Source organism: Aptenodytes patagonicus, chromosome 3 (assembly GCF_965638725.1).
Source record: "Aptenodytes patagonicus chromosome 3, bAptPat1.pri.cur, whole genome shotgun sequence".
NCBI lineage: Eukaryota > Metazoa > Chordata > Aves > Sphenisciformes > Spheniscidae > Aptenodytes > Aptenodytes patagonicus.
Window position 1 is genome coordinate 120,936,476 of NC_134951.1, and position 288,358 is coordinate 121,224,833.

A 288,358-nucleotide genomic window follows, 5' to 3' on the forward strand; every position below is an offset into this window, starting at 1 on the left:
GAAGAACAGCGTATTTACCATTCAGTGACAGAGAGATAAATACACACCACACAGAACTGAAAGGGGTGGGAACTTCAGGGTAGATTGTCTTTTTGTGGTTGTACCTTCTTTAACAGCAATATCCTAACGGAACTGAGACAGAAATTGAGCTCATGAATTTGGGCACGATTGCTTCTGGAGGGTGAAAGTCTATAAGCAATCATCCCGCTCTGCTGCTACAACCTACTGCGGGGGCTTCGCACACGCGCTCCCAGAGACAGCAACCGAGGTAATATTTCATCATCGCGATGCTGCAGCTTTCCCAATATGCAGCAGTTTTTCTTCAGGGCCAGGGCTGGCGAGGAAGCAATTATATGAAGGTCTCGGCTTTTACTTTTAAAATCTCAATTTCACAGTTACAGAGAAAAGTTTGAAAACACAGCCCGCTGCCAAAGGTGATTTCTGTTTGAGGTGGTTTATTTTGGTTTTTGTAAGTTTGGTTGTTCAGGGTCAGTTGTTTAGGAGTGTGTTTGCTTCAGCTGAACTGAGCCAAGCTACTCCTGAGTTAGACTGGGTTTAGAAATTACAGCGTTTCTACCAAACCGCTTCAAAACTGCTTAGTGCCGCTTAGACAAGGATCAGCTCAGCAGGGATAGTTGTTGTCCCTGGCTTGGAAATTCAGTAGCTCGCCCTCTGTAATTTGTGTGTGGTGCAGAACTCTGGAGGAAGGTCGCGCGTCTTGGGTTTGGCTCTGGCTTTACCTGAAGGTTTCCACAGCTGCTGCTACAGAAGTCATTAGAGAGAAAGAAACAAACCACAAAACCCGAAGTAAAAGGAGCTCAGGCAACTGGGTCTGCTCGAGATGCGTAGTGTGCCTGTAGCTGGGGTAGGTCCCAGGAGCTTGATGCAGCTCTCCCACCCTTGTAAGTGGGGAGTAATTCCCCTGAAGCCCGTGAATTTGAGCTTTCGAAGCCCATCAAATCAGGGTCCGGCAAGAGGGGCCTGATCCTTCCCCGCTTGCATCCATGCACTTCTCAAGCAGTCAGAAATCTTTGATCCCCATGCAGGTGTCCTGGTGACATAAACTTCACTTTCAGCTACGTCTTCCAAGGAGCGTCAGAAGGTGTCTATGGTGTTCAAGGGAACGCTTACTAAAAATATTTGTTCTTTTGAGCGTAATTGAGATGATTTGGTAGACAGTTTCACAGAAAGACCTCAGAGCCTGGCTTTTTTACTGCACGATAGCTGTTTACAAAATAAGGTTGTTTAGTTAGTTATTGACCTCAGGGAATACCCTTAAAAACCTGCAAATATTCACTTATATGTGAACAAAAGGAGTGAATTTCCTTCAGCTGTGTTTGCTTTTTGAAAACATTCCAGTCAATTAGATTAGTGGCTAGAAATATTTATGGAAAGAATTTTAAGCCCATTTTAGAGGGTATTCATGGAAAACAAAATTTTATCTCAAATACAGAGTCATCTTACCGGGTGTTAATTTATGTTTGTCAACTCAGGGAACGCAAACCAGTATTGTACATCTGATTTGTTCAGGTCATGTCTCTCTCCTGTTGATCCAGTCTCGTCTCTTTTTCTGCCGTGCTGCTTCCTATTCCTCTGCTGTGCCAGGGATGGAAAATGTAACATTTTATTTGTTCGCTTCACACCTTCTGCGTTTCCCTCTGAACAGAGGGCTCCTTTCTTGAGCAACAGAGAAAGTAAACCGCTATCACAAAGCAAACTTGGGGCCCTGGAATATAAAACCGCTCCTTGCAATATTTAAATTCCTTTGAAAACCATCCTCTGCCATATGTCTATAAACACTGTCCAGCTGCAACGAGCTTATAGATTCTTGGAGACCATCTGAATTTAGCAAAGAAATAACAATACTGTGTGCTGAGATAGAGTCAATTGCCATTTTAAAACTTTCACATAGATCTTCAGATACTTTTTATTCTTTCTCTGTTGGTGATTGTTAGGAATAACTGGGAACAAAGGTATACCAGTGTAATACAGTTACTTTACTTAAATGAGGTTCATCTTTCTAAATAGTTATATGAAAATTATCGGGTTTATTACAGGACATACAGTATAATTGTGCAGTTTAGAAGACTGAGATTTAAGTTTAATGTTATTACTACCATCACATAAGCAGGCTAATGTGCGTGCTCCAGCAGTTTAGCATCATGTTCCCGACCCCGTCGCTTTGCAAATGACCAAGAGAGGAGATCCAGAGCTCTTGTTGCAAGAAAACAGACCCTCCTTTACCTAAAGGGAAAAAAAATCTGCAATGTTTTTTATCCCTAAGGCATGCTGTTTACACGCGTGTTTGTAAGCTGCTCCTACACCTCACACCGTGCTGCTTCTTTTGGTTAATGCTTTCGGCTGTCCGGTGTCACTGTGTCCCCACACAGCACTGTCAAACACCAACTTTTCACGTAATTTTAAAACTCAGACTACTTCACTAATATCTTGTAAGTACTTCTGCTCAAACAAACGGCTTTATTGCCTGGTTTACAAACATTTCTGATCTAATACATGAATGTATAATGCGCCGAGTTGCTTGTATTATTCCATTACCAGAAACCACGTGACATTTATTATATTAAAATACAATACTGAACACTTCACTCTTAAGTCCAAAGTCCGAACCACAGTTTAAACATGTTCTTTTATTTTTTTTTCCCCTACATTTATCATAGAAACTAGCAGAACTTTTACATGGGCCTTTTAAAGGCCTAACGGGTATTTGTTTGCAAACTTCCCCAGCCAAGCGTGCTAGAAGCATTAAGATTACCTGCAGCACCTCAGTATCGCCAGTTGCCATCTGACTGCAGCCCGTTCAGGGCAGAGGCCATAGGGTTTTTCCTGCTTAGGAGTGGAGTGGCAGAACTGGGACCCCGACAAAAATGCAATAAATAGTAGCAATGAACCAAGCACACTTCCTCTGTCAAACGCCAAGTGTCAAGTACTCGTAGCAGGGATGCTTTCGTGTGGTCCACGAGAACAAGATTTAGCTGTAGGAAATACCTGGTGAGAAAATTTCAAACACAAAAGTTCGAGAGAACTAAGCTGCATGTGGACAAGCACGCTGAATTCAAGAGTAAATTATACCTTATGAGGTATTTGTCCAGCTCGAGTTGCAAGTTCCTCAAAATCAGGATTTTATCATAAGAGAACCACCAGACATTTATTGTGAGCCATGACCACCAATTCCTTACACATTGGTGCTGGCGGAAAGTGGGTTATAAATGAAAGGAACAATTTTAGTCATACGGCAATCTGGCAAAGCGCTTTTACATTTTAATTATGCTGCAGAAAGGTCAAGGCTGGATCCGTGTCAGTGGAGGGATAATTTGCTTTTATGGTTTATGAATGTGTCTATCCAAAACTGAAGAACCAAGAACTGGAGAATAAAACAAAATTTTGCTGTGTAGGCTGTCGGTTCCGATCCATTTTTAAAACAGCCCTGCAGAGGCATCCTGAAATTTTACTGGCTTATCCCACATTTCCAGGGTGACCATGCAGGTCTCAAGGCAGGGCTGAGGCATCTCTAGGTTGAGAAGGACGCAAAAACCAAGTGTCCTGGCTGTCAGTTGCGGCACAGCGTTCGGCATGCCGAGGGGAATCCGTACATGCTGATCCACCTCTGAAAAAAGGTCTGTAGGCTTTCAGCTCTGCAGAGGAGTGGTATGAGGAGGGAGGACGATGGGTTACATGGCTTTTCAGTATCACACTGTGCACCCTCCAGCATGGTCAGATGAGAAGGAGTGCTTTCCCTGTGCCAGGACACTTCCCATCCCCTTTCCATCAACTTGTTTTTAACCAGTGGCAGCCTGCTCACCTTAGCAGGGACAGCAAACGCAATTTTGTGAGACCTCTAAAGGAGCTGCATAGTGGTAATAAGAATTTTCTTTCTCTTACCCAATTTTCAGACCCAGTCCCGCATAGCCCATATGTCCAGGTCATGACACAGCTCCCAGAAAAACGTCTTTAGCAAGAGCCTCGTGCACACTAAGGTTTAAAAACATGATCAGAAAGTTGTAAAGGGATGAGCCTGTGAAGAGAAGGTGACATGCTCTTGTTTTGAGGCCAAGTGTTAGGCACCATCCCCAAGTTCAAATATAGCTCTTGAATTATCTGCATCTTTTTCAATAAGCTATTTTCTAAAAATAAAACTAATAATAAAAAAACCCATAATACATTAGCTTTGGGACTAGATGTTTGCAGTTGGGTATGCGGTTCCTCTCCAAGCAGAAAGACCCAGGCCCCGTTACATGTTTGCCGCATCGGTGCAAGCCTCAACCCCCTCGGGGGATGTGGCTGGGCTTGGTGCCGTACATCCCTCCCCAGCAGCGGGAGACAGCCCTGGAGTCTGCAAGTCCGAATAGATAAGCATGGAGCAGGGTGCCATAAAAAAGCAGAGAGGTAAAGTGATTTACTTAAGGATAAGACTCATCTCTCCTGAGAAGGCACCCCCACCCCTTGATTGCTTTATCTCTGCTGTGCTGATGGAGCTGCAAGGAACGGAGTCTCTCAGGTAGGGAAATGGTTAATTCAACGAGAAAGCAGAAGGAAAATGTCTTGCTACAGATTTAATTCCCACAGTTGTCCTCTCTTACCTCTGTTGTAAACCTGAGGGCTTGCATGCAGGCAGGAGTGTTTCTGTTAGAAATGCTTCTGACAATAAATATTGTGAAAATCAGCATTGTTTTGTTAAAAAAAGAATGGATGTGCACCTCCAGTGACCTCTATTTTTCACTTCACTGAAGTGATTATAAATGGCTTTACTTCTCCATCAACGCCTTTGCTGTGGACACTATTCATTGTTTTTACCTCGCTGCCCACATCCAGGTGTACTGAATTTTTTACTCACATTTCCAAATGCCACCTTTGCCCCAAGCTGGGGCAGACTGTGCTCCTGCAACAGCGATTCAAAACTTATTGCTGTGGTTATCCACACTGAAGGAACGCCCAGGATCGATGCGAGGGTACCATTTCCATTTGTGGCTCAGCTTGGTCCTCATCGACTCACCCACCGGCACGGGAACAGGGCAGGGGCTGGAGAGACACGTGGGTGACAAGGGTGCTGGACTGGTGGGTCTGTCCTTCAGAGGGTGAGCGTGGGAGCTGTAGCCTGCCCCTGCGGTCAGGAGAGCATCAGAAGATGTCGTGGGCCAAAATAAAGGTCTGGGCTCAGCCTGGGTATTGGGGAGAGACACATGGGGAAGCACTTGGCAGGAACTGGGGAAATTTGCCAAGCTCAATAGAGAGATCTCCCCCTCTCTGGGCTGTATCCAGCCCTGCTGAGGAATAGCCAAGCCAATGCCAGGAACTGGAAAGTGAAACTGCACAAAGACAGAGAGGGAAAAGGAAAAAAAAAAGCAAAAAGAGAGAGAAATCCAAGCTGAAAAGCTGGGAGGAAAGAACACCAGAGCGAAAAGCTGGTGTGCTGGAAATAATTTGTTCAGAGTGAATCTGCTGGGTGATTTCGATAGCAGAGGGGCAGAAACCTTGCCATGCTTGGGAATGTCACGCTTGGACCCACCAGTTTATTTACAGCATTTCTTTTGCTCCCCCTCCTGCGCTGAGCTAAAGCCAGTGAGTGCGACGGAGGGAGGGGGGGAGAAAAAGAGAGGCCGAGAGCTTTCTGCGGTCGGTGGGGGCCTATAAATAGCCAGTGAAGTCTTCTAATACCAATAGGGTGCGTCATTATGGCCCTCCCCGGCTCTGTTCAGCAGCAGCCGTGCCAGCGGGAGCGGGAGCTGCAGCAGCACCCAGAGCTGAGCAGCTGGGCTTGGCACGGACGGAGCTGGGAGAGGGAGGCCGGGGAGGTGCAAGGGGGGTTACACGCTGTCTGCCGCAGTCTGTCTCGGGGAGAAAGAGGGGGGAAATGAGCCACACATCCTTACAAGCCGCCTCGCCTGGGCGTTGCAAAGCATATTCCAATTCTCACTCTCTTGGCTGCCCAGTCGGCACCGGCGAAATGCCTCTTCCCGGAATAAATGGGCGTCCGAGGTCTGTGTCTCTGCCTGACTTGGATGTTGGGGGGATTTCTGAAGTCCTGCCGTGCCATTCGCTCCCCCACCTCGCTTCTCCTCACCCCATAGTAAGGGTCAGAGGAGGAAGAAGAGGTGATGGAGTAAGTTCGGCAAGATGGGCAGGCTGGTTCAGTGCCACCAGCCGGTGACCCCTTCTCCGCAGTTTTAAATGTTGCTCTCAAAGGTGACTAAAGGCAAAAGTCTGAGGGATGCTAGAGGGGATTTCTAGCCCAAATTTCCCACCCCTGTCACCACTACCCCACACCACTGGAGATAACCCTGCTGTAAATAAGGCTGCTGCTCCTGCCTGGTCTTTTTAAACCACTGCTGTCTAATTTCAGGGCTGGGGCATTAGAGGAGCTGGTGCCTTCATTTGCTGAGCTCCTGCTATCAGCCCGCTATCAGCAAGCTATGGTAAAGCACTTCTTGCAAAGAACCCCTATCTAAGACAGTATAAAATGCTTGCATAAATATGGGGAGGACTTTTTATACTAATTAAAATGAGACTCCAGTCATTTTTCCTTTTTTTTTGCAACACTGCTATATTTTTTGAGCATCCTGACCTGCTTTATTTCAGTCACTTCTCTTCTCCATCTGCTTTGTATTCCTTCATTGCTCCTTGGAAGGTTTTGCAAACTCAGATACAATTTGATGTATATTTCCAGGAGCGCAGTTAATGGAGATCTCCTTATCAGACACCAATTTCAGTGACTTACAATGCCACTGATAAAAGGGTGAGGGTGGTCTGGCCAAATCTTACCGGTTTCAACCACCATCCAAAAGAAATTTTTCATTATGGAGCGTTGTGGAAATTGCTCATGTCAATCCGACAGAAAGAAGTGGAGTAACCCACTGGTGAATTCTTTCTATCTGGGTCTATTTGCTCAATGTTAAAGAAGAAGATGCCAGGCTGACACAGGCAGGTCTCTCTGCCGAGCCAATGCCATGAGATAGGCTCCTTTTCAAGGAAGATGATAAATTCTCATGGATTCGGGGCTCTCCGTGGGGTCCACCGGCGCCACATCAATGTCGGGCGGAGGAACCATCTCTCCGTGAAATCGCACTGCATCCAGCAACTGGAGACCCCTCTAGGCATCCTAATTTCCAAAATTTCCTGCAAGCGTTGAAGCTCTGGAACAGCGTGGCGTTGGCTAAGAGCAGCCTCTGCAAGAGGAGGCGCAGCTCTCCGTGGATGTTTGAACATCTGGCGGGTTTATCAGTACGAAACTCAGCACACAGAGAGGGGGATGAGGACGATGGTTAATCTGTTTGGGTATCGATGGAGGTCAAAGGCACTTAAGGATCAGCACGTGGTGGGCTCTGCTGCGTCAGGGGAGACTGGAGTGCTTGCAGCAAGTGATAAAATGCCCCTGAGAGAGAGTGGGACCATCCCCATGTAGGAACAACTTGTTCCCAAGCTGAGTGTTTGACTCCAAGTATCACTGTCCTCTCAGTGTCCAAAAAGTTTAAGCTTCAAAACACTTGGTTTTGTGAGCATTTTGAAAGGATGGGTGCAGAAAGAACTAGCGATCCCACCTCCCCCTCCAAAAAACCCACCCTAAAATCCAGTGAATAAAATTCCTGACGTGAAACTTCTGCCTAGGCTGACTTTTAAGAGGAGAGAATGAATTTGGGAGTAAAGTGTGTGCCTCCAGGCACAGCTTGAGCTCCAAATGCGGGAGCCGGGCTCACCCTCGGATGTGCTCTTCTGCATCCCTTTGCACCCAAGTCAAGCTCCGTACAGGTTGCAAGAGCCTGGGACGGAGACGGTTGTATCCTGCCCTGTATTCTCTCCACCAGGCAAACCCCATTCCCGAGGATGTGATGTCGTGGGTGCCCATCTCCCGCTGGCTGCTTGCGTTTTTCCATCGTGCTGGAAATGTCTCCATCACGCTGATTTGGTGCCCAGTTCTGCTCTCAGCAAAAGGCAACCGGAGCAGGCAGACCTGTCTCAGACTTGGGGAAACCTCAAACCCTGTTTCCCCATCTCACAGCAGCCTCCTCCACGTCCTTGTTAATCCAAAGAAATTTGGGTATGTACATCTTTTCATGGGGAAAAATAAAAAGTGATTTAAAAGAGGTTCGAAACATCTTTTTTCCTAACAGTGAGGTCCATGCTGGCAACAGGCTTGATACGAGCTGGGATCTACCTTTCTGAACTGAAATCATGAGGATTACTCACATGTTTAAAAATAAGCCCATGCTGAAATTCCCTTGTCGGATTAAGACCTAAGACCTGCAATTGTCACTTTTCCCACCAGAGGAAAGTGCCAGTGGCTTAACTCAATATACCGTCCGCATTGTGGCCTGCCATTTCCAGATTGTTTCTCTTTCCCCTTTTACTGGAACCCCTCCATGTTTCTGTAAGCTTATTTTACTTTTTGGTTGGTTTGCTTTTTTTTTTCCACCAATTCATCACCTTCCCTGCTGCGTCCCTTTCCCTGAGCCATATGTGATCTCTCATCCTGTCCTTTCCATTTCTTCCCCGTCTTTCTCTGCCTGTTTGCCACCCATGGCTTCAAACTTGGAAGAAACTACCCAAACTAAAAATGGTGGACAAAATAAAGCCAAATTCACCCTGGATTTGTGTCTTTTCCATGTCTAACGATATGCAAGTGCTGATGATAGAAGTTTTTTCCAGGGATGGGGCAATTTGCTGTTAGGGATCCTCTGACGTCTAATAGGAGTTGTGCTGACATGCAGCCATTTCCAGGTGGTATGCCCAGTCTTTGGGATGAGTCTGATGAAAAAAGTGCAGTCATGGTTTTGTCACCTGTAAAGAAAAAATTAAGAGCAAGAACCAGGAAAAGGCAAGGAGTTCATGCGAGTCCAGTGTTTTACTCTGTGCTTATTTTGCTTTGAAACGAAAAATGTTCATGAACAGCTTTTTAAGCATTTCAGTTTCTGTTTGTTCACCTGGTCTGGCCTCTCTCTCCTTCTGCAGTTTTCCTTGCTGGAAAAGAAAGGAAGATGCTAAATAAATAAATAAAAAATAATTTAAAAAAAAGGAAGGAAAACTGATTACTTTTGAGAAAAGCTTCACAGATAACCAGACTACTTCCATTAAATCAGAAGTGTAGCATGGACCAGCACCCCTGCTTCCAGTATAGTGCTGAGAGTCCTTTTAGATGTTGTGTCCAGGCAGGAGCTGAATACCCGCATGGTGTGCTCTGCCCGTGGGCTTGCTCAGGGACTTTGCTGGACCCAGCTACTTAGCTCTGGCCCTCGCCATCCATGGGAAGTGCTCAGTCAGGAGCAGCACTGAAGGCAGCTTTCGCCCCAGTTGCTGGCCAGTCCTCGGCTTGCCAGCCCGATTGCACGGAGCTTGGGGAGCTCACAGGCTCCCTGGATCCCAGGGAGCTCCCTCGAATGCTGCTCCACTGGTTGAGCTGAGGCTGCCCATGCAACCTGCAGCTGCAGCTCGGCTATTGCTTGGGTAGCGTCATGCTAAAAATTCAGCAATAGAAGCGTGATGCTCTTCTACCCAAAACCTTGGGGAAAAGCCTTTTCTGTGCATTCATCCTACGTATTGCTAAAGAAGAGAGCCTGAGAGCAGCCTCCAGCCCCAAAGCCAAACACCAGGCTGGCCGCATGCTCCCTGTGCAGCACCCCATGTAGTGCAAAGCCATTCTATTTTTCATGTGTTTTTCTCAGTATTTAAAATAGTGTGAGCTCTCTGTTGCAGCCTGCCAACAAGAGGTTTTCATGGCATGACCGGGAAGGGGGTTTTATATGCCCCTGGGGGTGGCATGAGGGTGTTCAGGGTGCAAAACCTCACTGGGATAATGTGGGAGGATGGGGTGCTGGAGATGAGCTTGTCTCTGTTCCAGGAGAGCATCCACAGCATCTGAGCCAGGGAGGCAGCTAACAGCCAGGCAGTGCCGCCGGGCGGGCGTCCCACCGCTGGTCCTCTTTCATTTCGTGGCATAGACACAGCCTTTGGGTCCCTTCTGCATCTGCTGAATTTGGTTTCTGCTGGGGGGATGGGACTGAAGGGAGAGAAGGGGATGTCAGGAAAGAGACATACAGTCGAGGACCTTTGCCTTTCTGTAGGAAAACTTCCTGAGAAGCTCAAATGGCCAAAAAATCCCAAGAAAATACCTTTATGTTTGACCCCAAAGGTGGCTCAGTGTTTCAGCTGAATTTGCCAGCTTATTTTACAAGGCATGTCCTTTCCTTGTTCACTCACCCACCCCACATCTCTAAAGTAACCCCATAGTGTTACTAAAAATAACCTCTGTTTACTTACCAATACCGGCTCGCTCATCACTAGTAATGTTATGCTTCTTCTCAACTCCCATTAATTGCCAGCAGCAGCTCTCCCAGCCCGTCCCGCTCCGCTGGCAGTATTTCAGCCCAGGATAGAGCAGGGTGCAGCCCAGGGCTCGCACACCACTCAGACATGCCGACTATACAGGAACCAGATCCGATCCGTCCTGTACCCTGAAGGGTTGATTTTACCTGTGTCAGGTCATGATGTTAATTCCAAGACATCTCCCCTCCACTGCTATTTATTTTTGTCAAAACCAAGAGGTCACGGCTGTGCCTGGCAATTCCCCGAGAACCTGCACTCTCAGCCTCCCAAAATTAGCTTTCTACAAAGTGAGGAGGTCTTTGTGTTAATAACCCTCGTGTTTTGATAGCTCAGTCAATATTTTGGTAGCTTTAGGCAGCACCTATAATTTTGACGCGTGTGCCGATGCGATAGACCCCTCTCGTTAGCTGCCGAGAGCCAGCTAATGAAACGAGGTGAGGTTTTGTTCTTCTTTTCTGACCATCTCTTTCCGCAGCCTGCTTGCAAGGGCTTCATTTTTCCATCATCACAGCCCAATCAGCCACTGAGACACCATAGCGATGACCGTGATTTAATCGCTTCTCCAGGTCTGTGATATCAGCTCCATTAGACGCCCGGAGTTTCACGGCACATGGGGTAATTCAGCCATGTGCAAGGAGGATGTTAAATGCTCTTGAAGCGCGATTACCTCTGTGGGCACCTTGCCTGGGTGCAAGTCCACCGGCTATGGTCTTGGATAGGAAAAGTTAAGACACAAACATGATTTCTCATAATGCAGTGTAAGCTACCCCCACCTGTGTTTACAATAAATAGCCCTCTCTTGCTGGGAAGAAATAATTTTCTCTCTCTGAGCTGCTTTTATTTTCTCCTGGCCTTCCTAGCCACTGCATTGATCAGCGTCTCAAAGAGGTCTTAATTTGAGTAGTTTCCTAATGCACAATGTGTGCAAGATCAAGCTTTTTTCAAGAATTTGCTGGTACAAAAGAAATGTATTTCACAATGAGGAGAACAATTGCCATTATAAATATCAAAGCATGATGATACCCACTTTGTAGTTACATTCCAAAGGACACTTTTTATTCAAATTCCCTCTTTTCAGGAGCTTCCCCTTCTGAAATTTCTCGCTGCTGTTAAGTAGCCCAAAGGGGGATTTTTTTTTGTGTTTGTGTGCATGGGAAGTTTGGCATAATTCATTCAGGATATTGTGGTAATGGGGTTATTCTAAGCATGAAAAAAGATAATTTTCATGCCTTTTGGAAGCCATTCTCCTGTTTGCCTAATTTCAAATCATTTCCCTTTTGATGTGTTACTCCTGTACGTTGTGGCTGATGCAATGCCGTGTGTCCCAGACACCAGGGCAGCGCATCTGACCCGCCAGGACTGATCCTGACATGGGCACCAGTCTCTTCTGGGATAAGTCCCATCAGTGTGAGCAGGAGCTGTGGATAGGGCCAAGGGGAAACTGCGGCCTCCAGTCTCCTCGCTCGCTCCTCCCAGCAAGCCCACTCCATCACCTGGCGGTCTGACGGTACCCCCCAAAATAGGTAGGGATATCCTGCAAATTTGGGAGGTGCTGGAAGTAATCCTTCCGGGCTTGCTCCCTCACTGGGCTGGGTGAGCTGTGATTTTAGGGAGCGCACTCAGATCCGCGTCTCCTCGCCAAAAAGAGGAGGTAAGCAGCCAGTGCCTGCTACTACAAGGGACGCATCCTCCACTCCATCCCACCCCCCTCACATTAGCCCCCATTATCCATGGGTTAGATGCTTTGAGTGTATTTAGGGGCCTGGAAGTGCAAATAGATGCCTAAAATCCCACTGGCAGCACAGGGAGTTAGGCGCTGAACTGGCTTAGATGCTTTTGGACCTTCCCATCCCATAGCAAACTTCTGCCAAGCTCCTTGCTGTATCTTTAGGAATGAAATAGCTTTGGGGGTTTGACCTGTGAGCATGCACACCATGCATACGTGCTTTTGCCTGGGGGTGTAAGCCTTTGAAATGCTTTCCCTCAATTTGAGAAGGCAATGATTAATGACCGATTTTTGCCATGTCGCAGTCCTTCTCACTATTATCCTGCTCACTATTATCCTGGAAGTATAATAGCAGTATGCATGATTCTGATGATGATGATGATGATTTATAATACCTATAAACACTGCTACTATTGCAGCTAAACCCTGCATCCCCCCCCAAACATATGACACTGTTATTATGGATATATAAAAGGCATGTGGCAAGTGCGACTCAGTGATTTCGGGAGTCCAGACCCCCCACGCTCCAGCGTGACAGTGCTGCCTGTTGTGCCAGGCGGAGGAGGGACGAAGGCTTGCCAATGGAGGCTTTATATCATCTCGGGGCTGCCCCCGTGCTGCAGCTGGCAGGGGACCAGCGCAGATCCTGGCATCCTTTCTCGCCATCTCAGGGCAGCTCTGATTTATGCCTGGCTCTGGTGGCCCTCCAAGGGCTGTCCCAGCCAGGGTACCGGGTGCTTCCCTTATCTCCTGGCCATCTCCCATGATTTCCACCCCAAGCCTGGTTTTGGGCAGAGAAGCAAGGATTGCTACGCTTATGCTTGGTGTATCTTGAGATCCCAGCTATACAGGAGGCTATAATCTTTACGGCAGACAAAATATTTGTTTGAAACAAGAATTAATCAATAAAACTTCTTTTTGGTGGTAGAACTGAGCATGTGTTTCCCTGGCACATGAGAAGGAGGCATTCCCAGCCCCTGAAGCTTACAAAATAAAATAACGTAAAATACTACTGAAAATTTAACGTTGAACTGTGAAATGACAGCCAGAAGAAAGGCTTTTGTTTTCCCTCTCCTTTTTTCTTGAACTGAACAGTACCTAACTGTTTAACTTGCGGCTAAGGATTATTTATGTAGGGCTCTTGTGTAGGTAAAGCGCCACGTCCTTGGCCCTCTGCCCACGTAGCACAGCGCGGGATCTCTCATTACAAATTGCAGCTGCATAACATAACAGGAAACGTGGGGCTTTAAGTTATTCCACTGGAAAGATTAATTATTTGGAAAATAGTTATGCAGCAGCTTTGTGTATTTTTGGAGCAAAGGTGACCAGCACCATCTCAAATTTAAAGAAAGTAAGTCACTGGGAAGGAAGAAAAAGAGGCACTTTAGAGAGTGGAAGTGTTGTGGGACAATTTTTTTTTTTTTTCTTTCAAATAATGTTTGAATCATCTGCTGTTGTGGAAGGAGCAAAGCTGAGCTCCACAAAGGGCAGCCCTGGCAGGGTAAGGGTGGTGGAGGAACAGGAGCTGCCAGATTCAACTGGACCTTGACCCTTCCCATCCAAACTCCCATCCACCTGCTTGAGGGGAAGATGCAGGAGTCCTGCTGATGGGGGAGGCAGATGAGAAGCGAGCTTGGAGGCACAGGCTTAGCACGATGGGTCGTGGTCTCCTCAAAGTATGCTGCGGAGAGCCCGTGGGAAGACACCAGATCTTGGGGATCCTCTTCCCTCCAGGTGAACATTCTTGAAAAGGCAAACATGGTGTCTGGAGGGGATCTTTTCCCATGGGGCAGAGGATGGGGTGACAAGTGATACCTCCCACTCATGTCAGTCCATCCAGCCTTGTCCGCCTAGCCGTGAGCTTCTTTATACAGCCTAGTTCACAGGATTTTCATTTGCTCCTCTGCATGCAAGCAATCACCCCAATTAAAGGAAACCACTAAAACAGCAAACTTGCTGCTGCAGTACGTAGGCATGGGTGACAGCCAGGTTCTCCCATCGCCTCTGTGGATGCTTCCCAGTGACTTCAGAGACGTCTGCAGCCAAAGCGAAATGTCTCACTGATTAGGATTCCTCTTAGCATCCAAATGTGCTTAAATACTGGAGCTCTCCGGAGGGATGTGGTTTGGATAAAGAAGTGGTAGTTATTTTTAGGCAGCACAATGCACCTCTTAGTAAAGTTTTTCCACTCAGACACTTAACCCGCAGCCATTTCGCGAGAGCAGCTATCCCACACCTAGCTTTGCGCTAACCTGGTCTGCTGGGGCTTTTGCCCATGGCTGTGATAGGGGCCTGGTGGTCCCTCTCTGCTCAGCTAGAGCTGCTGAAATGAAAGCCCCGAGGGACAAACCCTCCTGCAAGAGCATCTCGGTGGGTTTTGGGAGGAACCTGGTGAAGACCGTGACTTCTGGCCTGGCAGTCGTGCTCCTGGACTCCCCTTCTCCCCTGCAGGCAGGAGGAACAGGCAGGAGGTGCCCCAGGAGCAACAAGATGTGGATCCCAAACCATGTCCAGCATCCCTCTTTCTGTCAACATGCAGGTGAAGCCTGTTTTCAAAGCAGCCCAGTTTTCCCAATCCATACTGGGAAAAGGACAATTAATAATAGTTTAATAATAGCAATAGGCTGCATTCAAGGTGTAAATGTCTCATAATTGATGCAAGATGGTCCATTATTTTTAATTTTTACGTTCCAGGTCCTGGCAAAGAACAACATCAGATTAAGGAGGGACGTAAAAAAAGTTTCTTATAACATCAAGAATGCTTCCTACGTAAGTAGCAAACCGAACAGAGAGAGCAGTCTCTTAACTTTCCAAGTTTTTTATTTCTGCCTCATTTGCTGCTACCTCAGACTAACCAAAACTCCATGTTTGTCTAATATAAAAAAACTATTTTTGCAAAACTCTTCAAGCCGCAGTAGTTTAGCTCCACCACAATAATTCACCACTCTACTGTAGCAAATGTTAATATATGAAAAAACCTGCTGGGTATAAAAAAAAAAAGAGGAGGAAATTATTTAATTTAATGCCTCTACATTTCAATGCATTTGATAGAAGACAGAAGGCATATTTTTCATCAGCCAAGAAATAACGTTAGTGGAAGGCTACTTTCTTCACTGCGTTGCACCTCATGTGGCTGTTGGCTCTTTTATACCCATAATGCATCCCCAAAGCAGATATCCACAAAGTCTTTCTGGTCTGGGACCTGGAGAATCCCACCCTGCCCCATAGCCCAGATCTTAGCCCAGATACCTGTGTGATGCCTAGCCGAGGTCTGGACAAAGCATCTCTGGTTTCATCATAGCACAAGTGAATTACAAGTTAGTTAATGGCATATGACTAAGCTGTCCAAGATAGGACCATGGTCATTCAAGACCTCACCTAGACTCAGTGGAAAGAGAGACCCTATAGAAGACAATCCTGCCTAGCTATAACTCCTGCTGGGAGAAATCTCTCTTGCGTCTTCTGGGCCATTGACTACAGGGGCAACCCAGGATGACAAAACTCCTTATTTAGGTTTTTCAGAGAACTGCTTGAAGTTGGGTGAGACAAACAGAAGGCAAAAGTGAGGTGTGTGGGGAAAAGGTCAGCAAATCTTGGTGTAGTACTGTCGTAGTTTAACCTCAGTCGGCAACTGAGCACCACACAGCCACTCGCTCACTCCCCCCCGGCCCCGGTGGGATGGGGGAGAGAATTGGAAGAGTAAAAGTGAGAAAACTCATGGGTTGAGATAAGAACAGTTTAATAATTGAAATAAAATAAAATAGTAATAATAAAAGAATAGACAGAGCAAGTGATGCACAATGCAATTGCTCACCACCCGCCGACTGATGCCCAGCCAGTCCCTGAGCAGCAGCCCCCCCGGCCAGCTTTCCCCAGTTTATGTACTGAGCATGACGTCACATGGTATGGAATGTCCCTTTGGCCAGTTTGGCTGTGCCCCCTCCCAGCTTCTTGTGCACCTGCAGCCTTCCCAGTGGGCAGAGCATGGGAAGCTGAAAAGTCCTTGACTAGTGTAAGCATTACCTAGCAACAACTAAAACACCGGTGTGTTATCAACATTATTCTCATACTAAATTCAAAACACAGCACTGTACCAGCTATTAGGAAGAAAATTAACTCTATCCCAGTCGAAACCAGGACAAGTACATAACATAAACCTTTTACAAGTAAAGAAGAGGCCACTATAAATAGCAGAAGGGTGGTTAGGTCTAAAGCCAACAAAAAAGTTCGGCTGAGAAACAAGGATGGCATAGATAAGCTGAGAAGCTTTCAAGAAACCAGGTCTTTTGGGCAAAGCAACAAAACTTCTGCATTCAAAAGTCACCTGAGGACAGAAGGTGCCTGGAAGAGCAAGATTTTACTGTCAGCTCACGTACAACTTCATTGTACAACCAAAAGCAACACTGGAGAGGTTGGTCGGCACGGTGGTCTTTTGAGTTTGCCAAAGAGCCAGATGTTCCTTGCCATGGGGAAATTATCTTCTGCACCTTGGCATCTGGTTCCTGTAGCTGCCAGTAAAAGAACGGGACAGGCACATTGTGCAGAGGGGCAGGTGGCACATTGCAACGGCTTTTTCAAATAATTACCAAGAAGAAGTATTACGACAATTTTTGGCTGAAGTGATACAGATAAATGCTGCGAACAAGCTCTGTGAATGTGGCTTGGGGAATCGCTGAAATTAGCATTTATCTCTTGATATTTCAGAGTGCTGGGGTAGAGGATTTCAAGAATGAAGGATTATTTGACAATAAAACCCTATTCCTGGTGCTATGTGCATCAATGAGCAGATCCTTAAGTGAGCAGCCAGGCAGGCAGGTTATGAATTATAGCCCACGCGCACTGACTTCTACTCCAAGGGGTGAACACCAAGCCCTTGCTAACCTTCCTGCAGGGTTGGGTATTTCAGAAACTAATCTAAGAGCAAGCAAAGGTCTTGAAAAATAAGACAGAAAAATAGCAATTCTCTTTATACTCCATTTGAGGAATGAACAAAATGCTTTAGAAGCTTTTGCAAATCTGGCATCTCGATTATCTGCTGGGGCCAGACTATTGCCTTCGTAAAGCTCTGTGCGGTCATTCCCACAAAGAGGGCATTTTCCGGGTGAGGAAAGCAGTATGAGCACAGGAACAACGGCTCCAGGAGCAAGTCCCCTGCTCACGGGAGAGGGTTATCCATTGCAGATCCCCATGGGGCAGAAGTTACACCAGCCTCAGTGCTCCCCATCCTGGGTCGGAGGGACTCCAGCCAGTTGCTCCTACCTTTCCCTGGCCGCTGCTCCACCACCATCCCACTTTGGCCCTTGCTGATCTCCATGAGGCTAAAAAAAGGTAATGGGAAGGTCTTAAGAAGAGAAGTCTGGAAAAATCGGGAATGCTTCCTAAAACCCTGGCTTGTATGACATCCATCTGCTCAGAGCACACATTAGCGGGTTGTTTCTTCTAAATTAAAAGCTGTGATAAACTCAGCTGCTCTCCGCTCCGTCACCATCTTTATTCTTTGGAGTTAATTTGCTGAGATGAAAGGGACTATTTCCACCTCCTAGACGGGAGGTGCAACTCTGCTGGAGCAGACCTCTGCATCCCACCGTAACAGATTGTGGGTCTTTTTGATTTTCCTAGAGCTGTCAATGGAGCAGGGCAGGGGCGCGAACGGCAGCGGGCATCCTCAGGATGCAGCTTGGACCGCGCATGGTCGACTTGCTCGGCTCCCGAGTGCTGTCGCTGTAATCACGGTGGAGCCTGGCAGACATCTGAGCCACCAATACCAGCAATTAAGTGTAATTATCTAAGGGGTGTGTGTGTGTGTGTTATATGGAAACACAGCCCTGCCGTGAGTGCTGATGTTCAGAGGTAAACACGGAGCTGAGTGGAGGAATAAAAGTCAACTCTCTCTGAATTTTTTTTTTTTTTACAGACCTGCTCACTGTTACAGAGTTGAGCCTTAGGGTTTTTTTTTACAGAGGCCCTGTCCAGGTGGATGAGGGACACCCCACTCCCCACCAAATGCCCTAGAGGGATGAGGATCTGGCCATGTCCTCCATGCAGAATTACCCCAGCAAATCCTACCCACGGGGGGATCAGTGAGACATTGCCACAAGGGAGCGAGTAATCTCGCGAGCTCTGGACTTGGTGGGAAATAGGATGAAGAAGGCAAGGCAGGCATCCAAAGGATGGGTGAAGGCGGACCCCGCAAACTGGGAGTTCCGGTGTTATGGTTTATATGTGGTTTTGGGTTACCTTGAGCGGGGCTGAGCAAGAAAGGTAAAACAATGACCCAGATAACATTCCTGGGCAGAACAAAGGAGAAGATGTTTATTGGGGAGTAGCTCCTGGCCGGCTCCAGCCGGGCTGCAAAGAGTTTACTCTTCTCAAGGCTAAATCTGAGATCAAAAGGAAGATCTCAAACATTAGAGAACCCCAGGGCCCAGACAAGGCTTGGGGAGGAGGGGGATGGAGAGGCTATGGAGCCGTGCCTGCTGCTGGCAGCCGAAGAGAGCAGCCATGTCTTTGAAATAAATAAAAATGGCTTTACTTGGACGGGGCTGGTTTGTTGTTGATCAACCAGCTGGCTGAGTTCACGTGCCTCCAGACTGAAGGTGCCACCAGACACGAAATCTCGGACAGATGTGCCGTAGCCACCCAAGAGGGCTGTCTCTCTACCTTGGGGGACTACTGGACCACCTCACTTTGGCTTTCATGTGTTTGACAACATGCAACATCTCAAAAAGATGATAACACCTCCCCGCCCTAAAAAAGGAGCTCCTGGAAAAAAAAAAAGAAAAAGTATTGCAAGGAAAAAACAACTTTGCAAAACATCTTTCTTTGGGCTAAGGAGCTTTGGGTGGTATCAGGCAAGATTTTCAAAAGTGGCTTATAATTATAAAACTAGAAGGCATGGGTTTGTGCCAAAGTCTCCTGACGCTACCGGGGGGATGACCTTGAATCTGGCCCAATGGGCATTGAAGGGGATACTACATTATATCCCCTCAACTTTAAATGCCTCAGGACAGCAGGGTTTTTACATATCAAGCAGAGTACTTGGTAAGAGGCTTTAAGGTGGGAATCACAGCCCTTTATTTTTTTGAGCATCCCAGAAATGTATCAAGGCCGTAGGGAATGTTAGTATATTTTATTGGACAAGCCACTAGAGCTGGAAACAGCTTGTCAGCTGTTGGGCACGCGAACGCTTCCAGAATAAAAGCAAAAAACCCTTAAAAGCTTTAAAAAAGTGCCCGGAAATACTTCACTCATGCCAACAACACCTTAAATAAACCATAAAAAGTCACCAGACAAAAACTAGAAATATCCCCAGAAACCAAAGAAGTTCTGAGTGTGGATCAGCTTTGGGCAAATTATAGCTAGTTTGCTTGAAAGGCAAAATTTTTCCCTACAAAATTTTCCTAGAGAGTGTACTCAATCCTCCTTTCTTTTCTATCAAAACTTGAAAATTTAATAAAAAGCTTGATTGAAAACTAGCCAGGCTTGACACGGATGGAATGCTGGCCTAAGCAGTTTTTCTTTGATTCAAAATTCTCAATTTTTTCTAAAAATAGCACTATAGGAAATCCCTGTGGATTGGCAGGGTATTCTTGTGGTTGCTGGGAGAGCCTGAGCAACCCAGGCATCTTGAATGAACAAAACCTGATGGCAGGAGAAATATTAACATTATGAATGAACCCAGACTGAAGAATTCCAGCTCTGGAGCCTTGTCCCATTTTGTGTTTGATCCTATTCAGTGTCCAGGACCAGACAGCTTGTGAGTCTGAAGCTCTCCCAGTCACTGGGGTAGTTCAAGATTTGGATTTCTAAGAAATACAATTTAAAAGACAAGACAAAAGTCAAGGCAAAATAGAGTATTTCCCATTCTCTGTATTCTTTCGTGCTTCTTGCTTTCCTACTTCCCTTGTTTTATGGTATGAGTTGTAAGGAAGGTTAGACGATCTGCAGTGAACCTGTACAGCCAAAGAGTTATTTAATCACTTATTACCCAGGCACTTGCTACCTGCTTTGCCTATCTAGAAGGCATTTAATAAATAAATTAAAAAAACCAAATAAATAAATAAAAGGTTTTGCTCAACTGAGAGCCTGGATATTGCTCTGACATTACTTTTTCATATTCAGAATTTGCCTAAAGTCACGTTGAGTCAAGCTGTGGAGTTTATCCCTGCATCCCCTCTCACTCCAAGCACTTCTCCATCCGAAGAAAGGGAGAATGTTACAAGCAAAGTCCACAGGGTGTGTTTCTTCTATTGCTCTGTAAAAGGTACTTCAAGTGAGGTTGACATCAAAGCGCTACCATAAACACCAAGCATAATAAGCGCCAAGGAAGGACTGCCACATCAGGAGAGAAACAGAGACTACAGAACAGCATTTCCCTTTCTTTGGGCTCCTTATTGTGGTGGGGTTCTTGTCAAAGGCACAAAAAAACAGCCCCTTGCAATATCAGACATTTGTTTAAGTCATGGTGGCTGCCAGAAGATAATAGCCGTCAGTGTAAAATTACAAATCATTCTGCATAATGCTGTGCTGATTACCATGAAAGCAATGGCAGTATTTGAATTTTAGTCCTTCTTTTTTTGCCTGTCTTTGTTGCCATGCTTAGCTGAAGAGCTCGATGTGGCAGCCTCGCTAAGGCAGCGTTTTGTACTCGGATCTGCACGGCTGGCCCGACATCGCTTGTGCATCGCTCTTTTGCCGCTCAACAAAAAGGTACCTTAGGGCAAGTGGACGATCCTACCACACAGCATCCTCGCGGAAAGCCTTTGTGGGCTCCTCCTTGGGTCCCCTTCAGCAGCATCATCGTATGGCTCTCCTGTGATGGCGGAAGCGATTTTCACCTTCCTTTCAAGTCTGAAGAAGGGAAGCACAAAAGCCTGAAGTTGCTTGCCTGCGTTCACAAGGCAAGTGGCAAAAATGGGTTTTGCACCTGGATATCTGGAGTTGCAAGGAATGACATACCCAGCCGCTCGCCCAGGCATCTTTCAAGTGCCTCTGGCAGCACTGATACCATAATGCTGCCACAAAACAGTGCTCAGCTAAGATTTTCCCCACCACCACCTTGAGTATTTACCCTGAGTATTTCTCTGTAGTCGTGGCTACGCTTCCTACAAAACCTGAGCTAGATTGTTTAAGATGAGCTCAGGTTAAACCGTGACATCAGTGTCACGGTGTTTTTGCAGTAGGGTCCTGGAAATCTTGACCAGGGGTATAATTAATGAGGGATGCTTGGAAAGGTACTATTTTGCAACGAGCAATTATCCAAAGGGAATCCTCTGCTGAGAGAGGAGAATGTTTTGTAGCCATGACAAAAGCTGGCACTTAATTCTACTTGATGTGAAGAAAAAAAAGATCATCATCAACATTTCTCTGTGCTACAGGATGAGAGACTGCTTGAGTTAGGGTCATTGCTGTGGGGAGTCAACTGGATTAAAAACATAATTAAAGGAGATGTAGGAACAAAGTATGACAAGGGGGATAACTATGAAACAAGGAGCAGAAGAAGAGCTCATGTTTTCACCTTAGCAATCAGGAAACCCAGTCAGGATAGCTATTTGATCACAAACGAAATGTATTTCAATACCTCTCCTTGCCTGGACAGCCGGGGCTCCTGCGATGATTCCCCCTGCAAAGCACATCCATGGGGGCAAAAAGCAGGAGAGCAGCACATCTGGGGCATCGGGGTAATGTTTGGACAGCCAGATGTGTCTGTAGGCTTCACGGTGTGCCCTGCCTTGGTCAGAAAGTGTTTGCCAAAACACTGCTGAGCTGGAGGTGCTGTGCTGGCCCAATTTCATGCAGCCGGACTCTAACCCAAATTAATTATATATGTCCTCTGCTTAATAAACATATAGGTGTCTCCTCTCTTCTGTCCTGTAGCAATTTAGCTGGTAAAACTGCAATTCATGTGGCCTGTCCTTGAGTATCTGGCTCTGCTGCACCCAGTGCTGCTCATGCGGGGCTGTGTCTGAAAGGGGAGTGTATAGATGGGGTTTAGGGTGATGCTCGGGTGCTTTCCTGATCCCCACTCCCACCGCTTCTTCTCAAAGGAGTCTGAAGGGTTTTTTTGAAGAGCCTGAAATGGGATTTTTGGACTGTGGGAGTGGTTATGGGTCACAAAAGCATCTGGAAAACATGCCAGGCCCTCTAAAGCAGGGGTCCTGCAAAAAAAAGAAGGCATAATGCCCTCAAAGGAGCTGAGATGTCCCCTTCCCATGCAGAAGCCTGCTCCACGTACAGCTGAATCCACCTTTAGTTCAGTCAGGCTTTCCAAAGCACGAGAATTCACTGTAAACAAGGCTTTCTGCCTTTTAACCCTTCCCTGGAAATGCTGTTTCCCCTCTTCCTGGCATCACAAAGTTGCCAGCAGTGCTATTTCAGAGAGCAGGGAAGAGCCATTCTTCTTCTTCTTTAATACCCTCAGTTTTTGCTTAGGTCAAGATGTACTCATCTACAATTTTCTGGTGATTCACAAGCCAGAAAAAGATCCTGGCTGCTTCAGAGGAGGGATGCACGAAGCCCTCAGTCACCGTGAGTCACTTCTCTGCCAAATACTAATTTTGCATCAGAAGCATGTTTTACTTGTATTTTGAGAGGACTTTTTTTTCTTTTTTTTTTTTTCTTCTTAGTTCTGCCATTTGAGGACGCACCCTGCCTGGGAGGTGGTGAGCACCCAAAAATCCTGTGAAACTTGTGGGTGCCAGAGCCTCTTATGTGGGATTTGGGACTAGAGCTTCCTGGGGTATTAATTAGTGTAGACCTCCTGATTTTGGAGGAGAAACTTAATCAAGTTCGTAATCAGTATGGTGGTCTAAGCAGGATGTTAAGAAATAATCAGAAAGGTAAAGCTTCACATAGGCTCCTGCAAGAAGGAGGATTTCTTAGGGGGTCATTGAAAGCACATCTTTTTTTTCCTTCTTTGGTCTATTTGCTGCCATTGTACTTAAAAAACCTTCTTCCCCAGTGGCAGCAATAAGGAAATCTGGTAGGTTTTATGCCATTTTCAGGACTTTTCCTCTCTGGCAATCTGTATACTTGATTTTGATCTTTAGTTATGTCCTTCTCCCTTTCTCTTCCTTGATTTTATCAAGCTAAACCGTGTGATTATTAGCTGCCATAGTAAATACATGTCGATGATCCTGAGTTAGGAGGAAACAGAGCAGTTGGTACCATTGCAAGCTTCCCTTCTCCTTATAGATAAAACTTGGTAGGTCTTGTTGGATCCACACATGCTGTCATGATTAAATGATTAAATATTGGCCCTCGGTGGCCAAAGCCTCAGTATTATACAGCAAAGATGAAGCTTGCAGAGGACATCCCTCCTCAGTAATGAAGTCAGTGAGGATGCCAGAGATTTAAGTCCCTGTTCCCCAGCAAACATGGTACAGACTGCGCCACAAGCAACCACATGGAAGTTTCTCTTCTTTCTTCCTTTTCCATCTAATTGAAGGTTAGAGGTTTCCACCTAATCGAATGTTAGAGTGGAGGCTACAGATGGATGACAACCCACAGAGCCGTACTGTGAGATGTTCTTGCTTGGCAGGGTAATGTAGAGTAGCTCCGCTGGGAAACAGAAACTGGGGCTGAGGTGGGAAGGGAGGCAGACAAGAGAAAGAAGAAAGAGAGGAAGCAGAAGCCGGAAAATTCCTCTTTGAACCCCCTCCCACCACGTGCATGATCATTGTGCACTCACATGAACACTAAGTGCCGGTGAAACAGCCTGAAACACCAAAAAAAACACAGGCTGTAGCCCCAGGGGCAGTAGAAGGAATGAAGAGAGCCAAAATTTATCCCTTCTCCAGGAGGTGTGGGACATAACCTGGCACAGGGAAACCTGCTTTGCTTCTTGCGTGAAATATGCCCAAGCAACATTTTCAGTGCTTGGTCCCTGAATGAGGGCTTCTAATTATTTATTTACATCTGCAATTGTCTCCGCTTGATGCTCACATATCTGTGTGTACTGTTGAAGCTCGCTAGCAAGGGATGGGAAAGCCCTATTAAATCATTAAGCCTCTCCCCTGAAGTGCGGGCCGCGTGCTCTCAATCTGATAGAAACCGATACTGCAATTTATCTCTGTCAGAAGCGCTGTGAACACTTAGTGTCTGCCTCTTAATCTCATTGTTTTCTTAAAATATCACGTCCTTGGGCTCTGTTGTTATTTCAGCAGAAAAAGGGAAATATGAAGGGGAGATCGTGCTTAACCAACCTGATCACCTTCTGCAATGAGGTGACTGGGTGGATGCAGGGGGAGCGGTGGATGTTGTTTACCTTGACTTTAGTAAGGCTTTTGATAGTGTCTTCCATAACATCCTCATAGGCAAGCTGACAAAGTATGGGTTAGATGAGTGGATGGTGAGGTGGATTGAAAACCAGCTGAACGGCTGGGTCCCGAGGGTTGCAGTCAGTGGCGGAGGCAAGTGCTGCACCCCAGGGGTTGATACTGGGGCCAATGCTATTCAACATCTTCATTAATGACCTCAACGATGGGACAGGGTGCATTCACAGTGAATTCGCAGACAATACAAAACCGGGAGGAATGGCTGATGCACCAGATGGTTGTGCTGCCATCCAGAGGGACCTCAACAGGCTGGAGAACTGAGCTGTCATGAAGTTCAACAAGGGGAAATGGAAATTGCTGCCCCTGGGGAGGAATAGTGCCCCCAGGCAGCAGTACACACTGGGGGCTCACTGGCTGGAAGGCACCTCTGCAGAGAAGAACCTGGGGGTCCTGGTGGGCATCAAGTTGCACATGAGCCAGCAATGCATCTTTGTGCCGAAGAAGGCCAACAGATTGGGCTGGAGGAGGTGATCCTGCATCAGGAGGGTTGTTGCCAGCAGGTGGAGGGAGGTGATCCTTCCCCTCTGCTCAGCGCTGGTGAGGCCACACTTGGAGTGCTGGGTCCAGTTCTGGGCTTCTTAGCAAGAGAGAGCCATGGACATACTGGAGAGAGTCCAGCAAAGGGCCAATAAGATGATGAAGGGACTGGAGCATCTTTCACATGAGGAAGGGCTGAGAGAGCTGGGACTGTGCAGCCTGGAGAAGAAAATGCTCAGGGGGGATCTCATCAGTGTGTATAAATACCTGAAGGGAGGGTGTAAAGAAGACAGAGCCAGGCTCTTCTCAGTGGTGCCCTGTGACAGGACCAGAGGCAATGAGCGTAAACTGAAACATAGGAGGTTCCTCCTGAGCATCAGGAAACACTTTTTCACTGTGAGGGTGACCAAGCACCAGCACAGGTTGCCCAGGGAGGTTATGGAGTGTCCATCCTTGGGGATATTCAAAAGCTGTCTGGACATGGTCCTGGGCAACTGGATCTGGGTGGCCCTGCTTGAGCAGGGGGGCTGGACCAGATGACCTCCAGAGGTCCCTTCCCACCTCAACCATTCTGTGACTCTCCGATTCCCTTTCTGATGTTTTTTTTTCCAACCGAGGAAGCCTTCTCTGCCTCACATTGCCTATATTTTTCTAGGCATCATCAGCCAAGATATTTGGCATCATCAGTCAAGATTTCCAGTATGGGAAAACTGAATCCTATTCCCGGAGGTTCAAAGACAGATATTCAGCAACAAGCACTACCTTTCATCAGGTATTTCACCACTTTTCTCCAAAGGGATGGTATCATAATCGTAATCTTCAGCGGGTATCAGCAACTATGGGATTTTTTAATCCAGTAAACCAGGGCTGTGTTATAGCACTGTGATGTTAGCAGAGTCTTCCTCCGTTACACCTTGCCTGTAAGTTATATTTCAATAGGGGAAACCATTTGTACCCTGCCATCTCCTGAGTTGGCCAAACATCCACAAGCCTATTGCTAATCTGCTTTCTCTAACGAAAGCATCAATTCCTAGCAGTGATAGTTGTCATTAAATCAATAAGACACGTAACCCATTCTTCTGGTGCCTCACATGAACGCTTTAGCAGCTTGTTAACAAGATTTGCTAACGCTGAGGTCCCACAGTCCAGAAGTTTCCCACCGATGATGCAAAACATAACGGTATTTGTCTTACAGAAGAACTTTCCCAGTTTGCTTTGTTCTCCTAAATATTTTAACCCTGTTTTCTCTCTGATTTTTCAGTGTTTGAAACCTGTGGAGCAACTTTGCTGGAGTGGAGACAGTTCAGGCTTGAACGAAGCACTGACAGCAAATGTCAGGCATTGTTTTGTGCCGGTAGTCAAACACTGCCACAGAAAAAGTCAGTTCTTGGTTTGCCCAGCAATTTATTTTTCCGCCAGGGAAGCACTAAACTAACTCCTAGTCATCCCTAAGGGGTTTCCTTCTTTCCCTGGGACCTATTCCTGATATTTTTTTTAATGACCTGAAAGTAAAACTGTGGCCTCTTATAGTCTCCCAACTCTTCTGGCTGGTAAAAACCCCATTCCTGGAAATCTGGAGGCTGGCTAATGTTTTAAGGATGAGGAGATGACTCCAAGGTTGGCAGCTTTACCTCCAGAATATTTCCTGACATTAAAGTGCAGCTGATGTGGCTTTTCTGTCGAGCACCAAGAGCAGCCTGTGCTGACAAGGTAGTGCTTGTTGTGTGAGCCAGCCTTTTTTACTGGTTTTACAGGTTTTTGGTAGCTGGGTCTGACCATCTCCCCAAAAGACCTTCATCCTCCATGCACATTTGTGTGTGCATTGACATAGTGGGATTGAGGGCTGCAAAAATAAAGATCATACTGCTGACCTGCTGGCTTGTAGACTGTAATTGGTTTATGTCTGAAAAGCACAGCAACAGCGAAATGTTTCACGTGTGTCTGTTCAGAGAGACAAGCAGGGAGGTAAGGAGGGTGATGATGCTAGAGGAAGAAGAAAAGAAATATAAAAGGAGCAAACAAGCTGGCAAAGAGAAGGCAGACAGAGGTGCTCAAGGACAGAGACACAAGAAGTCAAGCTGATTATGGAGAAGAAGAGGCTGTGCTTCAAAACATAAAGGGGAGCAGCATAGAGAGATGCGAAAGAGCAGTAATGACAGGGAGATGGATTGGATGGGCAAGCTGTGGATTGAAGGCAAAGGCACAAAAGGGCAAGGACAGACACATACGGCTTTGCAATTAGTGGCTGTGATTTATGTTTGCTTCTTTGTCTTATCATCCTTCCCTGGCAGATGTCCTGCAAGCAGCGGCAGTCAGGGGGGTATTTGGGGAGGGGAGAAAGGGGATTTTAAATAGACTAACCGTGAGGTATGGAAGGGACTTTCTAGTAGTCTGTGCAACCTACCCAGGCAATTCTCATTAGAAATATATTCTAAATTAAGTAGTAGTTGACCTTTTCTTAATAATTTTAAGAGATCCCTTCTCTCTTTACCCCAACATTTGTGCTCCTTACAGCAGGCTTCGGTTCCCTCGGACAGAGCCTGAACACTCAAAGCTGGTTTGGGTTTCAGCTGGTGGCTTAGCAAGGGGCTGGGAAGAGGGAAGCAGGAACAAAGGTGGCACAGAGGAAAAACTTTCTTTGTTGGGACAAATCTGCTGCATTGCTCCCTGATCCTTTCTCCTCATCCTGACCATCTCTTTTCCTCTGTACACACACGCAAAAAAGTTTCTATCCCATCCATTGTGCCAAAGCTTGAAGCAACGTGGTTATGTGGCCATCACTTAATTAGCTGGCGAGGCTGTGAGGCTAACAGAGAAGCTTGAAACCGGAGAGGGGGCTTAGATATTTAACTTTGATTTATTTTCAATGAGTTTTTTCCACCTCTGCCCACGCGGCAAGATTAACACCTTAAGTAGGGAGCAATGGGCTAATCTTAACCCAGGGCTGGCCCGGAGGGAGCTCCATCACCTCTGGTCCCTGCCATGGAGGAGGGGGCACCCGAAGGAGGAACGAGGGCTGCGTGGGAGGAGAAGCAGGAGGCAAATGGGGTGAATTTGGGAAAGGAGGGGTGCACTCCCTTGGGAGCAGAGGTCGGAGAGGCTTGGCTCTTCGGAGGGGGCCAGCTGCAGCCACAGCAAAGGCGAGTGGTGGTGCAGGAGGGAGGTGCGGGTGACCACAAGCTCCTCTGCCGGGTGTCCCTCGGGGAGTGAGTCAGGACTTGTGGGCTCACCCTTTCCTATAATAGTTGGGGCCGAGGGTGTTTACCCTGTCTGCTCGGGCAGCCTGCGCACAGGCACCCTTTGTAGTCCTCCCGCCCCTGCAGGAACCCACCCGCAGCTCCAGCCTGACGAGCTTCGTGCCCAGGGTACCTCGGGACTCACGTCCCTCTAAGGGGAATCAAGAAATAAAGCTCCTGGGATTGACTGTGTTCATAATGACACAATAGACCCATATATAAATGCAACTACATGAATATATTAACTTTGCTTCACTGTTCAATAGCTCCAGGAAAGCTTATGCTTGGAGTGAGCACACCTCGGTAAATCACTCCCAAACACCTAATTTGTTGGCCCGGCAGGGCTCACATCATGACAGCCTGGAAATGAGACTGTAAGTGCATTTTTTTTCTCCCTTATTCTTCTTTTGGAATTTCTTTTGCCATTTTTCTCTTATCCACAGGTCCTTAGGGTGAGTGTCCGGTACCTGCTTGCCCAGCTTGGCTGCTTTTTCCTGATATCCCAGCCTCTTCCCGGTCTTCCTTGGAAACTGTAGCAGCTCCCCTGCCCTTAGAGGACCTCAGGAGGAGCCATGCCCGGGAAATGGGGATTTGCTGCCTCTTAGGCCAAACAAGAGCACACACTCGTGGCAGTAAAGCATTAAATCTCCTCTGGCGTTATGTGTAAGAGATGCAAACCCCTGGTTTTCTATCTGGTCTGAGGAATGGTTTTCCTCTAAGGGAATCCGTGAACAGCGATTGAGAAACACAAGTCAGGTAAAATACAGGGATGCCCATTTCCACTGGCAGCTTTTAAGGGAGTCTGTATACCCTAAAAAGGCTGGAAACAGCTGCAGGGAACAGTGTCCCCAGCTTGCTCCTGGCCAGAGCTCGTCCCTGTGCTTGGAGGTGACTTCTCCTCCCAGCTGTCTCCTGTTTCCCCCTGGAGCCAAGAGCCTGCAGCAGGCTCTTGTGAAAGATGCCTTGTTAAAGGTGGCTCAGTCGAGCATCTGTGGATCCCAAATTAAGAAATAAAAGGAAAAAGTGGAATTCTTTAAGAAGTGAATACATTTTTATCCTGGAAAGCAAAGGTTACTGGCCCAGCCTGGCTTGATGGGGTGCTTCTCCCCGGAGGAGAACTGGGGGTTGCCCCTTCCTTGGTTGGAGCAGCTTTGACAAGTTCGGGAGGGAGGGAAGCAGTGGGAAAGGATGGGAATGAATAAAATAAAGCCAGGGGAGAGAGAACTTCCTTATATCAACATTCACTGCCCAATTGCAGAAAGGGAAAAAAAATGCTTGAACGTTTGTTGCACTTCCAAAAACACATAGAAGTGAAAGTGCATAAATTGTTTAAAAAAACAACATGCGTTAAATAGTATTTACCTGCCAAAACTGAAGGGGGGGAAGGAAGAAGAAGACATCAATCGGAGGGGGAGTGGAAAGTATTTTGATTGAAAAATGTCAACAAGCTCTCCCAGAAGCAACAACAAGCAGCAGTGATTGCGTTTGTACAAAACAAGCCCTTCTTCCCTACGTAGAAGATTGGTTTTATTTTTCCAGTTTCAGATCACCTACCTTTCCCACAAGAAAGCCAAATAAAACCCCCCAGACATCCCGACTCCCCCCGTTGAACTCTCCAGAAAACTTTGGGTAACAGAGAGGAGAAAAGAAGAAAAAAACCTCAGAAACAAAATAGGACAGCAAGGTCCAGATCCTCAAAGACCTAAAAATAGATCTGAGGACCAGGCTCTGCGTTGGCGATAACATTTCGGTGGAGAAGCTCTTCCTGCACATCCTGGCTCGTAGCTCAAATCTGGGCACAGAAAGGGATTTTCTAGGTGTTTGGGTTGTTGCAGGTTTAGAGGCTCGCTGATGACTTCTAGGTTTTTTCATTCCCTAACCCTACATGACCGTTGTAGGCTGAGAGAGACATAATCCCGGCTCCTTGAATGAATCTCGCAGAGTTTTGTTCTTAGACAAAAAATGAATTAGGTTAAGCAGGGATTAGAGGAGACACACCACATGCCCGTTTGGCCCCGTGCAATCACAATTGTTTATGTGTGAGCTGGAAAAAAAATGGTTTGGGAAAAAATAGTTGTAAAAATTAATGGATTTTCCAAAGTAGGAAAAAAAAAAAAATAAAAAGGAACCTTGGAGGGTTGGGGAGACTTTCTCAAAATGGCAGTCCCATGGCACTGAAGAGCCCTGGAAGACCGGGGGGAAATACATCTAGGATGGAGCCACCATCCATGGAAAGAGGGAGGTTCAATGGCTGTGGATGGGTCTGAGAATATCAAGACAAAGCTTTGCTGAGCAAAGAAGGGCTGATAGGGAGAGGATACCTTTAGACCACAATGATCATGAAGATTTGGGTGGTGTTCTAAAAACTGCAGTTGCAGCCTGTGGGTGGTGATGGCCCACAGGTCATCCTCCTTAGCATCCTCCCGGCATTTCTCCGGCCCCAAGAGGCCAGGTCCAGCCCTGCCTGCCGTGCTGGAGCTGGGCTTGCCGAGCATGCAGCGCGATGCCCGCTTTCTGGATTTTCTATTTTAAGCAGCTTCCGTCAGAGGTGAGGAGTTGAAAGTTGCCATGCCGACAGGGAAATTTCAGACCCTAAAATAGTCAAAACTTGCTCCTGCATCATGTGAGCGTGCGTATGCTTCCTGTGAGGGAGGCGAGGACCAAGCTAGGAGGGTGCAGGGAGGCTGTAAGTATCCCTCCTATGCAGGGCGGAAACGACCCCCTTGAGAAAACATCTATAGGATGCTTTCAGAGTCCTTCCCTATAGGTATCTGGGTAAATTAAGCAGCAGCAGGCAACAGATGACAGCAGCAATGAGGGGACCCTAATGATCACAGCATTAAAAAAACCTGATTATTCCTGGTTTTACTATATTTCACTCCTAGAGATCTTAGCCCCCGGACCCTGGTAAGGAATCCAGTCCTCAGTGTGAGACATGGAAAGCAGAGGAAAAGAAACTGGGTGGTTTACAAGGAAATATGCATTTCTCAAGGAGGTCTTGCACTATGCTCGGGGGGAAATAGTGGTCCATCACGATGTAAAAGATTTGCAGCTATGTGCTGCAGATACCCGAGGGCTGCACCAAGCAGCCAGCTGTGTGCTGCCGATCATGGACCTGAAGTCTCCTGTCGTGCAAGACTAAATGGGCTTGATTTTGCTTTTTCCTCTGCTGTTCCATCCAATTTGACCAAAGATCCCAAAATGTGGATTTGTTTTTTTTTAAAGTTCTTTAAAACTGGGGTAGCCCCCGCAGAGATGCCCAAACCACTCAAGCCAGTGACACAGATTTGCCGGTGGTTAGGGGATGGTTGTGCCTCTTGCGCATGCTCAGGTGAGGTTATCCTCCAGCCTCACAGAAGCATGAATGCAAACACTGTTTAGCCACCCCTGAGCAAGGAGAAAATCACCTCACTTCACATGCTCAGTCAGCCACGCTCCCAACCCTAATGGGTGCTGGAGCATCTCTGCAGCCACCAGAAACGAACCCTGGCAGAGCCCGGAAGGCTCCTCGCCATGGTGAGACTGCATGCGCATTTCGGCAGGGGAAAATCGCAGCTCACCTTTCATTTCAAGCGCTCTGCCTTTTTTTTCTCTCTCCCTCGCTCCTATTGTTTTTCCCTGCTCGCACCTCCAGCCAGTTGTCGCTCCGCAGTCCACACTTACAAATGTAATTTCTTCTGATGCATGAATATTTCACAAGCACTCCCTCCCCAGGGACAGTGCCTGCCGAGGAGGAGGCAGCCTCTGCGGGGATGGAAATGGTAGCAAATGACAATCTTAATGAAAGATCTCTTCTCCAAGGGCATCTCTGCAGAAGAGTACACCATCCTGCAAGAACTCCCAGCTCATCAGAGTATGCCCTGCTCTCCGGCTGCTTGAGTTGCCTTTGGTCATGGGTGGTGGATGTACAGAGAAATACAACTTGGTCTTTTCCCAGGATACACCATTTCATAGGTTTGGAGATGTGTTGGGATGCTCTGGTCTGAGCCTCTCGTAAGACTGATGGAAATATCTTCCCTTCTGTAGACATACAGTGGCATAACCCAGAGAGTGTCATGATGCTTCGGGTGAATTTTTTTCTGCCTAACGTCTGGACAGAGGAAATTCATCACATAATTCCCTCCATCCTGATACACGTAAGTAGCTGACAATCAAAGCACATATCAAATCCAAACAACAAACTAAGCTTCTTCACCAAAGAAATGTGCACATGGGCTCATGTTTCCCTGTACCGCCATATCTCCATCCCCTCCCAATCTCCTTGCCCATCTCCTCCACATCTGCAGTCCACCAAGAGGGGCTGGCACCCAACTGACACGTTTTCCTGGGTGCTTGTGACCCCCAGACCCACCCAAAGTTTTTCCAGCGAGGCCTCGTCCCCACTGGATCTCCCTCGCTGTGCAGGACCTCTCGCTTCACTCCGGCTTTCTCTGCCCCATCCCGACTCAGGATGATTGTGTGCATAAATATTTCCATCTACCTGACCCCAGCAGTATGTATATAGCTGTGTGTATATATCCCACTGTATGTATAGAGCTGCCTTGTAGATACCCTAGCTGTCTTAGACGTCTGAACGATATGTCTTAGATACATCTTAGTTATTTATCTGAGTAGCAAGCGTAGCCCATGCCTGAGCAGCAGCCACGGTGCTGTCTGTCTCTCCGACGGTGGGTGGCACTATGCAATCAAAATAGCTTTGCTTCCCCTTTATTCCACTGTCTTCATTTTTCAGCCCGGTGGGGTTTGAGCCATGCGGTTTCGGAGGGGCAGGGAGCACGGGTTTCACACCGACAGCATCTCAAAGCCGAGGTTCATCAGAGGGGAACTCGTACAGCAAACTGGAGGATGTTTCCCTAGGAAAATCAGAAATGGCAAAGTTACTCTGAAGGCTGAGCCTGGTTTGAGTTGTGCTCTTCATCACTTTTTTTAATCTATTTGAGGAGCAAGAAATGTCTATTAGGAAAAATCGAGTATGGTTGCTACTTTGTTGCCCTTTTTTCTTGTAAAACACAGAGAGTAATTTCTGGTCCACTTTTTCAGGATGGTGTTAATTTGTGACACTCTCTCTCCTACAAATAACTTTAAAATATTGGGACTCGGTGTTGTGTCTCGCTCTTGATAACAAGAGATGTGGAACTTGGTTTGCATCTGTTGCAATAATTTTTCTTTGCATTTCTCTTCTGTTAGAGATGCAAGGGAGAGGCTCGGGTCTGGCTTGCATCTGCCCTAGGACTTTGACATCAGCAGGCTCTCCCTAATTAGCTCCCATTGCAAAACTTCTGCCAAATTGAACTGATCACAAGCAAACAACAGAGAGATGGTGCGGTCCATGAGCAATGGGTACAGTCAGGTTCATCACTAGGGGAAAGGGCACAGAAATGTTTGCCCAGATCACCAGGCTTGGCAGGAGTGCAGAGCACTCGAGCCTGTATGAAAGTGATGTTCTCAAAGAAATTAATAAAGTTTCTGTGATATTAGCAAACACTGAGCTGTATGGCAAACTGTATTTAAAAGCCGAATGGTATTTTTTACCTAAACCACACCCTTGACAGGGAAACAGTGGAATGCTAAGGAAATAAGAGAAAACAACCACATGTTCATGATAAAAATGCAGAATCTCCTGACATCTCAAAGGAAGACCCAGTTTCAAGGTGGCCCATGCACCAGAGCAAAATCCAGTGTGTTGTGTCGGGTATATCCTAAACCAGAGTTTCTCAGGTGAAGGCTGGTGAATCATTTCCAAGTGATACATTATACCAGGAGGTGTCAGTGTCTGCTGCCTCTGCTCTGTGTGCTTGTGAGGGTTTTAAGGTAGGAGCTGCTCAGACTTTGCGCCTGGGACTCATGCTGGTGCTAGGATCTATTTGGTGGAAAGTTGCCCCTGCTTTAAGCAGAGGAATGGGACCAGCTTTCGACAGCAGCATGGTCCATGGAGCAAAGCAGCAGTGTTTCAAGAGGTCAGTAGGGGAGTTATGACTTCTGTTTGGCTCTTCAAATAGGACAGGGGTATATCCACATTCATACAAGTCCTGGTTTCACCCTAAATGAAAATGACCCCTAAATAGGATGCTAGGAGCAAAACACTGTGCTCACACTTTACTCGGGCAGCCCAAGTAATGTGGTACCCTGCTGAAGTCAGGGTGATGGAGGGTCTGTAAAAGAACAATACATTGTCTCCCTGGAGGGTATTTTATCCGAGGGTCCTCCACTCTCTGTCACATCTTGGCCAGTTCAACTTCCCTGAGGCGGATGAAGACCCAAGTGAGGAAGCTGGAACACAAACATCTTCAGAGCCAAAAATGTTGTGTGACCCTGGGAGCCACTGGTTGTGCCTGCAGCACTTCAGGCTCAGTTTAGAGGACAGGCTGTGCCCAGCCTGGCGTGCTGACTGTGTGGACATATCCATCAGCAAGGATGTAAGTCATGCCAGGGAAACAAAATACAAACAAAGCGAGTCTGCAAACTTGAAATGCTCAATGTGACACAATGGGGTCTGCACTGGCGCTGGCAACCAGGAGGGCTTGGGGTGGCCCTGCCTATGGTGGTGGCACAGGACCAAGCTTCCCTCCACAGAGACGGCATCCCCAGGACCTCAGAAAGCTACAGTTTACCTTGGAGTTATGCAGAAGCTAATTCGTCATTCTCCTAGAAGATGTTTGGAGGAAGTTTCTGGGAGAATAACCGTGCTTGCAAATGACTCCGTGGACTTAATGCCAGCGCTTTAGATTCTCTAGTGTCTATACATCAGCCTAGCTTCAGCCACCAGTGGGTTTACGTTAGCTCACACTAGCTAGGGGCTGGCTCAGCCTGTTTGCTGACGGCCATGCCATATGTTTTAATGTAGCTCCAGCAAGGTTAGTCTTACTGGGACCAGATGGGACAACAAGGGGCTCTTGTCCCAGGGGAGATGTCTGGGTGTGAGAAAACACCAGTTTCCCCGAGGCACGCTGCCTTTGTGCACCTCGGCATCCGAACCGGCAAAGACCTCAACACAACGTCAGCCTCCCTGCTCCCTTTTGCAGAGGCCCTGGGGTTCAGGGGTATGAAAAACATGGGCCGGACCTTCACCCTCTCCTTCACAGCATCTGCTCTGCTCAGAGGGACAGTGCTTAATAGCAGGGGAGCACCAAGTGACAACATCTGCCGCTGTGAGAGTTGCTGTCGGTGTGGTGTGGTTTTTCTATTTGTTAGTAGAAAAGCCAGACCCTGCCCTCATAGTGAAATCTGTGTGGTTTTATGGAAAATCAGGCAAGGCAACCATGGTTCTGTCACCTATGCCAGAGCCTGGGGGGCCAGTTTCTCCTAAGATCAGCCCCACTAGTCCTCCATCTTTCTTCCTCCAACATGAGCAGAAGCTCATCGCCCAAGGGCTGTCCCTGCCATTCCCTTCCCACACAGCGTATGCCCCAGTTCCTCGTCCTTTTGGTGGCAAAATTAAATTCTGCCTACACAGCTGGGAAATGTCAAGCTTTGCCCAGACTTGTGCCTGTCCAGTGCCCATGCAGGCTGCAACGCCCAGAAAGCCCCAAGGCTGAAGCCCTTGGCTCAGACCTGTCCACCCAGCTTTGCTCTCCATCACTCCTCTTCGTGCCGAGTGTGGACATTATGGTTAATGTGGAGGATTCACAGCCCTGGCCTGAAGGACTTACCGTCAACAAGATGCCCTTTATGAAACAATTTCTGCCAGGGTTGTTTAATGAGAAGCATTTTGCCATGTTTTATCTCAGTTGGATGCCTCGGTGGGACTGGCAGGAGGTTTGCTCCAGCGGGGCCAGAGTCTCGCCCATGAGCCAGAGGATCTCAGAAGTGGCTTTGGCTTTTCTCAAATTAGGCTGCTTGTGACTCACAAACTTGTGTCTTGCTTTCAGATGAGAGAGAAAGATAGAGGAAAGATGGGTAAACAGGCAGACTGGTGCAGGTTTCATCCCTGCAAATTGCTTTAGCTAAATTAGAGATGTTGCTAGTGGGCATTTGACAGGCAATTCCTGCCTTCTCCTCAGTTAACCCTTCCCTGGGAGCAGAAAATGAGGTGATTTAATTTCCTTGCCAGGACTAAAGCACAGTGTTAGGAAGGTGAAACAACCCCTCCTGCTTTTGTGCCATGGGGGTCTGACAAGTAGCACAACCATGTGCGACGTGTACGGGGCTCCATCACAGCTCTCCATGTGGCTGGTGGACCTCTGGCTTTGTCCAGAAACCCTTCACCAAAATCTGTAGCGTTTCCCACCAACCTTCCCGTCTGTTTGAGATCTGGAGGAGGAAACTCTACATGCGGTAACCAGCCGCAGGGAGGGCTAAGGAAGGAGCCAGCAACAAGAAGTTGGATAAAACTGTCCCATGTCCCCTTCATGCTGGATACCTGCTTCACAAATGGTGGGCTTTAAGCTCCCAGGAAATTATTTTTGAATATGCACAAGGCTAAAGGGGAATTGGTGCATTCCTGTTGGCTAAAAGAGAGCCAAGAGTACAGTTACACACCTGGGTGCAACAGTTTAATTATTAGAAACTTGAATTTCACCAAATGTATTTATAAATAAAAGCTGTATTTGCAAGTGAGGCTTCTGATATGATGACAAGAGAAGCTCCTAAGATATTTCTGTGTTTTTCACTTTTGGAATTGGTTTATCTGGTGTTAATGAAAATCTGGTCATATATTTAGGAATTCTCCCACTGCCAGTCAGAATTGTTTTCCATAGAGTCCAGGTCCTGGGAAAGGGCTTGGGGTCCTGTATACAGTATTTCCCTGTTTCAGAGTCAGAGCTGTGTACCCTAAGTGTGTGCATGTAGCCTCATACAAACTGACACATCCCTTCTTATTTATTCGGTTCAGCCTCTTGTGAAATACTTCTACCAGATTCCGTGCATTTTCAGCCCAATTGCTCTGAATGTAATTACCCAATCTTGCTAAAACTGTTTAAATGCGATTCGCCAATGCAATTATCCAATAATAGAGCTGGTCCGAAAATTAAAAGTAGCAGAAGGAAAAAGAGGGGAGGGAAAAAAGAAAATTGAGGCATTTGCAACAGATTTTTTTGGATTATTTCTCCTATTTGACAGTATGGAGGGAACAACCCTCTGAAGCTAGAAAAAGATTGGTTTCAAAGTGGAAAAAACCAACCCTGCCTTATCATCAGAATTCATTCCTTGAAAACAGTTTTCTATCTGAAAATGCTGACCCAGGGAAGATTTTTAGCTGTCTTCCCTGCGGTCCTCTTTAGTTGCCTGGAGGCACATGAGACATGGTGTCACCTTGTTCCACATGAGCAGGATCAACAGTGGTCAATGTCCCGCAAAGAAAAATTGCATCCGGAACCTGCTGGAGCTGGCTGGTCATGTTCTCATGTGAAAGACGCTAAGCCTGGTGATCTCCCTGTGTTCCTGGGGGAATCATTTGGGAATGAAGTGGGAACCTTGCTCCAGGTCTGCAGGCAAATGCTGTGCCATGCACAGCAGCATCTCAAAGGCTTGCACAATTCTTTGCCCAAAGTAGTCCTTCCAAGAACATCCAGTGGTCACTGCCTCGATCTTCACTGACGGGCCCTGAGGTCGAGGGCTATTGAAAAACTCAGTCCCTTCCTTTGCATTTGGTTCTTCACCATTTTCTGCACCGTGTGAGCAGGCACATTAAACCTTCAGACACCAAATCAACACAACTCTCCCAGCTCAGTAATGGAGGTTATAAGCCAGCTGAACAAGTTGAGGCTTACTTCTATGCATTCACTTTTCATTCTTCATTTGACTAATTAAGCAAGAAACCTGGGTCGTAAATTAATATGATTAAAACCAATGAAGCAGTGTAGAGTACACCCTTAACTGTGCAGATCATAGGTCACTCCATCTGTACTTGTTTGCTTAGCCCACTCCGGACAAAGTCCTAGCAGATTTCGAGCACTTAATTGTCAACTCTTCATTTTTTACAGTTCACTGCTTGCAAGCCCACAGATTATGTGGACATTGAGAGACAAAGGGCCAAATCCTGCCCCATCCTGCCCCACTGGGAATGAACTGAATCAACAAGATGGGTGAGCGTGCCACCAAGGGTGAGACATGGCTGTGCCCGGCCACTCACACTGCACTTTGGATTGAGCAGAAGTAAGAGGCAGCGGTGTTTTATCGCAGAGGAATTTCCTACCTTGCAAGACCCACGGTACTGACCTCCTGTTCCCATCAGCTTCATGTTTTCAGCTCAGACTGGATCTCGCAATTTGCCCTGAACCCTTTCTCTGGCTCTTTCCAGCTGGGGGCAAGGGGCGACCAGTCTCCAGTCACGGGGCTTGTGGCCGTAGCTCATCCTTGTGCAGGTCCTGGGGTACCCTGGCTGCTTCCCTTTCTTTCTGCTCAGCACCAGATCATTAGGGGACTGAGTACCACCCAGCCACCACTTGCATAATTGTGCTGCAGCACTGGAGGTATCTGCGCTCTCGCTGGCAGCACACATGGTCCCCTGGAGGAGAATTGATAAGCACCCAGTCATTTAATTTTGGGGAGGGAAACCAGGGAGATCAAAGTGACCTGTACTCCTGTCTCAGCTGCATGTCTTCTGGCCATGCTGGCGTGAAAATGCCACGAGGTTTTGCAGGCAGATCTCCAACCCCTTTGTTAGCCGGGCCCAGCTGAACATCTCCTTTCCTGCCTCGTTAGGAGCTGTGGCCCCTGCACAGGTAAGTCAGGATTCGGGATGGATGCAGGGAAGGGCAAATTCCAAACACCAGTATTTTTCTGTGCCCCAAGGGCATGGGTGAGACAGTGCATCTTCTGGCTTGAAGTGGATATTGTTACAGGAATTTGGGATTCCTTTCGGATTAAGCATCATGCAGCGCTCACAAGGCTCCACTTAGCCGACATGTCTGAGCTCTGCCTGAAAATCTAATTTCCCTGTCATTACTTCTAAAACTGTGTTTGCCTCTCCTTTCTTTTTTGATTCTTTTCATCCTGCCCAGTTGTAACATGCATCTCCCTGTTATGTTCTTCAGATGTACTGCTCTGTTTTCACTTGAACTAAATAATTGTCTGTGCTCTTTTCTCCCCCTTTCCCAGTATTGGCCCTTTCCCCAAATTCCTGGTGCAGGCAGTTTGTTTTCTATGGTTTTGCTTCAGCTGAGCTTGGTTATTGAATGTGCTTTCTTCCTTCCAGAGAGACTCCTGGTCCAGCCCCTGGGCTGCTTTTCCAACACATTAAGTGTTTCCATGTCTTTCCTCTCCTCCACTTCGAGAAGATTTAGTTTTATCCTTTAAAAAAGTAGCAGTAACCTTTTACATCTCTACTTCTGGCCTGTCTTCTAAGGACACAAGGTGTATTTAATGGCGCTATTTGTGGGTATGTATATGTCTACCTGTTGATTCCCTTATAACTTGAACCTGTTGGCCAAATTTAATGAAGGTGGACAGAGTGTTAGGGGGCTCAAAGACTTTGGGTTCTGAAAAGTCTCGTGAATATCTGCGAGTGAGCAGACAAGGAAGATGCTCTGTGTTCCCTGACCAAAGGACAGAATAGGTACTGTGGCTTTGGGGGGAAAAGCTCAAAAATATGACCCAAGGGCTACAGATCCAAAGACAAATGAAGAACATGCACTTATTTTTCTTTTTAAACCCCACGCTTTTTAAACCATAAAGGTCTTGTGATTTTGGAGGGACCAGACTCATGACTTTTAAACCCTTTGGTATGAAGGCAGTGATGCTGGCGTCTCCTTGCAGCCAAGAGTAGTCAATAGACCATCGCAACCCCACAAGGGTGCTGCCTCACCTCCTCCTTTGTGCTAGTTCCCTGTCAAGCCGTTCCTAGAGGCAGGAAAGCAACGCTCCCAGCCTGGAGCTACGCTATTGCCTCCGAATATGTGGTACAGGTCCAGGGAGGGGACAGCATGGGACAAAGCGGATCAAAGAGCTGAACGTACTGGGTAACCTTGGGCTTTACCACGCTGTGCCTCCGCTTCTCCTCTCACCCTGCAGAAACCCTTGATGGTAGGACTTTTTCCTGCCATGTCTGTACAGCACCTACCACTACAGGGCTCCCACCAGGTTATGCCCTGCAGGGAGGAACTGCATCGGGTCCTAAAAAGCAATAGTTATGGGCAGACCAATCTCATTCAAGAGCCACGGGATCAGCATCGCTGTAGAGAGCAAAGCGGATAGCCTGGCTTGTAGGAGGCATTTCTCAGGGGCTTTGTTCTTTGGATGGGTGTCCCTTGGCTAGGGTTTGTCTCACAGGCACTCTTCCCAAACAGCTCCAAGGAGATAAAAAGCTGAGGTGGGGAAAAGGAAAGAAATGGAAGAGCAGGCGGGAAAGGAAGACAGAAATTGGGAGACAGAAAGCAGGAGGCAGGTCTCTTGTCTGTCAGAACAGGTAGCTGCTGACTCAGGGCAAAATATTCCCATTTGAAGACCGAAAAGCTTCCCTAGCCCCAGCCTCCTGCATGCACAGACCCCACACAAGCAGACGGTGCAGTGTAGGTCGGCATTGCTCCCCGCTGAGGAGCATAGCTGAAAACAGCCACATTTGCTTCTTTTAGGAGTTCACGTCACTCCACGTAAGGTCTGATAATTCAAGCAAAGCTTCTCCAGGGTATGCATTTGCTTTCCTTCCTAACTGTATTTGGCTGTGATATGGGTGTTTTACCTACAGTTCCCACACGAAGAAACCCCCTTAGCTGTAACCCAGCTTCTTCCTCCCTGCAGACAGCTATTTACAGGATTTCAATGGGTAGGTCTGAAATGACTCCATGTCCAGAATCGCCACTGCCAAAGGAAGGAGACGGGGGTCTTTGCAAAGGGCTTTAATAATCTCCCTATTCCTCTGGCTGGCAGCTTTCGGCATGCGTCCCACATTCTTCAGTAGCCCTTTCCTTAGCAATGAATAGGCTTTTAGCGCACTCGCATAATGGTTTCTTTTCCTGTGGCACTCAGAAAAAGCTTTCAGCCTGCTCCAGCTGCCGCCTCTGCTGCCTCTCCTTGTCCACCAGAAAGATGCAGTGGCTCTGCTCAGCATATCCTCTGCCACTAATGGAGCCACTCTTTCACCTCTGAAAAGAGGTGGCATGTGAGCAAGGGGTGGAGGATGGCTTTGCCTCTGTTTATTTTTCTTAAAGCTCCTTTGCAAGCTGGGGGTTACAAGGCTGAGTTAGGACCTCTTCACCCCCCCCAAGAAGCACACGTGCCCTGCAGGTCAGCAGCCCCGATGCAGGATCAGGGGGCTGAAGCCTGGGGCTGCCGCCCTGCTCTTTGGCTGCACCATGCCAGAGACTGAACTTGCACTCCCCAATGCAGGAGGTCTTGGCTCTGATTTAAGGCAGGTGGAAAGTGCATGCTCCTCCCGCCTTGTTTTCCTCATCTTAATTCCCAGCAGGGCTGTTACTCCAAAACCTGCAGTGACAGGACTCTTACAGAGCCACAGTAGTGTGTAATCTACTCTGCACGGGTATGTTGTTATTTAGTTTTTTTCTCCTGGGTTTGATAATGATACTAAATTAGGGAGCCAAAATTGCTTTAGTTCATGCTAATAAGAGGGCCTTTGGAGCTCCCAGCAGTTATCTCAGACACCTACATTAGCAGGTACCCTAGACAGCTTTGAAAATTGTACAATAGATGATAATGTAAACTCAGATTCTCAAAGGCTTTGAGATCAATGAGAATTACAACCCCCAGAAAAACATTAGGTACCGATGTACTTTTCTAGGTCTGGCTAAGAAACGCACCTGAAACTGTGGACTTCACCAGCAAAAATCTCATTTTCTGACATGCAAACACGATGGGAGGAAAGGGAGAGAGTGGCAATGCAACACGCTGCTGTGACTTCTCAAAAATTTGAGGTTATTTTCATACTAACCTGCAGTTTCATTACACGAGTTTCTGTGTTTCCCCTTTCTCTTAAACTTGTTTTCTTATTTCATTGCCCAGGAAAGCACTGAGTATGTGTTTACCATTTTCCTTATGTATATGTAACTCGCCCATATTTCCACATATTTCTATGTATCTTTTCAGGATTAAAGAGAAAATCTACATCCCCCCTTTCTCCGATATTAGAACAACTACTTTGTGATTCACACGGAGAGGCGGGACAACAGTAGACACAAGGTAAGTTTTAGCTTGGTTCCTAAAAAATTATACATTGGCCCATGCACTGGGAGATGTGTTTCTATGTGGCTCTATCCTTCCATCCCTCATTAATAGCTCTCGATTCCAGCATGCAATTTCACCAAAATTTCACTGAAGGGTGAAGATCTCACAGGAAGCATATTTCTGTGAGTTTCATAAAAATAGGCAGGTTGGCTGAAGAGAAACCTCCACTGAGGAGCTGTCTGAGATTACCTCTGAGCAGAAATCCCAGGATTCACAGCCTCGGAAACCTACAGCCTCGGAAACCTACAGCCTCATTAGACGGGTTGGTCTTAGACATCTCCTAGGCCTGAATGCCAAATTCCCTTTGTCACAAAGGAGGGAATTGCTCTCGGTGGCTGAACGGCAGCCTCGGAGGACAGAGGCAAAGAAGCTGTAACACTTTCCTAAATCTGTATTTCACAGATATAGCGAACACGAGTAGTAGCAAGTTTTTAGTGGTTTGATACTTTACACAGGTGGTTAATACACCCACTTGGTGAATCAACCAAGTCAGAACACATCGCTGGCTGGATGCCATCTTCTGCAGTAGGTCAGATGCAGTCCTGGTAGCTACCTGCCTCTCACTGCCCTGAAAGGGATTTAGATGGTCCTGGGGTCTTGGCATAAATGTCCAAGTACTTCTTTTCTTCAACAGTCTCCAATTCTTATACCAATCAGGTATAAACTTAATTTTTCAGGGAGGAGGGAGGGCTCTATGCTGACCACTGACATAAACATTATTTTGGATACCCCCGATGATTAAGTATAGCTGTTATAGTAACACTGCGTCTGACAATCTCAGGCAAAGTGGTGTGGTGCTAAAATAGCAGTCTGAAAAATGGAAGAACCTGCTTTCTCCTCGGCACTTTTACCCTTGTTACAGCATTACACCAACACGCACACACACATGGAGCAATTGTTCTTTGCTCCGGGCTGGTTACTTTTCTGGCTAATCCATGCACAGCCATCAGGGGCCTTGTAACTACTGGCTGTGCTTGAATCTGTGGCCACGGACCTTGGCAGCAGTGCACGTAGCAGTGTTACTGCTGAAGCACAGCACTGAGTAGGGAAACAATTTCTCTCGTTGTAACGGGCTGCCTTCGTTAGCTCCTGCCTGCTGACTCTGCTGCCTTGGCTGTAGCTGGCAGAGGAGAGAGGAGTTTCCACCTATCATCAATCCGTGCCACGCTCTTGTGCTCTGGTCTCAAGGGGTACAGAAGAACCAGGAAAGGCGCAGAGGGTGACAAAAGTGTGCAGTGAGCTCTGTATGGGACTAACAACATCTCTGGAAAAGAGATGACAGGGTTCAAAAAAACAGCAGACAAATTTGCTGGAGGAAAATGCATGGAAGGCTTTTAAATCCACAGGGCTGCGCCTGGAAGCATCTGAGCTGCAGATTGTTGGATACTTGGAAAGTATTCTCAGAAAATATCACGTTCTCGCTTTGCTTATTCTTATGTTCTTCCTTTCCAGTATGACTGTTCTTACAGTATTTTGCTGCTCTTTTTGCATGGCCCTGAGGATCTCTAAAGCTGCAGTTACTTTTCAAAGACCTGTTTGGTCCACATGTTTGCTCCCACAGCCCCTTGGTGTGGCCACTGCCACACTCCTGCAGCAAGCTGGGGGCATGGGAAGACATCCTCAGGCCAGTGGGCAAAGGGCAGCTGCACGGTCCCCTACATTCCCTGGCAGAAGCTTTACCACTCCTGTTTGCTGTCATCCCAGTTTACTGTCACCCATAATCAGGGATACAGTATTCACTGACATACTGTAATCAGGGATAAAACATGTAAGGATAGAGATTCCCCTTGCTGCTTCTAGCCACTGAATCACAACCAACGTTCAGAAATTGCTCATGCCTTTTTCTCTCCCTAACATAGCTTTTTATAGCATGTTCCATACAGCTGATGTAAATCAAGGTGTGCTCTGCTTGTGTGTTAATCCTTGAATGCCAGGCAAATCCTCAGCTGTCTAACCTACCCACCTCCTGCCACCACCGAGGAGCTTTATCAACCCACAACCATGGGAGAAGTCAGCAGGCACTTCTACTTGGAGCACTCGCAAGTTCTTCATTGAAGCATGTTTCCCACAGTTGAAACCCTCTGATTGTTTCCCTTGCTTCTTCGGTAGCAAAGCTTCACCGTGAGAGGAGATCACACAGCTTGTTTTCAGATCAGCCCAGCTTGTTTTGAAAAGCCTGACCCTGCATTTCCCCCACCAGCTAGAGGCAATGTCCCCTGCTAGGACAGGATGTCACACGTCCAAGATCTTGAACGTCTGTGCTCATTCTTGCCCTTTTTTCCTGCTTTTCCCCGCTTTACCCTCAAAGAAAAATCTCAGGGAGACCCTATGAAGGAGAAAATGCCATTATTCTTGGGAGGCGAGTCAGGGCCCTTCTTTTCCAGCATATATTGATTTGTTTTTCTTCATGTTTGTACATTATTATGGTTTTGAAAAAGGGGACAAGACACCCAGTTTTAAATTTACTCCTGTCTCAATTCAACTTTGTTTCCAGAGCCATTCAAAGGAGCCTTAGAGTAAACAAGGTGTGTGTGTGGGTATTATTCTATATTTTTCATCTTCTTGCTCGTAAAACTGCATGTGCCTTTGGAGGATAAAGTTAAATATTTACCCTAGGTTAACCATCCCTGTCTGCAGAGTTTATATTTTATTGGAGTTTGGGCAAGCAAGTGGTATTTGCAAAATTCCTTGCCTGCCTCTGCTATTAGAAAATGCACTCACAAAGGCCTTTCTTTTTTTCAATCCTCAGAATATTTTCACTCAGGCATGAGAACTTACCTAGCCTGGAGAGGCAGTGAATCCACGTGTCACACTGTGGTAGGATTGTGTTTGGGACTGGGTTATTTCTGTTGCTAGCCAGGAACCTACATGCAGCAGGACCTGAGGAATATTCTTGGGATCAGGCATCACTGAGGGCTGGGGGATTTTCGTTCCGTGGTTTCAGATGTCTTGAAATCAGGCTCATTCCGACAAGTCCAGGTGGCTGTGTGTGGGTGGCTGGTCCTGCATCCAGCTTGCAGTGGGGTGAGCAAGTCAGTGGCACTGGGAAGAGCCGAGGAGCACACTTCATGTTCCTCCCAGAGGCAGGCGGAGAGCATTTCTGTGATGGGGCTGGAGTTCCTCCAAATTGCTTTGCATCCCAGACCCAACAAAGTCTTCTTGTCAAGCTAAAGTCTGCATACCAAGGAAGTGCTCTAGGCCTTCCTGCCTCAGCCAGTGTGCTGTGGCTCTTCTGAGGACTTAATTTTGCCTGGTGGAAAACAAGCTCTCTCCCACAAGCTTTTCATGTATTCTCCTCAGAAAAAGGCCACTCTGTAATACAGCCCCTTGGGGCATTGCAGGCTGTCCAGAACATCTCTGTTGGGATCTTTGGGAGCACCTTTATTTAAGCTTCTCTTGAAAAACACAAATATAAAACCCAACCCCTTCCTGTCCTCTTCCCTTTCATCATGCTCCATCCTCCCCCCACCATGACTTTTAGGCATCACTCTTCAAACTACTTCAAATCAAAGCAGTCACGGGAGACAGGATGATTGATGATATCTTTCTAAACCTACAGAGGTTTCTGTTAGGTCTCACAAGAACAGACGGTAAACAGCAGCCAGACCCAAGGAAGCTCCTGAAAGCCGCAGACAACCTTGCTGGTCTTATGAAGAGGGAGATAGCTGCAGGAAGACAGAGGGAAGCAGAGGTGGCACAATGAGTGTTCACTGCACACCTGCTGCACAGGGCTGGTATGTGGTTCTGTAGGAAACGTGGCCTGAGGGCTACTCTAACCTGTGCCAAGAGCACATGTATCAGGTGTGAGACTGAAGGAGCTGCAAACAGCTCTTTGAAAGCCTTCCTCTCCTCCCCTAGCAAAGAAACTCAAGTCTGATTTCTTTCAGACTTTGTGTTGACCTTCCTCAGGTGTGGAAAACCTTCTCCTGTGTTTCTTATGGCCTTTTCCACCCTCTGAAACCAATGTCATTGGAGCACTTTTCTGCCAGCAACTTAATATGTGTTGATGTGGCTCTATGAGTGATGGAGAAAACACCCACCAGATGGGTTTATTATCATCATAGATTTTCAAAAGCTAAGGGTGTAGCAACTGCTACTTTATTTCATGGGCTTTGCTCTTTCAGAAGTATTTGTTATGTATAGTCTATTAAGCTTGTGCTTTGTGGTAGTACATAATAATACCTAACATATGCAGTAGGACAGATAGACACTAGGTAGTAATGCAGAGTGGATTCCACTTTTTTCCTTCCCCAAAAACAATAATCACAAGGCAGGAGCTGGCTTTAATACCCTCATTTCTGGCTGAGATGAGCAGCACTGTGCAGTTAACGGTCAAATCTGGTTTTCTCCAGAGATCACAGCTGTTGCTATCCAGAGGTTTGATTTTATTACAGAGGCCACCATGAAGTTCAGAGCTAGCTCCAGATGTAGATGTCCTCAGGGCCGGGGTACATTTATATTTTGGAGGTCAGGGCAGAAAAAAAGTAGGACGCAGTTCAGATGCCAGGTTAAATCTCCTCTGAGGAACAAAAAATCATCTTGAGTTTGTAATGTTGGGTGAGTATAATATATACAGAAGTCACAGAGGGAGGAAAATAACGATTTTCTATGATATTGTTGTATATGTATATGGTTTTGGTGAGACCTGCTTTGTAAGTCAGGGGTGGGGGGATCACACAACAGAAATTACCTGAAACCTGGGTATCCTAAACCAATTGTCTAGGTCATCTCCATACTCAGTGGAGCATGGTAGATACCCCCATGGGAATTTAATCTCATCTGCCTCAGACACATCTTTTAAAAGGGGGTGACCTTCCCTATATCTCTATTGACTATGGAAAAAGCAAGAATTAGACATTAAATTTCTAGGTGGCAACAGCTAGGTTACATAGATCCCATCCTAAGTGTCCATCCCACTGATTTGCAGCAAGACTGTGGTAAAGGTTAACAGTGGGAAGGGATGAGCAGTAGGAAAAAGGAATTGTAAGCCTTTCCTCAGAGAGGTCTCGATATCAGCTTCCCTCAACCTTTTCTGAGGGAAACAGCTCGAAATAAGTCCTGTATTCTGCTTGCTTGGTGCTGAAACATAGATGGGAAGGACCTGATTCCCTTACAGCCATCGAGACTTTTTCATTCCCTTCACTGAGGCTGGAATTTCAAATACCCACCATCAAAAAATTATATCAAGCAGAATTTGACTGGAAATCAGCAGGACCTCTTCCTTCCCGGGACAGTGGTGAAAACTATGTTGTCTATCTCCTCACTGAAAACAAAAGGACTCTTTTTATTTTATTTAAAAGGAACTGGATTTTTTTCTCCTTTTTTTTTTTATATATTTGTTGTTGCCTGTTTATGATCCCTCTGCTGATTTCTGGAGGAAAGGACTCTAGCCCTGTGCAGGTGAAAGCCATCTAGGACAAAAAAAATTCCTCAAGTTGCAATAGGGAAAGTCAAAAACCCTAATTTAGAAGCACCAGCAGAGTGGACATTGCAAACATGCAGACTCACTCACTGGAAAGCTCCCAAGATCTACAAGCGCTGAAATGAAAACATGACACAATGGATCAGTCAACGGTTACAACTGAATAAGTCATCGAGCTTCAGAGTTAATCACTGCAGCCATCCATGAACTCACAGGGTGCGGAAAAACAGTTAGCTTTGCCTAGAATGTCTTTGGGATGATATCCATTCATATGGTGGGAGGTTCACATGCTCTATTGTCTTCTTCTTGGCAAAAGCCTTGTCATCTGAAGATATGTTAAGAGGAGAAGGATAACTGTTTGGATCAATGTTTAAATCAGAAAATCAAGAGGGAAAAAAAGGGAGGGGAAACTGGGAATCCGAATCCTCATGGTGTCATTAACCAGGAAGCTTGACGCAAGCATCCCTGCGTCAAGGTGTTCTTCACAAAGGGTTGGCTATCACGAACCAGCCTTAGCACGTGTTAAAAAACATGCTGTGGGATCTACAATTTTGGAGGTGTGTGTTCCTGCAGGTCACCTGGCTGTTCTCGTGGCACTGCTCTGAGCAAAGTCAAGCCCACAAGGACATGGCGACATCCTCCAGGAGAGAAGGAGCCTACTATTGATTCTTGTGGTGGAAAAGGCTCCATTTTAAACTCTTGCGCTGGTCTCATACATGTGCTGCTGCAGATGAGTTTTCCAATTTAATACGTTCTTGAGCTGGTTTTGGCTGGGACAGAGGTAATTTTTTTTATAGTAGCTAGTATGGGGCTATGTTTTGGATTGGTGCTGAAAACAGGGTTGATAATACAGGGGTGTTTTCGTTATTGCTGAGCAGTGCTTACACAGAGTCGAGGCCTTTTCTGCTTCTCACCCCACCCCACCAGCGCGTGGGCTGGGGTGCACAAGAAGCTGGGAGGGGACACAGCCAGGACAGCTGACCCCAACTGACCAAAGGGATATTCCACACCATATGACGTCATGCTCAGCATATAAAGCTGGGGGAAGAAGAAGAAGGAAGGGGGGACATTCAGAGTGATGGCGTTTGTCTTCCCAAGTAACCATTACGCGTGATGGAGCCCTGCTTTCCTGGAGATGGCTGAACACCTGCCTGCCGATGGGAAGCAGTGAATGAATTCCTTGCTTTGCTTTGCTTGCGTGCGCGGCTTTTGCTTTACCTGTTAAACTGTCTTTATCTCAACCCACGAGTTTTCTCACTTTTACTCTTCCGATTCTCTCCCCCATCCCACCAGGGGGGAGTGAGTGAGCGGCTGTGTGGGGCTTAGTTGCTAGCTGGGGTTAAACCACACAGTCCTTTTTGGTGCCCAACGTGGGACTCGAAGGGTTTGAGATAATGACAGATTTGATTGGAATGTGCCAGATTGAATTTATAGCTGTTATTGCTGTTTTGCTATTAATCGACAGGCTCCTTGCTTGCCATGGGGCTTGCTTGCCTTGCTGTATATTAGAGTCTAGCGCTCATTAGTGGCTGGTTTTTGCTTTCGCTGCTTGCTGTAGTGCTGGACTGCTGATCATCTTACTCTGCTGTGCCTGGGAACATTCTGATAACAGCAATGCTGATGCGCCTGGGCTGGCAGATGGCCAGGGCATCGCTGCTGTTTCTGTGCTGCTGTACTGCACAGGCTGGAACTCCAGGGAGAACTCGAGTCGAAGGGACTGTGACCTGTGGATGTGTCCACATGGGAGCAGGACACCCCCAAGAGTCTGTGGCCATGCATAAGTCCACACCAGAGCAGGTACATCTCTCAGCATCTGTGGCCGTGGTTATGTCTGTGCCGCAGCAGGTATACCTCTGGAGAAATTGTGGCACAAGGATAAGTCCATGCTGCAGCAGGTACACCTTGAAACATCAGTGGCTGTGCATGAGGTCATGTTGGAGCACCTCAAAGCGTGTGGCCATGGATAAGCCCATGACAGACGAGGTACACCACTGGAGGGACTGCAGCCATGGGTAGGGCCATGTTGGAACAGATTTACTTCTGAAGGGACTGTGGCTGTGGGTAGGTCCACGCTGGAGCAGGTATATCTCTGAAGGCATTGTGGCCCATGGAGAAGGCCACGCTGGAACAGGTGCACCTCAAAGCGACTGTGGCTGTGGATAAGCCTATGCCGCAGCAGGTGTACCCCTGGAGAGACTGTGGCTCATGGATAAGGCTCCACTTGGAGCAGGTACATCTCTAAGGGACTGCAGTCTGTGGATTAAGTCCAAGCCGGACTTGGACTTGCCGGAGCAGGGGCAAGGGGAGGAGTTCATTGCAACGTTAAACCCTATAACCTGGCCCAAAGGGACCAGGGGTGGAGACTGTAATGGAAATACCTTTAAATTGTTGTAACCCATGATTTGAGTTGCATGTTACAGGAATTACTATAGCAGGAACCACCTGAACCAATGGAGGACAAGCCTTAGAAGAAGCAGTGCAAGTGCAGCAGTGACCCGACCTGAGCTGGCTTTGGTGCCCAGTAACTCCTCACAACACACCACCTCGCCTGTCCTGAGTGACCACCATAACAGATGGAGCCCAAAGTCATGGACTGAATGAACTCAATGGACATTTTGTGGACATTTATGGACATTTTACAGGGGTGGTCCTAGACTAAGGACCTAAGATCTGTGTATTATATCAAAGGATGGGAAGGGTAGTGGTGGGTAATGAGAATGTATTGGATAGTGTGAGACCTGAGCATAACGCAAATGGTATGAAATAAGGGGTAGAGAATGTGCTGGTTTTGGCTGGGACAGAGTTGATTTTTTTTGTAGTAGCTAGTATGGGGCTATGTTTTGGATTGGTGCTGGAAACAGTGTTGATAATACAGGGATGTTTTCGTTATTGCTGAGCAGTGCTGACACAGAGTCAAGGCCTTTTCTGCTTCTCACACCACCCCACCAGCGCGTGGGCTGGGGGTGCACAAGAAGCTGGGAGGAGGCACAGCCGGGACAGCTGACCCCAACTGACCAAAGGGATATTCCACACCATATGACATCATGCTCAGCATATAAAGCTGGGGGAAGAAGGAGGAAGGGGGGGACGTTCGGAGTGATGGCATTTGTCTTCCCAAGTAACCGTTACGCGTGATGGAGCCCTGCTTTCCTGGAGATGGCTGAACACCTGCCTGCCGATGGGAAGCAGTGAATGAATTCCTTGTTTTGCTTTGCTTGCGTGTGCGGCTTTTGCTTTACCTATTAAACTGTCTTTATCTCAACCCAGGAGTTTTCTCACTTTTACTCTTCCGATTCTCTCCCCCATTCCGCTGTGGGGGAATGAGCGGGTGGCTGGGTGGGGCTTAGTTGCGGGCTGGGGTTAAAACACCACAGTTGTTCTTGTTCACACATCCCTGAATTTCTCCCCTTGCTTTTCAGTTTGCATATGGGAACAGTATTTCTGCTCATTGTTTTGTTTTAGAATCTTTTCTCAACTGAAACAGAGAATAAAGACTTCTATATTTTTGTATTTATTTTATAATTTTCTGTTGTCCTTTCTTTTCCCCTTTTGTCTTCCCCTTTTCACGGGTAAATGGAAAGAAAAAACGGTGAGACCAGGAGAGAACAGCAGGGAAAAATGCAAGGGAAAAATGAAGCATGACATTTTCATGAGGAATACTCTCAAAATATTAATTAAAAATCCATTTTAGAAGTGCTTCTGATGGGGAAAGAAACAATTATTTTGGAGGGTTAATTGTTTATTATTCACAAACCTATTCACAAACAAAATTCAAAATGGGTTTTAAAAGACCGATGTACCTTTTTGTTCCTTTTGAGGTTGGTGGAATTGAATGTCTTTCTTTGAAAGTGTTTGCAGATACTTTCTTTCCAGTTTATTTAGTCTCTGTTTCCTCTTTCTGCTTATCCTAATTTGGTGGAACACTCATTCCCAGACTTCCACAAACCAAGTGTTCCTCAAAGGGAAAGTTATCAGGAAAAAAAAATATAAAATCAGTAAGAATATGCCTGGTATCTTGAGTCAAACTTTGGTGGAAGAGCAAGCTGTAAGTCAAGACTGCATCGAGCTCTGAGGTGGGTGGTAGCAGACGCAGTTGCTCGTTGGTGGTATCGTTACCTATTTAGACGGAGACAATTCCCAGGAGCTCCAGCCATGGTGTAGGGATCTTTGGGTCACGAGGCTGGAAAGCAGAAAAGATTCTTATTAAGTTGGGATTATTGCCCCATCACGCCCTGTCAGTCTCTTTAATTAGTCTGGTCTACTCGAAAAGCAAATGTGTGGCTGGTTGTTTTCACAGTGTGTTTTCTGCTACGCTGTGCTTTGCTGATGTCAAGGAAATGAACTGAAATGAAGCCCCTTCTAAAATCCAAACATCGGCTGAAGCTTGTGCAACTGGGTCCGTGAGCAAACACAACAGTACTGTACCTCTGAGGACCTTGTGGATTTGAAAGCCCCAGTTGTCCTTTATCAGCCCCTTGTACCATCAGAGACATCGTCTGCTCCTCAGACAACCTGCTCGTGTGATCAGACGTGGGTTTCAGCCCGGTTCCTCAAGGAAGCATGCTTGGAGCTCGCATGTCCCTGCTACCCTGCCACCGACGAGTGCACGGACCCGCTGGATGGCTTTGACCGTGGGGATGGGGGGCACAGCCACAACCTGTCCTGGTGCAGAGGACGGCTCCTGCCTCTCCGAGAGGTTCCTGGAGAGAGGAGGGGGACACTGAGGAGGCGTGTGTGAACCATGGGACACTGAGGGGACATGTGTGAGCTGTGGGGACACTGAGGGGGACACAGAGGAGACATATGTGAGTTGTGGGGACACTGATGGGGATGCGTGTAAACCATGGGGACACTGAGGGGACAGTGTGAGCCACGGGGACACTGAGGAGACCACCGAGGGAATGTGTGAGCTCTGGGACACTGATGGGACATATGTGAGCTGTGGGGACACTGAGGAGACATATGTGAGCTGTGGGGACATTGATGGTGATGCGTGTAAACCATGGGGACACTGAGGGGACAGTGTGAGCCACAGGACACTGAGGGGACGTGTGTGAACCATGTGGACACTGAGGCGGACACTGAGGGGATGTGCATGAGCCATGTGGACACTGAGGCGGACACTGAGGGGATGTGTGTGAGCCGTGTGGACACTGAGGCGGGCACTGAGGGGATGTGTGTGAGCCATAAGGACACGGAGGGCCCGTGGGTAGGGCGCGGGCGGCTCCGTGGGGGCGCAGATGGGACGTGCGGGACCCGCGGCCGGCGATGGCGCTGAGGAGACCCGCGCCGGCGGGCGGGCGGCACGGCCGGCGCGCGCGGCGGCGGGCGGGGCGGAGCGGCGGGCCGGGGTCACCTCCCCGCGGGCGGGGCCGGGCCGGGCCGGTGCCGCCCCCCGGGCGCGCGGCGGGCGCGGGGCCTGTCGGCGGGGCCGGGCAGTCAGTCGCGCGGCGGGCGGTAGCGGGACACGAGGTGCCGCGCGGGCAGCCGGCGAACGGGGAGGGCGCCGCCGCCTGCCGCGCCGGGCAGCATGGAGGCGGCGGATGAGGAGAAGGCGGGCAACGGCCGCAACGGCCACGCGGAGGGCCCGGCGGCGGCGGAGCGGGGCGGCGGGGGTCGGCTGCGGGGCTGCCGGGGCTTCCTGCGGCGCAACGCGCTGGTGGTGCTGACGGTGTCGGGGGTGGTGGCCGGCGTGGCGCTGGGCGCCGCCGTGCGCGGTGCGGCGCTGGGCCCGGCGCAGGTGGCCTACCTGGCCTTCCCGGGGGAGCTGCTGCTGCGGATGCTGCGGATGGTGATCCTGCCGCTGGTGGTCTGCAGCCTGGTGTCGGGAGCCGCCAGTCTGGACACCCGCTCGCTCGGCCGCCTGGGAGGCATCGCCCTCGCCTATTTCCTAGGCACCACGCTGCTCGCCTCCGGCCTCGCCGTCGCCCTCGGCTTCATTGTCCGCCCCGGCGCCGGCGCCTCCGCCCTCAACGCCCCCGGGCTGGGGCTGCCGGGCGCCGTGCCCACCGGCAAGGAGACGGTGGACTCCTTCCTCGACCTCGTCAGGTGAGGCCGCCCCGCTCCCCCCGCCTCCTCCCTCCTTCCCGCCCTCCCCGCCGCCGCCGGAGGATGATGACAGACCCGGCGGTGTTGCACGCTGCAGCCGGCGGCGGGGGAACCCCCCCCTTCCCCTTTCTTCTCGTCCTCCTCCTTCTTCTTCTCGTCCTCCTCCTTCTTCTTCTCGTCCTCCTCCTTCTTAGAATCATAGAATCATAGAATCATTAAGGTTGGAAAAGACCTCTAAGATCATCAAGTCCTAACCGTCAACCCAACACCACCATGCCCTCTAAACCATGTCCCTAAGCGCCTCATCTACACGTCTTTTAAATACTTTCAAATACTTCTTCTTCTCGTCCTCCTCATCCTCCTCCTCCTCCTCCTCCTGGCTTCTCCAGAGGCACTGCTTTCTGCCCAGGTACCCGCAGCCCGGTCAGGTGTAGGGCTGCGTGGTGCTCTACCTCTCCCCCCTTTATTTTTCATTTTGGCTGGGTGGCTGCAAGGATGAGTGCAGGCTTGCCCGGAGCTCTGGGTGCCTGTGCCCGTTTTTGGTCCTGTCTGGAGGGAGAGCGGCTCCTGGGTGCTTGCTGCAGGGCAGGCATGGCCTTGCCTGGTGCCTTCCCCTGCCCCACTGCCTGTCATTGCCCGTCTCCTGCAGGCAGGGCAGGGCAGGGCAGGGCAGCTCTCCCCATCCTTTGCACGCACCTTTTTCTTTTATTCCCCCACCCTTTACTCGGTCTCCTCACACAAATGCCAACGTGCCTCTTATAGTACCCTCCCGTAGGTGCAGGCATGGAAGTGCAACCCCGTATTTCCATCGAGGAGATACCTTAAACATAGTACGGCATGAGGACAGCCTGTATGTGAGCTTCCCGTCCCACCTCTGCACCTTGCAAAGACAAGACTCACATTCCCTAAAACTACCTGGAAGCAAGGCTTCCACTTCTAACCAGATCATAGTCTTTTTGTTTTATCCTTATTCCTCCTTGCAAAGTTGCAGACTTCACCTTTTTTTTTTCTCAGAGCCCGTGTCTTGTTGAGATCTGTCCAGCTCTTTAAATAAGAGAGGAGCACTTACACAAATGAGGCAAACATCCAGCCAGCTTTTTGAGCACTGGACTTCCAACTGCAGCCTCTTGTGCTTTGACAAATCTTGGTGCAGAACCCCAGATGTGAACAGTTGATGTGTTTTGTTATCCTGGGTCTGGCTCTGCCTTTTTTTCACACCTGAGTAGTGTTGGGCAGCCATGGAAAAGTGTATTACAGGCACCTGGGAGAAGCGGTGGAATAAAGGAAAACTGGGGAGCGGCAGCTGGGTCTCTGCCGGCGAGCGTAGCTGAGGGAATGATGGTTTAGTGGGCATGGTGGTGTTGGGTTGATGGTTGGACTCGATGATCTTAGAGGTCTTTTCCAACCTTAATGATTCTATGATTCTAAGTGATAGCGCATCAATAGGGAGCGTGGAGGTTTGCTGAAACATTGGAAGACAAACGTCTTTGGAGGTGGTAGATTTAGCTACCAAGATGCAAACAGAAGAGTAAGGGAGGTGACCTGCATACCAGCAAAGTGGCTGGAGAGTTGTGCTTAGCAGATATCTTGGTAATTACAAAGCTGAGTGGGGGATTTTTATTTAGATCATTTGCTTTGCTTTTATGAGTTCAGTTTTTCAACTGAGATACTTTTTTGCTGTGTCTGGGTAAATGGATGTGGCAACCAAGATAGAGTTTCTAAAAAAAAAAAAGACCAAACAAAAAACCAAAACTGTATTTACAAATCCATGTTAATGTCCTTTTCTCCCCCAGAGAGAACTATGTTCCCTTTGGACAGAAAGTAAGTCTGGTTTGTCCCATTGGCAACCACATACTTCATGTCCTCAGCCCACCTCTCTTAAGGACCAAGCAATTCCTGACGGAGCGTGTTAAAAAGTAATAACAGGACAGTGGGGGGAGGTGGGCTGGCTGTGAAGGTGACATGGAGTTGAATGGAAGTGTAGGCAGGGGAAGGAAAATTACAAAAAAGGGAGTCAGCACATCTTGGGAGAGTTGGAAAGACGACTGTAGCGGTGGCTGCCCCAGGTGCATCCTGGCATGGCTGCTGTAGCTGGTGTTTCATTCCTGTGTCGCCACGCATCACGGAGTAGGATGTAGCTGAGAAACAGGGCAGGGATGCTCCAGTGAGCTTCAGGCTGTGGGTAGCATCTGTGAAGTTTGGAGCAGAAAGCTGCTTCTTGCTCTGGTCTGTAAATGCAGGTGGAGAGTTCATCTTCCAAGGGGTTATGGTTGTGGGATTGAGTCCCTAACTCCAAAGTAACGCTCATAACGATGAGACTTGGGTACAGCATGTGGGTTGCAGAGGGGTTTCCTTCTGGGAAATGAGGGGCCAGGGGCTTTCTCCCGGTGCATGTACAGTGGGCTGTGAATTCAGCTTTTTCTTGGAGCCCCAGGGAAGGGCTGTTGTAGCCACATTGTTGGGCAGTCTGTTACCATAAGTCGGCAGATTAAAAACTCTCTAAGACTCAATTTTGGAGTTTTAGAAAGCAGGCATTCTTTATTGCAGCGCCGGGCACACAGGGGATCACTCCTCCTAATGTGCACGCCGAGTTGTTCAACTTCAGAAGTTATATACAATTAGAATATACATATTCATTAGATTTCCTAATAATGATTAACATATTCATGTTACTTCCTGGAACTCATCAACATACGTAAAAGTCTTTAACGCATGCACTCTTATGTTCATTGGCGGTCTCTCAGGGTCCTCTGGTGGTTGTCAGTAGTCTTCCTCACTGTATCCTTTTGCTCACCTCTTCAATTTGGCGTCCTTCGGTCTGAGTCATTCTTGTCATTCTTAAAGGTTAACTTTAAAGGATAACTATTGATGTATGGTTTGCCCTTTTTCTCTCCTATTACTGTTACAGGGTGTTACATATACTTCTGAACACTGATGTTACCATTCTCTCCTATTCTGTGAGGATCTGGAGCTATACTTCTAAGCACTGATGTTATCATTCCCTCCTATTCTTTTGAGAACCTGGAACTATACTTCTGAGTGCTGACGTTATCAGTCCAGTTGTCACAGCAGCGACAGCGAAATCCAGTCCAGAAAAGATGTGTTTGGACACAGCCATCACTAAAACTCCCAGTCTTAGCACAAATCCCTGACAGACCCAGGGATGGAGTGAGTTATGTGATTTTCTGGAAATAGTATCTCTCTTCCTCTGCCTTTTAATTTTTTTATTTTTTTTTAACTGTTCTTGAAAATGTGGGTGTTCTGGTTTGAGCATCGATCTTGGTCCCTGCTGTGGTGGAAGGTACCAGAGTAACCTCATCTTCAGTTAACAAGGCCTTGAGTCTATAGGGCCTGGAGGGTTGAAACCGTTGCCTTCAGTGTGGGTGGGTCTTGCAGCATCCTGTTCTTTGCTTTTCCTTTTCTCTTTTTTTGTCATAAAACTTTCTATTAGATGCAAGAAAACTTTGTTTTCAATTGTGTCACAAGACTGGCTGTGTCCTTCAAGGCTTCACGGCTCAGTTTCAGATAAAAGGTAAAAATGAGGCGCAAATGGGTAAACCGAGTCCCCCTACAGCACTGAAAGCAGATGTGAAACGTGGCCCAAAGAAGAAACAGTGAAGAGGAAATCACAGCTGTGAGTCAGTCAGTATTTGCCACGGCTTCTGCAGGGATGACACAGGGTGTCCTTTCCCAGGATGCAGATCCCTTCTGCTTTTGGGAAGTGTATTAGTTAATGACCAAAGATGTTGCTTTCCATTGTCGCAGTGATGTCTGGAGGCCAGCTTAATTCTTGGTTGTGGTTTTCTGTTTCCAAGTCTAAAGCTTCCACACAAACATGCACCTATGCATGCAGACACGACCTCTGGAAAAAAAAAAATTACCTTGGGCTTTGGTAGCAAATGAATGATGACTCACTGGTGAACCAAAAGGCTGTCTCTGTTTTGTTTTGTCCATTGACCATAACCTCCAGGTCTAATTTGTCTGCCTTCCTCTGGCTGGAGGTGGCAATGCACCCTCCTGGTTTCCCTCCTGGCAAGCGCAGGAGGCAAGCCTTGAGCGTGCCTGGCCAGGGCTTAGGCATGCTGTTCTCTGCCCCAGGATGCGGGGTGGGGACAGCAGAGCTGTCCTGAAGGTGCCTTTGTGCCCCACAGCAGGGAGGCTGATGGCTCGGCTCATCTCATCTCAGATCTGTCATGCGGGTAGCTCTTTGGAGCTCCCTAGAAGATGAGCATGGCCAAAGGCAGGGAGAGGCTGCAGCTCCGTGATCATGGGAGGGATCCAGCAAGAGTTCAGAGGTGCTTCCACAAGGCCAATGGCTTAAAAAAAAAACCAAAAAGTGGGGTGTGCTCTGAACCCAAGGGGGGACCTTGGATTTCCTTAACTCTGTCCCATGTCAGTGAAGAAAGACAGGCTTCTCCAGAGCACCCAGTTCAGGCTCTTGCATTAAGCCAGGCTCAGGAGCACTCTTACTCCACGCGGTCTTAGCTGAAGGTGGACCTTGTGAACATCTCCAGAGCATCTGGCATGGAGAGCAGCTCGATTGTACTAAATAGGTGAGCGCTGAGTGCCAGCAGAAGATGAGGAGAGTGAAGGGAAATTTTAGAATTTCTGGTTTCATCCCTTACTCGTTTGTTTGGTGGAGAAGGCAAAGCAATGGAGGATAAAGAGCGCTTGTCAGCTTGACTGTGAAGTGGGTAGCAGGTGGAGGAAGAGGCTAGCTGTGATATGGTGCGCTCTGGGGCTCAGCACCCACCTGGGCAGGTGACACTGCAGAGAGCCAGCTTGGCTCTGATTGCGCCGGGTGTCTAACCAGGGAGAAATAGGTGAGTAGGAGACATGTGGTGACAAGGAGGTGACTCCTGCCACCAGCTAACACAGCCCACCTATAGCTTCTTGGAAAGTGGTTGAAACAGCAGGATCAAGTGTTTTGCAAGAATCTATTGATTTGTTAACACTTTTGACGGGCAGTTGTCAAGACTGCATGTTTCAATAAGGTCAGAGGTTTGTTTTAGCTCTGATTTATATTTGCTGATTCAACAAAATTAAACAGTTTCACAGGAACCTATTGATCCTGTCAAAATTTCCAACAGCGGGTGATCCTGGCATTTCATTTCAGTGAAGTCAATGTTTTGCTGTAATTCTATACAAAAGACTTAAGTAGAAGATCTCACTCATCAAAAAGGAACATTTCAACAAAATATTTTACAATATTTTTTTAGTGGGAAAAAAGGTCTGGAACAGGCTTTCTTTGCCCAATTTTGGGATGAAAACATGTTTTGAAACTGTGGAATTGGCTTTGAGAAGGGAGTTCTGGTTTTAATCCAGCTCTAGCTGTAACAGTCTGGGGAGGGAAGGAGGTAGCAGCATCATCCGCTTTTTATAGGAAAGGTATGCAGAGGTCCGGGTGTCTGCCCCAAGCAATAAGGTCAGGGTTTCTCAGACTGCCAGGCAAGTCTGCAAAAGCAGTTTAAATTTTATTGCTCCTCACTGCCCTTTCTGTCTCTCTGCCAGAGGTTACCAGCTGTGCTGCCAAAGGGAGTACCCACGGCACCGTCAGCAAGCCCGTGTGTTGGCTCCGAGTGCCTTCGGAGCTGGAGGGAAGGCAGGCATGAGCTTGAGCACAGGGAGAAGCATCGGTCGCGTTTTGCTGGCTGGGCTGCAGAGCAGATGGCCAGGGTGGATCCAGAGCACTCATGCAGTGACCCTCACTCGGGCACCAGTCGCTCCCGTAGCACTTGTTTCTTGTAGCCTTGGTCTTCCCAGTGAGTCACCCAAAAGCAGCAACCATGAAGGCTGTCTCTGAAATCCCAGTGTGGAAAGAGGGCAAAACTTGACTGTTAGGAGAGGAGGGGGAGATGCCACCATTGTAGTTATAAATAGAATAAGAAGTGGCCAGGGAACAGTTGCAGTTACACCAACGGCGGGTCCCCGAGATAGGCTAACCACCGGGTTTCGTAGCTGGATGGTTAGCTCTTAACTCTGGTGTACCCTCAGAAAAACGGGAAGTAGTAAATGTTACTGTCCACCTTTGCTTGTGACATTTTCTGAGCCTGGATCCTCTCTTGAAGTATAGGGATTGCTGACTGATTTTTCTAGGAAGAACTCAATGTTTTCATTCATGTGCCTGCACTGTCTGGTGGGGTTTTTTTAGGAAGCCTCTGAACATTTCTGCTCCTTTCTTTTGTTCTTTATATTCATTGCCTTTTACTACTGACTCCCCCCCAGTTATATTTTATTGTCCAAGCAGATGCAAACTGGGCCATTAAGGCAAAAAAGTATCAAATATCTGCTATAAGTAAATGCATTTTCAAGTTTCTCTGTGTTAAAGCAAATGCACACGCTCATAAATATGTATATGTCCAGGGCATGCATTGTGCATCCACATACATATCAAAACGCAGATGAGAAAAATTGTTGTGTGATACTGAATGAAAATCTTGGGACAGAAGGAAAAGTAAAGGTACTGGAGCAATCCAAACTAGGCTCTGGCAGGTTGCCACAGATGGCAATAAAGTTGTTGTCAGTGAACTCCTACCATTGAAAACATGTCACTGAAAAAAAAAAAAAAAACAACCAGGAGATAACGCAACACGAATATTTTTTCTAGGCTTCCTCACAAAAATACGTTTTCCAACAGCAAGGTTTTTGGCCTCAGGAGTGGAACCTTTTTGAAAGAAGCAATGCAAGAGGAATGCGTAGTATTTTAGGGTTTTGTTCTGCTTGCCTGGATTTCCCTTCATGCTTTTGCTGCCAGAGCAAAGTTGTTTGCAGAGCTCTAGCAAAAGAATAATTTAGAAACAGTTATTAATAATAATCCCTTACAAATGCCATGAAGTTCCTGTGCCATCCTTATCCCGCTGGTGGAAAGATACAGGGTAAGGAAGAGAGGAATTTGCCCGTAATATCAAAATTGAGAAGGATGGGAGCTACAGCCCCTTTTTGCTCCCTTTGCAGCTCCAGGTTTCTTTAGTCACCTGGGATTCCCAGCAGCAGATGCTGCAGCTAAACTAAGATTTCTATTACAGCAAAAATACAGTGAGACCTTCCTGCTGAATTTAGTTAGAGGAGTAATGGTCCCTTTCTGCCTGGTGGGAGCAGCTCTTTCCTGGGAAAAAGGAAAAAGCTGCATTTATCTGGCTGTGCATGGGGAGATGGTGTGATGAGTACAGTATTCAAACAGAAAGTACTCAGACCCTGAAACTCCCTCCCTTGGTGCTGCTGCTTTCTGGCTCCTATTTTAAGAGGATCCGGGACGGGTGCTTTCTCACATTGTGTGTTGCGCAGGTACGTGGAAGTTTCCTGGCTCAGCCCAGCTGCCGCTCCAGCCCCAGGACACAGCTGTCACTCTTGACAGCTGTCCGACGGATTTCTGATAATTTTTTGTGGGGGTTGTCTGCACGACTTGTAACAGGCAGAGAGGGACTTTCCTGCCTGGCACTTGGCGAGGGGAGTAAAGTCTTTCTGTACCGCCTACTTCACCTTTATGCCACAAAGGCAGTTGGGTCCGTGCATGGGTAATCCACCCCTCTCCGTGGAGCGAAGTCCCAGCAGCAGTGGAGCACCTGGGGTGCATGCAGCATGTCTGTCCCCCTGCCGTAATGTCATGCATCGCTGGTTCGTCTCATTCTTGCCACATACAGCAAGTTTTGTCTTTCTGCATCACGGGGCCAAGGCTGCCTGATCCCAGACCCCTGTGCTGGGCTCCTTATCGCCCAGACTCAGGGTTTCCTCAGCGGTGTGCTCTTGCAATAGCCCACATCTGCTTCGAAAAGGCAACCATGTTCTCTAGCATGGGGCATAGCAGTGGCAGGGATGGGGCCATTAGAAACAGCAGCAATAGTCAGCAATCCGGTGATATAACTGTGGTGATTTCTTTAAACTCCACGATCATATCTGGTACGGGCTTTCAAAGCAAAAAAACCTTCTCAAGATTTGGTCTGTGTGGACAAACCAACTGGCAGACACCCACATTTAATTTGCATGCCCAATTACCCAGCTCATCAGCTTTTCTGTTCACTGATGATCCCCATCCCCAGACAGGAGGGATGTTTGCGCTTCCCTGTGTGACTCCTCCGCTTGGGCTTGGGGACACAGCAAATGCTGGCTCGCAGGGAGAGAGCTGGGTTTGGATTTCTGTGGTGGGTGAACCTTGCCTCGCCACGCATGATGAGCAAAGCCTGCAGGCACAAGCACATGATGAGCCCAGGCAGGTCACCAGCCAGCTTTTGGCTCTCCCTGGAGCACATGGCTTTAGGCACTGGTGTGGTGTTCTTGCACAAATCCACCTGTAATTAAAGCTTAATTTAATTTGCATGCTGACTGATCTTATGTGAGCGATGAGTGTAGTCTGTGCAGAACTCATGCCTCTAAGATAAGCCTTTTATTTCTTGATTGCTTTTTATGACCCAACATGTTTTGTTCTTAAACTTCAGGATTTGAAACAAAGAGGGGCAAAACACTTTTTTACATGTTGTTGTGACTTTGCAGCCAGGTGTACTTCAAAGTTGGATTGAACAAAACACACAGCTCCTTCTGAGCTGCTGAACTGAGATCCAAATTTTGTACTTGGTAGATTGTCAAAAATGCTCTTTGCTGTCCTCAGAGTCAAGTCCTGCGACCGGTGCTCCAGGGATAAAGAAGAATGACTGCTATATGCTTGTATTTGAATAGCTTTAGTGCTATTCATACTTGAAGCAAGAACTTGCCCCTTGCCTTGCTGTAGCAAGGCTGCTGGCATCACTGAAGTATGTGCTTTAAGTATATGCTTGGAGTTAAGTTAGTGTTTAATTACTGAGGCCCGTGCCTGACATACTGTGTAAATTATGGAGGGTTTGGTTTCTCGGCCACATTTAAACATTGGAGAACCATATTGTTTAGGCTTTAGAATTGCTTCCTTTGGTTTTGTTTCGTCAGGATGGAAAAGCTGATTTAAAAAAAAAAAAAGTAATTTGATTTCTGGTTGGTTTTCAGTCTTTTTTCATCTCTTTGCTTCTTCAAAATCCAGTCAATTCTTTTTTTAAAAAAGTAATCATCCTGCTATGAAAAGTTGAAATGAAATATCCTTATTTTCCCAACAGCATATTTTCTTCTTTTAGTTAAAACTGTGCACTGAGCTGGGCCCATTTGTATATGTGATGTTTTACTCCTGATAAAAGTAAGTTTGCTTTTACTTTACATGAGGTTTTTATCCGCCAGAGAGTTCCAGCTGTGCAAGAATTGAGGCATGTTAGCTGTCCCATTGATCTTATTCGACTAATTCTTAAGCATCTTTGCATAGTTAGAGCTCTCTCTCCTACTTTCAGACAGGCAGCTGTATTGTCAAATTTTAAGGAGAAAAAGTTGCTGTTTCTTTCATGCTCAGTGGAACGTAGACTCCAGAAGCCAAATTATTCTTACAGCAATTTGGCTTTTGCGGCTGCCTCCTAATACACTTGTAGTGCAACAGAGAGAGAGGCTGAGGTAGTTCACAGCAGCCACTTGTTTGATGAAGGTCCATATACTTTACATTGCTGTCAAGGCTGTGGGAAAACCCTCACTGTGTGGCAGGATAATGGAGCTACACGATGGAAAAGACCAAAGTCCTTATCTGTGCCATATCTTAATCTCCCTCTTGCTTTCAAAGATTTGACTCTGCTGCTCCATTTCTTGCTGTGGTTTGAATTTGCACTTTCCATGTCATTCATGGAATGATCACAACTGAAAGCCTGGTTTAAAATCGTGTTTGCCAGGGTAACTACGGCAAAAACTGGGGGGAGGTTAGCAGGGCACAGCCTGGAGGTAGCTGCAGCTTCCTCGGAGCAGCGCAAGGAGCAGAGGATGGGGAGCAGCTACCCAAATGTTTTTTGCCACAGTTAACTGGCTCTGGGTAAGGTCTTTTGTTTCCTTACAGTAAGAGTTGCCATGCCTCCTTGATGCATTCAGCTGGCAGTGTTTTCAGCTCATACCCCTAGCCTTCCTGCCCTCGCCAGCTAGGGTCCTGTCGTGACCCCAGAGATCAGCTTTTATTCCTATTTTGCTTTCTGACACAGCAAAAAAAGCTGCCATTTGGCTAGGGGAACACATGCTCTTTGCCCACCATAAGGGGAGAAAGGAAGTGTAGCACTAAAAACAACTATAAAATACAACAAGAAGCAACTTTTTCCTTACATGGTCCAGTTAACCATTTTTGCTGTCCTTGTTGCTTCATAGATTCACATATACACTGGATGCCCAGTAGAAGTGTACGTCACCTTGCATGCTGTCCTCTCTGCACAAACCTGATGCTCGATTTGCATTTCTGTATGAAGGCACTACCGAATTCAGATGTTGCAACTTTCCATATGAGTTGCCCCTACTTTCATCTGTGCTGTTTAACCATTTAAGCCCTTGCAGACAACTCTGGCTCGTGACATTGTTCTGCTTTACCTCGGTGTTCAGGGAAGCTGACCTTGTTGTGTTGAAGGGCTAAGCCGTTCTCTTAAGTGGATTTTGCTGATTGGATTGTCCTTCATGTTGATGCTGTGAGCAAAATGTAATCACATGAGTCCTGTTAAAAACTCCTGCCTGACCCTGGAGGCCATAAGCTGTTGCTGCAGCTGGTGTGGCTAAGCCAGTTTCTGTAGCCACTGGCTGACGGGTGTGTGTAACTAGCATCGTGTCTGACTGCCTTTGGTGTCCCTACCCAAATGGTTAGGTGTGGCAGACAAGCAGGGACCTTTTTATGTGAGCAAAAGAAGACGGCATTCACACCTCTGGAGACGTAGCAAGACATCTGCTCTGTGCTGCCAGAGTATCTTCTGTAGTACGCACCTCACTAATGCCAATGTGCTTGCCTTTGCGGAAGGAATTCAGTTTCTGAGAGTAAAATACCTTGGTGCGTTCATTTTAGAAGTTCTACAAGTAATATTTAATTTTCTTGTTTGTATTTTACAGAAACCTGTTTCCTGCAAATCTTGTTGCTGCAGCTTTCCGAACGGTAAGATATGTGTGGACTTTGGACATGAGCTACAGTACACAGACAGACAAAGCAACTGCTCTTTTTTGAAAAAGGACTGGAAAGATGGTGTAGAAAATACCAAAAGTTGATTTACTTATAGTAGGTGGGATTTTTAGAAGCACCTGATGTAATCAGACATACAACTTCCATGGCAAACGGTTTGATATTGAAAAATACTCCTCAGACAAAAGCATATTCATAGCCCATGTTTTGTACCTCCACCAAAAATGTTTTTTAAACTTTTATACTTTGGGTGCTGTGTTGGGCAGCAATGGCAACTCTGCTTTGTGCCAGGCTGCTTATCACTTTGCAGGAGCTAACTGGGAAACCCTTGGGTATGTAGTTTGGAGCTGGGCTCAGAACAGACAAGGCTAAAGACTTTTAGGCTCCCATGTGTGTAAGCATTACGTGTTGCCTGATGCTTTTATTCAGTATTTTTCCATTGTATCCCTTGCTGGATTAGTTGCTCAGCCTGGCTTCTCTTCCGACAGAGGACTAAGTGTGGTAGGATGATGACTGGCACCAGAACATAGTGTGGTTTAAACTGATGGACAGGAGCTCTAGGGCTCCAAGAAGACTTTGATTTGGTTCTTGTTGCTAATTTTAGATGTCAGGATAGACACCGTTGAGAATATTGCTATGGGGCAGAGTGATTCTTTATGATACAGGAGCAGAATAATAGTTTTTGCCTTCATGGTGTTCTGTGGGTTTGCTTTTGTATCAAAACCAAGGTGAAACTCTTAAAATGAAGTTCCATTTTGAGTGTATATATAATACAGTACAAGTCAATATGCCATAAATAAGAACAGGAGCAGTACAAAAATATCATTAAGAAAAGGATATTCTGTGATACCTCGAGTGTCAGGGTTCTGTATGTTCAGGGATGAAATAAAGAAGTCCTCCTGTCCTCTCTGCTGCTGTTGTCACAGGTAATTGGCAAGTACATAAGCTTTTCTTTCCCCTATTTTATATCTAAAGAAAACAAGCCCAAAGAAGTGCCCTGCTTTTGCGAGGTGTCTAGCTTATTTATCAAAGTAAACTGTTGCCCTAGATTTTGGGTATTTTACTGACAATTTTAGTGCCTGCCTCACCGTTTCTAACAGTGAAACAGTGCAAGCGCCACTTGCCTTCTGCAGGAGCCAGTGCAACAGCGTTGTGTGTGAGCAATAGCAGGGTGGAGGAAAGGGGAATTCCTTGGCTGCTGCCCAAACTTGGGAGCTTGGGGGGTCACAGAGCACTTCTCTGTTGCCACATGGGGAAGGAGCTGCATATGCTGTCGCTCCCTTTTCTTGCATAGGACAGGCTCGTTAGCCTCCACAGTATGGTCTCCAGAAAAAGTCTTCCTAACAGTAATCTCCTTGTGAAACGCTAGATGATATGGTCATATTGATGATCTGATCAGCAAACATTGTGGTTTTGTTTGCGTTTTTTCTTACCTGCAGTATGCGACAGAATATAAGATGCTGCTCAGAAACACTACCTCTGGAAATGTCACGTGGGAAAAGGTAAGGTCACTTCTTAGGTTTTTATACAAACCCTTGTCAACTGTAATATTTGACTACTCTGCAGTCTTTAATCCTTTCCAGCAGTCATTGGAAAGAAACAAGTACTTTTCTTTGCCTGGAACTGAGACACACACAAGCCAGATGAGTTACCCACAGCCACACAAGAAAGCTATGATGGATAGGAGAGTTGGGCTCAACTGATCTGACTCTTGAGACCTCATTTTTAGGCCATGCTTTCTTAGACCTAGTCTCACTTGATCTAAATTTTGATTAGTCACTCTGCCTAATGTTTCCAAATAACTTTCTGTAGACTTGGAATTAAATAGCAATCAGGCTGGCTGAATATGTCCCTTAAATCTTACTCTTCATTAACAGTTTGGAGAGAATGAGCTTTTTTCCACTACCCAAGGCTCTTGGGGGAAAAAAAAAAAAAAAAAAGAGGTTAGTTGAGAATTTTTTCTTGTTGCCATGCTGCTGAAATTTTGTTTGAAGCAGTAACAAGTGGTCTGAAGGAGTAAAAATTATAGACAGAACATTACAAATAGGCTGCTATTGCAGTGGTGTCAAAAAGGAAACTAATTTGCAGGTGTAGCTAAGGTAGAGAGTGTTATCTTCCATATGTAGCTCATAGGACTTCCAGAGATGCTCTATATCCCGTTGAGTGGCATCTCTCATGCAGCACAGGACTATCAAACATCTTTATTATTGGCCAGAGCCAACATATTGCAGGTCCAGCAATAATTACCGTTGTCTTACAGGCAGCATGCTATGAAACAGACCCAGCATCCCAGCCTGCAACGTGTCACCTCACTCTAAATGAAGTATCTCATGTGCTTTCATGGGATTTTGGGGAGACAGGTCTGAGACTGGAAATTACTTGCAGGGTTATTTTCTATTTCTCAGGCTCATTCTGACTATCTGAGATCAGTATCGGATGTTGGGTTACTATATTTTTAATATGATTTGAATGCCCCTAGGGCAAGAGACTTGTAATGTTTGTATTTGTCATGGAAGGGCTTACCTGGGTCTTGCCCACCAGTTTGTAAAACCATCGAGGAAAAAGCAGTTTATGCTCATCCAGAGGGACTCTGAAGCGTGTCCCTGAGCGCAGGAGGTACTGGCCTCATTACCTTCTCCTCGCCATGCATGGTGCGTGAGCAGGTGATGCAGAACAGTGTGTTTCTGAACTCTGCTTTCGGCTGACGGGCTGAACTTTCACCAGCCCTGGAGGTAGGGTGACAGGTGACTTGGATGGAACAAGAACTGAGCAGGGGAAAAGTCAGCCCTTGCCTAGAAGCCTGCTATCACACGGTGAGCAGTTTCACTGGGGAAGAAGGCAGCCCCATCTGCCCTGGCTCTGCCCGGGCCTGTAAGATTGCATTAGCCCGGATCTGCACTCATCCCATCTGGCATAGATGTGTGGCAATGACTGCAGAAGAGCCATGTGATCCCAAAAGAGCACTTTCTCTTCTCATGCCATTATATCCTCGGGCAGTACATGTCCATGCAGCCTCGTGCTGCTAAAAACCAAGTTCAATATGAAAGGCTGTAACAATGTGCACTTAGACATGTGTGTTTGCTCACAGAGTGTAGAGTTATTCTTCATTTAAGCAGGGGTAAATGAAGGGTGAATGAGACTCTTCTTATTCATCCTCAGTGTCAAGTTTGATAGGGGCTCCTTGGCAACAAAGCACAGATCAGGGCCAGCCATATCCATTGGACATAGGCTTGGCTGTCAAGTACTTTTTTAATGCTTGTTCAAAGCCATCACTCTTCCTCAAGAGATAAGAATGCATCTTTCGGCAATTTAAAGTGTGAGATTCTTTTTCAGTTTTCTTCTTTCCTTTATCAGACTTATCAGACTCCTGTCTGATGCAATATCAGAAAAAATATTCTGAATTTGTCACCAGTGCCTGTTTTTGCCAGCGGTTATGATGCAAAGGTTATTTCTGCTATTACTTTTCCAAAACTTTTCTTCAGTTGTTGGAGCGAAACCAGAGCTGAGATTCTTTAATTCCAGAAGATGTCTCTAGGGAAGAGCAGACCAAATAAAAAGAAAGCATCGTCTCAGTTTTGTTAGCTCAGTTTCAGTACTGGTCTGACCATGTTATTTATGGATAGATGAGGGTTAAGTCTGGAAAGGAAGAGTATGATTTTTTGGATAATACATAGTATAAATATCATAGCGATAGAAGTTGGGTTCCAGGGAAACACGGTGATATTCCTATCTAATATTTTCTTTCATCAGCAGAATATTTGATTGAAGAGGAGAAATGTTTTCCTTCTACTTTCCACATTAATAGTGTAGAGCAAAATTTTCCATTGATTATATTTTTACCCCCCACTGGTTAATAGGCCTTGTTTTCTCTCGCTGGTGATATGAATAGTGGGGCACGTAGAAGTCTGCTCAGCCTCGTCCTTTTTGTTGTTTCACATGCTCCCCTTGTGTTTACCTAGCTTTTATGGCTACATCCTCTCTGTCTCTTCGGCAGCAAGGCTTCCTGGGGCACGGACTATCTCAGTTCCCCATCTGCAGCACAGGGAGGCTGTGGGGGACTCCGAGTTCCTCTTGTGGCAGCAGTAAAAATACACAAACCGGTGACTGCTCTTCTTCCTCACATCACATGGCTGCATTTTCTTCTCAGCCACCTACTACTGGGACAGCTCAATGTCAGCAGTTGTTTCCTTGATAAGCATTTTGTTTCAAGAGCTAAAAAACAATAGGATCTTCAGAGAGATTCAAGGACCAGAAGAGCTCCATGAATCTTCCTACCAGAACACATAATTTCAAGCAAACAATAACGCGTCCCGTAGTTTATCCAGGAACAAAGCTCTCATTAAAGCTGTTTTTGTTTGGTGTCCACAATGCTGCTTGGTTTGGCAGCTCCTTTGGGGTGATGCACTCTTCTGTTAGAGTACAAAAAGGCCGTTCAGCATCTGCCAGTTTTAGAGCCTGGGACTGAGAGGATCTTCCGCTGAGGATTTACTGCTGGACTCTTTCCATATTGTGCTGCAAGGAGTTGAAATTCCCTGAACACTGCAGATTGTCCCCTTGATTTGCAGGGAGCAATTTCCTGCAGTAAGTTACTACTTCGTGCAAATGATGCACCTTCTGCCTACATCTGCAGTGATGGTGAATGTTGTGTGTTGTAAAGAAATTGGCTCAAGAGGGAGAAAGAGAAAGACCTGAAAGGGGTGGCAGGATGACAGTGAATAGAGAGAAACAGCTAAAAAGTTTTTGGTGGCTGTGCACAGAGTCCTCCTTCTGGTCACCAATAATTCACAGGTCCCCAGATCACAAGAGCTAGGCTTGAAGGACTAGTAATTGTAAGCACTTGGAGAACAGCAGCAGCAGTGATCGCAAGGCCAGGAGCAAGGTGAAGAGAGACATCTCCAAGGGTGGAAGAAGACTAAACTCCATGTATTGTCATTCTGGAGAGGTATAGGGGAGTTTGAGGAGAATTGGCCAATTTGTGCACAGTAGGCCACCATGAAGGTTAAGATGAAAGGTGAGAAGCCACCTGTGCCCTGGCTGTAGCTAACTGGAGATGCTACTATCTCTTGCCCTCCCCTAGCTTGCCAAGAACAGCTTTGGCACCCATGGCTCTGAAGAAGGTGGAGCAATGGATGCTTGTGGGGATTGAATGGCCTAGAAGAACCCTGGACTTCTCTAGTCAGGGAAGTGACCTTCCAAATTAAGCACTAGGAGCTCTGGCTCTGGTTCTCCTGTGTGCCTCCCAAGCTCCGTCCTGCTCTGTGACCCTGTGTGCCCTACATAGCTGCTGGGAAGCTGAGCAGTCTTCTTGCAGATTCAGTACACTTCTGCCTCATTCCTGAGACTAGATCTTTGAGAAGCCTGAATGGTGGTGGGTTGCTGGGCTTCAGGCTCACACTACTGCATTTAATGAGTTGAGAAGCAAATCTCCAGTAGAAGGAGTTTAAAGGGCAGAGATGCTTTGCAAAACATCAGTATAAAGTAGTATAATGAAATTCCCTCCCAATAGTATCCAGGTCAGGATGCTGGGCACTTTCAGCAGCTTGAAACACTCAATTTCTGTTCCATAGCGAAGTTTGATACCTATTTTTTTCTGAATGAGAACCAAAACGAAAGAGCATTCAGTGGTTTTAGGATTTCTTTTTTGTGGAAAAAGCTTGGGCCCGTTATGGTAAAATTCTGTTCCAAGCTGAACTTTTCGTATTAGCCTTGTATCAAATGAACTCGATATAAGATGCTATATTATAAAATAATGAGTTGAAAAAAAACCCAACCCAACAAGGTGAAAAGTTGTGTCAAAATGAAAAAGTGTTGCATTCACTCCACGTGAATGAAGTAAGTGGTTTTTTTCTGGTGTAAAAATGTTCACATTTTTCCCAAGTTGACATTTCCCAGAGAAAGCTTTGGGTTTGATGAAATGACATGGCAGCATTATTTTACTACTCATTTACTTTCTTCCTGCTAATAAAATTTGAGACTTGTACATCGATTTGTATGTTGTTACTGATAAATTGTCACTGAAACTTTGTTAGATTCTCTTCACCCTTATGGTATACCTTATCTCCTACCCTAGAGTCATGTTTTACCAACAGAAGTGAAAAATAGAAGAACGTGTGCATGCCATGTACACGGACAGTTTATTCAATAATAGGAGGGTGTCATTTTTTTTGTCTAACTTTTCTAACCACAGAAGAGTTCAGGGCTTTCAGGCACACAAACGGAATATAGACAAAACTATCCAGACAGAAAAGTGTTACTGTGTGTGGACAAAATGGCACATTTCTTCAGACATCTCTGGAGATACTGTGCCCCATTCTTAATATCCTGTCCATGTTTTCAGTTCTTTCAATTGGAAATCAAATAAATACTGACAACTTAGCCCTGAACAAGCAACTACCATAAAAAATTGGAGATCCTATATCTAACTATTTTGTAGCTAGCAAATAAAAAAAGCCAGAACCTTCATTGTTTGTAAACACTTCTGTAAACAGCAGTTTAGCTTTCATGCTTTTGTGTATAATTTATGTTTTATCCCCTTCCCTGCAGTACTTTTTTTCCACCTGCCACTAAGAGACAGTCCAGTTCAGCAGTATACTTCCAGCAAAAATATCATCTCAAGCAGGCTGGTTTTATCCGATTTAGCAGATCAGTATCCCGAGTTCTTTAGTCAATATTCATTTCAAGCTTGTAGCTCAGAATATATTTTTCTTTCCTAGTGTTGAGCTAGTGTCTACTTAAACTAGCCAGAGGCCAAAACTTGTACACAAACCTAAGCTGTTTTAGAAGCCCTTCCAAATAAAACAACAATTTGACATGTTGAGCTTGTACTGCCAAGTTGGGGGGAAAAAAAAACCAGTTTGTCAAAACAATTATATTTTTACATAGCCACAAGAACACTCATTCAGTTCGTATGATACTACATTGCCAAACAAGCTCCAGTTGTCTTTGAGAAACAAACAGTGAAGGACCAGCAGAGCAGACTTGTGAGTAGACTAGTTTTTGTCAATAGGTGGATCCTGTTTTTATCCTCTTACTTTTACCATGCAGCCACATAATTTCTGAGACAGGGAACAGGTATTCCTTCTGTTCTCTCTGTATCTCCCACGGCTGACGTGGACAGATGAATGAGTAGGTTTCCAAGATTTGCTACCTTTCTCTGCCCCTCTCCCCCCTTTCTGCTTCATAACATTGGTTGTTTTCTCGTGGTTTTCACCTTGGTATAAATATTGCATTAAAGTGATGGAGCTGGCAGTTTCTGAGAGCAGATTCCCATCAGAGGTGTCAGGAAATAAGAGCATGTTTGGGGCCAGACTGCTGCAAGCCTCTTGCAGGTATGATTTGTTTAGGCGGTAGAATATCGTAGTGCCGACAGTGAATGATGCTTGGTGGAAATAAGCAGAGCTAGGAAGGCAGTATCACCAGTATCTGCCATTTATACCTGTGGTCTCTCCCACACCCATCTCCCCTCATGGGGAAACAGGGAGGAACATTTCAGTCTGTTAACCACATGTGTCATCGGTGCCCGTGCTGTTTTGCATCTGCAGTGAAGCTTGTCCTGAGTAAACTGGGGAGGTTTCCTGTTCAGGTCAGTCAGAGCACACGTATCATATTGAAGGGCGTGAGGGGAGGTAGTGGCAGGCCCTTTCCTTCTCCAGTGAATCCATGCCAGCTCATAACTAGGGAGGTTTGTATCTGGACTCCATACAGATCTTGTTTGGTTTCCTTCAACAAAATAGGTTCTTCCTTCCCAAAAAAAGTTCTGCTTGTTGATTTCAGATCGATGGGGCAGCAACAAAATGAGGTTACCCCTTTGTTGGGTTTTGTGCCGGTCTCGCATCTAACAAGCCGCCTTTTTTTGCCTCTACAGATCCCTGTCGGTACTGAGATTGAAGGGATGAATATCCTGGGACTGGTGCTGTTCGCTCTGATTTTAGGAGTGGCGCTGAAAAAGCTTGGCCAGGAAGGGGAAGATCTGATTCGCTTCTTTAATTCATTCAATGAGGCAACTATGGTCTTGGTTTCCTGGATTATGTGGTAAGTGTGTGACTGCAGATGCATCTGCACTACAATACTATGCTCAGTTCAGGAGTCTCACCATTTATCCATCTCTCCAGCTTTTTCCTACCAGATTCCTCATCACAGCAAAAGTGAATGTCATGGTGTCACACGTTGGGGTCTTTTTTTCTTGCTTGTGCCCTGTAGTTAGACAGTCACGCATAGCTTAAGGTATCAGTCTGGAACACTTCAGAGGGTTGCTTAAAAATCATCTCCAGGACTCCTTTTTGATTAATTAGCGGAAAGGCGGCTTTCTATTTCAAAGCAGCATAAGCTCATGGCTAGCTGCCATCATGTGCCTAAAGGCACTGGCTTTGAATGAATAAAGGAGATGTGAGCAAGTGAGGAATATGGTCATGTGAAGGCCAGGGATGTTTGTGCTTGGAGTGCACTTGCAAATGCAGTGCGTAACTAAAATCATACTTGTAGTCTTGTAGTTTCATGCCTTGATTTTTCTGTTGGTCAAAAGGTTACTTGTACTCACCTGAAAGATATCCGAGGAGATCAGAAGATAGCCCATTCACTGGCATTGGTTTGAGAGAAACCCTGTTGAGTGCATGAATACAGAACCCCACCTGTCCACTTGCATCAAAGGGTGATGGAGAACCTACGTCCCTTTGTATAGAAGGGAGGAACAGTCTCCAGGGCAATGCTCTGCATCCTACTGAAACAGTAGTGCTGGCTATTGAGTGTTTTGTCATTGTTATCAGCAGAGCCTGAGTTACACATTGGATCTTTAAATCTCTGTTCCTCTTCTACAATCTCTTTCATTTTCTTGGGTGAAGCAGGAACTAATGTTACTAGCAGAGCGATCAGCTGTTTCTTGTTTGTGCTTGCTTTTCCAGAGATGCTTCTTTTTTCCATTTCACATCCCTGAGAATAGGTATTTCCTAAAGTTGATTGTTTATTTGGTCTCCTGCCTATTAATGAACAAATCCATTATTTCACTTACTTCCCTGGAGTCCAGACATGTTTATGGGGTGAATGTTGCTCTGACCAATCTCACAAAGCTTTTGGCACCAAAAAAAGTCTGTATGTTAGGAACTGGAGCGCACTGAACTTTTTCACTAGGCAAGAAACCAGCATTGGAGGAGGCAGGCACCTCTAGAGAGCGGTTCAGGCCACCTAAGCTGGGGTAGGACCAGCCTCCCGACAGGATTTTCTGTCAGGTGGGATGAATCTGGGCCTCAGAGCAGTATCATGCTGTTCTTGTGCAGCTGGATGGGTCTAGGCTGCTCCTGTGAAACCAACAGTATTAATACCTCACATGCAAAAATAAAAATATTCATAAGGACAGCTAGCTAACAAATTATCAGTGGGACATTTCTCACTCCCTTTCCAAAGCTGTTGGAAAAGCTATAAGCTTACCTTAGCAGAGGTATTTTTCCTCCCTTCATTCTGCATTTTTCATTCCTACTATTTTCCTCCCTCTAAGAAGTAGAAAGGTTTTAACAAAACACCTGGTTTTACACAGGCAGATCTCTGTCTTATTTGCTGTCATAAGGGATTGAAAAATTCAAAGTCTCAAAGCAGCTTAAGTTTTCCACTCTTGAGTGTAATTCCTTGGACACTGAATACTGATAAGAGGCAGTTCTTGTATTCAGCTGATTACAGTGCTAACACTTCAAGCCAATCGGTACATAATCCTTTACTTTGTGGATTATCGGGACTACAGCTGACTCTTAACACTGTAGTGCACCGTAGCCCTTACTTGTTCTCTTTCCTTCCTTAAGGCTCTTGTGTCATCCTGGTATTTACTCAAAATCTGTCAAGCTGTATGTACTTCCCAAAGGATACTTCGGAATGGGTGAAATCGTACTACCGAGAGACAAGGCAGCTTGAGCTCGTGTCTAGTCCCATTCAACAGCCGCTCTCGTGTTTAGCAGCACTTTGGTCTCAACTTTCAGTTCCTTCCTCTCCGGCCTCCCTCTTCAAGGGGAGGGATCCAGTCTCAGCTCTGAATCCAGTGTTCATGTTTGCAGAGCTTATGCAGGACCGGGGCTCAGCTAGACCTGGCTAATCGGGGTGCTCAGAAACATAGTTCAAAGGCAGTATGTCACAGAATTGGCAGAGGCTAAGTGGGGAAGGTTCAGCAGGCCTGCCTAGAGATTTGGCCAAGGGACGACAGAGAGAGGATGCTCACATTGATCTGGGACATAAGGAGGTGCTCTCTGCACAGAACAGAGCTGCAGAACCAGAGGGAGAGGCAGGCTAGGAAGAAGTGAGTGATCTGGGCAACCTTAAGGCTTGCCCACCTTTCCAAACCTTTGCATGCTTAACCAAACCTTCTGAAGTTTGTCCTGACTCCACAGATCAGCTTCTTTGAACAGGGACATTGGATTGGAGGGGAGAGTGGGAGAAAAAACATTCTTTATTCCTGAGATGTACAGGCAGATCTTTTGTAGTCACATGTGTGCCTGGGGCAGAGTTTTGGAGAGCTGGGTGATCTTTTAGTATTTCTTAATCTTAGAAGCAGAAATGGATGGAGCACGGACAGCGTCAGCAGAGGTACTCGGACACAGACATCCCAAGTAGAGCTTTGGAAGAACTGACCCTGGGCCTGAAGTGATTCCTGCAGTTCATTTAGTAGCTGTTGTGCTGTAGGTGCAAGGGCAATTCTGTCTTTTTAGGGCTGTTCCCAGCTGCACTACTGGAACCAGAGGTGTGGCTGTGGCCCGCAGGTGGCCTTTCCTCTGGAGCAGCTCCAAGTGTTCTGACAAAGGAAACCTCAAACAAATGCTGACGTCCTAAGACGTGGCACGTTTCTAGATCGGAGGCATGGGAATGTACGTGTACGTGGCTGTTGGCTTGAGGGAAACTCTGGAAGCCTGATCATTTAACTTAGTCTTTTGTAGGCAAATAGCAGAGATAACTGCTATCTTTGGCACATGCATCAGCAGCTGTTAGCTGAGCTCTCTGGTATGGGCATAGCTTTTACTTTCCTACACTGAATATGTTGGCACCCAGTATGTCTACCATTTTAATGACCTAACTTCATACTTCTGGTAGTCACCACGTGTGTAAGATCCTACTCTTCCACCCCTTTCTCTGCTCCAGTGACATGATACTGCTCCTTTTTCTTTCTTACCGTCTGCCGTCCCTTCAACAGTGACTTTAGCTTTAGGTCTTTGCCTGCCTTCCTCCCTGATGGACTAAAACTCCACACCGGTGTCTTGTCCTGATAGCTTCTGCCAGCATTTCTGCTTCCCACTTGGCTTCCCTTCGGCACTCTCTCCTACCTGTGTCTTTGAGGGCCTAGGCAGAGATTTTTTCAGTTTGACTGCATGCCTTCCAACAAGCAAGAGTGTTAGAGAGGCCTTCCAAATTTGCTTAACCTGAGTGTGTTGTGAATAAGGCGCTACCCTTCAGTAGGAGCAGCGTATCCTTTAGAAGGATATTATTATGTCCAGGATGGAAGATGTCGTATTTTTCAAGGCTTTTTATTTGTACTTAATGACAGGCAGTATTTTTTACACAGGTATGTACCTATTGGCATTATGTTCCTTGTTGGGAGCAAGATTGTGGAAATGGAAGATATTGTGCTTCTGGTGACCAGTCTGGGAAAATACATCTTCGCCTCTATTCTGGGCCACTTCATCCATGGAGGAATCATTCTGCCGCTTATTTATTTTGCATCCACACGTCAAAATCCGTATCGTTTTCTCTTAGGACTTATTACACCACTTGCCACTGCTTTTGCCACTTGCTCCAGGTGGGTTTCTGTGCTTCTTTTGGGATTATAGCCTGGTTATATTTGTCACTGTAAACTGGTTATATCCCAACACCAAACTGTGTTGAGGTTTAGGTGTGAATATTGTTCCTGAGATTGCAAAAAGAGACTTCTGAGCGTAGAGAGTCTCACTGCTGTCAGCAGCCTGCCGCACAGCACATACTGATAATTAGCTGTTGAAAACAATTCCTCGAAATATGGGGTCTATAGCATGATGCTGAGTTGGAAATTTTTTTGGGGAAAGGTGAAAGTAGTTGCCTTAAAAAGATCCTGCCAGCTGTCCTTTCAATTTTAAGTAAAGTGAGGGTCAGTAGTGAGGGGCTTTGTCCTGAGAAGTTTAGTTCTCCAAGTTCAGAAGGATCTGGAACAAGTTTAGACTAATTTTGCAGGAGAAAAGCAGACTTATTAGCTAGTTTAAAGGGACTTAACATTAATGAATTCAAAGATCTGGCCTGATCAGCTTTTATTTGTCATAACCAAACTATCAAGCATGTCATTTACACTTTTCTCAAGGGGCAAAAACCTGATCAGATATCATAACTACATAAAATCATTTCAGGTCATCTGCAAAAGTAGATGCATGTCTGTCACAGGAGCTGAAGTACATGAAGTAGGAGAGGGTTTATGAGTAAAACCATGTAATTTATAATGCAAGAAATAAATCCAACAGTGGGGGTTTTTTTTATTATTATTTGTCTGTTCATTTGAGAAGGTACTAGTACAACATTAACAGAGATTGCTGTTGCATCTGTGTGTTTATGTAGGCATCTGTTGGTGTATTTTTGTGGTTTGAGACTTGATCATTCCACAGCCCTGTTAGGCTGCATACTGTGTTAAGTCATGAGTTCCTGCTTCTGGGAGATTAGAGTCCTTATCAGCTATTTCTGGATGGAAGCAGATCATTAAATACTGCTGCTCAAGACCAACAAGGAGGGTCCCTCATTGCTATCATGGCAGAGAGGGACTATAAGATGGCATCATTGTCTTGACAGTCCTGTCTGCAGCATGTTAGAAACATGAAAGCCATGAGACAGTGACTTTCCATTCAGTGCACCCTGATGCTTTGGGTTTGATTTTTTCCCTATTCTCTGTTTCCAGCTCAGCCACTCTCCCATCGATGATCAAGTGTATTGAGGAGAACAATGGAGTCGACAAGAGGATCAGCAGGTTTATCCTTCCTATCGGAGCGACTGTAAACATGGATGGAGCTGCTATTTTTCAGTGCATGGCAGCTGTGTTTATTGCTCAGCTGAACAATGTCGACCTCAACCCTGGGCAAATCTTCACAATTCTGTAAGTTGCTTGCTATTGCAACCACATCCTTATGGCCCCCAGACACATTCAAGCCTGTGGTCTCTCTGTTAATAGCTAGCAGTTTGCATTCCACATCTCTGACCTAAAGCTTGCAAACTGCTATGAAACATAATTATAGGGTGATTAAAGGATGGAGTCTTTCAAGCTTTATAAGATTTGCCAGAATCTCGATTTAATAAAAGGTGGAACCTGGGAGGAGTAATTGAATTCTGAAACAGACTTTGAGCTGTTTAAAGCTGTTTCTCACACAAAATTCCTTTCCTTCCTTAAGCATCATCTCACTCCCCCACCCTCCACTCACCATTAAGCTGGGTAATTGAGGCATGCTGCTCTACCCGGAAAGCCACCCCTGATTTTCCCCCTCTGGATGTCTTAGAAAATCCTCCTGCCAGCTCCTCAGTTCCTTATGTATCAATTTCATACTGAAGACACTGCTCCTGCTTACCTCTGCCCTTCCTACCATCGCATCGCTGGCTTCCCAGGTCAGACCCATTATCATTCCCCTCCTGACTGCTTTGCTCCATTACCTCCTCCACCACCTCAGTCCTGCCTCCTTCTCTAGGACTCTCTCCCCTCTATGCCTGGAATATCCTCCCATGTCCCATATCCCATGAAGTGTCATTCTCTTCATTTCCCTCCTCAAAATCCCTTAAGTGAGGATCCTACAAGGAGTTGTAGCCCCTCACTGTGCCAAGAAGCCATAGCTGTATCCACCAGATGCCTCCTAGGGCTGGTTCCTGGCATTTTTTCACCCTCCCTGGCCAGGTTTTATTTCCTTCCTTATTGCATTTCACAGTATATTGTTTGTCTATTTAAGGCAGGGCTGGGGCATTATTTTCTTGGCAGATTGCCAAATTAGCCTTTTGGGTGCTCTTAGTGAATCAGATGTTAACACAGGCCAGAGGATTATGCAGTGATAGTCCAAGGAAAACTCAGTTGTAGACATCTGCACACGAAAAGGTGTGGGGTCCATGTCTGTAGCACATGCACCGCAGGTTTCCAGCTCCTGATTTAGGGTCTGTGTTTGAATGCAAGCGATACACAGAGAAGGGACAGAACCCTGCATGGCAGGGTTTACCTTTATACATTTGGGGCCAGGAGATGTAAGGTACTCAGCATACGTGAACTGATACGTGACTTGGAAATGGATATATTAGTAAGGCAGCAGGATATAGTTGTGTTGGTTGGGGTTTTTTTTTTCTGAAAAGGCGATAGTGGTATTAAACACAGAGCCATTGCCTTGGTAGCTGCTGTGGATGCCTGCTGAGCAGCTGTGCTCTGTACCCATTACTTTGCATCAGCAGGCAGGAAGGGGTTTGCCTGGGAAGCAAATGATCTGTGTCCCATGCTGTAGAGTTTGTTTACAATTCCCATAGCAGGGAAATGTGTGATGTAACTGTAGAAGAGGAGTGCTGCGGAGCTCCTGCTAACCGTGTACGCAAATTGATTTGCAGTGTGACAGCTACCGCATCCAGTGTGGGTGCAGCCGGGGTCCCAGCCGGAGGAGTCCTCACCATCGCTATCATCTTGGAGGCCATTGGACTTCCGACCAACGATCTCTCCTTGATATTAGCGGTGGACTGGATTGTGTAAGTACTTTAGGCCACACGTGTCTGCTGTTGCATGACATGCAGCATGTTCAGCTGGAAGCATGGGGCAGGGTAGTCAGAGTAGCGCAGTATAAAATAAAACCCTACAAGATATGGCTGCTTACAGGACAGGTAACTCTTGACAGATAATGGAAAAGGTGGTCCCTTCTCAATTAAAGCAGTTAATATGCTAAAATCCCTCTTCAGCTTTTTTACTCAGCCTTTACTGAAACGTATTTCTTCCTGGTTTCAATTCCCTTTAGAAGGATTGATAAAAGTTTGTTCAGAAGGTGTTGATATTGCTGGAAATTAGTTGGACACTAGGAGGGAAGGGGGAAAAAGGAAATTGAGTCTGAATAGTGGTGCAAAGCTTTCTTGGTCACATGTGGGAAGCAGTCTCCATCAGAAGCTGTTGTCAGCTGTTGTTTGAACTATTTTTATAGTTCAAGACTGGTCAAAGCACCAACACAAGCGTCACAGAGAAGTGCCATCCATTGGCAGGGCAGGGACACAGAGGGTTTGTGGCACTCATCACAGCTGTGCGCAGTGTCACAGCTGGAACACGCTGCTGGGAGTCACAAGTTTAGTATACAGTATTACCACCTTTCCTTTCCGTCTTCTGGGAAAGAGATAAGAGGTCAGACCTTTGCTCAACTCCTTCTCTTCTTTCCAAGAGCCATTCCCCTCCTTGAAACATGAGAGATTATCTCCTTGCCTAGCTCTGTTTGGAAGAGCTTATCTCACCACTTAACATAGTTATGTCCTTGTTAAGGCCTAAATTCACCCTCTGTACCACCTAAATTAGATTAAGGAAAGCCTAGAAAGTTTGTTTTGCTTTAAGTATTGGGGACCCAGCCACAAGTGCATAAGTGTGAATGCCACATGCAGGTGACTTCTTATAGCTTAGATGAGCCCCGTGGAAAAGGGTGTCTCCGCTTTTCCTCGAACAAGCCTGGCTGGCTGCTGTTCTTCCAATAGTAGAAAATCAAACTGGAAGGACTTCTCTGAGCACTCATGAATTACAGCATGCTTAGAGTTTAAATGCTAGTGAAGTAAGCGTGATCTGATAATTTAAAAGCATAATCTGCTTTCAAGCCATCTGGTTGAAGTTGGGTAGTGGGCTGAAATGACTGGTCAGTATGGGTCAAGCGAACTGAATCCCATTGGGGTTTTTTTTCCAGTTGGTGGGTTTCTGGGCAGTTCCTGGTTTAAACTGTACATAATCCCTCTTCATTGCTTTTTGGGAACACCAGCCTCTCTGTATAGATGGTGTACTTCCACAGCAGATGTGGAAATTAGGATGCCTGAGAACACTGTTGAATTCCAGAGGCTGGGGAACACGGCAGCAGTATTACCTCCTCCTCTTCCCACATCACACGTGTCTGTGGAGCACAATCATATCCCTACAGCTTCAGCTTCATTAGGGCCATCAAACTCTTTCTTGCTGTCACCTCTTGGGGATCAGCCACCTCCAAAGGACAGGAGAGACAGGCAAAGCAGTGGCTAGCTCTTTGTATCCCATCTTCCTCAAGGATTAAAGCAGTAGCTGTGCTTTCCACAAGCTGTACTCAACAAGTGCCTGGAGGCAAGAGTGAAAAGCTTGCCCTTCCTTTCACTCTGGGCTGCCCTCAGCCTGTGTTGTGCTGGCTGCCTTCATTTCAAAATATGTAGCACCCCTCTGTGGTCAACACTGTTGTTCTAGTCAAGGAACTCAGCCTCGTGGTAACAAAAGGGGGAAGGAGGGAGTCCCATGTCTTGTTTTAATGCCAGCCGTTTAATTACCAGAGGACCACAGTTACAAGTTGAGCACATGTTGAAGTTAGGCTGCAGAATGACTTAACAGAAGTCTCAGACGGCACATGAAGAAATTGTTCTTTATGGCCCATAAACCTCCTCTGTTAGACCCTGGGACACAGTAGTTTTGTGTTGTGGGACCAAAGATTAGGACAGGTGCTACTAGCAAGAAATCCAGAGAACACAGTCATTCTGCCTGCTTTTGGAAGGACCCCCTAAGTAGGTGTTTGGGTTAAGGTACGAGTCTCTATAGTTAAAAAAGAGAGCTGGGTGCTCTGATTCACCTTCTGGATAAGCCCAAATTAAGTTTCTGCTCTGAACTCGCATTTGAAAAATGCTGGCCTGGGGAAGAGAAGGAGGAAGGAGGTGGGCTGGGAAAAGAGAGATGCCTGAGAAAGAGTAGTACCATTGCTGCAACCCACCGAGAGACTGGAACCAGTTGATAGTAACGGTTGGGCCAACCTTAAACCAGCTCCAGTGCACATTTTTAGTTCTGAAATGGTGATGATACTTCTGTGGAAAATACCTGTGGTAACAACATCTCCCTTGTCTAGCTCCACTGATGTTAGTGGATCAGCAGGGGTGAATCAGCTCCCCTTATTGTGTTGTAACTCTCCTAAGCTAAAAGCATGCTGCTTTGTTTTTTGTTTCTGATCTTAACCAGGGACCGAACCACCACAGTTGTGAATGTGGAAGGGGATGCCCTAGGAGCGGGCATCCTTAATTACCTGAATGAGAAAGAAAAGAAAGACAAAGAGCAGGAGCTAAAGGAAGTCAACGTAGAAGCAGTTGCTAACAGCAAGTCTGAAGGGGAAACATCGCCTTTGGTAACCCACAAAAACCAAGTCTCCAACGCAACCAGTACAGCAGACCCTGAATCCAAGGAATCAGTATTGTGAACTAGAGGCCGTTCGTCAACATGCATCCTAGAGGTGGACCGGGGACTTGTTAACGCACCTAGACATTTGCAGTGCTAACAAGGGCTGGATGGCTCTTGAAAGTTTTCAGTTCCAGTCTGTTTTGAAATATGCTGGCCTGGGGAAGGGGAGGGAGGTGGGGTGGGCAGAGAAGGGGTGTTGAGAAAGAACACTAGCTTTATGATAGTATTTTGATAATTCATCTGTATACATGTATATGTGTTCCATGTGCACACACATATACATGAAAACTGCCATTGAGACTTTTGGTTTAACAAGACTTCTGTTAGTAAATGCTCATATGGTTTGGAGATGGGGAAGTAGACAAACCCAGTATGTGCTTATGGTGGGGAAAAATTAGTAAGCTTATTGTGCTGCTGTTTGAATGGAGATGCAGTCTAGAAACTCCAGAGTGGGTGAAAATGTTGCTTAAATTTAGTTTCTGGCCTGGAAACACTTACCGACCATTACAGACATGATATGAAGCAACATTTTTCTCCCACTCTCCTTCCCCTCCTGTTCTCCGATCCCTTAAAAATGTCAAATATATCCTGAAGACTAGCCTTTTCTTTTCTTTTTTTAATTTTTTGTTTCATATCTGTATTAATAGCTTATAGGGGTCCGACCCTTGTTCCATTCCCCTACTTCATTGCAGCTCATAGCAGCTTTCCTGCCTTTTGGTGAGTAACTCCCAAACTTTGGGACCAAACATAGGAGATCTTGCAGATCAAGGACTGGTTTTCTCTTTTCCTCTAACCAAGCTGTTAAGGAAAAAATCCAGAGGAAACACAAATTTTGTTAAAGTAATCCCTCTGGGGCTGAAAAAAATGTAGTCTGTTCCAGCATAAATATGTCTGAAGAGGCTTGCCTGTGACAACATCAAGAAATCAAGAAGTCAGTTCCCTTCATGAAAACACGCATGCTCCTTTCCTAGCACACCATGTCCTGCTTATGTTTGTTTAATGGGTCAGTCCAAACAGGTTAAGTCATATCCCTCTTCTAGCAAAATTCAACAGGAGAGGAAAAAATCTGAACACATATCATGTGGGAACTGACAACAGGCAAGTCTGAGTGTTGGCTTGAAAGAAGAAGTGAGTGTTTAACGCTGTGTAGTTCAGTCATCTCTGTATGTTGGGACAGCTGCATACCTGTTCCTGCTAGGAGTTTGGTCCTGCTATAAAAGTCCTTCTGGCAGCAGCTTACATTTAGTAATTCTGGGTGGTGCTGGGCCAGGGTACTGCTTAGCGGCAGATGGTAACCTTTGCTTGAGGCTGAGCCAAATGCTTCTGGATTCTAACTCCACCTTTTTTCCTTTACAACATACTTCCTGAATTTGTACCCCAAACGTGAACAAAATCCGGCAAACTCATTGCAAAGATCCTGTTGATTTATCTTGGCTTTTTGGACAGCAAATAGTTACAAAATTATCGCTGTGCATGTGCCAAGATTTGCCTGGGCTTGTGACACTTTCCCTTGGCTATTTTAGGAAGATGATTGCATATGGTCAGTCTCCACACTGTTAATTCAGCAATATATATTTACACTTAGCTTTGATATAAAGTAATGCTAAGTCTCCCTTTTTCTTTCTCCCCTCTTGCTTCAGAGGAAGCTATCTTGGAAAGATATCCAGTTGCTGATGTTTATGTTCACGGCACTAGGAAGAGGCAGCTCCAATTTCATAGCAGCAGCAGCCTTCATTTGCAAAGCATCCTTCCTGGTAAAGGGACGCAGTGAATTTTGCAAAAAGATGCTCAGAATGAGATGTGGCTACCTCTGAGGGAAAACACAGTGAGTGCGTCATTACTAGCTGTTTAATCGTGTGCAGCAGGGCTATGCAAACAATCGAAGTAGGAAAGGATTAGTCAGCCCACTGAGAAACTGCAGGTGGAGTTTCTTTTTAACCAGTTTATTTATAACCATGTCCACAAAATTTGGTCATTCCTTGACTCGTCTCCAAAATGGAAGGAGACAAACACAATTCTCTAGGGACATCCTTTGCCCAGTATTTATTATTGCATTTTTAGCAGATCAAGACCCACTGAAACTTTGCATTTCCTCCCATTTAGAATCATCCCAACTCCTTTCAACTCAGGAAACCAAAAGCGCACTTTGTAGCTGACAATGAAAGTCAACAAATAAGAGGTGGTTTGAAAAATGTTGGAGGTTTGAAAAAATGGTTCTCAACAAAACCTTTTTTCTTTTTTTTTTCAAAGAAATACTTAGACTTGTTTTAAAAATCTGAATGCACCAGCACCCCAAATACTTTGATTTTAAAGCAGTATATGGATGTCTCAAGGAAGCTGAAAATCATGACTGTTCCCTGTGGGCTGGGTTCTGTAGTTGCATTTTATCCCCCATCAGACTTTAGCCCCTCTGATATTCTCCTTCACCATGACACATGCAGCTGGGATCAGGACATGAGAGCAGGCAGCACTCAAATGACAATTCCCGTGAAGCATCATGGCACCATTTCGGACTAGAACATTTCTCAATTTTTATTTTTTTCACCCCAAAGCTGTTGTTGCCCACAGGTAAAAGTACTTGCCTGGGCAAGTCCGAAGGCTGGGCTTCCTCGCCGGCAGCACCTTGCCATTGCTGTATTGATCTTTCTTCCCTGTGGTGCTGCCGCTTGAATGCGCCTTGTCCTTGTAGCAGCGTGCCATAGGCTGTGGCACATTCTTTCTGACAGTAGATCCCAGGAAATGGTAAATTAAAGCCAATACCTCAGAGTCTTCTTAGTATTTTCCAATAGCAATGCAGAAGCTCAGTGTCTTTGCTAAAGATTGCCTCTCCCAGTCCCTGCTAGTGGATTGCCACGTTTTGTGTCAATGTGAATGTCTAGTCCCATGTAAAGCTTGTTAGAGCAGTCAGATTTAAGGAGGTCAGATCATTCTTGTAGCAGGAATTTAACCAAGGAAATCTAACACTCCTTCTCCTGGAAACAGGTGCCATAGGGTTTGTATGAACCATGAGTATTCAGGTCTTAACCTGCCAGAAATCTGTAATCTTACAGAAGCCCTACTTTAGACTTACAAAGGTGCCAGTTCTTTTGTTGTTCATGCACAGCAAAAGGGATCCCAGAGTTTTCCGTGGAAGCAGGAACGCTGGGTAACTACTGCTTGTCAGAACATCTTCTTGGTCTTTTCTGTATCATCATCTGTGTCAGAAATTACATATCTTGTTTTTCTGTGATGTTCCCATTCCTCACGATGGCCATGCCGCATCTTGTAGGGCTCACCTGGCTTCAGATTTTTTTTTCTTAACGTACAAATGTAAAAGATCCAATATTACACACTCTCGGACTGTAAAAAATGTGGCACATTCCAACAACTGCCCTTGTAACAACATGAATCCTGATCGAAAGCCCGATGAGATAGAAGACTTGCCATTTGCTTCGAGTGGTCAAGGTCTTCAGATAAGGCCACTGGGAGAAAAATGAAAGGGCTGTTGAAGGATGTGCATTTTAGATGCTATCCTTGACCTGCAGTGCAGTGTGTTACACTGGGAGCTTCCTATTTCAGGTCCCCGTGCAGCCTCACTCCAAGAGGCTATGAGCTGAGAAGGTACTCAGCAGCAGTGCCGGTGCAGCCAGTCGTACCAGCTCTGCTCTCACTCAGGCCACAAATCTGGTGCCAGTGTGGTACTTAACTCCAATGTCTCTTGACCAGACGTATGTTTATGTTCTCCTAACATGACTGTAAATTGGAAACATTTAATCAGTTGCTTTTTCTTTCAAGAGGAAATAAATGCCATCTAGAAAACACTATTTTTCTTTTTGGTTTTAGTCTTTTTTTTTGGAAGGTGCAAATTCTCTCCTTAGGAAAGCAGGCTACAAACAGCTCATGCCCTACCCTCTAGTACAGCGATTGCTTTTTGGGAGAAAGATAAGGGAATATGGAAGAGAAGAGTCTGCAAGCCTTTGGCATGTGCAATCCCACTTTGTCTCTGATGCCATTTATTCTTCCACTTTTACCTTCTCTTTTTCAGTGAAGTTTCTTTGACTGTTTTGGACCATCTTTTATTTCTCCTTCTCCAGGACTGGCTTTCCACTCCATGCTTTATCCGTCACTGCCTGATCTCATCCTATTTCCTGGAATGCCCTATGCTGTTTTTATGTATCGGTGGCTCAGGTATAAATGGGAGAGTGGACAAAGTTCTGAGAGCTCCAGCTGGTCCTTGGGAAAGTATTTTGCGGTCTGCCTTGCTCCTGTCCTTAACTCACCAGAGGTTTGTGAGACTTAGTAAAAGAGTTGCTCTGGGAGTGCGGCGCAGTATCTGTCTCTCATCCTGAGAAAGGTGCTTGTTCTGTGCTGTGAGATGCGGCTATGGATGCCTGAAAAGCTGTAGTGAGCGATGGAGGGTGCCAGCACGTGGCTGGTATTAGGATATTTTCAGTGAAGACCCATTCTTCCCAGGAACTGAGCTTTAGCTAAGTCTCGGCCGGTGTGTTAGTAATTGCACTGCAAGATTCAGTAATTGCAAAGGACTTTAAACCTTTCTGGGGGTGTCTCTTGCAATCAGGATGGCTTTTGTGTTGAAAACAAACTAGGGCCAAACCCAGGGCTTCCCTCCACAGGTGTGACAAACAGGACTGTGTCCTTCGGACGTAACAGAAGTGTGGAGCCAGCCAAAGTACCAAATCGGTTGGTGAAACAACCTCTACGTTGTCTTTTCTCAGCAGCCCTGTTACTGCCTGAAGAGGCACTGCCCTGAGCTGAAGGTGGCGAGAGGCTGGGGGGACAGTATGAGGGGCAGGAAGGTTTCATATGTGCTTGCTCTGTTCCTATACTCTTCCCTGGGCATTTGCTGGGACTAGCGCCAGAGATGGACGTGACCCAGTGTCACCATTCTTAGACTCATTCTCCTGTCGTTCCTCCATATTTTACAGCAGCAATAATGAAAACTGAGGCGTTTAGGCAGTTCCTCTTTCAGTCAAGTCAAAGGCCCTGGCATCTTTGTGACTGACCACCCTGCTGCATGTTGTAGGTTATGTCCTCGAGAGCTTGCAAAAGGTCCAAAACCACCACCTCTTTCTGCAAAGATTTGCAGTGTTGGTCAACAATCCAGGCTGAATCTTCACTCTGGTCCTCTGCTAGGACAGCACATTTCTGCAGCCACTGGAAAGCATCCTCCTGCTGGAAATCATCTTTTTTTTCCCCTGACCCTCCCCCAGGCAGTGAGCAATGGGCTTCAGGTAGAAAGTCAAAAGACCAAAAGACAAACTCTCACCAAAGGAAAAATGTCGCATCATCATTGATTTTTAACTGGGCCATGGCGGTTCATAATCACTTGCAGACCTGCCTGTAATGACTGGTCCTGTGACTGATGAACAGCACAGAATTAGGCAGGCCACGTAAATCCTCTGCCTGTGCTTCCTTTTCTGTAAAATAAGTTTATAGATACTTATCTGTCTCTCACAGGCAATAGTGTGGAGGATAGTGAGTCACAGTGTTGGGAAAGCACTCTTAAGACACAATCCACTAAATCTTAAAAAATAATGAACTTTTCAAAAATCTGAAAGGAGTCAAATAATTAAAGTATGCACCATGAAGTCAGAGTCGCATTGAGCTAGAGTATGAGTGACTGTGACAGAAAGGAGATCCAACATATGGATTTGCTGGACTAACTCAGGGAAAGGGGGGGAGCTAGTGTCAGTGAGTTGCATTTCAAAAAGCAGACGTGATTTAGTCAAGGGGGGCACAGTGCCCTGTTATATCTGCCTCCTTCCAACTCCACCTGGGATGCCATGAAAGCTTAGGTTCAGGTAAAATAACAGACCTCACCATGGATTCAATGTCTAAATTAGGAGCCTTGACATCCTTGTTTCTGTCTAGTTGCAATGGAAGAAAGAGCTTTTCAACTAAAAAAACAAGTTGTCTTGGCAGTATGGGCGAAAATGTGGAGAAAAAGAAGGAAGAGCTGGAGGGTTGCAGGGGGAGCATCACAGAGGACAGGGTAAGCAAGTGATTAAAGAAGCTAAAACACTGAAGGAAGCATCTTTTCCTTGGCATTTTGATACAGATAGCATCAAAAAGACTGCAGGCATTTGTCCAGTATGTAGCAAAGACAATGCAAATCCCTGCCCGCTGGCTGGCTGGGATTTGCAGGGAGAGGCAGACACCAAGTGCTGATGTTTCTGAAGCACATTGTCACTGAGCAACAACAAAGCATGCAGTGCGCCAGCGTGGGGCTCTGTTAAGCTGCTGCTGGCTGCTAGCCACGACCACAGAGAAATATTGGTACAGTTCTGGATCGGGGATTGACCCACATTCCTCCTTGCAGGATAGCTAGGACAAATGCTCCTCGGATAAATGCATGGTAGCTATTATTCTCCGAGGACAAAGATTTTTATCTATGCGAGCATATTGATGAAAGCCATGGTCACTTGCTGCTTCAGTTTCAGGGAGGAGCGAAAAGGGTATGACAAATGATCTGAAACTTTTCCCAGACGTTGGGCCACACGTTGAGACAGTTGCCACTGAATATTTTAAATCTGACGAGAAGTGATCAAGAGCCTATTTGGCTCCCATAGCTCTCTGTCCTCACGTCTGAGCACCGGCTTGGGAAGTTAATGTTAACACGGTATTCATTCTCTGCATGGGGTCTTCACAGACATTTGTGACCAGCAGGCACCATTTCACAGCTGCAGAACTGAATGCACGCAGAAAAAGGTGAAAGAGTGCTTTCTTGAGTCATGCGGAGAATCATCAAGCAGGCTAGGAGCAGACCTCAAATCCTGAAGCCAAGTTCATTGTTAGCTAACAACTATCACCTATCTAAAAAAATTAACACCTGGGGCTTTATAAATGTATTTGAGTATTGATACCAGAATATTAATAGCATGTTAATGCAGGATGGTCACTTCTCTTTTTGAAGGAATGGAAGGGGAGAAGTGTAGAAGTAGGAGAGTTATCTTCCCTCTAGGGTGGATTTTTTAATAGAAAAGGAAAAAGAAAATCTCTTTTTTATTGAAGAGTTCACAGTATGGTTACTTACCAAATTCTATCTCAGTGTCAGCAGATATATCATCCTCAGCAGCTATGAAATCTCATTTGGATTTAACCACTGATCTCGGTGCCAGCAGGAGGTGAGGACTGCGGACATTTCAGCATGCCAACTGCTCTTACTTGAAGTCTTGCTCAAGAAACATTTATACTTGTCTTTCCCAAGGCCACAGATACTGTTTGCAAGGCAAGCAGGCCTACCAACAGGAACCAGCACGAGGAAATGAATTTTGAGCCAATCCTGTTGTAATGCAAAGTTAACGGTGTGGTTTTAAGCCACGGAGACCAAGAAATTTGGTATTAGATGTTCTTTAGGATAGCTTTCGCTTGCTCCTTCCGATAACAACACTGAGAGAGTAATATGCTTCTTTTGCAAGCATGCATTTAGTAACTGAAGCTAAACTGCATATGGCATGTCGGCACAACTTAAGTTAATTGGAGTTACGTGTTGCAGAAGGAAATTACCAAGGGAAATCTTCTCTGAAGGAAACTGTTTACACATGCCTGAATCCCCCTGGATTACATTCCCACAGAAAAAATTGTGTTTAACCATAAAAAATACTCCAAATATGAACTGGTTTGGATTGTAGCTTTTTTAAGAACCAGAAGGAATGCCACAAAATGGACAGGCCAGGGCCTTCGCTGGTGTGCATTAATGTAATTTCCTGAGCTTTCAGTGGCCTGTGGACTTCTGATGGAGATGATACCTCCTTAGCAGCATAGGGGTTTGATCTGGTCCTCTTAAGATGATCATCATGTTCACTAAAGCAGCAGTAAAGGAACATTTTTAAAACTTGTTGGCTATAACTAGAGGCATTTTACGTGCTCACAGTATTCTTATGACATGGTGCCTCCCACAAGAAAAATGTGTTTTCTAGATGGTCAGTGTTGATGCAGAAGCAAAGCTTCCTCATTTTTTTATCAGTTTTTCTTCTCTGTATCCCTCTTGCAGAGTCTGCTGTGGTCCTTGGAGTCTGCCCAGACCCCAGCAAGACCAGGCTCCTATAGTATATAGATTAAACTTAAAGATATTCTAGTCCCATGTGAGGACGTAGACTGTCTCACATCCTGTTATGAGAGGATGAAGACGTAGCTTCAACTTTGGAGGAGGGCCTGGGCTGAAGAAAACCCTACTTCATTAAGGCAATACCTTAATGACTTTTTACATTTAATAAGTCAAGTCATTGTGACCAAGCTAGTCCAGCCCTGGCTGCCTCCCTGCTCTGCCCCACAACAGATGCTCTGTTGACATTACTTCCCTGAGGACCAGTGTGTAGGTAATGTTTGCCATCCCTGAATATTGCAGTCTTTTAAGAATATATTTTTATTTAGACTTTCTTTGTCACTATCCTGGCTACGCTTTTGTAAGGTCATCCACAAAACACGTGCTGTACAGGATGGAGACCATGCGTAGCACTACAAATAGCTGAGCGTACTTCTGCTAATGGGAGATGAGCCTCTTTTCCCGAGTTGCTTCTTGTTTATGGCAAACTGAGACTGACTCACTCACCACTTTGTGAGGGTGAAGATTTTGATTAGATTTTGATTAATCCCTCTAGATTCAGGGACAGCAGAACCACCCCTAAGGCACGAGGAGTCTATACAGCAGAGGTACACAATCTGCCTTATTATCCTTAAGGTGCCTTGTCCTGGTTCCCTTCAGGACAAATTCCAGGTTGCTGTTTGGCTTTCGAATATAACTATGCACCAAAGGTGAGAGACTCCATTATCCCTGGAGACAGGAGGGAGAACATGATGTCCTGGTGTGGGACAGGGAAAGTGAGTTTCGTTTCTTTATCCTGTAAGCTCTCTGTCAGCAATCCTGCCTCTGATGTGTGTATGCGTGTGTGTGCTTTTATTTCTACATGAACACAAATTGCTCTAATTAGGAGGAGGGAGGATTCTTGTATTTTTATATGCTAAGCCGTTTGATTAATTATTTTAATAAAATGACAGACAGATGAACTCTGAAATTCACTGCCATCTGCTCCAGTACAATTCAGTATCACTGATACAAAGGTATCTGCCTTCAGATAAAACCTAGTGCTTAGAGTAATCACTCCACTGAGTAAGTATGTGTGCCATATGGGTGTGTTGATCCTTGTGAACATCTGTAACTGTTCCTGTTTTAAAGCTATGGGTTTGATTCATGTGACTCTGTATCAGCCTTTTTATTATCTACCAAGAACAGATGTACGTGCACATGTGCAAAAAAAGATCATATGGCTGTGTCTGGGGCTGTGTGACCCTGGGGTAGATATTACAGATGTTTACTGTGTAGTGCACCCTTTGGCGTAAAAACTCTCCCTGCCTGCCCAGGGAGAAAACAGTCCTGTGGCTCAGGCTGAGACGGTTTGTTGTATTAGGAGGGTGACACAATAGGATGCTCTGCCCCTTTTTCCCTTCTCATGGCAATGTAAATTTGTTCTCTCTTTGTGTAGCTTCTCAATCTGAAATAAAAATCACCCCGAATAGAATTAATGTTTCCATCTTTGTTTGGAGAAGACCTAGCCTTTTAGCTGGATCAACCTTGCCTAAGCAGCTGGCAAGCTCTCTGCGACTCCTTCGCAAATGCCCCTGAGTGAGAATTGTGTAACTTGGTATTCGGGTCCACTTTCTCAGATCATGCCCTTTGCCGGCATGCCAGTGTCACTGATTATCGGCGTATCACTCCATTTAACCCCTTCCCCTGGAGCCCAGGGCAAGCCTACGCAGGGTAGCACTTCTTCAAGCCCTCTGCACAGGTACTCAGCTCTAAAGGGGCTTTGGGAGAGCCCAGATTAGTAGGTATTTTTTATTGATGTGTGCCACAGTGGAGTACAAGGGCTGACAGACAGACCTGCTGCCTATTCTGCCAAGCAGACAGACTTTGTTCCCTGGAGGAGGATTGAGGAGTGGGAGAAATCGTCCAGCAAATCCTTTGCAGTAGGCAGACTGGTAAGTTCAGGGTAATTTTGTATTTGACACACGCTGTCAGTCTGAGCAGTGTGCTGGTTCCAGAATTGAGGGCCTGGGTTTGCTATCAAAGTGGTTTTGATACAGCTTTTCCGTTAAAAGCTCATACATCTCCGTAGGGTAGATTCTATCCCGAGATGCACAACGCAGAATATCACAAATCCTGAAAAAAATCTGCTACATACGTGTAGTTTGGTTAGTTTCAAGCATTAAATTCTGGTCCCAGAACTAATAAACAAGGGTGCAAAATTTGCAAGAATTGCAAGCACTGGAAGACAGAAATATAATGAGAAGGAGCTGCCTGTGTATGACTTACAAATTGTGACTGGTATTGTGTCTTGGTATGTGAATTTTACGAAACCATCCATGTGGTGGTTTCCAAAAAGCCTCTCTGACCCCATGGTTGTGTCTTCGTCTTCTTGCTTCCTTAGCTGAAACCCCGAGGAGATACCTGGAGGAACGCTAGACCAGTAAGCTCATAGAGAAGTCCTCTTGGCACCTTAGGTCCTAGCCATTTAAATGTCAGCTTTGGATACAGAGACGGCTGCTGCCTAAAACAAGCAGGTTTTCTGAAATCTTCTGAGGTAAGTGGTGGTTGTCAGAGCTGTAGCGCCTCACTGTTTGAAACACATGAAGCTTTGTGAGACCCATGGAAAAATAGGAATGGAATGATTGCTTGTCTTTAATGAGAACTGAGTCAAGCCTTAGACTGAGTCCCAGCTGACTCAAGCCAGACATTATTAGAGCTTGCTAGGCATTATTAGAGATAAATAGATAACGATATTTCAACGAGATGAAAGTTGGAAGAAGTTCTAATTAAAGTTCAATTGCTTCATTCTGTTTTTCTACCACCACCTACCAATCTGGCCACATGCTTTCCAATTTCTTAATAATTTCATCTTTTTGTAAGAGGAAGAGAGTTTTTGGGAAAATGCTCCCCACTTCTTCTTTCTAAAAAGCTCTTGGCAGGCGACACACATTTGTCTAGTTCACATGAAGAAAAACATTTAAAAATAAATTTCTAACAAAAGCTACTGCTATTGTTGTAACTATTTGCAGAGGAAATCCAGTTATGGCCAAGGAGCAGATTAGTCCGTCCTTTTTTTTTTTTTTAAATCCCCAGTTTGTCTGATAAAGATGGATATAATTGTAGGGAAGTGCTTTGTGAGTTAAACGGAAGACAACACCATTTTGTTCTGCTGTGAGATGAATGGTTTGGGTCGAACAGGTTGTGTGGTACATCAATATGTAGATTGATGTTAGCTTGTTGAAAATCAGATCTCTGCTATCTTCCCATTTTGAGCATTCAAGCAGACATACAAGTACATTGTACCCCTCGGGAGTCTCGTGAGCTGTGATGTGCATGAAAATAGCCTGGCGAGCTTACAGCTAACTTGCTGTTCTTGCAAATTCTTGCATCTTGGATGTCAGAGTCGAGCCATCATGCTACGGAAGATACCTGTGGTTTTAGACTGGGCAAACAGAGTAGCAGCTGGAATTTATTTCCACATTTTGAAGGTTATCCTCATGATCGTAAGGGTTGGGTTTGTCAAAATAAATGCCAGGGACCAGGCAAATTACAAACTGGCTCTGAAACCTAGGACCAGAGATGCAACACAAAGCCACTTCCACAGGCTTGGGTAACAGGACTTCACCCTCTCCGCAGGATAGTGATCAGCAATGCGATGTAAATTACTGTAATTACTGCGTCACTAAAACATGTACACAATCAGGCAGATCTGGATTCTCTTCATCGTGGTATGCTACAGCATAATTAGGTGGTGATGCCTACAGCTACTAGAGTTTGAGGGAGGCCTACAAACATTTGCAACTCAAATCTTGCAAACCGAGTACGTTCAAACCAACAGCAGCCAAATCGTTAAGATTAAACTTCCCTGGTACTGCATTGTTAATCGGCTCAAGTAATTTGACTTACTGAGCGTCCTGAAGGCACTGGGCTTTGTCCTGTTAGCAGTACCATTCTTGCTGAGGTAGGAAACCAGTGTGGCCAAACTCAGTTTGGCCATCTTACAGAAGGGGAATATGGTATTTATTTACATTTTAAGCTGATTTTACCCGCCCGCACTCGTTCTCTTATAGATTGCATTCACTCACACTCACAAGCAATGAGACATAGTTGCTCAAGTGGTCTGGCCCCGATCACTTGCGTGCAACATACACAAGGGATGATGGCTGTCAAATCTTCACTAAACCTCCTGGTTTTCGGACAGTTCTCTAATAATCTTTAAGAATCGACAGGGTTTTTTGTGGTGGTCCTTCGCTGCAGTCTCTTTTCCTGCTAGGCTGCCAGAGAGGAGCGTCTTTCACGAATCAGTTGTGTGTGCTATGGTCTTATTGGTGCGCAGACCTTCTGGGCTTGCCAAAAACAACATAGTCTCAAATTTTTTCTGGGAATGGTGTCATTTGTTATGAATACAAGCCGTTCTTAACGCCCCTGCTCTGCTATTTCTTCTGATGCTTACATAAACAGATTTTCATTCATACCAGTCCCAATATTTCTTTTACAAATCTCTGCACTGACGACTGGTTCCTGCAGATCCCAGCTCTGGTTTTGAAGAGCCTCTTGGTTCTGCTCAGGACAACATACAAATGACAAAGGGCCAAGACATCCCAGCAATTAGAATGAAAAAGAAATCCCTCACATTCCCCACTGAAAGCAGCAGTAAAATCTCACATTTAAAAAGTAAAATTAATCCCAATTATTCATTGCCCATTATAATTCACATTGATCAAAAGCTGCCACCACCTCTTGACCAGCTGGCTCCTATTTTTATTTCACAGCAACGTGTCACCTTCATCCAACAAGAGGAAAGGCGAAGCATCTGGACCACACCAACTCCATCCCATTCATCCCCCTCTGCACCATGGCACCTAGCCCTGAGCTGCAGCTGTGTGGGTGTTTTAGAGGGCCTGGGTAGAGGTAAGGAGATGCTTTTGGGGGGATACAGAAACTTGTAACGCCTGCCTTTGTGGCTGGATCTCCTGTTGCTGGCAGTCTGGCCAGGCTGTTCGTGGTGTGATGGGTACATCATGTGGCCAGAAAGGAGAAGTGCAATTTCTAGTTGACCTTTTTCTTGGGCTAAATCCTGCCACTCTGTCCAGCTGAGCAACCAAGTGGTAGAGAACTGAAATTGCCCAGCTGCTGGCACTGGGGTTCATTGCTCTGCACTTCAATGTTGACACTAAAATAGATGTCACTCTAGTTTTTCCTTCATTAATCCTGCCTTACGTTTCATTTGTCAGCTGCCTTGGGTGTGCTTAAGTCATATTTTCAGGTGCTTCTCCAAAACCAGGAAGAAAAAGAAGCAGCTACTATTTTTAGGAAATATTTAGTAATAGTGCAGTAGTAGCTATGATAAGAGCGAGGGAAAGTTGGTAGGCTTTCGATGAGTCTTCTCATCTTTGAGCAACCTGGTCTAGTGGAAGGTACCCCTGCCCATGGCAGGGGGGTTGGAACTAGATGAACTTTAAGGTCCCTTCCAACGCAAACCATTCTATGATTCTCATGACTTTATAAAGAAGCTAAAGCAACATGGCTGAGTTTGAACCCGCTTATTTAGACATTACTAGAGTGACTGTCCAGCTGAACAACTGGATTCCTCAGGGGCTTACCGTCCAGGACCATAAGTAGTTGATTAGCGACACAAATGTTGGAACAGAGAAAAATCTGCAGGTCCCACCTGGAGGAGAAGGTCTGGGAACATGGAAAAGTGCAGGGCTGAAATTCATAGCAACATCGGAAAAACTGAGAGAAGATCTGGGCAACAGAGGCTGCAAAGAATTAATCTAGATGACAGTAATTAACTGCACTAATACTGGTGGGAAACAGTAGATTAAGGAGCAGGATCAGGAAGTTACGGGCAGTCAGAAGCATGAGTCAAATGCCCTGCGCTGCAAATAAGGCAGATGATACTATACCAGGGTATGTAAACAGGAACGCAGCCTGGACTACCACACCAGTTTTGCCTAATCATAGCCGAGCCCACGCTGGAGTTTTGGACCAGGTTTAGGTGTCAAGCTTCAAAGAAACATGGCCCAAAGGGTGAGAATCAAGAGGAGAACAAGAGGGACGGTCCAAGATGTGGAAATACAGACCTCTGGGGAAAAAAAAAGGGCCGTTAGCCTCAAGAAGAGAAGGACCTCTCCCAGCAAACACCTTTCAGAGAGGGTTTAGGCAGAGCAAGCGCACAGCAGAGTCCTGAGCCGTTTGTACGAAGACGGCTCCTGCCCAGAACCACGCGTGAGAGAGTCTGCCAGCCAGCCTGTCCTTATGGAGCGAGGAATGCGGTGCTGTCAGGTTGCAACATAGGTATTTTTATAAAACGGTGCCTGAGCAATTTTAACACAGGAGAGGAATAATGTCAATCACTTTGATGTAGCCAACAGAAGCAAAGAAGGCTTGTGGCAGCTCCTTCCCACTCAATGATAACACTGGAAGATAGGCAGGTGTACTAACGGGTTACTTGTACTATTAACTCTCTGGCTGTCTGAGGCACAGCGTCAGAAGTGGAATAATTTTCTAAACGCAGGCAAATCCTCCCCACAGATAATGCCATACTGCTGGCCAAAAGATGGCAAAGTGATTACAACCAGTTTTTCTTTTCACTGCAGTACTCTATTAATATTGCTAGCAATGCTCTGGGAACAAATAGGTCAGGTCCAAGCCCTGCATTTGCTGACATCTCATCCATCCCAAACATTTGCATTGTGAGACTGAAAACTGATGCCGAAGATAGTGCAGATGCTATGCAAGAGCATATGGTGCACATCCAGGCTTCAGGTTTCATCGCAGAGTGTTAACTATCTGGCTTGTAGTGTGAGACCGTTCAAGGTAGAAAGAAATTACACATGGATGTGCCCAAAACTCTGGTTAACAGCACATCATTAGTTATAGGCATATTAAAACTCAGGATACATACGGCTGGTGTTCCTGACGGATTTGGTTCTGTACAAAACCATGGATATTCCCACCAAGAAGGTAGAAGTTTTTGAAGAAAATGGAGTCTTCCTATCCCGGCTTCTCATATACTAGAAATGCACCACTTTCAAATCTGATCATCATAAGCAAGCTCTACTTCACGTCATAGATATGGGGATTACTGCTGAAGTGGTGTCATCCACAGATTGGGTGAAATCGTTTGTCTTTGCTGGAGAACCTTCTTGCTGAAAAACCCAAATCTGAAAGAATCCTGGGGTCTCAAATCAACAAGAAAACATCCATCTTAGTCTTTGCCAGCCTTGAGTGGCCTTGGGTGGGAGTTGGCTGGACTTGACCCTCTTATTATAGATCAAATAAACTAGTTTCTCTTCAGCAAAGTTCCTAACAAAGAGGGCCAGATGTCAGTGGATGAAAACCGGTATCATTTCCCTGCAATTTTTAATTAATCTCTCCTTTAGATCACCAGTTTAATTCCCCCCTTGTTTACTGACACCCTCTCAGCATGAGCCCAAGGAGAGGGGAAAGACTTTGCAGCGCTTTGGCTGTTCTTGTAGACATCCTGGCACTTGTTTGATCGGAGGCGGAACAGGACGCGAACCTTTCCTGCCAGGGCTGAGACCGCAGCTGAGCGCTATTCAGCTCCGAGAACAATGTCTGGCAGCTTGCAAGTAATTTAAACCAGCTAAAAACAGCCGAGCCTGGGTATGAATCATGACCCTTTCGTGTTTGCTTCAGCCTTTCGACTTGCCTGAAATCAGCACGGCCTCTACTGGCAGGCAACTGGCTCCCTGGAGAATAAGCAATAAACAACAGTTTTAAAGGACTTTTCTTTCACAAGGGCTTTGCCTGCGTGAATTCCAACAAAAAGCCGACTCTCAAAAGTGTGCATCCGAGGCAGGGGGATGTGCAGCCCTCCGGAAGACCTGTTGTAACATTCATCAAAGAAACCCCAAATATAGAAATATTATGTAGGAACAGAAATGATGTGGGCTTTTTCTTGGCTGCGAGTTGTTCTGAGAGCACCGTCCACGTTATACCGCGGCGTTACAGCTCTGCTTTTAGAAGCAGCCCTGAAAAAGATACTCCACTCTGTTTCTCTAGAGAGAAGAAGCAAGATCCTCCAGGATGGTAAATGGGGCCGGTTCCATTGAGGTCAGTAGAATAAACCCGGGTCATAGCAGCTGGGAATCTGGACCATAGTAACATGGGGTGGCAAAGCTGGAGCACGCTGCGGGGCTGAGGAGTGTGGCCAGGGGACCGAAGCACTAGCCAGGGACTTGGGATACCTGTGTTGTTCCCCTCACCCTGCCGCCAGCCTGCTGAGCAAACCCAAGATGTCTCTTTGGTCCTTCATGGCCTAAAGCTGGCAGCAATGTCGTTCATAAAGTGCTTTATCAGGTAACTGACCTCTAGGAAATCTCAGCGTTGCCTGAGAAATCCAGGAGCAGATGATGCAGACAAAAGCCAGAATCAGCCTATGGACAGAAACAAGGGAAAAGGTTTGTATTTTCTACAGGACATGGGCACATGTCGGGATACGGCTGCTCCATCCAGCAAAGAAGGGTCTGGCTGGGTACAAACCCCAGAGCAGCCTGCTTCAACGTGTGGCGTGAGGACTCAACCCAGAAAGCTGCCCAAATGGCAGGGCACAACGGGCATCCGACAACCGGCCCCCGGGCGCGCTCTGCTGCGAGGGAGGAAGGTCTTGCACCGGGACCTCCTCCGGCCTGCTGAAGGGGCTTCGTGTTGCGCATGTAGGATGCTGAAATCCATTTGCCATTACACGTATAGTCATTGCTCATGCGATACCATTTTTAGATCGTTTTCCACCCCAGAAACAGCGCAGTAACGCCCGGAGAGGAGCGGAGGCTGCCAGTGCACAGCTTAGCCCCGGGAAGGTCAATATATAGGGTAAAAGGAAACACCCTAAAGTTGCAACGAGCTCCTCAAGGGCACTGGAGGGGGTGCTGCTCCACCAACGGCAGCGCCCGCCGGTCCCGGGGGTCGCTCCTCAAGTCCTCGGTGGCAGGCGGCTAGTTTGCTCCACCCCGTGCTCGGCCAGGGGCCGGGAGCGGGGCCGGGAGCGGGGCGGCCGCTCCGCGACCCAGGGCCGGGGCGGAGGGGGCGGACGGACGACGACGGGTCACGGCCGCGCCGCGGGGCCCAGCGCCACGCTCCGCTCCCATTGGCTGCCGGGCCGCAAGGGCGCCCTTGTTGACGTGGCGACCCCCGCTCCCATTGGCTGAGACGCGGGGCGGGGGGCGTGGCGGCGGGGGCGGCGGCGGCCGCCGCTCGGTAGGTGCGGGCCGGGGCGCGGCGGCGGCGGCCCCCGGGGGCGGCTGGGGGGGACCGGGGGGCAGCTCCGGGTGCTGCCGTGGCCGCCCGGGGGGCCGCGCTCGGGAGTCCCGGGGGGCGGCGGGGCGGGGGGAGGGGGGGGGAAGCGGGCGGCTTTCGCGTTGGAAGCCCGTCCCCGTTACCCGTGGCGCGTCGCATCCGTACCTCCAGCCGTTCAGGACACCCAGGGTGCGGTGCCTCCTCGGCTCTATTGCCTTTATTTCTTAGTTTTTTTGGTTAATCTGCCATTTTTTCAGCTGCGGAGAGGCTTTTCAGGCAGAAGGCATGCAAGAAAAAGGAGAAAAAAAATATCAAAACTCGGATCCCACAGGCCTGAAAGGCACGAGTAGCGTGTTTTTTCCCCAAAACAACAAAAAAAAAAACCCTCCCCAGCAAAACCAGAGCTGGTGGGAGAGAGCAACTCTATCAGCGTCGGCTGCTTTTGTTGGTCCACCAGCCAAGTGATACCCACGGACGGTGGGACGTCACTCGTTGGGACAGAGCTCTTGTTGTCCGCTGGGTTTTGTGCAACTCTTTGGCAGGCAGCTTTCTTTTGACGACGCGAAAAAGTTCAGGGGTCGCTTTTCTTGAGAGATCCCTGTGGACCTTCCCCTGTTGAAATGAATGAAACGGCCACTGTCTTCATCTGTTATCTAAAAAACCGGTCGCGGGTACCGCTCCTGTGCCGCCCCATCGGTGGTGAGACAATTGAGGGCTCGGGTGTAGCCGGGATTTCTGGCCGTTTTCCTGTGGTTTTAAGGCCAGTGGAAAGTCTCCACCGTGCCTAAAGCTGTGGTCGTATGTCCCTCTTCATAGCCCTGTCAGCCCTGCCCGAGGATTTGGGCTTGCTTCTTCCCGTCGTGAGGGTTAATCTTGATGTGTCGCCACCACTGGTAACCCGACCTCTGAATTTTTGCAGTTCTGTTGGAAAATGGTGAGAAACCTTATTTTCTAGATGCTCTTGTAGTTGGGAGTTGCGCTTAGTGGCATTAGCATTTTCAGTCTGTTTTGGAATACGACTTTTTGCCTGATTGTTCTGCGTACGGGATGTGTGCGACTTCCCCATCTAGTTTGCATCCAAGTGTGGTTGGATGTCCAGCTCCCCCTGAAATTAATTGGAATCAGCTGCCTGCATTAGAGACTTCTGAAAATGCAGTGAAATCTCTGGTGGCCCTTTGAATATCCTTACAAATGCTGAAATGAGCAGATTTACCCTCACTGGTGTGCATTGGCAGGTTTCCTGGTTTCTCTTTAGCTTCCAATTAGCTTCTGGAGACTTAATGAACCTGTGAGCCAGCACTTGCTCTTTTTTTAGAGACTGATGGCATCATAGAAATGTATATCACTGCATGCTGCGTCCATAAGATCAACAAATAGTCTTGAAAGTTCAGAATAGCTCAACCTTTGTGTTCCTGCGTACAGTTACAAAAATAACAGATGGGTTGTGACCTATAATTTTTTTTAAATGTTGTTTAACACATGCTTTTCAGATTTAAGGTCAAGCTTATGTATGTGTTTTATGGTTGTTTTTACTGGTCTGACTGACACATGGCTCAAGCCACTAAATCTGATGGATTTAATGATGTTCAGCATCACTTTGAATTTAACGTGGCATCTTCTTAAAGAGGTACCGAGGTCAATCATTAATTACTGCACATTCAATTTAAAACTTTGAAGTCTGCTCTGATGCCTTGTTAAGCTTTTCTTTCTTTTATATATTTTTTAAAATCGCTACCCAACAACAGAAGTGATTGTCGAGGCATTTATGTCCTAAGCTACGGGTGTCCAGCACCCTCCTCTCTGTTAAGATTTATATTTACCGGATCATTTTTGGATGTACAGCGCTGCCAGTACGTGCAAGGAGGGGTTAGAACCGGTGAGATGCCCGTTCATGTCGTGATAATTAGTGATGTTCTCTGCTGAATCACCTGCGTCTTGCCATGGAGGAAGGCGCCCAAAATGGTGAATTTGAAGCAGGCTGCGTGGCTCTGAAACAGATCCTGGAATTTAATATGCGGTACCTTACGATTTGTCACCCCGGCGGCTTTTTGCTCATTAGGTTTTGGTTGGAAGAGGAGGAATGCAACCAGCCAGCATCGCTTCTCCTTGCGGTGCAGGCCCTGGCTTTCAGAGCTGGTAAACAAATATATCTCAGGGGATTTTCTGGGCATTTAAATCACCTGTAAGTTGGATTTGGCATTCGATCCACGAATACTTGCTCGCCTGACTGTGTAAACAAAACTAATTCAGAGGGACCGAATGGGAGTCGGTGCAGTCTGGCAGGTAACGGGGCTGCCTCCTGGGGCTCAGGAGACCTCTGGCCTTAAAAATCTATATGATGGATACGTGAAGAAATCGCACACATGCTATGTGGGAAACACACAGGGGTTCCCAAGTGGTTTGGGATACTCTTTCTGTTAGCATCAGAAATCTACCTTCTGTTAAACAAGGTATATATGCTTACATATATTTTAATGATACATTGTTGTATAATATGTAGGGAATTTAGCAGGGGTAGGTTTATCAATTACGTTTATTGCAATTACCATGCCTTTTTGTTTGGATATACAACCTTTTGGGGGGGGGGGGAAGAGAGCAATACCATCGATTTTGGGATAACATGATGTGAACAGGGTTGTATTTGGTAGCGACTTAAGCGATCAAGTGGGTGAGTCCAGGTGTCGGCAGAAGGACACAGCTTGCGTGGAGGGCTGGGAGAGCCCAGGCTTTACTCGCCGTCTCCGCAGCTGCTGCCGTGCTGAATATAGCTGCCTGGCAGTTGCACGGGCTGCCGGCTCTTGGGGAGGGGGAAGGCAGCTGCGGTATCTGCCATGGGTTGTGCCGGGGATTCAGTCTCCCCTGGAGACCCGGCGCGTCGCCCTGCTGCTCTTTGTTCGCGTGCATGGGCTCTGCCCGTGGGAAAACCCCAGTCGCCAGAGGGGTGGATCATAAAATGAGATCACGACAAAAGAGCTGACGGAGGGTGTGAGTATCAACTTGTTTCCCACTTCCAAGTATTGTTTGGGAATGCTTTCTTTCCTCCTTTTTTTTTTATTTCTTTTTAAGTTGAGTTTGCATCACTAGCCCGGCACTAGCTGGGTGAGTACCGGCAAAACCACTCTGCCGGTGTTTTCCTAAGGCTGGCACCCTGGTTTGGGCTGGAGTTGCTGGAAGAGCAACTTTGGTATTCCCAGGGCTCTGAGGATGCCTGCCTGCGACCGAGCGGTGCAGAGCCTACGCACGGGGATTTTGGCAGCGCCAGTTTCGATGCTCTGCAGGGAGCCCGCAAGGTGTCATTTGTGTTGAGAGTATTTTTGGGTCCTGCTGTAGCTTGGTGAACGCAAGCAGAGATGCTCAGCTGTGGCTGGTGTTCACAAAACAAGGTCCCTCGTGTGCTATATTCGGTCGCTTTGATTTGGGTCATTGGTTGTCCTGCTGGAGCTCCTCGCCCGAGTCCAGCGCGGGCAGCGAGAGGGTAGTGGTGGAGCATCTCCGTGCATGGAGCACCGGGAGCTCAGGCTTTGAGAAAAATATCTCATGTTAGAAGGATTTGCAGCAAGATGCAATGGGCTTGGCTGTACAGCACGCTTGAAAATGTGTCATCGGTTGAGCAAGTATTTCCATTAATTAATTTCACAAAGAGTTAATTTCATGAATTGAGGTAGAAGCTGCAGAGCTAACCGCCAAGTTTGGGTTTTACAGTCTCCTACCTCCCCCTCTAATTTTTTATATATACTTCTCACTTCTGGGTGGCTTCCATTTCAAGGTTTTGAGTTTGTCTCTTAAAAAACCCTCAACTTTCCACCCCAATGGCCTTCAGGGCTCAGCCACGCTAATAGGTGCTTTACATCCTAGTTAATGATGTCTCGTTTGGGCCCAATAACCTCATGGTGCACAAACAGTTTGTGAGATTGGCCATTAATTCAGGAGACAGTTGTACCGTGCCGGCAAGGTATAAAGCACAGGTTTGTTCTCAGAGCGGCCAGAGCTTTAATTAGATTTTCCCTGTGTGTCATGTCCTCAAAACCAGAAAATGCTGCTCAGGCACAAAGGCCGGTTTGCTCTTTCCTCTGTCCCACTTGATGCACCAAGATGCAATTTTATGATTTTTGGGGTCTGACCCAAACATGCTTAAGCTCTTTGTTATTAAACATACCCAGTTTCTTTACTTGGCGTGGAGACGAGGGGGGACGGCAAGTTGCTGCTACCGTGTGTTGTGTATTTCAGAGAGCCCGAGGCTTGGCATCATCTTGCAGAAGAAGTTCTGTCCCGATGGCCGTGGATGTGGGAAAATCACTTTCTGAAGCCTCACTGAGTGGGAAGGCTGAGGGCGATGGTACATGGGACTGCGCAGAGGTGGAGACGGATTACCCAGAGCTAGCAGACAGCCTGCGTCGGCTTTTAGGGGCAGAGGAAGCCAAGACCTGCCTGGAAGGGACGGAGAGCGTGGCAATGAGCGGACGCAGTCGCTTGGCCACCGGTGTTACCCAAGGAGGCTCAAGCTACCGCCAAGAAGTGTCTTCAGCATCCGCATCCAGATTTCCCAGAGCAAGAGCAAGCCTCTCGGAGACAGAGACGTTAATTTATAGAGCCGCCGACGGCAGTGATGTGCCTCATCATGTTAACCACCGGTTCCTCTCCTCGGAAGAGCAGCAGGTGAGAGGGTTGTACATACAGGTGTTGCTGCATCACCGGGAGGTCCCAAGCGAGGTGGGGACTTGTTTGTCTGGGCTGTCCTAGCAAAGGCTTTCCACCTCCTCCAGCCAGAGTGTGCCCACCCCAGCCCCGGGCTAAGCCGTGCGGTGGGGAAGGGCTTGGGTTCCAACACCTAAGCTGTTGCCTCCGTTCCCATATTGCCACTGTGGAGCTGGAAAGTCCTCGGGACGGGGCTCCTTAAATAAGTGCCTCTTGCTGCCAAATGACTCGTGCAGCTTCCCAAGCCCTTGGGATGCCTTTCCTTAAAAACAAGCCCCACTCTGGGCTTTGGGAAGCTGCATGCCATCCCACAGACGGAACAGAGTTCCCCTTCCAGCCTTTCCTCACGGCGGGTCTGGGGCTGGGCTTTTATCTCCATGTCCCGGCACAAAGGAGCCTTTTGTCTGGATGCTGTGCTTCATTTTATGCATGTCTCTCTCTCCCTTTCCTTTTTCCCCCCATCCTTGAGCAGGTGAAGGCATCGGGCTGTTGGGAGCTGGTGTCCAGCCCTCCCAGCCAGCGCAGCTCTGCAGAGGAGAGCATCCTTGCTGGCAGCTGCCACGATGCCCGTGCCCGCCGGCAGAGCCGAAGGCCAGGAGCTCAATCCCCATTTTCCTCCACCCCGGAGCTCCTGCGGCCCCAAACCCCCCCCAGCCCCGAGAGCGCCCTGCGGAGCCGCTCCGCATCGAGCTTCTCCACTCTGTCTTCAGAAGAAAATGGCCTCTCCAAAGAGCTGTCCCGAAGCTTGCCGGCCAGCGCAGACGTGCCTTCTCCTGCGGCCACCGCCGCCCGAGACCTGTGCTGTCGATGGGGTGCAGCAGAAGGCAGGGCGCCGCGGGCGCGCAAGCCCTTCAGTCCTCTGCTTGATGACCGTGCCACCATGGAGCGCATCAGAGAGATGTCATCCTACCAAGCCGATTACTGGGCGTGTGCCATACCGGATTCGTTACCCCCATCTCCGGACCGTCGCTCACCCCACTGGAACCCCAATAAAGAGTACGAGGACTTGCTGGATTATGCTTATCCGCTGAAGCCAAGATACAAGCTGGGGAAGATGCCAGAGCCTTTCCTCCACGACTCAGGAATAGGTTTGGACAGCTTTTCTGTTTCCCCCGAGGGCACGTCGAGGTCCACCAGCATCTACGGCCGAGGTGGGCAGGCTCAGGGAAGTGGAGAAAATGGACGTCGGAGGTTTGTGGCCTCTGCAGAGAGGTTCTCCACCCCGGGGCCTGGAAAAAGAGGCTGCTCAGGAGCTGGCTCATACTACGAACCTTTACCTATTGCAAAAGCATCCTTCGCAAAGAGTGCTTCCTCTTGTCCTTCTAGAGGTTTTGCTAAGGATGTAATGATGGAGCCAGCTGGGCCGGGTTCATTTCGCCGCCCTGCTGCGGATGGGAGAAGCTGGTGTACCAGCGGGAGCCCCTTTCCAAACTACAGAGGGCAGGTGAAATGCACAAATAGGTTTTTACCTACAACGCGAGTGCTCCCCCTGAGGAAAGAGTGGGAGGGTGATGAAGAATTTCTCTCCTTGCCTCCAAGACTGCAGGAGCTGGAAAGGCTGGCTCAGTTTTTGTCCAATCTTTCCTTAACTATAAGGACGCCCGGGCACAACCACCACAACCTTCCACGTCACAGCGACAGCAGGCAGCCCCTTTCGTCCGAGTTGGCTCCTTTCGGAGAAGCGGGTGGCAGGGACGAAAGAGGGAGTATTGAGGATGATGCTGGGCTGTGGCACCCCTGCAGCTCTCAAAAGCCCAGGTGGGAAAACACTGAATCATGTGGCCAGATCCACAGGGATCCTCTGCGGGGGCTTCATCTACCGACCGGTCTCAGGGACACATTGGATGGGACGTACCTAAATGAACCGCGGGTCAAGGGGCGTCCGAAGAAGAGCCAGCAGAGCGAGTCCCTTGCCCAGTGTGTTAAGGTAGGCTGAGACCAGAAATAAAGTTTATTATGGGAAGATCTCACATAAAATGTGCCGGTATTTATGGCACAATTAATTAAGGCTTCCCCTTCCGCATGATGTTTGGTGCCTGGCAGCTGGTAGTAATTTACGCAGGGAGGCTCATCAGAGCAGATAACTTCTTCTGATGGAGCAAGAGCCCATCTCGCTTTCCCTGGGGCTCAGCATCACGGGGCTAGGCTTGGTGGAAATGTGGCACTCGGCTTCCCCCAGCCCGCCCATCCTGCAGCGCCGCTGCACCGGGAGGATGCGAGAGCCACGGTCGGGGCTGGACCAGCATGAAATCCAGCGTTCGCTGCCTACCCCATCACTCCGGCTATTTAATGCAGCGTGGCCGGCCTTGCCCTTCAGCTCAGGCTTGCTCATCTTCCCCGGACTGGGTCCTACTTAAGGGTATAATAAGGCCAGGCAGAACTGGCGGGGTTTCTCTGAAGGGTTTCGTGATTATTTTGTGAATTTTTACTTTTCAGGTGAGTGACGCCTCACGGCCATCCTGCCACCGGTGCTGTGCTCCCTGGCCAGCGGGGATTGCTCCCCACCTTCCCCTTCATCTTCTTCCCCACCCCCACCCCGGGCTGAATTTGGAAGCGATGTTGGGCTGTTTGCAAGAGAGTAATTATTATCATGCACATAGCCGCAAACACCAGTGCAACTCGTTCCCCCTCTTGTATGGGAATAACTCTGCCGATTTAAAAGGGTCAGCATTAGGGTGTATCTGTCGTCCCAAATCGTGGTGCCAGGGAGAAGCAGCTCAGCTTTATAGCAAAACCCCGACTCCCGAGGAGCTGGAGTCTGGTTTCGGTGAGAGCAGAGGCCCCTGGATTTCGTGCAGCATCTTACAAAAATAATCCCTTACCGAGACGCTTTAAAAATAAATGAAAGCACTTAATTGAACGAGACGAACCCCTGGGAAAAAGCGACTGCAAATTATCTGCGCGGCTCCGGTGAGGAGGAGGGTGTCTCTTCAGCTGGGAGGTGGTGGAGGCAAACCGCTTCCTTCAGCCTGGGTGCCACTGGCTTCCGACACCTCTCCGCAGCAGCCATTTCATGGTGACCCTCAATTCTTGCCACACAGTGGTTTTGGGGTGTGTTTAGGGGGTTAATTTGCTTTTTGCCTTTTTTTTCTTTTTTCTGTTGACCCTTAGTTTCCCAAGCTTAGGGATGTTTGTGTGCTGAGAAGGAGGCGGACACCGCCGGCCCTGCGATGGGAGAGCAGGAGGGAGCAGGTGCTTTCTGAAACACCACTGGCTCACCTATTGCTGTCCCTGCCGTATCTTTGTTGCAGAAATAGATAAGTAACCCCTTTTGTTATGCTTCGTTAAGTAGATGTTTTGCTGCCAGCTGGAAGAGCTAATTCGTTGGCTGTACAACGTCGCGGACATCACCGACAGCTGGGTCCCAGCCTCGCCAGACGCCAAGAGCGTGAAGGCATCGCTGCACCGCTACTTGGTAGGTATCGCCGCTGGCTTTTCTTCCCCCTCTTCGGTGCTGCGGGCAGCCAGCAGCACGAAGCAAGACACCGCTGGCACAGTCCAGGTGGGTGATGTGGGGCGCATCAGGCGCGCAAAGCCGAATTTGGGAACACTGGGAACCTGCTCAGGGGAAACTGCTCCCCGGGCAACCTGCCGCAGGTGTGTCTCTTCCAAAAAACCCTTCTAAGCAGCGTTTCTCTTCTCCTCCCCTTCCCAGGAGTTCAGGAAGGACGTGGCCGACCACCGGAGCCTGACGGAGAGCGTACTGGAGAGGGGAGAAGCTCTCCTCGACTGCATGGCATCGAATTCGCCAGGTGAGGGGGAGCGCTTGAGCAAGGCTGGTCACGGACACAGCCGGTGATGCTGATACACTATTTCTGTATCTTCACTCTTACCCTGGAGCCTCCTAGGTCGCTTCCCACCCCCCTCCAAACTCTGCATCACAACTTGGGTGGGATGAAGATCAGCTTACCGATTTCTAACACTCGACTTCCTTCAAAAGTCTGCCTGGGCGAGTGGCACTCTCTCTTACTGCTCTTACAGACATTGAATTGTCACGTTACTACCACCTCCATCATACGTTTTGTTTTCCAGCTCTGAAAGACACGCTGGGTTTGATTGCGAAACAGTCAGATGAGCTAGAAACCCACGCAGAGCACTTGTACGAGTCCGTTCTAGCTGCCGTGGGTCCCATGCGTGGCGAGGACAGGATGGAGGACGAGGGGGTGCAGCAGACGGCTGCTCAGTGGGTAAGCAGGGGGGCAAACCAGCCTTTCTGCGGCAGGGGGAGAGGGAGGGAAGAGTAGGAAGAAAACACTTAAATTAGCAAACACTATACATCAGGCTTTATTATTATTTCTTTTAATCTGATGTTTGGAAAGCCTAAAAGGAGAAGAAAGCAAGGGCGATCTAAAAATGGATACCCCATCGTCTTTAAATGTGTGTCGGGGGAAGAGCAGTGTGTTGGTGGACCAGCTGATGAAACCCAAGAGCGTGATGAGAGCGATGGCAGCTCCTCGGAGGGACCCGGAGAGCCCGCAGGCAGGTCACTGTCAGTCAGGGTGGAGGGGACATCGGCAGTCCGACACAGACAGCTGCTCTACCGAAATCACTTGGACAGCAGAGGGAGGATGGGAAAAGGGGTGGTTTTTTGTTTCGTTGGTTGGGGTTTTTTTTTTTCCTTTTTTTTTTTTTTTTTTCTCAAAGAAAAATTCTGCTTGCCATGTCATGGTGGGAAAGGGAAGCAAGTGAGTTCAGGTGTAAAATACGGGCTAGAAAACTTGTTTGCTGATTTCTTGAACATATTCCTTCAAATAAAACTGCCGAGACAAAAGTGTTTCAGGAGGGCATGGCAGGAGTGTTAGGGTGGAGGGCTGTGTGGTCTTTGAGGGCAGGCACAGCAGTGTAAACGGGGTCAGCTGCCTGCTGCCACATCCCTCAGCCACTCACGCCGTCTTTGGGAATCGCTGTAAAACCGTGCCTGTATGAAACGATCATGGGTGTTAGCAAAGCGCTGGCTCCAGAGGTGCAGGAAGGCTCTTAACAGCTTCTGAGCACCCAGAGGTAGGAACTTAAGAACTGCAGGATAACCTTGCCCCCCCCCACCCCCCCCCCACCCCCCATTAGCTCAGACCATTGATTTCCCCATGGCCCACTCCACGGCACACCTTAAAATCTGGCGTTGCAAAGGGGAAGAATTATTTCCAGCGCTTTAAAGGAGAGTAACAATATCTTCAGTAGTTTGTGGTTGGTGGTTTGTTTTTTTTTTTTTTAAATTGCTAAATACACATAACTATATCCTACACACTCCCACGCGTATGCGGAGGTGATTTAAGCATAGCACAGGGGGGTTGGTTGGTTTGTTGGATGGCAGCCAAAGCGCAGTAGCAAACTTAACCCATTTTATTTCAGGTGCTGCCTCTGTCAGACCTGGGCTTTGTTAGCCAGTCTCGGGATGGCTGAGAAGAAACACAGCAAGCACCAAACCACCTCCTTCTTTCACCTCTTGCAGAGATGCCAAACACGTATGATCACTGTGCTTGGAGTTAGCCAGCCCGCGCCGATTTGTTTGGGTTTTTTTTTACCGTGGCTTGAGAAAGGCAAGCTGTACAGCAGTTAGTTGGCTACCGGGATGGCTAGTTGATAGTGCTGACTACAGTGGGGAGTTTTGTGAGTGAGGAATGTACAGCTGGCCTTTTTTTGGTTTGTTTTTTAACGTAGCTTTCCTTTTTTTGTTGAAGTGGCCTGTTCCACGTGTTAGCAAAATGTCAGGAACACGCTGTTTTTTAACTGAGTAATCCATAGTGCGCCGTGCAACTCACTTCTAAGTAAAGCCGTGTGATTTTAATAGCCGTGTTCTCATGTTTTGTTTATGCTCTTCAAAAATAGGTGCTAGAAGCCAAGAAATAGCAACTCCTTCTGGTTCTTGGGAGTGAACTGAACTCTTGTTTATAATTACCATTCCCTGCTGAAGCCGAGCCTATTGAATGTTCAGTTTTCTTACGCATAAACACAAAGAGCCAATATGCTATATGAATCTCAATAAAAATAATAAACAGGTGAGTACACACAGGGAAGAACCAGGTTACGTAGAAACTGCCGTTACCTGTTACTTGCAGGAGTTGTGTTACCGTTGTGCTGGTTTCCCTGGGTGAAGAGTTGTGCCTTTCCCCTCTTACAGCTAGGGCCCACAAAACATCTTACATCGCTACCCACAAAACATTCATAAAGGGTTTCCAAACCCTTTCTGCAACAGAAAAGGGCTTCTGTGAAGCAGCGTAACAAGGTGAGCAGCCAAAAAAGTTACAGCCAACTACAGAATGTTGGTACTTGGCTTTAATTAACCTTTAAACTATATGGTCGTCATCATCATGTTCTCGTGCAGAATAAATCATTTCCTCCCATTCTTGTGAGCAGAACAAAGTTTCTGTACTGCACAAGTAGAAGGTGAAAGCACAGTTAAACTGAAGCAGTTATGAAATGACAAATCGGGTTTTGTGGGGGGTTTTTTTTTGATACTCTCCCATCTTCCACCTCCTCAGCTCAAAGGGCAGGTTTTTTTTATTGCCAAGTTGCAGGTGACAATTCACAGATCAGCGTAAGTTCAACAAAAAGGCTCAAGCAAACAGTTACAGCAAGACTGGTCTCGCTGGCTTTACCGACACCGGGTCCCTGACCTACGGGCATTCAGGGTGATGCTTAACCAAGGCCTATAGCAGGGCAGGATGGGAGGTACGCGCAAGGAAAGGCTACTGCTGCCTGTGTGCTACCACTTGCAAGTCTGACCCGTTACATCAAAGGTATGTAATATTTCAGCTCACAGGTTAGAGACTGCAGCACCCCTGTCCAGGACTTTTAGGCCTCCTCTACCCTCGTCCGCACTCCTCCAGCCTGACAACCACAGGCTCTAGCATTTAACAGCACCAGCACAGCAACACAGTAATGACTTAGGGGGGAAAAAAAAAATAACCACCCAACAACCGGTGTAGCCCAAGTTGGTTTTGCAATGCTTTTATTACTGTATATATTAACATTGTTTTGGATAGTATGTAGCAGGCATCTTGACATTTAAGTTCATTTGTGCACTTCTCTGAAGGGAAGATGTTTTGCCCTCGATACACCTCCTCCTGGTTCGCTTCCTGATCTTAGCAGCACTCACTACTCCTACTGCTCCCCCTCTCGAGGAGGAGCAAGTCACATTATATAATGAATTATACCAACAAGCACATCTCTAATAGAAAGCACATCACTTTATTGTGAAGGTCTCAAGTGGAAGAGTTCAACTTAACCATGACAATACTTTATGTATTACAATTGCCTGTCGATTGATGCAACTATGTTGAAGAAAGCTGTTAGCCAAAGTCATCCCCCCCCCCAAAAAAAAAATCAGAGGATATTTGCACCAATTTTAGTTTATACCTCACAACATACCTAGGCTATATTTTTTACTATCACAGGGTGTATTTACTACTAGGGGAATGTTACATGGTCTTTCAAACATGAGACTATTTACAGAATAGGCTGAACATTTGAGTTTAGATAAAGCTGAACAATTTTACATGTATAGGAAGTGTTATAGGCTAGCTTTCCTGTGGCTTTTAGCTAGACATCAGGCACTAATGATTTGATTAGCTCTGTACAAAGAATCACACACTGTCCAAAACCTCTTGGCTGCTGGTTAGTTCCAAATTGTTTGAGATAGCGCCTACTTTGAGCGACAGGCTGTTGTGGGGCCTTACTGTCCCCGTTTCATCCTTCCGCTGCCTCTATGCATAACAGAATAGAAGCTAAGCTGTTGCACTAAGTCAGAAGAGTATTGATTAAAAGAGGATGGAATTAACAGTATATAGAAAAGACATAATATACTGGTAGAAAGTTATACCACCTCAAGGTTACACTGAAGTCATTCATGGTAGGGAAATACTGTTTTCTCCCCTACTATGCAAAGCGGACAGGAATTCCCTACATAAAGAGTCCTTGAGAAATAAATTAAGTTCCCAGACTAAGATAGCAAACTGTTGTACATTCAGAGTGCATTATGCCCCCATGAACATCGGCTGGGTGTTTCTGGTACAGCCTACGTGCCTTAAACACCACGACAACTCAGTCTCTTGGGCCATAGTCACTGGTTTTAGTTGCAGGGAAGGTCTCTGGTCTACTAGAAGGTCTGAGAGCCATGGCTGCACACAGATATGTTTTGTGCACAATGCAAGCCTGATTTCCCCCTTAGCCATACAAATTAAGACAATATTTATCACCATACAGTTTGATATTACTTCCAATAAGTACAATATTTATTAAACATTTCTTCAGTTTTGTTACATATTGTGCAACAAATTACAATATTCTGCAGCCACAAATTATATGCAGAGTATGAAGAAACTATTAATCAGATAGTGTGATCTTTCCATTTATAATTCTACAAGAAGGAACTAGCAAATCAGATCTTACATATATCTTACTAAATTTTATGCATGGAAAGTGACAGACACTGTTGTGCTGTTTGATACAAAATGGCTAAACTTCATCTTCAGAAGACTAAACCTGACATCTAAACATGCCAATAGAAACATCAAAACAAAAATACATCCTAACCAACCACAGGAAACAGTCTGGTATCAGGAAAAGCAACAAGGATTACACGTTTATAAACCAGCACACAAAGGTTTAAAACAGTTCTGAAAATGAAGTTAGCTGTCTTGAGTCAAGGGAATAAAAAAAGTCAGTATTGACCGTTTACAATCTCTGACCTTTGTGGAGACGGTAAGAATCTGTTGTAGTGCAGCTACATACAGTACAATTCAGGCAATTTTTTTTTCACTTGGGTTCAGATTGCAAATTCATTGTTGTGAGACAAAAGGGGGGAGGCAAGTTTTAGCAGCAACCTCCACTAGACTGCTTGACTGGAGTGCTCTGAATTTTAACATTGGACTTCTCTGCACCACCAGCTGTCGCTCCCGGACCCATTCGTTTTTTAATCTCAGCTGCCATGGTCATGAAAGACTGTTCTACATTTGTGGCATTCTTTGCACTGGTTTCCAAAAATGGAATTCCAAGAGAATCTGCAAATTCCTGCAAATCAAGAAACAGTGAACAGTAAGCTCATACACCAATTCATACCTCACCTTGTTTTCCTGGCGCACTTCTGGAGAAGCTGCAAGTTCTAGACCACCACCCCATTCCCGAACTCCAGTCTGATGATGACTTGCACTGCAAGGGGTCATTAAACTGCTTGCATTTATGGCACCTTGGCACCTGTGTACCACGACACTTCCCTGCGCTAGAACTTCAAGTGCATTACGATCCAGACTAGGTGCTCAACCAAAGCAAATACACGTCAATATCAACATACCTTTGCTGTTGTATAGTCTACTACTTTCTTTGTGGTCAGATCACATTTGTTCCCCACCAACAACTTGTTGACGTTTTCACTGGCATAACGGTCTATCTCCTGCAGCCACTGTTTTACATTATTGAAAGACTCCTAGGAGATAAGAGAACTGTAAGCAAGACCCTTAACCAAGAGGACAGTTTGGGACTCTTCAGTAATGACTGGGAAAGAACATGAAGCAGTGTACTGTACTTATCAATGTGATTCACAACCACAAGAGAGAGAACTCTGTACTTTAATGCTAGAGTACTCCCCCGATTGCCACAGGACAGGCGAGTCACAGGGTCTGTACAGCTCCTCAGCCCATGCTCCAAGCCCTACACAATCAGCCCTTCCTCCCTTGCTGCACTCCCCCCCATTATTTTTCCCCGCTCCGTATCTTGAATAGTCAACAACTTCTACCATCTGGGACTCTTCCTCCTCCTCCTGTAGCAGAGATAAGACATGGCACACAGCTGAAACCAGAAGAATCCCAGGCATTTACAAAGCACCAGGTATTAGGCACAAACCACATTGCTGTAGAGATGCTGGAACAGCCTTTGACTCCAGAAATGCAGAACTGCCACGCTGAACTGACACTCGAGTTAGCAATTGAACCCGATTGTTCTATTAATTCGGGAAACTCTACACTTCTAAGAGCCCTTCAAACAGGACAACTGCACCAGCAATCTTCAGAGATTCTTTCACAGAAAACACTGGCTCAGCTGTATCCTGCACACATGCTGACAATTTTCTGTTTCAAATGCCAGTTTTTGTTGTAGACCAAAGTTCAAGTACATTCAGAAATCTTTCAACTACTTCCATCAGTAACTCAGATTTCCTGCTACCAAAGGCAGGGTGAGAAGTATTCACATAAAACAGTCAATTACCTGCCCAGCAAGTTTTAGGTTAAGCCTAAGATACAATTGCTTTAGAGCCACAGATCCCTGTGGCTCTAAAATTTCTGCGTTTAGCCCCAAACCAGAGACTAACACATACATTTTTGGCTTGATAAACCTTAACGCAGCCTGAAGAACTGTGACTGTCTCCGTAAGAAGTGCCAAGTTGTTGAAGTCCCAGTTTTATTTACTTATCAGCCTAGTACACTCCACCTGGAGAAACTCTCCAGGCACAGGTTTAACACTTACCTGATCTGTAACATCATACACAACTATGATGCCATGAGCACCTCTATAGTAACTGGAAGTGATAGTTCGAAACCTCTCCTGTCCTGCCGTGTCCCACTACAAGACAAATAACAGGATCAGTTACTGCAATGTAGCTGTACCAGTGTTACACATCAGCTTCCAGAAATACAGCTCAGCTGATCGGCCATCCAACTACAAGCAAATCAAAGTCACAGCTACAGAAGTGGCTCTGAAACTGTATGCATCAAATAGGATTTGAGAAGGTCAAGATATTTTAACCGAGAAGAATTACACTTCAGTAGGTACTTTTCTAGAAGTGCTCATCTGTTTGGTTTCGGAGAAGTGCAGTCAAGAGATCTCACTGAGGAAAACATTAAGCGCTTTTGACCCATGAAGAAGCCATGGTTCAGCGGCCAGAAGAACAAACATGAGCCAGGGCTTGAAAACCTGTTAGGAATAAGGTCAGAGATGTGGGTCTCTAACTGACCACTCCCTTCAGCTTCTTGGTACAGGAGCTGCAGCAAAGGTATTTAAGGCAACATCCTCTTCAGAGGATGAAGTGCAACAACTCAAACCAAACCTGGTTCCCTTCTCCTGCTGGGAGAGTTAAGGAGGGACATCAGGTGCTTGACCTCTCCCCCCCGCCCCAGGACAGGAACAGCACTTGCCCAAACATTTCTCTCCCTAGAGCCACGTCAAGAATAGGGCTAGCTGCATATTAAGTCAGACTCACAGTAGTGACAGCATTCCTAGCGGGCTGCTCTGGACTCAGGACAGCTACATTAGAGTCTGGAGGCTCAGACTTGGGCTTCTGGCCGTAAACTGGACTCCTGCTCCACAACAGGGCCTGGAATCCCTGAGTCATTGCCTTCAAGTCCTGAGAGCCTCTGCTTGAGCTGGAAGCAGCAGCTGACAAGGATTGCATGACCTTGCATAGATATTAGATTTCATTACACCAGTCACCCTTTTAGAGTGCTTCAAGATTAGAGGAAAGAACTGCCAAGTGTCTTCCCCTGCCTATTCCAAGTGGAAGGCCAAAAGCACAACCAGAAAACACTGCCCGGCACTAAGGCAGACAGGCCTGTTACAAGCCTTTGTGTCAGTTTTTCCGTTCAGGTCAACAGAAGCGGTTTCCAGCACTAGACAGTGCAGCCTGCTATTAACAGCTGCTATAGAATTCAGGCATCTTGGACAACTGTGTGATGTTCTTGCACTTAAAACCCTTGCTAAATACTGCAGAACTGCACCAGTTTTGATAGGAGAGCACTCTGGCACAGGATTCTACCCTTCTTCAGCTCACAGCCCATAGTGCCTTTTAAATACTAAAGCTTTCTTTTCTTCCCAGGAAAATAAATTTCTAACAGGTCATTTCCTCTTTCAGGCAGACAGCCTTGATAAGCATCCTTCTTTAAGGACAGGTCACGGGAAGTCTTGCAATCTTGTAAAAACTGCCTAGCCTCTTATAACAGGGAAGATATCGCTTATATTTTAATGATTAAAGTACAAAGATAACTACCAATAGTTATGAAAGCAATTCTGTGCTTCAACAGATTAAAGTACACAGGAGTTGAGAAATACTACTTACTATCTGGAGCTTGATTGTTTTCCCATCTAGTTCTATAGTTCTGATTTTGAAGTCCACACCAATCGTGCTGATGTAACTTTCTGTGTACGTGTCATCCTAGGAGAAAGAGTGAACATAAGTCAAGCCGGCTGCACCTCTTCTGCAGTCACCTACTTTATGCAACAGGCAGGCACAGGTACTTAATTCCCTAGCAAAAACAGTCTGATCATTCACAGCAAAGTCCAGTAGGTAGCTAGGTATTTTCACTGAGTATTTACTTTTCAAAAATTCTGCAAAGTTTTTTTAAAAGCACCTCAAACAACAAGATTTATGTTCCAAAAACTAGTCAAAAAGCCTCTTTTCTGGAAATCCTGTAGTGTTAAGTCCTTTTGAACCGTAGTTTAAAAAACAGTCTTTGCTCATGTCGGCAGATTGAAGAGCTACTTAGAATAACCATTACAGTTATTAAAATGCCTCAGATTTTTATTTTCCTTCAGTAGTTTTTCATCTGCATTACACAGCAGCTACCTACAAGAAGTCAGAGGCTTTGCCTCAGTCATACTCCACATCCGAATTTCAGATCCTCTGCTGCCACAGCTGGTTGCTAAGGCAGTTTAGAGTTACAGCTTGGGTACTTGTGTTAAGCCCTCTGCTCTGCAGTCTGTGTAAATACAGGAAGGAAAAGGCAGCACTGGTTTAGCAGCTTGCAGGGACCTGACTGCAGAGTCTCCAGCAGGCCTTAAGGCACACAGGAAGCGCTGGATCAGTCTTTGCTACCTTTAGTGATTGTTAGCTTGCCAGCATGAAGGAAGTTTCTATTCCCAAAGTACGAGTAGAACAGAACTTCATGTAAAATATACCACAAAAGGCTTTATGCAACCAACAGCTACCACAAAAGCACGGGATTTCTTTGGGTTGTGAATGGAAGACACCTTAGATAATATATCTGCCTGAGGGAACATGTGCAAGTAAGAATAAAGCATTAAGCCTTTAAGAATGACATGACATTTATTTCTTTAACATTTCAATACTCAAAAGGGTATGTTTGAAAAGCCTGATACCATTTAACCTACAGCAGGAGGAACACAGGTAAGCAAATGCTGCACTAATCCCTTATGTCAGGGTAAAATAGCTTAGTTAGAAAGTCAAGTTTCTAAAGGCAAAAGCTATAACTAAGCACAAACTTAAGCTGGCTATCAAAAAAAAAGTTGGATTATTTACATGAAGCCAAAATTAATTCAAAAGTATCTGCAAGAGAAGCAGGCTAGACTGATCTGGGAGTACTGCTCCAGCCTTGGGGTCACTTCCAATCCACTGCCTCCAGTTCTGTGAGCTGAGCAGGTTACATCTTTCTAGGGTTCATACTGGTTTGAGCATCTCCCTGTCCTACTAAGCACAAACAGTGGCTGTAACAGCTTTAACTTAGGTGATGCTATTTGTACACACCAGACCACCATTTCATACTAACAACAAGAAACACAACAGGCTCTTTCCAGAGGTGCCTAGAGCAATTGTTCAGGCTGTGAAACTGCTCCCATCTTCTTGCAGTAGTATCAAACTCTAGTTTCTAAACTAACACCCTATATTCTCCCTTCCTTCCTCTCCTCCCATGGCAACGTAAAGCTGCACTTTAGCATAGATGTAGATACAGAGTTCACTGGACTCCAGCTTTCTCTACTCAGAGCTGTCAAACCCATTTTAACTTTTCCTGTTGACAGGAAAACTAGAGCTTCTTGCATCAAATTTCAGCCACAGCAGCCCACCAGCAATTGTAACATTTATTACACACTCATTCACTAAAGGAAGCATGAGGCCTTATTATTCCTAGAGTATTATTTAAATGACTTTTCCCTCTGGCTAAGCAATTGGTAGGCCTTTTCAATGAAGATATCAAACTTCATCTGGCTGATAAGATTCAGATCAAGTAGTAACTGATCAAGGTCTTGCCCTGACACATTTCTACTCTTCATGCCTGAAGGCACACACCCCAGAATTCAAGTATGTTCTTCCACCTTCAGTGTTCTACCACTAGTGTAATGATGGAAGTTAAGTTAAGGTATCTTGTTCTCAAGTAACACAAAAATGAGAATTAAACTTAACTGGACATATTCTTGATATTATTTCTTTCCGTATCACTCAAACAAATACATCAGCTAGAAACAAATGCGGAAGATGGGTTTTGCAATACTTTAATTATTCCTTGGTATACCAGACCTGACAGATATCAGGCCTTTCAAGTAGCAAGAACTTCTCTGCTACAAGAACCAAGTACCTGGTAGCTTTTTTACATAAAGTTTTCAAGCATGATCACTTACTGCAAACCTAAGTAGAAGGCAAGATTTCCCAACACCGGAGTCTCCAATCAGAAGTAGCTTGAATAAATAGTCACTGCAGAAGGAAAAAAAATTAAGTCACTTAATGAAAAACACTATCAAGAACCAAGTTCCTTATAGCTAGTATATTACGATGTTTGTGAAGGGTAAATTAATTCACTACTAGAGAAGTCACCTACAACTCCAAGCTTCTCTATCCAGTTTAGACACTTTCACAATTTACTTAATTTACTTGGTAAGGGAAGTATGAGGTAGATGCTCTGAACACAGCATTTTTGTGTAGAACTGTGCTTTCCTAGGAAGTTACTCTGGGGATATTAGTGCGACTATCACCAAGACTAACACAGTCCTATTTCAGCCCTTTGTGGTCTAGCTAAGATTAAAATCATGCTTTCCAATTAAGTGCAAGCCTCATTGTTTGGTTGAGTGACTTAAGTAACACGCAGATGGTAGTAATAGCCTGCTGTCCACTAGAGCCATTATCTTCGTATCATCTTTAAAGTCAAAGGCTTGATTCCACTGCCCAGCTTCACAAATACCACGTAGCTGGCCAAAAGCAGCCAATTTTTTCCTCAGTTTAAGTTACTCAAACTTAACTTCCAGCAGAATCCAACAGCACAATATGCAATTTAGATACACAAACTATGAATGCTAAGTTTAGAAGCCTGCTAAAGCAAAATAAACATCCACCTTCCACAACAGACTATTAACAGCTGACAGCAACCACATACTCCACTTGCCTTTCAGGAATTAAAATAAAGCTAAGCCACTGCCAGATGAGGATACGTTCATTCTCTAGAGGATGTCAGGTGTGATATTAGTAATTCTCAAGTCACATCGGAAGAGGTGACAATTTTTTTGCTTGATGTTGAGTCCTCCCAACATTGAGGGAACAAGCACAGTATCATCAGTGACCAACCTAGTCTTATACTTCAAAGAGTAGTGAAGATTTCATTGTCAGCAAAACATTAGATTTTGTGTTAGTCATAAGACTAATAGGGCAGTTTAATACTAGAGGTAAAGTAATAGATTAAAAGCAACAAACCACCACTTACACAAGTTATTTTGCTTTGTAAGTACTAGACTAACCCATTCTAGGCTGACAACTTTCCAGCCCTGTAGTGTCCAGGATTAAGTCCTGCTTTCATTTAACCACAAGAGTTGACAACAGACTTAATTGTGTCTTATGTTCAAGATAATGCCCGCTTCACCAAACTGAGAAGATAAAGTGGATGCAAATGCCTGAAGTCAACTGTCCCTACCTCCAACACCACCATTGACTCTGGCGGGCAGGAATCCATCCAGGAAACTGCATCCATCCCCAGCTGATAACAGCCAAGCAGATGGTCAACTGCTCAGCTTTTCACCACTCCTCTGCTCAAGTGCCCAAATGACTCATCTTGGCTGGTCCCAGGCTGCAAGAACATGCTCAACTGAAACTTTCATCAGTTTCCACAGCACTTCCCTCAAGGCTGGAGAGAAGTCAGAAGTGGTAAATGTAGCAACTAATAAGCTGATCCTTAAAAATGCAAGCTTCCCCCACAGTGTAAAGCTAAAAGCACTCAAGGTATTTAAAAAAAAATCAAAGTCAAAGGATATCTAGCAGTTTACGGTCAGAGAACTCACTACTTCACCTGTCGAGTCATGTACTAATACAAGGCAAGATGGTTTTAGTAGAATGACAGTTACTAACCCAAACTGTTCAGGGGAGATAAGTTACATTACATCACAACCCACATATCTTAACAGCTTGAAGACAGTTGAAGCATTATTACTGCCCATACCCTTACACTGGTGATCATGGACAAAATACACGTTTCTTGAAGTTTGGGCCTGCCCATAAGGTGACACCAAAATCACCACCTCACAACCTGGAGTCCTGAGCACAGCCTCCCTGTGCACTTCAAAAGAGTTTCATGTTTCCTGTGGCTCCACTTGCAGAAACTCCACCACAGCCACACTGACAAGCTAGTAGCTGAGGATGCACAGTTGTGCTTTATCACAAAAGATGTGGTTTAAGCCTAATGATAACCAAAGTGGGACTGTATCAACCAATGTTACAGCTACTCTAGTTACCAGTGTTACAGCCACCCATCTCTGCAGCCTCTCAACCACCACCATCACCCAGGAACTGAGGCAAAGGGCTACCCAATAGCAACTGTAGCAAGAAACATTTAAAACTTCTTACCCCCACTAATAATTTAGTTCCCTGAAAGCAGCAGAGACACTCAATGTAATCTAGAGACCAAGGCAAGGTACAACAGCTCCAAGACCTGGTCCACTGTTCAACCTATTCCGCCTTCCCCAGGATTATGCATAAACTGAAGCCACAATTGCCTCAGACTTCAAATAGCTCCTTCCTACTTCAGCAGGAAGTTTTGGTTGTTCAGTTCTCTACAAAATCAGAATTTTCAGCACTACTGAAGTTAAATTATTACTTACAGTAAGCACTAATACACTTGAAAGTATTAGAGCTTGCAGCATGTTATAATCCCCTTAAAAATGGTAACACATGAATATTACCACTATACTGTCTTCACAGAAATTAGTGGAAAAAATTAATTCCTTCCTGGTGTAGGCAAGGCTTCAACTATGAATCTGAAAGATTCACTTAACAGCCTCCCCTTGCTTCCAAGGGGAATTCAGGTCCCCTCCAGCCCCCAAACATCAAGTAACTTGTCTTCCTATGTTACTTTTAGTGCTAGGAGCAGCTCCCAACCAGATCTAGCTGCTATTAGATCTTTTACTGTTCAGAAACAAACAAGAACAGTAACAGTTTATATACAGTGCTACTGTTAAGTTAAAGCAACAAGAACCCAGGATCCTTAAATACTGGTTTTGACATCTTGCTATTAAGACCTTCCCTCACTTTAGGCTTTCGTATTTCCAGAAGCAAGTGACCACCACATGCTCATATGGTGACTTAAGCCACCTGCCTCACTCCCACCAAAACCAGGGCCAGTGCCAGTCAGGCTGTGGCATGGTTGGAAACGGCCTTTACTGAGTTAGCTCTATCTCCAACCTTAGAAATGGGTGTCACAAAAACCTAGTTTTGCCAGATAAGTAAGACTGATGCTTGGACCTGCAACAATTCAGAGATAATTTAAGTAGAACCTTGTTATTTAGGTTTTAAAAAGCTAAAGCATTGCATATTCCAATGATACAGTGCCTTCCTTTCTAGGTATAGTTGCTTTAGGACCTTTTAAAATACAGCAGGTGCCTACACAGGGGCCTTGAGATCCAGATGAGCAGTCTGTTACACATGGTGTGATGCTAGAAACAGCTCTCAGGGTACAGCAACAGTTTAAATCAAATAAAAATGAAAAGTAGCTGCAAAAATTAGCAGAAATCTATTTCTAGACTGAACTACACTGATAGCATATTTGTGCTAATGGGTTCAACAGTAGCAATGTGTCCAACAAGCCATGCAGGTTAATTTTGGTATTTGCTCCTGAAGAGCCACACAACCATTTCTGAAGCCACTGAAGTTCGCTCTTTAAACCTGAAGACTTATCAGCTCTTCTGGTTTCATAAACCAGGCTGGGCTATGCAGCATAACCTTCTCCACACTACTTGGAGACGGTGTGAATTCAGATTTATCATTCAACTATTTCTCACCATTTATATAAGCAAGCCATACTTAGCAACATAAGAGCACACTGGAAGAACATGTGCAGCAAGGCAGGTAGGTACTGTCAGTAAGAGTGAGGTTTTCAAATTCTCCCCTCAAGGAAGAGGATACGTAACTTCCTCTTGCAAAGAAGTAAAGGATAGATACACTAAGTTTAGTTGCCTCTTAAAAAAAAGAGACCTCCAAAACAACCCTGAAATTTTTGAGCGGAGAGCCGCATCCTCTTGTTACATGCATTTTCCATGCAATAGGCAGCAAGTTCAGCAGAAGACGAGGAAGTCAAGTTGAGGACAGACCTGGCCAAAGCTGTGTGGAACAAGGGACCTGTGGGCCTCTGAGATACTGTTTATGCAAGTAGACATGTGGGGATTTTTTTTTAAATGCCAGGAAGGTTTTATGCCAAAACAGACAAGACTAGGTAGTCATCCATGTCCAACAAGGAACTGCTGGAATTGGCTTTAATCACTGATATCAGCTGCAAGTTTGCTGTAAAGAGGTACTCACAGCAGCCTCAAATCCCCAGACTTTGTTCTACCACCCAAGAAATTTTGAAGAGGAACATGACTGTCACTCCAATTACACACTGCTTGTGTAAGTCAACAAAATCCAGAAGACATAATGCCACTTTGCATCACAGATTGCTGTTTAGAAAGGTGAGAACAAACAACTTCAGATGATTCCAGCAACCCAGAAGCTGTCACTTGATTGTCATCTACTGAACACTATCACACAAGACTGATAACCCACACATGGGTATTCTCTAACACCTCTGAAGAACGCAAAAAAAAGAGAAGATATTTACTCCAAAAAGCACTTAATTTTCTCTTCTCCCCTTGAAGAAGGTATCTAGAACAAGATTCAGACACTACAGAGCATTGATCAAGATTAATTCCCAATACCACTTGGCTGTTAGATAGTTCACCCAGCAGTGTGTTTATGCTAGCCAGCCTACTACATGCAAGTTGCAAAAGGGGTAGGAAATGCCAAACCTGACATGATCTAGTCACAACAGAGTCAATATTGACATTTTGCTCATTTAAACACCATAAGGGGGGGAGGAACACAGAAGGAATACATCCCAGTGCTAGGTGGGCAGGTGTTTTGAGAATTTAAGCTTCCAAATGCTAGCACTAATATCTCATCCATCCCTCTTCAGCTCCATCACTCAAATGAAAAAGCACATTAACTAGCCCACTAGGCTGTCCCACAGCCCCAAAGTTTCAAGGAACCTCTCAGAAGCATACACCCCCTTCAAACCCTTGCACCAGCAGCATTCTAATCCTATAACTTTAATAGGAAAATTGAAGGAGGCAGGTCTTTTTATTAATAAACTTTAACTAGCTATCCCACTGACCTCATAGAGTTCTGGCATGCCCAGGAGAGAGGATTTGGGGCCACAGCCTGATCTAAGGCTATGATAAGGAAGCAAGAATGTGTTACATTATAGGCGAGGCACTTCCAAACAGAAAAACAGACAGCCAGCTGTACCTATATCTGTTACAGGTAACTAGAAGGAATCATGTCATAATCCTGTAAGTCTTATTCCTGGTGTAACATTGATCCAAGTATGCATGTCACAGTGACAGATATTTTCTGTCCACCTCACCACACCCTTCCCATCTCCTATCCTCATCCTGCAGACACAACCCTGTCAGGAAGTGGCAATTTAATACTACAAATTAATCTTAAACAACAGCTTTTCCTCTTTGTTTCGCTTTCAAGAACTGAGCCGTCCTCACTACTACAAATGAGCACTCTTCACTGAGAATGAGTCTCCCTCAAAACATTTTCCCCATCTTCATAGCAGCATTCAGTATCTCATTGCAGGGAACTACTCTCTGCATCAGTCTAGAAAGCCAAGAGGCTTCAGGAAAGGCAAAAAAAAATCTATGGAAAAAGCCCCCTTCAACCTGCTTCTCCACAGTGTTAGTGGCCTAACACTTTGCAGGCAGTTTTTCACTACAAAACCCACCAGTCTGCAAGGTAAATTTGAGTTTAACTCTCAGAGTCATTACGACCACAGAGGCACCAACAATTTGTTGCTCTTTTACCCACTGACTACCTCCAGCTACTGTTTTGGCATTTTCCAAAGCCACACAAGCAAGCTTGTTATGTAATCTTGCCAAGATATAACTTGAGTTCCTGGCTGTACCTCTCAGTTTTCACCCCCACACTAGCTGAGGACTACTTTGCCTTCTACTCCTATTTGCTCTTCAGGTGATTTTCATGGGCCCAGAGTACTTGCAACCATGCTGCCATAAGCAGAGACCACAAAAGCCATGACCGTACAAGTCAGTAGCCTCAGCTGTGTGGAAAAGCATGCTTTCATGACAAAAGTTGTTAAAAGTGTCATCCGTGAACAGAGATGATGGGTATCTAGAGCAGTAATGTCATACCACACGCACATTTCAACACCATAACCACTTCAGTCACATTAGAGGGCACAGTGGCTTCATCATCCCAAACTGGAGTGCCAGCAAAGCCAGCGTCAGTGAAAGAATCCTAAAAACTCTCTTCAACACTAAAGCGTTGAGAGCGCAGCAGCTGGTTTTTAAAGTGCTTTTTAAACTAATCCCAAGTCTCTCCTCTTATTCACTCAAAAAAGCCATAAGCAAAACAAGGTTTATTGTCACTGACATCCTGGTGGGCAAGCCACTGCTCTTACAGTTGCCAGGATACAGACAACTATTGACCAGAGAGCTCAGACATCCCTACTCTAGAGCAGGCCAATTAGAGAAAGAGGCCATAGTCACACAACGAGGTACAACGACCCTCCAAAAAAATAAAACCAAACCACTGTGCCATCACCAGGTTTTCTAGGCAAGTGCTATTTCAGCTCAAGACAGCCCCAAGAGCATTTCATTATCAAGTCACAGCATTGCAAAATCTACATAGGCAAGAAGTGTTTTGCAAGAGCCATGTGACACACACATGACTTGCAGCTAAAGTGAAGGGTGGACCTCTGACTACTAAGCTGCCAGCACCAACCGGCCAGGAAGATCGGCTTTCACAAAGAGCTGGTTTCCCCCCCCTCACTTGTTGGAGCCTGGACTCAGATGAGCGTTTTCGAGGTCCGGAAAAATCGCCATCAACTGCGCCCATACTTACTTCGCCGCCGAAAGCGCTCTCGGGGACGGAGGCGGGATGCCGAAGCCACCCAGATCACCGGGCCCATCGCGCCGGTTTATAGCGGGGACATCATTAACTTTTCATGGCCCGCCGCGCGGCTGCCCCCCGCCCCGCTGCCCGTAACCCAACCCCCCGGAGACGGCACCAGCAGGCCTAACGCCTGCCCTCCGCCGCCGCACGGCTCCCTCAGTGACCGGGGCTAGGCGACGGGCCGCTGGAGGCCCTCAGGCCCGAAGGCTCGGCTCGGCCCGGCCCTCCCCTCCCGCGCCAGGCCCGGCGGCGGCCTCCCTCCCGCCTCCCTCCCCCCCCCCCCCCCCGCGGCCTGCCGATCGCGGTCCCCCCGGCGCGGGGCAGCGGGGCCGCAGCGAGGCCCTCCCCTGGCCCGCACTCACTATTCGGGATTCATGCTGGACATGTCCGTGGGGCCCGCGGCCCGAGGGACGGCGAGCGCGCTCTGAGGGGGGGCGGTCGCGGCCTGTCACCTCCCGCCGCCGAGGCGGGCGCTCCGCGGATGCAGGCGTCCAACGGCTCCCGCCTTCGCCCGGCGCTCGGCTCGGCCTGCCCCTCCGCCGGCGCCCTGCCCGCTCCGCGGCCTCCGCGCTCGCTCCTCAGCCCAAAATGGCTGCCAGAGCCCAACCAGGAAACGGGGCGGCCTCTCGCCAAGCAGCGCTTACATGGCCGAGGGGCGGTAGCGGGGCATGCCGGGAAAGCGAGTCTGCGCCGCCGACGCCGACCCGTGCCGCCGGGCGGCCGCGCCCGCCGCCGGAGGACTCGCTTTCCCGGCGGTCCCTGCGGCGGCGCCGGCGCATGCGCCCCGGCCGGCCTTTCTTCCCTCGGCCCCGTCGGCTCGGCGCGGCGGTCGGCACTGCCGATTGGCCGGGGAGGAGCCGGCTCGGGGTGACGTCGGCGGGAAGACGTGGCAGCTCGGACGAGTCACCGCGCGGGCAGGAGAGGGGCGTGGCCTCGGCGGGCGGGGCAGGGCGGGGCAGGGCAGGGCAGGGCGGCCCCCCCCGGCGGGCGGCGGCGGCGGCGGGGGGGCGACCGGGCGCCTCGGCCGGGGAACAGCGGGCTGGGGTTCGCGGCGGGGCCGGCCGCGCCCCCCGGCCTGCGGGGTAGGGGCCTCCCCGGGCGTGGGGTGCCGCGCCTTCCCGTCTGGGATCGATCCCCCGCCCCGGTATGGCCCAGCCAGAGCTTTGTTTTTCCCGCTGGTTACGTTTCCTCCGCTCTAAAGGCGGGCGACAAGGAGCTCCCGAGCCCCGCCTCGGGTCTGCTGGTGCCCGGCATCCACGTACCGATCGGGTTTTAAAACGTTTCACAAAGGCCTTTGGCCAGGTGGGTTTGTTCGGAGGGGCGAGGGAGGCAGGCCCGAACGGGAGAGGGCTCTGAACAGTCCCCCTTTAAAAGGAGGACAGGCCTGCGACCGCCGGGGGGCTGGGAGGAGGGAGGCGTAGGAGGACAGCCCGCTCTGCTGCTTATTTTACCACGTACCTTCGTGTCGGGTGAGGGGTAAAAATGGAGGCATTGTAATAAAAATAGGAACAACAGGGGTGGCTGGCAGCGCAACGACATCTATAGCAGAACAGGGCGTCTGCAGGAGTCAAGACCTCTTTTCTCCACGGGCGTTAATACGAAACAATCCCTTTTTGCACTGCCATTGCATCTTTCACCAAAAGCATTTTACAAGCATTAATTAGTCACGTTTCATAACATTCTTTGGGCACAGTAAATACTACTATGCTCATTTTGCTGCTGGGAAACAGGCAGGGAGAGATTGTCACACGCCCGGGATCTCGGAGCAAACGACTTGTTAAAGCTGGAAGAATTCAGAATATCGGAGCCTAGTTTTCTGGTCAATCACTTAAAACAAATTCTTACTGAATATCAAGTTGTATCGCTGGCGTTTTTAGTTGCTTACGCTTTCAGATTTATTCCTAACAAAGTCCTAGCCTTTCCAACACCATCAGAAAGAGCACATCGCTGCAACGCTATACATCATTCTAGACTCGTACACAGAGCGCTGCTAAACCTTGCAAGTCTTAACAGCTCCTTGTAATCAGCTCGGGAATTTAAATCCCCAGTAAATACATATTACCTGCCGTTATTTCATTACAAAGGGCATAGTACAATACATTGACCACAGTTTATCTTCCAACCGGCTCAAAGGACAGGAGGAACAATCCGCAAATGGATCGCGAGATCACTGAAACATCCTGTGCAGGGCAGTGTGTGTAGGACCTCGTCTTCACATGGCAAGCTGGGAAGCGTTACTGCAGCCATCTCGATGTTAATCCCTTCACACGCTGACTTCCACAAGCTGCAAGTCACCAGCCGTGTAAGTATACCAAGGGACTACCGAAATAACCGACGTGAACGGGAGTCTTTCCACTGGACAGCAACAGAACAGAGCTGAATCCCCAGAGGAACTGTAATTGCATGGTCTTGTCCTTCTGCCCCTCCCCCCCCCCCCCCAAGATCATGAAAAGTCACTCATGTTCCACGCATCTTCGTGGTTTTAATATAGTTATGTTCAATTCCTTAAAAAAAGTCAATAAACTGTGCCGACTGTAATTGAAAATATCGAGCATTGGTTAAAAAAGGTTTTGGGTTTCCTGTGCTTTCTTGCATCACTTGTTAGGTAACCACCTCCAGATGAATCTACCACATAAATTACTGTATGTACTGCTTCTGTGGTGGCCATCGTTGAAGATTCTACTTCCCTTTCCCTATTACTTTGTGAATTTGTGAAACAATACCCATTTTGTTTGATGTTTGCCATCAGAAATCCAGCGAATCCTTTGAAACTCTCTCTCCTCTCTCCTAGAGCACAACTCTTGAGACGCGCTGCAGAAGGTGACCAGATGTGCAGGAATATCCCAGGTGACAAACTTCGTTTAGCAGACAGCACGTCATTCTCTGCCGAATACAAAAATTGTTTTTGCAGGGACATTTTTAACATTTGTGCTTTTACTTTTCTCTTCCACAGTGAAACAAAAAGCTCCAACCACCCCAATTCCTTACTCTGTTGTAAGGAATAATGCTTACAGGCCACAGTAAATAGAACTCTGCCACATACGGCGCTGCATAAATGTATCCAGCAAAGTCAGAGCAGACACAGGGACAAAGCAACACCAGCGCAGCTAACTGCGAGACGCAAATTAGATTTACTTCTGAAGTAGGGCACAGGTTAATAAGAGTGTGGGATGCTGTTTCATCTCAGAGAAATAATAGCTTCCGTGTCTGAGAAGAGCATATTTAATCTGTATGACTGAACCAGCAGCGTGGCAGGCATAGCAACCCATGGCTCCAGGCTGGGTGTAAGGGCAGTGCGAAAAGTGGGTCTACTTCAGCTCTGCAGGGAGGTGCAGGGAGGGCTTTCCGCTGCCCATGTTGCAGGCTGAGGTCATCTGCTGCTGTGATGTCATCTGCAGCCGAGTGTCTGCCGGTGTACCTGTTTAACTGGATGAACAGGCTCGGGACCCCTGCCTGGTTTCTAGCTGGGATCGGAGTGATGATGTATAACCCGTGTATCACATTCTGTCCTGTTCCTCCTCCTTCCTTAAGCGGGTTATTCATAGTTTGTCTTGAACACCACGAACCACTGGACGGTCAGAGAGGCCTCGCTTGTCTCTCGCTAGTAGGAGCGTAATGCAAGGAGCAGTATCAGATGCCAGTTAGGGAAACATTATTCATATACCTTCAGGGCTGAATTCTGCCTGTGCCAGTAGAGGCTGATTTTATCCTGTTAGTGAAATCAGCTGCAGAATTTCCTTTGGCTTAGGCTATGGCGCTCTACCAGAGCAGCCCAGGAAAAGCCGTGAGCACAGATTACCTTGAACTGTAATCACCTTCCCCAGTCCTGTCCACCCCCGGGCAGTATCCTGACCCACTAACTTGTGTTTTTGAGGTTGAACGCTGCTGGTTCCTGGTTCCGCTCAGGTGACCTGCCATCCCCTGCTCCCATCTCTCTCCTCCCTAGGCCACAAAAGGCGTGTGCCAGAGGAGGCTCTGGGAAGTGAGGGGACAGGAGGACAGGGGATGGGAGGGAGAGAGAAAGCAAGCTGCAGTGGCTGCAGGCAGGTGTAAGAGGGGAGAGGAAGGAGGAAAAACAGCACAAATGATGGAGGAGGAATGTTACAGCTGCATGAGCTCAGGTTTTGCATTGCAGTACGGAGCCCACATGCCTGCTCTGCCGCGGGGCTGTCAGTGGGACTGTGAAGGTATGACCTGTGTGGATTGCAGCCTGCAGAAAGCAGTGAGCTGCATAGGATTTGTTCTACCTTCCTCTTCTGCCCTTATTTCATATGAAATGGTCAGTATTTTTTAGCTATATAACCATACCACACAGTCACAGGGCAAAGGAAGGTTTCAGGTCCACTCTCTACCACTCTACCACAGTTTTTACCCTGAAAATGTCTTTCCCCCGTGTAACAGTTTTTGAACCAAAGGTAGGGGGAATCGGGCTTCTGACCCAGTACTGCCTCCCCATAAAGCTGTCATGTTAGCACAGCAGTATTCAGGTATCATTCGGCTCCTGCCAGTGTGCTTTTCCCAAGACTATGTATAAAATCAGAAGAAAACAATTTGGGTGTTTATTTCCCCTCCTGCCTTCCTCTGCTCTTCCTTTCCGCTCCCACTTCTCAGTGTCTGATCCATGTAGTGAGAAGCTCGCAGGCTAACAGATGCACAACAGCCACGCGGAGAAGGTCAGGAACCAGGAATAAACAACAGCAAGCTGAGACGTTGCAACTGACTTGATACCGGGAGTGCTGGGGAACAAACACTGATTTTAGCTTATCAATAGCAGCATGTCTCTCTCGTATTGCTCACAATCCTCCCATGTATTTAATCTCTCTGCAGGACTTGTCAGCTACCAATGTTTTTCTGACAATATAACCAGTCCATTTCTGATGTGCTGGCAGCACACCTAAAATGGTGTTAGCAAATTCTTCTCCTTATTAATTCTTGATTGAGGAAGTAAAGGGCAAAGGAGAAGTTGCTGATGGACCTGTGGTATCACTGGGAGGGACAGAACAAATGAACCCACACTCAGGTGTAGTCTGATGTCAGAAAAACAGAAGTGGAGAGGAAAAAGCTATTCTGGAACCGTTTAAAAGAGCTGGTCCACTATCACACATTGCTTCTTACAGGAGGGAGGTAACCAGATGGTGTAATGGATCTTACCGGTCTGTAAATCACCAGGAAACAGCTGATGTACAGCTCTACCTCTCATTTTTGCCTCATACGGCCTGTGCTTTCACATCCTGCAGTGAGGGGAACGGAGCCAGAGGTTTCATGTTGGTTCCAATCACAGGCAGAAGCTAAGCAGATACAGGCAGGGTGAAGTGTCAAGAGCACTTGGTGGATGTGAAGGGATAGCAGGATGCTCGGAGAGCAGATGTCCAACTCTGGTGAGCTAAATCTCTTTTGGGAAACTCCTAGAAGGAGCCCTAACACCTTATTCTGGTTCCTTTCTTCAGAACCCAGGTCCAGTTTACTTCAGTACTGTTGTGAGCACGTGGGAGTTTTTGTGTCAACTGTCACCCAAGTTTGAAGTAGAACATTATTTTGAGCAGGACATGAAACACTCTGATGAGCTGGCTACCTATTAACTTTGAAATCTTTCTTTACTTTTTACTTTACACCGTCGCCACGTTCAGATCTTGATTTCCCAACCTTCTGCAAAACTGACAATACCACATTTTGTATTGCATGAGTAGCCACGGAGGAAGCAGAGGGGTTTGGTAGCTGGGGCTTTTGTTACTAGTGGAAGCAGTGTAACACTGCAAGCTTAGGACAGTAACTGAATGCATTTGTTAAAATCATAGAAAAAAAATAGGTTGGAAGAGACACCAAGAGATGATCTAGTCAGTTCCTCTGCTTCAGTTTATCTATTTCAATCCCGATAGTGATATTCTTGAAAATGTCCAGAAATGACAATTCCACTGTTCCCACAGGCCATTTATGACAGCACCCACAAGAAAGGTAAAAAAAGCTCAGTGGTAAGATGATTCCAAGGATAAATTAAGCAGCTTAGGCTTTTATTTAAGGTTGCTGGTGAATTCAGTACACTTTACTTCATCTGTTATATCCTGGGGATCTTTTTAATCATAATCTTCAGTGCCACAAGAGATAAAGAAGACAGAGCTCAAGCTACTATGCTGAGCTTCCGTGGCTCTATGCCAGCTGAGGATCTGGCCTGTTTGTTGTTTTTATACTGGCAGCTCAGACTCTGGGCCACAACTGCGCAGCAGGAGGTTGGACTCTCAGGTTGCCGTCTCCTGAGTGCCTGATGTCCTGCTTGCAGCACCCGTTTCCTTCTAGTAAATGAACCCTTTCTTACTGATGCAGACCTTGGTTGACTGCCACATAGACATTGGGGCGGAGGACTGCTGGAAAGCACACTTGAAAAGGGCCCAGAAACATCAGGAAGTAAGAACACAGGGGTTTGCTTAACTGGGGATCATAGTACTCTCCACAGATACTGCCAAGGGCTATCTTCCACCTCTGACTCATACATTTTGCAACCCAGCGGAGATAGCAGGGTAGTGCACCATGGAATTTGGTCGCTCTGCTCTTTGCCTAGGTATCTATTTGCTTAAGAGTTTGATTCATCATACCAGTTATCATCTAAATGCTCTGGCATGTATTCATCCAGCTGGACTGGCATCTCCCTGCTTGGCACAGGATGTTATGCAACACTGACAGTGACTTAATACTGTAGGTTGTTTTATTGGTTTTTGCGGGTGGTTTTGATACCAGGGTTCTGGAAGGGAGTTTCACTCTGTTAAGCTGAAAAGCTTGTATTTTCTTAATATGTCTATGGCATCCAGAAGTGGCAAAAGGATACGTTTCTAATGAAAAACAGCAAATCAAATCAGTGGCTGTACTTTCATCTTTCCTTCTACTGTCTCACCCCTCTTCTTCAATACCAGCCTTTGTGCCATTATTCTCTCTTCTGACCTCTTCCTTTTCCAAAAACTTTCTTCTCAATTTTTCTTTGTTCATGATCCTCTTCTGTTTGCTCATCCTTTTTACACACCTGCCTTGCACAGCATGTTCCATACTTTGTGTGTTGCACACTTAGGGGGGTTGCAACGTGTGATTCAACAACAGAATGCCCCCCTTGTTTCATGGCCTGACATCGATGATACCATTTTACACTTTCCATGATCGACATTTTGAATTTCTTTCTCACTGTTCTTTGTGCTTTTTCATCTTTCCTTGCCCCTTGGCGTTTTGTTCTCTCCCTAGTCATCCCTTGTAAGCTCCATCTAACTTTGCTTGGGGCATTCATTAGCAGGCTTGTGAAACCGCTTGCATGTGCATGTACGATTTAGCTGTGTGTCAGGAGACAGTGTCTCAGACCTCTACAATGGCATTTGGGTCTGCTATTGCATATTAGACTTTCTTCTGGAATTATCTGTTTTCACGGTGGCTACAAATGCAGAGAAAGGAGGAGCCAGTTCCCACACTACCCAGAACAAAGGCACATCTTCATGAGGAAAGGACAACCAACTTTTGCCAGGCCCCACGGGCACTTTCCTCTCCCCACACAGGATTAATCTGGAGTCCTGCCAAGGCAATGGTTGGATGCACAGTTTGAGAAATACTGTTACAGCTCAAAGATGCAGTACTAACTAGACCCCCAAAACACAGCACTTACCGATCTTTTCAGTGCTTGGGCCTCCGCAGCCTTCTAAGCACAAATACAACTCTGTGTTTTTCTTGTCCATACTTTCTTTTTGGTTTCCTGCTATATTTCATGCCTAAAAATGGCAACAGGCAAAGAATCAGTCAACAAGGCCACTTAAGTCTACCCAAAGCTCTAAATGAAACCTCTCTTTGATGCTGTATCTTTCTGTAAAGAGGTGCATTTCAACTCAATGAGTTTTACTTTGTTAAGTATTATGGGATTTGGGGAGATTTGAAAATAAGCTTACATAATTGGTTTATCCTATCAGAGTAATGTTGATAACTGCATACCTTCCTTGGCTGGCAGACTAAACTTGGAGTAGTCATACACTAAATTAAACTAACAATCAACAGAAAACCAGATGGATTCATCTTTTATTATTGTTATTCAGCATGAATCCTTAAATGTAACAAAAGCTCAAGGAAAAAAGCTCAGGCTCTGGATCTGTTAAGAGTCAAATGCCTTCATCTTCATCCTAACACAGGACAGACAGAACTAACTGAGGCTAGCTTACAGACCTGTCATTGATAACCTTTATTTAAAATCCTTCAGATGTCAGTTCAGGATTAGGTATTATCCCTATTATTTCAGACAGAAGCTCCTAATTTTTATCATTTGTATCATACGAGGGTACACCACTACAGTCCTGTGAGGAGGATGGTACAGATCAGTTTAATAAAGTCTTTGAAGAAGCAAAGAACTGTCTTTGAACGGTGAAATACAGTGAATTTGGTAGCAGATTTTGAAAAAATAAAATTAATAAAGGCTTCATTCTGCTTAAAACATTAATTGGTGAATTCAAGTGGTAAAGCTCTGCATAGTAGTAAAGCCAATATGAGAAGCAAGCATTCAATGGGTTCTTTAGTCCACAAACGGTAAGGAACCTAGTTTCTGCTTTATTGAAATACGTACATTTATAGGCTTCAACAAATAGGCAATACATCCTATTTTACACAACTTATAACCTGCAAATTTTGAAGACCCATCTGTGAGTGAAAATGAATACAGACATGAACCCTTTATCTGGATTGTACAAAGGCAAAATTAGGAAATTACACTCAGGATTCAGCTAAGTGTGGAAAATTTTCCATGCAATTCAAAGTTTTAATGCTTGGGTGAATTTGTTTTCCTTCTCTCAGTTTCTTGCTCTCTTCTTCCTCCCTCCCTCTCTCCTTTCTTTTTGCCTTTTTTTATTTTTTTTAAGATTGCACTGTATCTGCACTGACCTGGTACACCTATCCATACTATTTAGACACACAATCTAAATAAAGCAAGAAACTCTTAAATTCCATAGAGGCGTTTCATTTTCAAGCTAAGAGGCAGCAACATTTAATTACTAGCAGGCTAATCCTGCAATCATTATTCGCTGGAACCACTCAACACAATGGAAGGGTGCTAAGTTGATTCTAAATGACATTGTGTAATGACTGACAAACTTAAAAACCAAACAAACATGAAAGCAAGGGCATTAAGATACAGGACCCATCATTGCTGAAATGTGGTAGAAAAGCATGATTCAAGACTAAAATATCCACAGTGGAAATTAATTTTTCTTTTTTGTTTTTGTTCATAAGGCACACCATGTTAAATTCCAAATTCTGTATTTAGATGTTTAATTTATTTTAGATCTAGACTGATTTCCAGGTATACCAAAATGTTTCTCCCAGATCTCAAAAGACTGCTTACCACTGTAGGTGAGGGATGACCAATCTGGCCTATTAGTCACCTATGGATTTTCTTGTAAGATGTATTCTTCCATGGCTGGGAGGGTTGTTGCACTAATTCATCAATGCAATCCTTTTCCTGAGACCAACCACAGTAGGAAATGGCACTGATGAAGGAGCTCCAGTTTCTCCCTAAAAGCAAACAAAAGAAGAGAGGACAGATATATAATTTCAGAAGCTAAGCTATAAATTCACCACTAAGAAATTAAAAAAACCTATTTACATTCCACTGGCTATTGTGGTGAAAAGTAATTACAAAGAATGTTATTCAAGATAGGGTACTGAAATTATTTGCTCCTTTTACCTTAAGAAAAAAAAGCTATTTAAAGATCAAGTAATTTATAGTTAAATGCAATCACTCCCTACACACTGCATGCATTGCCTATGTTCATTAACTAATGAGATTCTTTTTGTACCGTGCAAAAAAAGGTCACATTTTGAATACATGAGATTAACTATTCAAATTCGGCTGTTATCTAACACAATATTGCCCCATGTAATATTCATTCCATAGCTGGGGATTTACATCCAAATACAAAATCTGCTAGAATACATGGTTCAAAAGACATAGTAATATCATATCTAAATCAAGAGCATCAAAAAGCGGGGTGGGGCAGAAAGCCACAGAGACTTATTATGTGAGATAGCACTTCAAGAAAAAAAAAAATCAGGACAACTACATTTGCTTTCCTATTTGGTATCCACAAGAGATCCCCATGGAAGGGATATAGCATACATGGGAACAAGAGTTGCAGCTTCCGCTGTGATGATTTTTTGTCCCTTTTCGTTCCAATACTATGGTTCAGAAAGGGCAATGGACTACTGTGCGTTTCGTCAACATGTAATTAACAATATCAGAGACCCCAGCCTCCCTCGTTAATTCAAAACAGTCCACCTGATTTTTTCTAGAGTATGCCCATGGACTAATTTAGCACTTGGCAAATTGAATGACCACCCCACTCAGAGCAGCTATTTTGGGAGGCACCCAGTTCTACAAAACTATGAGGCCATACTCTCCCCCAAATCCTACTTTGAGTAGTTATTCAAAAATGTGCAAAATAATCATCCCCCTATTTTAGTGGTTACATTTTATGCTCCATGTCATAAACCGGAAAGATTACTGAGGAGGACTCAGCCTATCTAAAATTAAGAGGACAAGGGGAAACTGCAGTGGCAACATGTAATGTTGTGATGCAACCACGAGAGTGGAGAAAGCTAACGACCTCTGTAACCACTTTCAATTCATGGATATGACAAAACCTGTGACAGATCTTTCTTATAAAAGTGGAAGCGAGGCATCTTCATTTTCTTTTGGTGGGCAGTCACTGTACATGATAAAAAGAGCTACATAAAATGACCTGTGGATACAGCATTTAGTCCAGCCATAGCTTTTTCAGTCCCGATAAACCCATTAAACTGAGCCAGAAATGACTCATTCTTCTCAATAACATTGCTCCAAACCAATTGGCTGCAGAGAACCAAGATACTGGCCTACGATAGCAAGACAGAAGAGAGTGTTCCAAGAAAGTTCCAACTATACCTTTATGTTCATTGCAATTATGCCCAGTTCAAACACATTTCGTCTACTTGCTGGACTATATCCTGAAGGACAGCCTGGTATGCATCCAATGAGAGACAGGCCCTGAAAGAAATATAATGGGACACATGTAGTTTGTCTCATAAGAAATGTCTATTAAATGTTTAAGGCAAGGTTGATCTTAATATCCACCGCTTGCTTAATAACCGAGATTGATAAAAGGGAATGACAGGATAAAAATGCTGCACTTTGCCCTTCATTGTATCTAGACATATATGAAAGTCACCCAGTACTTTAGACTCCTTCCCACAGTCGAGCCAAAAGCTAAGTGTTCAAGGCAGAACTGAACTGTAGGGAATGATCCTCCATTTTTATGACAAGATTCCTGTTGGCCTTTCCATCCATTTCAGTTAGGCTCCACACATATACAACCCATTTGGCAACAGTGTTCTTAACAATCCATTTACATTTTTAATTAGTTTATTGTAAAGCTTAATTACTGTAGTTAACTTTTTTTTAGAAACGCTATTGATATAAAAACGGAGACTAAACCAATATCACGACCAGTAAGTTTCCTGTTCACTGAAAGGGTAGTAATGGCTGACACAATCTGCTTGTGCCTCCCAACACAATCGCAACCAGCTCAGATAAAGACGTTCCCTTTCATTATAGCAGCACTTGTATGGACACTGTAATGCTTACAGAAACTTAGTTCAGCAGCAGTTTGCCATCTAAAGCAAGCAAAAGTTGTATATAAAAACTAGGAACTGTAACACCTTGGTTTCACTTTTGTTTCATAGTTACAACACTGCAACTGTGAAGCTGCAATCTGAAAAGGCTCCATCTAACTTCTGTATAGAAGTCTCTGTAGACAAGCTTGCAAATAGGTCTCCCAGGAATATATTCTGATTAAGAAGGGAAGAAAAATGATACATCGATGGGCTATTCATTTAACCAGATCGGCACAAATATGCCACCTGAGAGGAATCTACTCATCTTAACCAGCAATTTAAATACCAGAGATTTTAAAAGTGTGGCCGTTAACTCTGAAAAAAAATAGGAAAAGTGACCAAACAAAAAGAAGACATTTGAAGTTGGACTTTTGAACTTGTGTAAATGAGATGTATGAAGGAGAGTAAGGACAGGTAGGGAACCTCCAAATTTTGTAGGGTGTTCAGGATCTTTTGGGGGACTGCAGCCTGCTTCCCTGGTAAGCTAAGTCTGAAAAATGTTGGTCTGAAAGGTCCATGTTCCTTCCACAAGCTAGAAAAGCAGGGAGCGAGTTTTACTCTTTCCAAAAGGTATTGAAGCAACTGCTTTAGCGTGTGCAGAAAGAGAGTGACTTACAGTTTCCTGGCGGGCTGCAATCACATGCCACCCCTCCAACACTACAGAAGGAGATCGCATGCTGAATAAACCTTAACTCCTCTAATTGAAGTTTGAGGTAAATGGCCTTCTGCATGTAAAAAGCCACTCCTGTAGCATTCTATATCAACAGCTGGGGGAGAAAGGAGGGAAAAAGGGAACTTTCAGTGGTTTGATTTGATCTAATGCATGTAAAAAAAACCTCTTTGTTTTCTAAAGAATGCTGTTCTACAACAAGATAGCAATGGATTGTAAATTACTGGATGTAAAGAGAAAAATTTGATATATATTATACTAGCAATTTATGCTGCTTGCATTAAATAATAAAAAATGCATCCCTTTACTGATTTTTATACAGAATATTATCATATTCTGGCAGAACAAAGTACATCAGCTGAGAAGCTATCTCACAGTGTGTGATGTCTAGTATCTCTGCCAATATTAGCTTTATGGACCAAGTAATAATATTATGTTAATAACTGCTGATTGCTATTTGTGTACCAGACTGTTCCAATACCATGGTGATGAGCATGCTGTTGGTGTCTGGAACAGATGGACAGAACACAAGAGATATTTGCCTTGATTTTAAGACAAATAGGATTACCTGTTTCATTAATAGCGCTACATGAAAGCACAGACAAAAACACATGATTCTATCTCCATCTCCAGTAACTGACAGGAAGAAAAAGTGCACATTTATAAAGACACACATTGGATGCAACAAACAATTTACCCTAACTTTCAGGGAGAGCAAATCTTTGAATCACTTGTAAAGCCAATGCAGCTGCTTTATGCTATTAAGAGTAGAAACAAAATTCACCACCTCGCTGTCAGCAACATAGCTCCTTCGCAGTTCTCTGCAAAGGCAATACCTCAGGCGGGAGATGAGGCAATTGCCTGCATCCTGCCCAACACCACTGATTCCCTACCTGCTGATTTAAACACCCCTTACAAAGAAGAAGTCGCAACAGCTTTCCATCATTTCTGGAGAAGAGAACTGAAAGAACAATGAACACCACTTCACCTCATCTTTTTGATATGACAAAGAAACAGGGGGAAAAGTACACTTCAATTCCACTATGTTGTTTCTTAAGCACTACCGCCAGATAGTCACTTTATTCTGCACTCTCTCATTCTTTCACAGAAATGAGGAAGAAAGACCAAGAGACAAAAGAAGAGGGAAATATTTTCCCTGTAGGTTGTGCAGTTCTGTTTAGAATTAAGCCTGTGATATTGGGAAAAAATGATCTCGTGGCAATCTCATACACAATACAAGATACGATGCCGCATACTATTGACAAACTGTTTTTGAATGACTGAAAGAGCAGTTATGTGGGGAAGAGAGCTCTGACACAGAGCACTGGGATCATAACAATAACAACTCCTTTCCTATCTCAGTGAAAAGCCAATAGAGGAAACTGGAATCTACTGCTTTCATATAAGAGCTGCCAATTTCCCACTGGTATCAGAAGCCAGTCATGTTTGGAAAGGAAATGACCTATTGCTGCATGGCAAAGCTAGCAGGTGCAGATGGCACGTGAACAACTTTCCCAATCACTCATCTGCCAAGGTCACAAAACAGAAAGTACAAATGGTTTTAAGGACAATCATTCAGTTCCTGCCAGGTCATCCACAGATTCTGAAAGCACTTTATTCAATTTGGCATCCGAAAAGGTTTGAAATAAAGCCACCAATGTAGGTGAGATGTCAGATCACTGCAGTGAGATATTCCCCCCTCCCAACACACATGAACAAAATTCTATAAATTACATATGTCAACAAGCACTAGCATACACTGAAGCACCACAATCATTCAAACGAACACAGTGGCAATGCCTTGTCTTTAAATTTAATCACTTGTTAATGCAGCCAGAAATTTTGTTCAAAAGTGTCTGCTTCTCCTGCAGCACTGTCTGGCCTGCAGACAACTTCAGAGTGTCAGACTGCAGCAGAGCTGTGTGAAAGGAGCCGCTAAGCACCACTGCTAACGCTACCAAAGCGAGCATGGATGGTCTCACTGCGTGGCCGTGTAGTGTGTCTCTGGATGAAAGGAGCAACAATTCATGCAAAGTGCTGAAAGTCTTAGGAAATGAGATTTAGCATGCAGCTTCTGCTGAACATGTCAAGCAAGGTCAGCATTGTGGAAGGCTGTTAACCATGGTGTAAGCAGTAATGCATGGTGATGGCAGTAAGCATCAAATCCTCAGAACTAAAATGAGAAAACTTTATGCCACGCTTTTACTTTCCATTCCCTTTTTACTGGCAAATAACACCCATCTACATCTGTCCAAGGAATCATGTCATACCACTACAAACATAAAGTGATTTTGAGTATGTCCCCATTCACATCTGAAATACACAGCTTGAGAAAATAACAGGAAATAGCAGAGCAAAGACTGTTTCCAAGAACCACAGAGCCAAATCAGCACTTTGTTCTTAGTGGGTAGATTAAAAAATCTTCTCTGCTGCTCTGTGGAGCAGGGTGAAATATAGCAGAATGACTTATATTTCTGCAGAGCTTTGCATTTGCAAATACTGACTGCATTAACTGCAGTAACAAAAACAGGTTGGATAGGCTAGTTAGAGTGGAATTAATTTGAAAGCTAAGCATTGATAGCTGCACATACAAGACAGCATCCCTTCCTCCTTCTGAGGGACGAGTTCCTCTATCCTGAAATGGGTATCAAAGATGCCTGTTTCTCTTTATTGACTATTGGCCATTTGCTGAGAGAAACTGGCTGGAATTTAGGGTGTGATTCATTTTACTTTGTCAATTACTTCTGAGCTCTCTTCAATAAGAAAAGCAAAGCTGTGAACAATACCATCGTGGGACTCCATCTTTATTGTCTCAATAATTCAGTCTATTCATTTTCATTGGGAAAAAAACAGACTTTCCATGCTTTGGCACTAAATTTTTAGCCTGGGTTCTAGAAGTTAAACTACGTGCTTTTTGTTAACTTTAATATCCCCATATCTAGCAGAGGTACTGCTAAATGACGACCACAAATTGGTCTGGAATGATGAGGTCATATTTCAGGGCACGAGACCAGAGAGTAAAAATCCCTATACGCAAGGCTTTGCCAGCTTCAAGGAGAAAAAGAAATGGGGAGGAGGAAAGAAAAAGAAATTAAATGAAAACCTGTCCTGTTCACGAGCTGTAGCTTTCAGATTTTCTTAGCTATTCACCAGTGAAATCAGTGAAATATTCTTGAGCAACAGTTAATTTTTAAGCTGACAATAGTTGAAATACTACCCAAGGAACACTGAAAGTGGTACTGGAAGATGTGATCTGAGATGCTGTGACTTACACTGAGCATGTTAAGAGGAAGACCGTTTGTCCCTCCTGCAGCCTTCAACACGTATACCCATGTCTGCTGCCAAGGTCACACAAAAACACCTCTTCCACTCACAGAATCACGAGGACCATTTTGTTCACGTACTGCGCCAAGTACAAAGAGCATCCCAAACTACTCATTTAGATTCACGTAGTACATAAAGTGTTGATATAAACAGGAAGAGGGCACTTAACCTTCATGATATCTGAAGGCAGCCTCAAATTGCAAGGCAACTCTTGTTTACTGTATGTACCCAGCAAACTCATAGATGATACCCAAGGCTCAGTTCTAACCTGCTGGCAAACATTATGTTCAATGCAGGAAAATGGTCTAAGGAGCCTAAAAAACCACTGCCACTAACTTTCTTGGCCCTGGAGTTGATTCAGATGTTGGCTAAGCTTATGCAAGCACAGATCCGAACAGTCAAGATACCTGTGCTAGTTTACAACCACCCCAGCACTGCTCAGGCAGGAGTCATTTGAACACACCAGCCACGCCACCTATATCAGAGTGTTGTGAAAGAGTCATTTGGCAGGTTTGACACCACCCTGAGCTCCTTAAAGAGGGGTATCCTAATCCAACTACCTCAGTATTGTTCAATACTATAAACTGCAACTGTTGGAAGTAGAGCTTATAGCCTGCAAGCTGACTGCTTATTAGAATTAAAAAAGTAAGGCTTGGAAGGCAGGAATTGAATACAGAAGTCTACTAGCTCATAGAGTAATATGTGAAATTATATAAAAGCGGGGAATAGAAATTAACTTCCTCAGATTTAAAAAGAACTTATCCCTGGATAAGAGCTGTGTTGTTAGACAACACATCCTAGGGTCTAGTCTACATATAGTTCTTGTAGAAGCATTACTACTTTCTAGAAGCATAAGTTATAGTTTGTTTAACTGAAATATTATCCTGTTACAAGCCCCAGTGGCCAGCACATTCTTACGGAGAATCTCATTGAGGCAAAGAAGTCTTTTTATCACGCCTATCTACACAGATTCTCCCGTCCTAGTTATCTCAACAGATATTTTGTATTTGGTGGAAAAACTTTTGCACTTGGATAAGCACCTACATAAAGCATTTTATTTTGTGCAGTCAAGACATGCTTTTTTTTTTTACATGCAATGACATAATCTACATGAAACCTACTTTGTTTCTTACTAAGTCTGATACAAGGCATACATTACTCTGTATAGAATGAATTTTCAGCTGGTGTTAGCAAACATGAGGTAGCTTCTTCAAACCCATGCCTGGAGCTAAATGAAGTTTTCAGAGACAGAGGGGAAAAACATACAGCTGTTTATTCTGAACAGTTCTTCTGATAGTTTCCTCTTTCATTTTCCATTTAAGCATTTTTTTTTTCCTAGGACAAAAGCATAGCCTGCCACTACCACATATTTCAGCTACACGTTCTCAAAAAGTCAAAGGAGGGTTATTTTTCAAGTCGACCAAAGCATTAGCAAAACAATGGAGTTCAGACTTACTGGGATGAAGATTTGATAAAAATGTTGATAAGAACTACAGAAAATTGTCCTGGTTCACAAAATGTGCCTATTAAAATTGATCTAGATACATGTTCAGGTAGATTGTTTTATGCACCTGTTACTGGATTTTGTTTTCTCATTCATACCCACTGCAGCTCCCACCTAGAAAAATACAGATATATTACTTCGGAATGACTAACACGTTAAGCAAAATTGAGCACATCAGTAACACCTGCCTAACAAATAGTTAAAAAAATGTAATCTACATATAGATTTAGACCAACACCTGGAATTCTAACTATACATATTTTCACCTAATAAATAACCAAGTTCCAGATAAATGACAACAAACCCACTGCAAGAATACAATGTTGTAAACCTGTACCCCAGCTCTCTACGGAACAGCTTCAAGGGCTGCAACATGAAAGCAAGTTTTAGTGCTGCTTCCACTTACCCCTTTTATGCCTCAATTTGAGATGACCTTGCCAGTGCTGGAAATCACCAAATCTGGAGGAAGTGCCTTCTCCAACTGTTCCGATTTCCTAAGGAAAAAAGGCCTTTGTCATGATATTTTGTGTATGAGTGCCTATTCTGCTGTCTTTGCTTCCTCTTCAAGTAACTTTTGAATCCAGTGTCTGCTTTTCAACTAAATTTGAAAGTGAATCACAGGTTTCAAGATACAAAGTTGTCACAAGTTTAGTGGAAGTAAGCAGCCAGCTAGGAAAAAGAGGAAATCCAAATGGTGCCATCCATGGAAAAGGATGTAGCAAAAACCTCATTCTTATCAGACATCAGACGATCCATCTAGGACAGACACAAAGACCATCCAGGCCAGGGGGAAAACTTGCATGAGACACAAATCCATTGGAAACCAGGCTTCACTGATTCCATTGCTCATGGACCTACTCGCTCATTTCTCTTAGACTTTCCTACCACACAGAGAGCTAGGGTTCCCTAAATATCTGCTCATGCCATTCACAGTCCAAATTATACTTCAACTACATCTTCTTCTTAAAAACTCCAATGTATATGAGGCCTTTTTTCCACACTCAGAATGGATCTCCTTAGTGCCCCAAACCACTAAACAGTTCTTCAAATATGCTGTTTTCACCTATCTACAATTCTTCTCAGTGTAAGAAACCATTTTCACATGTGCCCTTATTTAAAACGTGATTCTGCTCGCTGGAAGTAGTTTGTACAAGTATATGAATCAGTCTTCTTCTTTCTGTTTGTTGAGCTTAGATATTCAAGTCACCAAATGGTATTAATTTATCTTTTGTGCAGGCAGAAGTCTTGCACGTGATGCCATATGCTTGTGCATTATCAACAGGGCTTCAGGTTATGTACGGATGATTTCTTCTACATCTAGCAATGCCAGTGGATAGGATTAACAACCGCAGAAGTTCCTCACCACTCTTCAGATGTGCTAACAGAAGAGTTTATGGGAGTACTGCTAACTCAGGTGAGGCAAAGCCAGCTGCCATATCCCAGACCAGGATTTTACACTGCTTAAAATAATCTACCTAATTGTGCTTAATATAAATTAGGGAGAACTCACAAAATCTGCTCTCTGACAGGTCAGTATGTAGCAGCTAGAAGGACCCATGTGGCTGTGGATGGAAAATCTCTTTCCTCTGCACATCTGGATGTGGAACAAAACATCTGTCCATGTTCTAAACTAGTCAAGGCTGCAGCTATTGTTGTCCTAAGAAAACCAAGAAACAGAAACTGAGTCCTTAGGACTCCAAAAACACCTACATAAAAAAAAGAAACCATATTTCTCCAGCAGCACAGACATTATAAGGCCCAAGTTTGTTGCACTTTTTCATAGAGCAAAATACCTTTTGGCACATTCTCCAATCCCAGAAACACGACTGTGAAGGAATTAAAATTAAACTAATACACAGAACAACTGTTAAGACTCAGCCTTCAACCTAAGAGTACTGATCAGTACTGATCAGCTGTATGAAGCAAGTTTTGCACATTCTTTCAGTTTCAGTGGCCTTATTTAAAAAACAAACACACACAAAGAGACAGGTGCTCATCTTGACCCCAAATAAATCTAAAATCGCATCATTTTGATATTTGAAACTTAGCATATATCTTCTAAATGAACAAATACCTAGTTCTGTTGCAGACACTCAAAAATGGTGTGCGTTTCATAGCTCTTCAGCATCAAGTACAGTATATTCCACCTTCAGAAGGATACAGGAATGTTTAAAGACAGTGTTATCTGAAAGAACGCCATGACAACCATACCCAGGTACCCATCTACACATAAGAGGCACAGCCTCACATTCACTAGAAAGGAGGGGCATGCGTTCACATTGTGATAGCTATCATCTCACTACGGAACTTCCATATACCCAAAGTACAAATGCTGCCTGTGCCTTGTCTTCACTAGTGTCCACTGAAGTGAGAGCTATCCCCACAGGAATAAATTCTCAGCAATGCAACTAGTGAAGACTGGTATCTCAGACATCTGTGCCTCAAAGGAGAGTTTGAATGAATTTTCAGTTGTCTAATAAGAAACGAGTTCACACTGCAAGCTTTCCCTTACTAGAAAGTAGGAGGAGGATCTCTTTCCTCCTCCCAGGCATCCATTTTCATAAAATTGCTAGGAAGCTGGAAGGCTGGAATCCTCTGTCTCTCTTCCATATGAAGTGAAATGGCCAACGGGGTTCCATGTTATTAGTGCTGAATGTTGGCATAGACAGAGTATGATCACATAAGCCTTATTTCTTTAGGGAATCAGGCTCAAAGAATCATCCCCCACCCCCTTTTTGCACTAGAAAGGCAGCTATTAACTCACTGATCTATCTCCAACAGACGAAGGAGGTGAAGAAACAAAGCAAGTAAGCGATGATGTTAACTGAGGAATAAATTACTCTTTGGTAGTCTGATGGAAGAAAAGCCTCTGAGGATATTTAATCACCACACCCTCCTAGTTATTAAAGGACTGCGTGGAAGCCATGGCTGGGCGACTGCTTATGCAAACTTAGGAAAATGTTTGTTTAATAAAAAGATTAAACAAAGAATTTCATGGCAACGTCTGCTGTGTCTAACAGGACTGGACTGTTACAGAAAACCTGATCTTGCATTCAGGTCCCTCCAGGTAGACTATAGTGTCTGCGTGGAGCAGACAGATTTGTGCATGCACAGGCTAACTGAAGGAGTCAAGCCACAGGGGAAAAAGGAAAGACTGTATTTTTTGTCTACAGGCTGTGACAAAAAAAAAGCTAAGAAAATTAGTTCTGTTATGGATCAAGGCTTACATACACGTATACTTTCTAGGTAGAACAGAGTTGCAACTTACTCTATTTGAAGGATTTGTTGCTTTGCAAACTTTTAAAGGAAGACTTTTCATTTGCATCTGAATGAAAAAATTGTAAATTGAGATTTCGTCCAAAAGATGTATTTTTAAAATGTGGGGCTGTAGGGAAAACCAATCAATAGATATACACAATTTACAATAAAATTTACAAGTGAAATTCCTACTATGAATACCCAGCGGAAATAAGCAATGCTGCAGAATCCTCTTGGTTACATTTTGATGGTCCCAGTGAATGGTACTGTTCACATTCTTCAAAAAGATTAGAAGTGGGATGTCGCATGTAGCTACTGTGATTCATTTAATCTTTTTTTGTCTTTTTCCAACTAAGCATTTTCACAGGGGAAAAACAATGATGTCATCAAGTTCCCCTCTCTGTTGAGACTGGGTAATTGCAAGGTTTTGTGCTGATTTGTTGATTAGAAAATTTCAATCAGTGATATTATTAATAAAAGTAGGTTCTCTTGCCATTACTTTGTGGTAGTTCATGAGGGAGACAGACCTGCTTGTAGACCACAGCCAGGGGATGAAGGATCACCCAACCTTCCAGGATACTTAAAAGGAGGGCCAGAATTAGACACACGTCTTGTTTGAAAAAACAATACAGTATTTTATTGGGAGTTATTCTTGTTTGCAACAGGATTTTCCTAGTTAGAAGAAACAAACCCAGATGAGAATGAGACAGATTAAATTCTGCCTTTCCACCGTGCTGCAGTCTTTCCCTCTACAACTATTGATCCAAATATTAAAAAATCTAGGAAAACTCATACAACCCCACATTAAATTTATTAAATAACTTATTTACATTTTTAATTATCAGGCACAAAGTACAGAGCTAGTTGTTGCCATCTTCAATATCTAAGCTGCTTGTCATTACGATGTTTAAGACAAAGGGCGCAGATCCTGAGTTATTTGTGTCCAGCTCTGATTCCAGTTCGGATCCGAGTTTAACTAAGCAGAGACAGCAGTGAGTTGCTACTCAAGACTGCCACCTCCTGTCTTAAATCCCTAGTCACTCACTGGCTGATCAGTAACCTGATCAGGGTGCTTCTCCTAATACTCCCTTTGCTTGTAAAGCTAGTTCTATGTAGAAAGGACATTTCTTTAAAAATAATCAGACACAAATATTTACATAAGTTACGGGAAGTAGAGCAACTCTGCAATATGTTGTATCCATCTTACGAACAGTTATATTTCCATGGATCTCCAAAACTATTAGACCTAATGAAAATTTAAAAAAGGTATTTTTTCCTTCTCAGGCAGCACTATGCTGTGTCTCACCATTCTGTGTTTCAACAGACAGGTCCATCCATTTTATTATGCACATTAATCAACTGCCAGATAAAAATACGTTACTGACATCTGAAATGTGCTACTGCATTTATAAACTGTTAATTAAAGGGAGAAAGATTAAAGGGAGAAAGGTTGCATTTTTTTCCCCAACGATTAATACTAACTTTAAGTACAAGTGGCATCAAAACTGCAAAAATTGAGACATTAGAGGACAGTCTTATGCTTTGCACACTTCAGATGTCTGACAGTTCTTTGCTTCTAATGAATTAGGAGACAACCTCGCAGTCTTTTTTTCACATCTCAGACTTTCTCTTCATGAGTACGGCTACTGGAATCAAAGTAAATGCATACTCCTGTGTTATTATCTAGCTTGAGACCTCAATATCCTCCTTGTAAGGAAACATAAAAATTCTCATACAAAAGTTTTGACTACATCCAATCTTCACCTGCAATTAAAAAAAACCCCCACATTTATTTCCTTTCATTTTTCTTCTGTTTTGCCTTATTTCATTTGAAATACAGGGCAAATAATCTCTGCAAAATTGCTGATTGAAAGTTTCAGATATTTTTCAGCATAACAAGATAAGAGAGGTTTTCCTTATTTTAAGCCAGTGGAGCATCCACTTATTTGAGCTATTTGACGGGGTGCCATCCAGAGGGACCTGGACAAGCTCAAGAAGCGGGCCGTGTGAACATCATGAGGTTTAACAAGGCCAAGTGCAGGGTCCTGCACCGGGGTTGGGGCAACCCCCAGTATCAAGACAGGCTGGGGGATGAAGGGACTGAGAGCAGCCCTGCCGAGAAGGACTTGGGGGTACTGGTGGATGAAAAGCTGGACATGAGCCAGCAATGGGCGCTTGCAGCCCAGAAGGCCAATCGTATCCTGGGCTGCATCAAAAGCAGCGTGGCCAGCAGGTCGAGCGAGGTGATTCTGCCCCTCTACTCTGCTCTGGTGAGACCCCACCTGGAGTACTGCCTCCAGCTCTGGAGCCCTCAGCACAAGAAAGACACGGACCTGTTGGAGCAGGTCCAGAAGAGGGCCACAAAAATGATAAGGGGGATGGAACACCTCTCCTGTGAAGAAAGGCTGAGAGAGTTGGGGTTGTTCAGCCTAGAGAAGAGAAGGCTTCGGGGAGACCTTATTGCAGCCGATCAGTACTTAAAGGGGGCTTATAAAAAAGATGGTGGCAAACTTTTTAGCAGGGTCTGTTGCAACAGGACAAGGGGGAATGGCTTTAAACAAAAGGGGGGTAGATTGAGACTAGATATAAGGAAGAAATTTTTTACGCTGAGCGCGGTGAAACACTGGCACAGGTTGCCCTGAGAGGTGATGGATGCCCCATCTCTGGAAACATTCAAGGTCAGGCTGGACGGGGCTCTGAGCAACCTGATCTAGTTGAAGATGTCCCTGCCCGTGGCAGGGGGGTTGGACTAGATGACCTTTAAAGGTCCCTTCCAACCCAAACTATTCTATGATTCTATGATTTACTCTCCCCTGCCATCATCCTCATGTGGAGCTGGACTCCATAGAGTCCTGCATATGTCCTAAAATACACCCTGGATCTTGAATCACTTGTATCTGTGAAACGCTGCCAGATGTTATCTCTACAAAAACTACACATGAGTTGTTAAGTACAACTTAATGCACAACAATGGGGTGCTGACAATAACTTTTGGTCACAAATTCAATGTCCTTATTGTCACATATACATGTACACAAATGCAAGCTAGCTCGATTACCAGTGTAATTGTTGAGGTCATACTTTATCACAAAGTCATTACTGCAAGTAAATAGAGACTAGTTAAATAACACACATAAATTACTGCTACCTCAGGTGTCATGTTCTCTGGAACTTTTTTTCTTTTCTAAGTGTTCCTATTAAAAAGAATATAATAAGAGCTATTCTTAAAATCCAATAGCGTGTAACAATACTTTCCTTCTAAACAACAGCATTCCATCGTTGTGTTTTTACTGCAACCAAACATATATCCATGTAAAAGTATTCTGCGAAAACCGAATTTGAAAATGCAGAAAAAGGATGAGGAATAGTAAAAAAAAGCACCATTAATCAATTTGTTAAAAGTAGCATTCACTCATATGGGGCTTAACTTCACAGCAATGAAGAATGAACTGATTTGAAACCTCATTCTTTGAAAATTTGAGGTGCAAATAGACTTCAGCTATCAGAATTCTACCATCAGCAAATTATATCAAAACACTATTTTGCATATGCTGTGGATGAGTTTTGAAAACTGCATTTATTTTTTAAAAAGTCAGTATTCAAGCTCATGGTATTAAAAAATCAGTGTTGTGGTTAATGCACAGGACTGGATATCAGATGATTTAGATTCTAGTCTTGGCTCTGTCTCAGACTTCCCCTATGAGCTAATCACTTACAATTATCTTTTCAGAGGTGGCATCTAATTTTGGATAACCCAGCTTTGCCTGCCAGACTTTAATATCTGGAACCCAATTTTCAGAAAGTGGTTTCATTGTCTTCAGCTGGTATAAAAAGAACTCAAAATCTCTGCAAATAAGATTCCCAATACTCTGAACTTTCATTGGTTGTCATTTGTAACTCTGCAAAGTGTCCCTAAAATGTTACCAGTGACATAAGTGGAGAATTCAGTTTATTAATACTTTGCATCCGCTGCACGTGCCTAAACAACTACAAAACAATGAAGCAATGAAGACCAGGGTCCAGAGCATCCAGAGGCTTGCCATGAGTGAGGTGTCCAATGTTCAACACACCTCACCTGCAGATTTCAGTGCTTCAGCTTAGGTCATCAGAAATTAAAGTGTTTCAAATAAGAAGCCATAGCTGAAAAGGCAGATTTTCTTTACCATAAAACTATTTGTGGCCCCTAACTTTCAGTGAAGTCAACATAAGTATATGCCCTGCAGGGATCTGACCTGTGTGACAAAGAATCATCATATATACAGTGATCAAAATTCATTATGATTTGCAATGTCTGAACTCTGTAAGATAACTTTGTTTGAAGTTGTGTTTTAAGAATTTTGAATGGCAGATGTGAAACACGCTAGGGATGCTACATGGAACCGAATTTGTGTTGAATTTAAAAAACAAAGTGACCTTTACAATGTGTTCTTATGTTCATCTGGAAACGAGTCTGCAAAAATAATAGTTCATACTCTGTAATTCTGTGACACTAAAGAGGAAAAACATTTTCTCCACCTTGTGAAGAAATGTTATTGAAAAATCCCCAACAGCAGAATCCTCAACATATTTTAATTATACAGCCAAATACCTCACTCAAGAATCCTGCACTGGATCATACCATCTGTGTGAAGATGTTTTGCAACTATGCCAGTACTTCCAGCTCAGATGACTCAGAATGGGTGGTGCTTATAGGGAGGAGAATCCAGACCCTTTTGTCCTTCACAGAAATCCAGGCCTGCTGAGCACTCTCGTCCGATGCAGTTCAACACCAGAGTTGTCCTTTCTTAGCAGGAAAATTATCCTGCATAGGCTACCATGACCACACTGCTTCCAGCACCTGAGCGAGGTTGGTTTCGATAACCAGGAAAGTTAGATATTCAAGATTTGGTAAAGGTCAGAGTCCCTTAATGCTAATAAGGTACATACATAGTCATACAATGTTGGAGGTGTGTGAGGGCTTGTCTGCCCTTTAAACCATGATCTATTTAGAAGTATTCAGACTTCCTGAATGTTTTTAACTTACTATATCCACTGTTTCATAAATCCAGCAAATGATACCCACTGTTTAGTCAATTCTCATGCTTTCCGTGAATATTTCTAATCTTCTATTTTTGGTAATGAAATAATTCTGAGACAAAGGTGAAACAAAACTGATTAATGAAAAGATTAATACTAATACTTAGGTGGAGTGTCTTTCCCCTGCTCTGCCAAAACAACACTGGAACCAGCCTCATCAACATAGGAACTGGCCTCACTTTCCCCAGCCAGCACAGAGTTGGCACGTGCGAATCCTATACACGTACACTGAGAGAGGGGGCTCCGTAGGAAGTGGAAGTGGGACTAGAAACACACCGTTTGCTGTGTGCTGTGTGAGATGTCATCTGTTCCTCCCAGACCCTCCTTTCTCAGCTATACTGAGCAGAGCTCTGGGACAGCTGTCCCAATAACTCATTTTCCCTTTCTGTTCTGAGTATTTCCTGCCTCTGTTTGTACAGTTTCTCTATGCCTGCACATTAGGATAAGCACGGAGCACTTAATCGGCAAGTTCTTAAAAATCTATTCAACTCAGTACAAGACAGTTGTAGTACTTTATCTGATAAGCTTCAGCACTCTGCTTAGTCATCATACTTTTATTATCTTCTATCACGAAGCCTTGCTCTCACAAAGTCACAGCAAGTCACCACACCATCTCCTACTAGGAAGCTGCGGGTAGTTCTCTCCATGGCTTTATGAGCAGTAGTGAGTGGACACTAGCTTTTTGGAAGAGAAATCTTCTGTTTACACAGTATTATGCAAAGGTTACTTTTCAACTTACTGCAAAAAAACTAAGTTATGAAGTATATATACAAAATTACTCTGAAAATAGAAAAAAAAATTATTTTCTTCTATTTGCTTACTTCTTTACAACCTTCTAAGCAAGTTGCACTAACTAGAATATACACGGAATGGAATACATGCAATATATGCACAAAGAAGATAATTCAAATGTATATGGCACCCTGTATTTTCACCCATCAATTCACTGATTAAGCTTTTCCCTTCAAGATTTCTTTGCATCATATGACTGACCTACAAAAGAAATACAAATCCCTGTATATTTTGAGTGTAAATTAAATCTCTTCTACCATGACTTATTTATAAGTACATTGTACTATTAGCACAGTTCAAGCACTTCACAAATACTGACACTCCGCCAGATCTCTAGGGTGTTACACTGTTCCTCAACGCCACTCATGCGGACAACAGATCTCCTTCTCCACTGGTGGATGCACTGGCACGGAGAAGACAATCTCCTTTACCCTGCTCACAGCAAATGACACTGACAAATACAGACCACGACAAAACGTCCCTCCCTGTTACTAACAAGGTTGCTACCACGCTTGGCAACTTTCTTCCTACAGACACTGCTTTTTTTTTTTCTCTTTAGAACAAGAAGTAATATCTCAGTTCAACTAAACTAGTAAACTGTTTTAAAATAGATTTCCATTCAAACCACATTATATTTCCTCTCCCGCATTGTACATGACCTTCAATAAACACCAAAATGTTTTAAGGCTATCCAACAACTGACAGCAATAGTTGGTAGCAAGAACAGCGATAGATTTACTGACTGTACCGTGCAGTATGTAAGTTCCTCCTTAATAGGCCTATTTCCGGTACAGAACTTGCATCCCTTTGATATGTAATCTTGTGTGGTATGCTAGAAGCAGCAAATTAACCATTTATTTTGCAGTGATTGGCAGACTTCAATATCACTATTTCTTGAGTGACTTTAACTACGCTGTAATTTCTGACTGCAGTTCTCAAACTAACCCTTTGTCATACAGCGTTTTCTTTAACTAATAGTCTAAATCCCTGGTAGGAAAAGGCTCGTGTGATAAAAGTTACAGGGGATGTATATTAATGTAATAAAATTAAAACCTTAAACATATATAGGGATCTAGTGAATATCTAATCTCAGAAAAGTTAGCAAAGGCATTGTTTGCTCTCTTTTTCTTCAGGTCTGCCAAATTAAAACATAGTTTACCCCACAGCAGAGTACATTTTGCCATCGCCCTACATGAGGAGGCATAGCTGAAGCATTCTGTCTGACAAATCAACAGATGGTTTGAACCCAAAATGAAACATTTCTCATTCGCAGACTGCAGATGCTTTATTCACGAGCATTAGTATGATATGGCATGGTATCATATCCAGCTTATGGAAACTAAGACATAGGCAGGTTAAATGACGTGTCCAGAATTACCCAGCGAGTCTAACAGCAGAGCAGTAAGCAGGGTGTAGTTCCCCTGTCAGGAGCCCCCTGTGCTGGTTACAAGCAGCCGAGTGATTTCAGATATACAGATTAACTATTTTTTTCTGGACAAAGGGCAGGCTTTTAAGGCAATTGCTTTATGCATCTGGCTTCAACCAGCAATGTAAACCCTTTACTTGTCTAAATATCAAAATGTCATGCCCTGAAAAATAGATTAAAATATGAATGTTAAACATATCTATATTAGAAAGCAATTCATACCCAGGTAAAGCTGCTAGTGCTCCAGAGTGACCGGGATGTCCTTCCGTTATAGCTGCATGGCACTGGATTAGTCCATGTTTGTTTGCATAGCCTTTTCATCCTACTAGGTAATCATAATAATGCCCTGTCTTCTCCTCATTCTCAATATCTGGATGTGATTAAAGTAAAAAAAAAAAGTCAAATATTATGGCCTATATTCTGGTATTTTTAAAATTTCTGATTGTTCCCACTAGTCTGTAAAATTCAAGGCAGAAAAAACCATCACAACCACCATTCTTGATATGCAACTGGCATAAATATAACTATGCAAAAAACCTTGTACTTATATTGTTTCTGCTACGCCTAATTGTAACAAGCCGTTGTTCATAGCAGATTGATGTAGCTCGTGGCACAGAAGTAGAAAGTGTGGGTTTGTTCCCAACTTCTCGAGTCTCATGGAAGTCAGTGGAATTTTGGGCAACGTAAGAAAAAAAATACTGGGCCATCAGAGGCAAACCAGGAGATCATACTTATTCTTTTATTTTGAGGCCACTGGATGAACGCAAACTGGGCAAAACCTCTTGGTGAGGGCACTCAGTTTCTGGACTCCCAAGAGCTACTGCAAAGACGGGAGAATAAAAGCTCTTCTGGGGCGGCAAGCTATGAAATAGCACAGTATTAACGATAAATAGTTCTTTAATAACTGCCTAATTTCGCTCTGTACAAGGAGAGCTGGTGGATAAGCCCCTCGCGGCGCAGGCAGCCGGGGAAGGGAAGGTGTGAGAAGACCGGGCAGGCAGCCCCTCACCCCGGAGGCAGGCGGGCAGGCAGGCAGGCAGCCCCCGGGCCTGCGGCCTGCTCTCCTCAGGAGGCGGGGGACGCTGCTCCCGCCCGGCTCCCTGCCACAGCTGCCCCGGGCACCTCATGCCGAGGAGGAGTCTGTCTGTCACGACAGCACGAGGCACCGTACCCGACTCAGCATCGCTGAAACGCGAAAATAAAAATAAATCCGGCTGTTTGGCTCGCTTTTCGGGCCGCTTTCCTGTCAGGGAGCGCCCCGGCGGCGGGCCCGGAGGGCGGGGCGGCCTGCGGGGACGGGGAAGGCCGCGGGGAGCGGGGCCGCCGCCGCCGCCATGGCAACGGGGGCGGGCGGGGCGGGAAGGGGCGGGCGGCAGAGGAGGGGTCGTCGCCGCGCTGATTGGGCGGTGGCGGGCGCTGACGGCTTCCGGCGTGCGCGCGCGGCGGGCGGCAGGGCGGGCGGGCGCGCGGGCGGGGGGGGCCCGGCGGCGGCGGAGGTTGGGGCGGCGGCGGCAGCGGCGGCCGGGTCTGTGTCGGTGCGGGGCGGCGGCGCGCAGGGATGGACACGCTGGGCAGGAAGGTTGTGGTGTGCGACAACGGCACCGGGGTGAGTCGCTCCGGCCCCGGGACCCGCCCTGCCGCCGGGGCGGGGGGGGTGGGGGGGAAGGGGAAGCAGGGCGACTCCCCCCCTCGGCCCGGCCCGGCCCGGCCCGGCTTCCTGCCGGCACGCCCGCGGGCCGCGCCCGGCCTGCCGCCGCCGCCGCTACCGGGCCCGGCCGCCTTCCCCTCCCCGCGCCAAGGCGCTGCCCGGGGCCGGCGAGGGCCGCGCCGCCACTCCGCCAGCCCCGGCCCGCGGGCAGCCGCCGCAGCACGGGAGGTCGGTGCGGGCCTGCGGAATGAATGGGCGGGGGGAGCTCGGCGCGGAGAAGCGCCAATCCCGGCGGTGCGCCGGCTGTTCGCTTATTTCTAAACCGGCTGCTTAGAAAATCTACCGTCGGGGGTCTTCGGTGCCGTGTCTGGTGGGCGGGTATTGTGCTGTGCCCCCCGCCCCCCCCCCCCCCCCCCCCCCCGGCATTTTGCTGTTTTGCCGTGAATATCTTATTTCTCTACACGACCTGAGAAAGTCTCTCTGTAGCAACGAGCACTTAAGCAAAAATACCATTTTTAAAAAAATTCTGAATGAGCGCGTTATGCATTGAGCAACCAGGGATGTGTCCTCTGCATGCAGGATTATTAGTTTTAGGGAAGTGTTTTTTGGTTTGGGTTTTTTGGGGGTTTTTTTTTGCAGCTACTGGTCGAAATGGAGCGTCATCCTTTTGTTAATACCTTCCTCATCTGCAAGATACTCAAAACTGTCATTTTTCAATCAAGAGAGCCCCAAAGGTTTTCTCCCCATCCTTTCACCTTTTCTGCCCGCCGTGAGCGTGCAGGCACCCACTAGAAATTCATCCTTTTGTCAGCGGTACGCAGGCTGTGAGGCGCCTCCACAGGAAGTGAAAAAGATACCATTTTAAAGCAAACAGATGAGATGCTGTAGGTGGATATTTCCCCTTGGTGATTTTGTTTAGAAATCTAGGGTTTGCCCCAGTAAAGAAATATTATGTGGAGAGTTAACACAGCTGACGGCATGTAAAGATCTCTTGAATGGCAAAAAAAAAGACGTGATTTTTTTTATATAAACACTTTTTTTTTAAGCCCAAGAGGGGATAGTTGAGACAAAGGATGTTGTTGTTAGATTCAGCATCCTGAATTAGAGGGTTTTCCAGTTAGCATCTGAAATGATTAGAATGGTTCAGGAAGAAGAACGTCATATTTGACAGTTCTGGGGTTGACAGTTCTGATGTCTTCTCATTTTTCCTCCTGTAGCAAAAGTTATCTTTAATAGGGCTGGGGTCTGGAGCCTTTGGGCACTTGTTACACTGTCGTTTAGAAAAAGGAAAGAAAAAAAGAAGGCATTTACCATTTTCTTCTTACAAAGGGACGCGGAAGCTTTTTTGTTGTGGTTTTTTTTTTTTTTTTTTCATTGTTTAATACTCTTATTGTTGGGCCCATGTCCAAAAAATATTTAGAGCTTCATCCTTTAGACTGGTCCTTTACATAGCAATAAATCATTGAGTTGTAAAATGTTCAGTGTGTCGGTTGTGACAGCAGCGACAGCAGCGTTGTACTTTGGCCGGTCTCAGTAAGGTGTGAGGCATGGGGCAGAAGCCATTATTTTTTACCTAATTTCCCAAGCTGGGTTTGCAACCCAGATTTTGTACAGTGTAACGTGTCTGTGTGTGCTTTTAAATCAAGAGACATCTTGGAATGATACATTTTTTTCCTCTGTGAGTTGTACCAGCAGGATATAAATAACTGTAACAGTGGAAGGTGCCTTCATAGTGCCGTGGCGGTGCCGAGAGGAGGGGCCTGTGTCGCTTCAGCTCGTGTTGCTTTGGGTTGTGTTTGGCCTCTAAGCAGAACAACATGCGTATGGAAGTACCCTGGCCACAGAGTTCATTGTCTAGGAGAGCAAAGTATCAAGAAATAATTGTTAAATGGGTAAACTCAAAATATTTAGATTGAATTGGGATAATTGAACTAGAATTGGGATGATGAAACTTGAAGAAAATTCCATTCAGTAAATCCTTCGAGCCCCAACTGCGTATTGAGATTATCAAGTAGTCCTCTATTGTCAGACCACTATTTTTATAATAATATTTTTTCTGTATGACAAAGAAGAGCTGCTTTGTGTCAGAAATCATTCTGACACACTGTGATATGTCATACTTAAAACCATGACTGAAATTAGATCTCTTGCCAGGTGCCAGAAATATTACATAAAAATGGAGAATATCTTTAGAAAAATCAGTTGTGATTTTAACGTTAGATTTGTCTTTGAAATTTACTGTTCTTGTTGTGCTGCAATAGAACTTCTAATGTATCGGGCTGCAACCAACCTTTGAGGAAGAGGTGACTGGAAGGAAGTTCTTGCAACATGTGCTGTAGCAGAGAGGCAGGCAATGGCATCTCAAAGGTCTAAAGCATTAGAGATGGATGTTCTTATTGGTATAGGACTAATAGTAAGTTACTTAGCGCCTGTAAAATTGCTCTAATTGTGGTTAGTGTTTTTGTTTGAGAGTCGCATCAATGGAAAGAATCAAGCACAGAGACCTGAAAGAATATTAGTATTCATTTTAAAACTTGTCACGTGACCTGTTTGTGAGCTTCCTCATTCTTTTCGTTTGAAAGAATACTTATACATACAAGTTCTTACTGTTTGATGACTCAGTAGGAAGTGAAAGAGTCGGTGTAAACCACAGTGAAATGGAGAAGAAACTATATATGGTAAAACTTCTTACATACGTGGTCTCTGCACGCAGGCAAGCTAAGTAGCTATTCTTAAAACATTCTGAATGTATATCAAATGCTTGCAAAAATGAATGATGATGAACTCTTAGCTTCCTTACAAAGATGTGTAAGTTCATTGAGTGTTGGTGGTGGTGTTCAAGATGTGGTGTATACTAAGCATTGTACTGAAATTATTTGATAATTGTTCCAAGGGGTGTGCACAATAAGGGACGGAAGAGAAACAAGTGCACTATACTTAGATTTTATTAGAAGGTTTCAAATTGAGAGTGGAAAGAACAGCGCGTATTTAATGGAATTCTGGCACTGGGAAAGAGAAGCTGATTATAATCCAAACTACTGCAGTTCATAACATTTAATTGAAGATTTTGAAGGATCTTCTGTGAGGAAGGGAGACGTATCTTATGTTCCTTGTACCCCTTCAAAAATCTAAAACTGTTCAAGATCTATTATATGGATACGTTTGTGTTTCTTAGGTGCATTTACCTGTTGGTAGTTTTACTGCATCTGGTTCTTCAGCCATAATTTCCAATGTTACGTCATCACGAAGCTACCGAACCAGCTGAATATTCAATATCATGTCAGGGAGAATACTACAGTGGGGATGTTCTCATTGGTGGGGAAGCTGATGTACAAGGCTGACTTGTTCTCATCTTCACCAAATTTTCATGTAGCCTGGGGGGGTAAATTTCAAATTTGAAGGGGAAGAGACAGGAGTTAAAATTTTGCCCCATCTAGCTACTGTCGAGTTCGACATTTTCACAAAGTTTGGTATTTTTAAGGTGCTCTGTTCCGGTCTGAAAGAGGTGGGGAACAGACCGTGAATGTCCAATTGAATGTCCATTGTAGTTCACATGGATTAAATCTGGTTTTGGTTGTGTTTTAGGCTGGTTGGAGAAATGACAGTCTGCTTTTAAAACCTAGGTTTTATTAATTGCCAACACTGTTAACTACCCGGGAAGGTATGTCAAGGCTTTAACGTGGAAAGGGGGTGGAAGTTACTATTACGGTTCAAATAGTAAGAACTTAGAATAGTATTTTTGTAGGTTGGCATTTTCTAGGTCAGCATAGTTGTATGTGATTTCGAGAGGCATTTTTAAGGTTGGCCAAGAGGCACTTACTGATTTTCTGCAGTAGTGGTTTTGGTCGTGTGTCTCAGCGGTTGCTATATAAATCTTGGGGTTTATTTGCTCAGTAGGTAGGATTTAAAAGTGTGGGTAGCGGAGCTTCTTGAGGGGTGCTCCAGTAGCTTGAGTTGTAAAGATTCATTTAGATGTTACCGGTCCTGTTACTTCTGTTGACCGACACGGCTGGTGATGGCTGGTAGGAAAGCTGCTTCATGCTGGGGGAAAGAAAAGGAGGAAAAGCTGTAAGCACATATATGGGTGTAAAGGTGCATGAGCTACCTGGAGGTGCTTATGGTTGTACTTGGAAGAATTTATGAAACCCTAAGCTGGAGGATGGGATTGTATGGGCTGTTTTATAGAACTTCCTTCTAGCTTGACCAGGTCCTGCACAATGAAATTTATAACAAGCATACCTAAATATTGTAGTCGCAACAGAAATTGTGTGATTGCCCTGAATGCAGTAATTTGCTAAGTCTGAAAGGGAGCTTATTTTTTTAAAAAATTTGGACACCAGTATTTGGACTCAGCTCAGTCCTTCAAAATGTCTCATGTTTCCTCTGGTATAAAACTTCTGGTAAAGACTTCTGGTGTATTCAGGTAGTGTGATCCAAAAATGCTTGTGGCTACTCTTTGCTTTCTCATAGCAGCACTGCATTCTTGAATACACAGATAAGATCTATGTAACTCCTAGGTACTTCTGGCTTAATATAAGCAAAAGAGTTGATAAGTACTTGCCTTTTCAGAGAACGTGGATTGAAGTAGAATGAGCAAAATGATTTGTATACACAGTGTCATTCCTCAGGTATTCCAAACAGCTCTGCCTTTGGAGACAGCAAGCAAAAGAAATTAGGGTCACAAAAAGCAAAAAAAATTCCCTTACCCCCTGTATTAGCCCAACTTTAATTAAAATACCTCTTGGCTCTTTCTGTAACTGGCTTTATAAATTTCTTTCCAAAACAGTACCATTTTACTGCAGTAAGGCAAATAATTTAGAGCAACGGAAGGTGACTTGTCATGTTACTGTTAGTGTAATGGCAGAATTCCCCTCAGCTGCAATTAGCTGTACTCTTTGCTGTGATAACTCTTTCAGTGGCAGTTTTCAGACCTCACTTCAGAAAACTCGGTGAATGTTTTGGAAATTCTAGCAGATGGCTTTAATACAACCTGAAATGGATAATTAAGCTCTGGGACAGGGTCCCAAGAAGGCTGTGAATTGTCTGTCCTCAGAGGCTTCCAACACCCAACTGGTCAAAGCTCTAAGCAATGTGGTCTGAATTCAGTGTTGACTGCTTTGAGCTCAACGTTGGATGAGAGAGCTCCTGAGGTTCCCTCCAACCTGAATGGTCCTGTGATGCTGTGTTGCTGCTGTTACACCTAGATGGTTGGGTAATTTTGCAGATGAAAATGCGTAATGTTTAGTTTGGGACTGCAGGAGGATGTTCTGGCATGCTGATGTAGCGCAGTATGCTAAGTATGCATCAAAAAAAGAGAAGCCTGCTCTATATGAACTGCAGGCAGATCATCAGAGTATGGTATATGAACATAAGAGTAGGATAGCTGACGAGCATAATTTGCTGATCCCCATGAGCTAAAATTGTAACTTCTTGCTGGCACATTTAAAGTTCTTGTTTTACAACTAAACTTCCTCTAGTGACTGTTTTTTTTTTTTTTTTAATGCTCAGTAATCCTCACTGTTTTCTTAGTGTATATACTATCTTGGGACCCAGTGACATAAAGCTTCCTTTCATACATATTTGGGTAACAACCATTCTTTCAGAGTATCCTGTTTGATGTGAACTACCATCAGCTGAGGTTTTGGTTGTGCTGTTTGTTTTAGAAGTGCTTATTGCAAACTCGTATTTCTATCCTTAAAAGAAACCCTGAAAATTATGAAACTCAGAAATCCATCAGAATTGCACAATCTGCTAGTTCACTGTTAAACACTTTTTATAACAGCGTAACACCTGAATTCACAAGGCTTTGTTTTTTTCTGATGTGTAATTGATTATGCTACTGTGTGTGCTCTAATTGGAGAGGCAATTTAATTTGGTCTCATTGGTTACTCATTATAAGGTGATCCATTACAAAGTGATGGGCTTCAGGTTGCTAGAGAACTTTTATAGAGTGGCAGGAAGTCCAGATTCAAATGCTGGACTCTTTTACACCTCTCAACATACTTAGTTGTTTTAATACTGTTTCTCAAAAATCTGACAGTCTGATTCAGAAAACATTCTGGAAAATACTTTAATTCAGTTTTACAGATCTATGCATCATCCGAAATGTGTAAAATTGATTTGACAGTATAAATCCAATTGGTTTCCAGTGGGACACATGCTCTTAAATTTGGGCTTTTATTTTTTTTTTACCCCAAACCAGGTTTCTATTGGTAAACAAAAATAATGTGTATTCTAATAAAATTATTTATTCCTTTTCAGTTTGTGAAATGTGGCTATGCAGGCTCAAATTTTCCAGAGCACATTTTTCCAGCTTTGGTTGGAAGACCCATTATAAGATCAACTGCTAAAGTGGGAAACATTGAAATCAAGGTAAATTTTTTTTCATTATTATTCCTTTCTGACAGATAAAAATATTTAGGGCAGCTTTTGACTTACGTAATGTTTGGGAATGCTTTTTCCTTAATCCCCCTTTATGCCGTTTCAGTATCTCTTGATTCATTTCTGTATTGGTGACATTTTAGTCACCAATTATTATTGGTGTATTTGTGACATTTTAGCCTGTCACAAATGATGAAGTTATTAAGAGGGTAATCTAAAGCACTGGAGGCCTTCAGGTAGTACAACTGAGGAGGCAGCAGGTAGGGCTCAAGCAGTTCTGGGCAAAAAGGGCCTTCAAATGCTAATACGTAAGTGATGTCAAGATTAGAAGGCAGAAATCAGACAAGGGGTTGATGTCTGTCACCGAGCTGTACTGTGGGATTCTGAGACAGTGCTGAAGAACTGCTGGAGCTTCCAGTTCTTTTTATACTGTTTGCTTTCTACTCACAGCTGATCATCTGTGATCTTGTATGAGATGTTTAACCTTGGTTGTGTTTGCATTTCATTGTTTCTATTGTTTTTGTTTTCTTTTCTTTTTGCTGTTGATAGACGTAGGTAGTCTACCCCAGCTAGAGATGGAGAGGCTGCGTTCAGGCTACTTCGTCTTGGGAGGTTATTCCAAGCTTGGAATGGGGGAGGATGGACACCACTGTTTGAGAATCTTTTTCTGACGTCTGGGGAGCTATCATTTCTCACTTTATTTTGTAATTACAGAGCTTCAAATGTTAGTAGTTGCTTCTGCAATACAGGCTTCAGTAAATGTCTTGGCCCTGCTGTGGTCACATCCTCCCTTCTTGCTTCTAGCCACACATTCTCACCTTGTGCTGGTCGTACTGCTTGTGCAGTCATGTGGTGAGCCACTTTAGTGAGCTGAAAAAGAGTGATTTCTTTGTCAGGTAGAGTTTTGACTGCCTTACTAGACAATTGTGCAAGCTCCAGTTTGAGAGCAAGGCAGAAGCAGGAACTTGAGGGAGAAGTGAGAGGTGACGCAGAACTGTAGAAGCCCTTACTTAGGCCAGTGAAGGTCAAGTAGAACCACACATGTGCAGGCTTTCAATTCTGCTTTCCTTGTTGCTTCTGAGCAGCAGCTTAGTAAAAGGAAAAAAAAAAAAATCTGCCCAGTTTAGTTCCTTATTTTCAGAACGCTATGGACAACAAGGAGAACTTCAGTTATCTGATTTCTGCTGCTGCCTGTAAAAAGTTAGTAGTATCAGCAGAAGGCCATACTAGGAAGTCAAGAGGGTGAAAGACATTAGACCTTTCCAAAATGTGCCTTTTTTTTTTAATATTGCAATACCGCTTACATTGTATCACCTAGGACAGTTTGGTTGGAAGGGCGGAGATCTTTCCCTTTCACAGTAGATAGGAGAGGGAGAGAAGAGGGAAAGCATCTTCCCTTCTCTTGCAAGACTTGGAGAGGTGTTTCTTCTGATATCTCCTTGAACTTAATGTGACAGTTTCTTCAAGGAGGTCCTGGTAAAGTTTTATGAAAGTTATGCAGTGATTTACAAGTCTCAAGTCCAAGAAAAATTCTCTTGCATGAAATCTCATTGTTGAAGTCATGTTTTCTTTCCAGCTGATCTGATACAGCCTGTCCTGCCAGTTTTCATATCCTCTGATTATCTGATAACTTAGTTTAATATCATTACAGATGACAGTGTTGAATTGGAAAGACAGGAGGTGGAAGTGGGTAATTGCTATGAGATGAGTGCGAAAGAACCCGTAAACTATGATTTCGCGTGCATTGCCTGTCTTCTGCTTGAGCGTGGACCACATGGGTGTATTTTAGAGTATAAACTGTCTGGATTCTTCCTAGAAGTTTTATAGCATCTGCCTGTAATAGCTTGTCACTTTCTTAAGGAAACAGTGTATCAAGAGAAGAAATCCCTGCTACAGATACTTTGGGTATAATACAGTAGGAAGACTTGTTAAGTGTGAGTGCTGTTTTTCTTTGTGAGATTCTTGCAGATTTCCTAAAAAAAAAGTATTTTAGCAGATGAGTTTTATGCCAAAATTTAATTCTAGCCGTTCACTGCAGGTTCTTACGGGATAAGTTTAAAACTGAGTAAAAGAAGCTGACATGAAGATTATCAGTTTAACTTTTCAAAACTATTCAGAAAAGCTGTCATTCCTGTGAAATTCAGAAACTCTTTGAAAAGAGTTTGGAAGCTGATGAAAACAGTGGTTATCATCCATCTGTTGAGTTACAGATTTCGAGTTGCTTTGTCCATGTTTTCTTTCTGGATTCTCATTTCAGCCAGCAGCAGGGATATAGCTTTTTCTCCTACTCGGAGTCCCCAGTTTAGGACATAAACACAAAAATTCAGTTATTACTGGGATTATTTTGCTTAAAATTGCAACCTTAAAACTCTAAAACCAGAAGCATAGATGCTGCTCTTAGTTTCTACTGACTTACTAATTTTTGAAGCAAGTTTGGGGGTTAATAACCTTCTTAGGAAGGCAGGACTGATGAGTAGCTTTGACTAGTTAAAACAATTAGGATTTTAGGGTAGATCAGACCCAGTGACCTGCTGAGCCATAGTCCATGTCCTATAGTTCTGCTCAGTTTCTGCCAAAGAAAGAGCCTGGAGAAGGTCATTGTCTGGATTTGAAGTGAGGAAGAAGAGCCACGCTCTGACCAGCCTCCTTGGTACTGCCTGTCCAAAGGCAGCTGCCAGAAACTCTATGCACTTTTCCTCTGGCACACTTTGCAGAATAAGTAGATTTGCCTTAATGGCGCTGATAGTTATCCTATGGCTTTTGACAGTTTAGGTCGCTCAAGGTAAATTTAATCGAAGGAGGAAAAAATCTCAATAATTGTGAAAATGGCTTTAGTATAATTTTGGGCAATGTTTGTACACGTACACTTCAAATTTCTCATAGTGCTTCCCAGCTGCTTTAATTATCTTACCTTCCTATCTCCATAGCTTGCTATAGGGAAAGAGCTTTGAGACGCTGCTCTTACTACTGCACTTCATGATTGCCTATTTCCGTTCTGAGAGTAGATGCCATAATTTAAGTAAATATCTCTTACTTGATTCTTTTTGGGTATTTGTTCCACGAGATACGAACAGATTAGCCTGCTTATAGGTGAATGTTTTTATGTTATAGTTTTCAGTCCTTGGGTATTTTAAGCGGAATATTTAAAACAAAATTTAAATTTAGCATTTGTCAGAGCTAGTTATGGTCAAATGCCTTGTGCAGAGTCTTGTCTAGTTCATATAAACGCCTTGCCCAGGGTAAAACTGCAGTGTTACAGAATATTTATGCACAGAACCCTATTTATGAGGAAGAGGCAGATATACTGATCTTGTTTGCAGCGTAAGATGCATAAACATGACATGCCAGTGACATGTAGCAATAGCTTCCTTTAAAGAGACATTTTAATGTGAGATCCTGAGAATGTTAGCTTGTCCCTAACTAAACTAACTCAGATCATTTCCCGCTGTACATGCATCTCTTTTAGCCTATTTCTACTGTGTACTTAAAATAATTTGAGAATTTCATTTAGGCCTTTTCTGACTTTCTTGCTTCTACCTTCTTTCTTCACCTTTCTTGACCTGTTGAAGTAGAATAACAAAAAGATGGTAAGTGAGGTGCCCCTGTGCTGCTTGTTTACCATTTTTGCTTGATGGGACCTAGTAGCTGTTATGTTATTTTTTTGATGCTATTCATTGTTTTGTCTTGTCCTACCTTTTACATTTGAATACATACTTATTTTGGACGTTGTTCATTGCTTTGGTTTACTAGCAACTAATTCATGAGACTGTTTTATGTATTGCTTCTAAATGCTACATAACCTGTAGTTTTGCAAGATGTAAGAATAACTCTTAAAGATCAACATGAGCTCAGCATCTTTAACAGTAGAAATTGCTATATTTAACATTACAAACCAAGAGCTTGAAAAAACTTTCAGATTTCAGTTAGACAAATATTACTGAGTACCAAAGTGGTGGAAACATTGGATGTCATGATACTGGTTCCTCTCTGCAAATTCAGTTGTGCTGTCCTTCCTCCTCTTCACTTACCAAGTGTGCGTGTTTGTTAGTGTGCTCTTGAGAACAATTGTTCTGCCCTTTAACTTTGTTTTAAAAGAACGTGAAAGTTTTGTGCAACTTTCATTGCACATTTGAATAGTGGCTTTTCCTGGGCTGTCCTGTTCGGTAGCATAGAGCCTCAAAAAACAACGCACAAAAAAGGCTTCCAATTCTTCTAACTGGTGGAGTTTCTGTTGTCTTAAATTCTCAGGAGTAATGTGGCTGTGTGGTGGAGTTTTCATAGTACGGTTTCACTAGAGTATATTTGATTTAAAATGTTAGAGTCTTGACTTTTGTCTTCTGTACAGTCGATATGACTGAAGTGTGATCTACTGTGCAAGGGAAAACAAATAAAACACTTTGTCAGTGAGAGGGGGTGGAAGAGGAATGGTTTGATATAAACTATTTTTAATTAACTTCCTTTTTATATAGTCAAGAGTAACTGTTTAGGTTACTTCTAAAAAAGGCATTATAAACTGGATGCCGGATTTTTCCTTGTGCATCTTTTTTCCCTAGCATTGAATAGTAGGTTGAGTAACCCTCACTTCAAAGTTTTCTGTGCCACAGCAACTACAAACTGCAGTGGCATATTTTTGTATGAAGCAGCTGGGTTTTTTGCAATTAAAATAATATTAGTATGGAAACAGTGCTATTGGTACCTAGAAATATGTCTTATAAGCTAAATACAAGCAAGTCAGTTAAGGCTTCTTTAGAAAAGTATGGGATATAATAGGGAGCAAAGATAAGACGTTACTGTGCATACTTCCTCTGGGAAATACGTGGGAAAGGAGAAGATATGATGCTACTAATTTGAATGTGCAATGTTTGCATAACTAACTTTAATAAACAGATTGCTTCATCAGTGTGAAATGACTATACAAATTATCCATTAGTTGGTTGTATTTGTGTAAGAATGCATTACTGGGGTTTTTGGCTTGGGACTTTTGGCATGGAACAGACAAGGGTATATTTTATATTTAGATGTGTCTCTTCACACCCTACTGACATAGGCAATATGTAAACCATTGTTTCTTTTAATGTCTAGCGTGGAACTCCTAATCTCTTATTTGCTTTTGCTACTGTTCGGTATGCTTATTCACCACTCATTATTCCTTTTTTGGTATTGTGCACAGAAATTTGCAACATGCATGGAAAAATATTCTGCCAATCCCACCTACTACCCTTATGTGCTATTTTGCATCTCAGCCCTTAGAAATTAGTATTTGATAAAAGAATTTTGGAGGTGTCAGTGGAGAAACATCTGTACTTATAAAGGTCTTTGCAGTATCTAGCTGTAACAGGGTTTATTGGATATTTAAGGTTAATTGGAAAACTGAATTAATAAAGTTTATTTTGGAAAAGGTTTGGGATGGGCAACAGCCAAATTTAAATACTACGTGAAATATATTCTACTTCTCTCCTCTGTACCTGAAAATGATTCTAAAATGTGGGCATTGTTTAAGAACACAGTTGGACACAGGCTGGAGCAGTTCACTGTCATTCTTGAGGATTTTGGTGTTTAGAAAACTTTGCAAGCACTGATATGTTTCTATATTAAAATTTTACAGGATCTCATGGTTGGTGATGAAGCAAGTGAATTACGCTCAATGCTGGAAGTGAATTATCCAATGGAGAATGGCATAGTTCGGAACTGGGATGATATGAAGCACCTCTGGGATTACACATTTGGACCAGAAAAACTTAATATTGACACAAAAAATTGTAAAATACTACTCACAGAACCTCCCATGAACCCAACTAAAAACAGGGAGAAGATCGTGGAGGTATGTCTGTCTAGTAGAAACTGATATATACTGTCATTGAAGCATCACTAAGAGATTTTAACTTCTTGGAACACCTGGTAACTGTCTGAGGCAAAGCAGTTCTCCTGTTTTCTAAGCAAAACTCATCCTCAGCCATAGTCATGAAGGCTACTGTGGTTAAATTCAAACAAGCTGATCTCATTCAAAAGCTAAAAGCAGACTTCTTGTCTCAAGCCATATCACCATTAAAACACAGAGTTGGAAATATATGTTTATCTTCATGTATCCAAGATATATTGATTACTAGCTATTGGACGAATGTTAACTGCTTTAAATGACTTGGACTTCTGTAAGCCAGTAATGCTTCAGAGGAGATTGAGGCTTGAGCAAGATGATGCTTACCAGATGGAGCAGTGTTGTTGGAGGTAGTTGAGACAAAGGTGTGATGACAACCAATTCACTAATCTTTGCTTAATGCTAGGGATTATCAATGAAAGCCTTCTAAGAAGGAAAGTCTGGTTCTTGGATCCTCGATCTCAGAGTGCTGCCCTGGGTGACCCACGCTCCGTCTGAACCTTGTGTTAACGTAGGTTGTCAGATGTATATTGTTTAGCTTAGAGCTAAAGTACCATGTGACAAAAGACTCGTTTTTGAAGAGCAGTAGTGGTTGATGAGAACAAAAAGTTCAGTTTCCCGTTTTGTTTTTTTTTTTTCTCAAGCATCACAGGTATTTTCAATTAATGTAAGTATTCAGTGTAACAAAAATGTAGTTAAAATGTGTTGTTAGAGTAGCTGATAGGGCAGGAAAAATGGATTCGAAGTCTGAAACCTTATCCGTTTATCAGAACTTTGAATATGAAAGCTTTTGTGTGTGTGTATATATATTTTTTTTTTCTTCCCCCAAATCTGTTGCTTAGTCTAATAAGAATTTACCTTTATCATTACCTGCTGACCTTTCCTTTAAAATCCTTTTGTTGTCCCAGCTACAACAGTGCTTTCTGCAACGTGGCAGTGAATATATTTGCACTAATCTTTTTCAATGACTTGGGAGCAGGTGAAGTATAGCAAAGTCGGAAAAACTTCAGTGAAAAAAATCAAACTGCACAATCTAAATTCAGCATTTCTTAGCAATTGTGGACATTAGGGACCTATTACCCGAGTGTTATGTAACGCAACATTAGTAATACCGTCTATTGTATATCAGTCAGCTGTGGTGTGATAGACATAGCAGATTATTCTGGGTGGCCTCCATGTAGCAGGACTGGTTGAATTTCCTGTTCAGGCTTCTTTGCTTTTCAGCTGTCTACAATAGTGTTCTTGTTTCTGTTTTCCGGCTAAACACAAAAGGCTGGGTTTTAGTTATTCTGGGATTGAGTAATTTTATACCATAAACTGAAAAGCCTTGTATGGCTTCTGAAGTCTGATAAAATATTTTTATTGCCCCATTTGCTTTTTTAAACCACTGTAGAAATTGTAGATACTTAATCATGATCCAGAGGATTAGGGAGAACTAGAACTCATTTTTGTAAATTTAGATTTGAGTTAAACAGGAGTTCATTGTTTCTATTAATATTTTTAATGGATCACAGTGTTAGGAGGACTAGCAATATTTAATTTTTAACTGCAACGTATTTATACTCCTTTTTCTTCCATTTTTGACATGGACTCCTCCTTTTCAGGGAGGCTAGCCCAGTATGAAGCAGAGGACCGAATTAAGATTTTTCCTAAAGCCTGCAGTAAACATAATAATGTCTCTGCATTTTCTGATACAGTGCAGTGGCATTTTAAAAGAAAAGCTTAGTCATCTGGACCATATCGAGATGATAGATAATTATATATGCTGTACTTCATTCTACTTCCAGTAATTCTCTTTCCTCACCCCATCACTCCATCAAACTCAGCGACATAGTAACAGCAGCAAGTGTTCACGACAGCTATATTGTAAAATATGTATTTAAAAAGTGCTGCTTGTTTCATAGCATGTACAAGACACTGGTTGCTCCTCAGCTTAACTGAGTGTTTGCTGTTTGTTTGTCTCTAGTTATCTGCTGCATTCTCATTCTGTAATACTCTCAGGAGCAGCCAGACTGTAATGGCATCCTGTAGCTGTAGAGATACTCTAGCACAGTCACTTCTCCTCATCCCAAACTAGTATTCTTTATCTTTTTTCCCAATTTTTAGTTCTTTTTTTTCCTATGCCCAATTAGAACATCACTTTGTAGGTAATCCAAAAGCTGCTGTCATGAGAAGTATGTTTTCAGAACATTCTGCTCAGTGTTTACATCTTAAGATTCGTTAACATATACGTCCCATGTCAAGGCATTTTTCATGTCAAATAGAACAGACCTAGATGTCTTGAAAGAAAGAACAACAACCCCCCCAAAGGCCTGCACGTAGGTTATAAAAGGGTTTTGCAGTGGCTTCTAGGATTTAGTACAACATGTGAAGGTGGTAACTAATGCCATTGGAATATTCATTTTGTTGTATGAAGATGATAATTTAGATTTTTCTTAAATCAGTTTTTCATTTTGTAAGCACTTGGGTTGTTTGAAAGACTCGTCCATTGGAATAGTGCTGGTTTTAGACAATGACTATTCAAATGGAATCTCTTTTTGAGTTGCTGCCCTTTCAACTGTTCCTTTTCTGGCAGTCACTTCTGCTTCTTGTTTCTGAAGGTATTGTGAATGTGCTAAATTGTGGCCGTTACGGAAGTTACTAGCCAACCCTGTAATGTCTTGCTCATTCTTAGCCCATGCACCTGACTACTGTATTGAATTTCCTTTTATATTACCCAGTTCACATTGGGGGTTTATAAAAACCCAGAGCGCGATGTTCTCATGGCAGGGTGCTCTGCAGCTCACCCCCTCTTGTGTTCCTTTCTGCTTGACTTCTGCTATACTGTGTGCTCACAGCAAGTATCCCAAGAAAGGTGGCATCAGTCTTCCCAGGGGTTTTGCGGTGTGTTCAGTACAGCTATGAAGTAATTAACTTGACTTCGCAAGGATCGGGTTTTTGATATGGGCCAGCCTTTTAAAATCACGCTGTTCTAACAGAGGAGGTTCTTTAAATAGTTCGGAATTCTAAAATTGTCAGGCATCAGCTTTTTTTCCTTAAAAATATTTAGATATCTTTTACTTGAGCTGTGGGAGTACCTAGGACTTAATCAGTTTCTAATCCTAGAAGTCGCAGAAGTGCTCAGGAGGCAGCAGAATAGCAAAAGCAAAACTTCTGTATCTGCTGTGGAATAATCAGAGTTCATCCGTTTTTCCTGGTAAAGCATTTTGAGGGGAAAACTGCTGTACAGTATGATTTGTTTACTTGGCCTTTTCTGTGTTTATAGAGAAGACAAGATCCTATAAACTCTACATCCTTTAATCTTAGACTCTTTCTTCACTGAAACTAGTTTAGTGGTTAGGGGAACCTAGTCTACAAGACAGGCAGTCACTTTTCATGTTTCAATAAGAGTTCTGCAATCCTGTGGTTTTCTGTATGTAGTAACAGAGTTAGCCCTACCCGTACTATTTCAATTGTAGTGGATTTTGCACTAATTCTAGAAGTTTGTCATCAGTTGTGCTTTAAAGAAGGATAGAAGGCGGCCCAGATGCAGAGAACAACCTGTGACACTGCACTTATTCTAGACCCATATGCATAGGAGTCTGTTTGTTTGGTCTTTACTTGACATAGTCTGCAGTTGTACAAAGTCTGTAGGGCTTGATATGAAGAATAAAAAAACCCTCTGAACCTCATTAGATTTAGAGCATACACCTTTGACAAACATTTCATTCCCAAGTCACACTTCAGTAATGAAGTACCTGGCTGGTCTACAAGTACTGCCTCCCACTCATTAAGCACTTTGGAAAATGGCTTAGTAAAGCTGCAGAAATTGGTGTGCGGGTTTCTTGTAAGTATTCACTTTCATTGCTAAAGGGATGTGGAATATTTCATATGGCTTGTCTTGTGTGAACAGGTAAGGTATAGAACTGAATGTACTACTTACTGCCATAAAGCAAGTAGGTTTCTCATGTTTGTGTAGAATCTGTGTGATGAAACTTCTTGGAAAGTGTTTTTGATTAGCAAAAATACAGAATTCTAGAAATACAGTTTTCAGGACATCTATTAAATTTCTTTTAAGTATTTGGCCTGTTTTGGACGTTAATTTTTGCTTTCGTCTTACAGGTTATGTTTGAGACATACCAGTTTTCTGGCGTGTATGTAGCCATTCAGGCTGTTCTTACTTTGTATGCTCAAGGTAGGCAAAGATCACTTAAAATCTGTTTAGTTTATAAATGTGTTGCTGAGCCAAAGTACTAATACGGTATTAATGGGTCTTGGGCTTAATTCAACGCTGTTGTAAGTAAGCTCAGCTCTGACTTACAGGCTTGCTTTTGTTTTGAGGAACTATTGATAGGTACCGCTGCCGGTGTTATTTTCATGAACCAACTGTGGAGACATGCTTGTAAATGCAAAAACCTGGTTTATCAAAACTGTCATTGTTTCAGGGTGTAGACATTTAGCCTTTGGCATCAAGTCTTAATGACATGCTTTTGATTTTCTGATAACGGAAAAATTTATTACCATAAGTGAATTTCAAGAAGATGACTAGGTGACTTTTGCACTATTTTCAGTTAAAAAAAAAAAGTTGATTCTTTTGCTGTAGATAAACTAGAATAAATGATGCTCAGCCTGAGGAGAAAATAATGGATTCACTGAACTCAATAGAAATTCTACCATTGGCTGCAATTCATCTAGGATTTTAAGAAGCTACTCAAGCACATCAGTTCTAATAACATGACTCCTTATATCTGCTTACTAGTGGCTTGGTGTATTTAGCTGTCACATAGCAGGACATAAATATCCTTGTCCATTAACACGTCACCATAGTTTCTATGTCTAAGAGCAAAAGTGATGGGGTACTGGAAGGGTGGTTCTGTTATGCAACTCATCAAAACTAGTTGAACCAAAACCACTTTTACAGACCTGGATATTAATTTTATTTGCTGCAATCTGTGCTATTACTTCCCTTCCCCCTTGTTTTTTCTTTGGTTTAATTCCTTATAAGTATTTAATTGACTAACATACATAGTATTAAATTCTGCTGTAATTGTACACGTATTTTACTGTATAGTGCTCAATTACTTTGTGAATAACAAAATGTGAAACAACTTAGAGCAGTCCACAGTGTTTCTACATACTATCATCTAAAACAAAGTTGAAGACCACCTAAGATATAAAAACCAAGTGGCACATAAATAGAACATTTGCTTTTGAAAGTAAAAAAAAAAAAGCCCTTTAAAACATCCTACTTATTTATATTACATTAAAGATTAAAGTAGTGGCTAAAATTACATACAGAGACGTGCCTCGTTTCAGTGCACCACAGTTTGTTGCTGCTGTTAAAACTCTTTTAAGACCAATTGTTGCTTTTACCTGGAATTCTGTGTGCTCGTGTGCCTTTTAAAGGCAAAGGGGTTTATATATCAAAACCTAGTTCTAATTAGGAAATTGTTTAGCAATTCCTCACAATAGTCTTCTGGAGTTAGGTGTAGTCCCTTGTGACTGACTATTTCCTTTCTTACTGCGTGTGTCCGATCTCAAGACTTGTTGTGTTTGCATAGCGGTTATTCCAGTTCACTAGTAAATCTGAAGATCTGATCGCACAACTGAACCAAGGTGTGTTCTTTGGTTCATTCGAGGCAAATAACCAATTTGTTTGCCTTCTGTTTACAAAGCTTGAGCAAATTACACTAGCCAAACCAATGCACCTTGCCATTACATATTAAATATTCCTTCATTATTTTAACGTCTCCCCTTAAAATACACTTTCTTGCTTTAGGTAGCTTGTGAGAAACTATAAAACTGTTTTCTAATCAACTTTCACCATTAATTCTGCTTCTTGTTTATTTTGTTAGTGAAGTATAGAAACTTCTGTTTCTACATGCTTATGATATCTCAGTTGTCTGCACCTTAGAATTTAACGGGTTTATGGTAAACTTTTTTCACCGGCGTTAATTTCTTTAGTCTATGAAAGTGGATCTGATTCAGCCTAACGCTATTTCTGTGGGGGAAAAAAATGAGGTGCGCTGTATAGTCCAAATACTTTCTACCTTATGAAAGCGTTGTTTTGGTTTTTTTGAATACCAGTCAAAATCAACAAGTCCTAATCATTGTAACAAGTTTACCTTGTGGCCTGAATACCTCTAGGTTTTTTCATATTTGAGAAATTAATATAAGGTTGCACATATACAGCTGAATCTGAGGAGGAATTTGTGCCCCAACAAGCATTTAATGACCTTAGACATTCTCTTTAATTAAAGTGCAATTTAAGATGTCAAAACACCAGATAAAATTGTGAACAGTAGAGTTATAAGCATCTAGAGAAAAGCAGAGGTAATACTTTTAAAAAATGTATATCAAAGCATTTGTTACTATGAAAACCTTAAGTTTAAAATCCAGCTGAATGGACATAACTGAATTTTAAATTGTGACTACTTTTCCCAAAACAATGACTGGGGGAATAGGGGTTGTATACTGGGGAAACAGAGGTTGTGTTAAGATTACAATGAAAAATCCTATCTTAAACTCACTACTATTCTGCTCTATTTATGAAGGTGCTAATAAAAGTTGTACACACCCCCCCCCCCCCCCCCCCATTCTTTTAGGTTTGTTGACTGGTGTTGTTGTGGACTCTGGAGATGGTGTAACTCATATTTGCCCAGTTTATGAAGGTTTCTCTCTCCCTCATCTCACCAGACGGTTAGATATCGCTGGGAGGGATATCACTAGGTACCTCATTAAGGTAAGGTGGAAAGAATTGGTAAGGTTGAAGCTGGTATCTGTGGTACATTGGTTCAAGTTAAAATCCCTTGATAGCAAGAAACCACTATACGTTTTTCCCTTTATTATTCATATGTTAATTACATAAAGAACTCCTATATTCTCTGTATTGCTTCAGTCTATCCTTATTATGTTTCCTCATCTAAATCACATGTGATTTTATTATTCAGAGACTTCACATTTTCTTAGTGGCAGTCTCGTAGGAAGGGCTTTTATTCCATATTTGGGAGGGAAAAACTCAAAAGTTGGCTTTCTTGATACATAAAATGAAAACAAAATTGTATTCTATCAGTTCTACTCATCTGTTTTCAGAAAGACTTTTTCTTACAGTGTGGAAAATAGTGTAGTGATTCTTCCCCGATCATTAAATAAGACAGTATGTTTTATAGACTGTTGGTTGTTTTTTTAATTAAATATAAGCAACATTGTGGATTGACAAATCTTATGGTCAAGACGTTTACGGTTTAAACTGAAATACTGGAGTGTTCTGAAGTGAAGTCCTAAATATAAGAATTATTTTGGTTATCTTTCGCTTGTCGTTGTAATGGTTACACTGAAAGTTGTAATGACAAAGAGAATTTCCCACTTGGAGTAATGCTGCTGCTATTCTACTTTTCTGGTAATAATGGATACACTGTGACAGATTTGACTTAATACTAAATTTGCAGTTAGAGAGAGATGAACTTTTAAAGATACGTGTTTGAATGTACCCATCTACTGATAAAGAGATCTGGACTGTTCCTCTCGTTTACTGCTAACCTAGTATGTTCCCTCTAGCTCCTCTTACTGCGAGGGTATGCTTTCAACCATTCTGCTGATTTTGAGACTGTTCGCATGATCAAGGAAAAGCTATGTTATGTGGGATACAACATTGAACAGGAGCAGAAACTGGCATTAGAGACCACAGTACTAGTTGAATCCTACACGGTGAGTGTTTTGAGACAGCTTTTCTTGTCCTAAACTTCATAGGCTTAAATTCAGGTAGCATTTAGCTTTGATTCCTTCTAAATTTTTCTTGGGAGTAGCTCACTTCCCAGACATAGGAGTCTGTAGAATCGAATTACTTGGTTCTGGGAAAACTTTTGAAAGCTTTTTTTTTCTTTTCAGGTTTTCCATAAGACTCTGTACTCATTTTTTTCATTGTAGATCCTTGAAATTTGAGTATTATAGTACAGGAACTTGTAGAGAAAGTGGACTTACTCTAGCACATCAGATTTTCAGCTTCATCCATCTAGCAGTACATGTATGAGACTGATGACTGATTACCATTCTTGTCACCAAGAATGGTAAACTTGCTCTTAGTGGAAACTTCCTGTGATCACACACAGAAGGAAAGAACTTGCAGGAAAGCATTACTCTTGCTGTAAGATCATCTTTTAAATCAATAGTAGGAGCTGTGTTGCAAGGAAATGTTTGGTACGTCAGTATCGATGTATCTGGTCCCTGATGTCTCCAAGTAAATTGCATAATGGTTGAAGAATTTGTATCTTCTTTCAGTAGTACTGAATGACTTGCAGTGGTGACAATTATCAACAATTTCCTGTTTTAAAACATTAGGGAACAACGTAGGTCATTTCCTCTTGGTTTGTTTAGTGTCCGAGTGGCTAAAAGTAGTCTTCTAAATGGTGTTTTTGATTCACTAGCTCCCAGATGGCAGGATTATCAAAGTCGGTGGAGAACGGTTTGAGGCACCAGAAGCTCTCTTCCAGCCTCATTTAATCAATGTAGAGGGAGTTGGTGTGGCTGAACTGCTGTTTAACACCATCCAGGCTGCTGACATTGATACCAGGTAAGAGCAGAACACTTAAAATCCTCTGTCAGGGTGCAGGGGTGATGTGAGAACTGCATTCAAACAAAATAACATCTTTTGCTTTAGACACTAATATGTGCACTGCTGGGGAGGGTGTATACTGGGCGTGGGGCTCAGTCTGAGATCTTGGAGCTTAACGGGTTGTCTGGAGACTTGACTATTTTGGTATGAATGAGCAAGGATAAAATCTCGAAAGCAGAATATTTTTTTACTGCTGCTTTCTGGGATGCCTGGAAAAGCATGAGCAAGTCTGCCAAACTCGTGCAGTCTGTCTTTGTGTAGTGACAGTTTTTTAGATTTGTATTTACTCCCCTGTACGTACAGGTACCTACTTGTACTACAGAGTATACTATACAACACTAGAAAGACTATTTTCTTGGTCAGGTCTGAATTCTACAAGCACATTGTGCTGTCTGGAGGGTCTACCATGTACCCCGGGCTGCCTTCGCGACTGGAGAGGGAACTGAAACAGCTCTACCTGGAACGAGTTCTGAAAGGAGATGTGGAAAAACTCTCGGTAGGTACCGAGTCGCTGCTTTATTTATGTGGGCCCGAGGTTTATCCTGAATCCCCACTAGAGGGAACCAAGTAGTCAGAAATGACAGAAGCTGCCCTCCATGTAACTTGCAAAATTGCTGCCTCTCGGTTCTTCACACCCCTGCGTTTCGTATAGGTGGCTTGTGTGTATATACTTGCAATAAAGCCACCTTCTAGTCGGTGCTAATAGCAAGTAATTCCTGAAGTCTTGGGTTAGTTTGAATGTAAAACGGGCTGATAAATGCTAGGACACAACTTGTAATGCAGGTTAAACGAAGCTAATGAGTTTTTGTGTCTTAAAGTAATCATTGAGCAAAAATGATTTTTTTTTTTTGATCTGTGAAAGTTTTGGTACATGCTGTAAATGAAATACTCAAAAGTAAGAGGCTAGAGTTCTCACACACCTTCAAATGGAATAAATTTCCCTTGTTCATTGGTTACTGTGATAAGCAGACAACAACCACACACGTTACAGAGGTAACGCTGCATTGTAATGCTATCTGCTTTTTAAGGAGGAGATATTTACAGAGAAAATTCCTTTGAGTGGAGTTTCTAATGTTGAACTGAATTGAACTTCCCTGCTTCTGTAATACAGTGTTCTCTAAAGATCTTTTGCAGCTATATGGAATGACTCAATTCTACAGGATGTTTTAAGTCTAAGACAATATTTCACACATAGTTTTGACTGTACTCATTTTAGCTCTTGAAGTTAGAGCTTTAGCATCGAAGAATTTAAGGGAATATTAATTCGTTACGCTGGTCTAGATTGTGTAAATTTAAAATCTGTTCCATCTGCCTTTCTAAAACTTGGTATAGTTCTAAAATATTTTGTGATTTGATGATCTGGTAACTTCTGATCATTTAGCCATCGAAGCTTAGGAAGTATTTCACTCTTTACCATGTTCATGAAATGCAGAAATACAGTCTTTAATTTTGTGTTCTGAGTCCTGTGCTTTTTGTGGATACACTGAAAGTATAATTTTGGGGAAAGTATCGATAGCTGTCTCTAATTTCCAGTACAAAGTAGTTATTTTACTTTGGTTGTGCAAGCGGGAAGCTCACACGGAGTGCCCTATGCTAGCATTTCAGTTTTTTGGTTGCATTTTTCTCACTAAACAGTGTCCGTTTCATTGTTCTGGTGGAAAGCACAATTTTATTTTGAAAGGCTTTGTTTCAAGAATCCTAGTAACAGTTTCTTTTCTTTTTCTTAGAAATTTAAGATCCGAATTGAAGATCCACCTCGTCGAAAGCACATGGTGTTTTTGGGTGGTGCGGTTCTAGCAGACATCATGAAAGACAAAGACAACTTCTGGATGACCCGACAAGAATACCAAGAAAAGGGAGTGCGTGTGCTGGAGAAGCTTGGTGTGACTGTTCGATAAATCCCAAAGCTTGTTCCCATCACATGTCTAAAGCTTTTCTTCTTTCATTGCCAATCTCTGAACACTCTCAGCTACATGCTATGGAAAGGCCTGTCTGTGGCCTTTTGACCCAAAGGTCAGGTTTTGTTCTGGTTTCTTGGGGTAGCTTTTGTTAAATGTTTCTTAATGTGGCTAAATTTGACTATTAAATTTTGACCACTTCCCTGCAAACAAAACAGAGCAAGAGCAGCCTGTCTACTTCATTGTTCCTTCCCAGTAGGCAATTGGGTAATTCTGGTAGGCTTTTTCTTCTGGGTTTATTGCTGTAGTACTGCTAGCTTTTGTCTCTAGTTCACAAGGGGTTTGTGCCTTTTTTAGCATAAGAAAACCTTTAAACAGGAGTTTTTGCTGTTGGATCATTGTGGTGGTTATCTTTGCATCTTTTTGCTTCTCTCTACATTAAGATTATTTTTTTTCTTTCCTGCAATTAGGAATTTTGATTAAACATTGTTAGAAACTAGTTTAACTAGCTGGAATGGCTTTAACACACTGTTTCGATGTAATGTGGTTCCATACGCACTGCTGCCTAAACTGGCTTCTGAGGTGGTTTGTCCTTAAAGGTGGCAGTGGGTCTTTCATACTGTATTTCTCTAAGTGGGCATGTACACAGTTGCCACAAACGGAGAAACACCTGATATTCTGGCAAATGTAAATTTGTGGCCTTAGGTATCTCTTTCTGGAGGGAGGAGACAGGTTTGAGCTGTATTGCTTTTCTGTTAAGGGACAGTTGGGGGTCAGTCTGACCAAAAATGCCTCTTTTTATAGCTAAATTTTGGTACCGTGTTGTCTCAGCATAGGGAGCAAGAATGTTAAATTAGCTATTCTGTAATTGTTGAGAAACTTAGATATGCCCAGACAGGAGCCTCTAAACTTCCGAAGAGATTTAATACTTTCAGAAACGCTTGTGAAAACTGTAACTATAGATATTAAAACCCCCAAAACTAAGTTTTAAAAGTCTGGTGTTTTAAGTGCTTGTATGTACATCAGAAGCACTTCCATTAAACTTTACAAGTATATTAACCTAGTGCCAAGTAGTTACTGCAAATGAATATTTCAATGACCAATGTTTATTGCAGCAAGTAGATATTTATAAACAACCACTGGCAGTAGGTTATAAAGAATGACCTATATTTGTTCCAGTTAAAAATAACATTGGAATATGAGATGATGTTGGTTGGTAAATATCCACAATTCATTTTGTCCAGTCTTGAGTTTTTGATACTTAACGTGGGATGGGGAAGGAAGTGAAAACCAGTGATGAAAATGCTGTTTCCAGAAAGTACATTAAAGCTGAGTTGTTCTGAAAAATAGAAGTTGTCACTAGTAATTATCAGTCATCTTCTCTGAGTATAGTTGCCTGTATTTTCTTCCTACTAGCAGACCGGTAACTATCTTTGCAATAAAATCTGCCTTACATAAAGCATAGCAAAAACTGCTTGCATACGAATGCCAGTTAGATTTAGTTCTACTTTGCTTTTCGTGGAAATACTATATTGCTGCTTACTGGTTTTCCAAGCCTACCATAACACTTAAGCAAAAGGAAGTTAAGATCTGCTTCTGACTCCCAGACCTTGGAATGTATGAGATATGCTTTCATGTACTTGCCATTTGTCTACATCTTTACATTAATAATTGACCCCAGGAACATGGAAATATTAAACTCCCTTGGACTCTTAAAATTCGCTTTCTTTCTAAATCAAGCAGACAGCTTCCTTTTGGCTGAGCAAGCCAAACAGGCAGAAACCATGTCTGCATTTCTTTAATAACAAGACAGTCGCTATAGTATTGCTAGTAATGACCATTTAATTATAGGTGGGTGGGGTTTTTTGCAGCTATATTTACTCTTAACTTGAAAATATGAATTTACAGGCGTGCCGGTCATGCCTCAGTGCATGCACTTAAGCAGTTACTAGATTTTTGGGGACATGAATGTAAGGGGTACTCTGAATTTGTGTAGTCTTCTGAACATTTAATACACAAGATTTAAAAATGCTGTGGGCTTGCTTTAGAGCTATGGTTTCTCATGCGACTGTCTCTGGGCTTTTTGGACAGTGTTGAGAATCATGGAAATAAACCAAAGAACGACTTAAAAAACTTTTTTGAATGACAATCTGTCATGTGATTTCCCCCCCCCCCCCCCCCCCCAAATCTAGACCTTGACCCTGCAACCCCTTTCTAAACCATCTTCTCCCCTGTTAATTGGCTTCAGTTAGGTATGTGCATGTTTGAGTAAAGGTTTTGGAATTTGGCCCTTTCACTAGAGAACTTCACAGCACCATGAGTAATAAATGTCAGTTGATTGTGCAGAATCTTGGGTTTCCATGGAAACCGTGTATATATTTTAAAAAAAAAAAGGCAACTAGCATTTTAAATTACAGCTATCATGGATTCAGAAGAACGCATATGTAATCCAAATACTGAATGGGGTGTTCCAGTTGTGCTCAGTGTGGTTCTCCATGTGTGTGTTTGCACACACGAGAGTGTATGTGTGTGTTCTCTCAGCTGACAGCTTCAATATTGCTATGAAAGCAATCTGGTTTTAAAGTTGGTTTGTTTCTTTTTTTTAAGACCAAATAACTTGAGTTGTATTTGCAATATGCTTCAGCTCCTATAAAATTAGAATAGAAGATGCCGCAGCAGTTGTAAGTTTTTTGGGAACATCCTATTTTTAATGTCAAGCTACTTCAAACTGCCCCCCCCCCCCCCCAGTGTTCTAGGATGTTAACCAATGTAACACAAATGGCTTTTTATACAGTTCTGAATAATGTTAACACACAACACTGGTTGAGACCATGAATGGAAATAAACATCTATTTAAATTGACAGGTCTTTTCAATACAAAAATAAAATCAGATTTTTTTCAAAGTAGATTATGTTTGCTTTGTTTCCTTTGGGAAATCACAGTTCTGTCAGTTTTTCTGTAACTTAACTTCTATCACAAAAGTATCACGAGCTGCTTATGCTAAGGAAATCTGACATGACAAAATAACACATTCCCTATTGATTGCTGTCCTAGAGTGAGAAAAGCACTCCTACTCCATTCTCTAGCCAAGACTCCGCTTCCTCCATCCTAGTTTCTTTAAAAAGAAAATAAAATCCTTATCCTTGGACAGGAATCTTTTCTAGTTCAAGCTCTAAGCTCGGTATTGCAAAATGGGAAGAGCCCTCAACTTGTATTGACTTCAGCATCCCTGGCTAAGCTCAGAAGCCATGTAATGATGCTGTGTTTAGGAAAAATCTTGGCATTGCGACCTCATGTGCTACTTCACCTGCATCCTTCATTTTAACTGACAGAAGAACTGTATGAAGGGTTAGCGTGTAGCGTTCAGAAAGATGCAGTGGTTTGAAGCAGCTCTTGCATCTGAAATTTTGTAATTCTTAACTTGCTGTGTGGATTAGTGGCTGGCCCACTAATCGCGATGCATTTATCTGGCTTTTGAAATGAGCTCAACCAGCCTCTTTACCCCAGCTCATTGTACATGCTGTTCTGTACGTATGTTCCCCAGGCATCGTGTCCCCAGTAGGATAATGGCTTTGGTTTTCTTAGAGTGAACCAGTATGTGCAGTTTGGCTCTGGGTGCGTCTGTCTCAGTGGCTAGGTCAAACTCATGCCATCTTAGGTACAGGTAGACAGGATTTTAATAGCAAAAAAAAAAAAAAAAGCCCCCAAATCTTTATTCGATCACTGTGCATTCTTGGGGGAAAAAGATAAATAAATCAGGCTTTACCTCTGCTCAGTAATAATTCATGTTCCCCACTCCTCCTCTTTGGCTCGCTTTGCCTGACATGGCTTTTGTGTGGAGAGGACTAAATACAGCTCAGTCAACATTTGCTAGTCAACTTTTTCAATAGTGAATTCCTCCCTGCGGGCACTTCATCTGTTTTCCACAAACAAGCTTCATTAGCTGTTTCCATACTGTGAAAAATCAAGTTTTGGGGTTGGGGTTTTTTTTGCCTTTTTTTTTTTTTAATCCAAATATATCTCTTCCTGTGTTCTAGCAACCAGGAGAATGGTGTAAGAAAAAATTGTTTTGGACCTTTTCAGCAAGTATTAAAATCTAAACTAAAATTTTGCTTTATTTGAGCCCTGCCAAGTCATAGTTGTTCCTCTCTAATGGGTTGGTTTGTTGTCCTGGTGGTATAAGTCACTGTCACTTTGCCATTATAGGCCTCAAGAAAAAAAATAATCTTCCATTCAGAGTAGGCTGCTGATTTTGCCTCTTACCTTCACTGCATTACAACATTAAGATCAGCTTTAAGTAACATCCTCCAGGTAAATATAGCCTACCTTTCTGTAACCTGTTGGTGCAACCTATTGTCACAGCTAACAAATGCATAAAACAAGATTGCAGTGCACATCTACTTATCACCCAGACAGCTGGAGAAGGGCTTCTTGCCTTCCTTGTGCCAAGTTCTGCTCTGGTGCTGCTGAAACAAGGAGGAGAAGTTCAGGGAGGAGAGGAGGCGTAGGGCTTTGCCTCTCAAATTTTTTTTTTCCCCCCTTTGAAAGCAATTCCTTAACATTAAAGATTAGGGAAACAGTTTCTATTCTGGGTGATGAGTAAAGCATATTAAGAGTCTTAGAAGAGGATGATGCTAAGGGGCATCTTCCAACTGCAGAACTTGTGTTCCTTCCCATACCTTTTTAAAAAAAAAAAAAAAAAATCTCTGTTCCCCAAAGCACAGGAATGGTAATTAAATTGTAGCTGCAGGAATAATGACAGATATGGGCCCCTTGCCTACACCTTTTCATCACCGCGCCCATCTCCCATCTGTTTTTTGTTTGCCCTAAAGCTTAAGTGGTTTCAAGATCTTCCTCTTGCACGCATGTTCTCACCATGTGCCCATTTTAAATTTCTCCAGGTATTTTAACGAATTAATTAATTGCCAGTTGCTGACCTCAACACAAGTACATCCTGTAAGTCCTGACTTGCATCAGGCGCTTTTCTTAGCACAGCAGCCCTTCTGGGGGCTACTCCAAATCTAAACCTTTGTGTTGTCCAATAACTTTCCGTTCTAAACCACTCTGTGTAACCCTGATGTTGGCTTTCCCTGCCAAAGCAGGAAAAGCAAGGGTGGCATTAAGGACACGAAAGGCAGTATTTTGGGAAGCACCCAACCACATAATCTCCTTGGAATATTTTAGGGTTTTCCCATTGTAGTGAGTATCAACACTACTTCAAACTACCATGGGGCAAGTCCAGTAGGAGCAGGTGGGATTTATGTTAGCGCCTGTAATACTAGTAGATTGTCCCCTCTAAGAAAGCCGCCTTGTAAAGGGGGTGCTAGTGCTTCCCGTAGCGTTACTGAGTAATAATCTGGAACACGAGCCCTTGAAACATGGTCAGTGCTGGAATCCATGTATTTCTATGTGAGAACAAAACGCTGTAATGATAATTGCTCATTATCTAATTATACAAGAACTTACAGCCCCGGAGGGTGAACAACTAATTAGATGGTTATCCGCTTTTAAAATGGCAACAAAGAAATGAGGAATATTCGTTCTTTTGGCTCTTGTTCCAGTACTGTCAGCAAAGTCACGTGTTCCTTTAAAGGTGAATGAGGCAGTCCAGGACGGACAGAGCTCTCCCCATCCTGATGCTCTGACTGCCGCAGGGGGTTACTGAGGCAGGGAACTTGCTTTTAGGAGAGTAGACTGCTTACTCAAAAGCAACTCAACTTTTGAGCTGCAACTCAACTTTTGAGCTGCAACTCAAAATTAAGGAGGACTCACTGACCCGGGTTATCCAGGAAGGCAGCTGATGCTGGCCTTCAGAGTAGTATGGGTCACCTTTTACGTTCAAGGATTTGCTTGTGCAGAATTTTAAAGAGAATCTATCTGGAGCACTTGGTCCCTTGGTATGGATGCAATGTGCTGGGGACAGGCCTTGGTTTTACCCCATGTTGTGGCATGCTGTTACCACCTAGGAAAAGAGCTGACTCAAAAAAAAAGCAGTGGCGTTTCTCTGTATGATGAAAGACCCTGCAGCTTTTGCACCAGCAGTAGTAGACCTCTGTAAAACTTTTATCCTGAGTGCTCAATCCACCAATGGTTAGCACCCTAGGCTCTAATTTAACTTTCCAAAAAGTACCACGTAGCTTCTACCTCATCTTGAGGCACATGCCTGCCTTCAGAGCCCTCATTCCTGCCCCTCAGCATTTGTACGCTATTGCCTCACTTGCAAAACTACCAAGCACCTCACTGCTTAAACCAGGCCCCCAAAATACAAGGGACATGCCAGCCTTTTCAGAGCAGAGCAAACACCCCTGTCCTGCTGTTCTTCACTGTTGTGGGATGAAGGCAGGCAGTAAGCATGGCTTGGCAGGTATCAGCAGGATGATATACTTCTCCCTGTGTCATAGTGGTGCTCCAGCAAGCGACCAGTGCTGCTCTTCCGTGGGATCTGGAAACGAAGCGTTCCTCTGCCTGTCCTGCCTATGAAACCCAATACTGTAGGCATTCTCAAAGCACAGCCTGTAGGCTATAAAACAACTGCGCAGTTGTGGTGCTCCCTGGTAGCTCACAGCTCGCACCTGGGACACAGCAGACAGTGGTTTAGAGCTGCTGGCTTTGGAGCAGGCTGCAAAGCCCAGATATCTACCCCACCAGAAAAGCCCCCTCAAACATAACCACCAAACACGGAAAGCAGAACTTGTGCCCTTTCCAGACCCAGGGACTAATGATTTTAATCAGAAAGGCATAATTGCAACTGGGAATGAAATGGCAGCGACCGCAGTGACACCCAGGCAGTTTCTGGGGAGCAGCTGATGCACTCTTGTCCACATTCTTGCAGTAACGAGGGTGCGTACATTTTTGGGTTGCTGTTGATTACAGAGCTGTTAGCTGGATGTCTTTTATATTCAAGCTGGCTTTTTCCCCACTTTCCCCAAATACATGGTGCAAGTTTCTGCTGTTAAAAGGGGGTACTAACTTGGGGGGTAGGTGGGTCCCTTACAAATCAGAACGCTTGCTATTTTTGGAGGTTTTCTTAAGGAGTGGCGTGGGTCAGAAGGAAGTGACTCCTTTTTTTTAATTCCCCATCCCCCCTGACATTGTAACACAGTTGTTGCTTTCAAGAATATGCATGGTCTGTTTTCTTCAGACTATTGGCTCGTCTGGTAAAATAATTAGCTGTTAGGCAGACAGAGGGAAAGGATCACATCTGCACAAGACAGGAAGACTGGGACAGTAGAAAGGGGAAAAAAAAAATCCCTGCTTGAATCACAGCTGCCCACCATGCATAGTAAGAGAGCTCGCCAAGAATATTCAAATTGATTTAGGGAAAAAGGCTGAGGAAACCGTTTAACCCCAGCCTTCTTGGATCCGTGACAGTATCTCTATGGGCTGCTCCGCTCCCACTTTGGGCCGAAAGAAGGGTTTTCAAGCTGTGTGTTTCACCAACTGTCCATCCTCCATCCCCCTTCCTCTTTTGCAACAGGAACACAAAACACAGACTAATTGCCAGGCATGAGGCTGTGAGCAGCTTTCCACACCAAGAAAATAACCAAAGGTGGGAACATTTATTTCATATTGATGGGATTAAGTTGTAATTGGATCATGTGATTAAAACCAAGAGCCAGGCAAATTATTTGTGACTAATTTCGGGCAATGGGAACCTTTTTCTGCCTGCCATACACTCTGAATTAGGCCCCTTCTCAACAGAAGTGGTCGGCATGTGCATCGTCTGCAAACAACCTTTTCAAGTGTGTGAATCCAAAATTACTTGCTCAAGAGTTTCCGAGCACACACATCCGTTGCAGATTGTTCGCAAGCAGTTGTGAGGGTTTTGCATCAAAAAATATGAGTAGCAATTAGTTTGGACATGCGAGTCATACGACAAATCCCTTTCCCTACTTAAATAAATCTAAATCTGTAAGGATATGCTCATTTAATGATTAAAAAATAGGGTGTTGGGAGTATTTGTTCTCAGAACCTGTTGTCTCTGGGACTGTCTTTTCCTGCAGGAGTCCCAGGCTCAGGCCCAGCAATCTCTTTGGGATAAATCCATGAAAAGATAAATGTAGAAAAGCACAGAACCATATCCAAATAAAATAAAAGGGCTATAATGCAGGTGTTTCAATACTTGATTTCAGGTGCTGGTGCTTAGGTTGAAATCTGGAGCCCTAAACGCCACCTAAGCTGTGGCTGGGCCTTCCTCGCCAGCTGGAGCAGCAAACTCCAGCGTTCAGCCCCCCCAAACCTCTGCTTAGCTGCAACCTCGCTTACAAGGGGAGGCCTTTGGCACATAAGCTTTTTTCAAGTTAAAACACAAGTTCCCTGGGTACCTAAATGTCTGCTGTGAGGCAAATGCAGATCTGCTGAGACCCTGACAGCACTGAGCAGCTATGTGCTGCGTCCATGCCTAAACCACAACAGGCAAAGCAAAGCATTCTCCATCAAGCTCGCCTGCGGAGCCAGGCTGGAAGATGTGTGCGCAAGATGTTTTTGGATCAGGTCTCACACAAAAACAGCTGTGGGAGGAAATGGGCCCAGTAGTCAGACCACATTCACCATTAATATTCATTTATGCACAAATACTAACACAATCACAGATGACTTCTAAAGGAATGGGCCTAAATACCTCCAGGAAGAGACAGTTCTCTGCTCTGGACAAATGATTTAGAGGCCACTGAGAGGAAATCCAAACCCTCTTCCTCTTTTTCATGAGAAGGGCCTCTCTTGCAAAGAGTTCCTGCCCAGGCATCCTGATGAGGAGGAGACATCTCCTTATAACACAGGATTAAGCACCTGAATGACTTCGAGGGGCCGCAGCAGTGTCCTCAGCCTCTCCTATTTGCCAGGTTTTGGCAGCTCCTTACACACAGCTGACCAACTCTTGGGGTTCCTCTGCACACCCTCCCACATGCATCAGCATGAAACAGGGTACCTGACAGCCCCTAGCACTGGCAGCTCCCCCAGGCTGCAGGAGAGCCACATCCTTGCATAGATTCAGGTCTCCAACTGCTCTGTAGCTCCTGAGGGAGAGAGATGATACTCCCCTCCTGCAGCACAGGAGCACTAAGCAGGTATCGGATATAAATGTACGTTGCAGAAGGCTCAGATACAGGAGTAAAGCAGGCTGTATCTGTAGTTAGGTGGATATGTTTGAGGGGACATGCTTGTAGTGTAGTAATAAAAGGAGGAAAGAGGTGTAAAACAGAATTACATATTTTTAATTTTGAATGTGGTTAACTGGAAGCCCTGAAATCACATCCCTGAGCAGGCAGGATTAAGCACGGCAACATCCCAAAGAATGACAGAGATCTAGTGCCCCAAACTTACAGCAGCGAGTCAAGTCATCAGCTCATGGCAAGACAGAAATAGAATAAGGTAAATGCAACTCAGGAAAAGAAAACCAAACAGATTGGGAGAGAGACAGAGAGAGGGAAAGAGGGACAACAGAGAGGACCAGGGTAGGTGGAAAGAAGGAAGGAAGGCAATGAGATGGATACCACTGGCTTACTAACCATAATTACACTGTCAAGACCACTGCCACAGACACATTTGCTGGCCCTTGCTGGTGACCATGCAATCAAGCATGGCCCAAGGATGCCCTTCAGAGGACGTGGTCTGTCCCCCCTCATTTTGTGCAAGGTGACAACAGTCAGTGTGCAAATGTGTGGCACTTTTCCCAATGTTTAGAGTAGAGCCGGTGCTCACCCCTGGCCAGACTCCTTCTGAAGTCAATGAAATAAGCCCTGGATGGAGTAAGAGAGGTGTTGAACAGTGCTCTAGGGGTCCAAGGAAAATTTTTACTTGTTCTAGCATTGTATTTTTATTTAAAGTACTTGATGCATCAAGGATTACACCCTGCTGGAACCAGCTATTTCACAGGGAGCACAGCAAAGATGGAAGTTTGGATTTTCCTCAAGGACACAGCTCCGCTTTAAGGGGCAAAGCCTAGAAAAGTGCACAAGAGGGAGGCACAAGAGGGAGGAGACATAGGAACCTTTCTCCCCAAGGTTTGCTCAAGTTCCCCACTCATGCAGAGAAGTTATTAAAAGGGTAGGGAGTGTAAATCCACTAACACCAGGAATCCATTTTCTTTCAAACCAAATTCTTCTGTGAATCACTGTGAAGGAGCAAACACACAAGACCAAATCCAAAAACCATGTCGCTGCCTCCTTAGGAGCCTCAGATAGATGTTTAAGCATCACCTTACACTGATGGTCCATCTGATTTCCAGTATCTGCACGCATAAGACAGTGCCTGCCAACTTCAAGGGAGATATTCATGTGCACAACAGGCAGGATGAAGCCTTAAAACCACTAGTAGTTACACTTTTACTGCCAGAAGCAACATTTTAATCTAAGTATTGGCTCCTGACAGAGGCTGTATTCTGAGGCACTCCAACATCTTTGCTCCATCTGAATAATTGCAAATGCCTGTCTTTAATCTATTTTCAAGGATTGTTGGGTTTGGGTTTTTTTTTTTTTTAAGTACAAAAGAAAATGTTTCTGTGTATACATTCATGGCAACAGAGCTACACAGAGACATAAACTAATGGAAGGTCCATATGTCGAGAGAGTATCATATGTAATGAGAACTGCTGCATTTTTGTAAAATGTAATGGGACAGATACGCAGCAGCTGTGGGTTACTCAAGAAGCAGCTAATTTAGCAAGCTGAATTCAAGGATATTTCCCAGATCTCCCAAACAATGAATAGCAGTGTTGTTTAAGATTACCATTATGCCTTACATCCTCCTTTGACTGGAAGCAGGGGGAGGAAGCCTCTATCTGTGCTTCTGGGGCAGAAGTACATGATTAGTGCCTAGCTATCATAGGAAGCCCCAGGGGAGCAAGGGGGTCTGGACTTGAAGGAAGGAAGGAAATTGTGTAGGATAAACAAAAAAGAGCCTCAGGAAAGCGGTCGAGATGGGCAAGACTTGGTGAAAAATAGAAAATAGAAAGAAAAAAGGAAATGCTGAAGGGATCTATTTGAGTTCTAGCTAATATTAAACTTTAAAACAAAGATGCCCTCTCCTAAAATAGCATTAGAAATTTAGCAGGTTCATATTTCTATACATTTAGGTTTGTTCTAAGGCAAATTATTACTCATTTCAAATATACAAATAGCAGAATTTTTAAGGCTTGATTACCCTTAGATTTTACTTTTCCAGGGATTTTACTCCCCCTCCCCCCTAAAAAAAAAAAAAAAAAAGGAAAATACAGACAACCTGGATGTAGCAGATGCAATCACAGCTCCATTTCACCATTCACTACTAGATTCACTCAGGAGATGGGACTGGTGTGATCTGTTCTCCCAAGGTGGCCAATTTGCCAGCAGCCCAGGTACCCTGCAGCCACCCCAGAGAGCCACAAACTCATTGCAGCTGTGGCTGCCCTGGCCCACAGCACAGCCCACTAGCCCCAGCTGTGCTGAATTCCCACTGCAGCTGGAGCCAAGTGCCTCATATTGGAAAGGTAGATACATCAGGGAACCCACACCAGGATCTGCTAATTCATATGTTAAAACAGATTATACCTCCTGCTTAAAAAAAAAAAAAAAAAAAAAGAGGAAAAATTAAAAATGGGTTAATTCAAACTCTGGCTCCCTACAAAATCTCCAAACTCTATTTTTTGTGGGAAGGTCTCTGCGGTGACAATGCCAGTGCTGCCAAAAGCAAACTGCGGCAGTTTGCAGCCACCCTTCTGCAGCTGGGAGGCAGAGGGGGAGGATAGAGACCGGCTAATCTGGAATCCAAATTTGTTGCAGGTTTTACACATGTAAACAAAAGCGGCCAGGCCCTCAGCAAATTAAGAGATTACCTGAGTGAATAGAGTTCGCAAAGAATTTTCAGATACTACTACTTGGTAGTAGTAACTGAAAAGGAGATTGTTGCATTGAGACAGATTCCATTTATCTGGTTCCTGGATCATGATGTTAGAATTTCCTCTTGCTGTACCATTGAGATAACTGAAGGCTCTATCTCTCTATAAAAGAAAAACACTTGATTTCCACACAAATGGAATGAGTTACACAAGAGAAGTACCAGGAAAGTCCACCTCTCCTGGCCAAGCTCTTCTCTCTGCTCTGCTGGTGGAAATCAGGAGTAAATGCCTGAAGCCCGAGACTTGCTGTGCACTCCTGCGGGCAGAGCAGAGCAGAGCAGAGGCTCCTGCTTTGCTGACAGAGTCATTCCTACAAGCCCAGCTTTAGAAATTCATTATAGCAACAGGCTCAAGCCAAACCTTTTTCTTAGTTACACAGAGAAGGGATCGCTCCTTCTGTTGAAATCAACGTTAAAACCACTGAGGGCTTATGTAATGAAGCATCGGGCCTCCAAAGTGTTTTATTGCAGAGCACATCTGGAGTCAGCAAAAGGCTATCTCAGGCCAAGGACTTTGCTCTTTACCATATATGATCTACACATGCAAGTCTGGGGTGTAATTCTGCTCCTTGAGTCACAGCTGAAGTGAGATAACAGAGCTAAAAGAAATAATAATGGAAAAACCTGAAATAATTACATTTTAAAATAGACTTTTTTTTGTCTTAAAACTTTTTGAGCTGACCCTTTATGTTTAATAATAAACAAATACTACTCTGCTCTCATATCAGAACAAGGTTCCCAGAGCTGTTCGTTCCTTTGCACAAGGACAAAAGCACAGCCCCTCAGCAAGAGGAGCCTGAATTTATTCAGGAGTCCATAGGAAACAGCTGTTGCTTTCAACCCAGCCTCTCCTTTATCTCCTTTATTGTTTATTCATGTCTCAGCTAATACTAGCCACTGTGAGCAGGTCAGGACTCTGCACTCCAAAAAGCTCCTCAGAAGCTAATGGAACTCAGCCCAGTGCCAGTAGGATGGAGGAGCTGGGTTTTACATTATTCAGTTCCCAGGTGGTGACAGAGGTAAATTCCTGACTTTGTTAGCTAATAGTGCAGACAAGAGCCAGGCCTTTGCCCCGGATTTTTGCAGAGGGGGGCAAACAGTCAGTCAGTTGCATGAAGGAAACCCAAATGCAACAAGCCGAAAATGGAACAAGCCTTTGGACATTTCTCCCCTTCTTCTCTGAGTTTGTTGACAATTCCTTTGTACTGTAAAGGATGTTTACTCCCCCTCTCTTCTGTAATGATATAGTGAGCAGGATTATGCTCAAAAACCTTCAAGTGTTTATCTGTAAAGACTGTGCTGTGGTGTCACGTCATGCAGAAGTGGTCCAGAGCCCAAATAGACTGGGGATATTTCTACAGAGAAGCAGGGAAAAGGCACAGAGTGGTGACCCCAATAGGTATTTGCTGGAGATACGCTACCAGGCAGGGGAAGAGACAGCAGTAATGAGCCCAGTGTGAAGAACAGGAAAATGGAAGGCAGGGCTCCCATGTCCTCCTTCTAACTGCCTTCCTTTGTCTCTGTTTCCCAGCCAAAACGTGGGTGTAATTGTTCAGGCATAGCATGAAGCTTTAAAGACTCACAGTGGATACGGCATAGCAGGAGGACAGCATGATGTCAGCAAGAAGTGAGTTGTTTTCCTCAGCAGTGGAAGAATTAGCGAGCTAGAAATCCAGGGATGTCAGGACTTTAGTCCAAATTGGAAACAGCATTTGAGCTCACCAGATTGGCAGAGGACAGAGGGACAACCCTATGTCTCCCCTTGCAGAAAGGCTTGTTGATTTTCCTGAGTTACAAACCATCGAGAGCTGTACATATCACTCACACTCCTTAAAGTGCTGCAAAACCCAAAGCAGCGTCCCCATGGGGAGAGAAGCAACATGAGTTGCCACAGAGAAGGGGAAAGGAGAGGTGAATGCCTGCTCATAGAGCAGACCTCTTTTCATTTAACAGCAGATGACAGTGTCACTTATTTTCACAGACAGCTATTTAATAGTCTACATAAGGAAGCATCATGAATAGAGAACAGCAGACGAGGCATAAATTATACAGCTATCTAAAGAATATGGTTCCTACTATACTTTAAAAGGCAGGCCAGATGTCTTCAGATACAGTCGACTGTTAGTTGGCGTGGTGAAACCCTTTCAAGACCAGCTAACTCAAGTCACAATGTGCGCTTGATTCGCTTGGCTGAACGGGGTTCTTCCTGGGCTGTGAGCAGGATCTATGCGCAGCTGAAAATACGGTGGGAATGAGTCAGTTCCTTGGAGCTTGTGTGGGAGGCAAAGACAGAACTGTGGGTGGCTTCAAAGTGTTAAACAGCCTTTTAAATTCAGGCCCAGTTTCTCAGAGGAATAAGGAAACAGAGATATTCACCCAGCCTGGATTTAGTTCCATGCCTTGGGTCAGCCTTGAGAATATTGCTCTCTGATAGTAACAGCCACTTCCCAGGCGTGCAGGTCTACTTGCTCCCAAGCCAGTTCAGCTTCAGATGTAATTCTGTGGAGTTTAACAGCAACCCAGTTAGTCCCTCACCCATAGCAAGGCAGCAGCAGCAGCTGGCCCTTCTCTCCTGACATCTGTAGGCTGCCTCCAAGGCAAGGCAGAGCCTCACCAGCTCCAGGTCAGGCGTTCGTCTGTCCATCTCTGCTCCCTGCATCTCACCCGTTTTGCTCGAGCTGCCTGGATAACAACTCTGCCAACACAGGCATCTCGGGTACCCACTCCCTGCGATGACGGAGAGCTGCTTCAACCTTTCCAGCTCTGTATTGGCAGGGAGTTTCTCCGCCCCGCAGTCTATCATTCCACCTCTGGCGCCAAGAGCTTTGGGATGTGGTCCTACCCACAACCGGTCTGCACATATGGGGGAAAGGGGATGCTGTGGGTTAAATTACCTGGCGCATTGGAAATTCAGGCCCCCATCCAGTTACCTCCTGCCAACTGTTTGCCATTCAGCCCCATTCTCCTATAGTGCAACCGGAGTCTGGTCAGCTCTAAAGAGGATTTATTGCTTTTACTGGATCAGGCTCACCCTTCCATTTAAGTGGATTAATGTGGGTTAGCTCTAACTTAGCCCCACACAGCATTAGCCAAGTCAACATAAAGTTCCCTACTACTGGCAATGTTTTTGTTTTTTCCTTGTCACGATGAATTTTTAATGGTCTTTATGTGCAAAAGCAGCTTTGCAAAATCTTAGCCTCCTGCTTGCCAACTTAGATGATTTGGCATGTGAAGAATGCAATGAATATTTAAACCTGTAGTTTGGCATAGCCTGCACAGAGCAGCTAGAAACCTAGCCCTGGTCTTTCGGGGACTGGCCAGCAACCATGCAAAACCCCCAGCCCAGAGGAACAGCACAGGGAGCTTGTGAGGATACATCAATCTATCTTCAGCGCTCAGCCAAAATCACCCTAACCCCATCATTCTTTAGATTCTTTTAATTAACCTCAGGATTCATATGGAGGAGCTGTACGCGGGTGGAGCTGTGGGTTATTTGATAGATGACTCAGATCACGCTGCCGGTCGTATTTTATTCACGTAAGAGTAACTGTTGAAGGCTCTTATTTACCGCTGGGACCAGGGTCCCCATCCCAGTAGACAATGTGCAACCATGTGGTAACAATCTCTGCCTGGAAGATCTTACAATCAAACCAGATTAGACAAAAGGGTCAAAAAGGAGGGGACCCCTCTTTTGCCCTCATCGTACAGATGGGTGAACTAAGGGCTCACACAGACATTCAAGCAGCCACCAATTAAGAGTTTACTGTAACCCCTTTGTACGCAATTTAGCCCACAGCAAAATCAAGGCAAATCGACTTAGCTTTATCGGCTGTAAAAGGGCACCCGGTTCAGGAGCCATCACAAGAAAACCTCCATCATCCGCTTGAACACACAAGGATAGATGCTGGAATTCAGCCAAGACAACGTGGCTTTCATCTTTTACATGAAAGGGGGCTCCCTTTGACATTTTGAGGCCCACTTTTTTAAGAGCTGTTATGCAAACTTCGGCTCACATGAGCTTGAACAATACAGAGATGCGTACAACCGAAACTTCCAAAGTAAGCAACATTTCCATATGCTGGACCCTATTCTGCAAAGATGTATGCAGAACAGTCCCATTGATGTCGGCTGAACAACTCCAACAGGTATCAGTTTGCAACCACCAGCCATAAAGGACCGCAGCTGACAGACATTTATTTCTGGTATCAATGTCCCCTGAGCCATGGTTTCAGTTTAGATATTAGCACGGAAAGATGCACGTTTCTTCAGAAATCGCTGTTGCTCTTTATCTCAGTGTGGCTTTCTGGAAATCCCAGATCTAAATATTGGTGGTCTGTGCTATTTAATTTGTGAAGCCATCAAACCTCCTGCAGCCAGTGGCTGTCTTCACACGTGATCATATTTAGGAGGCTCCCTAAGCTGGTATGTCATTATCTCAGTGTGTTAATTGATTAAGTCTGGCCTACATACAGTCAGCTGGACTATTCCCTTTGGGATGTTATTATTAGCAAGACCCAGACATTTTAAGCCTTTTGGAGCCCAGGAATCTCTCTCATCACGCAAGTAGAAGCCCAAGGAAATCTCTTGGAATCATTGACTTTCCATCTACAATAATTTAATTTCATAGATGGAAAGATACTCATATTGATGCACAAGCAAATGAGAAAAAAAAGGTGAAAGCAGACTTCAATCTGGTAACAAAAAAAAAAGCAAATCATCCACCTACAGCCCTTCAAAGATACAGCCAACACTCTCAGCTGCATTAACAAATTGTGAAACAGACCCTTTAGCAGCTAGAGCCAGACTGAAAAAACACAGGGCATTACCTGACACATTTCTTTGCCCTGATTGGGAAAACATGTCACTTCCCTCCTAGATATCACTGGTATATGTTAAAACAAGTATTCCACAAGCGATGAAAACAGCAGCGCTTGGTTTCCAAAGGATGTGTCTGAGCATGACTGGCTGTTTAAGAGAGAGGTATGGTGTGAAAGTGCAGTTGCTCTTATGGGGTGGGTGTTTAGTGTCCAGTAGGGCATGACTGCCAGCTGAGTTTATCCACAGGTAGGGCATTCATAACAAGGCTTTTCCCACATTGTTTTCCTGGTGTCTAATCAGGGATGTGCTCAGCAAGAGTACTAACAGCTCTCCGTTTTACCCAGCTGCCTATTTTTATGAAGCCCATAGGAAATTAATTTCTTCAAGACCTCAGTTTGGTTTTCACTGGCCATGTGGCTCAAAAACCATTACAGGAGTAGGACAAGCAGAAGATTAATGATGCAAATTCAAATCTATTAGAAACCAAGCCAAAGTTGAATTTGTGTGTGTCTTTTTACTCCAAGCTGTGGTTAAATTCAATGGGGTGCAGAGCCTTAGGACCCAAATCTTAAAAAAACCCATACCTACTATTTTCAGTGATCTGTGGCCTGATTTCTGGAGATGCTGATCACCTGTAGTTCAAGTTGAAGCAATCAACAATTGCTAAACAATCAAATTAGAAGTCTCAAATTAGGATCCAAACACCAACCAATGAGTTTCTGCTTCAGAACCACTAAATTTCTACTATTTGGCTGAATTGCTCACCTGGCCAGGCCTTGTTTTAAGCAAAGCAGGTCTTTCACTTGTGTTGCTTGTGACTAAGACCGAATAGATGACCCTTAAATAGATTGTGATGGCAACTCAGGCTGCAGAATTTTTCTGTATTTCTTTATAGGGGATGGGAAAATGCATAGAAGAGCTTTGCACAAAGAAATAAAGACGAAGAGGCATTTTGGTATTGTTCTATGTATTAGCCAGGCTCTGAGAAAAATAGCTGCCAATAATTAGTCTCTTAACTCTCTATTTTGGGTGTGATTATTTATTACTGAAGCCAGTGGGAAGTTTGCCATTGACCTCAGTGGGGCCAATGTTTTACACCTACCCAGCTAGGAAATCTTATGGGTTTCAGGAAGAAATTAAGACATTCAACACCTCTCAGAGCAAAGCCACTTGTACTTAAGAGCATAAATATGGACTTTACACCTTCATCTCAGACACCCAGTTCATCCTAGTTTGTATTCACAGCTACAGCACAGCCGTCTTTGAAAGTATCTGAGTCCCAGAAAACAAATATTATAAATCCGGCTCAATGTCAGCAATCTGACAAATAAACAAAACAATAAATTTGTTGTCTTTTCACTACCCACCTCATATCCTCAATCTGTTTTGTGTCTTTTGACACATTGGAGGCTTCAGAGAAACTGTACAACAATAAGAACACAATATCATCCCAACAATAAGAAAATTAAGGTTAAAGGATCCATAAAAGGGGATTAAAAACACTTGCCAGGAGAAGGATTTGCAGGAGGAGACACTGGCATTTGCAAAATGGCTGCTATAGGGCCGCAGGTCCTGAACATCATCGCAGGGCTATCTGTATAAAAACTGGCTGGGAAAAAAACTTAGACTATCACTTCAACACTAGAAAAATCTCCAGAGAAAACGGTAGAAGGATTGTTATGGTATTTCAGAGAAATCAAATACTTTTCAAATAAAAATTTGTTAGGCTTAATGAATAAACTCACATCGCTGTTACATTCAATTGGATTTTTTTTTTTGAGGCACATAAACTTTCCTGTTTGAGGGGATAAATCAATGACAAATTGTCTGATGTTGGGAAGAAGTTTCCTCTGCTAGCAGATGATTCCAATACAGAGTTTCTTGTATTCTCTCCCTTTGAAGTATCTGGTACAGGCTGTGGTTAGAGACAGGATATCAGCCTGACGAACCCCAAAGACATTTTCTTGTAGCTCAAAGTTCAGATGGTCACAAACAGCAGTTGTTCTGGTTAGAAAAAAGTATCACGCATTTGCTCTAAGTTCAAAAGCTCTCTGCTCAGCACCTGGATTTTCTGCTCTTCGTGCCACATCTTTACAACCACTTCCTTCAGGAACTGGCCATAAAATGTGCTCTGATGGTGACAGCTCTTAAAATGTTATGTATGTGAGTGGGTTTGAAAACACAGTCCTTTCAGGGGTGCTTCTTTGTTACAGGACCTTTTTCTCATGTATGTTAGTTAGTACATAGGCACTGTTTCAGCCTTTTAATCTTTGATTGGAAATTCAACCTAATATCGGAAAGAATTGCTGCCAGCTCGAAACCCTGCAAGCTGTCAAAAATGAGTGAAAGGTGGCTGAGGGAATGTCCCTGCCAATTTGTCACTTTTTAAGTCAAAACTGCTTACTCTTCCTAGATACGTTTGTTTCTTTTCCAAGCTGGTTTGTGAAGGATCAAGTGAATGAAATGACTTGGCAATTGGGCACAGGAAAAAAGGTGACGAGCTAAGGTGCTAAGGTTAAAACCAGTGATCCTGGGGTCCCATAAAGCCCTTCCTCGACTGTCAGCAGGACGCTCTCGCTCCTCACTCACCCACTTGTAACTTTGCAGGAGCAGAAAGTGGCTCCCCTTTCAAACACAGCCCTTTAAAGACAGAACTGGGTACACTGTGTAGGATAAGAAATCCATTTTTATGGACTTAGGCTGTCATTGTACCTAGTGTGCCTTAGGAGAATGGGGGAGAAGACCATGGAAAGTTCACTTCAGGGATTTGCCAGTGGAGGGGGTACTTTGGGTGCAAAACCTTGAGATACTGGCATCCAAATCCTGCAGACCCCAGGAGACAAATCCTGGCTTCACTTAAGTGTATGGGATTTTTGCGACTGACTTAAGTGGAGTCAGGATTTTACCCCAGGGAACTGGGGAACGCAATCTCCTGCCATTGAACGGTCTGTTCTTCTCCAGTCTACCTGATGCTGGAAGGAGTCCATTTGTTCAAAGTCTAGGGAAGCACAAATGCGGGAAATAGCATTGCATATGTGGTGGGTGCTAGAGTTTTGAAATTAAATGTATGTGGTACTTCTTGCTACCTCTCTGAGACATTACAGCCCTTCAAATCTCTCTGCAAAGACAGGGGTAAGTGTGAAAACTTTGCTCACCCAGCAGCCTGCTCCAGGCCTGTGGCACTTCTGGCCACACATGGAAGTACAACTATGTCTCAGCCCTGTGGCAGACGGCAGAAACCATGTTTAAACTGTGGTACTGGCATCATTGCAAAGGCTGCCTTGCTCTGGCCAAATGGTTTGCACCAAACCCCTTCATTTCAGGCAGATGAATGAATGCACAGGCTTTCCTACTCGCCAAAATGCCCATGGTTTCCCCACAGCCCAGTCACTGGCCCCAGAGAAACAGAGCCACTGACCGTTCAGCAAATAACCTTCAAGTCACAGCAAAGCAGGTAACTCCTCTGAGGAGAACACATCTCTCTGCTTCATCCTACTGCTATTTCACTTTCTACTTTGGAAGCCTTCCCAATTCTGTGGCTGGCTCAACCACTTAATGGGGTTCTGGGGTTTTCCCCAAGATGAGGATGTTCACTGAGGTCTATTCACTAAGCGAACAGAGAAATCCTGCAGCGATACCCAATACTTGGGGCCACTGCACAGAAAACCCTATTCATTGTTGCCAAGCCACCAGGGTCAGCCACACAGCTGGAGTTTTACCTGTTTATTTATTTATTTAAAGGGTAACTATCACTTGGGTTTTAGCTCATGTTGGTAATTTCAGATTTCTGCTCCAAAAGGATACGCGCGTGCACACACACACGCATATATATGTGTATATACATTTACTGCTTGGCAGCCTGAGCCGCAGTGCTGTCTGAACGCTCCTCTCAGAGGCACAGACCATCTGCCCTTTCCGGCAGGAACACATGGAAACTGCTGGAGGTACTTTAGCTTGAACATCAGGCCCGATACCACTACATTACTGTGACACTGGGAGATTCATTTTAGGTACCCCTCAAAAAAAAAGGACTGTATTTCTCCTTATATTTCATATCTGGGATGAACCATATAACCTGCATCTGCATTCAGTCCTAGCTTCTACTCTGTCTTTTTTAGCTGCTCAGAGTTTTCTGAAACAAATTTATTGGGATTTGAATTTTGCAATGTTCAGACTCATGAACAAGACCAGCAGAGTGCTGCTTCTTTTGGCTGCGCACATCAAAATGCTCTCTGTTTTAAGTTGTGGCCAGCACTTTTGCAAAATGTGGTTGAAAGTTATACTTTCTAACCTGGCTTTTATCATTGTTCTCAGGAAGTTGTAAAGAGTAAGCACTTTTAAAGTGAAATCACTTGGGTTCAGTCATTCTGGAATTGGGCTTTTAAGGTTGGAAATGGCCCTCTGGGGCACAAGGACATTAATGCTTCAAATTTTAGAAGTGGCTGAGCTTTTAGTTTCTGAATCAGGAGAAACATAAACTGAATACCAGAAATCTCAGATTAGAAGATAGGGTACATCTGGGAACTTAATCAGATTTGATACTTCAACATCAAGGATCTCACTGTTTGCACTGACAAGTTCCCTATCCCTGTTCTTTTTTTCATAAGATTGAAATCTCACATCAAGAGCTTAAACAGTTAAAAGCTAACATTGGCACAACACTGAAACAGAGAAATCGAGAGTGTCAAAATCAGAAAAATGCTTGCTCAAAGTGGTAAGCCTGATACTAGTCCTGTCAGTTCCCTTAAAACAGATATCGGCCAATTCTGCAGCTCATCGTGACATAACCTTAGAAGATGCAGAAAAAGAAATGTCAGTTCATATTACACTCTCTATATAATTAAGAATAATTAAGAATTCTAGATAAGAATTAAGTTTAAGGCTGTGGTGTAACTTCGTAATATCTTAGCCATCCCAAAGTATGCATTAATTCTAGCTCCCCCATGCAATGATATGTATTCTTAACATCAGTGACTCCTTAGGTCATTACATGAATTATATTAAGTCTGGAAATGACTTTGTACTTTCCTTGCCACCTCAGGGTACACATCAGTGCACAGAGCTGTGATTGTGCATGCAGAGAGTTTGGGTGTGTTACAGTCCTCGGAAACCTTTCTCTTTACAACCACTCAGAGTGCTGCTGTGAGATCCTGTCTCACACAGCATTAGGCAGTAGGCTTGAAATCTAGCAGAAGCCAAACCGAAGTCTGTCAACTCTTCCTAAATGAATTTACAAGTGGGGAGTGGGGGAATGAGATGAATGGCATGGAATGGTTGCGCATGAGTGCAGGGAAGCAACTAAAAATATTTGTAGAGATCTAAGTACACCACCCCAAAAATACACACATACTTTCCACCATTTAAATATCTTGTCTCTGGGTTGAAGCCAAACATTTTTCTATTTATTTCCACGTATGCCACCAAGATACTAAGGAATTCAATTGCCTAATTCAAAATGTTAAGAAAATACCAGAAGGCTGAACATCCTGGAAGAGGACAAGGTGTTAGGAGGATGTTAACTCATCTAGCATCGTGTGCTGAAGAAAGGAAAGCGTTTCCGGTTGCTAGTGCTGCAAGCTCGCTCTCGAATGATTTGTGAAAAAGGCTGCATTCGGTCTGTATGAGAAGCCAAGTTCTGCCTGTGATAAGCATTGGGAACACATGCAATGATACCTCTTGTTTCCAGGCATCCTGACAGCTACTTCCAATTTGCATTTCTAAGTGGAATTAGCAGAGAAAAGAGATTTACACATGCTGATTGGGCCGATTGGTTTGGTTTGTGCTCCATGCAGCGAGGCTCCTGTAGAAGCCCAAACCTCCCAGTTAATCTTCAGACAGAGTGACAGGAGAGACGACCTTTGGATGAAGGTGGTGGACTTGGACTCACAATACTTGTACTGCAAATTCCCCATGTGACATTACGCAAGTCATTCAAACTCTCTTGGACTTACCCCTGTTGTGAAAATGAGTAAGTCAATTTTGCCTATTTAAATTACAGCTCTCTGAGCAGAGTGAGAAAAACTTTTTATTGCTGAGTGATTAAAGGAGGCCGGGTGAACCCTTCTCATGCAAAACTTCTGCCCCTGAAGGTAACGCTGGGCAGCTGCAGTCACTCCTGAGAAATGCTTGACACTGTTATCACGGTGCCTTGCAGGAAAACAGAGCTGTTGAGAGACCCACACTGGTTATCCCTCGCGGTTGCCCTCCATTCCCCCTGCAATTCCTGACCTGACACTGCTTTTATGAGGAGAGACTTGTTGGAAGTATTTGCAGGTTTCCTGCGTGAGCACAGCCAAGAAAATCCTCTCCTTGCCCTCTGTCTCTTCAGTTTCATAGGCTACAAGTAGAAAAGTTCACACAGGTGGGACTGCTGTGATAACATTTGTCTGAACCCAAGGATGCCTTCCCAGGAGAAAGGCCTGGGGGTGAACTGGGTTGGCGCTGCTCCTGCTGCCAAAGCGGGAAAAGGAGAGGCCAGGAGAGCCATTTTGACCCAGGCAACAGTAGCAGCACATTTGGTGTCAAGTCTCTTTGCTATAAAATACCAAGCTGCATTTGTCAGTGCCTAAAACTCAGCCTGGGTGAAAGGACATTATTCTAAAATGCAATTTGTATTACATTTACTAGTGAAATAGATTTTTTTTTTTTAAAGCCATAAAATATTCAACCTTGTTTCATATGGTTGCAAGCTTACAATATCTGTGTCCTCTCCAAACTCCATCTCCTTGATTGCATCTTGCCAAGAGGACAGTACCCGTCCCAGACGATCAGCAGGAGTAAGCCCGGGATCTCCACATTGATTAGGCTGCAGAAGGTTGATTGCCTTTCGTGGTGCCTTGTATCTTGGTTTGCATTTTCCATGGATCCAGGGTCCAAACGTGGCATTTACTCGTTCAGTTTAGAAATCTCCAAGCATAAGCAACCCCTTTGATTCACAGGCGAAAGCAAGAGGACATTGCAGGCTGCAAGAAGATACACGGCTTAGCCAGGCCTTCTGCGGGACAAGCTGAATTCTAATGGCCAGGGAAGAGTGCTGAAGTTTTCCTGCCATAATTAGTCAAGAGAGTATGATGAACTGTAAGCAACAGGCCGTCAGAGTCCCTTTGCACTCGGCTTAGCCACGGACGGAGCGAACACCAATGCAGATTGAAGGATTTTGTGTGCAACGAGTCCTCCTGAACACAACACTTGAACCACAGTGCATGTGCTTCTCACGAGGTCTGCAAAATCTCTTTTTTTTTAAATTTATAACAAATATACACGTATCATAAACAGACACCTGTGTTTATATGAGCATATAATATTTCTAGAAATACATGAATACAATATGAACTAACAAAAAGTGAACGTGGACTCAGGATCTCAGCAAAGCTGTGACAAATTAAACCATCGAGGTTATTTATGCAACTGGCATGTCACCCCCTGTGCCGGGTGGGTGCAGATGATGCAAAGCACCACCATTTCAGGGAGCAAACCTTTTATCTGAGAAGGACATGTATAGTTTGGCACCTGTTCTCTTTGCCTCCCCTCTTACATGCCACTCAAGGCAGCTTTGTTATTCAGCAGCGAAACAAGGGGCAGCACATAGAAAAAAAGGAGCAATGGCTTGGTTGTGTCATCACCTTGGTTGTGTTACCACTTACCTGCAGAAAAATAAAACCGGGCTTTTCAGAAGCATATGGTGTTGGCCTGACTAGCTCCCATTGGAAATAACTGTAAAAATTCAGATATACTCACTGGTTTTCCTCTGGTTTCCTCAGTCGATCGGCCTCAGCCTGGTGTCCGTTTTAACTGGGTTATTCCTCTTTCATCTTCCACATTAAACCTCTCCGAGCAGGGATGGTACCGCCAGCCACCCCAGGCATCTCTCCTCAGCAGTGGCGGCATCCGGCCAGCCCTGCAAACTCCCACCACACGCCCTCAAAAAGCAAGGTGGCCCTTGCTCAGCAGCCATGTCTGCCAGCCTTTCTCTCTGCTTTCCCCTTTTCTTTGGGGCCGCTCTGCTTGGGTGGAAACAAAATAAAATAAAAGAGTCCCCGTGGCGTATTTAACCCAACCCAAAGCAGTGCATGAGATGAGAGCCCGGGGAGAAGAGAAGGGAGAGCAGGAGGGGAATCTCGGCCGCTGTCATGGCTGCCAGGGCCTCCTGGGGCGCAGTGCCACCAGGCCGGGCTGCCCTGGGGGTGTCCTCCCCCAAAACATGCGAAACCTCTGAAAACCACCTAAAACACACTTGAAAAAACACCTGCCCCCATGCTCCCCGCTCTGTTTGGGCGAGTATGGCCCGTGCCCAAGGCTAGCAGCATACACCAAAATGTAAAATAAATCCATTTTTTTTTCCTCAGAAACCCCAGGGTCTTGGGGAGGTGGCTCTGGCGATGGCCCCGTGTTTCCCGGCACCGTTTCATTTTCCCCTCATTTTTCAGCCAGCCAAATAACAATAAATTGTGTCATTTTGATATGATGTATTTATATTTACATGGTACATTTTAAAGCAATAGCTACACTGATCATACATATTAGAAACAATAAAAAAAGAAGTTAAGAACTAAAATGTACATCATACACTTGTATATATATTTTTTTTTTTTTACACAGAGGTAAAAAGGCTTATAAAAATCAATACAACAGGGTTTTAACTTTTAGTATATAGATACAATAATGATGAGGCTTCAGGCACTTTAATTTGTTAACGTGAGCGATAGCTTGGAAAAAACAACAACAAAAAAAAACTTTCCACAACAGAAAAAAAAATTTGGTTAATGTTTTGTTACCACAGATACAAAAATAAAATCTGAATAATTTCTCTCAAATGATTGATGTCAGTATTGCAAAGCTGACTGGGAGAACGCTACACACTGTTCAGCAGCAGTGTGGAAATTAAGGAGAAATATTTACAAAAAAACACCCATTTCTATCATTGTGCCCTTACACCACTGCCTTCACAAACCAAATAACACACGCAGCAAAATCTACAAGTATTACAAAAACCCAAGAGAAAGAAGAAGGAAGGAGGGGAAGAAAAAAATTTAAAAAAAAAAAGAGGGATTTTTTTTTTTTTAAACTTTTATTTCCAGACATACAGAAAGGCTTGGAGTATGTCTACTTTACTTAAATAAATAGGGGCACTTCAAGACCGGACAAAAAGCTGTAAGATCTTTTTGTAGTGTTGTGCTTTATAGAGAGAAGATCTTACAGATGTTTGTTTACATGAAACAACTTTGAGAACAGAAATAAAAGGAAAAGGTTGTTCCATTAATTTTATTTTTGTTGAGGCTGGCTTGATGTTTACTAGACACCATTGAGAGATTTGTCAACTGCTATTAGGCACAAAATATTTATATTTCATTCAGCAAACCCAGACACATCACCCAGAGTGTAACACTCCATCCCTTTTCCACTATCATTCTTTTTTTTTTCCCCAACCGAAAAGATCCCCAGCAACTGCTACGAATTAAGCCTACCGAACTCTATAGTGTATAAGCACATTGCATACTTAATTCATCGTTGACTAAAAAGCTGTGATTAACTCTCAGAGGAACCGTTGGGACATTCCACCAAGAAAGAATGGCAAGCGTTCCTTTTAAATTTATTTGGCAAATTAATATAAAAAAAAAAAAAATTCCTCTCTTTTTAAGACTGATGTCAATGTGCAATAGAGGGAGGGAAAGGACATGCGCCCACTGGCAATTTACTGCAGAAAGAAATTATGGCAGGAACAGCAGTGCCAGCTTTGACAAGCCAATCCCTAGCTGCCTCAAAGTATTCAGATTGTACTATGCTAGTTAGAGCTCACTACGCTAAATCTTTTTTTTTTTTTTTAATAAAAATTATTTGGCTATTCCTTGTAATATATTAGAAAAATACTCTTTTTCCAAGCTAATTACAAGCCTTGTACACAAGACAACATGACATTTAAAAAAAAAAAAATTAAAGTAATCTTATCCTGCTGTATGCACCTTATGCATCCACTTGATAAATCTGGGTGGTGAACTGGGGAGGGGAAAGCCAGGGAGACGCTTCGGTCTGGCTCCTGCAAAGATTCACATGCTTAATCCTACACACAGACTCACAGAAACGCCAGTTGCACGCGCGATACGTTGAGACATGTGTAAGCATCTGGAGGATTGGGACCGCAGGTCAGGAAATGGAAGCGGTGGTTAACATCCTGGCTTTTGATTTTAAATACCTGTTTAGATTGCTAAATGTAGTTTCTACCGTGGACGCATATGTTCTCATGCTCATGTATCATACAGAAAACAAACAAACAAATACGATTTTCCATATAATCCACCACTTAATGCAGCATTTCCCCAGAATTGCCATAATAGTGCTTTTGACATTGCATTGTTAGTAATTCTTTGCATAACAACAATTGTCCTCATCTGGAACCTTAGTGTTTTATTCACAGATCATTACATGGCTGGCTAATGAAGAAGTTCCCTTTCTTTTGGGCAGAACTCTGAAAACACAGTTGTGTTTTTTTCCAATGTTATTTAGGGAAAAAAGAAAACCCTAAAATTTAAGTTTCCCTTTCAAGTAGTGGTCTGAAATGATTACAGGTAAGGAGAACTACCAGATTCTCAATGGTTATGTGACTATGGTAACTGAGCCTTGCTTTCTGTTCACAGAGCTTTAGGAACAGAGAAATAATTTAAGATGTTTGCTGAAGGAAATGACGATGGACTCTAGAAGAGAAACTGCAGCTTAGATGGCTATTTTGGCTTTGGAAAACAGAACAAAAAACCCAAAGAAAACCAGTGACAGAAATACTGTGTTGTGGTACAAGTTTGTTACTAGCACACCTTCTATACACACCCAATAACTTGACGGCAAGTTAAAATACCTTCCAAGTGAGATTTCATTCACTACACCACCCCGTTTCTAGAAATGCCAAAGCTTGCTAACACGCTGATGGTACCACACAAGCAGAGGCAAGACTGACACAACCTGGAGATGTTCTACAATCCACCACCATTTAAAGCAGTTCTTTTCTCAAACTCATTTTAACTGGAAAAAAAAAATATATAAACATGTACAAGACAGTCTGTTTTGATTACAGATTAATAATACAAAAGTCTATGCTGTAGGTTAGTTAGTTAGAACACTTGATGAGCAAATCAATGCAGTGTGAACCCCAGACGACCAAATGTAAAGTGATCCAAACTGGTGGTTTCTGGATGCTGTTGGGCACAGTGGCTGCATCAAAGTGAGTGATCTCAATGCTCCAAAACCAAAGTGTTCCTTGAACTACAGGAAAAACGTAACACTTTGAATGCATCTGTAGTCATCCAGCAGCTTTGTGTTTTCCACCACAGCACCTGCACATGACCCCACAGTGGTAACAAGCCCGAAGCGGCAAGTAACAGCACATACATGGAGCAATGAAAGACAAGGCGATAAGGGCCATCCACCGGAGGCAAAACATTTCATCACTGGTGTCGCACGAGCAAGGATCTGTGTAGTCTCCTTCTGGGTCGGACATACAGTGATAGAGCATAGTGTCTGCGCACCACATACAGCTCACTCGATGGATGCAAGTCTTGACGCGGTCTGGAGCATCCTGGCATTGACCCCGTTTGTTCTCCTCATGGTTGAACATGTCCCTGCAGTACACGCACCGCGACCTCTCACCATCTTCCTTCCGCCTGGGCTTGAATTTGACAGGTTGAGTCTTTATCACAGCACCCTTGATATCTTCACCCAGGTCAAAGTCCGAGTTGTCTACATAAGGATAAGTGTATTCGTGTTTTGAGGCCTCGCTTTTGGCAAAACGTACGTAGGAGTCCATGTCATCAGGATCAAAATTCTTTCCTCGTGCTGGGGCATGGCGATAGTCCTCGTATCCAGTCATCCAAATCTTTTCCCGAGGATTGATGCGCACTATCTCCTCATCATCGTCTGGAAAGTTGACGTGCCGGTAGGATCGCGGTACTGACTGTGGAAGTAGGAATGCAGATGAAGAGGGAGAAAAGATAAATAAGCTCACTTTGCTATCAGCAATCACTGTCTCCTTGCTTAGTGAAAAGCCAGTATTTAACAATTTTGTCTTTCCTTCTTTGTACGTCCTTCACCATGACCCATCACAGAGTTTCAGCCTTTGGCTCAGGAATGAGTACAACTGTCACAGACCCACAATGGTCTGTGTGCACATGGTACAACATAACGTATTAAATCACAGTACAACCCCCCCCTTTTTTTTTTATAATTGGAAGCCATTTAAAGCTAACTGAGAAGGAAAGGGGGAGAAAGGAAGAGGGGGGGTCTTTCAGGGATGTGGGGGAAAACCAAACACCAGTCTTAGTTATAGCAGACACAGCCCTTTAGGTGGCAACACTGGGAAGAAACCTTACTTGTTCTAGATGGTAGTGGTCAGAGCTATAATGGTCGTGAAGGTGTCCACGAGTGCAAATTCTTCGATGTTCGCAGGATGCAGGAGAAGCCAGAGTTCGCACAGGCTGTTCCCTTTTTTGAGAGGAGTTAGAGGAGCTATCTGTAGCATTCTGTTTTAAATGGAAAGGGGGGAAAAAAATCGTCATACATTCAGCTGTTACTGCACACGGTATTAAAAGAGATGTTTTGCCACTCACTGACTTTGCGCACACCTGCAATATTGGCAACACCTGACAGCAGGCAGCTTCATAAAGTTTCACATAAAATACTTGAAAGAGGCAGATCTGTTGCCAGGCCATAAAAGCTGTCGCCACACACATGGAAAAATAATATGCCATAGCCTACCCGTGACATATTCACCAACACCACTCATATTCGCTTGGCATGTTATTTGTTATACTGGGCATTGCCGGTTGATGAGTGTTCACACTAGAAGCTACCTCTGAAGAGCAAAGTTAAACTCCCTCAAATGATGCAATCGTGTAAGTCCTGCGGGCAGAGTCAGACAGAGCATCTGTGTGCCCAGGCTGTACCCCACTAGTTACTCAGACTACAAAAATACTGGCAATTTTGTTAACCTGCAGGCATCCTATTAAGCCAAAAACTCCTTTACACGTTCTTCTCCAAACACTCACTGAATTCCAGTTCATCACAGGCTACTTGAATAATCAGCTTTCCTTTAAAAACTTCAGGTTTTTTTTCCTCGTTTTGTCCCTAATCTCTAATGTGCAATGAATGTTACCTTGTGTTTTTATACATTCCTGGCTCACGGTGAGCACTTTCTTTAGGTTAATTAGTTACTTCATTACACAACAATGATCATGAAAGGGTGAAATATCACACAATAACACACTGTTGCCAATACCCGCAGCTTCTTAATATACGTATTTCACCTCCTGGAGAAATACACAGTGGGGTACCAGTCTTAGCCATCCTCTCTCCATAGCCCTTCCTTGGTTAAAATAGTTTTCATACAGTATCTAGACATTCAGGATTTTGCCCATTAATTCTTTTCATAGATTGGTTGGGCTTTTTCATATTACCATGAATATCAGAGGACAGCTGTTAAATGCAGTCACAGATCAGGAGCAGGAAAAAGAGTCTCCATGCACAACGGTCAGAAGAACTGTAACATTGCACGTGCCTAAAATATTGGTGCTTTAAACTACGAAAAATCTCCATCCCCCTCCAACTAACAAGCTGTGCTGCAGCTACGACGAGTCCAAGGGAAAGGTTTCCATTTGCCACAACAGTTAACTAGAGACACAACCTCAAGAGTGGAGAAGAGTTGTATCAGTAGTGGGAGAAGACTGGTTTTACCTGAAAAACCTTCTCTCCTTGTCAAGAATGCACTCTCTGAATATTATTTTCCAATGAATCGTACTAGACACGTCTCTTACTCCAAGAGTACAAGAACACTCATTGTGGATATTTGTTTATTCTGAAAACGACACTCTGCAAGACTCTGTCCAAAGGTGAGCACACCTTAAAGCATTACAACACAAAATAGATGTTGATCCTCTTTAACCGGTGTAGCACTTAGAAGCACTGAACTCCCAACTTACTTTGTTGAAAGCAAATACACAGATCTGTTTGCAGTGTGATGTCAAGCCAGGCTGGGTCATCTGAGAGGTACAACAAGCAGGATGAGTTTTGAATGGCTGACCCACCCATTAGGAACAGACTTTTAATGCATGTGTTTGTTTTGGTGTTGTTTTTTTTTTTTTAAACAAGTACCTAGAAGCAGAACAACTCTTCAGATAGTTAACACTTCTAAAATGTAACTGCACTGATATTCAGGCTCTTTTTAAAAAGTGGTTTCATCAGCCCAGTCTTCATAACTTATTAGACGAAGGCACTTCACATCTGGGGTATAAACCCTTCAAAGCTAATTCTTGTGCCTGTAACTTTAGGTCCTACAATATCTACCACATTTTGGGAACATTTCAAAAGAAAATGAGCGGCTTCTACAAGCAAGTACTTCATAATAACATTAAGCTTCCAACCTATTTGGAAAACCTGAGAAGAATTAGGGTTTAGTTACAACAGCCGCCTCATACGAGTACCTTTTTGCAGTGCTGTATGCGGTGCAGACCCAGATGCCATAATTTAAGTTTCTCGGAACAACAACAGAAAGGCACACACCCCATAGTCTGGGCAGCCTCAGCCTGCAGCATGCTCTCAAAGTTAAACTTTGACTGGCATGAACCAAAAAGGAGGCAGGGCCTTAACACGGTGCCGTGCCAGCCAGCAGGACCCTTCACCTTCACTGGAACCGCGGCCGAGCCCTGCTGGGACAAGCCTTTCGTGGATATGCTCCGAAAACATCGTGGGTGCTCATGGTCAAAATAACGAAGCCTGGGAAAATTACCCAACTGGAGGAGATTGCACATACTGGCCTGCAACCCCCTCACCCTCCTAGATGAAAATAAAAATCCCAAACTGGATATAACTGCTAGATAATCTCAGCGGGGCAGCTGGGAGCTATAACCAGCCCTCCGAACAGCGTGCTATTTGCTGCCTCTCGGGGAAGGCAGTATTTCTGCAACAGGCAATTGGAAAAGAGGCTGTAGTGATTTTTATCTTGCCTGATTCTTAACTACCCTTGCTTTCCTCCACACCTTATTCTCCTTCAGACCCGGCAGGGCAACCGAGCCTCTCCTCCACATGTGTTGACATGGCTACAAAACCTGTTTGCAGCATACCACAGAGGCTGCAGCTCTGGCCTCTGCTTTCACCTTATTAAAAATTGCTGCATTTCCACGTTCAATGTCCTCAGATTAGAGGGGCAGTTTGCCAACACAAACACTTATTCTAAGCACCCAGAAAGGGAGAAAGCAAGCTATCCGAGACCAGGTCTCCGCTCACTCGTCCATAAAAAAGTTCACGCTGCCTCCTGGTTGGCGACGCTAAAGGCAGCTGGTTGACAAATGCAGTGTCTGCAGGGTTACTTTGCTGACCATCAGCTGGGATAAGAACTTTTACTTTCCAACAAGGTCCCCCATCGAAGCTTCAAACTTCTGTAGGAGAAGAGAGAAGGCTCCCGACACATAGGAATGAATGGTTTGAAGATTGGGAAAAAAAGGTAGAAAATACACCCCCCTCCCAAGCAAAGGTCACCAATGAACCCCACAGGCTTGTGCGGGTTGGGAACCTGTGCATACTCATCAATGATCTGAAGAGACGAGTGAACAACAAGATGACACAGTTTTCTGATGAAACTTAAGTTATTCAAGGGAGTAAAAATGAAAGCTGACTGTGAAAACTTGCTTAAGAATCTCGTAATGCTGAGAGACTGGATTTAAAAAAAAAAAAAATAATTACCCCTAAAGTGCAAAGTGACGGAAACACCTTGATCTGACATGTACAATGATGCACTCTAAGCCAGCTATCGCTGCTCAGGAAAGAGGTCTTGGGGTTAAAACAGACAGCCCTGTGACAGTTTCAGCTTGGTGGCTCAGCAACAGATAAAAAAAAAAAGCAGCGGCAACAAAGGTGATCATCAAGGCACTGCATGTATCTGCTGTGCTTCTCCAGCCTGTCTGCAGTTCTGCCCCACCCCGTGTCAGTAAGGGTTTTTCCACCATGGCAAACTCACAGGTCAGGACAATCGAGGACACGGGACGGCTTCTCAACAACAGCTAACTAAATAGCCTGGGTCTCTCCAGCCTGGAAGAGAGATGATGGAAGGGACCATGAAGATGGGAAAAGAAGTAGTCTACTGAATCGTGAGTCCCATGGGAACGTGAGTAGGAAGAGATTATTCTTCTGGTATCCTTCAGAAGAGAAGATCGCGAGGCATTTGCTGGAACAGGCTCAGATAAGGTTGAAACAGAAGGAGGTACTTCTGGCAGAGCCCACAGTTAAAATGTGGTTCAAGAAGCCATACGGAAACCCTCAGAAGAAAATAAGTGACTGAGGATCAAAGGCATGATGATGCTCAGGCCTTCAAAAGCGTACTGTTCTCTCAGTACCACTCCACTGAGACTGAACCCGGACTTGGTGACTTGCGAAAATCAGGCATGTTCTCAAAGAAAAGGCACTCTCTCAGCCAAGTGCCACTACGAACAAATGATGGCAAGACTTTGTCAGTGATGGAAGCAGGGAACAACAACTGTCTTCCACAACAAGACTGGGTCTTGGCTGGGATTTTCTACCACCAGCATAGCAGTGAAAATTTTGGGAAGGATGGTGGAAGGGGGAGACGTGAGAGGTTTGTTGCAGGTCACCCAAATACAACACACTCACCTACAGCAATACATCTAGAAAGGACGTGGTCTCCAGAGCCAGGCTATTTCACCAATGGAAAAACATGTCCCAAACCATCGAGCCACCGGTCTGTCAGAGAAACACTGTCTTCCTATGAAGCTGTTGAAACCATTCCAGCTCCAGTATTTGTTTTTGAGGGGAAACGATTGAAAACATGCCCAGTAGCCACATAAGAGAAATGAACCCAGAACTAAAGTTGTTGGAACAGGGAGTCCAGTAAGAAACTCTGTTTTAACACGCCCTCAAATGCTCAATTACAGAAATTTGTGCCGCACGTACTAGAGTTTGCGATTGCTATGGCGGTTGCGAAGTCTTGTGGTTTCACTGCTCGGATAACAAAATCATCAATCACGACCATAATAGTAATTTTATAAAACCTGTACAACACATTTCCTTTTGCAAGTGAGCTGTACGTATCTGAGCGAGCACACGTACCGCATGTTAGATATGGCTGTTTTGAGAAACAACACCGGGCTTCTACATGCAAATGATTGCACTGTGATCATTTTAAATAAAAAAAGTGTCTCTGTTTCCCCCTCAGACTTTCAGAAGTGACTCATTAAATTAAAAAACCCTAGTCATTAGTAAAGAAGATTATGTTAATCATTTACCGCAGTTTACTTCTCATTGAAATGGATTTGTTACACAAGAACGGCCGGCTAATCAGGTGCCTAAGTCATATTCTGAGATAAGCATCTATCATAAAAACCAATGAGAAAAAGAAGCCTGCTCCTGAACTGGACTGATCACCTTGCCTCTAATGGCTTTACAGAATAGGTTCACCCCGAGTGATACAACATCCAAGGGTGACTACGAAAAAGAAGAAAGATTCATCTCAAAATTATGAAGCAATACAATCTGTGGCAGCTTGTCAGAAATCACTTGCCAGAGGGAAATTATGGAGCTCTGTCACTTGTAACTTCCAGAAGTGCTCTGAGCCAGCTGAAGCATTCGTAAGTTTGCTGTCAAAAATAATTGTGGGTCACGCAAGACAAGATGGGTTTTTTTCCCCTCTAGGATTTTAATGGTTACATGAGGTGGAGAGGACAAGGGAGAATAGAAGTATCATGATGTTGAACAAGTAGTTTCTCAAGGAGTTTCAGTCCTAAAGGAATCGAAAACCCGTGCCAGCCTGGCCTTTGCAAAGCACAAGCCCTCTACAAGCCGACCTGCTCTCTATTGCCACGCTCCGCTTTGCTCATCTCCCACTGCCCTGCAAGCCCGCTCACTGCATCACCTGTATCTGAGGGGGACTGTCAACACACAGCATGGAAATGCAAAACTTGGTGGGGGCTCAATGTCTCATCTTCACCAAGGCAGCCTTCTGCAACAGCCAAACCTCTTCTCAGCAGCTCCTGTGTTCACTTCAGGAAGCCTGGACATTAGTTAAAGAGGAGCCCATCGCCATCTCGTCATCTGAAAAGACATCGCCGCTGTCCCCAGGACAAGAAACCCAGCTCCCTCACCAATTCATGGCTTGAGGATGAGCCTGGAACAATGACAGCCAGCAAGCTGCATCCTCCCCCTGGCCATAGCTCCACCACCTCCGGCTGAGACCCGCGCGATGAGCTCCCCACAGGCAGCCGGAGCCCTTTGTTTGTGTGCTCTGCCCAGGTGCAATCCCTTGGGAGCCCCGGCACAAGCCAGTTCTTCTTTGCTTGGCCCTTTTCATTTGCTGGAATAAGGGAAAACACAGCTGTGCTATCAATACGGAAAGGAAAAATGATAAAGTCGGTGAAACAGTACAGCAAGCGAGCAATACTGAGCTAAGCTCCAATCTGAAGTTTATCTGTAGAGCCTCCGCTGTTTATGAACTTCACAAAGAGGAAGTCTGAGAGTTATTTCGGACGCATGGCAAAGAAACTTCCACCTTTCCAAAGAAATTAAGATAAAATATAGTCTCCCAGAACTCCCTCAGCTTAATCTTGCCAGAACAAGTCCTTCCTTTCCCCCCCAGCTTTTTTTTTTTTTAAAGCCTAAAGAGATATAGCACTTTTGAATTTCACAGAGAGGGGAACAGCAAAAATCCTAAATTTTGTCTCAAAACACCTTTTTCTCTCTACTCAAGAAAATTAGAAAAAGAAACAGTTGACATTTTCCATCTACCTCTACGTGTGCCCCGTGTACTCAGGACAGCCCACTTCAAAGGGGGCTTAGATTATCTAAGTATTAAAAAAAAGCTTCAGTGTGGAAAAATCTTTTAAGATTTGAGACTCCTGTCTCCTGAACACAAGCTTTTAATTTGTTATGGCAATATAAAGCCACGGAAGAAAATGCTTTTGTCAAATTTCTGTTTGTTTCCTATCACTGAAGACAAGATAGAAATGCATTGAAGAAAATCGCTTCCATACACTTTTGAAACGTTTTGACACTCTCATCCACTGAGGACTGCTGGAGCTGAATCTATTCTCTAGCAGAGAGTCTGAAGGAAAAGCTTTGTGTTAGATCATATTCCAGTACAGTTCAAAGACAAATTGGCTGTACACAACCATTACAATAAGCATGGATTCAGATTTTTCTAAAACCAGAACAGGGCTATAATTTCTCAAATGTTTGGACTGTTTCCTAGTCACCACTTACACAAATACCAATATGAAGTGCAGAAAGTCAGCTAGTTTTACTGCTACCTTTTTTATTTTTAAGTTTTGTGGTTACAGCTTTTAGTGCCAGAAAGATGCTGGTGGCTGTGCTGTCTTAAGTCAGCAAAACTTAAGTAATGTTTACAAGGACTCGGTGCACAAGATCATCTCCATTAAGCTAATGCTAAACCCGATTCTGGCATCATTGGTCAGTTCTGCATGGACCACAGATGTGGCTTAATGGCTCACTTCAAGGAGTAAAAAGAATATATGAGAATCGGACACAGTTAAATGATACGGCAAACGCTCAGATGTGGTAAGGGGGAAACCTCAATGAGATTTTCCTGTTTCCCTACTTGCCAGTGATGCAAGGTGTCAGACGCATCTCTGCAAAAGCAGGCATTTGAACAGATACAAAGAGAAATGCCTGCAAAAGTCAGAGGAGGACTGAAGTAAGACAGTACCCCATTTTGCTCAGACTCAGCCCAGGACCAGAGGCTGTGAGCGGGTCCACACAACATTTCCTTCCCATATGATACCCCTTGCCTTGCCCTTACTGCACCACTCGGCTAGAGCACCGCTTCAATGGAAGGAAAAGTCTGTGCATCAGGTACTTATAAGGGAAAACCAGAACGTTGTAAGGGTAAAAACCCGAGACCACAAGCCCCAGTTACTGGGGCTGCTCCCCAGGCAGCAGAGCAATCCCACGGTACAGTGGTGAGAGTGGGAGGTGCTCGCATCCTCGTCAATCTGGAGAGCCTCTCCTTACCAGGACTCCTATGTTTCCGTCTCCACTCCTGTAACTCCTCCTTGCTGTGGCCTGACTGGATTTCTCCACACTGAGATGAACTATGTTACTTCAGCGGGATCTTTTTACCTAAACCTGGGAACTGTTTAAACCAACCAATTGCTTAAAACCATCTAGGGACAGAGGGAGGCTTTTCCTTTTTGCATAAAGGGCTCCGTTAATCTGTTTATGCCTTGGAAATGACATCTTGGTGCGGACTACAGCATTGTCGGGATGATCAGCTGCCCAATATTTGTGTTTGTACAGCTCCGCGAAGATTAGCAAAGCCTCCCTCCTCTAACAAGTAATATTAGCCACGTTACCACAGCTGTCCTCTGCTAAGGCCATGAGAGACGGCCACCGAGGTCCGTACCGCCACGGGGAGGTGATGGTCCCTGCTTCTCCCTCCCACTGGTCCCACCACCTGCTCAGTGCGCGTGCTTGGGTGGAGGACCACAGGAATCCAGCCCAAAATCATTTTCGTATCAGCTCCCTGACCCCAGTTGACCACCCATTGAGGCTTGTGCCCTCGTGGCACAGGAGGGTCTCCAGGCGAAGCAGGGGGCAGAGACGGGGGAGTCTAGAGAGGGAGGTGGGTGCCAGCTCCTCTTTAAAGTCTTCCATCTTTGACCCACTTGTCATCAGCATAGCTGCAATTAATTTAGAAAGCTCTAGCTCCTAATTTTAAGGTGCTAACAGGCAACTTAGCACATCCAAAGCTGCCGAGAAGCTTTCCTTTTGGAAGACGGGTAGGGATGCTAGGAAATAAAGGAGCGAAGCTCAGCTGGGGGGTGTTAAACACTGGACGTGCACAGGGGATGGCAGGAGCCTGCACTGCTGCTGAGTGCAGCCGGGAACAGATGGCTCCACATAACTCACCACTGAATCTCAGCTCTTCTATATAGAAATTTCCAAGGGGGCGAGGTGGGGTGGGGTAGGGGGGGAAATAAGACTCCAGGGGAAGAAAAATGCTAATGAAAATTAGATTAGCTAAGCTAAAAGAATCAGTGCACCTAATTCATCATTAATGTCTTTGCTATGTACAAATTCAACACTTCAGCCTCTAAATTCAGCAGCGTGCTCCTCCTATATAATACACCAGGTTACAAACGGAGGGGAAAAAAAAACAGTTAAATGCAGACTTCCCACAGCAGACTGATATGATATTTTAAGAAGTCAGTTAGGGGTCATTTATTCACACAGTTAAGAGCATCCACGTTATTTTAGCTGGAATTCATCACCAAAATAGAATCCAACAGCTGATGCAAACTTTTAAAATACCCTCTTCACATGCACTGCAAATATGTCAGGCTCCGCTTAAAAATGCAATGGTACTTACTTACTTCTGCCTTTCCTTCTCCTTTTGCAGACAAAACCAGAGACAGATGAACTGCTCCCTATAATCACTTCTGATTTAATTTTCGTAAAATATTTACAAGATACAGGGCAAGCAGACCCTTGGCAAAACACATTAGGCAGGTGAGGGAAGGAAACAGGGCTGTTTAGATGCAGTTGTTTATAATGCATTTCTGTACTGGGCAGAGGTCCATTTTGAGCTCCCCGGACTCACGTATTCTGTTGTTTGTCCTCAGTTACAACCAAACACATGCCTGGGGGTGGGGGAGGGTGGGGGAGTACCATCCTGCAGTATTTTGCCAGAGGGCTTTTTTTCTTTCTTTAAATGGGTGAAAGGGGGAGCCTACCACTTTAAAGGAAAATCATTCTTGAAGCCTCATTCATTGTTTAGCTTTACCAAACTCCTCCTTTTCCTTTCCAAACTCTCCAAAAAAAGAAACCCCAAACAAAAAAAAAAACCCAAACATTTGAGAGGATGCAACCAAATTATGGTCAGACTAGCAAAACTCGGGCACGCGCTCCAAACGGCCTGAACTCTCTGTGTTTTGGTTTTTTACTTTTCTACCTGTTACATGAGACAACAGATTCAGACTAGATTTGCCAGTGTTTAAACAGCATGTGGAAATTATAGGCTCCCTCAGGAAGAGCAGGGCAACACAGTCGTTTGCCCCACGGTTCCGACTCAGCCCCCTTCATATCACCGCCATGACGGATGTTCCAGCTCGGCACCAGGAGCCAAATGCTTTCCCCCCCTCTAAATTACGCAGAGAGGCTGGGATGCCGGGGCTGAGCACGGCTTTGCCCGCTCGCTCCAGACCTGCATCCCTCCGGCCTCACCAGCGCTGCCAGGTTATGTGCCGGGCAGCAATTCCCTAATCCTTTCTGCTGCAGCACGGGAAGTTGTCAATCATCGCTCTGTCCCCCGGCCAAGGCTGCCTCTTTCCAACCGTGTTTACACCCCGCGTGGGGTCCACTCTGCCTGTCACCTTCAGAGGCGGCGCCCGGGGCTGGGTGAGACACTCTGAATCTGGCCAGGGTCCCCGGTGCCTCCTACCGCAAGCACCACGGGACAAAGTGTTTTGTTTGAACACAGCAGCAGGAGAGATTGCAGCTTACAAATATAGCTGCTTGCGGAAAGCGACTTCCTTAGGTTGTATATGAAAATAACAGAAAAGGCCATTTTCTGTCTTTGCAAAGTTTTCAAGCACCCTGCGGCCAAAAAAGCTAACTGCATAGCCCGGATTAAAGAAGGAACCTAATGGAAAACTATAGTAATACCAACTATGTATCTTCAAGGTAAGAGCAGAACATTTGGCCATAACACATGCCCATCAACACCTCCTCAGCTATCCTGTCGTCTCCTTCTTGTCTCAATCGAAGGATTAATGTGGCAGTGGCAATATGAAGGAGGAAGATGCCATAAATACTATGCCAGGCTCAGCCACACGTGCAAGAACCACCTCACTTGTACCACTGGCACAAGCACAGCAAAGGTCTGCAGCGAAGCTGTCTTGCAGAAGGTGGTGTATCCACGGCCAGGGGGTACATGATGAATTTCGGGCAGCATGATGAGTATTAGCAGGGTGGCAAAGTTTTTTTGCTGCCCACTTAGCCGATCACTCCTACAGTCTCCCTTGAGCCAGCACTTCTGTTTCTCCGGCCGTACAGCGAGCTGGCTTGAGGAGCTAAACCACCGGAAAGGTATTCACTTTCTTTTATAGGGCTAGTTTTTGGTTCACTTCCCCAGGCTGGCTCAGCGCGGGGTTAGCCGTGCTGGTAAAAGGGGGACGGCAGGAGCCCCTCTCCGCTCCGCTGGCTCTCAGCAGCACCGAGGCTGAGAATGCATCAGTCAAGTTGCATCCCTCGGCTGTGGTTTCACATACGGCGCTAAAACAACCCCTGCAACCTCATTCCTGCTCCCCCACGCCGGCTCCGCTCTTGGCACGGCTGGGCTGCAAAAGCAAGGTGGGGGGAACCGAGTTGGCTGGAAAATAACTTGCTTTTCACAGGCGTCTTGCCTCAATTAAATCAGGTCCCCCTTACATAATGCTGAAGAAATGCCTGGGGAACCACAGCTGAACAAAAGCAAGCCCAAAACGAGAAGGCCACAAACCCAGTCTGCGAAGCTCCATTGACAAGCCGAGGTAGGCAAAACCGCCGTGCTGCAAACACGGAAAAGACAAGTTGTACTTACAAACGCTCCTCCTGGCTGAGGGCGAGGGATCAGAGCTATGCAAGGGAAATAGCAAGGGCCATGGTGACTGCTTTTGGGGAGGAACAGCAAAGCCCACCTGCAGCAAGGGGTCCCATGGATGGCTTTGTCGGCAGCCAGCAATTCGGGCTCCTCCTCTGGATGCTCACCCCCCCGCATCCCCCCTTTATCTGGGCTGCTGCTGCTGCCTGCGGGGCCATGCGCTAAGTCCAACTAGTAAGCCGATCCATGTTAAAAAAATAATCCTTTTAAAAAAAAAAAAAGTAAAAAAAGAAAAAAATCTCTTCCCCCTCCGTTTTACTGTACATTAAGAAAGGGCAATTTCATCTTGGCTATGTTTTGTTTCTGACACATTTGTGCCTTAAGCACACAAATGCACTAAAGCATTCAGCTCCAGATGAATTAAAAGGGAACATGCTCATAAACAGCTTCACACTTTAACTCATCACATAGTTTAAGTACATTACTACACAGCCAAATTATTTTTTCGGAAGACAAACATGCAGCTAGCTGGCTGCAAGTGTGAAATGGTGCTACAACGCACGCAGATCACAAATTCATCAGCAGGGAATCCTACAGGCAGGTTTGCTGGTGACCCTTCTCATCCCGAAGCCTCAGGTGACTGCGTATTACAAGAAAACAGGCTTTCAGTAATCTGAAGATTACTTAAAAACCTGACAAAAATCTCCTTTGAACTGCTGGGGCAAACTGAACAAAACCTAATACTTAACTGGTGCACAAATTACAACACTTACAAGTTCTGGCAAGATACAGCTATAAGGAAACTTCCATCACAGCAGAATATCATATTTCAGTTTCCTGCAGGATATATCCCAATCCCAGTGCAGGACCAACTGTGTTTGTATGTGGGAACGGTACAGAGCCAGAAAATACACTACAAAACCAGTCTTGAGCGGAAGAATTGTGACAAGAGAAATTGCTTACCCTCAGCAAAGTAGCTTGACATATCCAAGTCACTGCTATAATTAGCTACATAAAAATTACATGACAGTGAGGCTTGGAATAACTGATAGCAATACAGATATTTTCTGCTTAATAATTTGTTCCCGAACAAGAGATGCTCCTCGCCTTGTCTTCACACAGACACCCCAAACGCCCCAAGCTCTCCGTAGGCTGGTATCTATAGCAAAGGACCGCTGCCTGTATATGGGCTGTGGTGGTGGTGGAAATCACATCCTTTCCTTTGGGTCTGGTTTTGTGACAGCAAACGCTTTTCTGCCTCCTCCACAAAGTGCACACGGGTGCCTGCGACCCACCAAATTTCCGACCGCATTCCCATCATCTCCCTGCCAGCGCTGCGGCAACTGCCGGACCCTAGGGAAGCGCTGCAGTACTGGTTGGGTGATCCCGTCCTTGCCAGGGACTCAGGAGTTTGAAGACTCTGTGTGGTAAAACAACCAGACCGATACAGTTTGGTTTAAAAAAGAAAAAAAAAAAAAAAGGTTTTATTGTTTTAAAGCCTTAGACTGAAATAGTGCCAAAGCAACTGAAGTTCAGTGTAGCAAGAAAAGCCTGCTTTGCCCACCAGAGATTGACCCGAAAGCAAAAAAAAAAAAAAAAAAAGATAAATACAATAAAGCAATACATAAATTGTACAAGACCTCTACTTCACCCTCCTTTCTTTTAAAGCAAGCAAATAAAGCTTCAAATCTACCCTATGGTTCTCTCTCCTATCAGTTCCCCTTAGCTCTTCACTTGATTTACATCTCATGAATCTGTTGTATACATAAGAATAAACAGATTATATGTACTGCGTACCTCCACACCACAGTAATTTTCCTATTTCCTTCTGCCCAGATGACAGGCTGCGAGTGAGCAAGGACAATCTACAGGCTGAAGCAGATAGTAATTGCCCCTACAGTTTTGAAGGACTTAAAGAGCAGCTGCCACCCCAGATCACAGCAGCGATACCTCCATCTCAGTGACAATCATATTAAATTATCAGAGTGCTAATGTAATTATTAAATTAGCTTGCTTGTAGTGGTAGAAAGAGTAAGAAAATAAATGGGTTAATTTCCAGCATCACTTAAAAGAAACAGGAGGTCCTGAAGGAAAGGGAGAAACACAACACTATAAAAAAGCCTGACAGCCAGAGAAAAACTTTCCACTTGACTTTCCCTACTGAAAAAACTCTTTGAGCATCGGTATCCATTCCCATTGAGTGACATGAATTTGTTGTAGGCAAAGTTAACCTGAAGAAAGGCCAAAAAAAGAGGAATAAAAAGAAGCTAGCCTTAAAATAGCTGGATATTCAGGACCTTTTCACTGTTTTAGTGGCACCTGTCCTGCCTCCTGACCCCTGGCATAAAAGCAGGAAAAATTCCACCGAGAAGCTGATATACCCTGGTATTAATGGGAGGAAGAAAAAAAACAGTTAAACTACAGATAAACCAATTACTTCAGACTCTGGGACTACCTTGGTAGTCAGTCTGCTGGAACAAATCAAGGCAGATTTCACAGCACTGAAGTGCGAAGAGCAAAAGCTGTGTTCAGACATGACGAGCGATTGCTAAGTTGGTGTGGCACTGACTGTTCAAGTGTAGGATGGGGATGCCCAGAGCACTCTGTGTATAACTTGAGAGACCCAACTATAAAAAATATGAATAAATCTTAGTCCGGTTCATTGCTCAAAGCCAGGAAAGGCTTTTTTCTTTTTTTTTTTTTCTTTTTTCTTTTTTTTTTTGGAGGGAAGGATTTGAGCCTCCTGGTTTCTGTGCGTGAATTTCTCTCTTCTTGGCAAGTACTTTTTTTTCTTTTAAAATCTGAATTAGAATAGCTGTGGTTTACAATGCAAGCCTAAAATCCAGACATCAAGAGGATGTGGCTAGCAGCAATGAACCCTTCGGCCATACATGCACAGCACAGCTGGCTGCTGAGCAGGAAGAATAACACAGGTAAGGCTATCTAGTCCTATCGCTGTGACGATCCCCTAATCGCTTTGCTCAGCCTCAGAGAGCAAACAAAGTGGATTTGCTCGTGGTGACAACCTAAGCACTGCACCCCCCCACCCCCATACAGAGCTCTGCTCCTCCAAAAGGCATTTTTCCTTTCTGTTACTCTAGCTTAGCCTTAAGAAGAAGGAAATTGCAGGCTCTTGCGGCTCCTCAATCCCCGAGCGCAACTTGTGAAAGAAATAAATCTTGCAACTCAGTGCTTCTCTACTCTCGGCAACATCGTTTTCCATGGAGGGGTGGGATGAGAAGTGCTCCAGCATCACACAGAACTTACAAATATATTCCAAAGTAATTGGACTGGGTTTCTACACATCTACTTTAAAGAAAAAGAGCTCCAGTGGTTCTTTAAAAGAACCATCTGAACATGAAACGACAAAGCCAGCAAGAAAAATTAGATTTAGTGTTTATCTAACTAACATAAATCTTATAAATTTTAATAGTGAGGCTGTAACACGCTTGAGGCCCACATGGGAGATGAAAGTAGGGAAAAGGTTTCATGGAAAGGCAGCAGGGAGAAATCTGTTTTTTTAATTAAGGAACCAGAGGAGATGTAAGGAGGGCTGTAATGTTAACATCTGCCACAATCTGCACCGCTACGGTGGAGAATGGGTAATTGTGTCTGTCTCTTAAACGACTGTCAGCAGCGTCCAAGCCACATGACAAACTTCCTAACTTGAACATCCCCGAGCACAGGAGTACGCGTTCATGCTAAGAAAAAGGCATGAGGGGTGCCGGATCGCTCCAAACACGCAACTTTGTGGTGTAAACATGAGTCTGAAGACTTCTGCTGGAAGCCCGAGAAGAAAAGTGGCGGCGGCAGTGGCAGCAAGATCTGTCCACATCACCTTAGTGAAGCAGGAGAATATTTTCCTCATCTTGTAGTTGGGGGACCAAGGCAAACAAGTGTTTAGCCAGGAGTCAGCAAGAGAAGCGATGGATCAAGTCTAGGTGTCTTGAAATGCAACCCTGTAGCTCAGCCATGCCCCTCTAGATCATGCCTGCTCTACCTGCAAAATTCTGCAAGTCTCACTTTGCACAAAAACTAGGATTTTTTTTAATTATTACTGATTACATGAAACAGCTATGATTGTAGCATGCATATCAAACTTAGTAAGGTTGAGTTTTGTTGTTTTCTCCTTTACGTTCCCGTTAACCCAGAAGGGGACTGAAGTCATTTTCAGGTTCACAAACCAGAACTGACATGGGAGCTGTTGCTCCTCCTGCCAGTGGGTGTCTTTTCTTTAGCACTAAAGCAGGCATAAGGCTGCGGATTTATCTGAAAAACACGAGCGGCGTTTCAGCTGAACTGGTCATAAGGTTTCGGAACAAACACCTCTGCTTTTTCAGATGGGTTGCTAAAAGAGACCATTTCAGGCACTCTGCAGACTCTGGAAGACATTGACCTTTCTTTCCTTGGACTCAATTCACATTTTTCACTTCATGGTCATGTGGGATTATTATCTGTAATTGAAAGTAAAAGTGTAGATTAAGGAAAAAATTTTGCACAAGAACTCAATTATATGGCAAATTCCGTGGCTGAGGAACTACAGAATATATTCAGTCCTTATTAAATGTTATTTCTGAAATGAATGTTAATTAAAGAAGGCTGAAGATGCAGGCTGGATGGATGAAGACAAACAGAACAATCTCAGACCGCTGCAATGACAATGTTTCCCCCAACGGAGACAGAACGGATGGCTAGTCTTACTCAGATTGCATCTCTTGAGAGGACGATTTATAATGTACAAGACAGGAGAAATTTATTTGCTAACATATGGAAAACATTTATGGGCTCTACTGAGGATCTGGAATTAAAGAAACACAACTACATATTGTTAAAACTTCTAAATGGAGACTTCATTTTAGAAATAAACATTTTTCCCCTCAAGTCAGCGACATTTATTTCTACATACTTTTGCTTTCTGCCCTGTCAGGTATGAATTTCAGAACAGGGGTTTGTATCAGTTCATCTAGTTGCTGTAGGTCTAATCCACAGGAAAATTATTAGATGGCAAAGTCCTGTTTTTAAAGATACAACCCATGCTTCAGAATGATGGATGGGGAGCATACGCCGTAAGGATGGGGCAAGGTATGCTGCCCAAGTTATTGTCCTGGCACCGCAAGTTACAGTGATGGGAAGAGATAAGGCTACTGACACCAGCGATGCTTCCCAAGCAAATGCTCATGCAGCCACAGCTGCAGATAATTCACCCCCTTAAAAAACAAAAAAACCCACCTTCCGGTACAAGAAAATGATCCTCCATTAAGCCACACAAGATCAGAACCTCAGGGAGAGCTCTACCTCTGGGGCAAACCTTCTCTTCCCCATGAAAATAACTTGCTGGATGCCCGGAAGGGTTGTGTGCTGGCTGACGAATAAACAAAATGTATGATGTACGAGCTGCACACACAAAAATATGCACGAAGTCATCATCCCACGGAGCGGTATTGAAGCTAACAGGATCGGGGACAGTATAAAAGCCCTGTGTCAATCAATATCCAACAGCTGTATCAGAGTCAGTGCTTATATGTAATAAGGGTGGTTGTTTTAAAGCCGGTACCATTACATTGGTGCAAACATCGGTACTGATGTGCAAGATAAAGCTGGTGTGGCCATCTGTAAAGCAGCGTAAGAAATGCGAAGTTTTGGACCGCTGTGGTTGAACAGATTGAAACATCTTCAAGGAGGGGCAGGACCTCGGGCCAAATATTTGAGGCAGCAGCGCAGCAGCGACGGCTGGGATTTTCAGAGATGGGTAAATGACTGATTAAATGACTCAATCATGCAGATGCTTTTGAAAATTCTGCCGCACGCAGTTAAGTTTATTCATGCATGTGTGGGAGAGGGGGAGGACTGTGAAGATTTTAATAACTGCCTTAGGAAATAAAAAAGAAGAACAAATGTACTTTCTCTTTAAAACAGAGCAAAAAAACCCCAAAGCTGAAAAATCCACTTCTGTGGCTGGGGAAAAGAGTTTACAGGAAAGTTGTAAAGAAGTTTTGTGTGCCAGGATGACCAAATGGACTATGACACGCAAGTCAAAAAGAAGTGCAAAGAAAGAACGAAACAGAAGGGTAAAAATAAAACGTATCACAGCCCTATCCATTTCTTTCAGTCTAAAACCCCTCCATGCTTCAGTCTGTTATTTCTGGCTTATGCAGACTTCATACCCCACCATCACCTACCAGACAAATGGGAAGTTGACAGATTCAAAGAGCTTAAGGACTGCAGGAAAAGAAGAGACTTCATCCTGGGAAAGCAAAGAAGAAATATTCGGGAAAAAGATGCTTCTAAAGCCTGATTTTTGGAGTACGACAACACACCCGCCCCGATGTGACAGCTTGACCAACAGCACCACACGAGCTACCACCATCGGTGTAGTCCCTCTCACTACTCTGGAGATCACGCAACACGCGGAGAGAGCTGCCAGGCAGGGCAAAACCCCGGTGTGAATGTCCCCCTGGATCCCAACAAGGTGCCAACTGCAGCTGAGGTTTCCCTCCTTGCTAATGCTATCAAGTAGCTTGCTCCTCCTTCTCTGCGGAGCATCCTACCCATAAATATCTGCACGGTGGGGGGTTATCTGTCACCTCCCCAGGGTCAAGCAGGGGGGAAAATCTCTCACAGTTTTGGCTCTTCACTTTGCATGACGGAGTTTGAGTGATTTTGATGCAGCTGGAGCACCATTTATCCAACTTTCCCAAAGTAAAGCAACACCTACTTAAAGGCAACAACTTCTTCCTCCCAGTAAAAAGCACCCTATGAGTTTAAAAATCAACACTCAACCACAAGATCGAGATTGTGGAGAAATACAGGAGCACTCCCAGGTCCCTAAATGTCAGCCGGTTCGATTTTAGCAAAAATATCCTTTCCCATTTCCACAGGCTACTTTTCATTGCTTTAACACTGAGTATTTCCACATCCAACCCAGTGAGAGCGGCACACGCCCGCCCAAGGCACATTTCAACGGTCGTCCCCTTTCCAACGAGCACAGAAGAGCTGCAAGCAAGTCCAGTGCGACATCCAGCCCCAGCAGAGCACAGCTCACCCGTCGAATTTGGGGACAAAACAGCACAAATTGGTAAACCGCTCTGGCTCCAGGGGTGCCTCCCCCCCATCCCGTCCCACCCCAGTGCCTATAAATCACTTCTGGCAGGTAGTTGGGAAGCAGCTGCTAATGACAGTTTTGCTGCGGAGCGCAGGAAGTCACCTTTTAACCCTGCCTGCTGTTGTTTGTCTCCCGGAGCCGTGACAAAAGGACAGATGCAGACAACATGCCAGCCGCCGGGAGGATCTGGTCAAAACGCGGCAGGAAACCTGCCCTGGTCCCATACCGGTGAAACATCACCCTCAAAAACACCTTTCAGCTTCGGGTGCTTCCCGGTGCCCGTTTTCAAACGGCTTGATGCCGGTCCTCAGTTTTCCCTCATTCACCCTAAAGATGCAGGGAAGCATCCCAAAGGTGACTTTAATTGAGTTTGCTGCTGCTGCGCTGACGTCCCACCTTCCACCCTCCTGCCATCCAGTCCCCACCTGTGCCGTGGGACAAGGAGGGCATTTATAATATAACTAACACACGTACACGTGTGCGTGGGGGTTCGCGATCGGAGCTGAGCAAATAAATTTAATAGACAAAGTATTCGTTGTGAGCGTCTTGTTTTCAGCCCATGGAATATCCATGATCAGATTACAATTTCATCCGACATAATTTTTTTTTTTTCTCTTTTAAAGTGTGCAAGTGTAGCGGGGACAGTAGCAGCTTCTGTTTCAGAAAAGCTCCAAAACACATTTTAGACATTACCACAAATTAAATACAAGCAACTCACTCCTACTTAAGTCACCACTGGTTAGGTAGATGGCATGCTACTGTGCCTTCCTCCAGCTGAAAAACACTTGTTTGAACTTATTACATTTCATGCATAGGCGAAACACCTTTAAAGTTGGCTTTGTAACAATTTGCAACTCAAAAATCTCATTTCCGTGAGTATGCACCTGAGTAGCAGCCATCTACTCTAGCTTGTGGGAAGCTTCTTAAGGACAGAGAGAGGTATTAAGAGGTGTGCACACCACTCAGACCAAGGCACAGGAAATTTGAGAGTTATTATTCGCTCACTTCTAGCCCTGACAATATCTGCTCTGCCATGCTTTTCACGTGGCGACGGGAGGCCAAAATAAACCCAAGGCTTTACCTTCTGGAGAGGACATACTTCCATCAAATAAAACACACCCACTGGCCAAACACGATGACGGCTGGAAGCCAATCCTGAGGCATAAAAAGAAAAACCCTTTCCAACCTGACCATGTAAACCAGAGCATAAAGGAGAACGACCTCGGGTGAGATGTACTTACAGTGAAGACATCATCATCGCCAACCTCGGCCTCATTGTGAAGCGTTGACGAGGAAGTCGTAGACCCTAGAAAAAAAATAAACAGCTTTTTAAACACATGACATTTCTATGCAACTTTTTTTTTTTTTTATCAGGCTGGTAAACATTTGGATTTTCACAAACTTTCACAAGTTTGTATGTTGTAGATCTGTAAAGAGTGGCTCAAATTAAGGAAGAAAAACCCATCTACTGGTAGCTGGGTTGGAAAGATAAAATCTGAAAGTGTTTCTTGACACGCAACCGCATGGGTGCCAATGCTAATCAACTATGTTAAAAATAGCAGTTACCATTTCCATTTACAGAAGACTTTTCATTTCTGAAGAACGGTAAAGCTACGTACTAATCAGTGCTCGAGACTAAATCCTCAGCTGTCAAGAAACTATATAAGTTATTCTTCACATATTCCCTAAATCTGGGGGAAAAACGACTTTTTATTTAAAAAAAATATACCTCACTTCGACAATGAAGAGTTAAGATTGGGTTTTTTTCTTCTTCTAATTTCAGAAGTTTTTACATATTGTAAAGGTCTTCTCTGTTATCAGCTGTTTCTCAGAGAACCACCTTTCCCCACGTAAGCGAAGTATTTGAAAGGAGCTGAAATGTATAAAACCATAGACAGGAGCAAAATACTGGGGTGCACTTCTCATTAATTACATGGCAATCGTCTGGAAAAGTGGGAAATCATATTAAAAAAAAAATCTTCTTCCAACCTCTTTCCCCACCCCACGGGTGTCCCCCTCCGGAGCCGCTCGAGAGCCTGGTCAGCTCCCACATTGCAGAAGGGCAGCGGGGAGGGTGGCACACGCCATCGCTGGACTTGGCAGTAAATTTATGCCGTGGCTAAAAAGGGGCGACCCCTCTCCGTACCCCCCGCCAAGGATCCCGGACCACCTTCCTGGCTGGTTTTGCCCCCCATGAGGCTGCCAAGGAGGGTGGGTGCAGCAAGATGCTCTGATGGGGGGAGAAACCCCAAGTCAAAGGCATTTTTTTTTTTTTTTAATGTAAGGCCACTGTTATACTGAATTAGGGCCACATCGCATCCCTAACTAAAACAGTTGAACGATTTGTACCACCTTCATTCTGGAAATTTTTTAAAATAACATGCTTTATATAATGCTATCTGCACCAGCCTTGGCTGCTCTCAGTTGCATCATCACGAAGATGTGCAGAGCTAAGTGTGAAAGCCCACTTAAAACACTAAGTAACGTGAAAACATTTGTGCCATTTGCTACATTAGCTTTAAAAGTAAAGAGTCCAGACGCTCTACAGAGCTGCACAGGATTCCTGTACTTGTGCACAAAACTTCTGTACTTCTGATGCTACAGGGAACAAACTATCGGTTAAGTATTAATAATAAAGCAGCAATTTCATGAAGCGAAGTTTTGAATGCACATAGTTTGTTGTGCTTAATGTTACCTGCTAAATTTGATCAACTACATGAACAAAAAATGAACGATAAATGAAATCCACTGCCCAACACTGCGTGAGCACGAGCCAATTATTGTTTTTCATTTAGAAAGCCTTATTTGGAAGTTAAGGAGGAACACATTCATGAGGATCAGTCTGTGCTGTTAATGGGATAAATATAGATTTGCTGATTTTGAAGTATCTGAGATACAGCAGAGCTTGATTCTAAATACCTCAACTGTAAAATGGATCAGAAAGAGCAGAACAGGAGTTGCCACATACTGGCATCTCCAAAATACTACTCAATACAGCTGAGTTATCATCTCCTTGAACTTTGCACAATCCCATGCCACTTACATAAAACATCACTTTTATGACTCAAAATGCTTCCCAGTTTTAGCAAGCAAGAAGAAGAAAGCAGACGGCCTAGCTGTAACTTCTTCACATTAATGGCACAGGAAAAAGCAAATTAATAACTAGCTGAGAAGATCCTTCCTCTTCCTGGTAAATACTGATGAGGTATTTACCAGGAAAGAGCCCTGGGGGATTAATTCTCTCCCAATATCTACCATGTCCACGTTAAAGCAAGGACAGGGCATCCAGAACGTTAAGCTCTCTTATGGAGCTAATGTCCTCAAAAAGAATACACATCTGTAGATATATATTTGAGCTAGTATCCTCAAAAAATAATACCATCCAGTTGGCGGCCGGTCACGAGCGGTGTTCCCCAGGGCTCAGTACTGGGGCCGATCTTGTTTAATATCTTTATCGATGATCTGGATGAGGGGATCGAGTGCACCCTCAGTAAGTTTGCAGACGACACCAAGTTGGGCGGGAGTGTTGATCTGCTCGAGGGTAGGAAGGCTCTGCAGAGGGACCTGGACAGGCTGGATCGATGGGCCAAGGCCAACTGTATGAGGTTCAACAAGGCCAAGTGCCGGGTCCTGCATTTCGGCCACAACAACCCCATGCAGCGCTACAGGCTTGGGGAAGAGGGGCTGGAAAGCTGCCTGGCAGAAAAGTACCTGGGGGTGCTGGTCGACAGCCGGCTGAACATGAGCCGGCAGTGTGCCCAGGCGGCCAAGAAGGCCAATGGCATCCTGGCCTGGATCAGAAACAGTGTGGCCAGCAGGAGTAGGGAAGTGATCGTGCCCCTGTACTCGGCCCTGGTGAGGCTGCACCTCGAATACTGTGTTCAGTTTTGGGCCCCTCACTGCAAGAAGGACATCGAGGTGCTGGAGCGTGTCCAGAGAAGGGCAACGAGGCTGGTGAGGGGTCTGGAGAACAAGTCTTATGAGGAGCAGCTGAGGGAACTGGGGTTGTTTAGCCTGCAGAAAAGGAGGCTGAGGGGAGACCTCATCGCTCTCTACAACTGCCTGAAAGGAGGTTGTAGCGAGGTGGGTGTCGGTCTCTTCTCCCAAGTAACAAGCGATAGGACGAGAGGAAATGGCCTCAGGTTGCGCCAGGGGAGGTTTAGATTGGACGTGAGGAAAAATTTCTTTACTGAAAGAGTGGTGAAACATTGGAACAGGCTGCCCAGGGAAGTGGTGGAGTCCCCATCCCTGGAGGTATTTAAAAGACGAGTAGATGAGGCACTTAGGGACATGGTTTAGTGGGCATGGTGGTGTTGGGTTGATGGTTGGACTCGACGATCTTAGAGGTCTTTTCCAACCTCAATGATTCTATTCTATTCTATTCTATCTGTATATAAAAATATCCCGGTTACACCAGGTGAGAAGGAGAAAGGCTTTGGACCACCAAGTCCCTACATAAAGTGGCATGGTTAAAAAATAAAAATAAAAAAAATTAAAAAATCAAGCAAAAACCCCATGAAGACTCAAATTTCATTAAAATAAAGTCCTATTGAATTATAGCTGTATTATGATTGCCTGATTGCAATGAAATGTGAAAAGGAAAAATTTATGACTACTTCAAAGCACAGGCAATTCAAACACATTTTTTACAGAACTAAAAAAACCCAAAAACACAACAAAGTCTTCAAGAACTACCATTCAACTAAGAGGACACAGACAAAACTAATTACTGCAAAAAAACCCCCAGAAACAAAACAAAGTTTTATTCAACTCCAGGCAGGAATTCATACTATGATTTAACAAAGACTCAGTAAGACGAGATTTGGCTGCATATAAAGAAGAGCCTGGGCTGTTTGAGTTGCCATCGCTAGCGTGAAACCCAAGCCTATCAAAAAAAGCAGTAATAACAGACTTGATAATTAAGGGGGGAAGTCTGGACAGACTAGGCCAGATAGGATTGGAAGAATACTTGGACTGAAATCCCTTCTCTCCTTAAGGGATGAGAAAACTCAGTTCTTAAAAGTAAGCTGCGGCTTGCTCAGCGCAGGGTAAGCACCCAGCTACACTCGGACACGTGCACAAGAGACGGTCCAAGCCCAAGAACTGATTTTAAACCCATCCCTCTTCCCAGCTCCATGACTCAAACCCCCTTCCCCACTCTTCCAAGGGTCGAAGTGGCCGCCGCCGTGCGCTGCGGTACCTTCTATGAGGTCCTCGATGGCTTTCCTCACTCCTCTGTCGAAGGCTCGAGCGTCGGCGGGGCTTTGAAAAGTGAGCCCGAACTTTCTGTTGTCGACTTTCCAGTGGTGGAAGGTGGGGTTTGCCTTCGTGTACACGAGGTCCTTCTTCACAAAGCACTCCAGCACCACCTGGGAGGGCGCGAGCCCCAAAAGAGGAGCAAAGTCACTTTTCCCACCCCAAGGACACAGCTGGCACCATCTCAGCCCGGACCCAAAAGCAAGCCAAGTCATGCCTTGCGTAGGGGAACATCCTTCCCTACCAAATGATGACTAATAAACACCAGACACTGTAATTATTCTCGTAACCACTGCACATTCATCTTTTGCTTGTGCTTTGAGTAGGTGCTTGCTCCCTACCCCAGGAACCTATTTCGGACCAGACCCAGCACGGCACAGGTTACAGCTGGTGGGGGCTCAGGTGGAGGGAGAAGCTCTTCCCTCAATAATTTTGCTCAACAGAAATTTTATTCACCAGCAGACTTAGGAGGTGCTGTAACACTCCCCTCACTTTTTTTCCTCCCTCACCCGCAGCCAGGCACTCATCTCAAGCTTTGTTGTGCCAAAAATCATCTCTAGGGTGATGCTCAGGGAGAACCGGAATGGCTTGTAAGTCTTACCCCATCCCCCAGAACCATAAGCATGGCTCCAAAACAGTGTCAAAAAAAGCATCCTAAGGAAAATAGTATTGCAAAAGACAAACTGTACTTGAAACAGCTTTAAAACGCCAGTCTTTTTGAAAGCAAGATCATTTCTGACTCAAATAATGCATTTTTTTTCCCTAAACAGTGAGTTCGCAGAGCCTGTGCAGGGAGCATATTTTTAAGCTAGCCCATCTCTTCACAGGAGCGAATTTCAGGAGAATCATATATGTAGAAACGAGGTAACAAACTGTAACATCTAAAATGGACCCTGAAAATAGGGAAAAGGCTTTATTAATTTGATTTGTGCGGGGAAAGACGAGAGCTTCTTTTTAGATAAACAGCTACCAGGAGAAACCGAGTGCTTCAATTCATAAGAGACAACTTGTCTTCATATTCTCACTCTGCTCATTCAAACCTTGAGCGGCACACAGCATAAATAATTCATGGCCGTTTTAAAAGCTTGTACTGCATTACTCAGTGCAATGTGACTGGCTTCATGGGTTCTTTACACTTCAATTCACTTCTCACTTACCCCTGCTAGATCTTAGAAAAAAAATCCCACAGGCCCTTTTTCAGTCATCAAAGGGGGTCTTTGCACATGGATGTCCAAAATTTACCTGCTCCTTCCAGGTGGCAGCACGCCAACCTAGATAGCAAAAGATGGCAATTCTAGATGAGGATGGGTTTGTTTTGTCCAATCTGGTACTATTTGCACATGCTTGTTTTTTATGTTTTAAAAAAACTTGCACAAGAATACAATAGCAATAGATTTGGGATAATTCTCATTATAAGAACAGACAAAAGTTGAATTAGGGTCTATTACCAGTTTGTCTTTCTGCCTTTCACCATGGATTAGAAATCCACTTCTTCCATTGCCCTCCGGGTACGTGACCTTGCAGACGCCAACTCTACTGAGACCGCCTCCTTCTTGCGGCAACCATCCCCCACTGGAGTCATCTCGGGTCATAACCACAGCTTTGACTCGCACAATATAGCTGTCACTGCAATGGTAACAAAACAAAAAAACAAAACCTTTTGTGAGCATCACACAGTCCCATCAGAGCGTTTTTCTTGAGGGCGGTATTTAGACAGCACTGGTCTGGCCCCAACACAGAGTTTCTGCCCAGGATGGAAGTCCACATCTGTGATGGATGGCCTTGACCACTCAAGCCACCATAGGAAAGAGACCCATCAAACAGCAAGGAATGAACCCATTGGGTTTCCAGATATCAACATAGAGATCAAACAACCCATGGTCCTGGATACTCTTTCCCTCATGCAGCTGGAGACAGGGACCAAGAGAGCGGGGTGAGCCAGGCAGCACCCCAAGGCCACAACCCACAGGGGATGCATTGGGGCATCAGGTCTCCAAAGTGCTGGAAGAACGTGTGAAGCTCAAATAACCCATGAACAAAGTGTTTTAAGGTTTTTGTGATCAAACTAGTGAAGTGGGCTTTGGAAGACGACACTCAAATTCCTCCGCAACTGGGACAGCCTTACGGGAAAAAAAAACCGCAAGTGTGGCTCCAGCTGGTACGGAAGGAGATGGGAACCATCTCGGCTCAGGTCGTCAGGACCACACCATGTCCCTAAAACAGCTCCACCAGCATTTCAAGGGGCTTTCAAAGGCGACATGTCATAACCTCACAAGAAGCTATTCTGGAAGCACCTGAGATTTGGGGATAATCCAGGTGCCCATTGCAAGGAGTCAAAAAAGCCCTCACAGCAGGAGGCTCTGCTCCCCCAGGCCTCCTCCTGTACCCTTTCCACAGAGCAGTTCCTCCAGCATCTGCTGGGGACATCACCAGAGAGGGGGCCATTTGGGAGCAGAAAGGCCACTACACAACGTAAGCAAAAGCCGTGCACCTTGCATGGGACACGCAACAGACTCCAAGCTAAAACGGGTTGTCCCCACCCCGTAGCTGCTGGGAAATACCCAAATTAGCTTCTCTGTCCTCATGCTGCTGCCGAGTCCTGGCTTGGTGCAACCCATCATGTGTTAGACATCGATTAACCCAGTGACTGCTCAGCAACAGTGCTGATGGCTGTGACGCCCTCACAGGGAGGTCACCACAGCATGATTAGACGTCAACCATGCACAACCACGGCACTGTCAGCTGGAGAGCTACCGAGACACCCACCAGCACCCACAAAGGTGCCACAGCGCACTCAAACCTGGGCAAAACTGGGAACATCAACAAGGGCTAAGAAAAAGGACACGCAAAGAAAACTGCCCAGGAATTGTCCATCTCTAGGCCACCAGGTGACCTCACCAGGAGGAGGAAGCTCAACCCATAGAAGGCTCCAAGAGGAGGCCTTTCAAAATGTCAGGTATCATCCTTTAGGGAAAGAAATTCCTCCTTGAGGAATGCTCTGTATGTATCCAGACATTTTCCCAGCATCCTGTACAACATGACAAGAGCACGGGCCCTTTCTGTCCAAAATTACAAGCAGTGGTAGCTTTCTTCATCCTGCACCAGATAAAACTGCCTCGTGTTTTCAGACATTATTTTTGCATCACTTTTGTAATCCAAGTGCTAATACTTGAAGTCTGAGTTCCCCTTTCTCTAACACGACCAGATTTTATTTGGTACCTAAGTAAGCAGCCTCACGGATCCTACTTGAAGGCAGTTTTGAGGACAGACCAAGGGAGGCAGCGAGCATTTTCTGGGCAGAGGCACCTGGGACCTCTTCTGCAGCTAGACAGATCTCACAAAACACACGCTGCAATTTTCCCTTCACCGGCTTTATTTTATGGATACAACAACTTTCTCACTGGACCTACACGGTGAAGGCAGTACACAGATGCTTAAGGTTCATCCCCTATTGCTCTGAGGACTTTGCACTGGCTGATAAAAAGCCTTTCAGCATACTCAGATGCACGGCCCGTACCACAGCTGACACATGCAAGGCATTCACAGAACTGAGAAACAACATTTTTAAGAATATTTTTGCTCGAGTCCTTAAAGCAGCATCCTGGTACAGGAAACAGGGCAAGTGTGTCTATAAACAGATCCAGTTACTTTTTTACTTTCTAATGAAAACCCATTTCTAGAATTTACCCGTGGCAACTTTAATCTCTTTGCTTCCTGATACTCAGGAGTAAGCAAAATACTTCACCTAATTTCCTACTGTGCAAAAATTGAGCTGCTTCCATCCAAGACAATTTTTGTTTTCTTCTCTGTACCTTTCCCATACAGTATATAAGGATTAGCAATTAACAGATAAAGAAAAAAGAAAGCCAACTATACGTTTCGATACAGTTCTCCTGTTCCCCAAGGATCCTTTCTGGTCTTATTTTTAACTCTTCTCACTTCTGGGGAACTCCCATTAAATTTCAAGCTCTCTTCTGAAGTCGGAGCCGCTCAAGACGACCTTCCTTCCCATCTCCCTGGCAAAAGTCATTCACACAAACTGCTGCTTCTCCTTCCACACCTGAAAACTGCCACTGGCAATATAGCTTCCTGCGGGATTTACCATTCACTTTTATGACAGCAGCCGGAACCTTCGGCTGTCCCAAAAGTAATATCGTCTTCAGTTACTTTGCTGCAGGAATCGTCCACTTAAAGGAAAATTAAGAAAGCAGCAGCTGCTCAGTACTTTGTGATTTCTACCAATTATGTGCATGTTTCCATCACCTCTCGGTGATTTCTCTAGGTTCATAATTACATTTGAATGCTAGTGGATGCCTACACATTAAATGTAGGTCCCCTGACTACTGTCCCTGCCCACTATAATTACAATCTGGTGGGGCACAGAGCCGTACGGTTTCCATCTTCATAACCACACCGATACTGTGACTTACGGTTCTTACAACCTCTGCCACCGAGGGCACTGATTTCACCCACGTGCCAAGAGAGCTCCATATAAACTGCATTTCTCCTATCTTGAAGAGCTACCTCCTTAAATATATCAAGCCAGAAAACCTAGTTTCCAATCCCCCTACCATGGCAAGAAGACCTCTGCTCCCCTATTAGAAAAGGACCTTGTCCAGCGGAAGGGTTCACCTTTGGCAAGGTAAGCAGAGCTCTGGCTCCGCTGACGTAATCCCTTGGCACACTTTCCTGCACGATCAAAAGTCACCAGTGACGTCCCCATCCCCGCTCTCACAAGACTCCAGCCACAGGCGCACGTTTCCCAACACGCAACCTACACCAAGGGACTTAGGAAAAAAACAATGAAAAGAAAGAAAGGGGAAAAAAGGTGTTTAAGGCTTCTTAAGGCTTGACATCTTGGTTTAGTCACTGGGCTAGGACTCAGAAGCTGCACGTTGAGTTTTCAAGGCTACGCACCACTTCCTTCAGTTTTATATGTCAAAATCTTGCCTGCCGTTTCCATCCACAAGCCTAGAATAGGCAATACTTCTTTCCCTCATGCCAGTGTTGATAAATACTTGGGAGGTACTCAAATATTTCAGGTCCATATAAGGACCTTGCTTCCTTAGCGTAAAAGCTGTTTATTTTCTTTGCTATTTAATTTTACACGACTGCACCGAGGCTCTGGCTGGCTGCAAGCACTCAAAATCCTCCGGAGTGAAGGAGCAATCTGCAAATCCCATGTGCGTGTCACTGCTGAAACCTTGGTGCCCCGAAGCAGTGAAACAACCACGTTCAAGTCATCCACCTGCACTTTTATCATGGCAACTGTGCAATTTGACTATTCCAGGAGAAATGGTTAATGAGGTATGTGAAAATATTTGGTTCCTTACTATTAATGAGATACCAATTGCCGCTGAGGTTAGATAATGCAAGCCTTTCGTATAGTTAAAAATGAAACAGCTAAAAAAACCCACAGCAGCCTTAGTTCCCCTCATTTTATTAGCTTCTTAAACTTTAAGACCGCTCTAATTGTCAGGTTTATGGCCTACGCGCTACACGTTTCATGCAAACTATTCTTAATTACGCTCTTAAAGGGAATACTTTGCTATCTTAACCCTACAGATTTGTCTTCAACAGCCTTAAAAGCTTGGGAAGAAAGTATCTGCAGGGATTAGCCAGCTGCATGGCAGCCGGCCAGCATGTTCCAGGGCTGCTTCAGGTTGTTCTCCCGCCCCACCCTGAGCAAAAAACCATAATGAACTTGGGGAGTAAAGGTAGCACAGAAAACCACGTGCTGTTTTTAGTGGAAGGAAAAGAGCTTTAAAAATTATAGCTCGTGGGTGTGTGCATATATATATTAAAAAAAAAAAATCAGAAAAAGAGTGCGTGCATATATAATTGCTACTCTGAAGGATATCGAGAATTTTCCTAAACAAGAAGTGTGTGTCTAAGAGACAGGCGACATTTAAGGCAGATAAAAGTGCGTTCCTCTAGCATGCGCGAGCCGCATTGTAACACGCAGCCAACACCATCCAGTGCTCTCTGACATGAGCCACATCACTTACAGCAACCGCACCGCAGCGAAACCAGCGGGGGGAAAAAAGCCCTGAGCCTTGCTGTACGCCTGTCGTGGGCTTACGGCTGCAATCCCGCATCCAGGACTAAACGGCAAAGAATTCCTTCGTTAGTTAAGGCTTTGATTTTGCCAGTGTCTTTGTAAAAGGAGGGTCGAAGTACGCAGCTCCCTTCCACCAGCCGCTCTTCTTTTTCACTTCGCTTCAAATGCAACACCATGTCTGAGATGTCTTGCAGCTAAAAATCCTAAGGGGGGAGGGGAGAAGCCTAACCCACCACATTTACTACTTTCCTTTGAGTTACATTTAGCATCTAAACCACTTCCCAGACACCTTCCATAATTCAATGATCTTTTTCCAGACTAGTTGACCGAAATACAAACTTACAAACTTCCATGCAAATGCAGCCATATGGCACTTCAGTATTTTTCTCCCTTCTTGACTTTCCAGCTTACAAGGCCGGGAGAGATTCAGGTCTCGGACAGAAAGGTAATTGCATATAATGGGTTTCAAAAATATGGACTGCTGTCTTTAAAGCATCAACATTCCCAGATCCTGCATTTCAGGGAAGACCCAAAATAACAGCAGGAGGTTGCTAATGGAACGGCGGCAGAGGCTGGGCTGTTCAGCTGAACTGAACCGCAGACACTGAGTGCTTAAACACAATTTAAACTATTTGAATCCACGCAAATTTAACTTTATGATTACTGGGACATAACCTGTCTTTGGCTGAGCTGGATGTATTTCACGGTGTTCTTACTTTGCCTTCCATGGCCAGCAACTCCAACAGCTAGAGTTAAAGCCATCCAGTTCTGCCCTGGTGATCACTGGAAGTCATATTGCAAGGATCCTCTCTGGAGTTCATCCCGCAGCCGGAAAGCAGCAGCATTTTGATGGAAGTCATGAAAAACTGCTATTCCTGGAGTCCCGCTTTCTTGATCTGATGCTTGGTTCATGAACCTTCTAGCAAGGGTGAAATACCTGCAGATAACAACCAGCACTTTCTTCTTCAAAACCCTAACTTTGTTAGAAAGAAAACTTCTGAGTGCATGGAGCCACAGCAAAATAAAGTTGATATTTCGATACCATTTAGATTTCCAGCAGGTTTGAAGCTTTTTCATCAAACACCAGCAAGAAAAAAAAGCCATCTGCACTGCTCTGACCCAATGTTAAAATGGAGCCTGTATAAAACCATGGAAAACCTCCCAAAAGTTTTCCTTGCCCTCATCTCTGCATCACACCAAGAACACAGAACCATCATATCTGTAACCCATCTCTAGTATAGCAAATTCGCAACCTGTATTTTTCTGTCTTTCAAATCCAAAACTGACAGAATAAAAAGGTGTTCTTGGAAATTTTCGTTTCCACCCGGTCAGAGTGAATACGAGACAGTTCAATCTCCACATGCCTCGCTCCAGCGATGCTGGCCGAGTCCTGCAGTACGTCTGTCCTGGGGCACTTCACCTTAAACCAGTATTAACCTTACAAGCTCAGTTTCAGGACATTTCTCTCTCTCTCAACAGAATGAGAAAACTTTATTGGCATTCAGCATTTCCTCCCAGCTTCCCTCTGAAAACAGAAAGGAGTTTTCTCTTCCAACTCCCCAGTTCACACCTGGCTACTGAACTGAGTTCGACAGCACGTGTTCAGCTTGTACACTGACCATTTCATGAAAAAAAGGAAAAAAAATTTATACTAACTCCAAGAACACTGATAGCTGCAGCAGCGCAGAAGGTGGAAGAGGAAAATCCTGCCCCGAAGGAAGCACTCGTGTAGGATTTGGAAATCACCGCCCGTAAGTTATAAGTCATGCACAGTCCTACCTGCACATCCCATAAAGCACCCCAGAGGAGCAGTTTTGCGCGAAGGTTATTCACTGCCGGGGGTTTTCCTGCTGGCTGAGTGCTGCCCAAAATCTTGTTGCGTGCAGCAAAAAACCCCAACCCAGCAGGGTGATCACTCGATGGACTGTGAGGGGCCTGGATGCGGCAGGGATGCTCGAAGGCTCAAGCGCCTTCAACCCTCAAAAGCATGTCGTCTTACATGACACACGGCCTCACACAAGCAGCACAGCTCTGGGAGGCTGGGGCAAACCCAGAGAAGTACCTTTTGATTTTATTTTTCATTCCTTGATGCCTTTCTGGCTCTTCAGCAGCCCCAAAGGCAGAATAAAGAGGGGCCAGGTCCTTCACGGCTGGGCTATGCCCCTTCCCCAGCAAGCCTGGGTTGGCTTCCAGTGCTGCAGCCCATCCAAAAAGCATCCATAAGAAAGATTAATAGCAGTTCTGTTTGTTTGTTTTTTCAGAAGGAAAAGGACTTCTCAAAAAAACAAGACACCTGCAACAATCCAGCCACCCGCCTCCACATCTCCCTTAAACGCCAAGGCAACGAGGAACAAAGGAACCCTTTCACCAAAACGTTTGTTAAACATTTAAGGCTGATTTTATTGAGTTTACGAGAAACAGCTCTATCCTAACTTGCTTGAATGGGATTTCATTATCCTGTAATTATTTCAGATCCTTCCAGGAAGTACATGGAAAACTCATTTTTTTAATGTATATTTTTTTATATATATATAAAATACACATCCATAATATATAATGTAGATATGAAAATTTTCTTTTATATATATTCATTTCTTTTATATATATAGATAAAATTTTTCTGTTTGATATATTTTTTCTCTTTTTTTTAAATGACACACACAAAAGCATCAGCTTCTGCCATGACAGCAACTCTCGCAGCGCATTTTTACAATGCAACGTCCTAACTAATTTGGATGCACCAAACTAGGGGACGAGAGCAATTTTCTGCTGCAGACAGGGCCCTCAGCCCTCGCTCCTTACGGATCTGGTATTAAAAATCAGCAGGGTTTGGCACAGGCAGGGTAACATGACTGCTATTCACACAGCTATAGGGTTGGGTGTTTTAGCCCTGCACAGGCTAAACCCGTTTTTTTTTGGCCAGCATAACCTCTCCTCCTGTGCCAGGCTTGCCCAGTGATCCCCACACAGTGCTGCACACGTGGGCAAAACCCCAAACAAACTGGCAAGCAGCTTTTTAGGGGAAAAAAGCAGGCTTGCAAACATGCTGATGGGCAAGCAAAGATCCACTGACGCAGCTCAAGCGCATGGATTGTACGGGCTCTCCCCAGAAATTAGCTTACTATGCAAACAATATTGAAAATGAAAGTCTAACTGCATCAGGGGAAGATTAATTTACTACTCGCGGCCGTATTGAAGCATCTATGTAACACATTGTTGAAACTGCGTTAGAGCTATCAAAACCCACAGCAAACCTTGCTACAAAAATACCCCAAAAGTTTTTTTTTTCCCTAAAAGACAGCCAAGACACCACCGACAAAACTTTTAATGAGCAACCATTTAATGAAAAGTCTTAAAAAAAAAAAACCAACAACCACCACAGTGAACCTCCGTCTCAATGGAGAATTGAGTTACGTCAGGGCCAGCCTCCTTGCAGCTTTGCACGGTGGCTGCTTTGTCAGTGATTGCAAATTACAGGTTTGGGGTTTATTAGAAAAGAAAAAAACAAACCAGACTTTTCTTCAAATTTGTTTAATGGATCAATTCTGCAATAAGTCATTATAGCTGCACATGACGGTATATCTTGGAGAGTTGTAAGGAGCAGCAAAACAGAAAATCAGTTTAATAAGATAATGCATTTGAGTAATTTACCCTGCAGCTCATGAAGCCGGCATGCAGTACAGGCAAGAGTTGCACACTCAAGTCCTCCTATTTTTGTGCAAGGATACAAAATATTAAGAGATTTCAAGGAAAGCTAATTAGTATTATCAGTTACTATAATGAGAAAGGAAGTTGTTATTACATGACAGATGGTATTTGTTTTACATCACATGCAAGATAAGCAAAAAGCGCATAAAAGCTTAGCCAGCCAAACAGGTAGTTGCATGAGATCTGCATCCTGAATTGATTCCCCCCCGCCCCCCCGAAAAAAAGCCACAACAAAGTTCCTAATTTTTTTCTAATGTATACTGACCATAAACACTCCGTTACTGTTATCCTATGTTAGCTAATGAACGGCGATATTTAGCAAAAATAAGAAATAAAACTAACAAGCACAGCAACTGTATTCCAGCTTTATAAGTTTCATCACCCTCCTTATTTTGTAAAATGAAACTAGAGATTTGATACCACTCGCCAAAAATTAGAGAGGAATGTAATGGAGAAATCTATTCAATTCACAAGACGACGGGATTTCCACATGACCCTCTTCCCCATCCAATGAGTTTTTGCTGTCACGCCGTATGGTGGCATGCCACGATGCCACCAAATGCACTGGCCAGATGAGGTATCCCATTACTCCCGTATAACATCACATTTTGGAGATTAAGTGTTACAGCACAAAAGAAAATAATGCAAAGCATGCTTATCTTCAGCTACAGAATCAATGATACTCTGGAACGTAAAAATAATTATGTATGCACACACACATATACATAGTATTTTTGAAAAATTCAAAGTTTACAAAGAGAAGAAAAAACCCAGAAATTGTTCACCCTAAGCAATTTACATTTTCTCCCCACTCTCCTCCGTTTTGATGAGTGAAGAATGCAACTATATTTATCCCCCTGTAAACATCCTCCCTGACACGTACCATACAACTACAAAGGCTAGACAATATTTTGCAAATATAAAAAAAAATTCTGTGACTCAATTCCAGCTGAATCTATTTCAGAGGAGGGGGGAGGGAATAAGCAGGATAACCGTGGTCTAAATATACAGGGTTTTTATCTTTTGCCAGTAAATGCATTTTAAAAAAAATAAAAGAAGACATTCTTAACTACATCAAAACTAGCATGACCATTGAGTTTGCCTTCCACCTCTCTTTAACCCCCCTCAACCCCAATAAGCATCCGTGGAGAGGGACATGAAGGGAAGCAGCTTCCCAAGTAGCATCTATTTTCCTCTCGGTATTTAAGAGAGGGTGCACATTAAACCATTACTTCTGAAAAATAATGTATGTAATCATAAAAGAAAGCCTGTGTTTCACAGAAGAAGTCATACATATTCACTGATAAATTATATGCTGATTTAGAAAAGATTCAGAAGGGCTGTGGGGGCAGATGGGGGGAGGCAGAGAAAAAAAGAGTAAAAAATATGAAATTATACACAGTGAGAGCACACACACATACCTGCCGGGGGATGCCATTTCCTCTACATTTTACACCCCGATTGTTCCATTTTGCCATCATCGCCACTACCAGCCTCCCGATAAATGGATCGGCGTTGGCTGCCCCTCGTCCCAGCTGGCTGCGAGCGGCTTCCCCCCATGCGTGATTCAGTCTCCTTGAGGGATGTGCTGCATTGTACTGGGTGAGTCATCCCAGAGGTATTCTGCATATTACAGCCCTGGCTGGACCATTACTCATTCGCAACATCCTCCCGGCTCAGAGAGCACAAGGGCACGCACCGATCAAAGATCCTTGCCTCCCCACCCTGGTTATAGGCTGGGGAAAAAAAAAAAAAAAATTATGATACAACCGCCATAAACTAATAACGGGGGCGTTTAGCAGCAGCTGACGGAGTCAAACGTGCTGCTGAGAGGTTGCACCAGACCCGGGCGCGTCACTCGCTTGCCCAGGACTGCAAACAGGTCCAAAGTTGAAAGCGGGCGTCATCTCCTCCAGTAACCCCAGCTGCACCTTATTCCCCAAAAGCTGCTAACGCAGCGCTGGGACCAAGGGTCCAAACAACTCAACAGGCTTGGGGGAAGCACTCAGCCTCCCGACGCACCTGTCTCCATCGCAGCTTTTAACAGGATTTTAAATACTTCCAGTCTGCAACAAGTTAGTATTTATAAATATCAGCTATAGGTCCTTGTATACCATACCTTTGCAGGCAGCCCACACAACCGAAGTGCCAACACAGCAACATCCCTACGCATGAGCTTCGTTTTGGGCAGTTGGTCTCAAGCACTCCCTTGCTGCTCAAAAACTTTCATAACCGCTTTAACTCCTCGCTCAGCCAGCGTGTGTGTGCGCATGTCCCCCACATTTATATGATCATCCCTAAATGCCCTCTCATTTTTTTTAAAGCAGAAATGTTGCCCAAGAACTGCCTCGGCACCAATGACAAGAATAAAAATTGTGACATTGGGGCTCTGAAAGCAGCTTCTAAAAATACTTGCCCGGTTTCTGAACTAATCTACGCTGATGATTAGGCAGGAGCGGGGAAGAAAGCTAATTTAAGTGTTCCCAGGCTCAGCTGCTTCTGCCTTCCTTAAATCCAAACTGTTTTAACTTCAATTTGGGGCAAAAAATCCCTTTTTCACAGGATGGAGAACAGTGGCTGAGGTGATGCTGCCTGAAAGCATCCTTTAGGAAAGCTGCATCCCCATTTTACAGACATAATAACCTAAAATCACACACGCTCTTGAAAACGTCAAGCTTGGACACCGAGCTCGAGACCACCGAGGCTTGAACCCAGTTTCAGTGTGTAGAGACCAGGATGCACGGAGGATGCTGAGGACATCCCGAGTTGCCAGGACAGAAGCATTTGTTCGCTGCTTCTCTCCAGCATCCAGCGAGCACGCGTGCAGGTGTAGCTGCAGGCACCTCTTCGCAGCTTGGCTGGATTTTGTCATGACAATGGAATCAAGCCACAGTCCAAAGCCATGCTGAAGGCAACAGGCAGCATTTTAAGCTTGTTATAGTGGGATCAAGCGACAGCTGCGTTTACCCTATTTCGATATACAACATAAAAAAGTCCTTAATTTAATGGGCAAAGGGTACTCCGTTTTGGTAGAAGTGCATTTGCGACCACTGGGTAACTCATTAGACAGTCAGAGCATCGTGCTATCCAAGTAATTAAAAAAAAGTATTTTTAAAAAAATTTTTAATTGCACATCCCCAGTCCACAACTTGTCCTACCCAGATGCGCCAGGATTTGCTGCCTTGCTTTCCTCTTCAAGCTCTGCAGCAGCACTGCTTTTACCCTCAAATGCTTAACACAGCGCCCATCAGCTCTGTCCTCAGCTGTCTCCAGCAAGAAGTCAGCACACAAGTCCAAAGCAACATCAGCCAGAAAAATTAAAGAAAGATGCCTGGCCCTTTTTGCTGCAAGTCCAGTTTCTAAAGTTCTTCTCCCGCGGGACGGGGTAAGATGAAATTGGCCTCCCAGTGTAAGACAAAACTATCTTTGAATAAGCTGTGTTGTAATCATGTTTTTGAAACAACAGCTTGAGCGGTTACATCTCCCCAAAGCTTCCCTGTTTTCTTGCCTTCCCACCGCTCCAGACCAGCCCGCCACCAGCCCTCTTAGAAACTCAAAGCACAGCACACGGCGAGACTCGGGACTGAGCACCGACGTAAGGCAGCTTACGGAGGAACAGCATTAACAAACACGATTCCAGCATTACACATCAAAAGATGCGTTTACATGGAAAAGCCATCACGCCGTAAAGCTAACAATTTCGCAGCTACCACAGGTGGCTGGGTTGAGCCATGACCTGGGTATTCTCTGCAAAGCCACCTGTTTGCTGGTGTGCTGGGATCAGGGGCACACAGGGAGAAATGCCCTGCGTGTGAAAATGTAAGACGGAAAAGCTCTCCATTATAAATGTTACAGTGCGCTCCATCCGTATGGATGCAACTGAAGTTAAGTCTTGCCCTGGCTCTCTGTCTACACCGAGAAGCTGTTGCATCAGTCAAGAAGAACCACCACCACCTAATTCAGTTGGCTTCAAGCCCTGCTCCCAAGGGTTTTCTCCGAAGGGAAGCGGATATCAAGTCACCGGATAGTTGTGAGCATCAACTGAATCACTGGCTGGGTTTTCGCTTTTGCAAATGTTGTTTAAATTTAAGGCTAAGCTAACAAACCTCAGCTCCAGGGTTGGCAATGCTGCTGCACTTTTTTTTTTATTTATTATTATTTTTCCCCTTAAATACTGCCCTGTCCAGTACACCTTAGCACACCCATCCCTACTAGCTTGGTGCTACAGTGAAATATCCTCCAAAGCTCTTGTGCATTTCCTAGCTTGGACTGGTGAGTGGCTGCTCTAACACATGAACATTTTCCCCAGTGTCCAGCGGGATGCATGCTGCTACGGGGTTTTGCTATTAGAAATCTAAAGTAAACGTTGCAACTGGAGAGCCAACAAGGCGGTGGATCTGCTTTCCGCTGCCTGCCAGCCAACTACAAGCACGGTTCAAAGAGCCGAGACTGTGGTCGGAGCAAGAGGAGCCCATTTTCACTGTAGCTGCTCAAGTATTTGTGATTTAAGAGAAAGAAATTCAGTCACCTCGTTAATGCCCGTCGTATTAATGGGCTGAACTGCTGCAGCACATTAATACAGCGAACAGGACCAAGCCCTGACAGCTTGTGAACCAGGCAAAAAGATGTTTTGGCACATAATTTCAGTGCAGCATAGGCTTCCGAGCATCTGCAGCCCCAGGTCTGTATAGGACACTCCAAACTTGTAATGTCTCATCATCGGGGAACACCAGGCAACCTACCTGAGGTGTAGCATTCAAGATTTGCTATAGTAATATTGCCTAAACATTGCTTACAGTGCCTTGTGAGGGGTAAAGAAGGTTGCTTTTCTCCATTTTTGTTTTAACTTAAAAAAAACCCCAAAACACCCACAAAAACCACCAAACAAAAGACTTGATAGACATGGTCAGTGTAGCTTTTTGTCCAGCACTTCAGAGACACCCATTTCATTCATACTGTCCTTCTTGCCCACAAAGTTTTCTTGAATACAGCGTTCATTCAAGTCGCATTGTAGGGAAAAGCTGGAAGTATAGCAGAAATAGGAAAAAGGGCAGAAAAGCTGATCCTTAGGAATGACTTCCAACTTTTTATGATGTGCTTGGGGCTGCTGAATATTCACGAGCACTGAAATGCTCCTCCCTACCTACCATTACGCTTTCCCTATTTCCCATGAAACTGGAGTATGGCTCTCCCATGCTGCACACCTCTGCCAGCACAAAAGCAAGGTATTATTAAAAGTACAGCTCAATAGCACTTCAGCAGTTGAGGAGAGTCTGCTGGGGGATAGATGGTCCATAAAAGCCCATGCGGGAGCAGTTCTGGTCATGGCACAGCTCGATTCTGCTTATGCATTTCTCAATATAGACTTCACCCAGATGTTAAGCATCACTAAGCGCGATGCTTTCCTAACAGAAATGCACCCCGAGTACTCCAGTAAAACTAAGGAAAGAGGAAAGCTGCAGTATTTTATCTCTTGTAGACATCATCTGGTCTGAAACAGAGAGGATCCATCCCTTTTTCTTTTTGCAGTTGGCTCCGGCAAGCTACAAGCCACCAGCACAGTGGGAGCATCTTCCCATTAACGCCCGGCAGCAATTGCTTTGCAGATCAGGGGCCAGGCTGAGAGGCCATCATCCCAGCTGGACTAGTGCAGGCGTCCCTTTGGCACCAGATCACTACCTATAGTACAATCCCAGGTCCTAGCAAGGGCACAACCTATTTATAAATTACAGAGATGCTAAATGAGCATGGCAAGTTGGAGGCAGCATTTCTTTGCCATTTCAACCCGTGCAAACCAAGGCAACTCTTTATATATCAGTTTAAAAAGTCCATCTCCAGGTGACTGACAGCTTGCAACAACCATTTTTCTTTTCTGGGTGTTTTAATGCTTAGGCCTTGGACAGACACGTCATTCTCATAGATGAATGGACCTTTGTACATATGGATGACAATAAAAAACCACTCCAGCATAGATGGGTATTTCCATCCAGGATGCAGAAAGGTTCTGGGTGGAGGCCATGTGGATTTAATTTTCCGGCACACAGATCAAAGGACAGCCGCCGAGAGCATCTTACTCGACTCCAAATAAACATCCATGACCAGAAGAGAGGTTACACAAATGACATGCATCGAGCTCCTCTGCACCGGAAAAGCCTCGTTTGCTTTTCTTCTAATTAAACCCTTCCTCCATAGCTCCTAATTGATACCTGGACAAACAGCTGTAATATACTCCAGGAAATCTAACCCTGTACTTTGCACTCGTGTAACACGGACTCGATCATCACAGGGCAGGCTGTGAATTTTGAGTTTCTTGATAAAAAAACTGGTAAAAAAAAAAGCAGCTAGTAAAACCCAAAGACCTTCCTCCTTAAACACTTAGTTCAAAGGAGAGGTGCTTTTGATGTCCTGCCTGTTCACTGTTTGCACCTGAATTTGCGTTTTTCTTGCACCAGTATCTGTATCTCCTAGGTTGGCCAGATGGCAGAACTCAACCGCCCGAAGAGCTCCTTGCCAAGATCAATCACTGCCGTGGATGGATTCATACCTCTGACCCCTTGAGAAAACTGATCGCTCATAACACAGGTTGAAGGGCTTGACTTGGCTGATTGTTCCTAAATCAAACTTTTGTTTCATTTCAGCTTTAATCTGGACTGTCTAACCTAACAGACGCTTTACTCCAGTTTATCTGCAACAGATCTCAACTGATGAAGAATCCACAACATTCCTAAAAAATCTTTTTTTTTTTAAGTGCAGATCTTTTTTAACTTCTAACCACTGCATCTTTGCTTTCCCTTTCTGTTGGATAAAACTTTTTCGCATGCAAGTACTCCCAGACTAATAATTATGTGTACCCCAGACCGGGTATATCCAGTTCCTTGTCTTCTCCAATTTCTTCTTTCTAGATTTCAGATCACTCTTGCTGCTCTTCCTGAGGGTTGGCGCTATCTTTCGCAAAGCCCTCATGCCAGGACTCAATACTTGATGCTAAAAGCACCTGCAAAGGCAGCAAGATACAGATGACCATGAGGCAAGCACCATGATACGATAACCTTTATCCATCTACATTTCTAAATCCACCGAAAACTTCCATAAAACCATGCTGACCAGCTCCAAGCTCATACACTCGAGCTGATGTTGACTGTACCTCCTCTCAGCCAGCCCCCTGTTTTGCTCGGGACTGACTTAATCTGACTGGCTTAAATTTTCAAGATCATTCTGCCTCTCCTCTAAGTGTTAGTAAAACATTATCTTGCCCTTAAAATGTACCTTGTCCAGCTCTTTCCACTGCTCTTGGGAACAAGCTGCTATTTTATAGCCTTAAAGGAAGATATTTAATGCTTATGACTCTACCTTGGTTTTTAGCAGTGTGGGAATTATTTTACTGTTAATTTAGGGTACTGATCCTCGCAGTCTGCCTCTTTTGGAGCACAGAAATGATACGCGGCAGGTTTCCCCTCCCACATAGAGTATGCCTGCCCTGTATCGGGACGCCTGGCATTAACTATCGCACAGCTTCCTGATGTTATTATTTAAATCCTATAGCGACCAGATTTCTCACCAATACCTTCGGTTTCCTGCAGCCAACTGCGCGCATCTCTCAACCTCTACTTTGTTCTCCCTGCAGCCAGCTTTCCTGTTTACATCTCTGCCGCCGCTTCCCTTGCAAAGCAGAAGGGCTTTGGAAAAAGCACAAACAAACAAGCGTTTCCTCAAGCTGCAGGCAGTTGCGTGCCTCTCTTCCTACCACCATCCTTTGCCCGGTCACAAGTGTCACTCACATTTAACGGCCTGTATTTCCTGTGCTCTGTTTTAATAGGCAGATCTTTTAAATGCTAGAAGATACAGTGGCGTGAAGCGCCTGCTGAATATTTCAGTGGCAAGAGCAATTTTGTTCACTTACGGCAGAGAAGTCCATCAGTGGAGATCACCTTGGGGTCATCCCATATTCTCATTCTGACGGGTAAGGATGAGCTGTTCAATGTGCTGCACATTCCTGTTTTCATGCCAATTCCTTCCAAAAAGGTTAAGTTTTAGGTATGTCTGCCTAGGGACAGTCAGTGTCCTCTGGCATATCTGAAGATGACTGAAGCCTCCCATGGTCTTTCCTTTGAGCAGCATAGATGGTGAAGGAGTTTCTTATCCTGTTCCCGTCAGGGTTTTTGGTGCACTCACTATCAGCTGGGAGCTGCAATCTCAAATCTTCTGGGTTTAATCGGGGCATACCAGAACATCAGTGCCCCACACAAGACCAAAAAAACTGCTAAGCTTAGAAAATACCTAGTAATAGCTTATGCAAGTCTATTCATTTAACAGGCCACAACGTTCTGTTTAAGCACTGTTTAAAAACATCAAAAAATGAATAGTGAAGAAAAGCAACAATATCCTCTTGCTGAAGATCTGCGAGAAGAAAATATTTACCTTTTATCTTTGGGCAAAGCCCCATCTATACCCTGTGCCCACTCCCAATAAATTATCAAGTTAACATCTAGAAGGGAGGAAGATGATATACCCTGATTTTTTTTCCAACTTCCCACTTGTTTTTCACTGTCTCAAGCTGTGTTACAACCACTCTATGCACGTTCAGTGCATAATGGAACTGCAAGTGTTTATTTCAATGCAAAATGGCTTATTTTTTTTCTCCCCTTAAACTCAGATTTAACTAGGGTTTTAATTCCTGTTTACCAAGGACGCAAAATTGACAGGAGGGGACGTCGAAGGATAAGCATGCACTTCTACTAACATGGTTTTCTTTTTCCTTAAGGCAGATTCATCCAGTTACATTACGAGTCTCTGTCTTCCTTACTTAGGATTTACCTGCCTCTGCTGCTATGTCCACTAATACCTTGGAGCAGGAGAAATTTTAGAAAGGAAGAGCCTTGGTCTGAAGATGGGTCTCCGCTGCATTCGTGCAAAGGGAGGGCAGCTCCGCGCCCAGCACTCCAGCGGGATGTTTTGGCTCCCAGACAAGATGGCAGTGGAAGCGCAACGTGCCAAGACTGCCCTGCAAGGCCTTGCTGTCCGCTAGAAATTAATATTCAGAGAAAACAGCGATGGTGTTTTGGCATGCTAAGGGAGAGAAATACGCACGCATTGCCGCAAAGCAAGTTGAATACAAGCTTTGCTAAACAATTCGCACCATGATGGGAAAATCACAAGTTGGCGGGGCGGGCGGAACATACCCCCTCCAAGCCTTTCTGAGTCTGATCAAATGCTATTTCCAATATTAATTTGCAAGGTGGGGCAAGGGGCAATTCAAAAGGTTATGCCTTGAAGGACCCACAAGCGGCTTCTTCCTCCAGGGATGCCTTTTTGTTAGTGTTAGCACCATGATGAGGCAGGTGCCCAACCCATGTTTCCTGCACCATGGAGACAGCGCTGGAGGAGCCACCAGGCCAATGCTGTGAAGACACTGTGGAGATTGATGCAAGCCAGCATGTGCCGCAGAAACCTGAAGCGGTGCCAGCATGAGCGCTGAGTTACAGGCGGTGTAACAGACCCAGCTTCAGCGGATTCAGTGACGAGGTTGGATGATGACAGCTCCATCCGAAATAGAAAGCGGAGGTGGAACGCCAGCTACTCATCCCAATCCAGCACTCTCCCTTAGAGATGCATGGATGATGCATACCATCAATTTTGAGGTAGAATGGAGAAATCGCATCCTTGCTTCAGCCTGTCCAGATGTGCTAGGACTGTAACGAGTCCATGGAGAACTTGGGAGTTGAGTCCCCATCCACCACACACACGCATGCACATGTGTATTATGGTATGGAATGTATTTAAATGCACGTATTTAATGCATGTATTTAAAACCTGAGCTGAGATTAGCTAAAAGTAACAAAAGTTAGTAGTGTAGTGGCTGAAAATAATGCCTCCATCCCTTTGTAACAAGGCAATGCAAGGGTTGGACATGCAAAATGGGCATGTCCATTGACTAATGTTGACTAATGGCCAACGCTCGCCTTGCATACATCTTCCTGCTAATAAATGAGGTGGAAGTCTGTGGCAGTCTCAAAACAAGCTCTAGATGTAGCAGCATCCCTCTTCGAGGAGTCTAGGTAACACTTGGACAGGAGACTTCCAGATGCACTTACAACCAAAGAAATGAAGTTTAGCTGAAACAATGCTTCGCCAAAACCAACACAAAGACAGTGACCTCTGGAATTTGGGGCTACTTGCAGATGTCCTAAAGGATGCCATTGACTAAGTCATACAAAAGGTACTTTAACCCCTGGCAGTGATTCATCTAGATATTTTTTCTAGCAAAAAGCCTTATTACTGAGGGAGAGTTTCCTATTATTCGCAGGAAAATTCAGAAGAGAACAAGTAGATACTAATTTGTTAAAGACACAGATAAACATGTACAGGAAATACTTCTGTGAAGGTCCTGATCCTCTGAAGATTAATAATCTACAGTACTGGAGACAAAACCATGACACTGAGGAAATAAGCAAACTATAAAAACAGGAAGAAGTGGAAGGTGTTTTTTTTTTATGTTATTTTGAGGGAATATATGTTTTTCTGAAGCCTAAGATACCAGCAAAAGCCTCCATCTGCAGGTCACACTATTCTCTATACAAAAGCAGCTGCAGAGAGTTTCCTCACCCAGGTCCCCAGAGCTGTCAGTCTGGGGAGGCCATCCTGTACGTTACAGATTAGCTGCCTCCCTAGCCAACACTGTTATTCGGTTTTCACCTCATTAAAGTCATTACAAGTCACTGAAAGGGCTGTTGCTGCATGGACAATGTTCTGTAGGTGATACCAATAAATCAAGTTATTTTGCTGTTGCATTTCCCCCCACAGCCACAGGATGAAGGTGCTCCCTCCAGATATGTATTTTGGTATATTTACTGTAATACTCAATATTAAGGTAGTACTTGCTGGAAATGAAGGGGTTTGCCACAAACAGAAACTATCAAGAAAAGCTGTTCTGGACTTTCCTGTCTTGGTTTTTGTTCAAATGAAAATAAAACTACGACTGCCATGAATTACAGTCCCTCCAAGGACACAGCAGGGATGTGCTGAGGCCAACCACCGCTTCTGCAGTGAGTTGGTGGCACAACTATTTTCAGATCATCACAAGTCACCAAAGCTGAACAGACACCACTGCTTTGTCCGGAGGCACTAACCTTTTCTTCCATCTCAGAAACATCTCGTGCTAGCTCATGGCGGCATCACAAGGAGCCCTCAGACTCGTGTCATGTCTTATACATGTATAAGTTATCTTACTTAAGTGAGTCAGACTGAGGCACAGTGCTGCCCAGGGGTCTTCTGCTATTAAAGGAGGTGGGGAGAGTAGGGGACAGGGACACCACATCAATTTATCCTCATCCAGGAACTTTTTGAAGCAACTTCTCCACCTCCTTCTTGCAAAAGCCTGCAAGAAATTTAGATCATTCCCATTGCAACCAATGCTATGCACACGTACTGAAAGCCACCCTAAGAGCTGAATTAAGCTCAAATCTGTCTGCACAATTCCCAGAGCACAGAAAGCCATCATTACAGAAATGAAGTTTAACTTAACCTGAAAAAAGGTTTATTTAGATATTTATGCTTCTGAAATGTTCTGGTCACTTTGCTCTTTAGTACTGTATACAGTTGAATTATTTTTGTCCACTGGAAGTGATCCCTTTGAACTAGGGCATTCATAGCTTAGGAAATATAATTAAATTTCCATGTTAGTTAGCAGATGTTAGTTAACTACAGAGGACAATGATCTACATCAAAAAAGTCAAGTGCAATATTATCAGCCTAGCTTTCCACTTGGATTTGACCTCTACCACAACTGCACTGAAGAACTAGATGTTATTTGTATGCTTACTGAATGGAACATTTGGATAGATATATAAATATCTATATATTGTATCAAATATTAAGCATTTGCTATTTGTCTGATACAGAATATACCAAGCCAGATGTTTTCTGGTTTTGTACGTATCACCTAGGACAGCGACCGACTGTAACAGTATGGTCAGTTAAATTGCAGTAAAGTCAGAGAAGCAAAGATCTGACTCCAAAACAATTTAAAATTTCAGGTCACGCAAATTATTGCTGTCTAGAGAAATGCCGGTGCTGCTACAGTGGTGTAGAGCACATCGATACGCTCCCAAATGACGAGGGATAAGCCAAGATCTGCGCTCAAAGGCCCACCTGAGCCAGCCAGGCTAGCTAGTGGGTACCTGCCTTATGCCAATTCACATTCCCTTTTTCAAGTGATTACTTAAATTAAAATCCTGCCAAATTGCTGCACATCAAAGTAGAACAGTTGTTCATCTTTTCTAATTTTTGTTTTTGTCTCCCACGTGTGTTAGCGTACCAGCGTTTTGCACGACAAAGTGTTTTGCACCACCTCGCAGCTCCTCGCGTTAACTGATGGTATTGGTAATTAAACAACTCACATCAATTACAAGCATAAACTAGAACAATAATAACAGACGCAGACGGAGCCCTTGAGCACCAGCTTCCAGGAAATCGCTATCAAGAGCGCTATTAAAGTTCACGCTCTTCAGCTAATTAAGTATTTGAGGCAGCGGTGAGAAGCTGCACCCATACATGGCGCTTGCCGAGGCTCCCTGTGCTTCGCACCCAGAAATGTCATTTCAACCCTGAAATGATGCACAGATATTCTGGCTTCACCCCTTCTTTCTTTGCTCTAGCCAAAGACGAAGGAACAAGCTACCAACAAAAACCAGACAACACTTCCACAAAAATACCAAACTTTGACTCCTGCCATTAGGGCAGTTCGTCAAGTGTGAGCCAATTAGCAAAATACAACAGTCTATTTTTCTCCATCATCTGTTAATGCTCAAGAGACACTTTCAGAAGTCATAGATTGGCTCTTCAAGTCCCTTTCTTCAAAGCATACAAAAATAGCATGAAGTGACAAAAAAGCACAATAAAATGACAGGTGACTTGTCTGAAGCAGCCTTCCAAGCTTTGGTGACCTTGGTTGCAGAGCACACGGTGCACAAGGACAGTTGTAAGCCAGCTGATGCTGAAAGTGTCGGACATCTCTTCTTCTGGGGCATCTCACGGCTTCTTGGCTTTGCGCAGCCCCAGCTGCACAGGGCGTTTTTGCCTTATCCATTAAATCAACCAGTGTTTGAGGTCCATGGTTACTTCAGCAAGTCAGATATGCATGTCAATGACACCAGAAATAAAATAAAAAATAATAATAATAAAAAAGATCAAGGAGCTTAAAAAATTTCCATGGCACCTAGAGACTGTGGACTCTCCTGCCAACCAAGGTAGCAATGGGGAAGACTGGGCCCTGCTGCCAAGGACCTTAGACGCCCATCATGCCTATGATGACCAGCTGTTGCCGGTATGGAGGATGGTACGGGGACTATTCCAAAAATCCCGCTCCTGGATAGCACTCGGGACTTCCTTGTGACCCTCCGCCAAGCAAGTGGCGTTGCAAGCTCAAAGCGGCTCCTCACTCGCTTTCCTGAAACGCTTCTGTGAAATGGGCATGGATGGCTCTTATGAGCCCGGCGGCGCCCATGAAGCTTCCAAATAGCAGGTTTTATTCACTTTAACTTGCTAACAGCTGGCAACGCAATAACCTGCAGCCATGGGCTGCTGAAGGTGCTACATCCCAGTTAGATTCGTAAGGCTAAAATTAAGCTTCTCCTTTGATATGGAGTAATTTTTGCTTGGTGTCCCAGTGCTTGTTCGGGCAGGCTTTCTATTCACCTGGGGCAAGAGCATGCTCTTTAGGTCATATCGCAGGCTAAAGAATTTAATAGTTAATTAAAACATCACACCAACCTATGGTGTGCTCTGCATGTCTCTCATGCCTTGCATGGTGGAAGTCCAAGGGTGGGAGAGCAGCTTGGGGTGGGGAGAAGGTTTAATTTTAGCAAAAAGGAAGAACATGTTCGGCACACTGCCTAGCTAAAGAAATAAAAATAAAACAAAAAACAACTCTGCCACAATCCTGCTCCGTGACATGGGCAGACTAATTTATGCACGATCCATAACACAGAAGAGCACTAAATGGCAAAAAGCGTTCACAAAACTAGAGCTACAGCCATAGACAACGTAAGCCAAGACCACTGTGCTACACAACACGGGGAAAAAGCCTGCACAATGCTTGAGGCTACCAAAACCCTGAGGCTACCAAAACCCTGAGGCTACCAAAACCCTGAGGCTACCATGCATGTCTGCAGCAACACGATGAGGGAGCCCACTGCAAACCTCATCCTCAAACTGTCGCAACCTCTGGGTGCAACAAAAGGCATGGCCTCGCAGAGGCTGCCACTCGCGCTTGAGCAGGAGACTGTATCTGCAAGCCGCCTCCTGGTCACCAAACACATGGGAAAATACCTTCATATATAAACAGGTTTCTTGCAAGCTTATGTATCCCTGTGCCAGGTTGTTGTGTGTTTTTGTACGAAAAACCACAAAGACCAATCTCAGACAGACTTTTTCCATGTCTGCCTGCACACATTTGATCGGAGGGAAGACGGTAACCGCCTTCTGACCTTTACAACAAGCCACTCTTGACAAAATTAAGGCTATCCTGCAGAGAGAAGTTACCACATACAGAAGCAAATATCTTCCTTAAGCATAAAAGAGGTTAGTATATTTGGCATTTTAATTAGATCATGAATGACAAAGCCACATTCCCGCAAAAAAGTTCCTGTATTCGAGATGTTCCAAAATAAAACGAATATACAGAGACTAGATTTTAGCCTTTAAGTATTTCCTTCCCCATATTTAAGGTCTACAATTTTCTGAAGTTAAATATAAAATAGCAAGAACGTGTACAACCCGTGAACATGCACAACCTTTCAACTTCTTTTATTCAATCAAGCAAAGAAACTCTTGCACAGCAGCATGCATGTTCCCTGCAACGCAGCACCTTCCAACAAGCCACATTTTCCCCTCTCTCCAGTCTTGAGTTTCCTCTGGGTTTTTAAAAAAATTTACCTTTGCTGTCAAGGGAGTTTTTAAATCCCCTTTATGAATTATACAGCAAGAGATGCCTGAACCAGGTGCTCAGCCAGGCACATTCCTATTGGGGCCATCCAAGGAAAACCCTGTTTGGTCTTCTGCCATCTCGCCAACCTAGGGCATCTCAGGCAATCTATAGGTAGGACTTTCCTGGACCTTGTATTATGCATCCTCTAAAAAAGGATTTTAAACGTCTGGAGTTTTTTTCCTGTCCAGAATTTGAAGCTAAACATCAAATCAGCAAAACACCCTAATGGATTACTTCTTTTCATTAATGAAGAGTTACCATTTTCAAGTGTCTTGAAATGCATGATGTAACAGGAAAATTTACCTATGGATTTAAGAAAACCTTTCTGCATTTTCTGTACTTGTTGCAAGGTACCTTGAGCATAGCTTTAGGCACCAGACAGTTTTCTCCTAACACACCACCACTTCTGTAAAATGCAGCATGGTTCCCTTTATCATTTGCTTTGCACCGTGGACTTCCACGCCAACCACAGCCATCCATCACGCTTCAGTCGCCTCTCCCTGGCAATTTACTTAAGGCTGGGTACGGCCAGGAATTCCTTCGCGTAACAAAATGTACAAACGTGCTTTTATACAGTGCATTTCAGCGCTGGAGAGTGCTCTCAAGGAGCTTCCCTCTTCTGTCCTGAGGAGCTCGTTTTACTCAGAAGTTCAGGGAGCAGCAGAAGTTTCTTGCTGACAAAAGTCATGTGCAGAAGTAGAGAAAAGGGTCTGAGTATTTATTCCTTCCACCTAATGAAATGACAGCTTAAAAGAGTGGTTGGGTTATTAGTTGTTGGGAGCCTCTTTCAATTAAAGAACTAGCTAAACCCAAAGCATCCCTCTCACTCGGGCTATTTTGCAAACAGGGGCTCAGCGTGACCTCGTGCTCCCCACCGCTTCACGGAAGAAAGCAGAATTGGGCTTTCCTCTGCAAACATTATAGCAATTCGGTGCTGCCAAGCAAATGCATAAAACTGCTGTCATTGTACCACCAGAGTCACCTGAAGCTGCACTGGCATCATGCATCTGGGTGACATCGAGTGCACAAGGCAATGAGGATGAGCCTGAACTAGCAGTTGGGATTGAAGCCAACAGCAGGTCCCCCACTGTCCTGCCACGCTGCTGGGCATCTGCACTCTGCCAGGAGCCAGAAAATAAGACAGGATACTAGGCTTAATGGGTAAGAAAAAAGCCAGGTGCTCTGATAAGAACCAAGGCTCTGAACGATAACCCAAGGAAGACACACACCATCTGACACTGGGAGACACTGTCTACAGACATGAAGAGGATTCACTTCTGCTGCTCTAAGATAAATACAGTCACCACCTTCCTGTGCCCCTTGCAGCAAGGGTTGACCCAACTGGCCCAGGTTCACTTTGTGGAAAGTTTATAAAACCACAAACTGGAATGAATCAGTACCCAAAAAAAAAAAAAAAAAGAGTACTTTTTCTGCTGACCCATCACCAATTAAGTCAACAAATTTCTCTGCCATCCCATCCTTCCCTTCTCCCCCCCACTGCTCCCATTACACACAGGAACATTTACTTCCATATACACTGTAAAAAATCCAATACCAACCGTACTCAAAAGAAACGTTGATAGCTATTTACCAAGTATTTTTTAATGCATCCTAATATTTGGACTGTTACTTTCATAAGAAGATAAGAGGATGTGAAGGATCTCTTTGATGCTCAGTTCATAGCTGAAGGCCAGCTAATGTTAATCATCTGAAGAGACAACCTCTTCCAGGCACAGGCATGCTCCCTGCAACCACCAGCAGCAGATTTCAGCTAAATCCCTGGAAGTCCATTGAATGAGTCCTTTACAGCATTAATTGCAACAAACAGCATACGTTATATATTGTCTCCAACTGTTCCACAGACGACTGGTCAGAGACAACAGATCCAGAAGCCCCTCACAAAGCAGCTGGTTTTTTCCACGCTTGCTTACAGGGCAGGGATTGCTTTACTGTTGGACAAACACAGCACCTGGCTGCTTTAAACATCTATACCATGAGTAGGTAGCCAGGGCTCACCACCGGTGACCCAAGGTGGATGATCATCTGGAGAAGGTCCAACCAGGGATGCTCATTTCTAGTCCCACCTCTACCATTCGTACCCCAAGCACACAAGTCAGAGCAACTTCTTCCTTCTTAAAACACGTATAGGGAAGTACTACTTGCAGTCGAGTATTTTCAGAAGGGTACCAGACTCATGTAGAACCACAACCTGGTAAATGGTCTTGTGAAAAATTATTCCTCCTATTCCTGCAGCAGAGAGGAAGCAGAAGAGGGGAACAGTCTAGTAATATTTAACTGGTTTTTCTTGATTCAAAGTTTGCACAAAAGGCATGCGTTTTACTGAAATCTCAAAATTTAAGTGCTGGAACAAAGGACACGTTTTCCTCTGTATCATCTTACCCCAAATCAACACACAAACCTTAGACACATTCGTAATCCAAAGAGAACTGATTTGCAAAAGCACCTAATGATTTTATTGCTTAAATCACTGCAGAATTTGGACTGCATTTTGTCCAACAGAGGCAAAACCAAAGCAGCAAATGCTCTCCTGCTCACTGCTATTTCCCTTTGGTTTTGTTTCTTTAAGTCAGCACTGAGAAAGCAAATTAAGCTTCTGACTCTCAACTCCTATAATCACATGAGTTATGCGGCACTGACTCCAGAAGTTTATATATTTTCTTTTTAAAACATGAATGGGAAAGTGTACACAAACACCCTTCTTTCCCCATCCCTTCCTTCCCCTAAGGAGGAGTGTTTGTTTTTTTATTCGACCTTATGAAAGGTTGGGGAAGCTATTCCACCAATACTCTGATAAAGGTAGCCCACACTTCCTTAGAGATAAAGGGAAGGAGGAAAAAAAAAAAACACTACCCAAACACTCCCACCAGCAACAAAGCTGCTAGAAATATTTTTGAATGAGTCTTGTACAGAACAGCAAATTATATCAACAAATTAACCTGGCTTACAACTCACCTAGAGCTTTCCTGAACAAGAAAATATAGAGGTACATGGGTGCAGAGGCACTGACCGCAGCAGAATTTCAGGACTCCATAGCCAAACCCTCCCACCCAAGATAAAAACGCCTCAGACGGGGCTTTTTGTGTTTCAATTTATAGACCTTTATGATCACCATTTCTAAAATAATCCATGCGGCTGCTAACTTGAGGGAACGGTCTTTTTTGTTGCTTATGGGGGTTTGGGGTGGAGGGGGGGCTTTTCTGCACGCCCTGGAAACTTATTTTGGGGACCTTGTTCAAAGGCGTGCATGCAGAACCAAACCAAATGAGTGGCTGGTGGCAGACTTTGTTAAGCGATAATTTTTTTAATTCATAGGCCGTGATTTCGAAGGGCTCCTTAACCGTTCGCTGGGGAAGGATCAGCACGGCTGAGGTCAACAGGTGCACCGACCACTAGCTCCACACCCAAAAACTGGGAGACCCCAGCTAGATCTTGGCCTCTGGGTACACAAGCATTTCTGGGACCTAATAATAAAACTGGGAGAGAAGAAAAGATTTTTTTAATGTGCAAACACAGGAGAGAAGTTGGGTAAAAACATCACTGTACTGGAAGCACACATATTTTAACATCGTCCAGCCCAGCATCATGCAAGGCAGCCACGGCAATCCCAGGACCAAGACTGAGCTCCAAGCCACTAAGGTGGACAAGATACAGGAAATTACAGTTCTCGTTGAGGTGTTTTTCCTGGAAGAATCTGCAAGTTGCCCTTGTCTATATAATACATAATGCTGTTTGGGTTTTTAACTGCATCTTTAAAATGCATTTAGCCCCCGTTCTCCCCCTCTCTTATCTTTCCCCCTTCATTTTTTTTTGCTCTCATGCAGTATTACAATACCGAAATCCTAAATACTTGCAGAGAAAAAAAACAAACAAATTTTTTCTCTTAAGCAGCTCTAGTGGTTTAATTGTACTGCGGCCTTTTGTTCTTGTTTTTAAACACAGAAAACAAGCTCTGCACTAAACTAACTAGTTCAACTAAACATCAGATGCCTTTTTAAAAACACAAGGTCATTCAAGCAACGCAAATATTGGAATTACTATTCTACAAAACTCTATACAATTTCCCAACCTTTCTATCTTTACAGCCACCAAACTGCATACATCCAGTAACAACATGTAAAGCAATGATGGGCTGCAACCAGCTTAACACCTCTCATGCCAAGTTTCAGTCAAGGATGAATTATGTTGGCAGCACTATAAATCTCCAGCGATAAAGTTTTTGCTGTAATTTCACCAGTATTTAAAAAAAAAAAAGCGCAAGCGTGCTCCGCTGAAGTATCAGTGGCTTTTCTGTAATTTATACCCGCGCACTTTAAAAACATGGAGTGTAAGAAGCTCTGAAATACAGGGATTTACACTGAGGTCTAATGGGGCGGCCAGACCCTGAATCTCCATCCCCAGCGAGGCAGCAGGAGCTTTAATAAACGTTTAAAAATAAAAATAAAAACTAAAAGAAAAAAATCAGTGCTAAGGAATCAGGCACCTCGGGTTTTAGGAAACGTGATCAAATAAGGCATTTTGGCATTGCCAAAACTGTGGAGAAGATGGTAGAAGGCAAGTCTAGCCCCCACTTTCTGCAACGTGCTCTCCCGTGCAGCTCTTCCACGGCCAACCTGGCAGCAGAGGAAGGTGAATTTCTTGGCTTGCCGGCATCGTGAGGACCCACTGCATTCGACATCTAAGGCAAAATTAGGCACTTGGCTCCCCATCATGCCACTGGACTTCTGTCCTTGCACTCCCACCCATGCAGTACGGACAAACGATGGAGAGATGCAAAGGTCCAAGCGTTACAGGAATCGTGCTATTGAACAAAAACTAAGTTAAACAGCTGAAAAAACTCCAAGTGTGCTTTGAATTAGCCTAGTTGATACTTTCTGATCTCTATGTAATTTTTTAAGAACCAGGCTGTTTGTAAAATAACCTGCAACCCCAGACCCAGAAGCCCTGCAGCAGCGGCCGAGTCTACTCGCCAGCCCTGCTGATGCCTTCCAGCAGCTCTTTACAGCATCCCTTTGATTTCTGGAAAACAAACAAACAAGTAGCTCTCCAGTATTAACACCTCGATACTTTTTCTCTTCTCAGCCCTCAGAGATCTTATAAAGACCCCATGAACAACCATCCCAGTGGTACGCTCCTGGCACCCCAGCCCAGAAGTGGGGTGATGGGCTGCAGGGGAGGAAGGATGCGCGTGACGAGCCGCCCAGGCTGCCACTCGCTACGGGGGCATGAACCCAGCTATTCACGCCCCTTTCCCTCATTTTGTCCCAACTCAAGGCGAAGCACACGCTTCCCTATATGCTGCAACTTGAAGCATTAGTAACCTTATATCAGCTTGGGGGCATACCTTTCCACTCGTAAAACCATGTAAACAGCCAGCTTGCGTTCCAAGCGCTTAAAAACCCAGGCGGGAGTGTTTGGACATGTCAGCAGAAGAAATGCAGCGAGCGGAGGTGAGCTGAGCTCTCGGCTTTCATTGCGCGCAAGCGCGCGATGGAGCGGGGCGAGCACGACGGGTATCTTTTCAGGCAGCACCCCCCTCACCGCGGGGACCTGCTCAAGGTGGTACGGGTGAGGAGTAATTTCAGCTGCAGAAAAATGAGTCTTGCCCACATTTAGAGGGAGGAACCCCCCACCTAGAAACAGATATACACAAGGCTATGAGAGTGCCTTCTTTCACTTCATGTTCCCCCCCTGAAAAGTGCTTTCCACCACCAGTATGTGAATTAATAAATAAAAACCATAAATGGTCTAGAGAAAAAAAGAGAAAGAAAAAAAATATTACACAGATGTGCTTTAGCTCAGATGCTAATTGCTGCTAGTGGCATCAACTAATCCTAAGCATGGACTTAATTCCTGTAAAACCACATCATTTAAGAAATGTTGTCTTTCCGCAGGCGAGGGGAGGACAAGGAAGGAGCTGGTAGGCGAGACCATGGTGCTGCAACAGGCTCTGGTGTTTAGGGAAGAAGCTTCGTGATTTCCCACAGCGTTTTGAAGCTCTGACTGCTCTGCCAACACCTTCAGTGTATTTCAGCTATTGCAATGGAAACTAATCTTGCTCCTAACTACTCACTGAACAGGCAAGCAATGCTAAACACTTTAACGTGCAGTGCAGGGAGGGAAGCTGCCTAGTCTTCAGACCCACTTTTAACTAGCAAAAAAAGAAGTAATGGGACTATCCAAACAGGATGTATGTATAACGCAATTAAAAAAAAATAATGTAAGTGTTTCCAGACCTCCTCGGGACTTGAGTGCATGTGCAGAACATGCTCCTGTCCTTGCACAGCAGCACAGGTCCTTACAAGCAGAGAGACATATTTCCCATACGCTAGATCAAAAGACACTATCAGGTTTTACAACACATCTCCCAGCACCATCAATGCGAGTCTCACAAGGAGCAACAGCAGAGGTGTAATAGCGACCAACTCAACTTTCCTATTAAAAAAGGGGGGGAAAGTGGTTGCTTTCAACAAGAGACACACACCTTCGTTCCTAGAGAGAGAGATGTACACAGGTAACAAATCCTAATGTTACTTTTGAAAGGCCATTTAATACACGCATAAACAAAAAAATCCATTTAATTGTTTAGGTAGCTCACTAAAGATGCTATTTTTGGCTTGCATTTTGCCTAGTTTCTGTAGCACCTCAGACCAAAATCACCAGGTAGCAAGGAACGAGCTCCACGATCACGGTAGTCTTCAGGCCATGAAACGCCTTCCTCCTTGCTAGGCACCACTGTCAAAGTCCAAGCACTTTGTGGAGGTGGGCAACTCCGCAATCTCATTTTTGAAAACACCACAGATGGGGAAATCAAGTAATTTTGTTAGAAAGCCCTGTAACCCCTCCTCCCCATGCCTGCCAGTAAGAAGTTTCCTTCCTAGCTGGAATAGCCATCAGCTATCAGACTCAGCTGATAGACTCAAGATCTCTCCTCCGATTACAGAACACGTAGGAGTTGAGAACAAAGGTGAGGGGAAAAAAAAATAAAAAACCAAAACATAGTCCTTGAAGTGTGAGTTGCAAGCGAAGAAAGTCAAAGAAGAAAGTTATTCAAAGAGCCTAAGAACGAGCAGACTGGAGACAAAAATAATGATTTGGGTTAAATCTCACTTAGACCTACTGCAACAGGTAGAACCTGCCTGCTGTTGGCAGAAAGGTTTGTAACAGCCTTGAAAGCACACTTTGTAATGCTGCTTTTGATAAAACACAGCTTACTTTTAAGGTGAAGCAGCTACTTCTACTGCATGAAGCAGGCAGTGTTTCGCTCCAATGGCTACATCAGGTGTATGTTACAGGAGACCACCTTCTCCTGATGCTAGGGAGAAAATATTGCCAGTGGAGACAGCGGGGTTTGGTTTGCACCAGGAGTTGCAGCAGTGGTGGCAGAAGTCCTGCTTCCAAACAAGACTGATACATGAAGGAGTAGAAATAAAATAAGCAAGAGACAAAAAAACCCCAAGAGTGCAGGGGAAAGGAAACGAAAGAGCACAAAACAAGAAGCAAAACAGAGAAAGCGGGCAGGAAAGCGCAGAAACCCAGCGGAAGGAGGGAACAGCCCCTTGTTTCCAGCTCCGCGCGGAGAGCTGCTCCAGCCTCGGATGGAGGCAAAGCTACATCTCCGGTGCCAGAGAGCCGGCCAGCAGGCACTGGGGCAAGCCCGCTTCCCTGGGTGCAGAGGGTACAGGGCAGGGGAGGGAGGAATCACCGGTGACTTTGCTAGAGGAGGGACAGCGATGAGACGGAGTGAAGGCATTCTCCTGGACTTAAAGGAGACGCTCCTCCTCGGCCCACGCAACATTTGGTTGACATTGAGCTGGACTAGGAAAAGTGGTGAGGAGCACTGCTATGATATTTGGGGGTACCAACACCGATGGTCACGCTGATATGATAAGAACTTTAAAAACAACTGCGCCAACGGGCAGAAGCGCAATATTTGGACATTGCTTTGCTATTCTTGCTGCATTAGCAGGGCTCGCCCCCATGCGCCGGCTGTGTTTCTGCAACCCGCCACCCTCGACTCACCAAGCGGAGGGGACCAGCAGACGGCCAGCCTCGCTGCGCGAGGAAATGAAGCGTGAGAAACCATGCAGGCAAACCCAACCTTTGCTCCGAAAAGCTGATGCAAAACCAAAGGTGAGGGTCAGGTGCAGGGAAGGCACCAAGAAGGTGGCCAGCACAGCCCAGCTGCGTTTCTCCACAGCTTCAGAGGGTCAGGTTTTCAGTTACTGAGCAAGCACCAGAAAAATAAATGATTAAAGGAAATTTGACAAGGAAAGGGGGTGGACGTGGGTTGGGAAAAGGGAAGGAAGGAAAAGAAAACTCACAAAATCTTGGCAGAAAACCAACAGGGTGGAAAAGAAACAAAAAAAGGAGCATTAGAAACCATCAGCTAAGTTGACCCATGGCCAAGGTGGGAAGAAAGGGTCAGTGCAAGCAAGGTGCTGGGTACTGGGAGATGCTGCACTGCTCTGCTTGCTGGCAGGCTTGGAGAAGACATCTCTTACCAGCGCCGGGATTTATGTGACAACAGCTTCTCACTTGCTTTCTGTAGTCCACAGAAATGGGGACGGCTGCGGCTCGCATCTGCTGTCAATCAACTCCGCAGACTATTTGTGCCTTTTTTTGTCAGCTGACCTTTTTTATTTTATTTCTTTTTAAATTTCTGCGTTGCTTCAGAAGTTTAAGTCCTCCAAAACTCAAATGCTCCGCTTAGCAAACAGGGCACAGATGAAAAACGCAGTCTCCAGAGCTGCACTTTTAGTTTTACTGATCTCTGTGCTCTCTCCGCTCCTGCACGTCTCTTGCAAGAAGGATGACCTTCTACTGTTAAAAAAGGGGGGAAAAAAAGGAAAAATAAAACAAAACACATTTTTCAATGAATTTGTGAAGGGAGCAGTTCCTATGGCCAAAGCTGGTCCTAACAGCAGAGAAAGCAAGAGGTGCACCTTTGCCGACGAGCCACAAGATCTCAACTTCTGTGGAAACAGGGCGCTGCCATTCAACAGGCTGGTCAATGTGCAACCCTGCTCGTGTCGGGATGCGGTCGACGGCCTGCACCCTTTCGGTACCCAAACTTTCTCAGTACATCTCTCCCAGGTTTAATACCTCCAGAGGATCATTTATTCTTATCCTGCTGGAGGGAAAGAAATTGAATTTAGCCATTCCTCAAGCATGCCAGAATGTGTAAGAAAGCAAAAGGAAGGATTGAAACCAATAGTTAAGTTGTCTCTTGCTCCTCAGCTCCTATTTTCCAGCCTGGTCCAGAAGGACAATTACCATCGTCTCCCTGCAGTTCAGTGGCCAACAGGAAACAATTTTGTGGTTTAAATCCAGCTACCAGCGAACCGAGTCCACGTTAAGAGCGAGCCTCGCCACACAACGTACTTTTGTTTGCAGCCTCAGGATTTAATTAAACGGGCAGATAAAGCCTACCTTTTAACCCACGCTCGAGGGTGTGCCCCAGCGAGATAAAAAACAGGCTGCAAAAACAGGTCGAAGATGATCCCATTGCTGCTGCGGCATCTGCATCATGCTTGAACACCGTCCCACCACCACCGTCCCACCACGCTTCTTGCCGATGGGAGCCTCGCCAAAAAACCTCACTTTCTGGCCCAAAGGTGGGTTGTTTAGGTTTCTCCTCTTCAATACAGGATCGGGATTATCCAAGGGCTGCCTGCGGCCGTAGCGCGGACTAACATGCTGAGAAATTCAAGTCTGGCTCCCTCCTGCTGGTGGCAACTTTCTTCCCGCAGGTCTCCCTTCCAGCTGTCCGACCAAACTCCCCCTCCATACATCTTCCACCTACAGCTCCTTTCCAAGTCATTTCCAAGACAGAAGTAGAAAGGGTAAATCCCTTTTTTTCATCCTTCATCTGACAGAGCTATTATTCCCTTATAAACAGCAACTTCTCCCAGTAACCGAACAAAGCAGTCGCTTTACATGTCATATTTTAAACAGGCATGTTTTCAAGCCAAGAAATAAACAGTTATATTTTGGCAATCCTTCATTTCCTGTCCTATTTGCGAGCAATAATGTCATGACACACAGTGTGTCCCATGCCTTCCTCCCCGGCTTAAGCTTGCAGCAAAAAAAAAGTTAGCTGAATGAGCCGCTTATGACAGCTACAGAAAAATCATCAGTATTGGGCAAAAGCGTGGTTAAAATGAAGAAAAAAAAAAAAAAAGAAAAATTATTTTTTTCAGTGTAAAGGGCAAACTGCAATATTGATAGACTCAGTACTCAGAGCAAGCGTCACCGGTCCCTGATCAGTGATGGAGGGAAGCAGGATTTTGGGACCAGCGAAAGGACAAACGAGCGTGAGTCAAGTTTAATTTTCTTTCCCTGGAATGGGAAAAATGCATCACCCCGAAACATCGGTGCGATCTCTCGACGTATTTTGCCGTCCTGTATGACACCGCAGCAACCCCCTACACTGCCTGAGACGTATCCCACTTAACCCAGCTCATTAAAAACCTCCAGGGGACCGGTCCCACTTGCAAACACTTGGCACATGCGCTCCGGGCTCGCTGGAATAAACCAAGCGTGCGTTTGCCGAGTGGCAGGGACACCCTGGGGACGCAACCGCTGCCCGGCTTGGGCAGGGCGTCGCGGCTCCATCCCAAGCAGCGAAAGGCTGCGGACCAACACTTCCTCGTTCTCTGACCTTTTCCATTTAATTACTTCCTGTGACTTTCTTGGAACCATGCATCGGAACGAGCAGGCGGCAGCCTCCGGGTGTAACCGAATCACTTTAAGGGTTCAGCTCCATCCTCCTACTTACAAGCGGAAAGACGCCAGCAGCCCACCCACGGGAGCTGCCGGCTGCGGAGAGGGTCACTGCTTGCAGCAGGCAGCTGCCCCTCTCCCAGGTGCAGGCAGCGCTGCCCCAAACTCTCCCACCACTTATGCTCAGTGCCACAGCTTCGTGCCTCCGATTTATTACCGGGCGTCCCCGTTTCCCCCCCCGCAACGTGCAAAGGAGAAGCGCAGCAGCGATGGGGGGAAGGAGGGAAGCAGAACTAAAAGCTGAGATGCAGAAAGAGGCGCTCGCTTTGCAATGACAAATTGACCTCTAAGTATCGATCTGAAATGGTGCAGTCATGAAGGGACCAATGAGTTTCCAGCATCCTAAGCCCTATTTTTTCCCTCCTCGGTTTTATAAATTGTTTCAAAACTCAAAATCTTATCGAGCTGTTCTCAAGGAATTAAAAAAAAGCCAAAACAGGGGGGGAAACCCTCACAGTTTACTTGAAGAGGGTTATTTTAAAATGCATCCTGACAGTGGTCCTCTTTTTTGTAATCTGGCTGTTAACATTTGCTCACAGTGCACTCAGTGAAATGAGAATAGCTATGCAAATTAAAGCCAGATATCTAGGGCAAATAGCACGCTATACTACCATTGTTCTGACAGCTTGAGAAAACTTACCAGGAGAGCCTGTCCTTATTTCTTTTAACACCATATATATTGGAAAAAAAAAGAAAAAAAAAATTCCCTTCACCCACCACCGAAATGAAAAACAACCCATGAGTCACCGGCTTCAGCGACGCTATCAATCAATGCAAGGCTGGAAGCGAAGAGCTTACGAAGGAAACCATGGCTTACCTAAAACACCTAACCGTGCCCTGCAAGGCAAAGGCCTGGATCATACCGTGACGAGCCCAGCTGCAGCCTCCAAAACAGCTACTCGGGACGTGCATCGGGGTAAGGACCACGGTGCATCATTTACCCTGAAAGCCAACACGTCCAGTCGCCAAGAACACACCCAACGCTGGCCTGGGAAGCAGGTTGGGTACCAGCTCCCCGCGGGCACCGGCGCTCCCCATCTTCCAGGGACCAAAGCACAACTTTGTTGGGTTGACGGGTGACCCCAGGAGAGGCGGCGTGACCCGAGAGCCTCCCTCCCCAGCCCAGGTAGGACGCTCACGAAACCCACTAGCCAAAGCCTCCCCTGGCATGGCAGCACGACAGCACATGGAGGAAGAATTTACTCCAAAACAACTGCAGCCTACAATTAAGGGAAAAAAAAAAACCCAAACCATCAGAGCCGAGCGCTCGCTGTTTTACACCAACACTCACCTCTGCACCAAGCCCTGCAGGAAACGCGTTCAGAGCAACGTCTTCCCACAAGATGAACGTTGGTGAGCACCAGCTTTCATCCACTGAAAGGTTTGCCCCTGGGCTCTCAAGCCCAGGGATAGGGACCCACCTCTCCTCCTCTTGTCCAATTTGAGAAATGAAACAAAAACACCCAAACCAAGAACCAGCGGGTTTTTATGGAACCAAGTTGGCCACATTTTTCCAGCCTGCTAGGTCATGGCAATCTGCGAGAAACTCAACTTTTTTTTTTTTTTTTTTTGGAAGAACCATACCAACTTCAAAATAACCACAATTTCAGAAGCTACATATAAACACGTATTTATAGTCTCTTCATTAACAAGTGCCAAAATAACAATTCCTCTTAACACACGCGTTGCAGGCAGAAGCCATTTCCTTCACTGCTCACATTTCCCCAGTAAATCGCCTTAAAATAGGTTTGACGTTATGAAGGTATAAGCACGGCACATGCCGCCAATTATGATTTTTCTGGACTCCAAAAACCGAGCCGAAAAGTTGCACAATTTTGACGCTGCTTTACAAGCCCTGAGAGAAGTCATTTTAAAGCGCGGTACATCCTATGGCGCTTGGCACGAAACCAGTCCTGCATGCAAGTGAGTCATTTTTCTCGACTGTCAAAACCCAGAAAGAGATGGTCAGGAACAACGTTTGGGCCAGCACGGCTTGTAAAAGCCTTTCCTGTAATTTCGCTGTAATACCTTTAAGTTTTATTTTGGGGAAGAAAAATTTTAAAAAGGGAAAAGAGCACCGTCAGGCATTTTGAAAGCCTTGGTGCGGCCTCTCGGCGGGGTTTATTTGCGGGGAGGTTGCGGGAGTGTTCCCGAGCGGCGGTGCCTTTGCGGGGGGTGGGGGCAGCGGGCACCCGCAGCCCCCCGGGGCGCGGGGGGGGGGGGGAGGAGGGGGGGGTGGCGGTGAATGGGGAGGCCGCCGGTGACCGGGTTTATGAATGCGGCGTCATGTGACGGCGGCGGCGGCGGCCGCCCTCCTATTCACAAAACGGCGGCGGCGGCCGGGGCGGGGACACGCGACGCCCCCCCCGCCGATCCCCCCCCCCCCCCGCCCCCCCCTCCAGCCCCGGGGGTGCGAGGCGGGGTAAGGGGAGCGCAACGCCGCCGCCCCCCCCCCCCCCCGCTTCCGCTGCAGGCCGCCCCCGCCAGGCGCCCCGACCCCCCAGCCGGGGCGGGGAGAGGTGGCGGCGAGGGGTGTCCGGGGGTGTTCTCCCCCCCGCCCCCGCACCCCGGCGTCCCCGCGCCTCCCGGGGGTTTTTATGAATGAAAAGGCGGTATGCAAATGAGCGCGGCCCGGGGGGGAGCGCGAAATGGCGGATGCGCGGGCGGACAGCGCGCACACGTACGCGCGTGTCCGTGTCCCTCTGCCCGCCCGCGGTCTGTGTGTGTGTGTGTGGGGGGGGGGGGGGGGTGGGGGATCCGCACCGGCTCCCGCCGGGGCAACAAAGGGTGGCCCCCGCCCGCCCGCCGCCCCCGCCCGGCCCCGCTCACTCGTCAGGGTAGGCTTCCTCGGTCATCTTCTCCCCGTCTAGGCTCATCCCTCGCCGCGGGCGGCCGGGCTGCGCCTCCGCATCTTCCTGCGCTTCACATGGCGGGGGAGGCCGCGCCGCGGCGGGCCGGGGCTGGCGGCCGCGCCGGGCCCGACGGCGCGGGAGCGCGGGCGGCGGCGGGGGGGGGGGGGGGGAGAAGGGGGTGGGGGCTACGGCCGCGCTCGTCGCCGGGCGGCGGCGGCCGGGGGCGGAGGAGGAGAGGCGGCGGTCAGCGCGCCGCGGGGGCGCGGCGGGGCGCGGCGGCGGCGGCGGCGGCGCGGGGTCCGGGCCCGGGGGAGCGGCGCGGCGCCCGGGGGCAGGCGGCGGCGCCGGGCCAGCCCCATGGCCGCGCTCACGCCATGGCGGGGCGCCGCGGGTGGCGGCGGAGCGGGGAGGGAGGGGGGAGTCCCGGCAGGAAGCGGCGGCGCTGCCGAGCGGCCGCGGCCGCCGGGAGCGGGTAGGGCAGCGCCGGACCCGGGCGGGAGGGAGCCGCGGCGGCGGCGGCGAGGAAGGAGGAGACGCGCCTGCCAGTGGCGCCTCCCCCGCGGCGGCGCGGCCCGCCCCGGCCCGGCCCACCGAGCCCCCGCGGCGCAGCGCCCGGGGTGCGGCCGCCGCCGCGCTCGCCTCCGCCCGCCGGCGCCGCCCCCCGCGCCGCAGCCCCCGCGCCCCGCCCGCCGCCGTTCGGCTCGGCTCGGTCCGCCTCGCTTCGGCTCGGTCCGGCTCGGCTCGGTCCGGCCCGGCTCGGCTCTCGGCTCACCTCCGCTTGTCCCGGCTGGGTTCAGCCTCACCCAGCCCCGCTCAGTCCTGTTCAGCCTGACCTAGTAAGGCCCGGCTCAGCCCGATCTAGCCCATCCCGGTCCTGCCAGGCCTAGCTTGCCTCAGCCTGACCTTGCCCAGCTCGGCTGGGTTCAGCCCAAACCAACCTAGCCCGGCTCGGTTCGGTTCGGCCCAAGACAGCCTGGCTCGGCGCAGCTCCTTGTCATGGCTGACAAGGCCCATGGGAAGGATTTACGTTCCTGTAGGCGATTAGCGCAATGCCGTGTGCGCAGCGAGGGGTTTAACAGCCTGTTGGTAGAAGAAGAGCTCAGGGAGGCAGCGCTGTCCCCACGGAGCCGCGTCCTGAGGTGATGGGGCTCCTCTGCCCATGCAGCTGGGTTTCTCACCTCCCTTGCGTTCTTCCCACCCCATCTTGCCCACTACAAGAGCTCAAATCAACCCTTGGAGCCATGCTCAGCAACGCTATGGGATGAGCGCAGGCATGCTGGTAGCATCGTGCAGCTTTTTTTGTAGGTCAGTTTAAATGTTTTGTACTACAACGAACAGCGCCGTAACCGTAAATGCTCTCCCAGCTTGTGGTGTGTCCACAGCTACACCGTGACATCTTCTCCTGCCCTGGAAACTTGCTTGGTCCGTAGAGGAGGGGGTGACAGGAGCCAACTTTTGAAAAGAAAGTTTGGCCCATGAAGTTGAATAACTAGCAGTGAGTTTTGGGGTTTTTTCCTCCACCAGGTCCTCTGTGACCAAGCAATCCTGGGAGAAGAAATCTGTCTGTCCCACCCAAGCACATCACCTCCACAAGGCCTCCACAAGGATCCTCAGCTGCAGCATCTCTTTCCCGTTGCAGGCAGGGAGATGTCCCGTCTCTGCTCTCACTGCATAGGGATATTCAGACCCCGTACAGCTGCGATTCCTAAGGAAGCCACTTACCGATTTATCTTTCAAGTCTAGTCTATGGGATTAAGTCCTGAAGGGGCCTTCAGATTTTGGGGTGGAAATTGTGTTTCTGCTCTGTTGGGTTTCAGTTTCTAAGTGCTGTAAATTTTCTTTTCAGGAACAGAAGTGGAAACTTGGAGAAAAATCTGTGGACTGCTAGTAATGCGATGGAGGCAAGGGCTGATGAAAGCTTTGAGGTCTTCTTTGTGGGAGGTTACCCCCAGGGAGAAGCAGGATGTCCTTTGGAGGTGGTACCAGAATCCGCAGCTTTGGTGGCGTTACAACACTATAGTAACACACTTGCCGTTGCTAGAGGTTTGGCCATAACACCAGGTAACGGATGAGAGTGCAAGCCCGCTTCCCTCCCCTTGGCAGCCTGTGGCGTGCTCATTTGGGTGGCAACACTGCCTCTCTCCCCATCCCCTTCCCATCCATTCATTCCTCTGCAAAGCACAGTTTGACGCCCCCTCGGCTGTGCTAATGCATCCCCCCGTCAGGGAGTTACACTGCTGGATCTGCTAAACGGTCCCAGCTAATAATACCCCCCAATACCTCTTTATTTTGGAAAGCTATTCAAGGATCCAGCTTGCAGAATGGCATGATAAACATCTTGGCAAAGCTGAGCTGGCGGCGAAAGGAAGTGTCAGGGCAGGAGTAAGCGGTTGGGGGCAAGGAAATGGCAGGAACGTCTTCAGCTGCTGTACCATAAAAGACCAGATGTAATGATTTGACACACTTCCACCCATCCCACGTCTTTTTTTTTTTCCCCTAAACGATGCTGAGATTGCACAGACGTCTAACATCCTTAAAATCTTCCATGCCAGAAATCTCCGTGGTCAGCAGGAGCATCGATGCGCATGAAGTGGGGAGTGTGGCATTTAGCAGTTGGCTACTACAGAACCAGAATAAGGGGGGAGTTATGGCCACATGAAAAACTCAGGGTGCAATCGTGTAATTTAAAGACCATTATAATGCGTATGCCGCTGAGGAGGACTGGGTATTAATCACTGTCTGATTAATGCTTGAGAGCTTGACTGTATGATCTGGATGTATTTTTGTGTACTTGTGTTGTGTATGCGTATTATTTGCCCCAATGGCGAGAAGCAAAATGTGTCTGAGGCTTGGAAGCTGAAGTTTTACTCGATCTAGTTTCTTGAGTCATTTCCTGTGGATTCACAAGATCTCGCATTTGATCTCTGCTTTCCCTCTCCTGCTAATTTGGAAGCTGCTAAGCTATTTATTCTCCGAACGATTTCTCTCACTGTCTTACTATTGTGTATATGCCTTTCGTACCGATAAATACTGAATTTTATTTTTCTAATATTCAGGTTACCGTGCTGGTTCTTGCGAGTAGCACTTTCAAGATGACTGACTTTTCTGAATGAAAAGGCTCTCAGAGGTGCGATTTCTGTTTGTGCATTGTACTATTTGTATACAGAGCTTCTGCTTACACACAGAATAGCGCTTCCCTGTGATGCGATCGTTACGGTACCTAGAATTAATTACCCATTGGTGGCAGAGCTTCAAGACAGCAGCTTCTGCGTACTAATGATTTGCGTGCTATGACTATTCTGCGTTTTATATTCAAAAGGAACGTTTATTTTGCAGTGTAATATTTTAGTCATTGCAGAGAACCTGGTATATGGACCTTGTTTCTGCTTGGCCTGAAAATGGACTTGCCCAAAGTGCTGTTACACCTTTAGCTGGCACTTTTTGGGGGTGAGAAGTGCGGGAATTTGAAGCGGCAGAGTTTAGGATGGCAATTACTGCAGGCTTGCAACGTAGCCTGCTCCCTTCACCCGCTCTTGCTTTTAAAACCCATACCTTTGAGCTGAAATCTACCACACTGTTGATTTAGGAACCTAAATATGAATGTTGGTATCTTGTTGACTGTGTTAGTTTCAATGACTTTTCCACTGACTCACACGGTGACTTTGAATGAGTGAGGAGCAGAAGTCAGCAGTCCTGAATCACACCATCCTCCAGACAATTACCCCCCTCCCCGATAATTCTTTCAAGCAGCAATCATATTTTAAAAGCAATAATTACATCCGTGTTTTCCCCCATTATAATCGCTCAGAATTTCAGAGCTACAGAAACGATCTGCAACGTTTGCAGTCAGCTTGAAAGCTTTCAGAGTTGACACATTTTGGGAGGTCACAGAGTTTGGAAATACAAAGCTTTTTCTCAGCAGGAGTGGGATTTCAGCATGCGGTTTGGAGAATTGTCGGGAGGATTTCGGGCACCTGCCAGGGGAAGAGGAGGTGGAGGGCTCCTCGCAGTCTTCCCAGGATGTCCTTTTGAAGGGCTGTAAGACCAGAGCAGGAAAGCAGAAAGGGACCCTCGCTGCCAGATGGGCTGCTTTGCCCAAGGTCTGACTACCCCGCCGTTTTCTCCATTTCTTGGTTATTGTAACCGTGTGTTTTACTAAGACAGAAAATGGCAACAAAGCTTATGCGATCTCTTCGCTACTGCATGCATGCGCCTCTGTACAACTTTGAGATGCTGGGGCTGGTGGCCGGGGGGGAAGAAGGGGAAGGGAGGAATGGGAAAGAAGAGTAGAGATCTCCAAAATAATCCAGTGCTCACCAGTTCAAATAAAATAAATGGCTGGTTAGAGGAGCAGCTCAGTGCTTTCAGCTGAAAGCAGAGGTAGAGCAGGAGCTCAACCCTTTCTGGACACCACGGGATCCACCTGAGCAACAGCAATGTCCCGACAGCCGGGAAGGCGTTGACCAGCGCTTGCAGTCAGCCATGAGTCACATACATGGGACAAACCTGGTTTCATTCGTAGCTGTATTCACGAAACTATGCGCTCTCCTTCACCCTCTCCCAAAATAAAAGCAAGGTTTATTGAAATGAAAGGATTGTGAGGAAAAGACTGCTTTTCAAAACCCTTGCTTTCCTACTGGGTGCTCCGATGTCCTCTTAATATTCAGCAGTAAGTGATTTATAGCCCTCCTGACATGATGGTTTGGTGTTTCCTTTGTGTGCATAACTTCCTTTTGATTTAAAGGGATGATAACAAACCTAAATTGTAATCTCACAAGCACATGACACATTGTCTTTGTGGTGCAGCTAGCAGGAAAATGCTCTGATCTTGAGTTCAGCGCTTCAGCCTCCCCCCCGCCCCCAAATTTCACCCTGGTGACCGGGTGGCATTAGCAGGTTTACTGAGACAGCAACATCGGCAGGGGTGATTCCTTCAGACGTAGTGATGCAGGATGACTTTTTTGGGAGTCCCACTAGAGTTGAGTCCCCGGCATGGACTCAACAAGAGCTGGGTGCACAGCTGCTTCTTGAACTTCTTGCTTACCTTTTTGTGCTGAATGCTTGGAAGGAAAAACTGCTACAAAACCTTCACGTATCACCGTCGGTTCCCCAGCGGTGCTTTGCTTCTGTGCGTTCCCGGCTCAGAGCGTGCCCCGGCCTATCGGATCGAAAAATAAACATGCACGAACTCTGCCAGTGTCACGGATGCACTGGCAACCTCAGGATTAGTCCTAAAGCTGGGCTACTTTTGGCATGAGGGAAGGGCTACTCTCCTCTCAAGATGCCTTTCCACCCTTGAGAGGTTTCTGCATTTATGATACAGCTGTTTCCAGGGCCTCATGGGAGCCAAATAAACATGCCAAATAATCCGTTTTTACTTCAGGGAGCACGGAAGTGGATGGATCTGGGAAAAACACTGGAGCTGTGCACACCTTTTCCTCCCCTCCCTGCGGACTGTTTGAATTAGGCTTGAACCCTTAAGAGTATTTTAAGAAAGTCGCCTTCTGATACCCAAACTTCACTTGACAACGGGTGTTCCTCCCTTTCTCGCACAGCTAATAGGAGACCGTCCCATCTGAACACCCCTAACTCCTTTATTGCAAAGCTCCTTGGTCGGCCTCAGCAGGTGACAGGATGAACTGTTGACTACGTACTTCGGCAAAACCAGTTTTCGTGGCTTGACCTGCTTTTCTCACCTAGCGTCTTGCTGTGACTAGAGGGTCCTAGTTCAGTATCCGAGCAGTTATAATTGCAGGTTTATCCAGTCCAGGCCCAGCCGTGGCAGAAACCCCCACACAGGTATTGATCAGGAAAGGCTTCTGGAGTTAAATTAAGCTTTTGAAATATGGCAGTGAGGACATGGCTGGGTCACGCGTTTAGTGGCGTATGGTACGCAGGGGAAAAGAGTGGAATGAGCGTTGTATGTACCCTGCCTGTATCCTCCTTAACCGAGCCCTCGGCTTCAGGGCTGCTCAGTGACACTGACCCCCGCAGCCCTTTACAGATGCTCGACAATATTTAATTTCAAAGCGTAGCAGTCCACCCTCTCCTCCAGGCAGATATTTTCCCTTGTGTCAACATCCTCATAACAACTCCAGCTAGGCAAATATAGCACATGGCTTATGAGTGTCCTGGAAGGACTCAGAGGTGGAGAGTTGGAGCTAAAGGAAGTTGATGGTTAACCCGATGCACCACTGGATGGCTTTGCCAGGGATAAGTCACAGCACACGACGAAGAAGCTGGGAGAGTTTAATGGTCCTGCAGAGAGCACCACCTTAGACAGCCATCCTCCAAGATGCTTGCATCGCTGTTCCCAAGGATTCCCATGGAAAATAATCATACGCTCCTTTTATGTCCTTGTAATCACAAACATATTATGCTTCCCTGCCCACTTCTAAGGAGAAAAGTAATTAGTCACAAATCTTTTGGGACTGCACATATACTCCGGTATGTATTCCAGCTCTGTCTACAAGGGAATGAAGATGCACAGCTCTGCTCTGTGCGTGGTTATCAACAGGCGCTGCCATTTGCAGAAACTGGGTGCAAGGCCTTTCACGTGCTTACTGCCAGCCGCATCTCCAGCAGCGTTTGCTGTCGGGGTTAATGAAGCCCAGAAATGCAAGCCCAGGTTATGAGAGCTTCACGCCTGCAAAGCTAAAAGCACGGGCTTGCCTCCCCGGAGCTCGCGGCCTGCTCACAAAACTCCCTTGTTTTAGACAGGAGCCTCTCCAGTCTCATAGCGAAAAAAAAGGGCTGGTTATTGCTGGGTGCATGTTCTGACCTTAAAAGCTGAAAGTAAAAACAATCCAAGATATGGGGCGTACTGAATTGGCAGCTGAAGGGTGCTTTTTTGTTCATTCTACAGTTAATACCATCGTGCTAAAATTGCAAGTGGGGAGGAGTGGGGGTTAATTTAAGGTTTATTGTGACAAAGAAGATTTATTTAGAAAGTGCTGGAAAACAGCAAATGGAAGACATTCTGGAAAATAAGCTTCACTTCCATAGTCAGGAGTACTTGACTTATGTTGCAGGGACTGTGAAGGAAACCTCCTAGATCCATGGCAGGTAAACATTTGCCTTTGATTCTGTTTTTCTCTTTGAGTCTATAAACCCCAGCATTTACACTTAAATGGATGTGCTGAAAGCTGTGTTTAGGAAGTGAATTTCATCCCCTCCTGCACGTACTTTTAACACGTGATAATTGTTTAACTGCAGCTTTACAAAGTATGGCTGGAGGGGTGGTTTGTACGGGAGGAGTTACGTGGCACTGATGATAACTGCCTGATTTGGCCCCGCTGAAGGCAGCGGCAGCAGGATCAGAAGAGGCTTTATATTTTAAATAGCCATAATGTACCTTCAGTGGCTTATGGCAAATTCCTGCCTCATGATTTCACACTTTGGAGAGGTCCCATGGACGACACGGGGAACACACATGTATCCTAGGACCATGCGCGGCTTCGGCGTCACACGTGTTCCATGTGGGCATGAATCTCTGCAAAATTATGGGCCTTGCTTCAGAAAGGTTTTCAGTTGCCCTAAATTTCTGGGGAAACAAAGAACAAGATCCTCAACAGTACCCAGACACCTAGCTCCTTATACATCCCCAACTTGGCAGCACTGTCTGGCATTTTAAGCATTTTATCACTTTTTTTTCTTAAACAGGGAGCTAGAGAGCTTATGAGAGCTTAGAGTTTTGGTGACTGATGATATTTTTTTTAATGCCATCAGTTTTGTCTTCATCAGACCTATCACAGAGTCTGGGCTCTTCCTTTGTTTTTCGCTTTCTGCTTCTTCTCTCCCACCAGATCTGTTCCTCCCATACAATGTAGTCCAAAACTCATTGAGGGGTGACAGAATTACCCTAACTGCATGGCCCGTATGCATTACCTTGCATATAACTGCTGCTCCTCGTACCAAAGCCATCGCCCCACTACCAGTATTTAATTTATTACTGCATAAAATTCTCTGGATAACTGTGACATTGAAAAGCTGCTTATAAATCGGTTCCTGCTCAGCTCTAAAGAGATTTGGGTCTTCTCTTTGACATTTCCGAGTCTAAGGAAGTAACAAACGTGAAAGCTCTCCTACAAGACTTGATCAACGGCCTGGGAGATGGCAGTCCGAATTTTGGCCCTTCTCCTCTCTCAGGGTCGCAGGCAAACCGGGATCAGTCTTTGTCTGCTTGAAAGAAAGACAGATAGCTGTCTTGCTTTAAAATCCTGGGAGGGTGCAAAGCAGAGGTGATTTTCACCTTGCTGTAGCAAGTCAAGGTCAACTCTCTCCCCTCTGCAGATGGACTTTACCTCCGCTAGTAACGGGATGAGCAAGGCGCCCTTTGAGAAAGGGCACCAGAGCCTGCTGCCTTCTGCTTTCTGAAGAATACTAACAGTGGAAAGGACTTTGTGCCACTACTATACAGCTGTCACCAAAATCACGGCCAGAGCTTTACTTGACCATAAAATCTGCTATACCAGAAAGTGGTGGAAGCTTTGCAGTAACTTACTTTGCTGCACACAATTACCCCAAAAGCGGCTTTGACCTTTTATCAATGGCACTTCATTATACAGAATTTTCTCATATTCATTTTCCAAGTATCGAGGGGAGAAAATCACTGAGGAACATGAGATCTTGAAAAAAGATAATCACCCAGGTAATAAATGATATATTGCGACTTTTGATATGGTTAGTGCATCTGTGTAATCATGTCTGGTCTTATATACTATTTGTCATTAGTATCCTTCACAGTCATTTGTAAGGGTGGAGAAGAGCATTGGTTTTCCCTTACAGCAGAAGAAATCACAGCCTGAGGAGATAGCCAGGTGTCAGGGGGAGAACTCAAACTCAGAAGCACTTGGGAGCCATCTAGGACAGGAAAACAGCATCCACTTGAGCTTAATTCCCTGTGCTTATTTATGTGTATCTAATTGCTGGGCTGTACGAGGTATTTAAAACACCTAAGCCCCTCTGTTCCCCTGTAATTTACTATCAGAAAGGACAGAAATAAATTCTAACATGTTTGTGAGACATACCAGAATTACTCCAAACTTATGAGAATTTTGGAGTAAAGTTAAATGCTTCAAGCCTAAATACCACACTGCTAATTCTCTTCTCATAGTTTATATCAGCATGGATTAAAATTAAATGCTGTTGTGAAGCTGCCCCATCAAACTGAACGTGGTTGTAATCGTTTACCCGGTGTGACCTGAGTAAAAGTGCTCCAGTGTGCATTTCCACCCTAGGAAAATTCTTTACGCCCCGATTTCCAAGTTTGAAAATAACTCTCTACAGATGAAACACATTTTTCACCCTCCAAAGAAGTGTTTTCACCTACAAATACTGTTTGCTGCCTAAACAAGAGCCCTTTCCTTTGCACTTGTGCCAACATGTAACTTGGATAAAGAATTAAACTTAGATTCTTCGTTATAATGCTTCCCCCGACTTTTTTTTTTTTTTAATAATGACTGTAAGACATATGCTGTCTCTCTTCTGAATTTTAATCTTTCTAATGAAGGTGTGTTTGAAGAAGGCACGCCCTTCAGAAAATGTTTTGCGGTATCGTATTTGTGCCTTTAGTGTTGAGGACCAGCTGCCTTTTCAATTTTAAATGCACTTTTCAGGGTCTTACATCACAGAGGCCTAAATTAAAACACACTTACCATAAAGGGGTGCAGCATATGCATTCATCCTGGAAATTGCACTGCGACATGAAAGATATCCAAACACTGTATGTAATTTCAAAGATGAGCAAGGCTTGGCCTTTCAGATGTCCCACGCGAGGGAAGCACCCACATCCCGCAAAATTGCAAGCTTCTGAATCATGGAAGTCAGATCATAAAGCCTCTAATTCCAACTGGTTTGAAGACGTGTGCGACTGTGAAAATTGAGCCCAGCGCTGAATCGGGGGTGGCCGACGGCCTGGAGGACGTGAGCCTGTGCGGGAACCCCTGTGGCCAGGCACCCGGCGCGACCCAGGGAGCTGCAGAGCTCAGGGATGGGGTAGCTCTCCCTTTCTGCCTCCCAGCTCCTCCTCCACACGGTTTTCAGGCTCGGGGGTCAGGGTCTGGTGGCTCCCTGTGGTGTGAAGATTTTGCTTAGTGGTTTGCAGGCTGAGAAGGGCTGGTCATGCCCAGTGTAAAGAATTACTTGTTTAGCTCTCGCTGTCTTTCTCTTAATTAAGACTATTGGAGAAAATTTTTCCTCTCCAGTATGGTGGTATAGACCAGGCGTAATACCACTGGTGCCTTTCTTTTGGATATATATACCATGGTGAGACCAGCAGCTGGCCTTCAACATAGCTCCCTGAAGGTACGCAGCTATGGAAACCTTGCCACAGGCTGTGCAGCCCTGCAGAACCAGAGTCCCCCTTTCTGGGTTTGTATGGGATTGATGCCAAATTCATTCTCCACCTCCATGGCTCCCAGGAACCGAATGGGTAGCTTCAGAAAGCCATCGGCTCCATCAGCCTGTGGGTATATAGGGGGACCCCCCAAACTCCAGCCAGAGTGAGACTTCCTCTTCTGCGTCTATTTGGTGGCAGTCTTTATTCGTAACTCACTGTTGGAGGGAAAGATTTTGCAATCCGTTTCAAGTATCAGACATTGGCAATCCCCTTCCTAGAGCGTCGTGGTTGGAGAGTATCCTGGGCTAATTTAGGAGGTGCAGTGCTTTCCCGTGTCTAGACATTGCAGTAAATGTTATTCAGTTGCCTGCGAGGTTACCGGGCTCGACACAAATGTGCTAGCCAAGCTCAAAAGGAAGAGGAAATATGGGAATATTCACCACCAGAAGACACTGCCTCCCTTGACATTTTCATCTGCAAAACAATGGCTTACAGAGAGTTTTGAACTGGAAGGTGTTGTTGACCTTCTTCCTTTTCCTCTTGTGACTTTTGTTTCCTGTAGGAGAGTGTCTGGAATTAATTAACGTTGTCATCAAGTCCTAGGGATTCCCCTCCTTGTCCTCTTCCAGTTGCACTACATCTCCCAAGTTCTCTGCGATGCGAAATTGCTGAGGGAAGACATTTCTGTTTAAACTGGAAGCCATGAACACAAGAGCTGCTCCTCCCAAAGGAAATGTTGTTGTTCTTTTTACTTCCATGTCCTCAAATAAATCTTAAATCTTTGCTCTGTACCCGGGGTAGGTCCACTTGGGACTTCCCAGTTTCATATAAATTCTGATTTACTCTCTTGCTGAGTCCGTGGAACCAGATACTAAATCCGTCTTACTGAAAAAAAAAAAAAAAAGAACAATAAACCCCTAATTGAAATATTTTGCTGAAAAATGTCACAGCGTAGTGATTTTTGAAACAAAAGCCCAAGAAACATTTTTACTTTTCTAAACTAGGGAAAAAAATGCATGCATATACCCCTTTGGTTGGAGTGGAACTGGAAGAGTCTGATACATCGCATGCAGTGCCAGCTTCAGGGAAAGGAGAGCCTGGCTTTGCCTTTTTATGTGTCTTTGTGTGTCTTTGTGATGAACATTGTAGGGTCTGTCTTGGGAAGTTTTGTCGTGATGTTGAGGAGAAGGCGGCTGTCTCAGGCACCAAGGTGGCTCCTTTGGAAAGGTTGCAATCTGGCTGCCTGCCCTCGGGTGCCCCTGAACTCCTCCATAACCCCAGTCAAACCACGGGGACTCTGCACCCAGCGTCTCTCTGACTCAGGGCAACCAGACGCCCAAGGCTTGGGACGGTCCTGGCATCCTAACAAGCATCTTTGGGATATTGTTTTGTCCTGATTTTCTTTTCTGGATATGTTTTTTCTCCCAACAAGCCCTTCTTAAATACGCAATGAACTGACCTTATTTCATGCCAAGAAGACAGGATTCTCCCGCACAGGAGACACGTGCCTGACCGATCTCATGACCCTCCCCAACTCTTCCTCCCTTCACTGCTCCTTTCTCCCTTCAGAGTCATCACTCAACTAAGCACCTCATAACTTTGGTGCATTTATACTCCTGCTCTCCCAGATCTCGAGGGATAAATTCCCTGTCGATCCCACACAGAGCGATCATTCTTCTGTGTGCAGTGTCTTTAGGGTGCAGCATGGAGCACCTCGCTGCAGGATTCCCTGGCTGAAACCCAGACGCCACGTTCCCCTCCGCCACATGAAAATGAAAGTAAGCTTGGCCACAGCAAAACCACAGAGCAGCGGTGGAGCCTCGTGTGTTTGGGGAGACGGTGTAAGGCGCCCAAAGCTTTACTTCAGATTTTCAGGGGGTGCCAAATGCATGGATGTGTCCGTCAGCAGGACCTCCAGAAGGACAAAATGTCACTGGGATCCCCGCTACGAAAAGCTGCACTAAGGTTGGTGTCACAGGATTTCCGCAAGCTTGTGCTTATCTTCTAGACAAATCTCCCGGTGAGGAAAAGTCAGACACACACACAGGTACAGTGAGCACAGCTGTCTGTTGTGGGGCTCTAAGGAACCGCCGGAAACCCACTGAGGAAGATGCAAAAAAAAAAAAAAGTGAAAAGGGGAAAAGGGGGGAGGGAAGAAGCTGCTTTTCTCAAAGCTTGGCTGCCCTTGCAAGCAGAGTAACCTCCCAAAAGAGGCAACGCGTTAGGCAGGTTTAGACGATTACAACCTTTCCGTATTCTGTAGATGCTAAAATAGAGGGAAAGAAACTTTGCTGCACAAGAATGCAGTGGTTAACGTGCTGTTTTCAGGAGAGTGTGCCCATGAGCAGGCACAGCAGCTTGCTGTGCTGATAAAGCTCGTTTCTGCTCTGGAGTCAGGGAAACTGAGCCATGGGAGCAAATCGACTTGCCAAAGCTGCACAGCAAGTGTGACAGAGTTAGAAAGATTAAATATGAACAGATTCCCCTTACCCTGCCTGCTTCACGCACTTATGCAAAGACTGTATCTGCATTGAGTGTTTTAGATGCTCCTGAAATTCATGAGTCAGACAGCCTGGATAATACCGACTCACTTCGTATGTAGAAGTTAAGATTGAGTAAAAACAAGGCACCTGAGGGTCTGGTTTGCCCCGAAAGAGCAGAGCTTTGTTGCTCGCTCTGTGTTTGCCCATGGACTGCATGGCAGGAAGGCACAAAGCCGAGAATATGCCCTCTGGAAAGACCTGGGAAAATGATAGCTGCCTCAGGGGGGTTCAGGGGCTTAGCTGGAAAATGGGGAGAAAAGGATTGGGCCAAACTGAAAGAAATGCCCATTTTTCCTTTTTTTTTTGTTTGGGGGAAATGAGAAAAAACCCAATGTGTTATTTTGGGTCAACCCGAATCGCATTTTGAATGTAATGTTTTGTTTTGAGGTTAGTTACCCCTCTTGCTTCTCACACTTTCTTCTATTTCAGGTCTCTTTTGAGTGGAAAATGCCACTTCAAAATAGCAAATCAAAGGGTTGTGTTTAAGAGGCATTGAAATAAAATGCTGTGGCATTTTCAAAACAAGCCATTTCTTTTAAGAAATATAGATATGTATGTCCTTTCCCCCTATATTTTGGGTACAGTTGAAAATGTTTGCCATGTTTCATTTATTTTGGAAGCTCCAAAATTGCATGTTTTGTTTTTTTTTTTTCCTAGACATTTTTGGGGTTTTTTTGGTCTCATTCAATTCCTGCTGAGCAATTGCTTCTGCAGAAACAAGAAAAGGGAGGCATGTAACCTGGGGAATGGGGGCGTCACAGCTCATATTAACAAAAGGCCCTGGGAGTGCTTGCAACTCCTGGTTGTGTCTTCAGGGTACAGGACGAGGCTCACAACAGCGCCTGGGGCAGAGCCCAGGCTATGGCTGAAGGCAAGAGGCAATATTTCCCAGCAAAGATATTGAAGAAGCAGCAGCGAGGAAAAAGTTGAGGCAACAGGGGATGGATACGTGCAGCTTTACGGCGCTTGGTTTTAAATGGCTATGCCGCTGAATGGTTGGTTTTCTAACAACCAGATCGCTGGCACCAGCCTTTCATCCCAATAAACTCCAGGTTTTCTCAGTTTGCTGGCAGGTCGTATAGAGGTAGATGTGTAGGGTCATGCAAGACGCATCGGGGACTAGTTTAATTAGTATGCACCTCATTCCCTGTGGAGCTCTGCAGGGCTCTCTCCTTCAGCGGGTTTGCTCTGTTAGGACTACGGGTACGGAGGTGCACTCGGAGCTACCTCTCTGCTCGAGCTGGGGGCTTGCTTGCTCACCAGCAGGCAGGCTAGGGATGTATGGAGGCAAAATGCCTTGTGCTCACTCCAGATAAGAGAGTTGATGCTGATAGGCATGAGAGAAACATCCCAAGCAACTGACTGAAGCAGAAATGTGGTTTACAGCTCGAGTGTTTGCCCGCCTTGTTGGCACTCTCAGGCAGGGGCAGGCGGGAGCTGGTCCAGGGGGACCATGGCTGCACCATGATGTCCAGCGGACAGTCAAATCCTAGAGCTTCTCTTTCCAGCCATAACATCTAATGTGAAGGAAGTAGCCCTTTAAAACCAGATGTATGGTAACTGGCAGCTTAGGTGACGGGCATTTCCTTCCAGACCAACAAATAACACTGTGTGCTCTGACTAGCAGGGGACAGAAATTCTGAATTCAAGCCGTTTTAAGTTAGCAAACTCTTTTTCTGATTTTCTCAGAGCTGGCCAGCTGTGGCCTTCTGTGATTGCTCCAGCATGCGATGTTTTGTAATGAAGTAGTGGGGTCTCAGCAGGCCTTATTCTGTCACTGGAACAATGGAGCACGGACTTTATATCCTGAAGGGCATCAAATAATAAGAACAAGAAAAGTTGTCCAGCTGTGCTTCAGCTGGACTAGTTTTCTCTTTTCATTTTTTCAGTCAGTCTTAGTAGACAGCGCGGCTGCCTAATTCAATTATCTTCCGAGGATCATACTTAAAATGTAAATAGAAAACTGGATTTAAGAAGTGGCGTGTGTCTAGCATGAAGAAGTAAGAATTACCCCGGCTGGAATAACCTTCCTTTAGTCGGGATTATGTTAGGGCGGAATTTGGTCTGCTACTTGGCAGCTCTGTGCACAAGCTGAATGGTGGCATCGTTGGCAGTTCTTATTAACATCTAGAAATTAATTCCTAACCTTAGTTACCTCAGGTGATTTACGCTTGAAAAGATCACATAGCCTAGTAAATTTGGGAAGGATAAGTAAAAGAATACCAACCCAAACTGCTTTCTGTCTGGCAAGGACTAGGGTTACTCAGGTTTCTTGGCAGTGCTGGGCTATTCACTACTTCGGTTTAACCCCCTGCAAAGTCCATGTAGAGGTGAAGAATTGCAGGCAAAACCCGCTGGCTGGTACCCCGGCTCAGAGGAGTGCCCGGAGGTGGCTGTCATGGCTTGCTGGGGCTCAAGGTGTTGCGGAAAAGGAAGCCAAAGCATCCGGCAGGCCCCCGCCGGCCTGTGGGAGATGTGCCTGTGAAGGTGCAGGAGGATGTTTGCTGCCTGCAGCCTGTCTCCAGCTGCTTGTCACAGCAAGGTGAAAATGAGCCCGATAATCAGCTTAAGGAGCAGATTTTGAAGGGAGCAGGTTGAGGGACCTGCGGGGACAGTGGTGGTGGGAGCGACTCGGCCAGCACAGCTGCAGCCAGAGGAGGACGTGTATCTCCACCCGTATCCTCCCGCTGGGAAAGGACCGCCTGGGAGGCATAGCCCATCTCAGCAGGGACCTGGGGAAATAGGTAGCGACAAAATGATTCCCCTGCACACACTGAAGCACATCAAGCGGGCCGCATGGGGAATGGCTCATATGTTAAGCCCATCATACTTGCTATCGGATTTTTTGTTGTTGTTGTTGTTGAAACCACTACAGAGAGCAGCACGTTTCCAGGAGCCTGGCTCCAGCGAGCAAACTTCCCTGTGGCTTCCTGCCGGCTTGGGGAGGATTCATGGCTGGGGATGCTTTACCTCTTCCGTGCCAGTTCGACTGGAGCCATGTCTCAAGATGGTTCTTTGATATCCTATACAAAAGATTGTTCCTCGTGGCGTTTTTGTCATGAAAGAATATATTTCTGCAACGTTTAATCTGATTAAAATACAAAGAATTAGGATGGGGGACTGGATACATGCAAAGTAGTATTTATGTATCTGTTTCTTTTGTTAATAGATAGGCCTGCCAGTCCCACAAAAACTTAAGCATGCACTTAATGTTCCCGGTGGCTAATCCCATGAAAGTCTACTCCCAGCGTATAGTCAAGCACACACGTACATCTGTGTAAGGCACGGACTGCACGGCCCTAATACTGATGTGCTAACTTGGGGCTGTTGCATTGTGAATGTTTGCATGTCTGGAGCATCTCGTCAGACTCAGGGATGCATAAACCCTCACTGTCTGGATCTACAAGGTATTAAGTAGGACTTGGAAAATGGAGGGCTGACAGGGAGAGGCAAGACGTGACATTTAATGATGTGAAATAATGGTAGAAGCCAGGCACATGATCATTAAATAATGGCTTTTGTTGTCCATTATTTACTTCAGCCTTCCTTCTGTCTCTGTGAAATGCTGACTCCTGCGCCGTCTGTCTAGCAATGGCACAGTTGCCATCACTTTTTTCAAATGGACACTTTTGTTTTATATTTCAAAAGCAGGCCTAAAACGTACACAAGTATCAGTGTTAGGCAGAGAGAGAGAAAGCTCAGAGATAATGCAGTATATGCACATAGTAAGGCACGCACCTTATCTCTCAGTAAAATTGGTGAATTACTATCAGTGCCGCTGCAGCATTCTCAATTACTGCAACAACTTACGGCCTTTGATACAAGACCACCAGAATTTTTGTCTGCAATCTGATAAAAAGCCAACTGTACCAAAACAGCAAAGAGATTAAAAGCAAAACAAACAATTAAAGGAAATGGGGGGGAAAAAACCCAACAAGTAAAAAATTACAGGCCAGAATTTGAATTATATGACGTATTTTGTACTGAAAGCTCTCAGTCTATATTACAGTACTGTCTTGAAGGCAGATCTGTTGCCCCTGTGAGACTGGAGTGACTTACACCAGTGTGTAGGTACTGCTGTGCAATTACGGGATCTCTAGAGCATCTGTGATTGTGAATCCTTCCTTCCTGCAAGGACCCCATAGACCTGGATACTTGGGGAGATGGGCTGCGTTTGGCTTTCAATTTAACCTGAAGCAAAAGTCAGCTTGAGGCTGCCAGATTGTGCCTGGTTTCAGATCAAACCCCTGTGAAAGTAGTGAATTGAGTATGGTTTCCACTCAAAACCATAAATTGGTCTTGATTTGCTTGAAACTTTGCCCGTTTTTTTTTTTTTCTTTTTTTTCAAACTTGGCCTGTGTTCTAAGTTTGTAACAAAACCTAAAACAAACATCACTGGGTTTCAGGTTTAGTTGTGAAAGTTTAACACAGAAACCATTTTCCTCCGGGGGGAAGGGGCGATGCTGGCCTGTGCGCTAAGGCTGAGGTTTGTTTTTTATTCTTTTTGAGAATGACAGTGACAGTTTGTAATTTCTACCTTGAAAGCAGCTGGAGAAGAGGCTTCGGCTCAACATCTGATCTGAAGGACGGAACGGAGGAGGGTGACCATCACATCCCTGCTTGGATCTCCAGCCTGGTTTTCCCATCGCTGTTAGCAACGGGGAGCGCATTAGTGCAGAGAAGCCCCGCTGTCTTGCTGCTATGCCATTTAACGCAGACCAGCGCAGCTCTGAATCAGGGTCAGCATTTGATAGCATGGAGGCCAAAGATAGCAGGAGGACAGATTTTTGCCTGGCACATGGTAAGATCAGCAACTGGGAACCATGCCACCACAAGAGAAGGAGCTGTAAGAAATTGCAGCTTCCAGCTCACGCTGAATTCCCGTCTCACCAGGAGTGAGGCTTGTCATGTAAGGAAGCAAGATACCATCCATTAATTGCTGGCAGCATTTTGTCTTTCTGTGAGATAGGGGCTTCCGATTCCTCTTGTGTTTTCTCCCAGCAAGCTGAGCCTCACATGTCGGAAAGAAGGTCCAAGCTGGCATGCTACCCTTGCTCTGGTCTGCATGGCAGGGAAACCAGGACTCCAGCATTTCCCCGTTAGCCTAGTGCTCCATGTGCCATGTCGTGCAGTGTGAAACAGAGATTTTTTTATTTTTTTTTTTTAAAACAAGATGACTACTGTGCACAGGTCAAAGGCTACAGGAGTTACTGTTTGCCATGCTAAAACGTTGCTGCTGTCTCTGATGAGCACAGATATGCTGTGTGGTCGTTACAGCCTTTGACCCAGAGGTGTGAATGCTAACACCAGAGCCCTCTTGGTGTGCCTGGCTATAATCACAGGAAGCTCATTCATTACTCAGGTCGTGAAGATATGGAAGTCTTGGTAATCAGTTTGGATGGGAGGGGTAAATTAATCATTTCCTTTTACACTTGTTGATAGAGCAATTAATTCTGTCATGAGAAAATTTGGAAGTGGGGGGGAGTTTCAGTAAACTGTGAGTAAAACCTGAGATTTCAGTCAGATGTTGTGGTCCAGCTTTGCTGCTGCTTTTCTCTTTAATCTTACTTCCCCTGTCTCCTCAAAACAGGGCCTTCTTCAGGGCTAAGCCACGCTTCCCAGAGCCACCCTTTTGAGATAACTGGGACAGCAGATAACTTTTTATGCAGGGAATGGACTGGGAACCTAGGGAAGTGCATCTGCTGTCCCCATTCAGGGGACCGGATGAGGTCCTGGATAAAAACGCCCAAGGCAATACAGCTACTATTATCTACAGCCACCAGCAGCAAAAGCGGATTAGAGACCTCCTATGGAAAGTAGGAAAGGAGCGTCCCGGGCAGTTGGGACAAATCCTTTCTGCCTCTGTCTGGCCTGTTGGGCACTGCTGAACTCTCCCGACTTGCTGTTACAAAAGAATCTGAAATAACACTCCTTTGGCTGCTGCCCTGAGCTAGCTTCATGGGACGGGGGAAGTAGTGCCCATCTCCAACAGCCTGTGTCCTTCTCCTGGCAGTGCCTGATTCTTGCAGGGATATTTTAGCCTCTCCGGAGGCAGCTGCTGAAATATTGTTGAGCATATAATTCGAAAGTAAGGAGAACTGAAGCTGGGGCTGGGTTTTTTTGCTACATCAGGCTTTAAACTGCCAATTCTAACAATAACATTTCAAATCATAGTGCAATAATACCACCATGTGTTTTAGGGGCTTTGCTATCGTGGTAGTTTTAGATGCTTGTCTAGGTCCTACCAATTTTGGTGGGGTGTGTACATAAGGGACCTTCACGCTACTTCATAATGCTGAGGTCTGAAACCAGAGATCATTAGCAAAATTTTATGTGTGAAATCCATTTAAACATCCTACATCATTTAGATGCAGTAGCGGTCACAGGAAATGAACAGTACCTTTGCATGGCTGTTGTATTAGAAGAACTTGCTGCTTATTTTGCTTAATTGCTTACCTGTCTGCTGCAATGTCATTGTGCTCAGTACATACCTTTTTAAAGCTCCTTGGTGGCTATTTGGTGGGGTGGGACTGGATGTTATTTAAATTAGAACAGGAAAAAAAAGAGCAATTAGTGTTTCCTGAGATCACAGAATCACCTTTAGTTGCACCAGTGGGAGATAAAGCTTGTTAGTTAATTGGAAGGGCTGAAACCCCAAGGCACCAGATGCCATTGCATTTAGAGGCTGCAAAAGAAGACAGAACTGTGCGCTACAGGAGTTTTTAGTCTGCCAGGATTGCATGAGTGTGGCTGCACTTTTCATTTACAAAACACAGCTATTATTGTTTTTATTAAGTTAGTACAGGTGTGAAATGGTCTTTTTTAGACCTTTTCTCCTCAAAGCACCGGTGCTGCTTTATCTGTATTGAGGCAGTGAAAATGTTCTATGCTACCAACCCAGCTGTGCACTATGTTAGTTTATGGAGCTGACAAAGAGGTTTTAAGTTAATCCAGCTGATTTGGGAGTGCTCTGATACAGAGCTGACCTCTAGCTTCATGTTGATGACAGGCAGCAGAGAGTGGTCCCTCAAAGGGACTTGGTACTTAGGTGTCTTTAAGCGGATGTAAGTGCTCCTTCTCACTCAGGTATTGGTATGATGCTTTGGATATTTATAGTTAAAGCTGTCAGTGGGCAAAACACCGCCCTGGGGTTGCCGAGACCTTGCCAAATCAGGTAGTACCAGCTGGACC

General features: G+C 45.1%; 5 protein-coding genes and 1 long non-coding RNA gene across 12 annotated transcripts; 4 read left to right on the plus strand and 2 right to left on the minus strand.

Moving 5' to 3' along the window:
- Positions 1-53,131: 53,131 nt before the first annotated feature.
- SLC1A4 (solute carrier family 1 member 4) lies at positions 53,132-91,546 on the plus strand. Its single transcript, XM_076335012.1, has 8 exons — positions 53,132-53,691; positions 64,603-64,645; positions 66,109-66,171; positions 72,534-72,700; positions 76,200-76,433; positions 77,550-77,744; positions 79,220-79,354; positions 81,813-91,546. The coding sequence occupies exons 1-8, from the start codon at positions 53,174-53,176 to the stop codon at positions 82,045-82,047; spliced, it is 1,590 nt and encodes a 529-aa protein (XP_076191127.1). The 5' UTR covers positions 53,132-53,173; the 3' UTR covers positions 82,048-91,546.
- A 10,186-nt stretch (positions 91,547-101,732) lies between these two features.
- Positions 101,733-109,798, plus strand: CEP68 (centrosomal protein 68). 4 transcript variants are annotated; one of them, XM_076335015.1, is made up of 8 exons: positions 101,733-102,303; positions 103,546-103,974; positions 104,486-105,940; positions 107,306-107,428; positions 107,669-107,765; positions 108,046-108,200; positions 108,333-108,496; positions 109,363-109,798. In XM_076335015.1, the coding sequence occupies exons 2-8, from the start codon at positions 103,591-103,593 to the stop codon at positions 109,568-109,570; spliced, it is 2,586 nt and encodes an 861-aa protein (XP_076191130.1). In that variant the 5' UTR covers positions 101,733-102,303; positions 103,546-103,590; the 3' UTR covers positions 109,571-109,798. The 4 variants fall into 4 exon arrangements, with proteins under 4 accessions (XP_076191130.1, XP_076191129.1, XP_076191131.1 ...); XM_076335014.1 differs by lacking the exon at positions 101,733-102,303 and having other exon boundaries at positions 102,312-103,974; positions 108,333-108,492; positions 109,363-109,493; XM_076335013.1 differs by lacking the exon at positions 101,733-102,303 and having other exon boundaries at positions 102,313-103,974.
- A 1,147-nt stretch (positions 109,799-110,945) lies between these two features.
- RAB1A (RAB1A, member RAS oncogene family) lies at positions 110,946-125,934 on the minus strand. Its single transcript, XM_076335017.1, is given in 10 exon segments — positions 110,946-113,022; positions 113,303-113,434; positions 114,469-114,564; positions 116,054-116,149; positions 118,348-118,420; positions 125,518-125,600; positions 125,603-125,650; positions 125,653-125,730; positions 125,732-125,869; positions 125,872-125,934. Coding segments are annotated over 10 exon segments (1,005 nt in total). The 3' UTR covers positions 110,946-112,824.
- Positions 125,935-126,239: 305 nt separating this feature from the next.
- Positions 126,240-137,758, plus strand: LOC143158713 (uncharacterized). Of its 2 annotated transcripts, XR_012995052.1 has the most exons (4): positions 126,240-126,457; positions 127,289-127,457; positions 127,947-128,002; positions 136,880-137,758. It is a non-coding gene; the product is annotated as an uncharacterized LOC143158713 (long non-coding RNA). The 2 variants fall into 2 exon arrangements; XR_012995051.1 differs by lacking the exon at positions 126,240-126,457 and having other exon boundaries at positions 127,109-127,457.
- A 16,600-nt stretch (positions 137,759-154,358) lies between these two features.
- Positions 154,359-178,604, plus strand: ACTR2 (actin related protein 2). Of its 3 annotated transcripts, XM_076335018.1 has the most exons (10): positions 154,359-154,466; positions 160,770-160,880; positions 164,462-164,476; positions 166,495-166,710; positions 170,866-170,938; positions 173,349-173,485; positions 174,301-174,450; positions 175,167-175,312; positions 175,718-175,850; positions 177,082-178,604. In XM_076335018.1, exons 1-10 carry the CDS (start codon positions 154,419-154,421, stop codon positions 177,250-177,252), a joined length of 1,200 nt encoding a protein of 399 aa, XP_076191133.1. In that variant the 5' UTR covers positions 154,359-154,418; the 3' UTR covers positions 177,253-178,604. The 3 variants fall into 3 exon arrangements, with proteins under 3 accessions (XP_076191133.1, XP_076191134.1, XP_076191135.1); XM_076335019.1 differs by lacking the exon at positions 164,462-164,476; XM_076335020.1 differs by lacking the exon at positions 154,359-154,466 and having other exon boundaries at positions 160,820-160,880; positions 164,459-164,476.
- A 23,789-nt stretch (positions 178,605-202,393) lies between these two features.
- SPRED2 (sprouty related EVH1 domain containing 2) lies at positions 202,394-268,380 on the minus strand. The gene is made up of 6 exons (XM_076335021.1): positions 268,263-268,380; positions 231,327-231,504; positions 229,823-229,991; positions 225,864-225,928; positions 206,296-206,445; positions 202,394-205,880 (listed from the first exon to the last, which is right to left on the minus strand). The coding sequence occupies exons 1-6, from the start codon at positions 268,307-268,309 to the stop codon at positions 205,230-205,232; spliced, it is 1,260 nt and encodes a 419-aa protein (XP_076191136.1). The 5' UTR covers positions 268,310-268,380; the 3' UTR covers positions 202,394-205,229.
- Positions 268,381-288,358: the final 19,978 nt, after the last annotated feature.

Excerpts from the sequence above, each read along its gene's own strand:
- ACTR2 (XM_076335018.1), top strand. The coding sequence starts at position 154,419 with ATGGACACGCTGGGCAGGAAGGTTGTGGTGTGCGACAACGGCACCGGG. Across the intron at positions 170,939-173,348 it reads TCTTACTTTGTATGCTCAAG|GTTTGTTGACTGGTGTTGTT; the intron begins GTAGGCAAAGAT and ends CCATTCTTTTAG. Across the intron at positions 174,451-175,166 it reads TACTAGTTGAATCCTACACG|CTCCCAGATGGCAGGATTAT; the intron begins GTGAGTGTTTTG and ends TTGATTCACTAG.
- CEP68 (XM_076335013.1), top strand. The coding sequence starts at position 103,411 with ATGCAATTTTATGATTTTTGGGGTCTGACCCAAACATGCTTAAGCTCT. Across the intron at positions 107,429-107,668 it reads CATCGCTGCACCGCTACTTG|GAGTTCAGGAAGGACGTGGC; the intron begins GTAGGTATCGCC and ends TCCCCTTCCCAG. Across the intron at positions 108,201-108,332 it reads AGCAGACGGCTGCTCAGTGG|CCTAAAAGGAGAAGAAAGCA; the intron begins GTAAGCAGGGGG and ends ATGTTTGGAAAG.
- SLC1A4 (XM_076335012.1), top strand. The coding sequence starts at position 53,174 with ATGGAGGCGGCGGATGAGGAGAAGGCGGGCAACGGCCGCAACGGCCAC. Across the intron at positions 53,692-64,602 it reads TCCTTCCTCGACCTCGTCAG|AAACCTGTTTCCTGCAAATC; the intron begins GTGAGGCCGCCC and ends TGTATTTTACAG. Across the intron at positions 76,434-77,549 it reads GCTTTTGCCACTTGCTCCAG|CTCAGCCACTCTCCCATCGA; the intron begins GTGGGTTTCTGT and ends CTCTGTTTCCAG.
- SPRED2 (XM_076335021.1), bottom strand. The coding sequence starts at position 268,309 with ATGAGCCTAGACGGGGAGAAGATGACCGAGGAAGCCTACCCTGACGA. Across the intron at positions 229,992-231,326 it reads AAAGGCAGAAAGACAAACTG|GTGGTGCTGGAGTGCTTTGT; the intron begins GTAATAGACCCT and ends GCGCCCTCCCAG. Across the intron at positions 206,446-225,863 it reads GCGATGATGATGTCTTCACT|AATGCTACAGATAGCTCCTC; the intron begins GTAAGTACATCT and ends CATTTAAAACAG.